At 35.0% G+C, this 288,358-nt stretch overlaps 19 protein-coding genes, 2 long non-coding RNA genes, 1 other non-coding gene and 1 pseudogene across 55 annotated transcripts; 8 read left to right on the top strand and 15 right to left on the bottom strand.

Annotated features, from left to right (window-relative positions):
• Window positions 1-6,247: 6,247 nt before the first annotated feature.
• LOC105175986 (2-aminoethanethiol dioxygenase, putative (DUF1637)) lies at window positions 6,248-12,843 on the top strand. Its single transcript, XM_011098638.3, has 5 exons — window positions 6,248-6,471; window positions 7,390-7,541; window positions 9,483-9,645; window positions 12,134-12,334; window positions 12,449-12,843. Exons 1-5 carry the CDS (start codon window positions 6,321-6,323, stop codon window positions 12,571-12,573), a joined length of 792 nt encoding a protein of 263 aa, XP_011096940.1. The 5' UTR covers window positions 6,248-6,320; the 3' UTR covers window positions 12,574-12,843.
• A 4,396-nt stretch (window positions 12,844-17,239) lies between these two features.
• Window positions 17,240-19,154, top strand: LOC105175987 (uncharacterized). The gene is made up of 3 exons (XR_016063774.1): window positions 17,240-17,971; window positions 18,275-18,609; window positions 19,017-19,154. It is a non-coding gene; the product is annotated as an uncharacterized LOC105175987 (transcript).
• Window positions 19,155-25,106: 5,952 nt separating this feature from the next.
• On the bottom strand, window positions 25,107-29,089 carry CDF1 (cell growth defect factor-like protein (DUF3353)). The gene is made up of 5 exons (XM_011098640.3): window positions 28,854-29,089; window positions 28,642-28,727; window positions 27,746-28,128; window positions 25,529-25,605; window positions 25,107-25,432 (listed from the first exon to the last, which is right to left on the bottom strand). Exons 1-5 carry the CDS (start codon window positions 28,910-28,912, stop codon window positions 25,282-25,284), a joined length of 756 nt encoding a protein of 251 aa, XP_011096942.1. The 5' UTR covers window positions 28,913-29,089; the 3' UTR covers window positions 25,107-25,281.
• On the bottom strand, window positions 28,940-41,715 carry AAE17 (acyl-activating enzyme 17). Of its 4 annotated transcripts, none has more exons than XM_088876955.1 (15): window positions 41,258-41,713; window positions 40,183-40,312; window positions 39,837-40,087; window positions 38,077-38,281; window positions 37,665-37,705; window positions 36,263-36,388; window positions 34,418-34,491; window positions 33,251-33,471; window positions 32,276-32,370; window positions 31,592-31,808; window positions 30,881-31,006; window positions 30,682-30,780; window positions 30,284-30,496; window positions 30,124-30,211; window positions 28,940-29,094 (listed from the first exon to the last, which is right to left on the bottom strand). In XM_088876955.1, exons 1-15 carry the CDS (start codon window positions 41,518-41,520, stop codon window positions 28,940-28,942), a joined length of 2,304 nt encoding a protein of 767 aa, XP_088733081.1. In that variant the 5' UTR covers window positions 41,521-41,713. The 4 variants fall into 4 exon arrangements, with proteins under 4 accessions (XP_088733081.1, XP_011096944.2, XP_020554236.2 ...); XM_011098642.3 differs by having other exon boundaries at window positions 30,881-31,000; window positions 41,258-41,709; XM_020698577.2 differs by lacking the exon at window positions 41,258-41,713 and adding an exon at window positions 41,032-41,189.
• Window positions 41,716-43,054: 1,339 nt separating this feature from the next.
• Window positions 43,055-48,652, bottom strand: LOC148784522 (secreted RxLR effector protein 161-like). Its single transcript, XM_088876862.1, has 3 exons — window positions 48,620-48,652; window positions 47,889-47,957; window positions 43,055-43,447 (listed from the first exon to the last, which is right to left on the bottom strand). Exons 1-3 carry the CDS (start codon window positions 48,650-48,652, stop codon window positions 43,055-43,057), a joined length of 495 nt encoding a protein of 164 aa, XP_088732988.1.
• A 1,981-nt stretch (window positions 48,653-50,633) lies between these two features.
• LOC105175990 (thaumatin-like protein 1) lies at window positions 50,634-52,522 on the top strand. The gene is made up of 3 exons (XM_011098643.3): window positions 50,634-51,001; window positions 51,323-51,980; window positions 52,087-52,522. Exons 1-3 carry the CDS (start codon window positions 50,944-50,946, stop codon window positions 52,328-52,330), a joined length of 960 nt encoding a protein of 319 aa, XP_011096945.1. The 5' UTR covers window positions 50,634-50,943; the 3' UTR covers window positions 52,331-52,522.
• A 16,223-nt stretch (window positions 52,523-68,745) lies between these two features.
• On the bottom strand, window positions 68,746-74,851 carry LOC105175991 (S-adenosyl-L-methionine-dependent methyltransferases superfamily protein). 2 transcript variants are annotated; one of them, XM_011098646.3, is made up of 7 exons: window positions 74,664-74,851; window positions 74,418-74,580; window positions 73,578-73,657; window positions 70,974-71,034; window positions 70,772-70,887; window positions 70,082-70,214; window positions 68,746-69,253 (listed from the first exon to the last, which is right to left on the bottom strand). In XM_011098646.3, the coding sequence occupies exons 1-7, from the start codon at window positions 74,758-74,760 to the stop codon at window positions 68,974-68,976; spliced, it is 930 nt and encodes a 309-aa protein (XP_011096948.1). In that variant the 5' UTR covers window positions 74,761-74,851; the 3' UTR covers window positions 68,746-68,973. The 2 variants fall into 2 exon arrangements, with proteins under 2 accessions (XP_011096948.1, XP_011096946.1); XM_011098644.3 differs by having other exon boundaries at window positions 74,418-74,595; window positions 74,664-74,850.
• A 929-nt stretch (window positions 74,852-75,780) lies between these two features.
• On the bottom strand, window positions 75,781-80,611 carry NDHO (NAD(P)H:plastoquinone dehydrogenase complex subunit O). Of its 2 annotated transcripts, XM_011098647.3 has the most exons (6): window positions 80,316-80,610; window positions 80,131-80,186; window positions 79,375-79,440; window positions 79,018-79,059; window positions 76,652-76,711; window positions 75,781-76,005 (listed from the first exon to the last, which is right to left on the bottom strand). In XM_011098647.3, the coding sequence occupies exons 1-6, from the start codon at window positions 80,539-80,541 to the stop codon at window positions 75,976-75,978; spliced, it is 480 nt and encodes a 159-aa protein (XP_011096949.1). In that variant the 5' UTR covers window positions 80,542-80,610; the 3' UTR covers window positions 75,781-75,975. The 2 variants fall into 2 exon arrangements, with proteins under 2 accessions (XP_011096949.1, XP_088733251.1); XM_088877125.1 differs by lacking the exon at window positions 76,652-76,711 and having other exon boundaries at window positions 80,316-80,611.
• A 5,650-nt stretch (window positions 80,612-86,261) lies between these two features.
• On the top strand, window positions 86,262-91,602 carry LOC105175993 (gamma-secretase subunit). The gene is made up of 2 exons (XM_011098648.3): window positions 86,262-86,654; window positions 91,278-91,602. The coding sequence occupies exons 1-2, from the start codon at window positions 86,360-86,362 to the stop codon at window positions 91,436-91,438; spliced, it is 456 nt and encodes a 151-aa protein (XP_011096950.1). The 5' UTR covers window positions 86,262-86,359; the 3' UTR covers window positions 91,439-91,602.
• Window positions 91,603-95,380: 3,778 nt separating this feature from the next.
• MLH3 (MUTL protein homolog 3) lies at window positions 95,381-113,213 on the bottom strand. 12 transcript variants are annotated; one of them, XM_011098650.3, is made up of 26 exons: window positions 112,906-113,213; window positions 112,166-112,301; window positions 111,472-111,523; window positions 111,101-111,148; window positions 108,823-108,977; window positions 108,672-108,729; window positions 103,482-103,539; window positions 103,280-103,372; window positions 102,954-103,119; window positions 102,860-102,875; window positions 102,535-102,758; window positions 101,999-102,068; window positions 101,849-101,911; window positions 99,370-100,749; window positions 99,155-99,281; window positions 98,992-99,080; window positions 98,680-98,750; window positions 98,369-98,566; window positions 97,484-97,528; window positions 97,367-97,420; window positions 97,154-97,260; window positions 96,901-96,949; window positions 96,665-96,724; window positions 96,478-96,550; window positions 96,207-96,292; window positions 95,381-96,098 (listed from the first exon to the last, which is right to left on the bottom strand). In XM_011098650.3, exons 2-26 carry the CDS (start codon window positions 112,289-112,291, stop codon window positions 95,940-95,942), a joined length of 3,627 nt encoding a protein of 1,208 aa, XP_011096952.2. In that variant the 5' UTR covers window positions 112,292-112,301; window positions 112,906-113,213; the 3' UTR covers window positions 95,381-95,939. The 12 variants fall into 12 exon arrangements, 8 of the variants coding, with proteins under 8 accessions (XP_011096952.2, XP_011096951.2, XP_088733185.1 ...); XM_011098649.3 differs by having other exon boundaries at window positions 112,871-113,213; XM_088877059.1 differs by having other exon boundaries at window positions 112,755-113,213.
• On the top strand, window positions 95,777-104,934 carry LOC148784523 (uncharacterized). Of its 2 annotated transcripts, none has more exons than XR_016063634.1 (3): window positions 95,777-95,901; window positions 104,619-104,703; window positions 104,794-104,934. It is a non-coding gene; the product is annotated as an uncharacterized LOC148784523 (long non-coding RNA). The 2 variants fall into 2 exon arrangements; XR_016063635.1 differs by lacking the exon at window positions 95,777-95,901 and adding an exon at window positions 96,051-96,169.
• A 2,472-nt stretch (window positions 113,214-115,685) lies between the features above and the next one.
• LOC105175995 (uncharacterized) lies at window positions 115,686-121,093 on the bottom strand. The gene is made up of 4 exons (XM_011098655.3): window positions 120,905-121,093; window positions 119,459-120,250; window positions 116,170-116,217; window positions 115,686-116,091 (listed from the first exon to the last, which is right to left on the bottom strand). Exons 1-4 carry the CDS (start codon window positions 121,082-121,084, stop codon window positions 115,855-115,857), a joined length of 1,257 nt encoding a protein of 418 aa, XP_011096957.1. The 5' UTR covers window positions 121,085-121,093; the 3' UTR covers window positions 115,686-115,854.
• A 5,422-nt stretch (window positions 121,094-126,515) lies between these two features.
• Window positions 126,516-137,251, top strand: LOC105175996 (Calcium-binding EF hand family protein). 3 transcript variants are annotated; one of them, XM_011098658.3, is made up of 13 exons: window positions 126,516-127,075; window positions 128,683-129,748; window positions 130,731-130,949; window positions 131,030-131,241; window positions 132,831-132,905; window positions 133,094-133,165; window positions 133,246-133,344; window positions 133,459-133,524; window positions 133,600-133,714; window positions 135,410-135,478; window positions 135,619-135,961; window positions 136,127-136,244; window positions 136,343-137,251. In XM_011098658.3, exons 1-13 carry the CDS (start codon window positions 126,935-126,937, stop codon window positions 137,015-137,017), a joined length of 3,270 nt encoding a protein of 1,089 aa, XP_011096960.1. In that variant the 5' UTR covers window positions 126,516-126,934; the 3' UTR covers window positions 137,018-137,251. The 3 variants fall into 3 exon arrangements, with proteins under 3 accessions (XP_011096960.1, XP_011096961.1, XP_011096959.1); XM_011098659.3 differs by having other exon boundaries at window positions 130,731-130,913; XM_011098657.3 differs by having other exon boundaries at window positions 126,517-127,075; window positions 130,731-130,955.
• A 2,099-nt stretch (window positions 137,252-139,350) lies between these two features.
• LOC105175998 (uncharacterized) lies at window positions 139,351-140,899 on the bottom strand (annotated as a pseudogene). The gene is made up of 2 exons (XR_016063516.1): window positions 140,593-140,899; window positions 139,351-140,502 (listed from the first exon to the last, which is right to left on the bottom strand). The product of XR_016063516.1 is annotated as an uncharacterized LOC105175998 (transcript).
• A 28-nt stretch (window positions 140,900-140,927) lies between these two features.
• LOC105175997 (sister chromatid cohesion 1 protein 3-like) lies at window positions 140,928-148,889 on the bottom strand. Of its 4 annotated transcripts, none has more exons than XM_088876916.1 (14): window positions 148,823-148,889; window positions 145,265-145,492; window positions 143,887-144,145; window positions 143,764-143,810; window positions 143,599-143,648; window positions 143,450-143,517; window positions 143,025-143,368; window positions 142,837-142,948; window positions 142,609-142,751; window positions 142,094-142,524; window positions 141,793-141,832; window positions 141,585-141,666; window positions 141,157-141,301; window positions 140,928-141,061 (listed from the first exon to the last, which is right to left on the bottom strand). In XM_088876916.1, exons 2-14 carry the CDS (start codon window positions 145,386-145,388, stop codon window positions 140,957-140,959), a joined length of 1,950 nt encoding a protein of 649 aa, XP_088733042.1. In that variant the 5' UTR covers window positions 145,389-145,492; window positions 148,823-148,889; the 3' UTR covers window positions 140,928-140,956. The 4 variants fall into 4 exon arrangements, with proteins under 4 accessions (XP_088733042.1, XP_011096962.2, XP_088733041.1 ...); XM_011098660.3 differs by lacking the exon at window positions 148,823-148,889 and adding an exon at window positions 147,338-147,494 and having other exon boundaries at window positions 145,265-145,424; XM_088876915.1 differs by lacking the exon at window positions 148,823-148,889 and adding an exon at window positions 147,338-147,494.
• A 14,023-nt stretch (window positions 148,890-162,912) lies between these two features.
• MRPL11 (mitochondrial ribosomal protein L11) lies at window positions 162,913-163,597 on the bottom strand. Its single transcript, XM_011098662.3, has one exon. The coding sequence runs from the start codon at window positions 163,545-163,547 to the stop codon at window positions 163,080-163,082; it is 468 nt and encodes a 155-aa protein (XP_011096964.1). The 5' UTR covers window positions 163,548-163,597; the 3' UTR covers window positions 162,913-163,079.
• A 1,239-nt stretch (window positions 163,598-164,836) lies between these two features.
• On the bottom strand, window positions 164,837-173,593 carry LOC105176002 (serine/threonine-protein kinase/endoribonuclease IRE1a-like). 2 transcript variants are annotated; one of them, XM_011098664.3, is made up of 8 exons: window positions 173,171-173,593; window positions 172,428-172,647; window positions 168,468-169,509; window positions 168,044-168,404; window positions 167,727-167,899; window positions 166,325-166,571; window positions 165,562-165,865; window positions 164,837-165,222 (listed from the first exon to the last, which is right to left on the bottom strand). In XM_011098664.3, exons 1-8 carry the CDS (start codon window positions 173,329-173,331, stop codon window positions 165,076-165,078), a joined length of 2,655 nt encoding a protein of 884 aa, XP_011096966.1. In that variant the 5' UTR covers window positions 173,332-173,593; the 3' UTR covers window positions 164,837-165,075. The 2 variants fall into 2 exon arrangements, with proteins under 2 accessions (XP_011096966.1, XP_011096965.1); XM_011098663.3 differs by having other exon boundaries at window positions 168,044-169,509.
• Window positions 173,594-180,675: 7,082 nt separating this feature from the next.
• Window positions 180,676-182,801, bottom strand: LOC110013070 (uncharacterized). Its single transcript, XR_002288236.2, has 2 exons — window positions 182,545-182,801; window positions 180,676-181,335 (listed from the first exon to the last, which is right to left on the bottom strand). It is a non-coding gene; the product is annotated as an uncharacterized LOC110013070 (long non-coding RNA).
• A 1,190-nt stretch (window positions 182,802-183,991) lies between these two features.
• EMB2763 (ribonuclease II family protein) lies at window positions 183,992-202,954 on the top strand. 5 transcript variants are annotated; one of them, XR_016063625.1, is made up of 26 exons: window positions 183,992-184,310; window positions 184,494-184,631; window positions 184,739-184,896; window positions 185,605-185,660; window positions 188,015-188,137; window positions 188,364-188,494; window positions 188,593-188,833; window positions 190,643-190,793; window positions 192,194-192,434; window positions 192,773-192,929; window positions 193,075-193,143; window positions 194,228-194,353; window positions 194,469-194,521; window positions 195,305-195,411; window positions 197,793-197,847; window positions 197,922-198,021; window positions 198,316-198,427; window positions 198,766-198,886; window positions 199,443-199,502; window positions 199,596-199,701; window positions 199,791-199,886; window positions 200,189-200,270; window positions 200,354-200,419; window positions 200,751-200,951; window positions 201,366-201,482; window positions 201,519-201,851. XR_016063625.1 is itself a non-coding variant. In XM_088877024.1 (25 exons), exons 1-24 carry the CDS (start codon window positions 184,257-184,259, stop codon window positions 200,947-200,949), a joined length of 2,802 nt encoding a protein of 933 aa, XP_088733150.1. In that variant the 5' UTR covers window positions 183,992-184,256; the 3' UTR covers window positions 200,950-200,951; window positions 202,219-202,954. The 5 variants fall into 5 exon arrangements, 4 of the variants coding, with proteins under 4 accessions (XP_088733150.1, XP_088733151.1, XP_088733149.1 ...); XM_088877024.1 differs by lacking the exons at window positions 201,366-201,482; window positions 201,519-201,851 and adding an exon at window positions 202,219-202,954; XM_088877025.1 differs by having other exon boundaries at window positions 201,313-201,851.
• A 4,133-nt stretch (window positions 202,955-207,087) lies between these two features.
• Window positions 207,088-213,997, bottom strand: LOC105176005 (protein PIN-LIKES 7). 2 transcript variants are annotated; one of them, XM_011098668.3, is made up of 11 exons: window positions 213,799-213,997; window positions 210,948-211,236; window positions 210,686-210,765; window positions 210,092-210,216; window positions 209,444-209,565; window positions 209,039-209,245; window positions 208,622-208,723; window positions 208,151-208,251; window positions 207,943-207,995; window positions 207,661-207,846; window positions 207,088-207,484 (listed from the first exon to the last, which is right to left on the bottom strand). In XM_011098668.3, exons 2-11 carry the CDS (start codon window positions 211,080-211,082, stop codon window positions 207,435-207,437), a joined length of 1,161 nt encoding a protein of 386 aa, XP_011096970.1. In that variant the 5' UTR covers window positions 211,083-211,236; window positions 213,799-213,997; the 3' UTR covers window positions 207,088-207,434. The 2 variants fall into 2 exon arrangements, with proteins under 2 accessions (XP_011096970.1, XP_011096969.1); XM_011098667.3 differs by having other exon boundaries at window positions 207,088-207,559; window positions 213,799-213,993.
• Window positions 213,998-230,288: 16,291 nt separating this feature from the next.
• Window positions 230,289-236,373, bottom strand: TRM26 (RB1-inducible coiled-coil protein). Of its 2 annotated transcripts, none has more exons than XM_011098669.3 (6): window positions 236,073-236,373; window positions 235,071-235,261; window positions 234,517-234,596; window positions 232,134-233,846; window positions 231,860-232,028; window positions 230,289-231,347 (listed from the first exon to the last, which is right to left on the bottom strand). In XM_011098669.3, the coding sequence occupies exons 2-6, from the start codon at window positions 235,150-235,152 to the stop codon at window positions 230,722-230,724; spliced, it is 2,670 nt and encodes an 889-aa protein (XP_011096971.1). In that variant the 5' UTR covers window positions 235,153-235,261; window positions 236,073-236,373; the 3' UTR covers window positions 230,289-230,721. The 2 variants fall into 2 exon arrangements, with proteins under 2 accessions (XP_011096971.1, XP_011096972.1); XM_011098670.3 differs by lacking the exon at window positions 236,073-236,373 and adding an exon at window positions 235,422-235,851.
• A 26,341-nt stretch (window positions 236,374-262,714) lies between these two features.
• Window positions 262,715-268,188, bottom strand: LOC105176007 (uncharacterized). 4 transcript variants are annotated; one of them, XM_011098674.3, is made up of 6 exons: window positions 268,057-268,188; window positions 267,858-267,945; window positions 267,521-267,611; window positions 263,987-264,071; window positions 263,621-263,777; window positions 262,715-263,066 (listed from the first exon to the last, which is right to left on the bottom strand). In XM_011098674.3, the coding sequence occupies exons 1-6, from the start codon at window positions 268,093-268,095 to the stop codon at window positions 262,951-262,953; spliced, it is 576 nt and encodes a 191-aa protein (XP_011096976.1). In that variant the 5' UTR covers window positions 268,096-268,188; the 3' UTR covers window positions 262,715-262,950. The 4 variants fall into 4 exon arrangements, with proteins under 4 accessions (XP_011096976.1, XP_011096975.1, XP_088733222.1 ...); XM_011098673.3 differs by having other exon boundaries at window positions 268,071-268,182; XM_088877096.1 differs by having other exon boundaries at window positions 267,817-267,945; window positions 268,071-268,176.
• A 13,424-nt stretch (window positions 268,189-281,612) lies between these two features.
• On the top strand, window positions 281,613-283,235 carry LOC105176009 (HMG1/2-like protein). The gene is made up of 8 exons (XM_011098676.3): window positions 281,613-281,764; window positions 281,843-281,896; window positions 281,997-282,113; window positions 282,215-282,272; window positions 282,380-282,424; window positions 282,508-282,588; window positions 282,735-282,824; window positions 282,925-283,235. Exons 2-8 carry the CDS (start codon window positions 281,850-281,852, stop codon window positions 282,946-282,948), a joined length of 462 nt encoding a protein of 153 aa, XP_011096978.1. The 5' UTR covers window positions 281,613-281,764; window positions 281,843-281,849; the 3' UTR covers window positions 282,949-283,235.
• Window positions 283,236-288,358: the final 5,123 nt, after the last annotated feature.

Below are 288,358 nucleotides of genomic sequence, written 5' to 3' on the forward strand. Positions count from 1 at the left end.
TCTTCACCAGAGTTTTGCATTGACTCTTCATCAAATCCAAGAGTTGTTGCTGCAGTTGTCTATTCTCCTTTTTAGAAAGATAGCATTTGCCCAAAGCCTCATTCAGTTGTGCCACCTCAGCCCCTAGGTGTTCCATTCGCTCATCTAACCTCTTTCTCTGTCCGTCTACCAGAAGAGGAGGAGGTGTAGCTTGAGGACCAATCAACATCTCCCCCGCACAATTGCTACTTAAGAAATGCGAAAAATGTTTCACATAAAAACAAAACAACCAAATAAAAAACAAAGAAGCAGTAAATCAAATACCTTAGAGCATAGCAGCATAGTAAGCCAGTTAGATTCTTCCTGAAGATAGGAGATTGTGTCCGTTTATCCCCTAGGGTTAACAACCCTCCCGCAATAGAAATTCAAAAAGTATTACAGACTCCCCTTCTCCCTCCTACATGAGGGACTAGTGTGCATAGAGGTCCTAGTCAGGGGAAAAGCACTGATGCATGGGGTAGGAGCCACCTACATCTCACGAAGGAGGAGATGGAGAGGAATTGTCGCTGGAAGTTGGCTGGAAGAGTTTCGCTTAGGCCGATTAGAAGACCTTTGGGGGGTGGATGCCTGGAGTTTCTCTCGGGAATCACTGGACACCGGCGTTCCCTAGGAGCTCTCGTAAAAGGGAGTTGCTTGTCGTCCTCCAAGGCTTCCCTGGAATCCCTCTTTGAGTAGTTCATTGAACATTATACATTTTGCACAAATAAAAACTACACAAAATCAGATAATTAGACTATGGAAATAAAAGCATAAAATAAAGAATATTAGGAATGACAGTACTCAGGGACTCCTCCAAAGGGGCCCATCTTGGGGATTAAGCCAAAATGGGAGAGAAGTTTCTCATCCACCAACTCTTAATAGTTGTGAGGGTCAGTGTTTAGATCTTCGAGAAACTTAGAAAGCTTTGCACTCCTTTTCTTAACCAAAAAAGATGTGTGGGAGGAAGATCGTAAATCCATTTATGGGGAAACACTCAACAAGTAGGTGGACGACATAAAAGAAAGTCCCCCACTAATGCTTGGGGGTATGGGGAGCAGGGAGGAAAGGAGCCCTATGGCGGGGGGATAATTGAAAGATATCGGGCTTAAACTTTTTTAACTGAAAACAAGCGAAAAACTTTTTTCTAAAGGGGAATGTTGGAAATTAAAAATAATGGCAAAATTTGACAGATGACGAAAAGAGTTAGATGCCAACTAGTTCAAAGAACCTAGAAAATACAATTAACCTCTGCAATAAAAGGAAGGAATGGGGTGACAAAGACCTGTCTTGAACTAGGCATTAGAAAAACACAAGCAGTTAGGGAGAAGGGCATCAGGCTAGCTTTTTGGATGGGGAAGAAGTATGGTAAAACTCTTGAAAATTCCATAATTCTCTGCTAAATAACAAGCATCAACGTCCCTAAAGAAGGAGGGAACCCTATCCATTAAAATAGAACTAATTGCCCTCTCTCCCTCTCCACCAACGATCATAGGGTCTTCTTTCTCTTCCTCCCTCGGTGAGGAGAGCTACTCCTTATTTTCATCGAAGGTACATCAACTAGGCGGTGCTGCTCTTTAGCCACTTTCCTCAGACTCTTCAACCCCTCCAAAAGAAGACAAGATGGGGGTCATCTGTCGAGAAGTGGCTTCAATGGGATCATCGCTGACTGATCACTCTCCTACAAACCTTACTGACTAATCAGAAGATGCCTTTAATGGACAATGAAAAAGCAAGAAAAACCCAAGTAGAGAGAAGGAACAAAAGTACAAACAAGGAGATCATTTAAAAAACCCATGAGAATAATATACGAGAAAGGGAAAGTCTAAAAGCTTAAGAGTTTTTCCTTTTCTTCAAAGATCGTGGGGAGTATGACAGGTATGACTAGAAAACCACATTGTGAAGGAGAAAAAATTAGGATAGGAAACCACATTGTGAAGGAGGAAGAATTAGGATAGGAAACCACATTAGGAAGGAGAAAGAATTAGGATAAGAGGTTACCCACATCTTTGCCAAATGACAGCCCCCATTGGGGTGTTTCTACAGAAATTGTTACCATTAGGGGCAGTTACGTTTAACCGCCCATTATGCGTGAAGGGCCACACACATGTTCCTGAATACCAAGGCGGGCTAGGGACTAGCCATCAAATCATTCTAACAAGGGACGCATGGTTCCAAAAAGGTTGTCCCACCTTTTTTCTTGGAGAAAAGGCGATCGTGTAATAATAGTCTCTGGGAGAAAGAGCTATAGATGCCTCGGACTAAATGCTCTTTCTAGAAACTCATTACTCTAAGGAGTATTGATCTAGTTCCCTCTTCCTCGAGGAGGGGGGAGGCTGAATGATGCCAAAAAATGCATTTGGCTCAAGCAAAAGCCCAATTTACATGGAGGATAAGCAAAAGGTCCCTAAGTACATGAAGCCTAAGAGGGAATGTTGGACTCGAGAAAAAGCATCAACAATAACATTTTCTTGCCCCTTTTTAAGGCAAATGGTATAGTCATAACCTATCAACTTAGAAATCCATCTCTATTGGCTTGGAGTTGACACTTTCTGCTCCATTAATTATTTAAGACTTTGATGATCCGTTTTTATACAAAAATGTCTTCCAATGAGGTAGGGCCTCCATTTCATGATTGTAGTCACCACAACGAGCATCTACTTGTCATTGACCAATATGCTGAGCTGTCTCTCACTCAATGATTTACTCATATAGCCATAGGTCGCCTCTGTTGCAACAAGAAAGCTCCTATTCCTGACCTCATTGCATATATATCTCAATTGTGAACTCCTCAGAAAAGTCTGGTAGAATGAGGATGGGGTCTTGACTTATTGTTGTTTCTAGCTATGCAAGACAGTAGAAACTACTTCACACCAAAAGAATTTATCCTTCCATAAGAGGTCAGCTAGAAATCATGCCATCTGCCCATATCCCTTGCTGAACCTTCGATAGTATCCTATAAGGCCCAAGAAGCACCTCAACTCTTTTATCATCCGCAGTTGTGGCCAATCTAGCATGGCTTGCATTTTCAACGGATTAGTTGAAACTCCATCTTCAGTGATGATATCACCCAAGTATTCACTTGATGTTTTCCAAATTGACACTTGCTCTTTTTGACGAGAAGTTGATTCCTTCACAACAACTCAAATGTGTGTCTCAGTTGCACTAAGTGATCATTCCAACTACTACTGTAGACCAGAATGTCATGGGAGAACACTAGTATAAACTTCATCAAGTAAAATTGGAAAACCTTATTCATTGGTGCTTGAAAATTTGAAGGTGCATTAGTGAGACCGAAGGGCATAACCAAGAATTCTTAATGTCCATGATGAGTTCTAAATACTGTTTTGACTATATCCTCCCCCTTCATACGAATTTGATGATACCCGGACCTCAAGTCGAGCTTTGAGAAGTACTTAGCACGTTGAAGTTATCCAAAAGTTCCTCTATAACTGGAATAGGAAACTTGTCCTTGATAGTGTGTTTATTTAGTTCTCGATAATACAATGCACATCCACTATGATCCATTCTTTTTCTTTACCAGAACCACTAGAGACGAGTGTGAGCTGTTGCTTTCTGTTATAATTCCCAATTCAAGCATTTCCTGGACAAGTTTCAATCTCATTTTTCTGTGTCGCTGGGTATCTGTAAGGTCTGATATTGATTGCAGTTGCATCATCTCGTAAGTCAATTCCATGATCATATCGTCTCCTAGGTAGCAACATTTTAAGTTTTAAAAAATTTCGTCATACTCAATTTATAACGCATTGAGCATCTCTTGCTTTTCTTTTGGCTGCCGTTCTAGCGAGAACAACAAGGATTCAACCGCTTCTTCCTTATGTAATAACCCCACGCTCAAGATAGATGTTTGCCTTGACAAATGTAGATTTTTTCATAGACCTTTGGCATCTATTAATTTAGTTGATGATAGTTGCTTACCTCTTAATGATATCTTTCTTCTACTCATATTAAACTCCACCTTGAGTTCGCTAAAATTCTAGTATTTCCGAGTCTCACCAGCCATTTTACCCCCAAAACTACGTCACAACCACCTAATGGTAACTTCATCATTTCTGTCGTAAAGTCTACTCCCTACAATCTCCAACTAAAGCTTTTACATGTGTACGTACTATACACTTTGCTTTTGTTAGCAGCAGCCACTGGAAAGGGATTAGTGGCTTCCAACTTGCAAACAAGCCTCTTCGCACCCTGAAGATCTATAAAATTGCAAGTACTTACCGTGTCAATTAAAATGTTGATAGCTTTTCCCTTGCAACAACCAGTTACTCTCATTGTATTGAAATTGTGTACCGCGGTCATAGCATTAACTGAGATATGAAAGTTTGAGCAATCATCTTCCTCTAGGCTTTTCCTATGGTGAACACTCCTCTTCTTCTACTTCCTCACGTATCACATTTTCTGTCTTGTCTACTATCTCCATTATATATTTTTGTTTCCTCTTGTTACATTGATGGCCAGGAGTATACCTCTCATCAAACCAATAACATAGACCCTTAGCCTTTTTGTCATCCATCTCTTGGGGGCTCATCCTCCGCGATTGCAGTATAAATTTATGAGTTTGGTTACCAATCTTCTGAACAGGTGTTTGTGCGGGGGGATTGGATGTATATGAGTTGGAAAGCTCAGGTATGGCTGATTTCAAAGGTGGAGTATATGTAGGGGCTCTGGTAAAGTGAGAAGGTGTTTTAAAGTTGTTAAGGCTTGAGAAATTTTTGCTACTACTCAACCTTAGTGCTTGCTCCTGCAACCTCGCTGAACTTATTGTTTCCTACATCGTTTTTGGTTCAAACATTTGGACCTGAAGTGCAATCTCATCCTTTGACACCCCCCCTCAAGGAAACAACTGATTGCGTACATTCCTACTAGCTCCAGACAGTTCATCAGTTCATCAAATCTATACATGTATTCCTGTATCATCCTTGTCTGCTTCAATTTGATTAACTCAGACATTGGATCCTCGTAGAGAAAAGTTCCAAATCGATCGTTCAAAGCACGCACATACTCCTCCGAATGTGGTGCTTCTCTGGTTAATCGCAATTTCATGTAAACTTGGTGCCATTGGAGAGCCTTACCTTCCAAATGCACAGCCGCCAGTTTCACCTTAGCATCAAATGGTGTATCATCGACCTCAAAAAATTGTTCGCACCTGTACATCCACCCTCGCAAGTTTTCTCCACTGAATCTCGGGAACTCGATTTGCGAACACTTAGTAGGTATATGATAACCACTTGCTCCAACAATTTGACCTCGATTAACTTGTGATTCACCCTAGCTTCCCCTGACTGACCACGGCTGTGGTTGTTATGATGATTGGTAGTCATAACAGCAATGATTGCTACAATCATCCCTATCAATTTAGCAATCGACTTCTCTGAACGTTCTGCACTCAACCGCACCTATTCCTTCATACCTTCGACATCCTTCCGCAGTTCTACTACTAACGTACCTTCCGCCATCGCCAAACTAACCAAGTTGAGTCCCTTTGAGGATTAACCTGGCTTTCATACCAAGATGGTACCAGCTGAAACAATTAGATGGAAACACCCTAAGGAAATAGAGGACTAAGGATTATGATCCAGTCGAAATCCACGCGGCCTCCTTGGTCGGGCAAGCTGTCCTTCAAGTGGTTCGAGATTGCTACCTCTCTTAAACTAGTGATTGGGCCCTGAGAAAAGAAGTAGATTATTAAGCATGTTGGGGTAGCCTCTAGCTAAGAACCTCCAGTGCTTAAGTTAGTGTTTGGTTCTGAAGTCGTAAAAGTAGGTTGTTTAGCGAACTGGATAGTTGAGGCAACCAGAAAGTAAAAAGTGATGAAGTCAACGTATCATTAATACACTGACTATGGAGTATTTATAGAGAGAAGCTGGGGGTCCGTTCTGCGTCTTCCATGTGTCTCGAGACCCGACTCGACCCAATCAAAAGTGCGCGGTTCCTACTAGTAAACTTGTGATTTTGTGCCCTTTGGAGCAAAATTGTCTTTTCCTAATAAATTAGGGTTTTACCCACGTCAGATTAGAATTAATCTTGGTGTAATTTCTTGCAACATATTCACCACTCTACAGCAGAAACAGAAAATAGAGGAAAGGGAAAAAAGTACAACATCATAATGCCCGCATTACACAAGCGTATTTATTCCCCGTCAAGCGTGTTTCCCCCTTCCAACCGCCCAACGCGATTTTATTGTTTGTAGCTGTTCTACTACTAGAGGCGGACATGACTTATAAAAGTGCCCATCTCCTTTTACTGTCTGGGCTGGTTGCATATTATCTTTGCTTCGTGCCCAGATGTGTGTGCATCGGAGGCTCTTCACAATGACCAAGAAGAAGAACAGCTCCTCCATTCAAGCTATCTACGACCTCTGCAAGGAAACTTTTACGCCCGCCGCAACTTCCCCACCTCCTCCTCACGCCATTCATAAGCTCTCCTCTTTATTGGGTACTTAAGTTTTATCCTCGTTTGAGCTTTCAAAATTCGATGATATCATTCGTTCTTGAGCTTATTTGAGTGTTTTCTCCCGAATCTTTACGTGGGCTTTTTCCTTGTACAATTGCATGGATTGTGGGTTTGATTTGAAATCAGATTTGTAAAATTGAGGAATTAATTTGCTTCTTGTAGCATCGACAGCAACTATTTTTCACCCAGTTCGGATGCGCTCTTCCATTCATATGCCTCCTCAGTTGTTCTTATATGCGTATTAATTTTTGAGACAGGAAATAAATATCAGAAGAAAAGGATGGGGAAGAAGATAACTTTTGATTCGAAATTGGGATGACATTCTATTTGTATAATCGATCTCTTAGATTTCACAATACATAACACAGCTGCAGAAAATAGCTAACAGTGATACAAGAAAATGAAATCAATAGGCATAATCCCAAATATTTGCAGCAGAAGGAATGGTGGTACTTTCAACAATTCTCTCCTTCATTCAAGTGTTTGAATATTTCTAGTGTTTATTGGTCCTTCTCATGGCTGGAGGGTTATTGTGCTTCAAGAATTTGTGGAACAATATTTCTTGCTCCTTCATTTAATGGCATAAGTAACATTGATGGTTTTCAATTGTTTCCAGTTATAATTCTCTTTATTATTTGCATAATCATTTTGACATATTCTTACAAGGTCGATCGTTTTGCATGGAATTAGCTCATTGATCTGAATTCTGGTATTTATTGAGATTTTGAGGTACTATTTACTCGCCTTGCTTGGGCTCTTTTGGTGTTTTTGGTGATCAATGTTTTTCTATTCAGATCATTCGTAGGCATCTGATTGACTTTCTAAATTAGATCCTGCAACCATTGCTTGGGTGTGGGGAAAAGTGTATCTATTAGAATGTAAAGCATGAATATTTTGCAGACTCAATTGGCCCTTCTGATGTTGGTCTAAGTGATGGTAGCAAAGAGGATGACAGAGGGCATGGTCCTCTTGGTATTTTTTCATTTAATAGAGTGGATGGGTGGGCTCAACCAATAACTTATGTGGATATACATGAGGGAGAAAGTTTCACGGTATGCTTCTTTTGGCTATTCTTCTCTTTAGAACTTAGTATTAAAATGTTTCTCGGAACATTTTCCATTTATTTGTCTTAGGATTATCCAACGTTATCCTCATCTTCAAATTTTAACATTTGGAGATGGTTGGGGCTTTCATTACCAAAATCCCTAATTTGAGCTATAGCTAGCAGTTTGCCCCTTGTAAAGTGATATTATCTGACCTCTACATCATGTGGACATTATAGATAATCACGAACTGAGTCCTCTCTCCAGAGTTTCATTATAATAATATTAGCTTCTAGATTATGCTTGAGAGACGAATGGAAGTGTCTTCTACCAAGTTGGTTGTGCACTAGTTCCCTGCAAAGTTCATGTGTTCTACCTGAAAGTTAGGAGAATGGTTGGGTTCTTTTCCTTTCTCTTGGTCATTAATGTACGTTAGTGTATAGTTCACCAAAAACCATGGAAGACTAGATGGTTTTAATTGATGTGGAAATATTAATTTGTGGCTCTTGCATTAGCTGTCAATTAGTATGGAAGTAATGTTTCCACTGGGATCTAATAAAATATTTATCAACACAATAGCTAATCTCTAATGATTTGGATAACTAAAACTTAGTGGGTGTTAATGAGCTAAGGAATCAGTAGATATTTCAAAGTTCTAGAGATAATAATGTATTAATTCTATGAAAAGCTTATGGAACTAGATGAATCATGTATAAGTATCTTTACATACCATTTGATCATACCATGAATTACCCTATCCATCATGCAGAATTCCGTTTTAGTTCATTAAAACAATTTAAACCAATCAAGAGGTGGCCAAGTTCTTCAGTTGTATCATGCATAAATTCATGAATGTATGAAAAATAGAAGTTGTAGATCAATTAGAGACAGAAACTCAATCCACTGTCACAGTTAGGCTTTCGATAGCTTTAGGAATAAAGAAAATAAGTTTCTCTAAAGCAACAAAACTATAAAAGAAAACAGAAAGAAAACTCATTGTAGGGACAGTTAAATCTGATGAAAGCACTCAAGTATTGTCAGAATTCTCTCCTCCTTCAGGTTGTCTTCTTCTTGTCTCTTTCCGGGCATGGTTTTCTTTTTCTCCTCTCCAAATACGTCCCTTCTCAGCCTTTTCCAGCCTTTTATGTACTTCCAATTAGGTTTTCCCTTTCTCTAGAATAGGAAATAAAATCAATGGATAATGAAAATCTATCTCCTCTAGCCAATGGTCATCCTAACTCCTCTAATTCAATCTCCTAATTAATATGGAAGAGAAGTAAAGAAAAACTTTAGGGCCCAGATCAAATTAACCAAGTCAAAATTAATTAGAAGTATAACACAGGTTTTGCTCTTCATATAATCCGTGGGCACACCTTATTGCGAGACAACTTCTGTGGGGGATGGCAGGAGTGCTCATTTTGTAGGCCATCAGGTAGCGTATTGCAATTTTCGTCCACTTGTGCTTTCAAAAATCGCCAAAATATGATTTTTTCCCTCAATTCCCCTTCCCGTCCCCCAAATTCCCTTCTCTTCAAATCTCCTCTTATTTCACAAAAACATAAAAAATCACATTACAAGCCCTTGATAATAAGCATTAATCCACAAAAAATTGGACAAAATGATTGGATATAAATCCATATTCTTCATGCTATCATGCATGACCTGCACCTTCCTCTCCCCAAGGCCCCCCGTCATTTATTTGCTACGAAACACAGTTCCATCATGAGCATTACAGGGAGCTTCTTTGCATGCATTTCTTTCCCCTGCCAAACTTGACTTGCTATATCTATTTCTGTGATCTTCAAAGTACTTCAATTTTGCATTGTATTTGCCTGTCATATTGAAGGAATTATATCCATCAAGGAACATTTAAAGTATAAAGGTAACATGTTGAGTATGTCAATCAACATTGTTTCAGGCTGTTTGAATACTTTTATGGATTCATTGCAGATGTGCATGTTTTGCTTCCCTACATCCTCTGTTATTCCACTTCATGATCATCCTGGCATGACTGTTTTGAGCAAAGTCTTATATGGTTCCTTGCATGTCAAAGCTTACGATTGGGTAGAGCCAGCTCGCATCCAAAAAATTGATGGAACTGATCATTCTGAAGGTCTGCTTTTATATTCAATTGTATCCTTTTTCTACTTCCTGCTACATTTCCTATCTTCTTGTGAATATCCTCAATCAAGCAAACGATGGGTGCTTCTCTAAAGTGGAGCACCTATTCAGTGTGAAATTGGTCATTCATCTCAACATTTGTTTTGGAAAATGTGAGGGTTTTGGTTTGCATCCTATTTATCGTATTACTTCCGAATGCTGATTTAACTTCTAAATTTATTTATTATCGTGATGTAGGATTGTCAGTTTATCTTCTTGTGGCACCACTTCCTTCAATATGCAAGGGGCATTTTTGGTGTAATAATTTAGGATCGAGATTTGAGATCAATAAGAAAGGGTAGTAACTATTTGCTCTGTATATAAGTACCTGAGGAAGTACTCATCAAAAAACAAAAAAAAAGGAGTAGCTGAGGAAGGATATGAAAAGGTATTAAGTACTAAGGAAGCAAGGAGATGGAACTAAACAGTTCTAAGAACACTCCACAAAACCTGTAAGATTTTGGGTGGTTCAATTCGTAGACTGGCAAGACTGGGTGCTATTAAGGAAATAATGATATCAGAGCTGCAACAAAAAATTGAAAAAAAAAAAGAAGAGAGAAGAACAAATCAATGTTTGTTCTGGTTTAAGCTGCTGAAAGTTAAAAAAAAAGAAAAAAGAAAAAAAAGAAATAGAAGGAGACACTGAATGCCTGATTCCTACAATCTCACAACATGCTAAACTTTCTGATGGCGTGATAAGAAAAAGTGAAATATCTCTATGAAAATTTTGGTAGCAAATCCTTCATATAATTAGGAATCTTATATCCCATGGATTCCCTGGACTTCCTAAAAATAGTTGGAAGATTCTGATTTGGAAACTAAATTAGTGCACCAAAGCAGTGCTACTTACTCGAAAAGACATAAAAGTGACAGATTATTGACTGTGATCTAAAGATTTGTAACAGGTAAACATATCCCAGCCTTGCCTATAATTGATTTTAATTAGTACATGCAAATGTGCTTCACTGATAGTAGGGTGATAATTATATTGTCTTTAGCTGAAGAATTTGCAGTAGTTGAAATTAATTGAACTTAAAGCAATAGACAAACATACTCATAATCTACCCAATGAAAAAAGAAAAAAAGACTTGCCGTAGTATCAGTCATCAAGTTATAAAGTAAGGTATTGTGATTGATGCATGTGTTTAGAACTAATTATTCTCATTGAAGTGTGTTTTTTGAGTGGCATGGAACCTCTCAAATGAAGATTAGGGGACAAAACATCCTGGAAAGACTAGTTATGGAGTTAGAGATGGCGTTTGTTATCTTTGCTGCACAGACACGGTTCCCATTGTGTGCTTAAATTCAAGATTATAGCATGTTGGTTTACAGAAGTTAAATATGCTCTAACAAGCACTGTGGGGGCATGCTCATAAGGGGCTTAAAGCCTATATTGTATATTGAGATATCATAATTTAGGAGAGGAGTAATGGAACTTTAATTCAGTAATGAGCATGCATAACATTTTGTGATAGCAGAAAAGCTGTATTATTGACCTGATTTCGTGCTGTCTAACTGATACATGGTGTTGGAGGCTGCAATACTTTTACTACAAGCTTTCTACCTCTTTTCATCTTGAAAGAAGACCTTATTTTTCAGACACATCTATAGTGTCTGTGGAATTTCCAAATGCACATTAGTTTCAGGATTAATTATGAGGACCTACTTCAGGATATAGTGTAATCACTGACACCTTTCCTCTTTTGAATCACAAATAATTATCCCTCTAAGGCTCCTTCATTTAACCAACTCTGGCACTCCATTAGGGTTATTGGCCAAAAATACTGATGTAAGCAAAATATTACTCACACCACCCAAATTCTCTTGACCTAACTAGTTAAAGACTAAATATCTTTTGTAATATGTCAAACTTAGAGGTCTTGTTGCAAAATATTTTAAAAATTTAAAATTTGAAGTGGCCAAGTTACTTATGTCTCATGATTCACCAGTTAACTCAGATATTATTGAATATATAATTAAGAGAAGAGTAAGGAATTATTAGTTGATATCGTGATTTTGAAATTTGATTAGGTACCTAATCAATCAAATAACTAACGTAAAAGAAAATAAATTGTTACACCAATTTTCCCCTTCTACACCATTTCTGCTATTGCATTTACGTGCCACCACCAATGATAAACAATCTACTATCATGCCTCCACATGTACACACCAAACCTTGAAGTGAAAGAACATGAATAAGATACCTCATGAGATACCATGTCCTGGCTGCTACTGAAATTAGAGCCAACATTATCAGCAACTCCCCCCCCCCCCGCCCGGATGTCTGTGAGTGGGTGTGGGAACCATAAAGATGTGAGATGTGGCGTCTTCTGACTACCTGCGTATAGCTGTATCTTCATCATGTTGTGATTTGATTTCTCAATTTTGACAAATAGTCACAGGAATCTTGATTCAGCTCTCCTTGTCTCCCTTTCTCAGTGAGATTGGCTAAATTGGCTGTGGATAAAGTTTTGACTGCACCATGTAATACATCTGTTCTATATCCAAGGAGTGGAGGGAACCTGCATTGCTTTACTGCTATCACTCCTTGTGCAGTTCTTGACATCCTTGCTCCACCTTATAATGAACCTGCTGGCAGGAGATGTTCTTATTACCGTGATTATCCTTGTTCCACCCTCTGTAAGTGGCTTAAACCCAAACTCTTTTCCAACTGCTTTAAGTTCTGGATTTGTGCTGGTACCTGCATTAGCATGGAAGTTATAGGAGCCATGACTGGCTTGTCAAATTTTGCAGCAACAGAAGAAGATGAAAATGGTATCACAAAAGAAGAGGACTATGCATGGCTTGCAGAGGTTGGCACACCCGATGACCTCTATATGCGCCCTGGAACATATTCTGGTCCAGCAATTGAGAAATGATGATCGCCCATAACATTTGAAAGATATCCATAGATTTGGATGACTTTGCAAAGAATATCACAATGATGCATCAACTTTGACTGTGTGCCGAAAATCTCTATCTTTGAGCAACTAATTTATGGTTCTTGTGTATTTGAGTTGTACAAAAGTCCATAGGTCTTTTACATGACATGACAATCAGAATGTTAATGTAGTTCTTGGTATTGTAATCTGATTACGTTAATCTGTAAATTTCTAGACATCGATTAAATTTTGTTAAATCTGCTGATATCCCTTCGGTTTATAGTTCCCCTTGATATTGGCTATGTCCTTGTGGATTTTAGTCCAAGCGCCGTTGGATTGAATATCCAAGCATTGTGCGGTAGGTTGGCATGGAACCCATGTTACCAAGAGTTGGGAGAAGATTCGGACATTTCAGAATTTCCCAAAACCACAGAGATAGGCTCCAGAAGCTGCAACTTATTGGTATTTTATGGTGTAAATTTTTTAAAATAACTATATTTATATCTATATCCATCTATTTTATTTTATTCCTACAGTATTGAAGTTTTTTTTTTTTAGGTCAAAGCGGTCAAAGCTGCAGCCTGCTGAGCCACCGCGTTTAGACAGTGCGGTGGCTCAGCTTTTATTTTGGCCACACTTTAACAAGTGTGGCCCGTGATATTGTAGCTCACACTATTTAAATGTGAACTGCAATGGAAGTGCTCACAACATAACTTAAACATTTTTCCTCTCTGCATTCTCATTCTGTTCTTCTTCTCCTCGGCCAATTTTTCTTGTTCTTGTTCTTCCACAATATTTACACCTTTCTCTTTAAAAATATTTGAAGTGAGTATGGCTAATTTTGACCCTATTGATACAAGTGTTTTGTATGTCAGTTAAATCATCGGTCAGAAGATGTGTCCAAAAATTCGGATACAACTTTATCCGTACGACGCGGTGACATAGCTTTTTTTCGTGTCCTTCAACTAGTCCCACGTCACACTCGTGTTTTGCAAGTACTCCAGAATATAGGGTTTCTTGGTGTTTTACAGTGTGGGCATATTGAAATTGACACCCACTTAATTACTGCATTAGTAGAGAGATGGCGCTCCGAAATGCATACTTTTCATTTATCGGTTGGCGAAGCAACTGTAACACTACAGGATATCGCCATCATCTGGGCACTCCCGGTGGAAGGTAATCTTATTATCGGGGTAGATACAAGGTATTATACTCAGCGGTGGCAAAATTATTGTTATCAAGGTTGGGTTTTATGTCGAATGAAGATGCTTTCAAACGGTCAAAAATAAAACTAATAGTGTTATATGAATATTTACTAGAAAATACATGTGATGAAGATAGCCCGTTTGAGGCTGTATTACAGGAGGCACGTATATGTGCCATGTGCATTCTCGGTGGGGTGTTGTGCCCTGATGCTACGGGGACCACCGTGTCATTGTTGTATCTACGGCATATGAAAAATATCCACGAGTAATATACCTCAAATTGGGGTTTGGCAGTGTTGGCTTATCTATATCGGGAGTTGTGTATAGCATCACAACGAGGGAAAACTATCATCGTCATTATTCTGGTCAATCTGGTCTTCTACTTCGACCTCATCTGGTTTTGAGTCAGCTTGTTCAGTGTTCAACAAACTATCAGCTTCAAACTCGGCATCTTCATCATTGTATTCAGATGAACCCGCATAATCCGATGAACCTGAATATGCAACTGGACCTGCATATGATGATGGCCTGCATACAACGATGGACCTGCATATGATGGGTCTGCATACGATGATGGACCTGCATAATCTTCATTGATACAAAACTGCCCCATTTTTTGAGTTACTACAGGTAAGCTCGGCAAATCTTGGGTTATCATAAACATATATTTTTCCCAATCACCAACAGCTGAGTCATCTGGTACAGCATTTGCAGAACTTTCTCCATTTTGACAAAAATATCAATTGACACATATTCATTCACCGAATTTAAAAAAATTGCATATCACGATCCTTCTTAATTGCCTACAACATCTCATTCCTTTGGCCAAAATTAAATGTTATGTATTTAAAGAATATATACAATTTAAAATTATTCCTATCCATACCAATTTCTTCATACAAAATTAACTCTAACTAAGCAAATGTAGTACTACGAGAAATTTGCATGAATCCGAGTGGAGGATGATCATAACTTACAAAACCATTCAAATTGATTTGTTGACCTCCAAAATATATAACAATATCAACGGTGTTTTACTCCGCCATATCTTCAAAATAAAATAAAATACACATCAATATAATTTTTTTTCATAATATAATAAGATATTTAAAAGGAACAAATAACACAAAAAAATTTAATAAATAACTTACTATACGCCTTTTCAATTGTAAATCTTCAAATAAAAAGTGAAGAAATTTGAGAAGAATTGCGAGGTATGGTGGTGTATGAATTTTTCGAAGGCTGATTTTGAGAGTGTAAGGGATAAGAAATTGAATGTTGAATTTTTTGAAGCTGCTTCTAAGTTCGATTTTTCAGTGTGTATGAATGTGAGAATAGAGTTTGATTTATATAGCTAAAAAAATCGCAATAAGCAATTATGGTATCACAGACAATAATGCAGAAAAGTTGATTGTCACCGCGCTAAGATAGCGCGGTGTCAGAGACTGAAAAATTGACTGTCACCATGCTTCTTCAATGTGGTGTGACAGTGCAACGGTAATATGAGCCACCCGCGGTCAATCACCGCGGTGGCTCATTCTCTATTTTTTTTTTTTTAAATATAATTGCCACCGCGGTGGCTTATTAATTTTTTTTTTAATTGTAAATTATGGCACTGTGCTCACACTTACTTTTCTGAACCTTTTCAAATCACCTTACATTTTTTATTTTTTATTTTTTTATATTTTTTAAATAATTATCCCCAAAATTAAGGGTTTTTTTGGGCTTTTGCTGATTGGCATTTTTTTTTAAAATCAACTACCACCTAAGTATTTAACTGGAAATAAGAAAAAACTCTTTCACATAAGCAATGACGAAGAAAAAAAAATAAAACACCTTTTTATTTGAGTTTTACTAATTGATTTTTTTTTATTTCTCCTTTGCCAGATAAGCGATTACATGAAAAAAGATATGTCAAATTTCATAAAAATAAAATTTGTATTTATATTATATACTAGTTGTCATGGTACGGTGTTTCTAAATGTGTATAAATAATTTTACTCACTTTAAAATATATCATGAAATTAAAAATATATACATAAAATATAAATACTTAAAATTATAAAAAATAAATTATAATATTATAGATAATTTTGAATCATAAAAATTAAAATTATTATTTTATATAATATAAATTTAATTAGAAAAACTTACATCCTAAACCCACCCACCCCCACACCCCGTCACCATGCCCACCCCCAATCCCTGCCTCCACGCCGCCGTCACCATGCCCACCCCCAATCCCTGCCTCCACGCCGCCGTCCCGAAAGGGGGCCTGGACAACGGCAATTGCCCAGATCTATAATTTGGGCGACCCTCGTCGCCCAATTGTTTGCTGGGCGACGCTGCGTCGCCTCCCCTCTCTTGGGGTCAGCGACGTCGTCGCCCCTCTTTGCTGGGGCGACGATACCTATATTTAGGGTCCTTGTTTTGCCAGCTCCATAATATACGAGGCAGTAAATTTAATCAAGCCTCTCTAAATGCTATAAAATAATTAAAAGGGATGACAATTGGAGCGGCTCGAGGGTGGAATTGGTGGCGGTAAGTACGCAAGTTTCATTTTTCGTTAAAAAATAATTTAATTAATCGTTTGCTATGTTTTTATCAAAATCTTAGGTGTAAAAGAAGAATTTTCGAATGGAGGTGTAAGTGTAATTTCAAAACTTCGTTAAAAAAAGTATAATTTCACATTTATAAAAAGGATCTAAATGTAATTAACCATTACAAATTATCTTCTTTCTAAACCTTCATATGATAGATAAAATCTAATTAATTTAAGTCTTTCCCATGCTCAACTTAAGCATAGTGCAACGTGTCTAATTCCAATATAGTCATCAAAATTCCGGGTCTACACCTATTCAACTTCCACTCATTCACAAACTTATAAAGCAAATTATATTTTTGATACCACACTTTAGGTCATTTTGCAACCGTAGTACCATGGCCTAAAGTGTAGTGTCAACATGCAATTTTTGCTCCAAATTTATATAAGCTCAAGGGGTTAATTCGTCAAAACCCCACTTCATCCATGTGTTTGTGCCGGTGCGTGATTTTTTTATAGTCTAAAAAAGTCATGATACTTTGAATTTCAATATCGTCTACGCATAACAAAATTTCAACAAAACGAATGGTGGCAATGACTCAATTACATACTACAAAATAAGCTACTACAGTAGACCAATAAACACCAATTTCTCACCGTTATACAAGGGAAAAATGCATCTTGTCGCTCAGACATATAAGAAATAAGAGAAAAAAATCTTGTAAAAAATAAAATAGCAAATTACTCCCTATCTAAAGTATTGATAGGGGTAATTTGCTTTATTTTTTGAAATACAGAGAGCAATTTTTTTAACATTTTCTTTATCGAAGGGTATTTGCTCACTTCACATATCATATAAGTAAATTGCATTTAACCTTGTAGAAGAAACTTTCCCCACTCTCTTTGCCATCTTTTTCTGGCTATTCAGCTCTCTCTTTCCCAACCCTCCTCCATTCTTCCTGCTTATTCTTTTACATCAATCTTTTCACAAGAAAACAACGAATCAAGAACCCAAAAAAAGGAAAAAAATAAAAGTAAAAAAGAGTCCCCTATCAGATCCTAGAGTTTTGCCCTTTTCTCTCTAGTGATCTGATCAAACCAATCTTCATCCCATTGATTTAACAGAAAAAAAAAAAAAAAAAAAGAATCAAAGAAAATGGTTCGTATAAGCAATTGGATCATCACATTGCTCAATATTTTGAGCCTTGTGGCTGGAATTGCTGCGGTTCTTATGTCGGCATGGTTGTTCATAAAAATCGAAACCCCATGCGAGAGGAACTTGAGAATGCCGTTTCTGATGATGGGCGGCGCGCTGCTGGGTGTTTCCATTATGGGGCTTCTGGGCTCCTGCTGCCGTCTCAACTTCTTCATGTGGCTCTATCTCATCACCTTGTTTTTGATCATGTTGTGGTTGATCGTCTTCACCATTTTTGCGATCATCGTGACAAATAAAAGCGTCGGGCGGGAGCTATCTGGGAAAGGGTTGGGGGAGCGGAAGCTGGGGGATTACTCGCACTGGCTGCAGAATTATGTGGTTAATGAAGAAAACTGGGATAAGATTAGGGTCTGTTTTGGTCAGACCAAATTATGTTCGTTTGAGGCTGGAAAGGATCAGAATCAGTACAGTAAATATATGTCTTCCATGCAGGTAATTGACCCTTTTCTATTCTTTTTTCTATTATGGTCCTTTTGATTTTATTGGGGAATTACGCAAGCAACCCTTTGTGATATTGTAAACGAGAATTAAAACAAAAAGAGATAAATTGCTATTTTTTTTTTTACAAAAAATAATTTGCTTATTTGCAATATCCACAATACGTTCCTTATATTCTCCCCTTATTTTATTATACATATATGGTCACAAAAGATCAGTAGAAACCACTTGAATGCTATCAAAATCAAGAGTAACCAAAAGGAAATCACATGTGCATGCATATATGTATGTATGCAGTCAGGGTGCTGCAAGCCACCAAATGTGTGCGGGCTAGTGTTCGAGAACGCAACGACTTGGAACATGCCGAAAAAGGGTCCGGCAGATCCCAACCCAGACTGCAGAACATGGAGCAATGTGCAGACAGAGCTGTGCTACAACTGCCAGTCCTGCAAGATCGAAGCTCTTGAGGAAATAAAGAAAGAATGGAAGATATTGTCCCTAGCAAACACTTGCATTCTTATCGTCGTTGGCATCATTTACTCCATCAGTTGTTGTGCCCTCAGAAACAACCAGAGCAAAGGATACCAAAAATACAAAGGCCACTATGCTTGACCTACCACCTTCACATGCATGTAATTGCTGTTAATTGCATTTATTATTATATATAGGGAAAAAATATTTTTTTGATCCGCTAAGTATGCCTAATTTTAATTTTAATCCAATAACTATGTACATTTTTGTTTAGGTTCAGTAACTTACGAAATTGCTTACTTTTAGTCCTTTGGCAGATTTTCGGACAATTTTACTCCTATGTAACTTTTGAAAGGCAGTTTTAGTCCAAATGCACTCATAGGGGAAAATTGTACGAAAATCTGCCAGAGGACTAAAAGTAAGTATTTTCGTAGGTTACTGGACCTAAATAAAGATGAACATAATTATCGGATTAAAATTAAAATTAGACATACTTAGCGGACTAAAATAATACTTTTCCCATTATATATATATATATTACATTTAACTTGTGATCATTAAATTGCAGGTTTGTTTGTTTTAGGTGTTTCTGTATCTGCATCACAAGAAAGAGGAGCGGAGAAAAAGATAGATTGATGATATATGTGGTAACTATCTTTTGGTGTTAACTTGGATAGATTGATGAGAAGGTATAGATAAATAGTAGCTAGTTTTTTGCTTTTTTTTTTTTTTTCTTGATTTTGAAATTTTGTAAATTTTTTTTTTTTTTTATGTTATTTTGTAATAACTAGTAGAAACCACGTGCCTTGCACGTAATGCTTATTATCTCTATAAAATAATTATATTATTTAAAAATTTAATTAAGTAAACTATTAGGTATTTCATGAATCAAGAAATATTATTTTGAAATTTAAAAAGTGCTTAATAAATGAAATTTTGAACTTTAAAAAGTTGTTGTAAAAACTTTCTATTCAATGAAATTCAAAAGCTAAATAAAGAATATGGCAAAATATGTGGCTATGTGATTCATGAAATTTTTGGGTTTTCCCAATAACATTATGAATTATCTCTTATTTTTTTGACATTTGAATTTCAATGCCATCTTTCTTATTCATCGTTTAATATTTTTATAATTTTCTCAAAATACTGCATCATGTTTTGTATCAATTTGATACGAAAAAGTATTATTTTAGTCCGCTAAGTATGCTTAATTTTAACTTTAGTCGGATAACTATGTCCATTTTTGTTTAGGTCCAGCAACTTATAAAATTGCTTACTTTTAGTCCTCTGGCTGATTTTCGGATAATTTTACCCCTATGAGTGTCATATGGACTAAAACTGCCTTTCAAAAGTTGCGTAGGAGTAAAATTGTCCGAAAATTAGCCAGAGGGCTAAAAGTAAACAATTTCGTAAGTTGCTGGACCTAAACAACAATGAACATAATTATCGAACTAAAATTAAAATTAGGCATACTTAGCGGACTAAAATAATACTCTTCCCCAATTTGATATATTGACTTTATCAACATTACCTAAAATTTTAAAACGACCAAGATTAAGTAAGGTAATTGATGTTTAATTTTGATTCCCGTCTTTAATAGGAAATGTATCCTTATAGTTGCATTGGTCACAACATTCAATTCATTATCATTAGTTTTATCTTTTTTTTAGTAGCATATGAATTTGGTTTTCTTACTAATAAGCATAACACAAATAAAACTAAAATTAACATCAAATCTAAAACAAATTTAAAAATGGTAGACTCTTGATTTATAGAGTACATATATAAAGTTGAAGGAAATTAATATTTTATAAGCTAGACAAGTGAAATGCTTCTAATCATCTTAAGATAATTTTTTTAAAATAAATTTAAATTCTAATAACATGGCAATTAGAATTAATAAAATATAACCTAACAATATAACCTCATTCCCCTTTGTCATCTTATTTTATTTTGTCGTACTCCCTTTAGTTTATAGTATGTAGATATATATATATGTGTGTGTCTATGCATATTAAAAGAAAAATTATATTTGTTTCCCCCTCATTTTTACAAATCTATAATTTGACCCCAAAAATTCTTTACTATACAAATATTCGAATGGCTACAACAATTTTTTTCATCTTGTTAATTGTCTCATTAAATATATAATATAAAAAAAATATAAAAATGACTCCAATTATATTTTGGATATAGCGTGTTATTTGACAAGAAATTAGTAATTAGAGGGTGCAAACTACAATTTAATTGTGCACAATATAAAATAAATTTAATTGAAGGGTACAAAATGACAATTGGCCTTTTTATAAACTTGTTAATTAAAAGTTCAGATTTCTTCTCTCTACTACACGGGATTTTTCCCCCTCTCTCTCGTCTCGTAGAAGTTGATCTTCACTTCCAGCCACAGTTGCAAGCGACCACCACCGGCGACCCGCTTCCCATACTCCGGCGACCTCTCGCTGCCCAACCCCATCATTTTCCGATAACCCAAGCGCCCGCACTCCTGTCTGCAACACAAACCCTTTTTTCAGCCATCTTCTCACTTCCTCTGTCCATCACCGTCGCTGGCCACCAGCGTTGAGATCGGACTCCCGTCCATCCCTCAGCCTTCTCCATCAGTCCTTGGTTTGGAAAATGTGCAATTTTGGTTGATCAGTCCTACGTTGACCCCATGCTCAACCCAGTTCTCCTCGTGCCTGGCATCGCCGGTTCTATTTGATAACAAGACCGGTATTAAGGAGCGGGTCTGGGTGCGGATTCTTGCCGCCGATCACGACTTTCGGGACAAGCTCTGGTCTCGCTTCTATCCTGCCACTGGTGAATATTCCGTAATTTCTCCAGTTTCTTGAATTTATAATTGAGTCTATTTAGCTTTATTTTCATTTCCTGGGTAATACTTTTTAATTCTTGAATTTTTTGTCGTCTATCCTTCATTTGCCCCTGTGTTTCTCTGGAATAATTCTAAATTTTTGAATTCTTGATATGGTTCTCATAGCAAAAGCAAAGAAACAAAAAGAACAATAGAAAGTGACAATCAGACTTAAAAGGATTGTCCTCATGTTGTTCATGAGAACAAGCCCATGTTTGGTTCTTATACTCCAATGAGGAAAACGTAAAATATAACCAAAGTTTAGCACTCCAGCATAGCAAAATATCTGAAATTTTAATTGGATATGTCATATACATTGATATTATTCTTCGTATCAAGATTTGTCAAAAGGTTAAGACACGGGGTATTACACATACTCACTAGGCGTGATCAGTTGTCTTTGGTTTAAGCTGTTTTATGCAATCTTATATATCGCGAAATTGTTGATTGTGCAAAAAGTTGCTAAATTCAAGACAGAATGACAAGGTCTCAACATTGTATAGACTTGGTTATATGGCATTTGTCAAAAAGTAAGCATGTCTTCCGTGGATGCCATGCTTCTTGGACCTATTAACTAATACATATTAAGTAGATACTGATTTGTTGTAGGAAGCCCATATTTTATTGAGTATTTTATCAATTTGGAAAATATTTTTTGCAGACATAAGAAGATAGTGTAGTCTTTAATTTCTGGAGAAAATATGCTGAAAGCATAATTAAGATATAATATATCTTAACAATAATTCTCATGACCTCAATCTCAAAAGTATGATATTAGCCACCATCTCTTCAATTATTATTTTCTATTCACTAACCCCTTGCATGTCATGCAATATCTCACGTATGTGTGGTAAATCTACAAATGTGTTAGAGACGTGCGTCCTATAATTATGGAGAAACCATTCTGTCTAAGGCAGTTTTATGCCATTCTCAAAACTATTTTGTTTTTATTTTTTATTTGATATGCACAGACACACACGCACATATATGTATATATCTACATACTATAAACTAAAGGGAGTACGATAAAATAAAATAAGATGACAAAGGGGAGTGAGGTGATGGAATAAAAACAAGGAATAATCATCTCCTTATATCCTTATCAATATATATTCAAAATTATATTAATATATATATCCTTATAGTATTTTGTTTAACGTATAACTCATGAATTCAACATGTTTTGATTAATAGATTATTATTAAAGAAAAATAAAAAGTGCGATAGACAGAAAGTTACAATTTTAAAACTACCGTACCAATTTTTTAATTTAAAGGTGCAAAGTGGAAATAAACTCAATTAAAAGGGTACAAAATGCCAATTGCTCCTAAAAATAATAATAAATGAATGACAAATTGCATAATATTCACTTTGTTATAATGAAATTATGTGAAATCTCCATGTGCAATATTAAATACAACATAAAAACCTCTCCCTGTTAGAAACTAATCGCGAGTAGCACACACGCGTCTAAAATGCAGATGCTCTTTTTTCTTTTTTATAGTTTTTACTATTATTTATGTATTCAAGAGTCTGTTTTACCATGTTTTGACATATAAGAAAAGAATTGAAATTACCATTATATATATTTAAATAAATTTTAATAGATTCGTTTTATTATTATTCTTAGATTTTAAATAAATCAAATCATTTTTACTAAATTTTTTAAAAAATTAATACTTTTTACCTATCTTAATTTTTTTTTATTCTTCTTCCCTCCTTCTTTACCTCCCACCACTACCGCCAGGTATCACACGAAAATGAGTCGATGTCGTCTAAACTGGGCATCAAAAAGAAAGGAGGAAGAAAACTTACCCAAAAGCAAAGGAAGTGTCCGAATGGAAAGAGGAAAAAATTACCTTAAATATACCAACAGCTAGCAGTCCCATCTGCATAGGACTTAGTGTCTCTCTTTTCTAGCTATCAAGGCTCCACCAATCATGGAATTTGTGTCTTATGAGCAGGGCATGGACTCTCTTCTCTCCATCTTCTGTAATCATCATTGATTACTTTTCTGAGATATATTAAAATAAGTCCGCATGCATAAGACTCCTTTAGGCGAAAGGACTCTCCTTACAAAAATAGCCTAGCAAGGCAATACCTCTAATAAGCCAGTAGATATCACCCTACATGTTGAACACATGCAACAAAAATCTTTTTTCTAAGACTATTTTTTTTTTTTACTCCACCAGTCCAACACTATTACTGATGAGAGTAGATAAAAAGAGAAAGTTAGTAACTCATTAGAAATCGAGAAAAAATCTCATTTCTTCAATAACTCATTAGGAGGTGGGCTCCCACTAAGCAGCCTAGCCAGATAGGATCCACTGACCCATGAGCAGGGAGATAAAAGCCCATAAAACTATTTTGTTATCTTTACTAATCCTGCAGACTAAAAAAAATAAGCCCATTTCAGAAAGACAAGTCAACATACAACAAGGCGGACATGTCATATAAAATTGTTGACACATTAAAAAACGTCATGCTAAAAGATCTTCAACAAACTCCTAGTAATTTGGTTGCAATCGAACTATTAACCAGTAACAAATTCTCAGATTTTCAAACAAACTGGGCAAGACTTCATCAGAAAGTCATATCTCAGTTAATATGAATATCACAAATGGATTCTTCGGTCAGATAGCTACCACGAGTAGCTTTCAAATGGCAAATGACTCTCCAACTACCTTGTAAACCTTGCTCCATGTACACTTATGAATAGGCCTTTGGTGCAATCATTTTGGTAATATCTACTCTCATACTAAATTTTTTATTCTTCTCGATTTCTAATGTATTTCAAACTTATCTTTTGTTACTGAAGAAATCAGTCCAACACTATTACAGTCCAACACTAAAAAATCTTTTTATCTACTCTCACTTCTATTCAAATTTCTCTTTCATTTCTTCAGTAACTCATTACTGATTTAAGCATAGGAGTACTAACTTTTGTTTTGAATATAAGTCCCTTAATAATTTAAAATTTTCATGAAAATTCTTCGAACCTGTGGTGTGGCTGGAACTCAATACGCATCAAAGATAAATTTTTTTTAGAGTTTCCAAAGTATGAAAAAACTATTAGAATATTCAACTTAAAAAAAATAAAACAAAAATTATATACAATAATGCATTATGATAGTGCGTGCTTCAAAACAACATTAAATGCATAAATGTATAAATTATTTTTGAAAGATTAGATTTTAAACTCTTTAGGCAAAAATTTCAAGAAAAAGCAAATTATAATTTTGGCAGGAAACTATAAATCATTTGTTTAGCAAATTATGTTGTGTTATACCAAGATAATTGAGTTATGACCTAAAACAATAAGCAACACACAAAAATATAAGTAATCAACAATTTCCCAAAATTTCAAGGAAGAAAACAAGAAAAGGATAAATAAGAGGTGAAATAGTCGGACTTGATAGAAAAGCATCGAAAAAAGGACAAAGAAAAAAGGGAATAAAGAGAGAAGTGGTAGTAGCATCCGGAAAGAAACACAAAAAAAATGACATTATAGAAAGAAATGGAAGACAAAAGGAACAGAAATGTTACTACACCAGAGCGAAACCGAAGAATATTAGGTTTCTTCTCTTTCATTTTTCTTTTAAATAAATAGCCCAATCCAATGTAAAAGCCAAGGCTTCAGTCTGGCGCCCCGGCATGCTATTAGTAACTATGTGAAATTGAAAGTTGAATTTCAAAAACTTGCTCTGTTTTCTGAACATGTGATCAAGCATTCAAATGCGAAACAAAGCGAAGCGAAGGTGCAACAAGAGCTTGGTCGGAGAACAAGTGTAAAGAAAAGACTATCTAAGATTACATGTATAATGACCAATAGTGTTTTGTTAGAGATGGAGTGTACATAGATAAAAACAATGGTATCCCGATTCAAGCAAAAATGGAATTTCTAAACCATCTTTTGCAATTTCTAAATTGCACAAGGATGATACAATTTCAGCTATTTTGGGTTTCACTTGAGGAAAGTACAGGCTAAAAACAAGAAAATGTATGCAACCAAGGATGTAAGAAGTTCAAGAGTCCAAGTAGGCTGCAATAAAGTTGATGGAATGAGTGGAACCAAGAAAGAACCACAAATCCAACCGACCACGAGAGCTCCAAATCTGCAATGGTATGAGAAATTTTCACATGTAAATTATCAAACTCTAATACAGACCCAGAAAAATGGCATACGAGACTCTTAACTTAACCAAACTCACCCAATAATGGCAGCTCTAGGCAAGCTTTTGTTCTTGTCATTGAGGAAGTATATGCAAGCTGCAAGAGATAATGCCACCTGCAGACCGAAGAAAAATGTAAGAATATATGCCAGCAAGCAAATTCTGTCATTGAATATTAACTCATACAGGTGCATGACATGCAAAAGCATGTTAAGTCCATCCACATACACTTACCTTGACATTAATGCCAACAAAAGTAGAAGTCATGCAAAAGCATGTTAAGTCCATCCACATACACTTATCTTCACATTAATGCCAACAAAAGTAGAAGTTGATTTAATGTCACTCTACTTTTCATTCCACTTGCTCTTTTATTTATTTTCTTCGATTGAAATCAATTTAAATTGAATAATCATGGCAGACTATTTGCTGATTTGGGTTGTTCCACAATCCAAAGCATAGATTTTTGGTGCTCAATGGAACAAATACTGTTTTCCTTTTTATTCTCAAAGAGCGGTTTTGTAATTCTTGTCTATGCCAAAATTTTCAGTTAAACAAATCCATAAGCAGCACCCAAGCATTTCATATTTTCTAGCCTAATGTCTTCTGCACAAGTAGTGTATTTTTGCTTGCTTTAAAATGAAACCAACAAATCTCTAGCTTACTGGATATATATATATATATGTTTACGTACATACATATGTCCGTTTCGGCAAATGTTTCAGCTTAGCTGCACTTGGCTGACTTTCAAATAGAAAACAAGTTTTACACATTAATGACGTCAAGTTTATCTTTGAACGCAGCAATTGCTTCATGCATGAGATCATGTGGATTACCAGTAAGATAGCATCACAAAGGGAAGTTTTATCATGTATGTCACAAGCTTCTCTGATATCACACAAGAATATATTCATGTTAGTATCTGTTCGGAATTTGGTCGGGCTGACCCATGATCCAATCGGCATTCATATTTGAATAGATTCTAATTCTACATTGTGTGGGATTATATTCCTTATTGGATTGGACTCTTGCTTTCTTCAGAAGATTTAATAAATAAGAGATCTCTCTCCAGGTGACTGCAAATACATATTTCGCCTAATTTCTATTTATAATTTTACAAAGATCAAGTCCACGTATTTAAGGTGTGTAGACGTTTAGATGCTCTGGTAGTACTCTACCAACACAAGAAAGACATGTTCGTGTTCATGTTCATGACCCAGCCAAGTGAGACTTGTAGGCAAGTCTAATCCAATTATACATGCATTGACAAAATTCCATTGTGTATGGTGCACACCTTAATTTTGTGAATAAAATGATTGATACAGTATCTCAACAAGAACATTTTATCAGGCATCTCATAAAATACAATAGAGAAGAGAACAAATCTATTTCAATGCAATCCAATAGCGAATATATATCGATCCATGAAATGCCTCATGAAGAACAACAGACCCAGTACAGCAGTATTCTCTATGATGAATTATTAAGAAAGCTATATCTTCTTTTTTCAATAGTCAGAACCTTATCTTTGTATAATCATTCAATTCTACTAAAAGTTCACAACTTCACAACTATGATACATCTGGTTCTAAGTATAAATTCCATTTGACTATCGCCATATGACCTGTATCAGGTTTCCGATAATCCAAAGTGTAGGACATACCAACATACTAAGGTAGGACAATTGTTCACAGTACCAATATCATATGAAGTTATGAACTGCCCTAGGTCTCCAATAACATGCGGTACGTATTTCTTGGCAATTCTAACATGCCATAAACAATATGATTTAGCTATTTCATTCTCCTAAAGTCCAGAAAGCCTAAAATTTCACTATAATCACATCAACTACTAATATTTCTTCCTGAGCAGTGGATTAATATCTTCCATGTTACTACTCTATGCATAAATATCGAGATAGTCTCAATCCACAAACAGAAAAAACTTTTGTACCATTCATAAAATTAATTACCAGCAACTTCATTCTACAAACAACATTAAAATCATATGGAGAAAATGGAGCCAAAAATGGTCTCAAAGGATCCAGAACCCCTCTTTTCCCCTTATTCATCCATTTTTTTCCATTTTATGGGCCCCAAAAAGCTCCCAAACTGGAAGCCTCTGAAAAAGCCCGAAAAACCAAATAGCTGGATAGAATATTATATTCAGCTATGGGGAATTATACTGTGCTCCCCAGGACACAGTCAGAGGTGAGCCAAAACTTCATCTTTGCAAATGTAATGGCCATGTAAATACCTGGAAAGCAGGTCCAGCTTCAGCAGAGTTCATCACGCTCCAGCAAGCCATGAAACCAAATAGGAATAACCGTCTGAGAATGATCACAGTAGGAGGAACCTCCACAAAACTGAGCAAGTTCTTAACCCATGGTGGGGATTCCTCAACCTTTTTCTGGAGCCTGGTTTTCAGGTTAATCTTTGTTTTCTTCCTATTTCTGAAGCTGGTCATGAGTAATTTCTCGAAAGCAGCTTCTATTGATTCAGCACTTCTCTCGTGGCCAGCATATTGGGTTAACAAAAAGTTCCGAGCACTCCAAACTTCTTCCTCAGAAGCATCAGTAGTTATACCCAGGCGCTTATAAGGATCCCAGACATTCAATCTAGGGAATTTTGTGAGGCTACCTACAGTCACTCAAAAATGAAGATTACGCTTCAAACTTTTTCTTTTATCCAATCATAAAAGAGAAAACAGTATTATACCTAAGAATTTGTGAAAGTAAACAATAACAAGAGCCAGCAGCATATGTTACCTACACCTCAGACCCCAAGGTTTGCACATGGATACTGTTAATTGAAATGTATAATAGCATTTAAAATTCTTCATACCTCATGTTAAAACTACATAAACACGATAAAGTAAATACACATGTTCACAAACCACATACACCAGAAGCAAAAGAAAGAATTTATACATAGATAATGGACAGCTTTAAAATAATTAGCATCCTTATAAAACTGAAGAAAATAAAACGTTTCAAGAATATAATTAGAATATATTGACTTTAAGATTCAAGACATATGTCGCTCCCTTTGACAGTGGGGAGCCCTCTTCTTCTTCTTTTTCTTTTCCCTAGCGGGAAGCCCTCTTTGAGGGAAGGTCCTTCCGCTGCAAATATTTTTCTTCTGAAAACTCACCTTCATATGGGGCATCCGCCGCACACCTGGCGCTCCTAAAACCCAAGCAGCAAGGCGTAATTTTTCTCAAATTGCCTCGAATTGAGCTGTACCAAGAGCACCATATACAAACAAAGAAAGGTGTCAGACAACAAGAAAAGCCCCTAATTAATCCCCACACCATTACAAAATCACTGCAAAATACACGATGATAAAAGTAAACACAAACTCACAGTCGCTGGCCAAGGAAAGACGAAGACAGGGTAGGGTTTGAGAGAAGAGCTGCCGCCATGAGACCAGAAAATGTATCCTACTCTATTTATCCGAAGCATAAACTTCTTTTCCGTTTTCGGAATTCGGAGCTCCGCTGATTACAGAGACGCCATGGATTCGAGGAGCAAAGAAGCAGCTTGCAGCCCCAAATACGTTTACGGTTGGGGTCGCGTGGAGAGAGAGAAGACGAAGAGTTGTTTCCTGTGGGTTTATTATCTGTTGCTTAGTTCATCTTTCTGGATATAATTATAATTACAAAAAGACCATATATTTTCCGTTGGATAACATCTACACCCCCTCATTTTCAAGTAATTGTGTTTGCCTCCCCCTGGGATCACAATATTTGATGCACGTGTGCTTGCTTTTTATTTTTTCATAAACAAAAGTTTGGGTACATCCCAATGCGACATAAATGAGATAATTACACTCTTCGTTTTTAAAATTTGATGTTATACTTAAATTTTTTATAGTTTGGAGAATTAAATTTAGCATTCTTGAAATTTACTTTCGTCTAATAAATAAATTCCTTCGTTAGTCAAAGTTGACTGAATTTACTAATATTAACAAAAAAGTAAAACAAAAATTGATATTTACCCGTAATTGACTTATTATTGACTTTTTGCAAGTCAAAATATTTTTTTTCCATACTAACCTATCTTTATAACAATGAAGATATATCTCTCCACAATGGGAATGCACTAATTTTATCCCATGTCCTTTGTTTAATGTGGGTTCTACCAACATTCAGCATCTTGCAAATTTGACACACCATTTACCCAACACATGACATACTATTCTCAATATACCTAAACCCATATTTAAGACCTTCCAACACTAATCATATTCAAATACAAAATAAATTACTAGGAATATTCTTTTACTTAACCAAATTAAAGGGCAAGTTCCTAATCCAAGTACGAAACTATACATACAAATACCACCATGTTTCTGAAAAACAAGTAATCTTTCAATTGGCATCTATAGATATGGCATTTTTCAGTTGTCTGGTGAACTCTCACAGTTCCGAAACCCATTCAAATTCCCACAAGTTGGTGAAATTTTTCTTCTCATCATTTGAAATTCAATTGAAAAAACACCAACTTCATATTTTCAGTTCAGATTATTTCCTATAATATTATGCCTGAGAAGAAAAGGTCGATCCATATCCCCAAACGAGGCCCTGGAAACTAAATTCGTTAACCTTGTTTCACAGTTTGGAGTTTTGATCACCTTGAGAGAACTGCTGTCTTAAGACCCTTCTCATAACCTTGTTTGTCGCTGTTCTTGGAAGAGAAGGTAGGGGAACGATTTCGGACACCTGCAAGGTTTGGCATTTATGAGAAGATACCAACACCAGTTTTAACTGCAGAATTCTAGAAATATGCCGTACCTTAAATAGAGGATTTAGTTTTTTCTGCAGGGCTGAATTGAAAGATGCAGACAGATTAATCAAGTCCGTTATTGGTTTGTCAGGATTCTTGAAGACAACGGCAATTACCAACCGCTCAGGTCCACCACCAGCAGGTGGCACTCCAACTGCCGCCGTCTCCAAAACACCAGCGTCGACTGAATTACAGATGCGCTCAATCTCAACTGAGCTCACCTGAATGGAGAAGGAAAAAGGCTAAATCAGTGGTTTACATATCGATCTAGAGAAAAATCAGCCAAATGGGGAAGTGCATAGATGCTCACTTTTACCTAAAAGGACTCAAAACATGGATCTTATACACAGTTATACAATTCCCACAATCTCTCATTAATTAAACAAGATCGTGAAGCTTTGCACACCTTTATACCCCCAAGATTCATAGTATCATCAGCACGGCCATGTGCTCGGTAGTATCCTCTTGACGTGCGCTCAAAGACATCACCATGCCTTCTGAGAAACTGTTAGGAAGTTATGAGATAAGATACTGTTAGGAAAAAGAGACAGGAGCCCATTCATGAAATTAGTGACAAATGGAAGCAAGAGGATCAAGTAGTTGACCTTCCCATTCCAAACTGGCATTCCCTTGAAGTAGATATCATGGTGATCAGCATTCAGTAGAGTGCTTGAAGCTCCAAACATTTGTGGACCAAGTGCTAGTTCACCAATTCCAGGTCCACTCTGTGGCTCCATATGAAAACAACAAAAATTATAAGTTGGATTAACATTTACAATGGAGATAAAACCACAAGCTTTATGATTCACGGAATTAGCAATGGGCAAGCACATAGAAGACCATCATGTGATTTCTTCTCTCTGCGGATGGTTCCCAAATTTACCGCTTCTATCTGATTAAGTTAACTTCAGAATTTTCTCCAGTCCAAAATGTTTTCTTTTCCTTGTCTTTGCACTTCATACATTCTATTCTTACCTCCTATTTACCCAAGACTGCATGCTATGACTAATAGTGCCAATTTCCAATCAATTCGAGATTGCAATAATTGCTATAGTTGAAGTGCAACATAATATCACCTCGACAAAGGAAGCATGTGAATTTATTCTCCAATTTCATGCAACTAAAGAAATAGCTAGGCCCTTCAGATATTTTGACCAGATATAAGAAGGCTCATCCTCCAGAACTCTAAGTATGACAAGTCTGGATATGCTTCTCGTGACTCTTAGGTTTTTCGCAAGTATGAAATCATGGCATACACAACTGACATAACACATCTCTTTTCTTTGCTTCAGGATCAAAGATCTAACAGTGCTTACTATTGGAAATCCATCAGCGCCAAGAATAAACAGACTGCAGCCCATCGCCGGAGTGCTGAAAGCTGCTAGTGATTGATGCTGCAACAATGAACCAGTAACGAATCCACCACCAATTTCAGTGCCACCACAATACTCAATCACAGGCTTGTATCGAGCTCTCCCCATCAACCAGAGGTATTCATCCACATTTGAAGCTTCACCGGTGGATGCAAAGCAACTACAGGAAATCAATAACATATTAGGCTGGGTTTAGGCATCTATGACAGCACTAATGGCACTTAAAATAAGCTAACACTTCTGACAAAAGGAGTTTCACGGAGAGCTTAATCAACATTTAAAATGCTATAACTCCAGTTAATCAGAACCCTTCTTCATGCTTCCTTAGTAAGGGAATATTATCGTAGCCAGACCTCATTCACTGCTTTCAGATGGTGGAAATATTATTTTACAATAGTGACTAGCAACTTAATGTCTTCAGACCTTAACATCAAGTGTGCAGATTTCAGTTTTTGTTGTCCATTCTAGGAAGGATGAATGCTCATCCAATAACATGCAAATGCATCATTATATGACAACAACAAATCTATTACAAACTATGAGCTGCAACTTATAAAAACTTTCAAGACAAACTAACGTTAACAGCATCCAAAATATGGATTTATGGTTCAAATAATTCCAACCTACCGGATGGCTGACCAATCATAAGTAGCTGTTGTATTAGCGCTTTTCCAAGCCCTCACAATACTAGGGATAACACCCAGCATTGTTACTCTAGCGTCCTAAAAAGTAGCATTTGGATTTCAATCAGTGAAATAACAAAGGTAAAGCCAACGTCATTGTAGGGACTTATTGATTCAATATCGACGCGCCTGGAAACAATTACAAATCCACTGCCATAAATTAAGAAATCACTCCACGAAGACTTTTTCCCTCTTTGTCTTTATATTCGCTTTACCATTCATAATAAGCTTATCAATTTCTTCTGTTGTTTCACATTTTCAAATGTAGGGATCCAGGAGTTTGAGCTTACAAGTAGGTAAAAGAGAAAATAAGAACCTCCACTTTTTCATTGCTAAGCAATTATGTAATGGGATGATTTGACGGGTGAGTAATGCTGAAAAACCATTCTAGAGAATCGAAAATTTCAAAAGCAAAAATAGAGATCTGAAGTACCCTTAAACATGGCTAGCTTTGAAATAAGGTTCATGTTCAACTGTCTGTAAGTCATATCTTGTGAACAGCATGAATCTGCAACAGAACCTTAGTTTTTGCATGCATCAATTATGTATCAACAGGTTTGAGGTTGACTGTGATCCACAATTCCTCGACTAACTTCAGACAGATATTCACCTCTACTTTTTGAGGTTTGGGGTACACACCCATGATTATATATATCATATAATTCAACAATTAGAAAGGAGCTTTCTTGTTCACAGATCTTAACGACATAGACCAAGTGAGCTGGAACGCTTTGCAGTAAAAGGAAAAGCCTTCTTTAAATAGAAACATTCAAATGTCAACTTTTAGAACATTCACTGGCACCATTTCGTCCACATATGACAATAACAAAAGATAACTTTCATCACTTATATCTTCATATACATCGCAAATTAGGTCAAAACAATGCCAGGTACAAGGAATAAAAGGTTCCAATATCACCTGCACAAACTTGGCAAAGCCAGAACCAAGGGGGGATCCATTATATAGAGCTATTGAAGCCCCATTTAATAATGAAGCATAGACAAGCCAAGGACCCATCATCCACCCAAGATTAGTCGGCCAAGCGACAACATCTCCTTTGCGAATGTCCATGTGGCACCAAGCATCTGCAGCAGCTTTAAAAGGTGTTGCAAGATTCCACGGGATTGCCTTAGGCTCCCCTGAGGCACAAACACCACCCCTTATTAATGTAGTTGGTCTCTTTTACATTTAATCATTTTCAACATTATTACACCAAAGGAGGTCGAGGTTGTCAACTATCATTCAGTGCTGATTCTATTATAAGATATTCTTATATTACAGTATTCACTTAAGGGTTAAGTACATCCACATTCCTTGACACTCGGCCTAATTACCAAAACCACTCCTCATTGGTTGCTGCATCTAGCAAACATCACAAAACTTTAAGAGAGGCAAATGTACTTTCAACACGTTGACATGTAGCTTCGGAAATGAGGCCAGGCCTCAAGGCTCATCGTTGTTTTCTTCCATATTACTTTTCTAAGCATCTCTCTTCTCCATAATTTAATCCTAAAAGACTAGAAGACAAAAATAATTTTGTTGATATCTGCAGTGTTCATCCAAACCCCCAAGGGAAAGGTTGCAATTGTAAAGCATTTTTGGAGGATGTCCAAATGTAATTCCAATGTTTCGAGGTGTAAAATGTAATTATGCTATTTTAGAGTGGGTGCATGCAATAAACCCTAGTAAAGAATGCTACTAGGAGAAGGTGCAAATGCAATGGAGAGAGCGAATGAAGAAACTTTGTCCTATTGTAGGAAACAAGAAAGAGATCCACCATCTATATGCACAACTTTCCTCTTCTTTTTCTTTTTTTTTTTTTTTTTGACTTGCAGAGGAGTTGTAGAATGACCATTATAAGGAGGAACAAACTTCCACGAAGTTAACCTTCCATCAGATTGCAGAAAGCCACTGAAGAGAATATTTTTTCAGCCTTCATGCATCATTGTTCAGAATTTTTCAAAATGGTGATCCTTTGATGGTAGAAAACATTGCACATGCTGGAAAGGGGACAAGATATTTCTTCTGAAGTCCTTGACTACTCAATTTTACCACATAAGTAAGATAATATTGATCCTGAAATACCTGTAGTCCCTGACGAGAAAAGAATATTTGTGAATGCTTCAGTTGTTTGTTCAACAGCAACAAACTCAACTTCTCTGCAAGTGGACATCATACTAGGATGAGAGCGTAAAAACTGCAGATTGCATCAAAAGATTCTGATTCATTTACTGAAACAGAGAATAGGCTAAACTGACACCTCCACTGAAGAAATAAAAAGGCACGGCTAGATTTAAGGGGCAAGTCAAACACAAATCATTTACCTTCACAAATAAGAAGCAGTGTGATGAATGTGCATAATTTAAAATGTCATATTCCATGTCTAAATGCAACAGTTAATGGAAAGTACTGAAATCTATGCTGGAACATCTCTAACTGTCAAGATTTTATCAGAATTTAGATACAAAAGATTGTGACACTAACCAAATCAGAAGTACAAATAATAGGGTGAAGTATAGTTTGGCTTAATTACAATTATCACCTTATTGTTTGAACAATTACCAATACAACCCTAATATTTGACATACTGTGTAGCCATTTGAAGCCGATATGGAAATTTTATAACTATCCTTACCGTCTTTAAGAAAAAAAGATAAGAATAAATTTGGAAAGTGAAATGATGGAATAACCATTTCACCATAACATTATAAAGGGTGTTAATGTTAATTTTAAAGATTTGTATTTTATTTCTTTTGATCTTATAAAAAGAAGAGACAAAATTACTTTAAAAATTGAAATGATGGGTTATTAATATTTTAATCTTATAAAAGACGTTAATCTAAATATCAAATAAAATATTTTTTCTTTTAATATTTTAAAATTAAAAAAAATTACTTTTATTTTTCTCTTTTGTTTTACTTTCCTCTCTTCTTAATCTATCTTACGTTTAACTACCACCAACCGAGCACCAACATCCCAACATCTCAACCTTCTTGTCCGAACATGGCCACCAGCCCCACTTGCTCTTCTCGCCATCTAGCCCAATCCTTAGTCATACATACATGTATATATACTTCTATATAAAAATATATACATTTATATATTTTATTATATATATAATATACTTTTTAGCAAAACCAATATTTGTATATTTACAAACTTGTATATAATTAATTTTAAAAAAGTATATGTGTAAATATATATTTAGATAACTTTTGCTATTTTCTTGTTTATTAAGGGTATCTTGCATTTATCAGCTAATGAAAGAACAGTTTAGTTAATGAATCATTAAGAAATTTGGAACAATTACAAAAGTAAAATAATTGTTTTTGCCAACTAAAGGAGCTTTTCTTACCAACTAAAAATAATTGGGAATTAATTTAATGTTTAGTGTTAATTTATAATAAAATTTAAAGTACTTGGATTATTACAAGGTTTTAGAATCATGATTGTAATTTTCTCTCATTATTTACAGCACACAGATCTTACGACCTTGAGAACTTTCACCATTTTAACCCCTTACGAATTCTAAAAGTTACAATTACTCCCATAGGTTACTGAAAGGAGCTTCTAACTCAATCCAAAGGGCATTTTTTCCATAAAAAATGGTTATATTAGGTCAAATTCATTTCCTACCTTTGTATTGGAAGTTCATATAATTTTTTTACTAAATCCTAAAGGAGGAGGGGTCAAATGTTGGATGGAGGTCACTACCAGAGATATTAGTAACTTCTCAAATAATGAGGTTATAATAGCACTTAGGTTACACTATTAGGGGTATGTGTGTAATTCCCTAAATAGTATTTGAACAATATTGGGTTTTATGCATTCTAAACAATATCTAGATTAGATTTATATCACGCCCCCTGTAGATTAAAGAGTTGAACATATTGTGACTCGATCAGCCACAACTTTTACTAGCATGCTTACTTGGAAGCATATGCTCTCTCAAGAAAACTCTGCCAGGAAATGTCAGTATCGCGCAATATCCGGCTGAAACTGGAGCCTCTGGTGGGAATTACAATTGCCATTGGTGATCGAGCATCAACAACTCTACTGCAGTATTTCGATAAAATACGTGTGAGAAACACAGATGAAAGAACGAAAAGATCAATAAAAAGTGTAGAGAAATCAGGAGGGGTCATGATTCTAAGCCGTATCTGCATAAGTTTCATATCAAGATCACATGCATTTAACTGGGTAATGTTACCAACCGTAACATCAGTAGTACAACATTACAAACTAAATTGAGGATTCAAAGTTTTTTGTCTGGTTTGACCAAGATGGAATGGTTGTTTTATATTGGAGTATGTTGTCAGGCCCTCAGAGTTAAGGGGTGGATTTCTTTGCATGAATAACATCTGAGTCTTAGCAGCAGACAACTGCAACTTTTGCCGCATTTAGAGGTTCAGATAGCTGGGAGGCACTTTTCTTATTTTTAGAGTTAATTACATTTTGCTATCCGAACTATAACCGTTTTTACACTTTGGCATCTAAGCTTTTTTTCGTGTCAACTTACCACATCAACTTTACGAAATTTTGCACTTTGCCATTTATAACTATTTTTCCATCAAGTTTTTTGTCAAAAAAACATCACATACAGTGCACATATGATATTTAAGAACTATGTAATGTGATATTTTCCACATATGCATAGCATGTGATATTTTTCCGGTAAAAAAATCAGCAAAACACCGATCATATACGGTAAAGTGCAAATTTCGCAAAGTTGAGACGGCAAATTGACACTAAAAAAGTTTAGCTGTCAATGTATAAAAACAAGCATAGTTCAGATGGCAGAATGTAATTTACCCTTATTTTTATTTTTTTGCTATACCTCCAATTAGATCTACATTTCCAGTGTCTAAGGCATCCCGCTTGGGCAGATATGTGGATATTGTTAAGAAATGAAAATCTTCATAAGAGAAAGTCTTTTCAGTTCCCCCCCATCCATTGCTTGAATGAAATTTTATTCATTTGAGAAGACTGAGTCATACATGCATTCTCAATTCAAAAGCCGGAGAAGGTTTTACTAATAAATCAATATTTCACTGAAATTCGGGGTTCTGTATCCATCAAAGTGTAAATTGAAGTTTGCTGAAGTTCGGGGTTCTTTATTCCATAAAAGTGCTGGTGTAACTTCTTACTGGGTTTGGGTCTGCCCTGGAATTCCTTCCAGAGCCTATTAGATAATTCTTTTGCTTTATATTCACTGATTGTGCTAAAGACCCAGATAATGAAACCCATTCTTTTTGCCACGAGCTTCTAAATCAGATTTGTAAGACTCATAACGCATGACAAACGACAAGCAGGGAGAGGGAGAGAGAATTACCTGTATAAAGGAAGTTTTCTATCACCGCGAATGATGAGATCCTGGAAATGATGGTTGGATTTCCAATGTATTATACAACAAAAGAGTGAGAGTAAGAATCAAGGATGCACCACACAGCCCAGCTGACTAAAGGAAACGCATCAAATAAATATTTTGCAACTAGAAAGCCACAACTAAATCCTAACAATTGAAAACATGATCACTACAATCCTTTTAATGTTCAAGTAAAATAATGTAGTTTTAATTAAGCCCAAATTTTTACATAATCCATCTCGTAAACATATTGCAGAATTTTTGAACCATGAAACGCATTCAGGATTATTTTGCTACCTTATTGAACAGAGGTAAGACTTTATGCGGGCATTAAAAATATGATAATCCTTAATGCATAGAGAAATAACGGAATTGTCACCTGAGTGAAAATTGCTTTCGCATTCGATATTTTGAGCCTTGCAGATATTTCATCTGGTGCAAAACTATCAGCAATGGACACAACTACATAACCAGCAAGTACAATGGCCAGGTAGATCACCACAGAGTTAATATCCATGGGCATATCTATGGCAATTGCAGAGCCTTTCTCCAATTTCAGGGTTTCTATTGCATGGGCAACAAGCCTACAAATAAGTCTTAAACAGAGTTTCACATCATCTAAACATTAAGGTCTCAAATTCTTAGGAAAATAATAGCACAATTTCGTCATATATGTAGGAGGGATCCAATTCCTAACAGAACTCCAGAGAGCAATTGAAACCAGATAAGACAAACAATATGCTGTCAAATTATGAAAGGAACCAGTGATTCTTTGTTGGAAACATAAAAAGGTTGATGGCTTTGGCAGAAGAAGTAGAAAGAGCTCTAAACATGCAACCAAAACTAGATGATAGAGAAAATTGTTTAAACTAATGCCAAAAGAGACCCATTCTAAGTGGATATCACTTCTAAGTATGATTGTGGATAGGAAATTCATACAGAATACCTCCAAAACAACTAAAGGTTGGATTCTTTTCCATTTAATATTTTTGCTAATGGACACCAAACTTACTTTTGGTTCACCAGTCAAAGCGGACACTTTGAGTCATAAAGTCACTTTCACTTTCTATTGCAAGGATGTCCAGTAAGACTTCATGAGTAAAACGCTATATCCATCATGTCATTTTCTAAAATTGTTTTCACTCCAAGGGATAGTTTGGGCCAGCTTTTGGAAATGATTTTCGCCTTCTGGCTTAAAAAAACACTTTCAAAATGTTGGGGAGACTGGTTCTGTTTCTTAAACTTAGGAAAAAAATACTTTTGAGCCAAAAACTAAGCAGCTTAAGGGTAATTCTGGTTGCTTTGGCTTTTCTATAAATCACTTTAATTCATTTTGTACTACTTTACCCTCGTTATAATACTTACAATCCAAAATTACCCTTCAATTTATTCTTCAGAGTTCAGATTAACAAATATAGAATTGATATTGTGCTCTTCAAATAGTTTGAATTATTCAGGACGATTAAAATTTAAAATATCACAATTTATAATATTGAATGTTTATATTTTATGCTCTACATTATTTGATATTATTCCTGTACTATAGAATAGGAACTAAGTTGTTGTGATTAATTAATGACAAAGTAATTTTTTTTAACAATCCTAAAAGTTTACTTATTGCATTGATGATTATAATTAATTGGAACATTATTTAATTAAATATTTATTTATTATTAGTACTTAATATTCTTATAATAAAAAAAATAACTATTTGTAAATAATTAATGAAATATACTAATTAAAATAAATTTGATTGTTTTTAGCAAAAACAATAATATTGGTAAATGGGAAGTGCAAATGTTAAGCAAAAATAGCATCTAGGTGCAAAACGGTCTTAATCAATGTAGCTCTTTCAGAAGTGCTTTTCTCCCAACTACTCATAATTTTTACATTTTATCTACTTCTCACTAGTTTTACAAACACTCCTAATTTTTCATTGAACTGCAACTTCCAATTTTTTCTATAGTAAGCACTTCTCTACAAGTAGAAGTTTTCTCAAACACTCCTAAGAGTTGTATACATTTCATGATAATAAGGAACAGGTATATTTGTAGCAAATATTACAAACTGTCACATCCACAAACAAACCTTCAGGAAGAAATAATTAAGAATATGGAACACTTCAAAAGAATAGCATACCAAACTGATTTGCGTAACTCCGTGAGGGTCATCCTATTTATTGGCAATTCATCATCTCCTTCATCACGCCATATCACAGCAATATCCTCGAGAGTCCTCTCAGCATTCAGACTCAGGCAATTGTTCGCTGGATTTGTCATTGCACATGGAAGCCAGTGACCCCCTGGGTGAGTAGAATCCTCATGCAAAATGCATACGGGAGGAACCGAAAAAGAGATATTCATTTTTCCGAATATAGTTTTCCAATAAACCTAACAAAGAAAAGGAAAACATAAAATGGAAAACAGCGAATCACTAACATTCTTCTAACAATTAAGGACCATGATGAGGAACAATTTATTCCAACCTCAGGGTTCGAGACGGAAAATTCCTGAAAATCAAGGAAGCTTGTAATAGGATCCACATATTTTGACTCTAAGAATTCTTTTCCATGATTCTCCAGTAGCTTGCCAACATTTGTCAAATTTGCGTCATCACTGCATAGAGCGTATTAAGAACATATATTAATAACTAGGTTGACTTTGTAACTCTTTGGAGTATATTCTTCTACTTTGCCTTCATTGTTTCTTGGGTTTAGTTACATCTGGTTGTGTCATTCAGTCCTCCAATAAAAACTAGAATTCAGTAAATCTTGATACAGTATCTTGTTTACAGAGTAAATTACTCTATATAGTATCCAGAGTATCCAGGATGCATACAATTATAAAGCACAAGCACCAAGCACCTCTTTAATATTGCTTAGCTTCTACCATTCAAATCCAAACTTCTTATTTCTCTTTTGGATGGTTGTCAGTCACCTCCTCCACATCTCATTATATCCATACATGGGAAAGCCATTTCTGCAGTCATTTCACAGAAATAGCCATCTTACCCGTCACACGCAAGAAATTTGGCTTTATGTTCTGGTCAGTAGACAAATAAAACCATAAGTACAATTATTCCAGGACTTCCTAGGAAAATAAGCCTCATGCATATTTAGTTTTCAAGCTCAAAAAGTCAATAACTCTAAGGATGTCATATTTGATTAAGATTCTTCCACTTATTATGCCTCGGTGCACACAACACAAACCTTTTCTCCGGTTCCAGTACTTGATTTACATTACCCCAATAGTTCACTTCTTTTTCTCTAACAATTGCACATTAACCATTACCTATACAGAAGTTCTTACTAACAAGTAGCTAGTCAGAAAATTACCAGTATCAGCGAACACCTCACTACCAAGACTTTACGTGTTTATTACTTGCAGATCCGAACAATCACCTTTCTTCCACTACTTAAATTGTCCAGCCAAAAACTTATTAAGCACCTTTGCAGAATCTCAGAGAAAAACGCACAAAAGGAAGCTATTATTAACTGGTGAACCTAAAATCGTAGTAGTCACAGTGAATTTAGACAACACCGAAAATGGAGAGGTACATACGGGTCGGGCGACCAAGCAGGAGGGTCGGGCCCGTAATATTTGTAGCAGCCATAGTACATCATTTGATGGAAAGAAAAAGGGAGCTCCGGAGTAAGAAGGTGCTTGGTGATGTTATGCCACGTTTGGGGGGTTCCAGAGCCGCAATTTTGTATTATTCCGGCGAGCTGGCGGCGGAGTTCGTCGGCGTTCTCATAGGCTATGCCCAAGGCCGCTATATCAGCGGTGGTGATACAGTCGAGGGACTTGTAATTCTCGCTTCCCATACCCAAAAGCTCCACTATGTTACAATTCTGCAGAAGCAAGAAAAATTTGGCTCTCTGTTCATCCAATGCTGGAGACAGGAGATTGATGATGGAACTGATGATTGGGTTACAGGTTCTTCTTTTAATTGACCCAGGCCAACAATAAAAATCAAGAAAGAAACGTATACGGTATACGTGTACGCTTCCTACGCTCACGGAATTTAGCAAAGAGTACTAGTATCGGCGTAGTATGTCACTCTTCATGTTCACTCTCAATTATATTTGGACGTATTCCCAATATTAATAATTAAATTTAATTTAATTAATTATTTCATAACAAGAAATAGTCTGTTGGATGGTCATCTAGTAACAGTCCATTACACTAGAGATTGGGTGAATATAAATGAACATTTAGACAACTGAACTCATACGGATAAAGTCCTTCCATCAACAGTCTTCCAACCTTAGTCTAGGGCATGGAATTGAGGTTCGGTTCCCATACTAGACTAGGTATCTATACTTAATAACTCGAGACCACCCGTTTACCCTACTGAATTGTCACGGGGAAACCTATCCCACTTATTTAATCACTATGGCCACAGAATTTTAGAAAAACGTGTCTCAAAGCGTATAGGAGATGCCATTGTGATGATATTAATATGGGACAAATTTTTTCTTAGAACGCACCATTCTCACTACATATTCTGATTGCACTAGATAAGGCTTAACGTCCATATCTTTCGATACAGACATTGTTGGCCAGATTTAAGCTACAACCATCATGTGCATGTGACTGCTATGGTTCCTCAAGTTCGAAGACTAATCTCGTACTATCGGAGTCGGGAATCCCAGTCACACCGAACAAGCCTTTGGAGGCTTCCATATGACAGTTCTTGTGAGTCAATTCAGTCAGTCGACTACCTTGCCAACCAACCCACTAAAACTGCATAGACGACCTATGTCTCCTACCGATGAAATACGGTTGTAGTACTTAGTCCAAATATCTTTAGGACACTCGATTCCCTATTGCGAAGTCTTCAATTTGAAATGTTGCAGACCAATCTATAACGGTTGGTTTCATGGCTGCCAATCACTGCGCAGCCAAACCCCTTGGATTTGTCCATTTGATCTATGGGTTTTGTAGTGTAGTCAAGTAAATATTAACACAAGTACACACAATAAAGAATTGGGTTGTAGTTTGAATATTACTTTTATTCAAAATATAAATATTATATTACATCAAAATTGTCAAAAATAGTCTACAAAAGCCCAATTTGATTGGCTTTTTTATCACCTATCCTAATAATCTCCCAATTGACCTAAAGTTAATCACTCATTTGGCTCAAATTCATCTTCCCAAGATGTTGTGCATGAGCGATCTGTGACATCGGCTTGGTCAACGGATCTGTTGTTGAGTTGACTTGGGCCATCGGAACGTCACCTCTTCCCACCATCTCTCTAAGCAGATGGTATCATGTAAGAATATGTTTAGATCAATGATGATATCTCGATTCCTTAGCTTGCTCTGTAGCCCTATTATTATCAGAGAAGATAATTACTGCTCAGCAATGTTAGGTACCGCACCCAACTTTTGGATGTAGTTTTTCATCCAAACCGCCTCCTTAGCTACTTCTGAAACCGCTATGTATTCAGCTTCCGTGGTGGAATCAGCTATGGTATCTTGCTTGAAACTCTTCCAAGTTACCACACCATCATTAAGCTTGAATACAAATCCTAATCGTGATTTGACATCATCATCGTTCGACTTGAAGCAAGTATCGCTATAGCCTTCCAGTATCAGCTTTCCACCGCCATAGACCAAGAACATATCTTTAGTCCTTCTCAGGTATTTAAGTATGGTCTTGATTGCAATCCAGTGTGCCTCCTCGGCATATATTTGATATTTGCTCGTTACACTCAAAGCATAAGCGACGTTAGGCCTATTGCACTGCACAACATACTGAATGTTGCCTACAACTTATGCATAGGGGATGCCCAACATCTTTTAAGCTCCTCAAGACTTTCTCAACATATGAGTTTTGGTTTAATCCTAACATCCTTTTAGATCTATCCTTGAAAATTTTATCCCAAGGATGTAGGAAGCCTTACCCAAATCCTTCATGAAAAATTGAGTGGATAACCATGCTTTAGTGTCCCCCAACCTGCAGCGCGCACTGCCTTCGCTGTTTTCGCTACAGGGTACGCGCTTGCGCTGCCCCTCTGCTAGCATGCACGCGCAAGCCCTACCCATGCGCGCTTCCTTCGCGCACGCCTTGCTTACTGCGCCTGGCGGTGCGCGCACTATCCGTTGACAGCAGCAGTGTTTGCTGCAATTTTTCTTCCCTTTTTTTTTGTGTTCAATGTGAAACAACAAAATAAAGCATAAACCCAGAAAAATTCCAAATTTTTATATATGCTTTAATCATCCATAATTTGCAAAAGGAATGAGCCATTTTTATCATATAACCATTAAATGGAAAACGATAAAGACATGCTTCAAAAAGCCGTAAAAACACGTTAATCACATAATCATCAGCCCCTATATCAAATCGGGCTCTGATACCACTTCAAGGATCGCGTGGTACGGCCTGGGAACGTGCTAGCGGAAGCGGTGAAAATAAAAATGCGTAATAACAAAAATTAAATGCAAAATTAAACCAATGCAAGGCGTGTACCTTTGGAGTTTTCGAGTGTTTGATGTATTAAAATAAAAACGAACACGGGGCTGATGGAAAATCACCAAAACCAAAAAACATAAAGGTGAAAAACGATACCTTCATTTTTCACGGTCCCTTGAAATGCTCTTCACTTGAGGCTCCAAAGTAGCAGCCCTCTAATTCAACCACACCACATGGGAGTCGGGATCTCTACGTCCTCTTTGCTAGAAGAGAAGGAGAGAAGAAATTGCAGCTTGTGCAAGAGAGAGAGAGGGCGACCGAGTGCAATGGAAGAGGAGGTCTTTTTTTTTTTTTGTGTAATAATGATTATAATTGTTTCCCAAATAATTATATTTTATATATATACCTTGTTTGATAGTTAAGAATATTTCTAAAATACATTCTATTATCTACAAGGCATATTTATCTTTATTCCAAATAAAAAGATTCCCAAAATGGCTAGAATTGTACTTTCCAAAATTACAATTTGCTAGCCATTTATTTTCTTTCATGAAATTTTTCACTGGGTCAAAATAATGGGCTTGGCCGATTTTTATCCTTAAAAATACAAGCCCAATAATTTTTTTTAAATTCAATTTAATAAAAATCCATTTAATTGAGCCCAATTTATATTTAATCTAATTAAATACATAAACCCAAATTATCCTTATTATTTAATAAAATTCAACTTATTAAACTATGAGGACAAGCCCAATATAAATTAATGCCATTAATTTATTTTTGGGCCTTTTTCCATCCAATGAATCCAATTAGTTATGGAATTAATTTCAAATTAATTCCTTGTTCCTTTGCGGTGATTTGTGTGTGACTCTTTAGGTTCACATTTCAGCTAAACTTGGGTTAGTATCTAACACATTATTAATTAAATAATTCTTGATTAATTCTTAATCAGAAAGCCCGTTACCATGGGTGGCCGTATAGCAACGGTCCATAACATTAGAGACTGGTGAATTACCATGTGAATATTTAGGCTCTCAGATCCATATGGGTACGGTCCTTCCGTTCTATTGTCTTCCGGCCTTAGTATAGGTCATGGAATTAGGTGTCGGTTCCCATCCTGTACTAGGCGTCTATGCTTAATAGTTGAGATCGCGTTACACCAAGTTTCTCGACATAGGAACCTCCTTTTCCTATTCGATCAACGATTGTGGCCACAGATTAATAGAGCGTGAACACATCTCTAAGTGCATAGGAGATACCTCTATCACATACTGACAGGGGACGGATCCTCTTCTTGAAACTCACTGTCCTTGCTACATACTCTGACTGCACTGGATAAGGCTTATGATGATCGTGTTTGTGACACAGTCACCTCTTGCACAGATTCAAGATACAATCATCGTATGCACATGACTGCCGTGATTCCTCAAGTATGAGGACTACTCCCATACTATCGAAGTCGGGGATTCGAGGCATACCGTCCAAGCCTCCAAGGCTTCCATATGATGATCCCCGCGAGTCAGTTCAATTGATTCAACACCTAGCCAATCAACCCACCAAGATTACATAGACGCTCCGCGTCTGTCACCAATAAAACACGATACTCATCAATTTGAATGGGACTCTTAGCGCAAGTCTCCATAGGACTCTTGATGCCCATTCTTGAGGTGCTCGACTTGGAACGTTTTGAACCTAACCTTTTAGCAGTTGGTTTCATTACCGCCATCCAATGTGTGGCCCAATTGCATGGTTGTCAATCGATCTGTGGGCTTTGTTATGATATTTAAGTAAAATATAGACATACAAAATGAGCACAATAAAGTGGATGCCAAAATAAGCGAATACTTATTTTATTCACTTAAAATAATACTATATAATATCGATTAAATTGTTCAAATAAAATAAATCCTAGGCTAATCTGATTGGCTTGTGAGCATTTATTCTAACATAAGCCACCTTGCGGCCAAGTTTGGTGCACCCTACGGCACCAACTCGGCTACACACACTTCCAAGGAGAGGTTTGGCTCCTAAAGCTACACAAGGTCCAACCGAAGTCTTGGACTTGTATTTAATTGAATAGGCTTGATTAAATAAAATTAAACCAAGACCATGTCAAAATGGACTTTAATTAAATCTAGTAATTGTAAGTCCAACATTAAAAAAAAAATCCTTAATCCAATTAAGAGATCCAAGCTTTTTCATCTCTCCATCAATTTATGAATCCAATTCATAAATTGAATCAAGCCTAATAAAATTAATCCAATTAATTTTAATGACTAATTTAAAATTTCAATTAATTCAATTAATTAAATTTCAAGTCATCCATCCAATGGATTAGTTTAAATAAATTATCCAATCATTTATTATCTCTAAGAATTAATTTAGTCCAATTAAATTAATATAATTTTTCTAGAATTAATTTCAAATTAATTCCATCCCATTATAGTGGTAGTGTGTGATTCTTTAGGTTCACCCTTAGCTAGACTTGGGTGTGTTCCCAACACCATTAATTAGATCCATTACCATGGGTGGTTGTCTAGCAATAGTCCATGGCACTAGAGACTAGGTGAATATAGATGAACATTTAGGCAACCAAATTCATACGAGTAAGATCCTTCCATCAACAATCTCCCGGCCTTAGTCTAGGCATGGAATTGAAGTTCGGTTCCCATCTTGAACTCTAGGCATCTATACTTAATAACTCGAGACCATCCGTTTACCCTACTGAATTGTCTTGGGAAAATCTATCCCACTTATTCAATCACTATGGCCACAGACTTTTAGGAAAATGTGTCTCAAAGAGTATAGATGATGCTACTATCACGATATTAATAGGCGACGGATTCTTTCTTGGAACGCAGCGTCCTCACTACACATTCTGACTGTACTAAATAAGCCTTATAACGTCCATATCTTTCGACACAGACATTATTCCTAGATCTAAGCTACATCATCATGTACATGTGACTGTCATGGTTTCTCAAGTTCGAGAACTAATCTCGTACTATTGGAGTCAGGATTCCCAGTCATAACGATTAAGCTTTTGGAGGCTTACATATGACGATCTCTGCCAATCGGTTCAGTTAGTCGACTACCTTACCAACCAACTCACTAAAATTATATAGACGACCTACATCTCCTACCGACGAAACACGCTACAGTACTTAATGCGAGTCTCTTTAGGACACTCGATACCCTATCTAGAGGTTCTCAACTTGGAACGTTTCAGGTGAATCCACAGGGATTGGTTTCATGGCCATTAAACAATGCGCAACCTAACCCCTTAGATTTATCCATTTGGTCTGTGGACTTTGTGGTGTAGTTAAGTAAATATTAACACAACAAGTAAACACAACAAGTAAACACAACAAAAGAATCAAGCAGTAATTTGAATATTACTTTCACTCAAAACATAGATATTATATTACATCAAAATTGTCAAAATTAGTTTACAAAAGCCTAATTTGATTGGCCTTCTGGTCATCTATTCTAACAAGAATTACCCTGACGCTTAAAGTGTTCATAAACAACAAACCAAATACATAATTGATTCGATATTAATTTGTTCAAAATCTATAGATTCCCAATATAGTCGATACTAATCCTTGTCACCAGCCTCATCTTGTAGGTTTTTGGAGTTCTCCAGCTCCACCTTAAGATGTGGTGCATCATCGTCGTCAGTTAACATGCAGTCCTTACACAGTGTACAAGTGCTTGTTAGGCCAGGACTATACAACTACAAGAAAGTAGGCATTATGGAGCATGTTTTACCTTCACATTTGTTGACCCGATGAACGTCGACTCTACCTCTCTTGCAAGCTTTTCTACAGCTGCATCATGCTGCAAAATAAAGGAAACAACATTACTTTGACCTAAACGAATTCCTATCATTTAATCCTTAGATAAAGAAAGAAAAATACCAATTGGTTGAGTAAAGGAAAGAAGAATAGAGCTAAAGAAGACGGCAAAATTTTGACTATGCCGAGTGGCATGTCAATGCAAAACAGGTTGCAAGAATTGCATCCAATAACAGCAGGTATTTCCAACTAGAGGGCTGTTTGGCTAAGCATATTGAGATATCTCAAAAGATGTTATAGAATTTATGAGATATTGATCTTATTTTAAAAACAAGCTTTCAAAATAAGATTATGGAGCTTATGAAAGCCACATAAAAATTATGGTAAATCAATGCTTTCTATGACTCTCAAAAACCAATTTGGAAACTTCAGTTTTTACCACTGTTCATTTGCATTTGCCATGGTCTTTAGCTATGACTAATATCTTGGTCTTACATGTAGAAACAACGGCTAATAATAGTCAATGTACAACTCTGGTTAATTAGTATTCCTCACGATTTTTCGCTTTTAACAATGGTAAGTAACTATGGCAAAAAGTCATATTTTTTCTAGTGATGTAAGAATATGTGGTAAGGCAATCAGCAACTCACATAATGATGTTGCTAAGAGAACTATTTGATAAATTACTAAGGTAATGAGAGATACCTTCTCTTTTGCCTCGTATTCAACAAAATCCATCTGGTGCGCAATCGCGTCGTGGTAAAAACCCAATTTTATCCTTTAGCAGAAAATCCTCGACCACATCAATACCTCTCAGAATCTATGGTAACATCAAAATCAGGGTACTTCCTATCATTTTATCATCTGTGCCATCAAAATTGTCTCTTTGCTCCGATTTCTTCTCAGCTCCCAACTTTCTCTTCATTTGTTAGTAATCAAATCACCTGTGCTTCAGTTCTCTCTTCCTTGGCATACACATTCTTCTTTTTCCTTCTTACTCATCCATTTCAACAGACCTTCATCTTTTAGTTTCAGATCAATAGAAACACAGCCGTCTTTAACATGCCAAGTTGATTTTGAGCAACTCTGACTTAAAAAATATCTGCTGTCTTTCCTTGAGGTTGTCGAAATGCAACCTTCTTATACATGTATCTAGTGAAGCATCATTTGAACCTGTACATCCATTCGGTGGTGGTAGTGCTGGAGTAATTTCAATGGTTTGAACGTTTGCCATATCTAAGCTACAACCATCATTTGATCATACCAAAATTAATTTAACTTGAAATAAATCAGTAATAAGTAAATCGGGAGGTAGATATGAATTGTTATTCAATTTTTTTTTAATATCATCAAAATTAGATAAAATTTGATTAATAGAGGAACTTATTTAATAAACAAAAATAAAATTTCATAAATATTAAATATAATTTTCAAACCATAAAAATTTTATATATAATTAGATCAAACTTTTAAAAAAAATGTAATTATCCTTGAAAAATATAAAAATAATTTGGCCTCGTGTAAGAGGGCATGGATTTTGTAGATGTTTCCGTTGCAAAAGTAAAGTATGGCAGCCGGGGTACTTGGTTATCATAATGCATGAGGTACAAATTGTCAAGATAAACCCAAATTCTGCCACGTGGTCTCATCATATGTAAGAAAATGGCCCCACCATCCCTACTCCAATCACATCTTATAACAACCGGTGGGTATGGTGTTTTAGCATCCAACCCATATTGCCCCATTTCCTAACATTCATACCAATCACATTTCACTTAAATTATGTATAGGGTAAATCCATTTTTTTTTATTTCCATTTTAATTCTTTATTTTTTAAATATATTGTGATAGTCCTTTATTTTCATTAAAGTCTGACCCTTCAATCTAATTAAATTTAAATTACATTATGCGAAATATTCCAGTGACTAGGAGTAAATTATTAAAAAAATAAGAAGTTAAATTCGTATATTTGGTTTTCATAAAATGGTGTTACGCTTACGTTTTGCATGGTAAATAAAATTTAATTTTTTTTTAAAATCATATAACCATGTATAATGAAAAAGGAGAAAAATGTAAGTTATCGCCATGTGATACGGATATGTGTAAAATACTTTTTATGAAAAATAAAATATTAAATTATTTTTTTGTATTTTTTAAAAATGAAGTAATTTATCACCTTGAAGGAGGTGGTGTAGTGCACACGTCCCTTCTATGATTATGTATGATTTTTATGAATGAAATATTATTTTTTATTATAAATATATTTAAGTATTATATATATAATATAATAATATTTAAATTACTATTATAAATATTTATTTAAAAATAAAACATATATAATATATAATATTTTTAAGAAAAAATAAACCCAACCCCTTTCGCCTCCCCCCTTATCTCTCCCAGTTATAAAAAGGGAAGTGTTTGAACGACACGAAATTTCATGTTCTATTTTAAAAAATACAGAAAAATAATTTAATATTTTCTTTTCTATAAAGAAGGTAATTTGTATTTCTAATATCAAATGAGAATAAATTTTATTAAACTGAAAAAAAAAAGTCATTACAATTGTCCACAAAATAAAATATACATAAGATGCCAAAAAAAATAATAATGTATTTTAAATGTCATTCTATTTATTATTATTTGTTTTATTTAAAAAAAAAAATATACACCTACTAATATATTAGAGGGACGAAATGGTGATTCACCCTCTCTTTTTTTCCTTGGAGAAAGCATTGGGTATCTCTTGAGTGTGCGTGTGTGCGCGCCTCTATATAGGAAGAGAGAGCAGATAATGAAGATTCCCTCCCCACTCACTCCTCTCCATTCGTTGCTCATATTCTTCCCCTATTGCTTCAGTGCCCAATATATACTGCTGCTCCTCCTCCCCGCTGCCGCCGCCGCCGCCGCCGAATTAACCAAAGAACTCCTCCGTTGCCTGATTGGTTTATCATTCTGTTCTGGTAATTATTCCCACAATTCACTCGTTCCCCAACTCCGAGGAATATTATACGGAGGAAAAATCTTTAATGGGTTCCTCCTCCGCCGTCGTCCTCATCATTCTGCTCCACATTTTCCAAAGCAAAGGTACAGCACCAAACATATACCTACTCAAGATTTTGAGTGAATTGAGTGTAATGTATCTAATTCGTTTGATATTATTGGATTGAAACGAAGCGACTGCTGCTAAAAGACGCGTATTACTTCTAAGGGTGATCTGGGTTTGTTGATTTTGGTGCTCTGAGTTCTTCTGAAGCTCCATTTTCGGTGTTGAGCGTGTTCTATTTCACAAATTTGGTTGAGTGTGATGTTAATTTCTTGTTCTTTTCGCTGGAATTTGGTGATCAGTTTTAGATTTTTTGATCTCAGTCGATTGAACCCTACTCTGATCGTGACCATGTGGTGCAGGAGTTGGGGGCGCCACATTTACATTTGTAAACAAGTGTTCTCAGACAATTTGGCCGGCAATTCTGGGCAGCCCAAGACTGGAGAGCACAGGATTCGAGCTCCCTAAAGGTGGCTCACGAGCCTTCCAGGCGCCGACCGGCTGGTCTGGGCGCTTCTGGGGCAGGACAGGCTGCACCTTCGATGGATCAGGCCACGGATCCTGCGCTACCGGAGACTGTGGCTCCGGCCAAATGGAGTGCAACGGTGCCGGCGCCACTGCAGCCACCCTGGCGGAGTTCACGCTCGGGACGGGCTCCATGGACTTCTACGACGTCAGCCTTGTCGATGGGTACAACTTGCCGCTCATGGTTGACGTCAGGGGTGGGTCGGGTCAGTGCGCGTCTACGGGCTGCGTGGAGGACCTGAACCAGAGGTGCCCGGCTGAGCTGAGAACCGAAGGCGGCGGCGCGTGTCGCAGCGCGTGCGACGCATTCAACACTCCGGAGTACTGTTGCAAGGGCGAGTACGGATCGCCGTCGACGTGCAAGCCGTCAATGTACTCGCAGCTGTTTAAGAACGCGTGTCCCAAGTCTTACAGCTACGCCTACGATGACGCCACCAGCACCTTCACCTGCACCGCCGCTGATTATGTCATCACCTTCTGCCCGTCCCTTCCTAGGTACAACTCTCTAATGCAGCAACAATGTACAAGTCGTACTGCACCAAAACTCCATTTCTGATATTCTTTCTTCTAGTTTTTCACTAAATCAAATTTCATTTTGCAGCCAAAAATCATCCAAACCAGATGATGCTACCGCAGCTGGCTCCGGATTCGGGTCTTCATCCGAACCCGCATCTGAATCCGAATCCGGGCCAGGGTCAGGGTCAGGGTCGGTCCAGGAGGCCATCTTGGCAGATGGGTCATGGTTGGCAGATTTGGCAACTGGAGACTCAAGTAGAACACATTCTTTCTTGGCAGTGGCACTGATGATTCCAATTGTACATCTCGCTGCAGTAGTAGTACCGTGACATTGACTGGCTTGACCCGGATTCACTTGAACAATGTATGGCTCCATTTGGAGAAACAACAGGAAAAAAGAGGTGAAATCAGACAGTCATGTATCACATAGAGATTACCAAACAAACATCTTATCCGGTGGATCTAAATGTAATTTATACAAAGGGAATTCTCAAATATTTCCAAATCAAGCTTCTCTACAACTCTGACTTTGATTCAATTATGATCACCATGCTTTGGGTTAAATTTGGGAGAAGTAGTCAATTAATTCTAGATTTTAAGTTAATAATATATTTTTTATTAAATTTTATTTATATGATATTGTTGATGAGAGAATAATTATTGTAATTCTTTTTGTTAACTAATGGTATTTGACGAGAATAAATGTAATCGAGTTATTCTGATTAATAATAATTGATCGTTAAAATAAAAGATAATCAATTCTTGGTTCAATTTATCTTTTTTTAAATTGAATTAATTCATTGAAATTTAGATAATTAATTAATTTGGGTGTATATGAAACTAATTTGATTAATTAAACTTGCAACTAATTAATTATTTGGATGATTAGCTTTGGTATTGCACTAAGTTGATTGATTGATTGATTTGATAGGTTTTGAATTTGTAAATTAATTAGATTAATTTGAGGGAGAGTTTAATTAATTAGAAGAATTAAATCCAAGCCTAAATTTACAAGTCTATGTGTGGATTTGTCTTACTTTATTATTATTAGTCATATTAATATATTTTGAATTGAGATATTGTTCAGTGTATCGAAATGATTCATTATGATTTATTGGATTAATTATATTTAGACCCTTTATAAAAATAAAAAATTGTACTTTTCCCAGAAAGTATTCGAAATTACACATACACCACCTCTAAAAATTCATTATTTACACCTGATCCTTTTTTGTTAGGGTTTGTATGTGAAATATTGCTTTAGCAAGTAAAAAAAAATTATATAAATTTTTAATTTTACTATTGTTTGACATGCTCATGCAATAATTTTGGACTTATAAAGAAATAATGATGCTAAACTTACTCTATTTATCCCTTTATAAATTCAAAAAATACACTTGAAAATGTAAATAAAGAGCAAAATTAAAATTTTATGTAATTTTTTTCATTAATGTCAGCATTTTTCGCTCAAAACCTTAAGAAAAATGAGTCAAATGTGAACAGAAATTTTTTGGAAGGGTGTAATTATAATTTCAAAAAAAAATTGGGAGGAGTGTACTTTCGTATTTAACCCTAATTCATTCATCGTTATTAGTAAAACAAAAAACAGAAGTAACAGGCGGTGAAAGGACTGCTGGTGGGTGGGATGGAGTGTTGCTGATGGCGGAGGAGAGTGGTGGCGATGCGGTGTGGGGGGTGGGGGAGAAGAATAGGAATTCAGAAGGAATGAATGGGAAAGTAGAGGTAAAAAGGAGAACACAATGCGGAAAGTTGGGGAAGAAAAGGGAAAAGAACAGGGAATTAGGGGGGGGGGGTGTAAAAAAGAAAAGGGAAAAAGAAAGATGGAACCAAAATAGGAATATAAAAAATACGAGAAAAAGGTGGTTATATTCTTTCCCAAGATAATTTTGAGGGGTTAAATGTAATTTACTCTTATAATATGTGAAATGAATAAATAAATTTTTATAAAATAATTAGTAAATTACTCTATGTATTTTGAAAAATGAAGTAAATTACGCCTCTATCAATGGTTTAAATAGGGGTAATTTGCTTTATTTTTCAGAATACAGGGATAATTTGTTATTTATTTTTCATAAAGAATTTTTTTGCTCGTTTTTCATATCACATTTTATTAATGTTAAATTATCTTAAAACTCTAATAACAATTTCAGATGTGCAAATTTAAAAATAAATAAAAAATAAAGATTATTATAATAAAGCTAATATAATTTAAAAAAAATTGAATTTATTTATAAAAAAATATTTTTAAAAAAATTAAATTCTGAAAAGCTCTCGCAAATACTCCCTCACCAGAAAGTACATTTTTTTACAAACATGCCTAAACCAAGAGGGAAAGAGGAAGTTTCTTACCTCCATGTGGGCTCTAAAAATTCCCTTGTTCAGCATATAGAGAGAGAGAGGCCCAAAAGTGCGACTTTAAGGTAAATGTTTTTTTTAGGAAAGCACTTTGAGAGGACATTAAGATTCGAGTGTTTGTCTGCCAATAACTTTGGCACTTTCTTAGCTTTTTGTCTTTCTTATCCCTTTTGGTGCCGATACTCATCACTAATACTCTCATCATAACGCATTTTCTTTCATTCAATAATGATTGCCTAAAAGATAATGTCACCTATTTAATGTTAATTATATTTTATCGTCTGAACTATTTTTAATGTAATATTTATTTTAGAAAAAAATATTATTTTAGTCTGCTAAATATGCTTAATTTTAATTTTAGTTTGATAATTATGTTTATTTTTATTTAGATCCAATAACTTACGAAATTGCTTACTTTTAGTCCTCTAACGGATTTCGAACAATTTTACCCCTATGCAACTTTTGAAAGACAGTTTTAGTCCATATGCACTCATAGGAGTAAAATTGTCCGAAAATCTGCCAGATGACTAAAAGTAAGCAATTTCGTAAGTTACTAGATCTAAACAAAAATGAACATAATTATCGGACTAAAATTAAAACTAGGCATACTTAGCGGATTAAAATAATATTTTTTCCTTTATTTTTTTTGTAAATATAACACTTACTCGTTGGTAAGTCGAATAAAATTGCTCCTTACAATTTGAATAACTATTTTATTGTCAATATACTTTAGTATTTTGACATGAAATCATTACTGAATTATTTTCTAACTTAAAAAGAATTAATAAATGAAGAATTCAAAATAAAAATGGGGTCATAAATTAATATATATAATATTCCAACAGCTGATATATATTTTTTAAAAGAAATTGAAAAAATATCTATATGCTTAATCGAAAGTTAAATACTTTTAAGAAAAAATTAATAAATAATTTTATCATATTTTTTTAAGAAAATATATTTAAAAAATGGATATGTTCTATTACTCATTTTTATTTAAAAAACTAAATAGTTATAACTTAATTTATTACCAAATTAATAAGATATTTTACATGTTTTTTTTTTTTTTTGTGTATTTGTTGTGCTCATTCATTACTTAATTTTTGAGTTTGTAAAATAGTTTGAATTATAAAATAAGTACAGAAAAAATTTAATAATAACTACAATAAATACACAACAAAAAATTCATGTAAAAGGTTTTTTTAGGGATATTATATTTATTGTGTATCTATTATATATATTTACTTATTACTTCAATTTTAATTTAAATTCTTCACTCATTAAACTTTTTAGTTAGAAAATAATTTGGTGATGATTTAATGTGCAAAATACTAAAATATATTGAAAATAATATAATTATCAAGCATGAGGGCCAATTTTGTCCAACCAGCGAGATAAGTATTACATTTGTTAGTTTATAATAATATTACGCCAAGAATAGTTCAGGAATGCAAGTGTATTTAACCCATGTATATAGGAAAAAGTATTATTTTAGTCCGCTAAGTATGCCTAATTTTAATTTTAGTCCGAAAATCTACTAGAGGATTAACAATTTCGTAAGTTACTGGACCTAAATAAAAATGAACATAGTTATCGGATTAAAATTAAAATTAAGCATATTTAGCGGACTAAAATAATACTTTTTCCCATGTATATATAATAGTTAAAGTCTGTTTTGGAGGATGTTTGCCTAAATTTATTCAGGATAAATTACAATAATATTTTTCTAAGAGTCGGTTTAATTATATAAATATATATTATATTTTGTAAGATTGTAAATACTATTTCTGAGGAGTGTCGATGTAATTTACTCTGTGGGTATTTACAAAATTTTGTTATTACGACTATAATTTTAAGGGTATATTTACAGTTCTACAAAAGACAAAGGATATTTGATAATTAGTTTTATTATGAAGGGACGAACCTATTTATTTGTCAGTGGATACGTGTTTTAAAATATATTTTAAGTCATTTGATGTATTTGGATAAAATAAGAGCATGCAACTTGTAATATGTTATACTAACGATAAATTAATAAAAATTTTAAAATAAAGTTGGAACTCTTTATTACTTTTATAAGAGCTTATAAATGATGTCTATTATTTTTTTTTTCATCTTATAAGCTTATTTTATTAAAAATAAAAAAATAAAAAATAAATGAAATTTGAAATCCATCGCAGCGTCACAGAATATAGTAAAAAAAAATCGAAACCTCTTGTCGAACGAATTCATTTAAATAAAATTGATGAATTTATTATTTTGATTTGAAATTCTTCGATCCAAATCTATCGTTCTAAACACAATGTAAAAGATCTTATAAATATTTTTAAAAAATTTATAAATTTATCAAAAAACCCTCTTAGTGTAAATTAATTAATTTAATTTATGACATAATGATGACAAAGTGAGAAAGGAATTGATTAAGATTAATGGGATATTTTTCTGTGATTAATGGTCTGAAGTGCGTAAGGTTTTGGAGATATTTTAATGACTGCACTACATTTTTTGAACGTCGCACTCTTGAAATTATGTCATGAAAAGAGGAGCTGTAATTTTCATGGAGATAGAAGAAAATGATCATTGGTTGAATTAATGCTCAAAATATTTTGACAAAAAAAGAGCACAACATGTGGAAAGTGATATTTCCCTTTGTCCAATGGAAATTTAGTGGCCCTGCAAACTCAATTGGATTCATATAAATTATTTTAATATTATATTTGGATCGATAAATTTATGAATAAAATATTTAGAGCCACGATGTCGAATGATATATATAGGGCTAATTATATTTAAATTTCTTTTAAAAATATTAATTATATATATTTTTTTAAAAAGTTTTGAAATTACACTTACACTTTTTTAAAAAATTCTTGATTTATGCTTGATCCTCTTTCGCTAGGATTTGAACAAAAAATACCGATTTAAGCAAAAAAAAAAGATACATAAATTTTTAATTTGTCCCTAATTTACTATTTTCATGTATATTTTTATACTTATAAAGGGATAAATATAATATATATAATGAGTGATGTCAAATGCAGTTATATTTTTTTTTTCGTAAGTACAAAATTACTGCATAAAAATATTAAATGAGAGATAAAATTAAAAATTTATACAATTTTTTTATAATGTCAGCATTTTTCGTCAAAATCCTAACAAAAGAAGGTCTGATGTAAAACAGTAAATTTTCAAAGAGGGTGTAGATATAATTTAAATTTTTTTTTGAAGAAAGTTTAATTTTTTATATATATTTTTATTAAAGAATTGAACTTTATTGAGGAATAGTATTCTCCAACAATAGTCAATTGTCAATGTTGGTTGCAAGTTAGTGGGCATGGTTTATTATGTTTCTTGTTCCTTGGTTGCTAAAATATGTAGGGGTCAGTACTAAGTGCACTAGCTATTAGATAAATATTGATTTTACGTGGATTTAAATAAAATAATTATCAAAATTATGAATAATCTGTGGTTATTTGGACGATCAAGAATCAAGTGGTGGATTATGACTATGAAAAGCAATTACTAACTAAAATAAATTAAATGAATGTATTTGAGAAGATTTAGTAGTGAGAAAGATACTGAGGCTATAAATCCACCTAATTGATCCAATGAATATAAAATTTAACAGATTAATCTAACAAAGCAAGTGTTTTCTATACTGAGATTCTTCCCAAATTAATTTGATATACTCTCTCGAGCTATACCAAACCTATTATTATCAAGGAAATAGTAGACCTCTCCAATCTAAAACTCGTGATAATAATGCATAAAGATATGTGAACAACCTATGCAACCAGATTAATCATGCCTATGTGTGTCAACATATTATTCAATTCACACTACAAATTTTTCTATCGACTATGCCGAGTTCCCTTCCAGTTCATCAACATAATTAATTCAATCTAAGAGATGATCAAACTTTCAAATTATAGGAATAAGAACAATAATTTACAAAACATATGAAAGCAAAGTTGTAGGTTAATCTGAAAAAAATACTTAAAATATTGTCCCATTAGGCTTTCCAAAAGCCTTAGCAAAAATTAAATTAGTTCATCCTATCTAGATAAAATACAAAAGAGAAAAATATAGAAGAATTCAAGGAGTTGAAAGTTGGGCGTGAACGGTCTGTCATTCTGGCGTCGGATCTCGCTCCTCCACTTGTCTTCTCGTCTTCTTCTTTGTCTTTTAAGAATTCTCCAGCCAAAAAGTTTTTCTCTTGCCTCTTTTTTTCTTTTAATGCTAGTTCCTCAATATGGTATGAGGGACAAGGAATCTGCCTTCAATTACCCTTCTTTTCTTTCTTTTTTAGTTCCATTCCTACCAAACTTCCAAAATATTATACAATGAAATAAAGTAGCGCGACAACAAGTTTCATATCAACACTCAACCTAGAAATCTTCAATTGCCGCTTACTGTTTGCTTGATAGCATGTGGGCACGGATAAAAGTAATATTAGTTTCTATCTTTGCGGATTTCTAATAACTCGTGGTCACAGGTTATTTTGTCCGCGCTGCTATTGAAATATTTCTTTTTTCACAATTTAGCCATTTTTTTACAACTTTCTTTCCTTTCATAAAAGCACCTAAAATATCATAAATACACCAAGAACAAACATCATATCACAATAATATAGAAATATTAATAGAAAAATACATCATATACTTTGCCCTAATCATTGCTGAACAATGAGGTCTGTACTTTTGTGGACTGATGTTATATTTATGATATTCATTGCAAATTATTTATATAAAAACAAAAGTGCGTGTGCCACGTTGTTTGTAGACCTTCTACCAAATTTGAGAAAATTACATTTTTACTGTCATAATTTAGAATACTTTTCAATATTAGTATTATATTTTCAAAATAGCTTGAAATGGTACCAAAATATAGACTCCGTTTGTTATCTTTATATTTCCACTAGAGCTTTTTAATAGTACCGCCACGTGTGCTACGCCTGGCTGTTAAGTCGTGCAACAAGAAGCACAAAAAATGAGAAAATTATTTTTTTGCTACCACAATTTAAGGTTACACCTTACAATATTGATACTATGATTTAATATAGTTTGCAATATTGATACTATATTCTCCAAATTCTGTTAAGAACTTTTGTGACCCTTTAGGTTTACGCTGCTGCCCCATCTCCCTCCCCAAGCGCCTCCATTGATCGCCTCCCCTCGTCCTCCCCATGCCCACCCCTCCCCAGCCCCTCACTCCCCTCCGCCACCAACCCCCTCCCCAGCCCCCTGCACCCTGCTGCTCCCTACCCCAACCCTCATCATCCTTGCGCCCATCTCTTCCCTAGCCCCCCTGCCCCTTCCCTTCCTCCCCAAATCGTCGTCGCCTGCTCCCCTCCTCCCCACTGGCACCACCTCGTGAGCTCGCTAATCTCTTTGAGTTATTACTTCGTTTGGTCTTTCTTGACATCGTACATGCTTCCTACTTGGTTGGCCACCAGCTGGGAGTCAGAGTAGGCAATCAGGTTCCTAGCTCCTGCATCCTGTGCCATCTTGACACCTGCTATGAGGGTTTCATGCTCGGCCTTGTTATTTGAGGCTTTGAGTTTGAAGCTTAAGGCATATCTTAGCTCGTCTCCTTTCGAGCTGGTGATGATAATTCCACTCCACTGCTAGCAAGGATGAAGGAGCCATCAACATGAAGAAATCATTTTTCTTCATCCTCCTCAGCAGGAGTAGCTTCATTCACAAATTCAACTAGTGTCTGGGCTTTAATGACTATCTTAGGCTAGTAGGAAATGCCATACTTGCTAAGATCAACATACCACTTGATCATCCTACCTAATGTTTTAACTTTACCCAGTGTTGCTCGTAGGGGAGTGTTAGTATACACAACAATGGAATGCGATAAAAAAGAAAGATGTAGCTTGCATGCTATTATTACTAAAGCAAAGGCTAGTATCTCTACCTCATGGTACTGTTGTTTGGCCCTATGTAATAACTTACTTACATAGTGGATGGATTTTGGCTCCCGTCTTCTTCTTTAATGAGTACGAAGCTCACTACGTGTTGCCTTACAGCTAGATATAGGTACAAAGACTTGCGTGGTGATGGCTTGGTGAACAAGGGTAGCTCAGCTATGTAAGCCATCATGTTTTGGAAAGTTTTTTGGCACGCCTCATCATAGGTAAAATTCATGGTCTTTTAGAGAGCTCTGAAAAATGGTAAACTGCGCTCTGTTCAGCAAGATATAAACCTACTAAGAACTGTTATGCGACTATCTAGTTTCTAAACTTCATTGAGGTTGTAGGAGGTTTCATCCTCTAAATAGCTTGGATCTTGTCTGGATTGACCTAGATCCGCTTTTCTTTAACCACTTATCATGGGAATCTACCACTTTGGGCTCCGAATGCACATTTAGTCGGATTCAATTTAGTGTGGTACTTAGCATGCTGAATGGCTCAGCTAGGTTAGTGATGTGCTAGTCCACTTGCCGACTCTTCACCAACATACGGTTCACCAGATATTGATGTAGACCTTTATGTTATGTCCTCGCTGCTTTTGAAACATACGGTTCACCAGATATTGGTAGGTAGCACCTGCATTTTTCAATGCAAAGGCACAACAATGTAACAATAGGTCCCCCCTAACGTGATGAAGCTAACTCGCTTCTAGTCATTGGGGTTAAGCAAAATTTTGATGCTATCCCTGCAAGGCATCTATTAGACTTCTATATGAGGTAAAAGGACTGGATTTAAAACAAGCAACATCATTGTATCCAAGCCCATGATCCAAAACAGGCACTCACTTAAAGTATCCACGTTCCCCTAACACAAACTATCAACAGAACCCTAGGGTGATCAGTGATACTTTAAAAGTGTAAAAATAGGTAATTTTGCCTCACTCGCCATAAATTTTTAGGCAAACTCTCTCTTCCTTTTGCCGTCGTGTAACAGGAAACAAAGAAATATGCAAGAAACATCAAGCGTAGCGGGACAAGGCCAGGGCGTCCAGCCCCATCACCAGCAATCCAACAAAATAGGCAGGTGGCAAGCCTTTAGCACAAACATATAAAGGTAAAAACATGATGCACTTGTCCTCCAGCCAAACTTGTAGGTGGAGGGCAAAACAAAAATATTCATAAAATTAAGGAAAATAAAATTATCTCACCCCCACACCAGAATGGGGAAATAGCAAAAAAATGAAGAAATTGTTTTAAGGGGAATAGTGGAATAATCATTTTTCTTGCCCCACAGAATGTGACCACTCCAGTAGCATGCCTTTCTGAGTGGGCAAGGGCATAGTCAGGAACTTGCTCTAAGGGGTTCTCTCCTTGGGACCTCTACCTCCATAGTCTCAGATGCATTGACCATAGAAGGGAGCCCCATACAAAAGGAACTGACTCTTCTTCAATTGCTTCATGTAGATGGTCTAGATCGTCGTCCGGATAGTATTTTTTATCTATTTCATGCAGCTATTGGAAAATATTATTAAGAATGGACAAAACATGAGCACCCTATTACCTGAATCAACCAGTGGGCTTGGCAGTTGGAGCAGGAGGATTCTTGATAAGAGTGGGGGCACCATCCAAGATTGCCTCAAAGTTAGAAAGGTTGCCTCTTTGCTTACTAGGGAATACCCATGCACTGCACACTATTACCAACAGGCATGGAAGTCATACCTTAGGAAGGGTCCGGCTATCGTTGCTACCTCCCTGATAAAATCCTCATACATTTTGTATTGGGGGAGGCGGCTTTACCAATACGATTCCAAATACTGCTGTCCCTCGTCAAAGTTGGGGAAGTCTAGGCAAGTCCACTCTGCCACCTTCAATATCGTTTGTGACTTAGTCTCATTAAGAGCTAAGAACTCATTCTGCAGCTTCTTGACTTCCTTCTCAACCGGCTAATATCTCCCCACGACCTTCTTCTTTACCTCCTTCACTTGGTCTTCTCAACCAATAAATGCTCCACTCTATCCTTCAATCTCCTCCTCTTTCTGTCCCCTGAGGGAGAAGAAAGTGCAATCTAAGGGCAAGATAGGAACTCCCCAGCACCATGGCCCAGTAAACAACATGAAATAGAAAAATTATAAACAGAAAAAGGTTTAGTTCGAAAATGCAAGGGGAAAAACATATGGCTCACCTTAGCAACATGAGAGGATAACATTTTGTCCAGATTCTCCTTAGGCAAGGAAGACAAGGAGTGTTAATCTCCAAAGTTGAGCACCCCTCGTAATAGTTCAAAAATAAAGTTAGGCACCAAGAGCTGGCATGTGTAAAGACCTCAATTGGGAGAAAGACGTTGGGGCTTAAAAGAGGAGCCACCTACACCATGAGGAGGTGGGGAAGAGGGGGAAGCGTGGCTCCAGAGTGCATTGGGTCTAGTTGGGGGACACCCAAAGAAACATGAATTGAGGAGCTCCCTCTTGCCCTCTTAGAAGATCCCCTTGAGGCAACAGAGGTAGGACGCACTCCCTTTGATTCGCTAGAGCCAAGAGTCCCTTTGGGGCCCGGGAGGAAGGACTAGCTGTAGAACAGCCACCTAGGTTCTCTGAGGCATGATCCCTGAGTAGTTTGTCAAACACGGTCCTCTTTGTGAAAAGAAACAAATAGGAGTTAACCAACAAAATACCAAAGATAAGTAAAATACAGAAAGCCAACAATGAATACCCAAAGGCTCACTTAGAAGGATGGACATTTAGTTCTTCCAACAGAAGAGAAAAGACAGTAGTCTTATCCCTTATATGAAAAGAAGCAGTAGAAGGAAGATCATGAATCCACCTCTAGAGAAGACCCACTTGGTGGGGAAAAGATATAGAAAAAGTTGTCTCTCTTGTGTTTAGGGGCGTTGGGGGTGGACAAAAAACACAACCCACGGCGGGACTGAACTGAAAGACACCAAGCTCATATCCTTTTAATTGAAAAATTCTTTTCTTTAATGTAGGGGAACTATTGAACCGAAACACCATGACAAAACTAACTAACAAATGAAAGGAGCTGGGACCAACTGGGTTGAGAGAAACTTGAAAGAGATAGGCGACCTTCTCATAAAAGCAAGAAACAGGGAAACAAAGGCCTGTCCAGAGTTGGAAAGTGAAAAAACACAAACAATTGGGGGGGCAGGGAGTCCGGTTAACTATCAGGGGAAGAGATATAAATCATATAGTCCGAAGAGATCCCATATTCCTCCACTAAGCGATGGACGTCGGCAAGCTTGAGTGAAGAGATGGCCTGATCCCCCATAGTAGGTCCAACCACCTTCTCTACCTTGTCGTTTGTCGCCCTAGGCTCCGCTTTTTCCTCCTCCCGTGGGGAGGAACCCTGCTCCTTATTCTCCCCAATATTTTCATCCTCCTCCTCTAAGGACTCATCCAATAGACGACATTAAGTAGCGGTAGCCCGCCTCAGCCTGTATTCTGAGCCTTGCCGATAGCAGGCAAGTCAGAGTTTGTTCTCCCAGAAGTGGCCTCAGAAAAATCATTAGAGGATCCCCATTCACCCACAAGCCGCGCAGACCCACCTAAAGAAGCCATAAATCTACACATAGTTCGGAAAGAAGATGAAGAAGATAAGTAAGAGAAGGAACTTATGAGAGTAAGGAGAAAAGTATGCCAAATGTAGGACCTCCAAAGCTAAACATCTCTCTCCTAGATGTTGGGAGCGGATGAACTGGAAAGGATAATACTAAAAAAAAGAGATGAAGAGTATAAAGAGTGGTCAACCACATTCTGACCAAATAACCACCCCTCATTAGGCAGTTACCCAAGACGTGGGTCATGTTGTGGGGTGCTTACCATCCCCCATTAGGGTTAGGAGGTGGCGGACACGAGCGCACTCCCTAAGGCAGGCTAGACCCCAATCATCAAATCTCATCCAACAAGGTAGATCCAAAATTCGAGGTGGATGTTCGCTAAGTCCTTTAAAAGTAAGGATGTTCTTCCCAAAATGATTTTTTTTGGGGGAGGGGGAGACTTCCCACCCCCTAAAGCTCTCTAATGTAAGGAGGATTGGGTGGGCCTCATTCTCCTTAGAGTGGGGGCACTGAATGATATGACCATAAATGAGCAGCCTAATTTGCAGTCTACATGTTAGCCCAACGCTCAGACCAAGAAGGCCAATGGAACAAGAAGCCATAGGAAGGTCCTTAGGAACCTTCCCGCAGCTAGGGCCCAGGAGAAAAAATATTGACCTGAGAGTTCGTGGGGCCCAACACCACCCTGTATAACAGAAGAGCACTTGTCCAAGTGGTCAATAACTACTCAATTAGGAGATGATAAAGATGTCCATGTGGCCAAATTCCCAAAAGAGCGGGACTCCTATTTCATCGAGATCCTTCAGCCAATGTGGACTCTCTTGCCTCTCAAACCATCACCAAAACTTTGAGGAGACCTATCCACTAGCAACTTCCTCCCTGACTCCCTATGAGGTGAGACTCCTCCTCGCTAGGGGATTGCGTTTATAAAAATAGGTTTGCCCCCCTTAAGAAAAGGGACATTCTTTCAAAGACACAAGCAATTTCTGGCATACACACATATTTCACGCATTCTTTTGAATAGCTTGTTGTCTTGTTTTTGCATCTTCTTTTTAACGACATTGTTTTAAACTTGCATACTGACTTGGGCCTACGGGTGCCAATATTTTTTTTTCAGGTTCCCACAAGGGAGCTCAAGTCCACGAGTTATTTCATTTGTGCGTTTTTTGAACGTATCAAAATTGAATAATTTAGAATAAATACACAATACTCATTTTGATGAGTATTTTTATCAATAATTTCTTATTTATTCTTACATGATGAATATAATTACTAATAATATTTTTAAATTTTTATATAATTATTTTAGTATAATATTAACTTGTATTTTCTAATATAAAATAAAGAGAAAGGGTAAAATAATAAAATTATAAAAATTAATTTTTTCTTCTGTATCTATTATATGTATTTTTCTAGTACCAAATAAAGAGAACTATTCGAGATTTATTCTCATTCCAATCATACCAAATAACTTAAAGGAAAATTATTATTCTTTCCCTCTCCTTTGTCTTTTTATTTCTCCTTCCCGTTTCACTTCCCCTCTCACTTGAACCAAATGGACTTTAAGTCCCAAAAAAATCTACAATTTTGAGAATTTCATCATTTTAAAACTGACATTAGAAAATTGACAAAATCTTTCATGTGACCATGGAGTCAATTAGCTACTGATTTCTCACTTTTGATCTCATTGAATAAAGAGGTCTCCATATATAGTCCATCATTTAAAAGTGGGACATCAACAATTAACTAACTGGCATATGATGGTCACACGACAAAACTTCGTCAAATTTCTAACGACAATTCAGAAAAAGACAAAATCCCTCAATTCATTTAAAATTTTGACACTTTAATCATCAACTCTATAAAATGAGGAACTTTAACTGACGACCCTCATCTTATCAGACTAAAAAGTATAATATTGCATAAAATAAAATAAAAAAGAGTTAAAGTAGCAGTTGCCCTCTGTTGCTCACTTGTAAACAGAGTGTGATTGGATCACTTAATTGGAAATGTTTGTGCAACCATATAGTGGGGGGAAGATTGGGTGTGTAGGAGAATCATATGAAGGGCAAATATATAGCATAAATTTGATCCAAAGAGAATCTGCTTTTGCCTTTAGGCAATAGGCAGCATCCATCCCTCCATCCATTATCATCTTACCAGAATCCCTCTTCTATTATATTGTTCCAAAAGAAGTCAGGAAAATGGGGAATCTTTTGCATTTCAAAATTTCCAAATCCACCTCCGAATATTTTTGCACTACTACTCTATCTATCTACTATTATGAGTTATACTATAAAATAGGGGTAGTTGTACCGAGGCTCTTTTTAAAAATATAAAATTACACTTTCTCTCGAATAAGTTTTAGAATTATACTTACATCCTCTTTAAAAATTATCATAATTTACACCTGACTTCTTTTTATTAATACTTGGACGAAAAACACTATGTTAGCAAAAAAAAAAAAATCATAAATTTTTAATTTTGCCCGTCATTTAGCATTCCCATATACTTTTTGTACTTATAAAGAGATATATGGAATGAGGTTAACATCATTGGATGTCTTTCCTTACAAAATTATTACATGAAAATATTGTATGAAGAATAAATTTGAAATTTTATATAAATTTTTGCTAACATCAATATTTTTCGTCCAAACCCTAAGGAAATGGGGACGAGTGGAGAATTCTTAGAGGGGGAGGGCTGTAAGTGTAATTTTAAATTTTTTTGGGAAGAAAGTGTAATTTTATATTTTTAAAGGGAGTTTAATTATAATTAACCCTTAAAATATGAATTTTTCGAAATAATTTGTTTATGTTTTATATTATCCACTATATACTTTTAATAAAGTGATAATAAATTTTTTAAGGAAATCTTTTAGTAAGGATTCACAAAAGTAATAGAGCAACACATGCATAATGTATAGGGTAAATTACATTGACACCCCATAAATTACGTTTAATTATAGAAACACTTCCTATCATTAGTAAACTTTTAAGTACATCTTTGAGAGATTTCGATTTCTTGTAATTTTTCAAAACTCAGTAGATATTTGTGTATTTAAGTTTAAACAGAGAAAGTATCTGATACAATTTACCCTAATATAAAACATCACTCAAGAGTCTAAATATTTAAATGAAAACAAGTTCTTATATGGAACAAGAGTTTAGTACATGAGATGAGTGTTTCATAATTAGGTTACCTTTGAAATTCTTCAATCTATTGCACGCAACACGTTGTATAGTTTAATTGACGAAAGTAAGACTGCATGACTTTAAAGGTTATGGGTGCGAACCATGCTTGGAGTGTTGTTCTTCTGCATAATACGTTTTGTCTACTGTAATAGTATGTGTTGTTTAGATTGTATTTACTTGATATTGTTGATCAGGGTGTGATTGTTGTAATTGTCTTGTAATATTATTTCAATTAATTATAAAATTCATCGTTTAAATAAAAAAATCATGTTACTTTATGCGAGTTTGTGAATTTATTACAATTTATTTTATTACTTTTAATTATATTAAAAGTATCGATTGAATCGAAATATCACTCAAAAACTAGGGAGATATTTCAATTACAATTGTGAACACACGCCTTGGAACGATTGGGACTTCAAAAATATCTGGAAAACTTATGATAATCAATTACCAAGAATTGTCATAGCATCACTTATAAAACGTGGCATACAATGATGTAAGTAAAACATTGGAACATCCTGTCAACTCTTTGTCATAATTTTTTGTTTGATGTTTTTTCCTACTGGGCTCTATTGTACACTTTCACACCATTATTTCTCAAAAATAGATTTCACATTTAAAGGGGATTTGGCTAAGCTTTAAGCTCGTTAAAATATTGTAAAAGAAGTTCCAAAAATTTGTTTGGCAAAGTTTTAATTAAATAACTTATAAAATTTCAAAATAAATCGTTTTAAATTTTATAAGCTCTTTAAGAAGTTACTTCATCCGACTTCTTTAAAAACATCTTGTGAGCTTTACAAAAGATGAATATGTCATAAGACGAGAATATCCATATCGACCCTCTCTCTATCTCTCACACACAACATACTCTTTTAAAATTTTATAAGAAGTTTATTACTGTTTAATTTTTCATGCATTGAGAAAAGAAAAGAGAATGCTTCATTGTAATAATAAATTATTATAATTATACAAAAATAATTGCTATTGATATTATATTTATTGAAATAAATATAAATTCCAGATATTATAGATTATAATACTAAAAATAATCATTGCATAACAAAGAAGATATCAATTATATATCTATGTTAATATTCGACTAGCATAAACATACATAAATATTATTTAAAAAATTTAGGTAATAATTCATTATTTTTTTTTATTTTTGCAAAAAATTATCTATTAAATTTTTATTTTGACTTAAATCAATGTATACTATTTTTTTTTAAAAAATATTTTAGAAATATTTACATACAAATTATGTCCAAAAATAGCTACTTATTTGATTATAATATTATCATGTCCATTTTGATATTTTACTGATTAAAACAAAAAAACTTATTATCCCAAACACTCGATGTGAAAACATGTTATAAGTTTTAACATCTTATTTTATTAAAACGCTTTAGGAAATCTTTTCAAATATATTCAACATCTTATAAAATGTATGAGCATATAAATATTTAGAAAAACTTAGCCAAACACCCTCTAGGAGTTCCTATCAACTCCTATTAGGAAATTGATGGCAAAAACCACATGAAAGTTCCATTCTGAAAAGATAATAGCCACATGACTTGAAGGTGGTTTTTTCCGTCAATTTCTGAATGAAAATTGACGGGTGGCTGAAAATGAAAATTTTTACATGTTATGGGACTATTTTCGAAAATTCTTTAAGCAATGGGACTTGAAAGTCAAAAATACAATTTCCCCCTACAAGTTAAATAATCTTGAGCATAATAAACAAATAACACGGAATTTCTGGAATTGAAGGAGAAGCTACTCCAAGTGAATGCTCTCCCACAGCTTTATATAGTAACTATAAGGAAAGAGGGGTCTCTGCCTAAAAATAAACCCCAGCGAAAGCTAAAAGCAAGTGCAGGAAAAAAAGGTGGAAAAGCAGACATCAAAAAGTTCACCTTGTAATGCTGACCAATAAAGGGTAACAATGATCTGAGTCGTAGTTAGGCCACGAGGGATCTCCATTAGCAAAAATTTTATGCCGTCTCCAAATCTCTGTATCATAGGTCTCAGTTATGGTGAAGTGCAATCCACTATTCTTAACTTCCACCAGAAACTTATCCAACGAATCGCCTCTTTTGGGGCTGAAAAGTATGGCTTCAGAGGGACCATCTTCTTTTAGCAAGCATCTGATCGTTCGAGCAAGGCCTTTGTGGAATTCCTTAAAAAAAGTGCTGCAAGATGACAAGGAAAAGTCAAATAGACGACTTTGATAAAGTGAGGTGAAATGCTTTCAGGCAAGTGCCTGCAGATGCAGCTATTCCATCCATTGTGTGAGTTATTATAGAAGATCCATGTTGATTGGCACATCATAATTTTGGACACTCAAAATTGTTTGGAGTGTCAAGCCTGCACCAACATTACATCAGAGCCTGCACCAACATTACATCAGAGCCCAGCATTTAAAAGTGTAGGGGTTCAGGGCCTGTCCTTGGAAAAAAAAATTATAGGAGTAAAATTGTACTTTTACGATGCTTCACAGGTTTCGTCATACAAATCGTTGGCAGTGACCTTTTATTGTTATTCACAGGAAACTATCCTAGAAGACACTGATCTTTATCTTGAATAATTGTGAACGTAGGAGAATTCTTCAGACCATGCAAAATCTTGTATCCTGTAATTATTTTCTTTTCATAGTATCAACACACATTTACAATTTGTCAACAACAATTCCCAACAAAAAGTAACATATGGGACGAATGCTGACAGTGGCTTTTTCTTGGCTTCAAACTGTAGCAAGTGAATGATCTAGATATATGTTCATCAGATGCATGAGCAAGAGGCTCACAAGAAGTCAAAACTTACTAGAATCTAGGCCTTATGTGCAATACCCATCCATTCAGTTGAAATAAACATTTTCTAGTTCTCGCATAATATTTTTATGCGTGCAGCCAGAAATCTACAAGCTTCCAAAATAAAGGGTATGCTTTATGGTAATGCACTGAGGGAAAGTAGATGCTCCAGAAGAAAATTAAACTTTTGTGCATAAAAGAACCAATTACCAGTCACTTGCAACAATGACGTCAAAGGTACCCGGGATGTCTGAGACTTCATACTGATCCCAATGCAGTATCATTGACTTCACTTTTGTACTGCCAAGTGAAGCAGAGTTGGCATCTATATTACACTGTATATCTGGTTGTTAAGAATTTCCAATCTATGTACAATGGATTTGATGAAAATGCTCGTGGTAAATTTAGTAAACTAATGAAGTCAAAATCAATAGAATAACTCCAGAGTCTCAGTCAAAACACTTAGAAATTTTCCCCTTGCAAGTTGCACCACCCATTTTTTTCGCTCTTTGTGGTGGCATGTTACACACTGTATGCCATACAAGTTCACACATACTCTACCTGAGAAGCTTGCTGAAACCAGAATAATATTCTTTGCATTTTGGATCAATAAATAGCACAGAGGTGTAGATACTTCTCGGGAACATGGCAATACTTGTTATAAACCATTAAGTATTCATAGTCCTTTATTTTCCTGTTTCCTATTTTCAATTTTCTCAAATTTATGTTCTAAGAGCCCAGCAAGTACTTCGCCATAATTATGGCAAGATGCAGCAAATTCTGTCATTCAAGCAAACAGAAAGATGCCTAATTAAAAGAATACTATACACCGTGCAGATAACTGATGCAAGATCCTTACTTCTAAGTTCTAACATCTGATAAATCAGGTCAAAAGGATACAATCAACCACTTGAGGATTTCCATCTGATATAACAACTTCTGATGCTTCTGTAGCCATAGCAATAACTAAACCAGCCAATCCATAACCTGATCCGAGTTCAATTACTCTTTTACTCCTAGAAACATTGAGAAGAAATGAGAAACAGATCCGCCAAAAATGACATTAGGCAATGAAGTTGAATCAAAAAGTTGTATAGTAAACCTGAAGCAACCAAGATGTGACATGGCATAATAAGCAAGTACATCCTCAGAAGGCCATTGACCTGTTCAAAAGGAAATACCCAGGAACTTTAGGTATAAAATATTTAGATGCTGTCAGAAGTATGTAATTTTGGTAGCATTTGGGCAGAATAGAGTGGTTTGAGTATAACGAATGTCATTTTCATGAACCAAGTTTTAGCAACTTCAGAAATTTAGTAGGAAAAAAGATTTCTGATAGTTCAACAAGAAGTTTCTTCTGAAAAACACATGGATGAGATGCAAAAACCAAATCTGAACTGTCGATGCAGATGATACATCCAATTTCTGCCATTTTTCAATGATACAAAAGTCGACTGCTTGGTACAAAGTCTTTCTGAGCAAATTGTTTACCAATACAGACTCCAAGAGGAGGTTGTACTGTTGTAGAGAAGTGCCAAAATAAGGAACAACACGACTTGAGCAAATGATGCCTTGAAGTATAGAAAACTGAAGTTACAAAGCTAGGAGAAACATGAGCTCCTAAGCAAGAATCTTATCATCACTAAATTATAAAGAAGATTTTTGTGTGCTAGGCTTCACAAAAAGAAGACTTTCTTCATGTAGGGGACGTGTTAGAGATATTAAATATTAAATGATCTCTTCTCTAAAAGTTAATCATGGTTATTCAACAATGTCATTTCAGTAAGTGGAGCAACATTTAGAAGAAGGCTTACAGTGGAGCAATGTCATTTTGAGAAAGATCATACTAGATAGTTAGGCTTAATGATAATAGTTGACGATAGATCAACTAACTGAGCTGTTCCAAGCTGACCCGTGGGACGTGGCAGAGTTTTTTAGTTGGTTAAGAGAGATTAGTAAGGCTAGTTAGGTTGTACCGGTACAAATGTATAAAAACGGGATTCACGCATGTGATAGCAATTTCTAGAAAGTAATAATACTTCTTTCTGTGGTCCTTCCTCTCCTTCTATTCGTCTTCTACTCTTCTTCCCTCTCAACTTCTTCTCATGCTTCTCCCTAATTCCTCTCACACTAAGTTAGCAACATATGTTTAGGTAGTGACATGTGTTTGGAGATTTCTGGTATCATAATAATGGCATTGGAGACATATTTTGGGTGGAAATACTGGAGCAACAAATAGCCGAAATGATGGAGGGACATCAGAACTAGGTTAGTGATCAGCTTGAGATTCAAAAGCAACTGGAGGATTCTAACCACAAGATGGAAGAATCAATGAAGAAAATGATTTTTTTTAAAAAGTCATCAGTAGCATCAAAGGTTAGGACAATGTGCCTCTAAATTCAACCCTTCCTCTACCACATTCTAAAAAGGGATAATTATAGCATGCTCCCTTGAGGTTTGTCAAGTGTAGGAATTTACATGTAATACCCTTATTATTTGTTATTATCTAACAATAGACCCAACCGTTGATGATAAACAACAGAGTTTATCATGTCAACATAGGTAATGGATATCCAATTTTACCCTTGAGTGAATTAATTCAACCGTTTGGGTTTGATAATTACATAAACTTCTATCAGAAACTGACCTAGTCCATTTGGGTATAACCAAAATCGCATCCCTTCTAAAGTACCTTGAGTTGTTTTGGCAACGGATGAGGAATGGCGTTCTTACTGGAGGACTCCTGAAAGGGAAATAAATGGACAGCTCCGGTGGGAGGAATTTGGGGTCTGTGGAGGAAAGGGGAGTGGTCAAAGTGGTCTTGCTTGGATTGGCCATTGGTATGAGAGAGTGAGATGAAAGGGCACAAGGAAAGATGAAGACGCGCAGCATTGATGTGAAACGGTTCAAGGCTATGAAAGAGGTGTTGGACTTAGGAGAAGGAAAACGCTATTTGCAGAAGGTTTTTTTAGTTAGGGTGTTAGGTTTGAAAGCGAGCAGGTTTCAGCTCCTAGCCTATCTTACTAAACAAGTCTGGCAAATGGGTCATTCCACTAGGAAGGGGGCTCCCAAATGCAATTTTATTTTTCCAAACAATGGAAAACAAAAATGGGCTAGGCAGAAACATAAGCAAAAGGAACGTTCTTAGTATTTGAGAGGTCTCCAAAAATGAACCAATTACAACGTTACTGAGGGGTGGATATGGATTGCAGTCATTATATGTTTCACCTACAAAACTGAAATTTGGTTGTAATATATCAATTTGCACTAGTGCTAACTAAGTTTGACCTTGAAAATTGTGCTCTTCAACTCGAGACTGTTGAAAAAGAAAAATTCACTGATGCAAGCATGTGAACACAGAGTAGTAGGGACCAAGGTTAGCGACTTAAAGAAAGTAGAAGATTCAGATGTTTTGAATTAAGTCCAGAGGCATATCTTCACATTTATTATGTTACAAAATGGTTAATATTCCCCCTATTGGATGTGTGAACATCATTATTTGTAGTTGAGATTATTTGTTATCTTTTTTAGCATCCTAATACTCCAATGAACGTAGTTGATACTCAACAAAAACAGATTTAAAAACTGTAATTACCACAAGCCATATAGATTGAAGAAATAATTTGTGTCGCTCAAATCAGAGGGATTGCCCCAGGGGCAAATTGTTCTATGAAACAGATGAAAGAATGAGATGCTTTCTACTTACAGACAAGTCCCGTGTTGTCAATGTCATATCTATTACAGACTTCAAAATCATTGAGATCGACACAATCTTCACATCTTTGACTGCACGAGCTCCACATGATAGCAGTTGTTACATTCCCAACAGAAACTTAACTATACTTTCTCTGATTATGAAATAACTACAGCCACAAGCTATGACCAATTACAAAGTTTTCCACAAGGACTAATCTTTGTTGAGATACAGAGAGACGGATAAAACAAGAAACAAAATGCTTAAGAAGTTAATGATTATTACAGCATAAAACGCAAAATGAGCACATTAATACCACACCAACAAAAAAATCACTAGTTTTTTTTTCACCAGCACAAACCAAATATATAGCAAGTTATTTCAGACAAAAGCCATTCTCAGTGAACTCAAATTTCAAATACTTCCAATATTAAAGCATGTGCATGGCTCTCTGTGTGCATCTGCACCTCTGTGTAACTATACTTCTCTTGTCCAAAAGAAAAAAATTATACAAAATGAAAATTGAAAGGCTTAATCCCCACCCGAACCGTCGCCCTTTACAACTCCACCCCACCAGAAAACAATTAAAAGAAAAAGAAAAGAGGATAAACAAGCCAACAAAATGAAAGAAAACAAACTCACAGCAAGTACAGAAAAAGTGGAGGATATAAGGCATGAACCTAACAGCCCAAATGTACTTTCATCATCTAAAAAAAAGAAAAGAAGAATGCGAAATAAAACTAATTAAGATCCCACCTCAAGCTCAACAAATTGAAAGCACGGGAAGGACAAATAAAATTAAGAGAAAAAGCAAAAAGAAGAATGAACATACACATTGAAGCAAGGACTTACCGTAGGAAAAGCTTAGGAGCATTAGGAAGAGGCAATGTGTAGCAAAACCAAGCGTCTCTTTTCGGAAAAGAATCTGAATCTTCCCCGACTTCATTCACCACGTGCCATGGTATCAAATTAAACCCAATTCTTGTTCTTCGTGATACTTTATTCAAACGTATTTCTTCAAACAGGTTCTCTGCAAATCTTTGCGAGTAAACAGAAAATCAAATCTTTAGGGAGTAAGTGTGGGTATCGCATGCTTACCAGGATCAGATGAAGGACGGCGGATAAGGGCACGGCGTAGGATTTGCCATCGCAAAGACGAAGGCTTCCGGTTTGGTTGCGAGTGATCGGTATCCATTGCTGGCGTTTCTTGGATGCTGCTACTGACAAGCGACGCCGTTTGTTGTATTGTGAACTTGAATTTAATTTTGCAGAATAGAGTAAAACCTTAATAACGTTGGATCACATAAATTTATTAATTTAAAAAGGCATTAATTAATTGATTAATTAACAATTTATTAATTCAAACATATGTTTTTTATTTGACCAAACTATGAATAAAATAATAATTTGTATCCTATTACGCGGAAGGAAGCACTCATAGCGGCAATGTCTTTTTGCAATCTTTTGTTACAGTATGAGAACGCAACACTAAATTGCGTGGGGGGTGTTGTTGACATAGAAACCCATCGATTATTGTATATTAATATTGTTGACATCGCTTAAGATTAAGTCAAATTACATAAACACTCTCTTTTTTTTTGCAAAATACAAGTTATAATTGTAATTAGAATTATACTCCTACAAATGTAAAATCTACACAAACGTGAAAAATATTACACTAACACACTAATAGGGGTGTAGATGTAATTTTACAAAAGATGGGGAGTGTTGTGTAAACTGGTCTAACCTCAAGGGGTTTCTATGTAATTTATCCAAAGTATTAATATATAACAATCGATGTGTTTAAATTATGTATTTTGGTTCATTTTAATACATATATCGACACAAATATAGTGCGAGTTGAGGAAAAAGAAAGAAGTTTGTAAGAATTACCTTACACCAAATTACAAGCTCGAATTTTATTTTATTTTTTGTGATAAAGTGTAATAGAGGCCAAAGGGAGTATTTTGATCATTTTTCACTGTAGTAATTGTTAAAAGTTGAAAAGATAATATCCATATTCGCATAACTGACGCGTGTAATGCACTCTTCTTTTATTATTATCGGGAAGAAAGTTTTTAGTAGGGTTTATAATAATACAGGAGTTCTTTTACTTATTTCATCGACATATGGAAGTTTTCAGCTAATTTCACATAGTATAGAGGAGTTTTAATGTAATTATCTAGAAAAAAGTAATAGAATTTGGAATATTCAGTATTGTAAATTGGGTAGGAACTCTATATGCTATTTTCAAAATATTACCATTGTTGATATGTTCATGGGTACTTAACATGCGGGCTATATAGTTTACCCGATATCCTTTTTTAATTGGATAAAAGTTCAAGTACACCACAACTCTGACATCTGTCTCCTGTAAAATACAAAGTTATAGGTCTTGAACCCCTCTCTGTTAGATTCTTTCGTAGTCGAGCTTATCTGACTGCAGGAAGACAACCAAAATTAATGAAGATTTAACAGAGTAAGAAAAACAAAGTTTGTAGATATGAAGAGTCAATTATAATTTCAAACTACTAATTTATTAGGGATAATTATACTTCCTTTTCCTAAGGTATGGTATAATTAAATCTAGATTTTCTGTGATTTGAAAAATTATATTTAGCACCCCTGAGGTTTGTTTTCGTCTAACAAATAAGTCTATTTATTAGTAAAAATTCACTGAATTTGCTGATATTAACAAAAAAGTTGAATAAAATTTGATATTTATCCTCGATTGACGTATTACTGACTCATTGCAGGTCAAATAATTTTTTTTCTAAATTACACTTATAACAGTGAAGATATACCTTCTCACATGCATTAACGCGTGAAAACATATGAGGATAATTTGGTTATAAAATGACTCATCTAATCTACAATAAATTAGTAATAAGTCAATTGGGAGTAAATATAGATTTTTTCTGACTTTTTTGTTAATATCAGCAAATTTGCTGAATTTTAACTAACAAAGGGACTTATTTGTTATACATAAAGAAATCTTAAGGGTGCTAATTTCTCAAGTCATAAAAGATTAGGTGTAATTACACCAAACCTAAGGAGAACGGAGTGTAATTATCCCAATTAATTACCTTGATAAGCATGTCTGTCGGAAGCCAAGCTGGTGCAGTTGGTATTCCAACCCATGCAATCTGCATCATAAACCAAAACTCACTGAAAAGTTTGGCTTGTCCCTATAAATACCAGGTTCCATTCCGGTTCAATAAGAACCTGAAATCTTATACCCTGACATCTCTTCTTCTCTGTTCTTTCGATTAAAAGTTCTTAGTGAACTAACTTTTATGGTTTGGTAACTGATCCCTGGATGGAGCTGTGCCTAAGTGGCTCTGGATTGATCTGTGCCTTTGTGGCTTTGGGTCGATATGTGCCTTTGTTAACTACCATTAAAGTTACTCTCCTTTTAGTTAATAAATGAGGACACAATAGATAAGATAAAGGTCGAAACATGAAACTCGATCACAAATTGCATGGGTAGAGAAACCGACAAGGTGAAACGGGGTTTAAATGCTTCTTTTTCAAAATGTTAAGACGCTTTTTAATATTTTTTTTACTTCACGAGATTTTGTACCTATTTCTATTTTATGACAGGCTGATTTGAATTTCACCCGAGTAACCCAAGAATTATGCTACAGAGTAAGCTTAATTACAATTTACATCCTTTAATTATGCATTTTTCACATTTTTATTCTTTATATTATTAGGATTGCAAAATAGTCCTGCATACTTATAATTTTCGTAAACTTAGGACACATTTGGCCAAAAAATTTAAACACCCGTTGTCGTTCTTCAACTAGCACGTGCAAGGCACACGAAACTTTCCAATTGCTTTTAAATTTTTCAGTGGAATGACTTCTATTAAATTCTCGAAATTGAAAATATGTAGGCTATTTTGTAATTCTAACAATTTTAAAAGAACTAAAAATACCAAAAAAATATAATTAAAAAGTCAAAAGTGCAATTATGCCCTCCAGAGTATGTCTGTCACAGATTTAGTTGAAATGTAAAACATATAATTAGGGGTTAATCAGTTTGTCCAAGTGACCGATAGATGAGATGTGAATTTCCTATTCTCTTAGTACCAAAGTTACTAAGAATTGCAGGTGTGAGAAAAAGCAATTATGAACCAAAGATGTCTTAGTCTAGTAGTTAAGGCTCAAAATGAGATTTTATGAACAAGTTCAAAATCATGAATTCAAGTACGTATGGGTATTTGTCCCACATAATATCACTTTATGTGAGCTATTGAGTTCTTGTACTTTGTTAATATTCTTAATCATAGTTATGTATTTATTGAATAGATGTAATTTGCTTCGTCATATTAATGTATTTGTTAAATCGATATATTACTAAAAAATAATAATGATTCATTTAGAATTAATATTAAAATATTATAATCGATATAATCGGCATAAGTCATTTAGAATACTATATTAAAATATTAAATATTAAATATTTTTCCTCTCTAACAGCATGAAGATAGAATAGTTATTTAATATGATATTAGATGCAAGTCAATAAGGGATTTTGAGTTCGAACCTTATTCCAACATATTGATATTTCGTCAGATTCTGTTAGTATCCTGGACAAAGGCCACATTGGAGCATGTGTCTTTTTCGTCAAAATACTGATTCAATCTTTCATAAAAGTGAGAGTTTCTGTAACTTAAAGGTTCATTAATGAGAATTTTATAACTAGTGTGAAGAAAATTGTACTGATCATAAAAGATAGCACGAAAAATACAATTTTCCCCGTATTTATATAGGAAAAATTATTTTTTCGTCCTTTAATTTTGCCCTCTATTAAATTTATTCCTATAAGTATTCCCATTAACTAAGTAGTCCTATAAATTTGCAAAATAATAAAAATAAGTCCGATTTAGGGTTTTATTGTGAATCTTCTTCCCGAGTTTTCATTAGTCAAAAAAGTTTTTACTATTGCCCTCTTTTCACAACAGCAGAAAAGGAATCCTTCTATGGAAGACATATTCAACCGATTTTGAAGAACGGTGGGGGAGAAGACGGATTTTGTTAGTTAGCAAAGGAGTTTTGGTGGGAGAGAAAAAGAGATTTTTTTTCCTCCAAAACATGTTCTACATACTTTTGAGTCATGTTCAAAGCCACATAATATTAAAATCCCCAGAAAATTATACAACTCAACTACCATGCCATATTTTTCGAGCAAAATACAAATTCTCGACCACCAGAGGACTATTTGCCATCATTTTGCAAATTTACAGGGCTAATTAATTAACCAGTATACTTATACGACTAAATCTAATAAAGGGTAAAATTAAAAAAAGGAAAAAAATAACTTTTACTATTTATATATGTCAGTGGATACTTTGAAGTTTGAACTATGATCAATATATGGTTAAAGAGAAAGATAAAGGCATGAAAATAGAAGGAAAACAGAAACAAAATGCAAAAATAAAACTTACAAGTGCATATTCGCCGGTCTCAAATATGCGCAAGTCCAACACCTGATGTAAGATGATGTCTCAGTTGGGAGATCCCAAGTCTTAAAATCAAATGTTAAAAACTAAACTTAACTTGTAAGTGTAAATTGCAATGGACTTTTTGAAGTTTGTAATGATCATAAATATTTTTTTATTGTTTTGAAAATTATAAATATTTTTTATAATAAGTTGTCATAAGAAGATTTTTATTAGGATTTTTTTGTAATTTTAGAAGGGTATTTGTAATTTTTCAAACAATGAAAAGTATTTGTGATTATGATAAATTTCATGAGAGCTCATTTTCTATCTGAGCTGAAGATGTATTTCTCAGTACAATACCTCGCCCCGGTCTTCGTATATATAGTCCAGGCCTTTGTAGTATGGTGGATGTCCAACAGATAAATACTGAAAACATACACAAATTGAGTTCTGGAGATCAGTAAATCCAATATTCATAGATGTTGGTTATTTTCCTTTAGGTTATATTTTTATAAATGAATTTTAAATTATGAATTTTGAATCCAGCACTTTTTGAGGTCAGATATAATTACGTAAACTCCTCATGCCCATTATAAAATTACCCTTAAGAGGTGTTAATATGATGTACTTCATGGGGTGTTTGTAAAAGAATTGCACCATTGAACAGAGTGTTTATTTGCAATTACAACTATTATTTATAATTGGGTAAATTACAAAAGGCTCTCCTGAAATTTTGTCTTAATTACAAATACCTCCTCATTGTTTGATAAACTACAAAAGTAATACTTTCTGGAATTACAAATATCCCAACAAATACTCCTTCCAATGAGCTATCATTAGGAATATTTATTAATATATTTGTAATTTAATAAGATATTTATAATTTTTCAAACAATAAAAGTATTTATAATTATAACAAATTTTAGAAAAATTCGTTGTAATTTACCTTTTATAATTTTACAAAAAAAAATGAGGTATTTGTATCACCAGACGCAACTTCACAAGACATCAACCTAATTTACCCTAATTAAACCTTAAAACAAAGCACAAAATAGAAAAGTTAAAGATAATAATCTGACTCTGTACTTCAAACTTTTGCAAGGACAACCAACTCACATTCACACTGTTGAGGTACTTTTCCTTGTCAACTCTCACAATCTGGCCTTTCTTCACTGACCAAAGCAGAAGAATTTAAACACATTGTGAATGCATGCAGATGATCATATGTACATGTTTGACGAAGAGAGTGTGTATCAATATACGTATATATAATTAATATATATATATATATATATACTGACTGGAGTAGACAGGTTTCTTGGGCCTGGGAGCTGCTGTAGGTGTGGGTTGAGCACCGGATGGAGGCTTCTGGGCGTTGGCGGCCTCTGCAGGCTTCTCATTCGCTGGTTGTTCTGAGGATTTTACAGCTCTGATAAGAGGTGATGGAATTGGGATCCTCTTTGGGTTGTGTAAGAATGTTGAAGTGGTGGAGAAGGCGCCCTGAGACAGAGCTGCTGAGAATGCCATGGGAAATTGGGCCGCGGAGTTCTTCACTGTCTGCTGTTTATGACTTCTATGTGGATAAGGTTTTCTATCTGTATATGTGTTCTTAGTTTTTATGAGTTAGTTTGCTTGTCCAAGTTTGAACTGGCGAGTTCACTACAGTAAAAGTTAAAATGTTTATTGATTTTTATATTACAAAATTTGTTTGTGGTGTATATTATAAAATTTATTATCTATCTCTTTAAAAATACTTACTTTAATTTAAAATTATTATTATATTTAATTAGAAAAAAATGCAGGGCGCCCATGTGATATGAGTAATGTGGATGATACCCCTTGTGATATAAAAAATGCAAAATTACCTCCTTGTGAAATTTTTATTGTAGCAATTAGACCCCTGCGTGTCGAAGGTGTACCACACTCGCGAATGTTGTAGTTGAGGGACCATATTTATGCTGTACTTTGACAATTATGCACCTCCTTCATCAAATAAAACTGTAGTAGCTCATCTGCTATTACAATTCCTCCTTTTTCAACTTGTTTCTCATGGTTTTATCTCCAAAAAGAGAGAAAATGCCAAGCTCCTCATTTCAAAAAAGCAAATCAAGACAAAACACACAATCACTAGATTTTAGTTTCTCAACTAAACTTTTATATGGGTGCAATTTGAAGGCCGAAATTAGAGTAGTGGAGTCACAAACAAAGCCCTTGAATTTTTTTAAATTATATTATTGTTGCAGATATCAAGTTTATAAATTTTTTCGTTGGTTGGAGTCTGAAAGAGCTACATGGGCACCTAGTGGGATTCCTCTAAAATTTCATGCTCAAGTACACAATGGTAAAAAAATTTTCCGTGGCTTTCATGAACAGTATGATTGAAACAATGTGAGAAAGTAGAGTTAAACTTGCAGACCGGTGGATCTATTGGTATAAATGTCAAAGAAGAAACATTTGCTAGAAATATACATTATGTTCGGCTTTGTTTTTGGGCCATCTCGGAGATGGCCCAAAATCGAAGCAATGTTTGGCATTCAATATTTTGTCAATTTTTATCTCGTTTCTAGGTATTTTGTAACAGTGAGTGGGGGACAAAACTAAAATTTCTCTCGCTTCATTTACAAATAAACTATATACATTTTTATACATATATATATATAAATATATATAAAAAAGATATGATTTGATAATAAACAGTATTTTTTGTCTCCTAATTACCCAACATCAAATATACCAAACTTATTTTATATTATCTCCAAAAATAAATCCAAACATACACACTATCTCTAACTTATTTTTATTTATTTTTGTTTTTTTCTCTCTATCTCCACAAAATACCCAAAAACAAGTTAAAAACAAAACCAAACATTATGATAAATTTCTGGATTGGTGTTAGCAGTGTTCTTTTTGTGTTAGAGTTAGTTTTGTTGTTAAAATGAAGATAATGTAAACTAAACTTGTAAAACTCTATTGTTTAAGTATTGACCTTTATTGTAGTATATATGTTGTGTCATATATTGATTTGTAATATTTTAACTTTTTTAGAATTTTTGTGACTGGAAAATAAAAGTGAATGTTCAAAGGTTGTTTCCACATAATCTTTGAGTATACAGAAATTGAACACAAACACTTAACACGAAAAAAGAATTGACAATTGAACACTAACACTGAAATTAAGTTGAAATTGAATTCCAGAAACATAAACAAAATTGTATTCCAGAAACATTAAGCTAAAATTGGATTCTTGAAGCTGAAATAGAAAGTGGAAATGTGCCGAAAAACTGAACACAAACACTAAACAAAATTGACAAAAATATAAAATTGGATTCCATTAGAACAGATTGCAACCTGATACAAAGTGCCATATTACAAATTTTGAGTGAAATCCATATCTACAAAAAAAATAGGCCATTGAGTGTTATATTACAGACAAGTTTTGTCATATTACTAGTAAAATCCACATTTACAAAAAGAACAGGCTAGTCTAAACTACTCATGTTGTCTTCTCTTTTGTCTTTCTTTCATTTTGTCCAAGACTTATGAAATAGTTGACCTCTTGTTGTATCTCCTAATTGTAGGTACTGAAGAAGTTGTTGTAGTAAAATTTCCAAATAAGGATGCATTTTTGGGGCCTTGATAACCTACTTATTGTTGAATTAAATTTGGAATACATTTTTAGTAAATTACTTATTTATTTTTTCTTTCAGTTGGTTTAAATTTAATTTAAAAAATAAGAACACACTTGGGTTACGGAGCTTAGTGCAGGTGGTTGTATTACATTTTTGCTTTGTCTTGTTCCTGTTGTTGCAGCCTGCAAATTCTGATCACAATTCAGTTGAAAAAAAAGGTTCAGTGATAAAAAAAAGAGCACAATTCTATTTTACTGGCTTGATATTGAAATTACCTTTGTACTTGGTTGCTCCTGGCTTAAGGGGGGGGGAGGTTGAGATCTATGTGGAATTTCTTCAGAAGCAGCATCATTTGCCTGCAAAAAAGTATAATTTTGTTACAAAAAAGTATAATTTTGTTACATAACAAATAAAAAAATTGGATGTATTTCATTCTTGCAATTGTCCTTGTTGTGGCTGTTTGAAGGCGTTTACTGTAGGTATGTGTCAACCTTTTTTTTATTGATATCTTTGACTGCAGCTCATTATGGCCCTTTCTCCTGAGTTTCTTGGGTCTGTCCCTTTTCTTTTAAATCTTTGGAGGTTTAAAGGGCTGAAATCTGATTTTTATGTAATCTTGTGCTCTAGGAATATCATGTATCATGTCATTATACACTTTTAAGAACACTGAATTCTTATAAAAATCATCGACATAATCATCTAGTCTAACTTTTTTTGAAACAATTGCTACACAAGCATGACAACATGGGTATCTTGTTAACTGAAACATGTCACAACTACATATTTTCTTCTCTAAGCCAACCACAAACTTGTTTAAGAAGTGTTCAATTTCATACTCTACCCCACCACCTAATGAAATAATTTCTTGCAGCCATTTGTTGCTACTTGCTTGTTTATCTTTTTTAAGGTGTTAGGGCAAATTGATCCTCCATACTTTTTCATTCTCTCTCTTTTCATTTGCAACCTAGACATCAATCTTGTTCTAATAAACTCAAATATACTTATAATCGGTTTGTCTATTGCCTCAAGTATGTAATTATTAAAGCTTTCACATAAGTTATTCACCAAAATATTATATTTGCTATGAATTGAAAAATGGGATCTTGCTCAATCTTGTGGATTTATCTTTCTAAGCCATTCAGAATCTGTTCCACTTCAATGTTGATTTTTGGATCAAGTTCTTCAATTTTTTCATAAAATCCACAAATTCCCTTTTGTTAGCAGTTGAGGCTGCTTTTCAGAAGTACTCTTTCAATTCAACATATTTGAATTTCACTTTGAAATTTTCGTACATGTGTCTCAAATAAAATCTCTGCTCAGCTTCTGCCACTAAATCTTTTAAGGCCTCAACAAGGCTTTTCTGTCTTGCAGAAATAAAAGCTCCCCCACAAACCAACCTCAAGTGTCCCTGTTTTCTATTTGTGTTACAACCATTGCAATTGGGAACATATTATCATTCTTATCCCTTCCCACTGCTACAAGCAACTGACCCCCATAAACAATTTTTAAAAAACAGCCATCAAGTCCTATGATTGGCCTACACCTTTTTTTTTTTTTAATGCATGGAGACTGAAATTCATTCTGTCAAAAGCTAGTGTAATACACATTTTTTTTCTTATTTTTATCAACTTTTTATTGTATATTTGTTATCAACTATTGAATCTTATCTTATAGATAAGCGGGCCAGATTTTATTTTACATATACAATATACACAAAAAGTAAAAGTATATTTCATATATATATAATTTATATAAATATATATATTTATAATATATATATGCATATACATATAATATATCTATATATAAACTTCTCTCTCCTCCCCTACACAGTCGACCGCCTCCCTTCCTCGTCGTTGCCGTCGTCTAGCTGCCCTCTCCCCCTAATGTCGCCTCCCCTCTCTTCCAGCGTCGACTGCGATTTCCCCTTTTCCAGTCACTATTGCTCCCCCCTCCCCCAACTAGTGGTCCCGCGCTTTCCTTCCCTTTCCCCTCCCCCGTGTGGTTGTGCTTCTCTTCCCCACTCCCCGCTGCTGCAAATCCCCCCCCCCCCCGCGCCCCACTGCGCCCTTGTTGTCGCCACCTCATGCGTCTTCAATCGCGAACCAACAATCTAGAATTTTTTACATATTTTTAATTTTTTTTACTAATTACATATGTATGTATATGTTATATATACTTTACAATTTAATTATTACAAAATTTTATTTTTATAGTTTATAATTTTTTTATATCTTGCATAAATATGGGTCATTGATCGAATTCAAATAGATCTGAACCATTTATTTATACATCATTATAGATCGTTGATCTAAATCAAGAAAGAAGCAAGTCATTGATTTGATTATCAAATCTCAACCGTTGAGAAATATATATAAAATAAGATCTAATGGTTCAAGTTTAAGGCATAAAGTCATTTTATAAGAAAAAATTAAGCAAAAATACGGATGCAGCACGTGTTGCACACTATATGACTTAAGGGAGTATTTTGCTCTTCTTTTATATTTTGAGGGGGATAAATAGCTAATTTATTTTTTATATGGGGAAAAAGGGAATTCGCTCGAGAGCACCTTCTACTGCATCCAGTACTAGATAGGAGCAACGACCCCAAGAGTTTGGAAGATATCTTGAGAAAAGGTTTTAGCACCGGTGTATCCTATATGTACTCCAGTTTATTTAAAAAGAAGCCTATAAGCTATTAGATGCAAGCGAAGGACGAAAGGCAGCACAAATTTGAGGCTGAAGCTAGAAGCCGAATAGGACGACATCGTCACCAGCAACCCCTAAGCAGCAAGCACAATTAAGGGATATAGCTATTAACAACTTTTCGTTAAAAAATAAAATCATCGTAAAAATGAAATCTCTTTATCCGAATGGGAATTTTCATTTCACCAGAAAGAGATTCGAACTCCGGGCAGCTACCGCAACGAGTGATTTCCTAATTGGAAAGCACGAGTGGGCTATAAGCAAGGGGGGCTGCTTCTTTCCCGACCCTAGCCTGTTTCTGCTTCTTTACGGACTAGGGCGAATCGCAAGCAAAGCGGCAGTGCGCTCCCCATTCCAAAGGACGGAGAGGCTAGAAGCAGTCACACAGCTCATTAGGGGGGAAACCCACTTGTTAGAGAAGCCACGCTCCACTAGAACACTGTGAAGGAAGTCACACCGGACACGGTCTTTCAGCTCTTTGATTGGGAATGAATTGTAACAAGAGCCTGTAGCTACTAAGAAGCTAACGCCCTCTTTCTGAATGAGATAGTCTTGGCTTAGCTTCCCCACTTGGTTCGCTTCTATGCTTGGGTTCGCTTCCTTACTTGGCTAGCTTTCCTCACTTTCCGTATCACGTCTAATCCCCCCTTTAAGTGAAAACAATCACTTTAGAAGACTACTAAACCCTTCTATCACAGGATCTTTGCTATTTTTAGTTAATACAAGAAGGTAAATTGTAATTCACCCCTAATTTTTATAATTACGTTGACCATTGAAAATATATAAGAATTTTTTAAAAATAGAAGAATAATATATAAAAATAATAATCACACTTCTAATAAATATATATATATAATTATTTAAAAAACAGCAATACTTTACATAAAATAAATCATAAGGGGTAAATATAATGATCCTTTGTTCCTAAGACCACCAAAGCAGCCGTCAAAATAGATGAGCTTGCTAGGATTGAGCAACTAGTTTTGCAGTTTTCACGAATATTGCTCCTAATGGACAACCAATCAGGAACCGACCGCTATTCTAATCCTGCCGCCGCCAGCATTCTTCCAACCTCATCAACCAGCCCTGGGACTTCGTCTTCAAGGAGAAGATTGGGGCCGGCCGAATGGCCCACGATCGATGGCCCGCTCGGCCTCTCCCACGATGACTCGCTGGAGCATGCCCGCAGATTTTTCAAATTGGGATTTTTGTGCCTGCCTTTCCTCTGGGCCGTAAATTGCTTCTATTTCTGGCCTGTCCTTCGCCATCCGAATGCTCATGATTCACACCCCGACCTCCGCCGCTGTAAGGTTCTCTCCCTCTCTTTATACATCATTGTGATTTTTAGATTATGTTTTTTTCCCCAGTTTTTCATAAATTTACTCGTTCTTTGGTGTATATACTGTTCGAGCTGAATTTCTTCTAACATTTTGTTGGGAAAAAGTTGTTTTTGACAAATGGTGTCCACCTAATTAAAGTCAACAATTTAATTCTTGGTCAGTATATGCACGTTATACACACATTTCCGTGTATCTGTTGGACTTTTGCACGAAGTTATAGCTGCGATTGCCTGTATTTGTATGTTGTTATTAGCAATCTTTGGGATCAGAAGGGTCATGGATTCATATAACATCATCCTTTTAGTAAATTTGCCACAAAAGCAAATTATTCTAATTTTGATTGCACATCTGGATTTAGTACTCACTGCAAAATTCGAAATCAAGATCGTATCCATGGTTGCAATAATAATAAATTGTCATGGTTGGAATCTATACTTGTCATCCTACGGTTCTTAGCATTACACTTTACCTATCAGTACTACTGAATGGAGTACAGCTCTAATGTAAAGCAACAAAGAATTAGTGGAAAACAAGAGAATTCACACAAGTGGTTTATCAGTCCTGAGACAAGTTTTTTCTTTAATTTACTTAAAGCATTCATCACTCTCAATTACTTGTGTGGCTTTTTATGCCTGTTCAGGCTCGTATGTTCATAAGAGGCTTCAACAACTACCCTATCACTATTTAGAGCTCAATAATTTTTATAAGGAAAACTAATTATCGATGCGGATGGATGCACCTAACCTGAGTATTAGCAGGCAAATTGAGATCTTCTGATGAATATGGATGAAATAAATTGAATAACAGATTGAAATCTAATATAACGGCTCCCAAAGAGCTGCCTATTGTTACGGACTACTGTATTCAACTTAAGATTTTGGTTCCATTGAAACCTGTGGTTTGATTTATTCTTTGTAGAATAAGAGTAGACTTGAATGGGATCCCTTTTTTTATTTTATTTTATTATGACTTTTTGTGTAAGGCGCCATAATTTTCATCCCATGCTGTGATTTTTACTATTGCTAGAAGTATTGCTTCAAAACATCTTTTGATAATTATATAGTTTTTAACAGCAATGTTGTGCGCCTTTTTGAACCATGGCGCAGGTTTGCAGAAATGAGATATATATATATATATATTTATTTATACAATTAGTATTTTTACCAAAATCAACAAGTTTAAGATTTAGGTATTCAATGTTTTAGCAGAAGTTCCAGAAAAAGCAAATTGTAACAAGAATTTTAGCAAGAAAAATCACAAATTTATCCTTTTAGCAAATTTATTTTATTATAGCTAGAAAATTAAGTTATGACATTAAATAGTAACTGTAAATTAAACCATAATAAAGTAATCAACAAGCTACCAAAGTTTCAAGTAAAAAAAAGACAAAGAAAAGGATAAATAATAAGTAGAATAGTATCCTTTGACATAAGAAAAAGAAGAAAGGACAAAGAAGAAGAGAATAGAGAAAGAGAAGGCAATATCAGCATGGTAGAAGGAGGGAGAGGGAAGAAGAAATAAAGAAGAAACTGCTAGAAATTAGGGGTCTTCTCAAAATTTCGTATATGCCCCGAGATTCTAACAGTGGTGGAAATAAATTTTTTTAATTTAATCAGAAAACAAAATGATCTAAGTGCGGATCTTGTTGCTACTACGATGTGGATCTCATGCTAATAAGAGAGTCAATTGAATTGGTTTAGGAAAACAGCCTTTGGTGCACTCCTTTTATAGAAGATGTTATGAATGTCCTAAAGGACTTCCCTTCCAAAAGCAACACAAATAAGCCGCCCCTTCTTGTTATTTTTCTTGTTGTTAAGGTCATTTTTCTTCTTGTTATGGGCATTCAACCTGTTATTTTTTTTACATTGGGAGCTCCACGACAAACTTATCTTGCACATCAATACTTGACACCTACCTTATTGCACAACTATATGAACCCGGATAACCTCTGCATCATGTTATATATTTGGATTTTATAAAAGAACTGAGTTCAGGAAGTAGCCAGCTGTATGCAAGGCTTCATGGAGTTGGATTTTCCACTTGTTGTCAATGATCTATGCGAGAGTTTTAGATAAGTGAAGAGAGAAACAGAAGACGAACATTTACATGGTTTGGTCATATGACCGATGTCCACGAGACAAATGCCCCTAAATCATATTATTCTCCTCTTAGTTTAATGATATGACCTCCACCTATTTATATACGTCAATTACATATGTGGATAACACAAAATGGAGGAAATATCTCCAAAATCAAATCATATAGATATGACAAAAGTCACTTAGATTTTTACAATTATTTGGAGAATCAATTCATGATTCTCAGCACTCCCCCTTAAGTTGGACATGGAGATCTTGATTGGAATGTTCAACTTGAAAAATAGAAGTCAAAACTTTTCTTCAGGTTCTGAATGTCTTTCAGTGTGACAAGGGAGGTCACCGAAGGTCAAGGCGTCGTCATGCCATGCACGCACATCCACAGTAGTGTAAATAGAAACATCAAGTGAGACAACTAGTTTTAGGTGCAAAACACCAGTAGAAGGCACTTAGTCCATCAAAAGCAAGGTCGACTAGAAAAGGAACCGCAGACAATTTTTAGAACACCATTAGCAGTGGAAGGGACTCAGCCCATCACAAGTAGAAAGATCGGTTAGAGAATGAGACCGACTACAGTTTAGGTGTAGAACATCCGCAGTAATGGCTTGGTGGAGACAGTGTATAGCTCAAGCTTAGAAGCAGCAAGGCGAGGTTAATATGCCTCTGAGAATGGAAGCTTGGAAGAAGGTCATGAAGACCAGTGTTGGCTCAGCCATGTGTGTTGTGCTGAAGAGAGGCATGTCGGCAAGCGGATGCAATGGCAAGGTGATAGTGCTAGTAGGGTTTCAGAGGAGCAGCGTGGCAGCACACATGTAGGGCAGTGGCCGGCTAGGGTTATAACCTCCTTCCCAGTTAAATTAAATATTAAAACTGACAAGGTTACTGAATCACATGTTCCTTTTTGGTGATGCATTGCATTAACTTATAAGCAACTCAAATATTGCCTAATGCATCCATGGGTTCTAGCAGTTGCTCCCAACCTTGTGGCATTAATGAGCAATGACGCTTAGCTGATACTCTTCATGGTTATTCAAAATTGAATTTGTGTCTTCCCACTCCTCCAAATAATTGACCTGACATGATGATAGTTAGGAGGCTTATACCGTGACTATATCAGCCAAGGGCTTCAAGTGTTGGCCTGAAGCTGTCACAGTTATGGCATCGACAGAATGCTGACATCATATATCCACCAGCAACGCTTTTGACCTGCTACTGTTTCATTTCTCCTTGCCCTCTTAAAATATTTCTCCATTTCTCTTCTTTATTTGTTTTATAATTCTAACAGCATCTTGCGTGAAATACAAATTGATAGAACCAACTGTTTCAGCTTCTCGGGCAATTTCAGCACGAAAGATGTGCCCTCAATGGGAGAGCAGTATAGATGACGTTTGCATGTCTTGTATTTTGTTAATTAGGTTCTAGTACTCTTGTTCTTCAACAACTACTTTGGCCACAAAACTTCTGATGTCTTTGCTTACATATTAAGGATATTCAGGACAGATTTTTGCATCATGAAAGCATCCACGAAGATGGTCTTTATGACTTGTAATCTTCCCTTGAAAATCTTCTCTGAAAATTGCATTCGACATTATTGTCAAAATTGCAGATTTACAAAAGAACTAATATGTATTCTGCATGCATACAAGAGCTTGCATCCCAAAAGTACATGACAGCATTGTTGAATTAATGAAGTACTAACTGAACAGGAAAGTTAAAAGCATAACGAAAATGTTTCATGATAATCAAACTATTAAGTGCTGACTATGTTTTAAGATTTTATATATAAGAATGACAACCACGAACCCAATTACAGAACCACATTAAGTTGTAGCTTTCACATGGGATCCATGGGTTGCATGAGAGCTTACTTTCTAGTGCCTTCCTGATTGGTATTGGACTAATTCTGTCATTTTACATCTTTTACAATTTCATAACTGTTGCAGCGTTGCCCAAACTTTAGTTGAATATTTGGTTGCCATTGGTATTTGCTATGGAGAAGTATGTGTTAATGAAATAAATTGATATTTGTTTGGTTTCTGAAGTCATTGAAAGAACTCCATGTTTATCTTCAATGATGATGCCAAGAATAGTTTCACACAAATGGATTGAAGAATTTGGACTTCATGTTTGTTTTCAGAGAGCATTCATTTTAGGCACTACTGACTTTTTCTTACAGAAATATCTTATCGAAGCAAAAACAAGGAATCCCATGTTTATCTTATCACTGAGTACCTGCCTCGAGGTGGGCCTGTGTAAGATTGTTCTCCCAATGGGTGGGCAAGAGCCATCCTGGATGGGCCTACCTTTTTTACATATGGTCACAGCAGTGCAAACTTAACTTTCATATGACTTCTAGCTTTGAGCCTTTGACTTTTCCTTTAATTGCTTTATTAAGTCTCATTACCCCTGTTAGTTATTGCTATGTAACTTTTGCCAATCCTGGCTGGCAATTCATGTATTCTAAATTTTATATCAATGGCTGGTTTCTCCAGATCTTGTTGGGTCTGCAATTGGTTTCCTCCTGTTCGCAGCTATTCTGTCTTCATGGGCTCTTACCTTTGCCATTGGAGGGGAGCATCTATTTGGCGATGTTTGGAAGGAGTTGGTAATGTACAATGTAGCAGAGAAATATGGCTTGACAGGATGGATCTAGATCTATCCTGTACTTTTATCTGTTCGTTATCTACATGAAAAGAGTATGTATTTCGTTTTATGGAAAGGACCTGGATGTTAAGTAAGTGCATTTTAATTTTTTTTTTTTTTTTTTTTTGATTTTTCATTGGAATTCTGGTGTTATGAAGTGCTTTTTCTTTGATACACGGGTACTTTGATGACCACGTCGGATAAAAGGATGTCAAAGCTTGGCTTTCTTCCTTGATTATGTTGGAAGACAGTAATGAAGCTCTACGATGACAAATACAATTATAGAAGGGAAAATAGTATTTTGGTGCATCCTTGGAAAGGATACTTAACAGGGCAAACGGTTGTGGAAAACAAATTGCCATGAAATTAATATTCTTATAGTTATTGAGAAATTTAATGTCCTCTATTGATCGATAAAGGAAATCATTTCCTATTCGACCAATCGCTATGGCCATAGACTTAGAGAGTCTAATCCATCTCAAAGCGCATAGGAGATATATCTATCATATAATGATAGGGGATGGATTCTATCTTGAAATCCACCATCCTCAATACATAATTCGACTACACTGGAAAAGACTTATAATGACCACATCGAAGAAACAGTCATCTCTCGCCAGATCCAAGATATAGCTATCATATGCATGCGACTGTCATGAGTCCTCAAGTTCAAGAACTAATATTGTACTATCGGAGCCGGGAATTCAAATCATACTGACCAAGCCTCCAAGGCTTCCATATGACGATTCCTGCGAGTCAGTTCAATCAACTAACAACCTTGTCAACTAATGCACTAAAATTACATAGACATCCCATGTTGGTCATCGATGAAACACGACGCTCATCCAATGAATGCAAAATTTAGTGCAAGTCTCTATAAGATTCTCAATGCCTAGTCTCGAGATCCTCGACTTGGAAAGTTTCAGACCAACCCTCAGAAATTGGTTTCATAGTTGCCATCTAATGCGCAACCCAACTACATGGGTTATTCAATTGGTCTGTGGGCATTTATTGTAACGTTAAACTACCGTTCAACGTAAATAGTAAACACAACAAACACACAATGCCACAAATGAATGCTTACTACATTCATCAAGATAATATCACATTCATAATGATTGTTAAATGATTTTCAAAACCGCTAATTCAATTGGCTTTCTGGTCATCATCTCTAACAATCTTCCATTTGACCTAAAGCAATTGCCCATACCACTTAGACCTATTTGAGTGAGCAATCTGCGAAACCTGCTCGGTCTCACGGGTCTACCATTTTTTCTGCTGAAATGACGCGGTCCAACTGCACGTCACCTCTTCCTACCATCGTTCCAAACTGATTGCGGCGTCTAAGAATATTTCTTGGATTTGTGATGAGATTTCGATCCTTTTGCTTGTGTCATTGCCTAGTTGTCCAAGTAACTACTGGCTTGGCCATGCTAGGCTCCACATTCAACTATTAAAGTCACTATACTTTTGACTTCCATGGCGAAAACCATTGTGGCTTCCCGCTTGAAACTATTCCAAGCCACCATATCACCATTAAGTTTGAATATACATTCAAATTGGGACTAATAACTATTCACATATAACTGAAAGCTAGTATCGCCATAGCTTTCCAGAATGAACTCTCCATTGACTTGCATCAAGAACGTTTCTTAAATCCTTATTCAGGTACTAAAGAGTTATCTTGACTGCTATGCAGCGCCTTCTCGATACACTCTCGATATCCATTGTTATGATCAAAGTACAAACTACATTCTGTTTGGCGACGGCTGGAAGATTTCCTACAATTGCTCCCACTCGACTCGTCGATGTAATGATATGCTTTTGCGAAAGGGCATTGCTGCAATGTTTATGTTTTCACATGAAAACATCCTTATTCAAATCACATCAACTATATTTATATATGACATACCCACATCTACATACCCGGATCAGTGTCTTCCAGTCCACACGTTGGCCGAGCATTCGATTCGTGGCCTCATTCCATGTGAATGACTCGTCTTCCAAAACTATACTGAAGGAGTCGAATCATAGACGAAAGACAGTCAACTTACTTCTAAAGAAGTCCAACAGCTAGTGACAGTTTGCATTTCTATTAATGATGGCAGCAGCATACTCAAGTGGGATCTCGTTCGGCCAACATGGGGTCAGTTGCTTCTAGCCAATCAATGCTTGGTAGTATAGCATGTTGATGAATGTATTATCCACCTTCTTCGTCCAGATGGTGGTATAAAAGTACTTGCTTTGACGGATTGGGTTCTTCCTACTAGACATTGTACCGAGTTGTTCGACGTTGGTGAAGAGGAATGTCTTTGAGGAAAAAGTGTGGTTGATTTCCCAAGTCGGAGATCTATTTTTTGTAGAGATTATTCGTTCATCTGGCCTTCAATGATGACCTGTGCCATTTGATTGGACATTCCAAGACATCCCCCTCAAATAGATAAGTTTTTTATATTTTAAAAAATAAAATTTTATAATATTTGAATAAAATAAGATATTAAAATTTATAAGATATTTTCACAGTAAAAGGTTAGGATACTTATCGTAATAATTTTTTTTTATTGATAAAAGACAAAAAAGAACATGATACCATTAAGATCAAAATGTATCAATCACGTGATTTTAGGTAATAATTTTTTGATAAGTTGTTGTTAATAAATAAAAGTATTACAAATCGAAAATAAAAATAAAAAGTGAAAAAAAGCATAGGGAGAAATAATTTAATACTTATAATTTCGTTTATAAGTTGTAAAATTCGTAGGTAACTACTTAACTTTTAATTTAAATAGTCTATGTTTAAAAAGCCCTTAAAGTCTAATTTCATATGTATTAATTTTGTTAGAAAATTAAGAATAAACAAAATGTTGCCGCAGACTGAGAACACATTAAATTTCAATAGAAATTTTGAGAATTGTTAAAAGAAAGTCCAAAAAATATTATTATATAACATATTATAGAATAGGCAATTCTATTAGAATTCTATTATCATTTATTTTTTATACATGCTTAATATCTAATTAAAGAGTCGTGTTAAATTACTATCTAATAAATACAACTCAAAAAATTGTCGAGACAAAATGGATATGCAGGGATTGTGTACCATAAAGTCGAGGTAAGTGTTAAATGTTTTATCTTTAAGACAATTATCACCCCGTTTTGGTGCTAATGGAAACGGCAATTTGTCTTACAAAATACAACGATTTATAATTTCAAAGTAGTAGCACTACAAACTTTGAGAACAACAGACCAAAAAATATCCTCCATCTTTTGGAGGAAAGAAAGGTGACTTTTCTTCTCCAAACTTGCACAAAATATGGCCAACTTATCTTCCACATCATAATTTTAGTCATATAGGATTATAAATCAACAAAAACGCATCTAGGTGTCATCCATGTCACTTTTCCGGCGCAAATTATAAATCCAATCGACCGGAGGACTAAAACTAATCAATTTTCTAAGTTACTGGAATTAATAAAAAATGAGCATACTTATAGGACTAAAACTAAAATTGGACATACTTAACTGACTAAAAAAATATTTTTCCCTATATTTAATAAATAAACTTATTCTTTAATTTATCATTTACCATTTTCCAACAAAAATTATATCTAAATTACTTTACTTTCTATATCAATATATTTGTAATGAAGAAATTACAACATTATCAATATTATAGTAACAATAATATTATAAAAAAATTCTATAAATAAAACATTGTTCCATTAATCACAGCCCTACAAGTATTTATATAATAAGATATTACTATCATTTTTTTAAATACTTATATACTAATGATACGATAGTAGAAATATAAATAAAACTATGTGTTTAATATCTTTAGAAACTAATAAATACTATATTCACATCTAAAAGTATATTTCTATTCCTAGTAGGATAAAACAGGTCGATTGCCTATTTTAACCTGTAAATTGAAGATAGCACAATCACAACATAAAACGCATGATAACATATGGATTTATATCCATCCATTGAGATGTAGCCCTGGAAAATATCTGCATAACAATCCTCAGAAATAATACAATTAGATATTACCCCAACTCTGATCTACAAATACAAACTATAAAGCATGATTATGATACTTGAAAAAGATATGTGATCTTCACAATTCTGTAGCTTACAAGCAAAGAGCTAGAACATGCTTCTATATGCATTACCCCATCAGACATGAACAATTTTTCCACTCACCAGCTTTTCCAAAAAGACTCTGCAGAAATTTTTGGACGAGTTATTGGCGTTTAAGGCCACAAGCAACTACTTCATATACTAAACGGAGGCCCTTCACATCATTCTTACTTCGTCTTGCAAATGGAACTGTAAAACAAAGTTCTGATCTTTAAGATGATGTTTTTGAAGATGTGGATTGCCCACAATCATCATATGCCTCCAGCAAGAAACAACATAAGGTGTACCATATTTCACACAATCTTTCGAGCATCTGCCAGTCTGACTCAGGTAATTTCAACTTTCAGTTGAGAAAATTGAATTCCAAATTAACATAAGGCAGACCTTAGACGTTGCGCACTACGATTTAAACTGAGTTCATGTTGGCATAACCCATGCCATGACTCATGTGATCCAAGTTTGGCAATCTTGTTATGCAAGAGATCCAGGCTGACAAGAGGAACAGTAGTCGGCCGCCCATGAGCACACTGCAAGACATGAAGAGATAGGTGAATTGGGATTATGCATGCATGCACGCACATCAATTGTACTTTACAAGGTAGAATCTCTAATTTCTTCATTATCACTGGGCCCACCTGGAAACAAAGTGAAGTCCGTTTCAGCTCCTCGACTATGAGGGAACATTCTGATGGCAGCAATGTGTCCCCAAACATAATTGCCCCTGCATTATGATATTAATTAATAAAGCTAGAAACTTGAAACCCCAATCCCATCACTAGTCCATTTTCTCACTTTCATTATTTTCTCTCACAAATCTTCTTTGCCTCATTTAGCGCTCAGGCTACTCCTCAAATTACATTAAGAAAACATAAGAGTCTAGATAGCACTTTTGATTTTGGACCGTACCCCTGCATGCTTTGTTATTCAGAACACGATGAACAGATGGAGGAATGGTTGATGACCCATCTGTATCAGCAAGCTACAAGATACAGCACACTGGGGGTAAAAAAAGAGGTCCCGGAGATATTAAGACAAGTGCAGTTCGGGTCAAGGAATCATAAAGGCAACTGAAAAATCGAGCAAATAAATTTACCTGTTGAAGGAATTCTAGGAGATCAATATCAGTTAAATTAACACCCAAAATGCACGGCACCTGAAATTAAGAGGTTAAGAGGCTATACAAGATGATGAGGCGAAAACCCAACAGATAAGCAAGATTGGACCTAGTAAATCAGGCTATGAATAAGATGAGAAAGATTCTGGGAAGGAAATATGCGATGGATGTTGGCATCAAGTAAACTGTAAGTACTAAAGAAGATAGAGCTTTACCGCAAGAAGCTTAACAATAGCTGGCTGCCTGTTTAAAAAGTCCAAATGTCTGCATGCAAACACACAATCATAATAAGGTCAGCATAGTTTATCCCTGGATGCTAGAAAACAATGCAACAGTAGAAACCAATGTAGTAACAATGCTTGGAACTGCTTAGGCATCTGTTTAATGGTACAAGGTCTATAACGTGTTTCACTTAAAAGTTATGCAGGTAAAGTATATGAAACTTTGATTAAATAGAAATATGATTACTTCACAAAGGAACTTCCATCATGTGAATGAATGTTGCAGATCCAACCCCAAGTCTGAATTTCTTCAGCATAATTGTGCAGTAACTGATGACCAATTTCAGGCAAGACCTGTATACAGTTTTGGAACATCAAAATAAATCCCACAAGAACTTGGGAAAGACAGGTTTGAGCTATAGAAACCATGGTGATGTCGCATGAGAAGGAGATTACAAACCAACTCTTGCTCAGCATCCAGATATGTGACTGTCTTCATTTCGCCAGATAACACCTGATAGTTTCACTGTATCAATAAACACACTGACAAAGCATTTTTATCAAATAATTATTTCACCTTGTGGCGTAACTCTTCGAGTCTGATCCTTTCATCAGCAGCATGCTGTAAACAACCACAGATACATTTGTTAATTCGTCTATGTCTATGACTTTTCAGCCATTTGGATTCTGCTGCAAGCATGTATTTACATGAAAACATCCAAATGCGCTTGTGCTCAATTTAATTCCTAATTGGATACCTTTACTTAAAACAATGCTGGGCGCTTTTTTTAAAGGGTTGTCTTGAACAATACTCCACAAAAGTTGGAAAGATTATAAGAAAAGAAAAAGAAGGAATGAGATGATTAAATTATGTCATTTGGAGTCTACACGGAGCTGAAATAAAAGCTTAGAATAAGAAAGTTGATGGAGTCTCAACATTAAATCATAAAAAGGTGAAACTCTTATTTATGATCTGAACTGTGAGAGACATTTATAGACTTCTTCATACTTGATTACAGCAGGAAAACAACTAGGAAGCACTACGATCAAAAAAATCACGACCAAACATATCCAATTCAAGACCAATTGTCCTGACTGGAAAAGGACACCAACACATTAAATCAGACTGAAATAAAATACTAAAAAGTTACAATTCTGGAAATACTATGTTAATAAAAATTACCAAAGCTCCTCTGAGAGTGAAGTTAATATTGGCAGAATTGCCTTCAAATATTTTATGATCTCTTCCCTTGTTACCTCTTTTATCAAAAATTTTCTAGCTTATGACTCAAGTCATTGCCAGGCATCAGGATACTTTGTACGAGAAGAAAAAGACTAAATCGCAGATATATATTTATGAAACTAAACATACATTGTAAATTCAATGATAAACCAAAACAATCCATTCAAAAAGAGATGAGGAGAAAAATGTTTCTGCAGTGATTTCAGGTAATGCAACAACCTGATCAATTATAGCAAGTGTTTTTCCTGCCACAACTGCAATGAATTTCTTATCAACCTGACTGAGAACTTTGGCATCCTCAAGGGATGTCCTATCAATGGATTTAGGAACTAAAGGATCACCAGCAAGGTGCAAAATGTCAGAGGAGATATCAAGGACAGTATCCTGACTTTTGCTAAAATCTGGCACAGTTCCACCCTGTATAGTATGAGAAAGTACATTTTACTGAAAGCGGAATCAAAGAACATGTTGCATAACAAAAGCAGTCGCAAGGAATAAATCATAATTTGACATTTGGTAAGGTACTTAACTGCAGCTGTTAAACAACATTTCTGCCACTTCCACCTAGAGTCGAAGTCCTGAATTTCTTTCAAGTCCAGACCTGAAGAAACAGAATCTATGACTGCCAAGGCCTGTATACATGACAACTTAGACTCTGATATTTTTTCTGGATTTGTTGCAGTAATAATTTCTCACACAAAAGTGAAGGTAATTGAGCTAGGTAAAGGTATCAGTAAATTGTGGAGCAAAATGCTAATCATAAATGTTCCAAGAAGAGGCAAAAACTTTCTCAGAGGAGACAACAAAAAGGAAGCTGTTCTTGGCATAAAGAATAAACTAACCCTCGACCCCCATGTCCATAAATTCCTCTGCTTTTAATGATCTGCACTGCTGAACTGGGACGACTTCAGGAGTCATTTCCAAATCTAGTCTGCAAGAAAGAGAAAATTAGATAGAGTTAACATCTGATCCAGAACATTTCTCATAATGTCAAAGAATCCAAACCTTTTAGCAAAGAAGCAATCAATGGCTGATCTTTCCATTGGAGACTGGTGGAGTTTACCAGATAATTTCTGACTTTTCAAGTTCCTAGCTTCTGCATGAAGTTGTGCATGCTTGGAGTTGCTAGGCTCTGCACAATATAGACTATTAATTCTCCCTTCTATATTTTTAAAATTCTATATTTGAACCAATGAACAAAGTTGGCAATGAGAGCAAACCCATAGAGGCACATGTGTTCTGGAAATTGCTTCTGGCCGACAATATGGTGGGAGAATCAGTCAAGTCCAAATATCTCTTCTTTCCTTTGTAAACTGGTGGAGCTGAATGGCTTCTTGTGGAGCTTTTCTTTCTGCTAAACATTGTCTCCTGATTCTTGCTATCAGGTTGTCCATATTCATGCTCCCATTGAAGAGCACCATATAATGATGGCACTGAGTAATTTTCCAGACTTTCTTCATAAGATCCTAAAGGTGACCAATCTGTTTCACTAACTCTTTTGACAGGCTTTGGTGAGAACATCTTGTCAAACTCTCCCAAATGAAATTCACCAAATTCCCTCTTCTCATCAGGGGAAAAGACCATAAAAGAGCAGTTTTGCTGCTGCCAACTATCTTTTGCGTTCAAATTACTGAATTTGAGTGCATCTCTCTCACCAGAATACCCATGTTTACAAAATTCAGAGAAACCTTTGACTGATGTTCTGCAAAGAGTATCATCATCATCATCATGAAACTTGATCCCAAATTTTTCTTCTCCTGTTAAAGGTCCAGACCACAAAGACTGCCGACTGGAACATTTCCAAACTCGTCTAGAAGAGTCAGGTAGAAGATCTCTAATTACCAAAGATGTCTCTGCTGAGTCTCTTACAGGAAACTTTGAGATTTCATGCATATCATATTTGCTCGCTGGAGAAGGTTGAAAAGGTGATGCTCCATTGCAATGTATATCTCTTCCACAAATGGGCAGATCAATTCGATCTACCCTGCCATCATCACAATCAACCCACTTGTTTTCAGTCCTGAGGTCATCACATTCAAATTCAAATCTTTCACCTCTTGCAGGTGATTTTTTTTCATCCAGAAAGCTTCTATCAAAGGAGCAATTCCTCATAAATGATTTGACAGCATCCTTGACAGTATATATATCATCGTTAAATTTAAGACAATCAGCATCAACCCCACTCGCTACTAATATGTTATCATCAAATGCCGGTAAGATGGTCCTCGAAGCTGAGGATGATATGCCATCCTCTTTTCTACCATATGCATATGCCACATGCAGTGGAGACAAAACATTGCAAGGAGATAGGTAGCTCCCAATCTGTTTCTTCGCACTTGCTTCATAACCAGCAAGAGATCTATCAAATTGTCTACTTAGGTAGTCAGTTTCAGATTGTAAACCTGCCTCGATCTGATGCTTTTTAGGCTCAAAAACTGTTCTGAAAGGTTTTCCAAGTGAAGATACACATTCTTCCAGGACAGGCATGTTATCATAATTTTTGCATAGCTTCTTCCGCTGTCGGCAGCAAAGATCTAGAGAAGGTCCACTGTTCTGTTTCCTGGACCTCCTTTCTCCACTATCAGAAGTATTTGGCATATCTTTTTCCGGTATATGTAGAGTATCAGCAACCGAATTGGAGCAGTAAAAGAAATAAGAATATTAGAATATTACCTTCTTCTCATTCTCACGACTTAAGAGAATCTAGCACAGAATATAAACCAGTTTCGAGGGGGAAGGGGAAAAGGGAGAAGTGAAAAGGAGATTAATAACTGTACAGCAAGTTCCATATTCACCATTCTAGAAGAGCTTCAGAAAGTAAATCAACTGTCAAACAATCAGCACCAATAAGGTATTCTCTGAAACCACATAACACCAGGAAACAACCATTGCGAAGATAAAGATCAATGCTCCCATTGATCTCATTTATAATAGTGCTTTGCCACACTAATTACAGTCCCTGAAAAATCTCAACAAAGTATATGTACCTCTACAAGATGATGTCTTAGTGATGGACGAGATCAAAAACGCTATTTTCTACTTGAATTGTGTAGGAGCATCTTGAAACTAAAGGATTTAATTTCTACCAGAGTAGGAATATGTACATGGAGTGAGACACACTTGGAACGAGGCATATATATTGGGAGGTCACAACGATCCTATAAGAAAATACTCCGCACTTAAGAAAGATGACCAGCAAGGTGGCTCATATAGATACATTTTCAACTAAAGGATTAGGTAGGTTTGCTTAAGAAATGCCTTTGAGATTTTTTACAACTGCAGTGACCAGTTTCCTTCAAGATTAAAAGTGAAATTTTGAATACACCTCTGCAAGACATTCAACCTTATATCCACCCATAAGAATCTGTAAATAAATTAAGTGTGTTTTAAGACAAAAATGTCAAAGTAGACTTAAAGGAAGACAACAACGTTAGAGTAGGGGCAGAATAGTGTATGTGTAGCAAAAGAAAAGGCTATTCTTCGATGGACCAGACTGATAAGATGGTTAGAGCACAACCCTGTCAATGAAGATTGCAAGATGATCCAGCATCACAAGACATTTAGATGGTTTCAGGATATAATCAGGAGTGATTAACTAAGATTAAAGTATGACGACATATTCTAGAAAGAACGGAGTCTTTGTTGTTTAATTTTGAGAAAAATCCAGATGGCACTAAAAATGAAGATGAAAAGGTGAACCTGTATTGGTTGATTGCAAATAGGTACCGGACAAGACTTTGTTGGAGAATTGAGAAGGAATCTCTGCCATGGCAAATAAATCTCTCCTTGAAGACACAAACATAACTTATGAAAAGCTTATTGTATGTTTCATCAGACAAGGTCCATTACCATGATAGATATTTTCGGCCCAAAGACGCATAATGCCAATCTCAATGAAAGCAAGTACAGGACCCCAATCCTGATACAGAAAAGTGGATATCAAAGTGACAAATACAGGGATCATCTGCAAATACTTGATCAAATTTCATCAACAAAGAGTTCAGATATCTTTCATGGACAGAAAAATTGCTAAAAGGGAAGCAATGAAGGTAACATGTCAAGCATTCCCAACAGTTCAACAAAAAGCATATCCGCAGATGGAGTAAAGTCCCAGAACAAGGTTGAAGTAGCCTCCCCATGAAATCAAAACAGATGACTTGAACTCCATACTAATCCTGACCAGTGAACTAGCCAGCATTTTCTCAAGCAGATAAACAAAGAGCATATCCATACAGAACATCACATACAATCTGACAACTATATGCACTCCCATGACATATTGGCAGCAAAAAACTGAAAGGCATGGGCACTGATTTCAGCCAGATGCATTGAAAAATTTCAAACCTAACATAAACTAAAGAATTCGTGTCAGTACCATGTACTACCTTAAATTCCACTGAGGTCCTTGACCGCTCAGAAGCCACTATATCATAATAAGATCTCGGGCAGTGTAAATTGAGAATGAATGTTGGAGACAGATCATACTTATTTCGCTTCTTGTTTTGGTATATATTGGTGGGCTGCCAGCAACTTGATAAATCAAATTTAGCAGCCAAATTATTCACTAGTTTATGTATTGGTCCTTTGCAGATAAATCTTGAGTTGATGTCTGCATCTATGATTAAGAAAAACAAACAAAATATATGATATCTTCCGTATATCAGTTTCAACCATATAAAAACTCTTCAGGATCCTCAGAGGCATGGATACAAGCATACTGGATTGCCTGCATGCAAGCAACCATCCATCAAAAAGGAGAAGCTTCTATATATTGCATGGCCAAGAAACAAATGAAAAACCATACCTTCAGAGAGAAAATTTCACGAGGATCAGAAATATACCCAGAAAGCTTCAATTCACCATCAGACAAGTTCACTTTGTAGAAACTAACTGAGTCCTCAATCCCGAAATTACTAGAAAGTATTGGCAGCGGAGAAGATGAAGGCACGGTATGAAGCAGCTCATCTGCACTGCAGTTGAAGGAGCATAATGTGAGAATAACCTAAGAGAGGTATATGTCAAAGGTGGAGAAGAAAGGTCCAATGGCTGCTCATGTGTGCATCACTTTGAGGAACCAAGTATGAAAATACCTTTAAATAGTTATAGGTAGAAGGTGAAGAAGGATGATACCTCTCCACATCCATAACTTTGAAGCAAACATTAACATGAACAAGGGCAATTCTCAGCACACTCATTTTGATTGAATCCAATGCTTTCTTGGGGCTACAATTTCATATATATGCATCAGAACAACCACGAGTTATGCAAAAGGCAAATGAACCAACTCTAAATTGTTAAAACAGAAAAGCAGATTGTCATTCGCCAAATGAACCTGGACTCCATGTGCTTCCTTCGAACTGGTTGATTGTAAAATATATCACGGACAGTGACTGCAAATAACAAAAGCCAAGAAAATATAGAGTAAATGAAATTAACTCCATGTGGCTAATAAAGAACAGGTGATAATTACAACCAGGCTCAACCAAAATGTGTCCAACCCGTATTAGTAAATATGAGAATTGGCCACTATCTAAGAAACAAAAACATGTACGCAAATGGCATCAGATGCAATCCTTGACTTTCCTATGAGATGCAAGAGCATTAACATTTTACAAGATATTTGAACTCATTCAGCTTTCTTGTAGATGGTCCGTTGCTGTGTTTTTCTCCTGATAGATGTGGCAAGAATTTTGTGAGGTGCTAAATAGGTCGATTCTAGGTTACTAGTTCACCCAAAGGAATTGCATCGTCATTAAGAAACATCATTCTTCAGAGTTTTTCTCATCTAAAATCCCCTCTCGGTACACTTGCTCTGCTAATTAGCTGCATATTGACCAAGTTTTGCTACTTAATTAAATTGTTCTTTCAGCTTTATACATCAAGAGCCTTTTTCATTTCTTTATCTGTTCCCAAAGGCACCATAACTATGATGGAAGGAATAGTGAAGCTATACAATCTCGATTGAAAGAGAATTCTGGTATAGCAATGAATTAATGGAGTTAGATCTTATAATTTACTTAGCCAAAGCAGTAAGGTTATATTCATTGTCCTCAAAAAGAATAAAATGCAGCTTCATAAGACAGTACAGCATGTTGAAATCTTCATCTCAGTGCTATTTCTAGTGGCAAGAGACAAATTGCATGACAAAACATTCATCGCAATTGCCTAAACATGTCTGCTCGATCAAACCTATAAAGTTAATAGGTTTTAATCCAGTAAGCTGTTTGGTTAGATTTAAAAAATTGAATAAAAAAGCCCCTGCAGGACTTGATTATTTGGATAATCAATTACAGTTATGTAGGTAAAGAAAAAGCAAACATCAAAATGCCTTTTGATAAATGAAAAATGTGTGCTTGTAGAATTTGACTAATCTCACGTCTTAAAGAATTGATTTCTTAAATCAACATGAGGAAAATAATTCAATCTGGCCCTTACTCCTTAGTTCATCAGGCTTTTGATCTTTTGACAGGATTACCTGTCTGTGGAGTCGGGAGTGGATAAATGCCTTCTTTGGACCTCAAAGTGAACTAAGTTTTATTGTGCATTGATATAAGGTGTTTCAAATGAATTTAACATCAATTTCACTTTTGACTGATAATAGCCATAGGAGGTGGTCATACTCATCTTACTTATTTGATTCACAGAAATCTCAAAAGCACATCTCCGCAACTTTATCCTAGTCCCACCAGTTCTGGGGCGTGTAACTCGCATCATGAAATTATACATAGTCACACCTTTCCACTTCCGTCGCAGAAAAGGAAGGTGTATAATACAAGATTTAAAGGTATCGGAATCAAGTTAGGAATAATTATACGGTTTTGATTGATCCTATTTCCTAATTTATGCTCTTTCATATATATAAATAGTTGTATACACTTATACTTTCCCATCTTATTTTACATGGTATCGGAGCAAATCTGCATGGCCTGTAACCTGTAGCATTCGATCCTTGGGTGCCCAATTGTGCAACCCTTCTAGTTTCTGATAAAGAGTGCAGAAACACTGCCCAAGAGAGCCCCAATTGGAGACGGAATTGGATAGCAACATCAGATGTCCATCAAACGTCACCGCCAGTCCAGAGAGGAATGCAGCATTCAGATTGGCAGTTCCCCAAAATCCGGCCGCCATCACAACCTAGTGCATGATTGTGATGCTCACAATTACAATTCGCCTGTTCTCCGCATGCAGGCACATCAAAGCACGTGGAGCAGCGCCTAACCTCCAGTAACCTCCTTTGGCGGCACCTTATGGAGACCGACCTCTACCTACGCTCAATTTTTGGGCAGCTTAAATTTCAGATTGTCATTTATTATTTCTTGGTCCTGACTTGCATTCTTTCTGTTCTCTAAGGCCTTTTTTTCCTTTTCTATGTTGGTAAACCTGCATGAGAGGGGTTGTGTTTTCTCAACAGACGAAAAACAAAAGACTATAGTTATGAAGTAGTTCCAGTAATGTCTAGACATAAACTAACTGGTCTCAATTATTTGGATTGGTGTAATAATGTTTGAATTTACTTAAAACAGCATTTTTAAAGATAATCTCACTGATGATACCCAAACTGGTAAGTCTTGCCAAGAATGGCTCACGGATGATACTAGGTTGTTTCTACATATCAAAATTTGATTGTTCTGAGAATGTTTGTTTGAATAATCATTGTGTGTATGTCAAGGACCTCATGCAATATTCAATTATGTATTCTGGAAGGGAAACATTTCCCAAACTATGAAGTATGCAAGAGGTTTTGTCTTGCTGAACAACATGATAAGTCTCTTCAGGATTATTTTATGAATTTCAAGAAAAAATCTGAGGAATTGGATATGTTATTACCTCCTAGTACTGATTTTAAAATCCAACGGTTTCAACGGGAACAGACTGTAGTCCTGAGTTTTTAGCAGGGCCTACTTCCTAGTTTGATATTGTTAAATTCTAAATTCTTCCTAATGTTGAAATCTTTTCCTTGCATGAAGCTTTTATCGAAGTACTTCGTATATACACCAGCTTTTTGGAAATTTTATCACCCCAGTAGTCAAGTGCACTTCTCAGTCGTAACACTCAAAGAAACAGCAATAGAGAAAGGGCCACAATAAGCCGGGACAATCGGAACCTAGATAGGGGATGTTGTCTATTATTATTATCCTGGACCTAATCATACCAAACAAACTTAACTGAAGTTGCAGAATAAATTACAGAAGTCTATATGGAGCAACCACCCCAAGTTTATTGCTCATTGGTAGTTTGGGAAAGTCTGCCATCTTCAGAAGTTCTTATATGGGGTCAAACAAAGTCCTCAAACATGGTTTGGAGATTCTGTCTGACCATAGAAAACTTTTGTTCAAGCAAGAGCAAATCTCACCACTCTGATTTCTATAAACAATCTGTATTTGGAAATTGTCCTCGTTGTGTATGTAGATGACATTATCACTACAAGCAATCCTACCATGGTCCATGGGAATTTCATCTCTGAATACCTTCCTATCCTTCATGGTTAGTTTCACATTAAAGATCTAGGAGTACTAAAGTACATTTTAGGAGTCGAGGTGGTGAGAAGCAAAAAGGGCATTGTTCTATCTAGAGAAAATACGTACCTGATTTGTTGGCTAAAACTAGAAAATTGGGAGCTAAAAATGCAGCGTTCCAATGTCTCCTGATCTGCAGCTCAGGAAAGATGGGAAACTTGTTGAAGAACTTGAGAAGTATAGGAGGATATCTAATAACTCGCTCTAACATTGGCTATTTAGTTAGTGTTCTGAGCCAATACATCTCCTCTCCAACAATTCATCACTTGACTGAGCCGGAATAAATCTTCTGTTAAATAAAGGGAGCTCCTGCATGAGGAATACTCTACAAGGATCACAGACCTACAAATACTGAATGCTTCTCAAATGCGGATTGTGCAGGCTATAACAGTCTCAAAAGGTAGTAGATTTCATTGTGTTTTTGTTGGATGAAACTTGTGCTTAGTTTGTTTTTATTTTCAACTCATATCCGAAACAATAAAAGAACATCACGAGTGTTTGCTTAAATTTTTATAAAACAAACAATTAGGGAGTTTACTTTATACTTATTCATCACCCGTAAATACAAAATACAAAACTAAACATAGTAAAAACCCCCAAAAATGCATACGCTTATATATCTTCATGGTTCTCTCTTTATAAATCAAAGAAATACTTTAAAAATAAACCAAACAAATTGGTCTCCTACAGGAGTAAGAAGCAGAATGACCTTTGACAATCTAGTGCTATTGCAGAGAGCAATGTAACAATACGAAAGCAAAATAAAGTGGATATATCAGATTGGCCTTAAAGTTTCAACATCAGTAAGCCATACTGCGGTAACCAAGCTGCTCTTCACAGTGACTAATCCAGTGTTTCATGAACGAACTGAACATATCAAAATTGTTCGTCAGTTTGTTAAAGAAGAGGTGCAGGAAAATGTGATCTCTACGGATATGTGAAAGCAGGAGATCAACTCAGAAATCTTTCTACAAAGGCTCTAATTGGGACCGCGGTTGATTATTTCTGTAACAAGCTAGGCCTAATTAATATCAACATGCAACTTGCGTGGGAGTGTTGTAGAAATGAAGGCTAATATAGGAGATTTGTAAATGTATAATAAGTTGATTTTAGGAATATATGGGGATTTGATTGATTCTTTTTCCTAGGTCTTAGGCTCTCTATGTGGGCATAAAAGAGGTATTACACTGAATACAGCATACACAAAAAAAATTTCCATCTTGTTAGACACCCCTCACTTAATAATATCAAGAAAGTGGGTAAAGTGGAAGCTGGAGTGGTATAGAGAACAAGTGGGAGGCTGGGTATTGGATTGCTATCACCCACTAACACTTTTCAAATTTATCTAGAGATATGGTTGCACACAAGTGATCTGGCTACGCCTATACGTACCAAAATTGCATTCTTAAGTGCAAATGTGCCTTTTCTTTAAAGAATTAGAATAGATACATCCAAAGTATAATTTAAAAGAAAAATCATGAAAAAAAAAGTCAGGTAATATAGTTCATGATTTGGCATTGGCGAGCACAGGAATTCTGTCATGAAATAAAAGACCCACTTTTACAAACAACTATAAGAAGTGGGATGCTTTATTGAAACACCCATATCATCTAGTCCAAGTACTTTGTGCAGCTACCAAACTAACATGAATTGAAATTAAGAACATATCTAGCACTACAGGTATCCAACTTTTTTATTCTGACTCATCATTAGGTACTTTGAGGGAAGCATAATGGTCCGTACTTGGAAGAAACAAAATAACAAATAAAAATGTGCTGCAGAAGCGAACAATCTTTTTTCTTTTTTCTTTGTTTACTTTGGGGTGAGTGTTCCTTTCTTTATCTGATTGTTATTATATTTTTCAGCTTGATACAAGTCGTCTAATTAAGTTAAAAACTACTAGTAGATATTGTAACAGAATAAGGAAAAAGAATTGTGGGGTAAGTTATTAGAATTAATACAAATGTTACTCAGCAGCTAACACTGATGAACCATAAGAAGATCACCTGTAGTGCCTGTGTCTTGTCTATCATCACTGATCCCAAGGAACAAACACTTAGAGCTCTGCAAAAGAATAAGAGTCGATTAACCAAAAAGAATAGTTTCCTGAAAGTAGATGTATACTATATAACTGAGACTGATTGATGATCCCTGCACCTTCATTATCTTTCTATATCCATTTGGCTTTCCCCGTGCTTTTGTCACAATCTCCAACAAAGAAACATCTGAAATAGAGCACAGAGCTTCTCCATGAAAGTCAAAGCTCTCTGTACCAGCATCCATCACAGCCAAGTGATCAACTTTTGAGGTTGCTATTTTGAGCAAAACATAACAAAATTGGACAAATATAGAAGTGAGAGGGCAAATAAGAAATCGTAATAGATTACGTAAATGTTCTAAAACACAGATAGCAATCAATGTCCTTGAAAAGAATAAACTGTAGGAGTTGGTTAAGAGACTAGTGAATAAGGAAGTTGGTCTGAAATGGATTAGAAAGAAAGTTTCCAGTCTGGTTCAATCTCATGCTTCCTTGTGTTGGTGAATCTATAAATTCCATACTTCCTCAGAGAAAAAATTAGCATTGCCTCATTATCCTTGTTTTGGCTTAGCATTGATAAAGTCGTCTCTTGTGAAATGGATTTATAAAGAAAGAAAGGTTCACAGTCTAATATTATCCTGTTTTGTGTTGGTGAATGTACAAGGGCATGATCGGCATGTAGGAATAGAATGGGAATGAATATGGTATTTCCAAATCTAGTACATTTCAAAAGATATGAGATTTGTCATTTCCTCTGCTACGCATGGTAATAACCATTCCAAGTTGGTTGTTTGGATCAATATATTTCGTTTTGCAAATACTATCAATGTACTTGTTGAACAAATTATTTCTCAAGTAAAGAAATGAATCTTTTCTCATATATTCTTTTTTAATAACATATGGGATGTTTTATAAATTGCTTATAATCTTCTACAATTGTTTTTAAATTACTAATATTATAGAGTTGATTCATCCTACTCAATTTAAATAGAATATGAATAAGTAATTATTGTCAAAAAATTTGCTAAAGGGTAAATTTGTCATGATAGTAATTTCATTCAATTACCATCCATTCTTTTCTAATTACCCATCATGTGAACGAATCAACTAACAAATGACAATTCCATTGCCTTCTTTCCTTGCACATATCAATCATAGGATATGCTATGCAAATATAATCTTTTATCATCATTATTCAGTTCCTAAATTGATTGGTACCCACTTAATTCTATTTCTACATACCAATCATGCCAAAATGCTATATGCTTCTCTAAGACAAGATTGGCATTGCCTCATTGATTGTCCTTATTCTATCTTATATCACAAACCATGCAACTGTTATGCCGTCTGCCGGAAATCAAAATAGAGCTACTATAGACGAGGGAAAAAGAGTGTTGAGATGTATCAAAGTCAACATCAAAGGTACAACCAAATTTGGCATCAAATGTAGGAGACTCCAAATTGAAATTAGTGAGAAATTATGACAGTAATAGAAGTCGCTTGGTGATACAAAGGCTACTTGCAATGATACACTTTCACTTGGTTCAAGTGTGTTTTCCTGAACCTAAAACGAGCTACAGCCAATGTTCAATCCTTTATAGATGTTAAATATGTTTTAGCTAGAATGGTAATTTTTCAAGCCCTTTGGTTGAAAAGAGTTCTTGAAGATGCTGAGATGAAGCAAATTGTTGGATTATTTTCTGACCATAAACCAACAATTGCTGCAGGAATATATATGGTTTTCAAAATCAAACATAGTACATTGCTGTAAACTATCATTTCAGAAAAGCAATTGAAGATAATAAGTGGAGCTTGTGTTTTGTGATCAAAATTCAAATCTCTAACATCCTAACCAAGGCTCTTCCAGTAGAAACTACTAAAACTGAGAGAAGTTCTTGGATAAATGCCCCATGATATTAGCGGTGACAATGTAGAAAGTAATATCCTGAAAAGCACCACTTGTAGTGATGTAAATCAACGAATAGAAAAGCTAGGCATAGAATATTTGAGCTATGAATTAATTTGGCATGCTAGTAAAGTTGCTATTCTTTCTAGTAAAGCATGCTAGTAGATATGCCATACATTCGCTATCATTTTGCAAAAGGTTTGCAGGCTTCACCTGTAAGAAGCCTTGTATTATGGTTGAAATGTAAGGTGAAGGGGTGAAGAAAATCAGATATATATGGCTGCACTTTCCACCATGTTTTGTGCTTGCTTTTGCATTAATAAATTGCTCTAACTTGAAGAAAAAGTCTAGCCTTCATTCCTCCAAGAACGAACAACATAAATATAAAACAATTAGTATCTTTTGCAGCATCATTTTTATTCACAAGAACATAGTCATACATAAAGTTACAGTCATATAGATGAAGGCATCAAACAAGAGGAGAATGTTACCGTGTCTTTCTCCTAACAGAACCAATCCATCCCGTGTGATACCAGATCCTACAAAAACATAAATTTATGCACAAGCACAATGTTAATCATAAGGGAAAAAGGAAATGTGGATGAATTTATAATTTTATTGCAGAAATGTTTTACCTAGCTCAGTAACTTTTGGGGGGACGACAAGGGAAATAAAATTGTAATCATCCGAGAGAGTATGATGCAACCAACGTTTTGAAAATTCACAAAGAATACAACTTATTAAGCACTCTCTTCCCTTCTGTTTTACTTGTCTGAATATAGAAGTGACAAAATCTCCCCTCATTTCCCTTCCCAGCCACAGCCGTCAACAGAATAGAGCCAAAAGTAGATACAGAACTTACCATTATCCACTACTTTAACATAGCTGCTACCGACCCCGACTGCAATGGAAACCTAGTGAAGCAATTGGAGTAAGATTGGAGAGTAAATTATCTTTATCAGGATGGATGATAAAATGACTATATGAACCTGAAAACAGAAAATTCACAGTTGCAATGATATACATTCCAACACCAGGAGACATAGTCCCACACTATAGTCCTCAGAGTCAAATAACCACCATGGCAGAAAGTCAGAGCAAGAGAGAGAAAGAGAGAGGGGGTGGGAGGCAACACAATGCAGGACAAACATATTTGTTCTCCCTCTTATTCCTAAAGAAATTAATTATGATCATCAAACAACCCTCTTTCATCCCATCAACATCCTACTGTACAGTAACATCCGACTGTACAGTAACATCCGACAATCCACTTGTATAGTCAAGCAACACCATCAACAAAGTCCTTTCCTCCAGTATAACCATTTTTAATGTGACCAAAGACATAGAATGACGGAAACAGAATTTAAGGAATAAAACCACTTCTATAGAAACTCTCTCACTAACTAATCACATTTCTTGTCAATACAATCAGTTGATAACTTGCACTTTTCAACACAAAAGAAAAGCAGCAACAGTTACATTTTTCAAACCTACTGTTCCTAAATATTTAGCAACAACGTCATACTTCTAATGCAGGAACTTTACAATTAACTTACCTTTGTAGCACCTGCATCAAGGCTGTTAAAAACCAGCTCTTCAACAATCCTTGTCAAATCAGCAATCACAACCCCCGAACGCACAGAGCTATGGATAGCCTCAGGCAACCGTTTAATATTCCTCATCTGAATATACCTAAAGCAAGTTCTTTGAAACTTGAGAATAATGAGACAAAGAAAGCACAATCTACCACATGAACAGTCATAAATGAAATATACCATAATACTGCAAATGCATCATGCTCTATGTTTCTCCACACAATTACAGTAACATATGAACTTCCCAACCAATCAATGAATTGTTCCCGTACCCAATTTGGAAGTTCTAAAGAAATAGCCATCATATCTAAGTTGCGAATTCATCATATCCAAAATGATTAAAAAGGAGGACAAGGACTCAACCGTGTCATTTGAAACTGCAGGACTATCAAATGGGGGGCTTATTCAATTCCACCCAAGCGGGTTATCCCAACGCCACTTAGCAGGTGATACGGTATATGTCAGTTTTTCTTTATTTATTTATTCTTCAAATTTTTTGAACCTCCAGACTCTAAACCAAGGTTAGATGTAAATCTAAAAAAGCTCATACCCGTGGAGCCAAAATGGTCTGAGTAGCTTTTCGTGTCCTGATATTCAAATTTTGAATTTGACTCTACGTCTTATAAATAGCCATGTCAATTTGCATAATTTCATTCATTTACATACAATTAGCTCGAGGGAACAAACAGAAAAGCAATTACGCCGCATCGACCGCCTACTCAGCGATTCGCTACACTTCATCCGCCACCATCAAGCTCCAACGCCTCCGACAAAAGCCAGTCCCCCACTCACGGCCAGCTGACTGTAGTACCCATTGCGTGCCGTCGGGCCCCACGAGACTCCACGATGGACAAGCTCCAAATTCTGCAGTAATCAGCAAACCGCGACCTAGAGTTCAATGGCTGCTTTCACATCCACCGGCCGGCGAAGACTACTTACGCGCTGGGGTTTATGGTTTTGAATTGGAAGTAAATTTGTTTTGAAATTGTATTTTGCTAGTAATTTACTTTTTTTTAAGATCATACTTTACTTGTAAATTGTGTCCGGATGCGTAATTCTTTAAATTATTTTAAAAATAAAATATTATTATTTAATAAACCATATACAAAATAATTATATTAAATTTATAAAAAAAATGGTAGTAAGAAATGATAATGAAAAGATGTTAGTGGGAAAAAATGCATGAAATCTATATTAATTATAAAAATAAAGGTTGTTTTGTGTTTGAAAATGAAGTTATCTATGTATTTTTATCAAGAATGTCATCTGATTTATATACCAATCGTCGAAATTTGACCTAACTTGTTTCGAAAAATTGAGTATGGAGCTCGCATGCACTTTTAAATTAGAGCTGAAATATTATTTGCTATTTGAAGTTGACATGAAAAATGCTTGAGATTTAAAAAATAAATAAATAAGTACAAGGTGGCATGCAGGTCATCTACTGATATGGATTTAGAGGGAAAATCACTACTCGTTTTTTGTTTATATGTAGAGCCCCAAAACCCAAAATAAAGAACCCTAGATCTACCAAAATATTGATCGTTCGCTTTAACAAAATTTCTTCAATTTATAGAGGTTACAAATAGAAATTTAGCATATTTTGGTAGTTCTTTTTTGTTTTAGAGTGCATATTATGGTAGTTCTCATATCAAAATTTTAAACTACAAAAAATATCTCCACATCACCCTCTCTCGCTATCTCTGATGATAGTGATACTAGTCAGACCACCTACAATCTTAATGAACTGCAAATTCACAGGCCAAGTTGGGTTGCCATCTTTTCTCCACTAATTGTTTTTCCAATGGAGCATTTAACAAGAATACATTCTTATTAATGCCTATAAAACAAGATGTCTTGAAACGAAAGAATTTCACCAAATATTCTTCTCTGTTCATGATTCAGATCAATGCAAAACTCTCTCTCTCAGTCGTCAAATACTCCATTCCTCAGCATTAACAAAAAATGCAAAACCAGTGTTCTTTTATGTTGTCCAGTTACAAAAAAGAGTCTTCCATAGAAATAATAGCTAAGTATCAGTTGTGATAGCAGAAAAAGTTATAAAATTACACTGCACCGTGTGAGGGACATATACACATATATCAAGTGAGGGACCACCATGTGAAAGCAACAATAAAGCGTCAATTTTTTAACGAAACCACAACATAAAAAGCCAAAATCCAACACATGGTCAAAGATTCTTTTCAGCAAAATAGAGACAAAGGTACATATCGAACCACAGTCAGAATAAATAAATAGAGAAAAAGGTACATCTTGCACTATCTACTATTTAAGGCGGAAAAACAACAACTTCAGTTCAAATGTTCTACATACCGTAATCGGAAGGTGGGTTTCCATTTTCTTTAGGGTCGCATAGAGCCATTTCAGTTACCCACGCTCACCAAAACCTTGCCTTCAACAATGGCCGACACTTCGCAGAATTTCAAAGCAGGGAATAGGTGCTGCTGCGCAGCAGCACAAAGAAGCACGGAGAAGCGTAGCATTGCGAAGAAGTAGGTGAACGAAGCAGCAGGTGAACGGAAGGCAGCAACGAAGGGGAAGAAATTAGGGTTTTTCACTATGGTCAATTTTGGGCGTTTTTACTTCTCAATCACCGCGGTTTGAAGGTAAGTTTCTCACGTGCAAATCACGTGAGTAACGACCTAACGAAAGACGTTAAAAATTAACGGAATGCCCCAATTGGTACTGAAATTGAAAAAAAAATCCATATATGGGACTAAATATACGAATTGGCCTGAGTATGGGACTAAAATTGGAAACAGGTTCACTTATGGGACTAAAAATATAATTTACCCTATTTTTTGCTAAAACAATTGTGCTTTGTGTTTGCATTATTATGATTAGGTTGGATGCCATGCTTTTTTTGTCAACAGTCAAGGATATATTAGTCACTTTGATGACATGTTCAAGTGTTTTTGATGGTAGAGAAATGATGCGATTACTTTTGTCATTCGTAACTTGGCAAAACAATTGAAGAAGTATTTTGACATTTATGAATTGTGATCATTTGTTTCTTGTTATTCTCCTTTTTGATCTATTTTATGGTTGTCTAAACAACAGCAAATGAAGATGTAGCGAAAAATGGTGAAAACATAATGTTGCTTTGGCAGGCTTAAGAACGATGGAATCCATTCTTTTACCTCCATTTCTCAGTCAATTTCTCCCATTCATAGTAGTTAAAGTAAAAAAAATAGTCACCCGTTAATATTAACATCTGTTAGTGTTTGTGTGTGTGGGTGATGGGGGGGGGGGGTTCTCTCTTCAATGTTTTTGGACTTTTTTTTTACAACTTTTAACGAAAAAGGGGTTAATTCGAAAATCCCAAAATATGTGGTCAAGTATGAAAGACCATAAATTATGAGACTAATTTTGCAAGGATAATACAAAATCTTTATGATTTGGATTTTGATATCAATTACTTCACAAGGTATCATCTTTCCATCCTAGTCATCTACTAAACTACATCGATCTTTGCTAAGTAAAATCAAATGCCATAAAGAGTTCTAAACTCTCCAAAAAATAAACAAGAAGCAAAATTCAAAGTGGAAAAATGCATTTGCTTTCCTACAATACTTCACAGACTAATTTGAAGGCAGATTCTAGTATTCTTCTTTGCCCTCATTGTATTTCTAACTACTGATATTAAGCCAAGGGTGTTGTAGGCACTGTTGAGCAGTTGGTCGCTTCTCTGGGTCAAAATCAAGTAAGGGACAAAGAAAACCAACAAATTCATGAGCATCAGTCACGGAAAACGTATATTTTTCAACAAGTAGTTTCTCCAAAGACAAGTTCTTCAATCTCCGAATCCTCTTTAGATCACCATATTTGTTGAAATAATCCTTGGATCGAGCCCCACATGCGGTCATCTTAAGAATTTGGAGTTAGCAATTCCATGACATGCATTTTAGATTAATAAGAAAGAGAAAAGGCAAATGCATTTTTACCTTGCGAGGGATCTTTCCAAGGAGCTCCATCATCAAAGCAAGGTGATCCTACACCATAAAACATGTAAGTTAATGAGAAACCAATTGCTACCACTTCTTTAAAATTTTCAAAAAATTTAAATAATAACTTATTGTGGTTTTTAGGGTGAAATACAATAACTTCCGTTAAGATTTGGCATAATTAGTAATACATTCTTGTTTTCTGATAAATTGCCAATACCCATGATTTTAACGATCGTATAACAGCTGGACCAATCTGTTAATTTTTATTAGGTTTTCATCAATTTTTCTGTAGTGGAAATGCCTTTGTGAATTATGTATTATAATTTTACCTATTCTTTAAATTTTTTGAAATTCTTTTATGAGCTAAGTGAACAATTTTTTTTATGTAGTTTTTTGAATTTTTCTATTTACCTCATGCAACTTTTTATAATTTTCCATTTTTTTTTTAAATAAGTACAGTAAGAGAAAAGTTGACAATTTTGGGCCTCCATCCAAGGATTATATGATTTCATCAAACATTAAAAGATATTGATAATTTTTCAATAATGAGAGCTTATATGTAAGGTTTAAATGCAATTTACCCATGTGTTAATGGAAATGAGCAATTTATCTCCCTGTGAAAAATAAAATAATAATTTACCCTCTTGTATTATCAGAAATAGAGGAATTTACCCCCTTAACGCGTTTTGTGAATCACAAGGGAATTTTTTTATTTAGAATTTAAAATAACATATATGTTCTTATTTAGTAATTGTTGGATCTTGATCAATTTGTGGTCTGAATTTAACTAATAAATCAATGGTGTAGATTTTATCTAAATTTAAATCAATGGTTTAAACTTTAAAGTAATAAAATTAAAATTATACATTTAACATAATTAAATTTGAATTTATATGTTTATAATAAATATTATTAATATATATACATGTAATTATATATAGTTATATATATATATAGAGAGAGAGAGAGAGAGACCAGTGGAGGAGGTCGCATCACATCTGGGCGCGAGTAAGGGGCGCGTTGATCTGGGCAGAGAAAGGGTGTGGCGACGGGGAAGGAGGAGGGGAAGGGGGGAGGTTGATCTAGACACTGGAGGGGGGGGGGGGGAGGGGGAGGGGCAGCAGCAACAGAGGTGCAAGGGGGCGGCGATTCGAAGATAAAGGGGAGGAGGGGGGCCGATGGGCCTGGTAATGGTGTGGTGGCACGGGCGACGTTGGCTAGGGTGGAGGGCCGAGACGGGCGTGGAGGTTGTGGCGGTCGAATGAGGGGAGGGGGGGTGGCCGGTGAGAGGGGGTGGGGCTTTGGTTTGTCTTTTTGTTTTTAAATGAAAAACTATATATTATTAAAAATATTATATATTTTATATAAAAATTAGTATTTTTATTATTTAATAAATATTTATTTATTATTTATATATTATAATTATAAATATATATATAATATATTATATGAAAATAATATTTATTTTTAAAAAAATCAGTCGTATTTTGCACATTATTCATCTCAAATGGAGCTAGCTTGCATTTTTTTCTTATTTGTAATTATGCTAAATTTCAAAAAAACTCATTTCAATTTACCTTTTTGTCAAAAAAGTATTCATTTTGCTACTTGAGATTGAGAAAGATAAAAGTCCATAAACGTGACATAAGTGAAGGCAAATTACTGATTAGTTGCCACTAAAACAAAGATTGATAGAGATGCCTGCAAACTAAACTATCTATATTATCTTGACTGATAGCAAGTTGATCATATATTTACAAGTTTCCAATTTGAAATATTTTACTACAATGTTAAGTGTAGGCCAGCATTAGAACTAAAAATATTTGAATTTTTTATTGTACCAACTTTTGAATACTTAAATTAATTATCTGTTAGTTCATGTTTTATTTTGAAAGAACTTTGGTTAGAATAGTAATTTCAATATTTTTTAATATCTTATAATTACAATTTTTTTTGTTCTCTCAAACTCACTTCTTCGTATTTTTCTCTCACCTTCTCTATAATTTTTTCCCTCACAAACTTCATTACTTTTAATAAACCTACAATTACGAATCATTTTTCTTTCTGACCTTTTCCATGTTTTCTCCATATTATTAACGAACTCACATTTATTTTTTTTTTTCTTGCAGACTTCTTTCTTTCTTCCCACTTCACAATATGTATCTTTTCATATTTTTTTTTTCGTTACATCTCAATATATGATTGTTTTTTATATGCTTGCAGGGACTATGTGCGACAATTAGAAAAGAGATAAAATAACCCCTGTAAAGGTGTTCAGCAAATTGTTTATGACACTTTGAATCCAAAAGTCACTTAACTAATGATCGATCATCGAGAAAAAGAGGCTTAAATATACTTTTGGTCTGTAATTTTGGTATTTTTGCATTTTTATTCTTTATATTTCTAGGAATGCAAAATAGTGTTGTAATTTTTGAGATTTCGCGATTTTGATCCTTTTTGTGCCGAATTTTGTAAAAGTTGTCGGAATAAATCATGATCACCTCACGATTTTGGCATTTTTATCTTTTATTTTTCTAAAGGTTGAAAAAGAGTCCTGTAACTTTTTGACATTTCACAATTTTGGTCCTTCCAGTACCGAATTTTGTAAAGATTGTTGGAATCAATCATGTGCCATGTGATATATATACTTTTTAAATTTTTCGTCCATATTGACAAAAGTGAATCAACTAGATAGAGAGGCCCAATTTAAATGAAACACGGGAGGTGCACATGATTTATTCCGGCATCTTTTGCAAAATTCGGCACCGGAAGGACCAATGCGAAATGCCAAAAAATTACGGGAATTCTTTTGTAATCCTAGAAAGATAAAGGATAAAATACCAAAATAACATGACCAAAAATATATTTAAGCCAGAAAAAGATATTACACCTTTAGTAAGTACATTCAAATAATATGATCAAGATGTGGAAGAGATAAAGTTTCTCAAGCACAATCTTATGCATAATGGACAACTAATAAGCGCATAATGCAATTTATTTCTATGTTATATTCAAAATGAACAAATTATCTCCTATGATAAAAAAAAATAGCAATTTATCTCTTGTGCTCTTTAAAATAAAGCAATTTATCATATTTAAGGAGGTAAATTGCTTCATTTTAAAAAGCACAGCGTGATAAATTTGCTGCATTTTAAAAAACACAGAGAGATAAATTACAATTTACTTTTCGTAGAAAAATAATTTGTTGATTTGTAATATCAGATGAGGTTGCTTGCATGCATTTTTCCCCAAACTAACAACATTAAAGGTAGAGTTAACGAATTACCTCATCTTCACTGTAGCCTTCTCCAGCGGTGGGAGTAAACATCATCTCACCAGTTGCAAGCTCAAATGCAATACACGCAAAGGACCACATATCAACAGGGAAAGAATAGCCTGATTCAACTATAACTTCTGGAGCTCTATACTGTCTAGTTTGAATTTCTTGAGCTAGTGGCTTACTTTCCCAGCATGCATTCCCAAAATCAACAACCTTACATCTCAAATCAATCCCATCCAAACATCTCCCCCCCTTCCCTACTCCTTCGACGAAACCTCGCCTTTCTGATATTCTTGCCACTGCTTTTCTCGCCTTTTGTTTCAGCTTTTTCTCACTACTATTTACTGCTAATACGTAATTCGAATTCGTCCCCTCGCTCGCCGTCGGCCGTCGAAGAACCGGAGCCGTTCCCGACCTGACTGGATCTTTTGAAGGAACAATGGTAGAATATAGAAGAATGTTTTCTAGTTTGAGGTCAGTGTGTATGAGTTTGAGCTCCCTGTGCAGATAATCTAGAGCAATCAAAATGCATTTGCATATCTCCCTAACTTGGGTCATTGCAAGACCCTTGTATCGATTGTACTTGATAAGACGTAGCAAGTTTTCACCAAGGAATTCCAGGACCATGCATGAGTGTTGCCCGTTCGGACCAGCATGTTTAAAGTGGTCTATTAGGTGTCCCACGAACTTAGTGTTTGAGGGATCACCTTTGGTAATAGCAGAAAGGATTTGTATCTCATGAAGGGCAGCTTCAGCAAATTGTGGTGCGCTTTTTTGGATCTTCAAGGCCACATATTTCTACCGAACCAAACATGCAGAATTAAGAAATTATTCCATTCAATAGGGAAACGTGGAAGCAACCCTATGGTATTACAAACGAGCAAATCAACATCCTATGAGGAAAAAGAATAGCAGTTTATCTCTTAATATTTTTTTTAAAATGTAGTAATTTATCCTCCTATATTTTCTAAAATGAAGCAATTTACCTTCTTAAACAGGAAGATAATAATTGCTTCATTTTAGAGAATACAGGGGGAGTAAATTGCTATTATTTTTTCGTACGAGGGTAATTTGCTCATTTATTATCCACATGGAGTTAAATTGCATTAAACCTAAATAAAAATAGAAAAAAATACAAGCAACCCCCTTCTGATGTCGTAAATGAGCAAATTACCGCCTTATGAAAAAACAAATAGCGAGTTACCTCCCTATATTTTTTAAAATACAATAATTTAAATTGCTTCATTTTAAAAAGTACTGGAGGATAAATTGTTAGATTTTTTTTATAGAAGGGTAATGTGTTCATTTTTAATATCACAAGCTGTTCACCCAATAAAAATAGGATTCATACTTAGTAATACAAAAAAGACTAGTACGATAACAAAGAGACACGTCCACGTTCGAACAAATGACAATATTAAAAAAGGTTGTCATCAAGAAAGTAATACGTACGGAGGATTGAGTATCATAGGCGAGCCAAACGGTGGAGAACTCACCCCAACCGAGTTTCTTTTGGGCGATGTATCGACCACCAGCGAATGAATCAGCAATTTTGACAGCATGGTATCCTCCTTTTCTGTACGAATCCAATCCTTCATCCTCTTCTTCTGATCCTGATGAGGAGGAAGACATGTCCAAAATCAATAAGAATGATATGGAGTACGTAGTGCGTAAATGAGGTTTTCTCACTTCTGTCTTCATCATTTTTAATTAATCAAGGTCCAAATTTGGTGATACGTGGCCTTCAACACAAGAATCTCTCCACATTTTGCTCTTGGTTTTATTTTAAATAGTAGCCAATAATTATATTTAATTTGTTTGTTTTGAAGTTTTTTAAATATAAATTATACGTTTGATCCGGTTCGAGTATGCGATCTCGACCAACGATCTTGATCTGACCACGTAGCCTCTGCAGATCTGTGATGGATCCTGAGGAATCAAACAAGGTGTAAAGTTAGACATGTGCAAAGCTTATGATAGGATAGAATTGTCCTTCCTTCGATGCACTGTTTTGATATTAGGCTTCGAGTACCTGGTGTGAAATACATATCCAACCATTGCGAGCTATTTCACGTAAACAGTTTAGCACCCTTAGCACATCCCCCTTCCCTCGGCAACGTGCAGCCATGCCTTCATCATCTTCCATGATCAACTACTTAAAAATACAAAAGCAATTATTATAAATCAATCTGCAATACTTGTCTAATACTAGATGCACTGTAACTGACTAACAAAAAATCAATAAAATTGGAAAAAAGTACACAATTATTATTTTCATAAAAGCACATAGTTCAATACACACATAAATAGATGTTAAATAGATATTACAAGGAAAAGTTTTACCACAATATAACACATTGAAAAAAGTATCAATGCACCAACATGTAGCAATGCAATATTTAAATATTCTATTTTTAGGATTCCATACATTCAACACTCTCCACGCCAAACAGTGTACATTCGCATAGCAATTTCATCCCTCCAAGTATTCCAAATCAGGTTAGAGTCAACTGTTCCTAAGTACTCCCTATTCCCGCCACCTTCACCAACTAACTCATCATTCACCACTAGTTCAATTAGGTCAATGTCCATTTCCATTCATATATAATTATGCAACAGACAACATGTCATTATAATGTGATTCTGCACTTTTATTGAGTAGAAAGCTGGACTACGCAACACTGCCCATCTAGCTTTGAGTAAACGAAAGTCCTTCTCAATCACGTTACGCGCTACTACATGCTTCATATTCAAATATTATTCGTGATTCTGTGGAGCATTCCGACCTAAATCCCATTCCTTTAAGTGGTACCGGACTCCCCGATATGGTGATAAGAAACCTTCCTCGTTACTGTACCCACTGTCAACCAAATAATAGTTTCCTACAAAAATAGCAGTAAGATTAGTAGACATATTAAAAAGATACCAAATAGTGGTATTGAGGACATGAAGAGAAGACAATGAATGATCCTTTGTTTATTACCTTTTAGTATTTGAAGACCTGTCGGCCTGCTAATTGCATCTCGAAGCACTCTACTGTCTTTGGAGCTACCCTCCCATACGGACAAGACATATATGAAATGCATGTCCCTATTGCACACGCCAAGAACATTAACTGCAACTGAGCTTTTATGGATTCAATGATGCGCTCTATCTTTAGCAAGGACGCGGACGTCAATGTAAATGTCGTCCAATGCACTCAAACATACCTTCAAAACATGAAAATGTATAACTACGATTACTAAGAACTCGCGTAAAAATAACTTTCATATATAAATGGTTACACATATGTAATTACTAACCTCAAAACATTTTCATATGGGATAATTTTTGTCGGCAGAAATCGGTATAGGTTTGGGAAGCAATAGTGGGTAGAGTCCCGAATGGCGTTTAGTACAACATGAAAATGTTTGCTTACTATTCGAGCATATAGAATGAAGTCGTACTTAATGGTACATTTCTTCTTATAATGTGCTAGGACAGTTAAAAAACATTGCCACTTGTTCACTAACCGAATCATATTTAGTGTCTTTTACCCGTCCTTAGTTTTGATAAGACACAATCTTTCATATGCATTTCTACTCATTCGGAGATTACCAATGCAAGTTGTGTCACTCAATTCAATTGAACGCCTCATTACATGAACTTAGGCCGGAACTCGACTTTGTAAGCTATAAGTAAGAGTTTGTCCGACTTTATTAAATTCTAAATGAGACCTTCAGTATCGGTACATCCGATAGAACAACCATAACATCTTAAATGATTCGAACAAAATTCTCAGATTGCACAAAGAGTTTCTAACTTCTCTTGATACTCCATCTTAACATTAAAATTATAATCTTAGAACTATTTTATTTACTTTTTACAAAAATAGCCATATGAGCACTAATTTGGGGTAGATATTTGATTTCATTTTCGAATTTAAGTGTAACCTAGAGTATTCAACAAAAAAGAAATAAAATAACATGTTATGAGTGATATGTGGAGAATTTGTATCATGTAAATTGTCACAGATTACATGTGTAAATATTAATACAAATGAAAACAAAAAACTCATTCTATAAATAAATGAAAAAGAAGTAGCAACATTAGAAAATACAACACCAAAAACCAGAAATTAGAATGAATAAAAATAAAAAGTCTATTGAAAAAAGAATAAGCATTTTAACTAACAAGCAAAACACAAATTTTGCTACAAATGCAGCAGGTTTATCGTGCTAAAAGAGGGCCAAAAGCTTTGTGGAACAAAATTACTAATTTGCTCGTTAAGAACAGTTATACCACATCAAGCAAAAAATTTTCACCATAAATTCTTCACAAATAAATTATGAAAAAAAAAATAAATTACCTTGAACTTGTTGGAGTTGATGTTTCAGCTTAGGAACCCAGATTTGAGCAAAAAAAAAAACTAAACATAAAAATATGGGAAAATAGGTGTCTAAAGAACACCAAAGATTAGATCTTTTATTTCTATAAATATGGGTAATGATTTTATAAAAAAGAAATAAAAGGCGGATACTTATCATCGGTGGAAGAAGGAAGACATGGTGATGTGAGTTAAACAGCAATGTACTTGCAAATAGACTTTTTCACCACATACATTGATGAGGGTTATTTTGGGTACAAGAAAAAAATGGCTCACTTGTATTAAAATTATCACACCCCTTGAGGTGTGACAAATTATATAGGTCAAACAGTAATTAGTACTGGATTTTCATTTTATACAGAGCCCCCTTCTATAAAGTAAACATCTTATTAACCTATACTAATTTTCTAATACAGGCTAATACATCAAAGTAAACAACACCTTAATTAAATATGATTCCAATGAATTCCTTTGTCTTATATATCATACCAAATATTTTCTAAGGACTTTGATTGATTCTCTATTTAAATACTTTGTGCTATCCAAATATTTGTAATACAATAAGATTTCTCACATTCAAATTCCTTGCAATTTTATTTCTTTCCCGCCAGACAATGATTTCTTAAGAGATTAAGTGGAAGTTTCCCATCCAAGGTCTTTTTTTTTTTTTTTTTAAGCATTCCCATCAATCGTCTTAGAAATACATTCATGCCAATCATGAGAATTTTTTCCACCATTATGCAATAGTAGCTCAAGAACGGAAAGTTAAAGGTTCTATTCCAGGAAAACCTTCAAATACTTGGAAGGATTTGTTGGTGCAAGCTAAGAAGTATATTCAAGCTCAAGAAGTAGATAGATTATCACAAGAAAACTCTTAGCGTCTCTAACATGATTGTCTACAAGTTGATCTTAAAGAATATTTTGACTAAAAGTGACCATGCAATTTAAGGTTGCATTATCCGACGTTGTTTGTGGAAATGAGACCACATGCCCTCTTCAAGTCCCCTCAACTGAGGGGCTTGTGCCTGAATCGGATAGAGATGAGGGACTTAAGCAGTATACAATTCTCAAGGCTTCTTCTTCCTAATAAAGTTCATTTTTAGGGTAAAAAATGTGAGCTATATGATAAAGTTGACAATACCGCGCACAAAAGTGTCCTATTGCAATGATCAAGTAAATGCCACATCATTTGACATATTTGTCACGCCTTACCTTGAGTATTGGATGTGCAAACTAGCTGTAATGCAAGAGATATTAATATGATAACCTAGAAAGATAAAAGAGAATAATCGAGAAGGGAGAAAAACTACCCTTTTCTCCTTGGTAGCATTCTAGACACGAGTACTTAGGGAGATGATTGGAGTAACAATTGAGCAACGACACAACATTAGTCGACTACATCTAGTGACAATTAGTGGGCTCACATAAAATTACTAGTTCTTACCCTTTGTAGTGGCTTCTCCAGATGTAGCTCTTCCATAACCAATATTTTTGTTAAAGTATTACGATCAAATAATAAAATCCTACACCTGAGAGAATATACTCACTCAGGAGACCCACAATATCACTTGAACAAGTTTAACATGAAAGTTGATCTCCTTGGTTTAAGTTATGCTACTCACAACAGTTATTCAACTTTACATTATGAGGAAAAACTATGACTTGGTTCAACAAATTCTCTAACAACACTGTTATTAACTTTAAGTTCTATTCAGTGTTTGTCGGTATGGTTTTTGGTTAACAAAAATCATCCAAAGATGCTTCATACTTATTCACGGCCATATAGTATGAACCTGAAACTCTGGGAGGTTATGCGCAGAGGTTCTCTGCAAAATCTTAAATGTACCTCATATAAATCATGAACTCCTTTATTATATTATATAGTAGAACTGCAGGAGAGGAATGTTCAAAGATACAATTGCTGGGAAGTCTTTCAAGTATTTGAAGGATTTGTTTCAAGCTAAGAAGTATAATCGAGTTGAGCTATGATCATTTCATAAAAGCTTTTTCGAGCCTCTAATATATATGTGTGTGTGTACTATAGGTTGGCCGTGAGGAAAATTCCAATTAAATGTTACGTCATTTGGTAACATTTATTGGAATGCGATCATGCACCCTTCCATAGCTCTCATTGCCGGGAGATAGAGTGGCCTTGTGGTGTTGAATGTATCACTAGTCTACCATGTTATATCTGGTTATTACAAGAAAAATTTTGACAAATTGTATAGGTCTTAGCTTTTTACCTTGTAAGGCGTTTTTTAAGACAAAATTGTGAATTCTCGACTAAATCAAGCCATATTTCATGTGAAGATGTCCATGTTTAAGTGAATGCCATGTTGGCAACTAACAAACAAATCCCGTACCATTTATTGAAAAAATAAGAAATTACATTTCTTCCGAATTTGTGGGATGTCCGAAATTTATTTCAAATGAATTATTTTTTACAAATCTCACAAATTTAACTGAAATTGATGATCCCATGCTATTAAACTTCAATTATTACTCTTCTTGTAAATAATAATGATATACTGACTTCATAATTTTGTAATTCTAATTTTATGTCTAATAAAAAAGTTAAAATACATATTTTTTTGTTTGGAACACAAATAAGATCTAATAATATTTTTGGAGAAAACCTTAATTTGATCTTCATTATAACGACAAACAAAAACAAGGGGGAATTTACTGTCAACTTGGTGAGAGAGACAATCATTTATCGCCAACCCCCGTCCCCCACCCCACCCCCAACCCCAACCCCTCTTCTCGATTCTCCCAGTACTCCTCCCACGCTGTTAGATTCTTAGACGGCTCTACCACCACCACTCCAAGTCGGCCCATCAAGCACCACCCGCCACCCAGGGTTTGTCGGTGACGACGTTGCTGTTGGCCGGATTGAAGATAATTTGATCCCCAAAAGTCTGATTTACTGTGCTCAACTCTGCACCCAACACCAAAAGAAACAACTCTTCCTGACCTCACCGCAAAACCCATCTCTAGATCCCGCCAAATCGTCGCCTCGCCTTCCATGTAGAATGCTTCTTGATTATTTTCGATCTGTTCATTGATTCATTGATCGGATTCGCCGTCCTTGTGATTCTCCTTTCAATTTGTGGGAAATGGCGGGGCAGAGTCCGAATATGGAACAATTTGAGGCGTATTTTCAGCGAGCGGATGTGGATCGGGATGGTCGGATTAGTGGGAATGAGGCCGTTGCCTTCCTCCAAGCTTCAAATTTACCCAGACAAGTCCTCGCGCAGGTCCCTTAACTATATTACTTATTTTATCTTATTTTCTTGGGTCGTTTTTGCATTTAGAAAACTAATTTTCCATTTACCGGTCCTTGTTGATAAGATGAGTTGCTTTAAGCACTGTACTATCCTTTTTGATTGGTTGGCATCCGAGATTATATGATGTGTTCATCAGGAGAAGATTTAGTGTAGTTTCACATGTATATGAGTTTGATTTTCCTTTTGGAAAGTGTAAAGTTTGTGGAGCGGCTAATCAGTCTATTTGGTGCTCGGTAAGCAGCTAGAAGGTCAGACATGTTTGTGTATTACTTGATTTAAATGGGTAAGTAAACTAGTCATGGACATGTGAAAGTTAGAAAATGCAAGGTAGTGAACTAAGAAACTACTGAAAAGGTTGATAGGAATTAGGTTTTTCTCTGCCATGTGGACAAACTGTCTTGATCTATTGATATTGAGGACCTAGATTAATGTTATGAGTCATGAAACTGAAGTTTGTCAAAGCTGCAGAAGGTGGATCTGTGAGGATCTGATGGTTGAACTTTAATGGTTTGTTTTCTCTGTGTTGCATGGGTTCAATCATCCTAGGAAGTGAGACGTATAGTAGCAATGGTGGGTACTTTGTAAAGTTGAATGAAAGCAGGTTGTGGAAAATCATGATTCTTGGTTTCTCATGAAAATTGGCCCCGCCTTTCGTTGCTTCTAATTCCATCCATCTTTTTTTCCTAGTTATCTTGCTAGATTTGACAGTGGAGTTTTGCTGATAAATGACATCTTGGGAATTCTGAAACGTGGTTGTGGTGATAACAAAATATAACTGGATTACACACATCTTTTATGCATGTTTGAAAGAGATATGACTGAGTTTAATGCACAAACTGCTAATGGAGAGGATCAATCTTACAGCCAAGAGAATGAGGCTGCTATAGATAGAGAGGCAGAAAACATACCCACCCCATCACTTATTTGAAAAGATGCCGACTTCCAGATCGCTTGAATTAACCGATATTTGTGATACTTTTTACATTTGCTAGTGAGTTGAGATGGATGAAATAGAATTTCCCTCCACAATCTAGAGGTGTAAGTCGAGGTTTCAAAAAGATATTTTTAAATAAGTGGTAGAGTACAGAAACTGTAATGCTTTCCTAATATAATACAGGTCACTAGAGAATCTAGCTGATGCTAGGGAGGAGTTCCGGCCCCTCTGCCACTGTCCTCCCCTTTCATCATAGACATTAGACTAATTTGTCATGTCACTCGCCTAAATGTAATTTACTGATTTAGGCTGAGGATAATCCAACTGATGAAAAGGGTTCTACACTTGATATTTCATAATAGTAATACAATCCATTTTGTGATTATCCTGCTTCAGCTTAACTGTGGTTGTTTATTAATTGATTGACAGTGGATGTCACTTGGTAGCTCCCATCTGTGTCACAGCAGGGGCATAATTGTCCTTTTCGAATAATAAAGTGATTTGTTGATTTCACAAGAAGAATAGTCATTAGAAATAGCGAAATAAAACTACCTGAAATACCTGTAGCTCTTTAGGAATTGCTTTTCTGAATACGCTTTGACTTTTTACACTAAAAGAATATGCTTTTATGGCTCTCCTGCAGATATGGATGTATGCTGATCAAAATCGAACTGGTTTCCTTGGTCGTTCAGAATTTTACAATGCTCTTAAACTTGTTACAGTGGCACAAAGTAAGCGGGATTTGACTCCAGAACTCGTGAAGGCTGCCTTATATGGACCAGCCTCTGCTAAAATCCCTGCTCCTCAGATAAATCTTGCAGCCTTACCAGCTCCTCAGCCAAATGTGAGGGCAGGTGCATCTGTGCAAGTCAGTGGCCTTCCAAGCTCCACTCAGAGTACTGGTGCTGTTGGCCTGCATGGTTCTTTAACTCAGCATAGCCAAGTCACAAGGCCACCTCGGCCTCTGCCTCCTAGTTCTGGATTCCAGTCTCAGCTAGGTGTTTCAACCCAAGGAATGCCTGGGATGGGTGCTATATCAGCGTCTAATCGCCCTAATTCCTTTGACTCGCTTGGTGGTAGTACTCATGGCCAATCTGGAATTTCTTCTCAAGTTTCAAGCAGGAGCTTAACTCCGACTGCAACTCAGAGTGGCTTTGGTTCTGTGACTTCCCCTATTACTAAAGCACCAGAAATTACTGGGTCATTACAATTTGCTTCATCCAAGCTGAATGATACTGCGTCCTTGAGCTCCCAAGTTAGCAAGGAAGACTCGAAATCACCTTCAGCTACAGGAAATGGCTTTACTTCAGATTCAGTGTTTGGAGATGTTTTCTCAGCAACACCACCTCAACCGCAGCAAAATTCTACAGCGCTTACGAATCCTGCCGGCAGCATACCTGCCTCGTCAGCTGGGAATTTGACTAATTCAAGAGAGCAGCCTACGGTTAAGCCAAGTGCTGTTTCTCAACCTCCAGCCGCTCAAGCTCAGCAATACCATGCCCATGCTAAACCAAATCAACATGTTTCGGCTCAAAAATCCTCTGCATTCCCTGTTGCAGCTGGACAATCTCAGTCTCCATGGCCAAGAATGACTCAGTCTGATGTTCAGAAGTATAGCAAGGTATTTGTGCAAGTTGACAGTGACCGAGATGGGAAAATTACTGGAGAACAAGCACGGAACTTATTCTTGAGTTGGAGGCTTCCACGAGGTATGCTGTACTCCATGTAGGATATAGAGCTATCCTCTTTCTGATCTTGTCCTTTTAACTGCTATCAATCTTTTGCTTTTTCGGAAACTATTATCGCATGTTAACTTAGCTGAGAGTGGATTAGCCATTTGTCCTAACTCCTAATGGCAAAAATGGTGCTTGGTTGTTAGCCATATCTGCTTGTTCCCTGCTTAGTTCTGTTACTGGTTAGTAGGATAAAAGTGATTTTTAGGTGTTGTAACATCATACTGTCGACGTCTGCCCTCTGAGATGATTCAGGGCAATATGAAAAATGAGATAATTGGAAGAATCTGAGTGTCTGTCTGCTGTTGTCTGCTAACTTTTTAACGGGAAGTGATATTTCAATTTTAGTTTATGAATTTATCAATAAGTTTGCTTCTTAAAGCTTCCTAAGCTAAAGCATGATGATGAAAATAGAAGAGCTTTAGTTATTTTTCTATATATTATGTAGTTTCTTTAGCTGGTTAACAGCTTTGGAGGAACTGTAGGAACTCCTATTATGTTTGAACAACATAGACCGCTGAAATTGCAGATTGATTACCAGCAACATAATCAGTATGGACTTGCTGCCTGTTAGATGAAATGCTTCCAAGGCTTGTGTAAAAATATCATGATTATAATTTACGGAAGCTTAGAGAGAAATTGACTGGGTGTTATAATCATTTTGACATGTATAAGGGAAAAAAGCTAGATATGAAAAGATGGCAAATGTTGTAGTTTATATTGAATTTTGTTGATTCACTTCGTGACCTAATCTTTTTCAAGATGAAGCTCTACTCCTTGTGTCAATGTAAGAATATTTGTCTCGAACCAAATTGGATGGTACTACTAGCTTCAATGAACCTAAATCACATTTCTGGCTTATATGATTTTCCTATCATGTTTTAAGAAACTTGCTTTGCTATTAAGTGGATGCCTGTGTTTCTTATCGCGCTTGTTGTTTTTGCATTTGTTTTATCAGAGGTCTTGAAGCAGGTTTGGGACTTATCTGATCAAGATAATGACAGTATGCTATCTTTGAGGGAATTCTGCATTGCTCTCTATTTGATGGAGCGATATAGGGAAGGGCGCCCTCTTCCTATGTCACTTCCCAACTCTGTTATGTTTGAGGAAACGTTGTTCCCTGTCTCAAGTCAACCTGCTGGTGCATATAACAATACATCTTGGAGGCCTACTCCTGGTTTAGGTTTATTATCTCAATTTACTATGTTCATGTTGGAGCCCAATAGACATCCACTATAACTGTCCATCTTTTGCTAGGCCAACCCCAAGGAACTAAGGGTGCACGACCGGTCACTTCTGCTGGTGGAGGAAGGCCACCTCGTCCAGTTCCTATTCCCCAGCCTGATGAGCCCGTCCAACAAAAGGCCAAGGTTCCGGTGCTGGAGAAGCATCTTGTAGATCAGCTTAGTACAGAGGAGCAAGATTCACTGAACAAAAAGTTCGAAGAGGCAAAGGATGCAGAGAAAAAGGTGAATCTTACTTTATGCAGATCTCAGTTGCAACTTCTTGTCCTTGTGTTGTTTTTTCTCCTTTAGGTATTCACGCTTTTTATGGCTTCTGAAATTCTTGTGCTCAAATGGTGGCATTAGGATTGGACACATGCATAGCTAGCATTGTAGATATGGTAGAGTAAGCTTGCGTGATTGCATAAAGTATGTCTGGAGCTTGATAATCTTTTGAGTTTCTTTTACTATTTGTTGCATAGTTATTTGAAACTTTAGAAAGTCAAACTTCAATAGGATGATGCAGTTACAATACTAAAAGAATTGGAATGGATCAATTCCTAAACAGTGATAAATAGCCTGATTTGATGCTTTCAGAAATGCTCTAGATATTTACATCAAAATAACTAATAAATTATGCTTGTTTTATGGATTGATTTTCCTTATTCTTTACCTTTTATCAGTGATTTTGGAGTTGAGGGTATTGATTCAGTTCTCATGCCATGAGGCCATCATGAAACCATTCCTAAGTTTTAAGATGCCTGATATATGTCTGCTATAGCTATCTCTCACGTAGGAAATTGTATTCTTTATAGCCAGCATTTGTTAACCCCCACACCCATACACACACTTCACAGTGACATTCCGTGCAACTACCAGTTGAGTCTAAGATTGTACTGCTAAAAATTTCATTGGAGCCATATCTCAGATGCCATATCTAATTCAGATATGGGATTCTTTTAAGGATCAAACTGGGTGATTCACGACATAGTTAAACATCCAGGGCAAGATGCTAGAGTTTTATTGTGGTGTTTATTTTATCTCATTTCTTAGTTAATCCTTAAAAGCATATCGGGAGTATTCTTAGGTTATCCTGATTAGCCAAACATGTGAGGAAAAATTTGACATCTGAAGTGAACTTCTATCCTAGTACCAAGACTTCTTTATGAATAGTGCCTTATTCGCTTTTATGGGTGTGCTTTTCAATCAATTGATTATTGTGGGATCTCTGACTAAACAATGATTGGCAATGTTAGTTCAGTAGGCTCTTAACTAGAGAAGGAACATCATAAGGGTGAGAATTTGGCCACTTGATAAGTTGTATATTTTTGGAAAGCAATTAAGTCGTACCAATTCCCAAATGCTAAACACACTATACTTTGATGTCAAACATAGGTTTTGCCTCTCTTTGCACTGGTAACCCTATGTATGTGTAGGACTGTGTTCTGATGCTGTTAGTTTGATTTATTGACTGCAACTATGAAATGGACTCTTATTATGGTCTTCTTTGTAGATGCCATTATCAAAGTTACAAACGTTGGTAACTGCTACCCCCAAAGTGCATTGCTGGTTTTCGTACTTAGTTCAGATGTTATGGTGATTGAATTTTTCTCTCTTGGCTTGCTTTCGCAAGAATTAAGTGTTAAGTCCACAGTAAGAATGTTGTGCTGTGCTTTAGTAGGAGAGTTTTTATTGCAAAGGAGCATTTATGCTTCACTTTTGGTTTAGTTTGAAGCAATTTTCAGTTAAACCAAAGCGCAGGCAAATTGAGAGCATCCTCTCCCCTGACCGAGGAACCTTTATTAGTTTTTATATGCTTGTGTTTTTGTATGCAGGTGGCAGATCTGGAAAAGGATATTTCAGAAGCTAAACAGAAAATTCAGTTCTACCATGCCAAGATGCAAGAACTTGTGAGTTTATTGGTGGCATACATAGACAGTTTCCTTGAGATAGAGACAGGCATACACATGTGACTCGTGCATTTATCATAAATTATCAGCCCGGCTTTCTCTCTCAGATTTTCGGTTCTTGTCATAAGTAAACATTTCAAATGATAATGTATCATATGCCATCTCTTAATGCTACCATTTTATCCCAGATTCTGTACAAAAGCCGATGTGATAACCGGTTGAACGAGATATCTGAGAAAGTTGTGGCCGACAAAAGAGAGGTATATTCTCGAAGATAATGGTTGTACACATATCTAGTTAATTGGTTTTTGTTGACTCACTTGACTGAGTTGTTCTTTAGGCTGAATCCTTGGCGAAGAAGTATGAAGAGAAGTACAAGCAGGTTGGAGATGTAGCATCCAAATTAACAATTGAAGAGGCTACATTTCGCGATATTCAGGTATTCTCCTTTCTGCTGTCAGGTGGAAGTATAACGAAGTATTTGTGTAGATAGTTGCAAGCTCTGCTTGCTTTCAGGATATTAGATGATGCAAGTTTGATCAATCCACTCTAGGATAAAAAGATGGAGCTATATCGTGCAATTGTCAAATTGGAACAAGAAAAGGCTGATGTAGTTCAGGTATGTGTACCTCCAACTGATCTTATGAAGACCTGATGAAGTTATTTGGAGTAAAAGAAAATTGGTGTCTACCAGGATCGAGTTAATCAAATCCAGTCAGATATTGAGGAACTTGTGAAATCATTGAATGAACGGTGCAAAACTTATGGATTGCGTGGGAAACCAACTACACTTGTTGAGCTTCCATTTGGTACGTTTCATATGGCATGTCTTTAAGCAAAACTTTTTGTTTTGTAGCTTTGAACTATTAACGACAGTTTTGTTCAGTTCTTCTTATCTTTTATATTTATATATTTGCTTAAATGTATTTTTTATTTTATTTTTATGCTTTTTATATATTTTTAACATCTTATACTCTTACATGTAAATATAGTATGGTATGCTTTATATATTGCATAGATCTTTGTATGTTTGTATATATATTTAATTCATTTTGCATTTATTATACATTTTACATGTATATATGTGTGTGTGTATACTTATAATGTTCAACTTAAAGCATTTGATTTAAATCGCATGAAATATGACCTTTAGGCCCCATTTACTTCGAGGATCGTATTAAAAGAATGATAGGATCATTCTTTACTAAATGAATGATAAAAAAAACCGACTAAGGTGTTTACTTATATGTATTATCAAAACATGATAAATTCTATCAAGTGTTTACTTTGATGTATCCACATGCTTTTGGTGGAAAAATTACCTTTGAGCCCTTGTTTACAAAATTTAATAGACAATAAAATATTATTATTATTATTGTATTGTTATTATTATTGTTTATTATTATTCTATTATCATTATCATTATTGTTATTAGTATTATTTTATTATTACTATTATTATTATTGTTGTTGTTGTTATCATATCATCATCATCATCATCATTATTATAATTATTATTATTATTACTACCACTCAAATTTTGAGGATACAATGGTCATTCTCATTTGGTGCAACCTTGGGATTAATTTTATACCACCTCCCAAGGTGGTATTAGTTATTTAGGTGTAATAGTAATTAGTACAGGGTTTTGGTTTTATACCGGGCTTCCATATAATAAACGCTGTATTAGCCTATACTAATTTCCTCATACAGGCTTATACATTAGAGTAAACATGACCTTAATTTATAAAAACGTGCATATGATAAATATTATAGAACAATTCTTGTATTATTTGTCAATTACAAATACTCCCATCTATGTATGAGAGGAACTTGCAGGTAAGCCCAAAGGGCATTTTGTTCATAAAAATAGTCAAATTCAAGTAACCCACAAATGGAAGGGCAATTTTGGAAGTTCACATGAAATTCTTGCTGGATCCATAATGGAAGGGTGTAAAATGCAAGAAGGAGCAAATTTCAGAGAGTGTAAATGTATTTTTTTGATCTAGTGAGGGTTTTTTATAATTATGACAAACCTCAAAGTATTGATTGTTTCACCCAAACAAAATTTTGTGCTTTTAGTTTAGTTGATTGGTGAAGTTTCTTTATACGTGGCTTTTAAATTGGCCAGCAAAGCTGTTACTTTTGTTGAGAATAATTAGCAATTAGATTGTCCACTATCACCTGACAGCACAGTGCTGTCATTGGTAAGCCACCAGCATATATTCATTAGTATTTCCATCTACATTCACTGTTATTGCGCAATGCTTGCATTTGTTCACATTTCACACACTGTTCATGCATTTTGTGATAATAATGTAGTTGGAATCTTAATTCCCACTAATCAAAGCCACATGAGAGTATATGCACCAGGGAGGGGGTAGCTAATCAAAGTAAACAAGAAACAAGTTTCATGTACCAATAATGGAAATGATAGAGATTATGACTCCCTTGGGGAATAATTTTATTGATTTTCATATACTGCTTTTGAAAACTCTTGTCTAGGCTGGCAACTTGGCATTGAAGCAGCAGCAGCTGATTGGGATGAAGTCTGGGATAAGTTTGAAGATGAAGGTGCTCTTGTGAAACTAGAAAACTGTTGATTTTAATTCCTTTTGGATACTTATGGTAGCACTTCACTGGGCAGTCTCTGTTAATTGTTCATTTTCGAATTTTATCCACTTATTTGCCGTTTGAACTGTACACAATTTCAGGATTCTCCTATGTCAAAGAACTTACTCTTGATGTGGAAAATGTTGTTGCCCCGCCCAAACCGAAGACTGCCTTAATAAGAGAAAGGGTTACTTCATTAGATAACAGCAGCACCGTAAAATCACATTCTAAGACGGATGAGAAGTCAGAGCTGCCTGGTTCAGGGGAGACTGTACCTGATAATGACAGACCAGATACCCACAACTTAGAGCAAACGGATAGAAGTCCACCTGACAGTCCAGCAGGAAATAACACAGTTACGAGGCCATCCAAGGAACTCCAAGATCATGTGATATCCAAGGACATCAATTTAAATGGCTCGCCGCATGCTTTTGACACCCAAAGGTAATGTTATTATTTTGTAACTCCTCATTTCAGAGGATCTTTTCTAGTTTTTTGCATTTCAAGTCTAGTGCTCAGTTGTTAACCATCACCAGTCTATAACTCATGTGAAGATTTTCCCATTCTGCTCTTCTGCAAAAGTTTCTGAAGTGACCTTTACAAGTGCAGTGAATATGGAGCTGAATCTGTATCTGGGGACAAAGTTTTTGATGAACCAGGTTGGGGTACTTTTGATACCCATTATGATTCAGATGCTGCATGGGATTTCAACTCTGCTCATCTGAAGGTATATAAAAATGCTTGGCTTTTGATAGTTCTCCCCTTGATAGTTTTCTTGGTTGTAATGCTGCTTCATTAACTTATTCTCTTCACATTGTAAATCAGGATTCTGAGCGCGAGAGGCATAGTGAAGCTTCTTTGTTTAGTTCCGATGACTGGGGTCTAAACCCAATCAAAACTGGGTCCAAAGGCACGGAGACGACCCTTCCAAAGCAGGGCCCATTTTTTGATTCAGTTCCAAGCACCCCACTCTACAATTCTGCAACTCCCAATGCAGATAGCCTGTTCATGAGGAATAGTCCATTTGCATTTGCAGATTCAGTTCCAAGCACACCAATGTACAATTCTAGCAATTCTCCTCGGTTTGGTGAAGGTTCTGAAGAGCCGTATTCATTTGACAGCTTCTCGAGATTTGATTCCTTCAACATGCGCGACAGCGGTCCTTTCAGTTCGCGTGAGTCCTTCACAAGATTTGATTCCATGCGAAGCTCAAGGGACTCTGAATTTGATCAAGGATACCTTGCACCACGGGAGTCCCTTTCAAGGTTTGACTCCTTCCGCAGCACGGCTGACTCAGATTATAACTTTGGGCTCTTTCCTCCACGCGAGACATTGACTAGATTTGACTCCATGCGTAGCACCAGGGACTCTGTTGACTTTGGTCATGGTTTCCCCTCATTTGATGATGCGTCAGATCCATTTGGGTCTAGTGAGCCGTTTAAGACATCGCATGAAGCTCAAACTCCGCGGAAAGATTCTGATAGCTGGAAAGCTTTCTAATTCTGCCGTTCCTTCTTTTTGTGTGCCCATTTGAAGCTTTGTTGTGTGGGGTTCACCTATGAATATGGACCCGTATCTGTCTTGTAGACGTTGTAGGTGAGGCAATTTGGTTATTCCATTTGACAGAGAAAAAATTAGTTGGATCAGTTTTTGCTGTAATTATTTCTGTTACCTCTCTCTCTTGATTACCATTACGACTTTTTTTCTTGATTATAGCAATATTCATTTTCAATACTGTGGTAGGATTGTAAAAAGTTTGTGGCAGTGTATGACAAGACTCTACGTGTTGGAATGTTGAGATGTTTGGTTCCGAAGTGCTGTTTCCTTGGACGCTATTGGAAGGAATGGATGACAAATTTCTTTGTTGCTGGACATAGAAGTATGTACTATGAGTTACTAATTGAAAATCATAGAAGTTTGAAAGCCCAGCTGTTGGATTTTTCTGGATATAAAGGACGGGACTGGTGGAATTCTTGTTAGTATTAAACCTCCTACTCGAGTAAATTATTTTCCAAATTAATTAAAGCTAAAGATGTGATAGGTTTGTCTCTTGAGTGGAGGTCTGTCTCTCGTATGAGTGGTTGTTAAGCTCTAGAGCATGGTTTTCAAAATCGGACTGGACCAACCAATTCGATCAGAAACTGGCCATGTGTTCGGCTGGTTCATACCTCCAAAATTAGCATGGTCAAAATTCTTTTGGCTATTAAGCCTTTTTTCGTATTTATAGTCAAAAGAATTTAAGTTTGGCTTTTATAGTCTAAAGTGTTTAAATTAAGATGTGAGTAAAACAATCTCCAAATTCTAACTCCACTCTTATTTTAGATGAACCATTCTATGAAACTGCTTCAACTTAATACCTACCATCTTTACCACACAATCAAGATTCTATCACCAATAGTTCCGAATGGAAAACTGAAACAGAACCTTTATTTTCTCTTAATTATAGTGTCTTTACAGATAATATGCCTTTATCTTCTGATAAAATTGAACACCCAACAACTATTAATTTCATAATACATCAAACATCTTCTAGACTACCCAAAGAAAGACGTCCTTCTTTTCACCTTAAAGATTTATATTTGTTCCACTATATTCCATCACATCCCCATATTCATGTCTTGAGCCTAAAACTTTAAAAACAGCACTTAAATTAGCAATCTGGCTAGAAGGCATGCAAGAAGAAATTGATGCACTTAAACATAAAACAACTTGGTCTCTTGTTCATCGCTCACTGAATGCTAATGTTGTAAGTAGAAAAATGGGTTTATAAGACCAAGTATAAAGAAAATAAGAGTGTGAATAGGTTTAAAGCGCGACTAGTTGCTAAAGAATACACACAAATTCCAGGCCTTGATTTTAGAGGGACCTTTAGTCTCATTGTCAAGGCCACAACTATCCTTGTCATAGTCTCCTTGGCTTAGTCTCAGTCTTTTTTATCTTGATCATTGGTAATGTCTTTCTCTTGCTTCTCTTAATGAAACTTATCATGTACTTTCGTTTCAACTTATTAAGAGTTTCTTCTTCAATCACTTGAAAATTGAATCTCAAATTGTTCTTGTTTTTTCTTATAAAGCAATCCTCTTTTTCTCTTCTGACTTTGTTTAGTAGAGACCTCATTTTCGTCACCAATTTCAATTGATGTATTGTCATTCTGTCTCAAAAGTTTCATTTTTCCCTTTCTTTCTAAGTTTTTGGTAGATGTAGTTAACAATGAGAAAATAAATAAAAGTTGCTTGAATTATGCAAAATACACTAGGTCGTAGCTTATCATGTGTACATATCATTAAAATGTTCCAAGTTCAATTAATGAATTATAACATGTATTTGTGGTCATTAATATACTTTAATTTACTAAACAACACTAATTTTGTTATCAAAATCTATGTCTTTATGTATTAAGTAATTGTTTTGTTTAATTCTAAGAAAATTAGTTCATATGATTCGAATAAATTTATGTTAACTACATAATATTTCAAAATAAACAAGAGTAATAAGTCGGTCATCATTCTTATATATATCAATAACTATAAATGACTTAATAATTACAATATATTAATAAACTATAATATGTCATACAAGAATTTTAAATGACTTTTTGAACCATTGGTACCTTTTATAATAATATAGAAAACGTTTATTTATAGTCGAATTCCCATTGTTTCTTCCTTTTCTTTAGTATATGTAGTGATGGTTTAGAAGTAACTTTTACATGTAGTGAGAGGCACTTCATCTGGGTTAAAAGACCTGGAAAAAATCTTGGGACACGAGCATAAAGGAATACCTGCATGACTTAACCATGAGAACCAATAACATGATCAAAGCCAGACAAAAAATACAGGCGAGAAAAAGCATGACTTAGCCCAATGTGGTCAATAGGACCAAGTTATTTACACTAAACCCCTACCTTCCACTTATTAACTACATCCTATAGACCTATCATGTATTTCCTACAACTAATGTGAGATGACTCAATAAAATGCCCAAACAAATCAAAACAGAATATTCTCAAACGAATCATTACGAGAATGATCAAATAGGAGGTACTGGAAAAAGGAATTTCTTAATACAAGTGAACTATATGGATCAAACATCTCGTTAGAAAAACATCATTAAACTAATTAACACATTAAAAACATAGAGAAGAATTGTTTTTTCGTTTCAAATGAACTTACCAAACTCCCATTTCTATGATGGATGGTGCCGCTATAAATGATCCAGCTTGCAGCAATGCCCTCTGCTCAAATCAAAAGGCATCGGCCTTCCTATTTCTACTTCCCCACTGGCGCCGAGGGGCTCCCCTCTTTCTCCCATCCTTCTTTGCTTTAGCTTTCTCTTTCAAGTCTCTCTCACCGCGTCTTTTGTACATCTTGAAGGTCATCTGTCTCGCTGCCGCCATTTTCCTTACCTTCTCTGTAATCTCTAAGCAATTTGTCTATTGTACAGCTTCCGTAGACCTTGCATGAGCTTAGCGAATGTATCTGGCTGAGGCATTACCCCAGCATCCATCATATCCAAACAGTAAGAGCAAGCATCCTTCACATGCCCATTTGAGAAGAGAGCACGAATCCAGATTGTCCATGCATACACATTAAGCTCACAACCTTTAGCTATTATGCAACTCCAGACATCTTTAGCCAATTGAAGCTTATCTGCCCTTAACAGAGAATTCAACAAGTCCTTCAGAATTCCATACTGTGGAGCAGCTAGAAGGCCTCTTCCTACCATTTCATTGAAGTAATCACAAGCTTCTACCAAACAATCATTCTCAACAAGCCCATTAACCATGATGACAAAGGTTTCAACACCTGGGCTGATGCCATTTGCTTCTAACTCATTCATGAGTCTCATACCATCTTCAGTCTCACCCAATTTGCATGCCAGACGAATTACTGTGTTGTATATGCTTGAGTCGGGCAACACGCTAATCTTCCTCATCTCCTTCATAAGATCCAGGCACTCCTCCAGCTCTTCCTTCTTCTCATGAGCTAACATGAAGTACAAATAAGTTGTCTGGTTAGGAGTATGCCCTTTCTGTATCATAACATCTAAAAGCTCATAACCTTTCTCAATCTTACCCGATTTACAAAACCCACTGATCAAAGTGGTGTATGTAACAATATCAGCTTCACACCCATTGCCCTCCATATCCATAAATACTCTAATCGCCTCTTCCATCTTTTCTCGAGCACAAAGTGCCTGAATCATAATGGTATATGAAGTTGCATTTGGCTCGCAACCAGTCCTTCTCATCTCTTGCAAAAGATGGAAAGCATCCACCATTTTACCTGCCACTGAATATCCATTAAGCAAATTGTTATAAACCACAATATCAGGCTCAAAACCTGCTTCCCTCATTTTCACCAACACAACTTTTGCCTCCATCAACTTTCCTTCTTTACACCAACCATACCTATTTACATGAATAACTATCACATGTTTTCAACCGGAGAATTGTCCCTTGGAGAGCTTAGGAGTAACCTTCAGACTGATATCATCATATGGATTCTCTTGATGTACATCTACAAGCCCATAATTCTTCAGAACCTGCAGAACAAAGAACTTTGCAGTTGATAATCTTTTCACACTTATCGATTTAGAAAGCATGTGCATAAGGGAGCCACATGAAATTTAGCACTTACCAGGGTCTCATAAAACATCCGAGCGCATATTTTTTTGGGTTTGCCTTCAAGAATCTTGTTCAAGCTGAGATCTTCCGACGATTCTTGTGAGTTCCCTGAGGTAGGGGTTATAGAGGACTGCTTTTTCAAGTACTGAGCCACAGCCCTGCAAACAAATCAAATGAAGTTGGAGAGGTCGGTGACTCGGTTGAAGTCATCTTTGGGCATACGGGGAGTTTGATGCTACCCATGTGGGCACAACCTAACTCGAGTGTAGCCCATTGGATTCGAGAAAAAAAAAAAGTGTAGCCCATTGGATAACACATGATAACATCAGCAGTTTACTTTATGAAATCATTATATCCAAGTCTAACATTTCACAACCCAAGTGGTTACTTCCCACATGACTGGCATGAAATAGTTCGGAGACATAGGAGCAAAAGATTTACCTTGTTCTTGAAGATAATGCTTGCAATTCCGGGGTCCCCTGGTTATATGAGAAGATGTCAAATTCTGGTGTTCCTTGAGATCCTATTAAAACACAGAAAAGAGATCATGCATCGTGTCTTAGACTCATCCCAAGTAAAACACAAGTGTTGATGATAAACTTGGTTAAAACAATAAAACGAAATGTAACATCATGAATTTGCAAATTACCAGCAGGAAAATTGTCATCTTGTTCTAGAAACCCAAGCTCCTGTCAGAGAAAGAGAGACGCAACATGTTATATATAAAAGTCAGGAAGTGCAAGTCATTTACCAATAGTCACTCCCCTCTCAATTCAACTTTAAAAGTTAGCTGTTCTCGGAGATGTGACTTAAATACACAAGTTCTGAAGCATTTTATTGTCAATAAAAAGCTTTGACCATAAAGAAGAAATAGAAATAAAAACATATGATAGGAAGAAAATAAAGATTCAAACTATCAAATATGTTGTAAGAAAGCCTACTGAACATACTTCTGCAGAAGACGCCAGCTCAGGAATGTCAGAAAGGGCTGTGCGCTCAGGCAACCCCTTCCCAAAGAATGTATCTGGGGTTCTCATTTCTGAGTCTAGATCCCGAGGAGATGTTCCCATGTCTGAAGTAGGTAATACACTATCCCCATCATTTGTTTCAAGACATTCTGATTGCAAACCAAAACTGGAGTTTTCAGGAGTGAAATAGCTCCTCCCATGTGGAGAAGGCACGGCCATGGAGAAAGAAGACATAAATCTATCTGGTGAAGCTCCCTCATTATTGCGAAGAACTTCAATCTCTCTGTCACGATCATGACTAGGTGAAAGGGCCTGATCAGCACTCATCTCTTGGGGTGTTTTTTCTGTAGTAACCATATGATGAACAGAGATGTTGCCTTCCTCGTATAAACTCAACAGTGCAAGACAACATCCTGCAGAATAATAGAACCTGATTCAGATGAAAAGCAATTGCAAACTGAAGTAGAAGTAATAGATAAACGACAAATACTACCAACCAGTTACATAGGTCTGACAAGGGAGACCATTCTTTTTTAATTGCAACCTCATGTTTTGTTTGAAGATCGCAAGAGAAGATAAAGGACAGTTCCTCCTATTCCGGCGGGTGTCGTCGGTGTCATCTAGTGCTTTTTTCACATGTCTAAATCATCATAACAAAAATATTATGAGGGGAAAGAGATATAAATTTTGAAATAACATAGCATGAATCATATGAAAGGCTATACTTGTTGCTCAATACAGGAGACTTGTCAAAATACTGCTTTCTCTTCCTTTTTCTAACAACTCGTTGTGTAACAGGTGGGGTTGGTTGGATTTCCATTTCAGGTGACTGGTGGACTGCAAAACAAGAAAAATACAAGTGATTGATGTGTGCAATTTTATACAAGTCTCGTAACCAAAGACTTACACTTACCAAAAAGCATTGGAGAATCCAAGTGCCTTAGAGAATGTTGTTCTTCATGATTCTCGGGTGAAGAGAAGCGGTCATCAGGCAACAATACTTCTTCTGTAACTGGAGTGCAGTTCGCCTTATCTTTATTGATTTGCTCTTCCAGGAATTTGTCGGGTTCAACACGATCAGGCAATATTGGTGAATTGTTGAAATCAAAACCATGTCTAGCATCACGCATGATTTCAATACTAGGTAAATCTTGCGGACTGCTATTTCCGATAATTCCATCATCTGCTGCTAACTGATTAGGAGGCGAAGGATACTCAGAACCAGCAGTTGCATCCACTTCAACAGGAAGAGGAATACTGCAAGATTAAACAAATCAAATTCATAAATCAAGAGGGATGATGTATAGTTAAGTTTTGGTAGGCCAGGAACAGCCTTACTCTTCCTCCATTGGCACTTGCCCAGATCTTGAATTATCTTCTATGAACGACGAAGCCCTAAAATCATACTGCAGTGGAGAAAAAATCAATAATAGCATAACCTTTAAATGCATCAATTCTCTCACAAAAGGATGAAAAACAGAGCGCACCTCGTGAACTCGGATGACAACATATTGATCTTTTCCAGTTGGAATTTGCTCTGTGGAATAGAATGCCGAAGGCCCATAGTAAATGTTAATGGGGATCAAGGGAAAAGATTAGGAAATAGGAAGCAGCACGATCAAAACTTAAATTTTCTTATGCAATATCAATACCTGACAAAGTAATCTCATCCTTGCTCTTGAGATAAGAATCCTCACACCTGAAAATAAAAACCCTTAAATTTATCTGCCCATAGCTAGTAAAGAAAGAATTAAAGATCTTCAGCAAAAACATACAAGTCCTTATCATAATCATCCAATTCCAAGGAATCAAGCTCAAACTTTTCTGGTAAAGTGATGGCATGAAATGGCGCATGTTTTGCATCATCAGGAAGATTGACATTCACAGAAGTAAAGACACGGTTTATTGTATTCCGTACACCATTGCAGTCTTCGTAGAGATAGTCAACTTGTTTTGAGTATATCCGCACAACTCCAAGCAGAAGGTGTCCCGACATTCTCAGCGCAATAGGCACTTCAGGGTACATAATTCGTTCTGTAAATCAAGTTCCACAATAATAAAGTTTCAAGAAAGCATCCAAAAAGACTATAACATAATGTTCAAAAGATGCTCATGGAAATTAAGAACAAGACCAAATGATAGCACCATCTCACCAAGAAGTAGTAATTGCAACTAGATAACAGTATGATGCTGTTAAAAAACTTCTTTGCATCACGCATCAATTATAATTAAGAAAATATGAAAAGGAAGCATCACATGTTCGAATCTTATAATGAACATACAACACTACAGGAACAAAGAAGCAGATTCAAAGATGTGCAGGTAACAAATGCATCTTGTTTAATCAATAAAAGAACAGAGAAAAATACATCAATGCTAATAAAATCTAGTGAAAAACACCAACCCCCAGGATAAAAAAACAGTAATAATAGTAACAAATAGATAATTCAAAATTGGAAAACATATGAACCACACAGAAATCATACAACACAAAACGGATCCTGATACAGAAGGATGCCTCAAGACATGCTCAATTTCAATAAAAAAAGTTGCCTACTGTGCATCAATATAGATAAATGATCAGAAAACACGCAATGTTGATTGATAACTGATATCATTACCAATTTACCAATGCAAAAATGTAGTCTTTTAAGTCATGCCAAAAAGGAGTGAAAGTAATCAGACAAAAAACATCAATGCTACTATCTTCACATATTCAAATTAGGAAGAAAAAAGAGAAAGTCGAAGCAAACTAATAGTTTGCTAAGTATCAAATACAAAATCACTCATCAGATTATAAAAACCTAATCTTTGTATCCCATAAAAAAACTAATGGTCTCATAAAATGACACGAAAACAAATGAAAAGTTCAGGCAATTTTTACAAATGAATTAAACAACACAAACCCGTTACACGCCGAAGGATGAAACATAAACTCACAAATCAAGAACCAGCTTCTCATCATCGCCGATAAATTCTAACCAAACCCAACAAATAAAGATTCTTTCTTGACGCAAAATTACTAAGAAAAACACATAATCACCACCGGCTTTTCTTGATTTTACTCATTTCTCGACAACAAACGAAATAAAACCAAATCAAAACACAGACAACGTGAAACGTGGTAAGGTTAAGTGTTTATCGAGTACGAACCGACGGTGGAGTTCACATTGGTTGAAACGTAATGAGACTTCTTGAGCTTGTGCTGCAAATGTGCTGCACACCAAACAGTCCCCAAAGGACCTTTCCTTGCCAAGAACGTATGCGAATAGAACATTTCCTCTTCGTAGTCCTTCTACACTCTTCGATTTGGCTGTAACAAGCAGTAATAACAAGCAGTAATAATACGATTCGACATTGGAAATCAACTCTTTCTCCCCCCTATATACAACATTCAAACCAAGATTAATAATTATTCAAAATTACCAGTAGAACCCAAACCCAGAAATCTCTGAGTAACATTGACACACAAAAAACCTCAAAGGGCACACAAAAACTCAAACCAAGAAAAATTTCAGAATCTCATATTGTAAGAGAAAAGCAGATACACATTTTATACCCATAGTTAAGAGCCCGATAAGAAGTAGAGAATTTTGGGATTATCATCAGTGATAAACAATCAAATATAACACAAAGCTTCACAGAATACTATTAAAACACAGTAACACCATCCCCCCAACCCACCCAACACATTAACACAACACATACCACGGTCGACTCTATCAAAGCAATTGCAGCAAATCATCTTTGGCAGGTGCTGATTTGTGAACTTTCGTGTCCCTTTATTTGAAGGATAGAGTAATTTGATGATTTTGGTGACATTTGCAGCTCGTTGTTGTTCGTGCTGACTTGAACGGCCACTTGAAAGCTCTTAAAGATTATTTCCTTTTAGCAAAAGGTGATTTTTTCCAGGTAGGATAAATGATGATGATTTAGGTTTGTTGCAAATTTGCAGCTTGATGGTTTTGCTTTCTTACTTATCTTAAAGTTCTGAAGTCCCTCAGTTGGAATTCATTTTAATACTGTTTCTGATACGCAATGTCTACAGAATCCTTTGTTTAATACTGTTTTCAGATAAGCGATGTGTATGAAAACTATATAGTGTGTAAAGAAATTAACTATGCGTGACATTTGTCTAGGTCTCCATTCTCCTTGTACATCTTCACTTCAACTGAGCCTTTTGTGAATGGAAAGTTGAAATAACTATAAAAATTTGAGCATGCATTAGATGTTCAGCAGCAACAGTTTTATTGAGGAAATCAAATGAAACTTGTTTTAGTTTACAAAACCCTTTTGAAGAGCTTTTCTTTTTCTCCTTTACGCCCCTTCTACTCACCCCGAGTGTTCTCAGCAGCCAAACATAGTACTAAACCCTCTCTCAAGCATTAACTCTCGCACTAATCCCAGTGCCGAACAAAACCCAATTTCCAATCTTTCCAAGAAAAAACCAAAAACCCAGAAAACGTTCACCAATTTTGAGACAATGTACCACAAAAATCACCGTAAATACCCACAAAATCAAGATCCCATTTAGCAAGAACCACAATAGGTTCGTACAAGAAACGCAACACTACTGTAAACACTTTTCAAATTCCCCTTCATTTACAGTGTGAAAACACACGCAAAGAGAAAGACAAGGAGGCCCAACTTTCCCCGTAGAATGAAACGAATTAAATAACTTTCTTTGCTTTTATTTTCAAGAATCCAGTCCTTTTCTGTCTGTTTCTGCTGTTTATTTCTAAAAATTCTCAAAAACTCATCCCCAATTTCAAATTTTTTTCCCGATACAAACTTTTGAAAAGAAATTAATCCAAATTATTAACATTGTAATAATAATCAAGATTAAATCTTTTTCCCTTCTTAATCTTTCTAATAGGGCTGGCAACGACTCTGTGATTTCGACGAGCTCGAGCATTTGTTTCAGAAAATTTGTTCCACAAAATTTGAATAAAATTGCAGCAGAATGGAGGTGGGAAGGAGAGAAGAAAGAGATGAGAGGAAATTCAGAAATTTTACCAATTGATTAATGGACTTCCTTACAACATTACAACTCTTTTACAAACAATTCTCAAATGAAACAAAAGTGTAATGAACTAAGGCTGGAAAGGAATCCAACAACAAGAATTAAACAAATCATAGTTCCCTAAAAACACACCCAAACCCAAGAAAAAGAATTAAACAAGATGAAGAAGAACAAGTAAAATGCAACAGGGAAAGAAGGATTACCTTCAAACCGTACTCGTTGCCGACCTGCCGTCCTTGGTGCCGTGAGTTTGGGGTTAGGGGTCTAAGAGATGGATTTGGGGAAAAATTGAGGAGAAAGGATGCTGAAGAAACAGAAAGAGAGAAAGAGGAAGAAGAACGAGTACAAGAGCGGGAAATGGTGGGGGTGGGTTTTGATTTTTGACTTTTTGTGTTACTATTATTATTATTATTATTATTACTATTATTATTATTATTATTATTATTATTATTATTATTACTATTATTATTATTATTATTATTTTAAATATGAGATCGAATCATAAAACTTTTACATAGATATAGTTGAAATTAATATATGTTCACAATTTATAAAATTTATATATTTATAAATATTAGTATAACATTGTTGTAACTATCATCTTACATTGTTGAACAACATGGGTTAATCGGGCCATCAAAATTTAGATCAGATCGTTAGATATAATAGAACTTAGTAAAAGTAATCATTCAAGACGGTGTATCGTTGAATCAGGTCATGTGATTTTAAATCATACTGTTAGATATGATCTAATGGACACAGTCTTGTACATATTTATTTCGTATGAATCAGGTGCAGATTTTAAAATATCGTAATTATTGATTAAACTTTTTAATCTTATTATATATATAATAAAATAATAATTAGAATTGCTCAACCATCATCATCATCATCATCATCATTATTGTTGTTGTTGTTATTATTATTATTATTATTTTTAAATTAATTCATAAAAATTACTAAATTTTGACATAAATTTATAAATAATAAAAAATCATAAGTGAATTACTTGTCAATTTAAAAAATATTAACGTAATATAAATATATATTAAAATATAACATAAAGTTCTATATATCATATTGAACAATTTTTTTAATTATAAAAAATATTATAATTTACTAAGTTATTGATTAAATTTATTTTTGTATAAAGATTAAATATATAAATAAAAGTACCGTAATTTATTATTATCCAAAATAAAATGTATGATATTGATTAATAATTATAATATATCGTCAACTTAGATTATAAAAGTGATCAAATACTAAAAATAAAATTAAATATTTAAAAATTTTAAAAATAAAAATATATATAAAAAATAAAAAAAATATTCACCAGCTCGCGAGCTATATATATATATATATAAATATTCACCAGCTCGCGAGCTGGTGAACAACTAAAACTAAGCTCAAGCTCGAGCTGGATAGGAGCTCGAGCTCAAGTCGAGTTCAAAATCGAGCCGGCTCGACTCATTTGTCATCCCTATATAACACAAAGCTTTACAGAGTACTATTAACACATAGTAACACCATCCCCCCAACCCACCCACCACCCAACACACACAAACACGCCGAAACCACCATAGAAGATCTGAACTTCCAACAGAAACAGAAAATTACGCAAACATACCAAAATCTGGAGTGAAAAGCAAAAAGGAAAACTTGATTTCAGAGTAAGATTTACGAACCCCAGGTTCTCTTTTTCTCCTTTACGCCCCTTTTACTCACCTCGAGTGTTCTCAGCAGCCAAACACAACCCTCTCTCGAGCATTAACTCTCGTACTAAACCCAATTTCAAATCTTTCTAAGAAAAAACTAAAAATCCAGAAAACATTCACCAATTTTGAGACAATGTACCACAAAAATCACCGTAAATACCCACAAGATCAAGATCCCGTTTAGCAAGAACCACAATAGGGTTGTACAAGAAATGCAACACTACTGTAAACACTTTTCAACTGGATTTCTCTTTGTTAATCTAACTTATCTAGAGTTAGTTGTCTTCTATTTGGTAAACTACTCTGAATACCCTTCCATCCAATGCAGTAACATATGCAACATAAAGGTATAGGAGCGAAGACATAGCCGCACACAAGCATCATAGGAGAGAACACCATACCAATAAGCTAGCCCACTGTATCCAATTCAAATCATCAAAAATATTTTACAGAATTAATAGTTACGGCACTTTGAAATAGATCCAGAAGAGGAACCTATTCAAAATTGATTTTACTTAAACCACAATTATATTCGGAACTATTCAACTAATACAGGAGCAGGAATACTAGCTAGATTACCTTGCATGCATGAATTGTAGGATATCGAGCAGGTACAGAATTAGAAGATACAACATCAGTCCTGTAAATACCATTAGCCAGCTTTAATTCGAGAGAGTAATGTAGAAGCTGCAAAACTATATGTTGGGGGTGAAAGAGGAATGGTTTATGAATATCCAAATGTGTACCTCACGGGAGCTTCAGGATTATTAACTTCTGTTGCCCCTCATTTGTTGCTCTTATACACCATAGGTTCAACCTCGGTTGCAGAACCACCGGACGTTGCTAAGGAAGGGCTACCATCAGCTCTAGAAGTTGGAAGCTTTTGAGAAACTTGACTGCTGTGCTGGAAAGAGCCCAAGGGTGGTGCACTGGGAATATCATCATCCAACTTATTCTGCAGTGGGGCATTGCGACAATCCTGGAACCACCAGTAACATGAGAAAATCTTGTATAAACAATTAACCACTCGAGGATGGTTTAGCAATAGCTAAGATGATAATTTGATTTACATGAAACTAGATGTAGAAACTCCAAACCTGTTTCACTGTCTCAGTACTTGACTGCACATTGATGGCAGAGAAATTAGGCCCCAGTTTAATTTTTTTCTGAAGTACATTGACATTGTTGCTCCTGGGTGGTGTAGAACTCACTTCCGAGCTTGAGACAGAGTCCGATGATTCATCATTGATAGAACCACTGTGTGCAGCAGCATATCCACCACCTCGCCCTCCCTGTCTGTCCAAATAGTTTCCAAAACCACTAGCATTACCATTGGAGTTATTTAATTTTTTATTATTAAAAAAAATTATATTATTATAATTTTATTTAATGATATAATATTATTATGCCTAGTCGTGTTTTAAAATCACAACTAGATAAAAAAAAATTGCGAAAATAGCAATTTCTCCCCAAGTCGTGATTAGACAATCCGACTTGGCTATTTTTCTTTTTTTTTCGTTTAATTAATTTTGTATAATTTAATTATATATAATTAATTTTTAACAACATATTAAAGTCCAAAAAATTATAATGCTTAATTTGCATTAATTTAAAAAATTACAATTAACGGTACAAATGTAATAGTGTATTTATTTTGTACAATTATAAAAAATTACAATGAACTATACGATTACAAATGTCAAAAATGTCGACCCGTTCCACAATTCCGTCTGTGGCGTTGACGCTGAGGTCTTCTTATTTCCTCGCCCACACTTTGCACTGGCTCATTTTGCGCCTCATTTTCATCACCACCGAACTGACTTGATGTTGTTGCTGAACTTGACTCCACATTTTCACGATATGCACTAAACGATAGAAATAGAATTGATGAAATATTATATCCTTGTGCATATGGTTGATTAATACCAAGACCAAGGTCAAGAGAATAATCTTGTGTTTGGTTTGTATATGGAGTCGATTGAAACCAATCACCTTGGGACGGTTGAGGCATGTAATAATCTTGAGGCGGTTGAGGCACGTAATAATCTTGAGGTGGATATACTGTAGAAGGACTAGCTATATCCACCCCAATATCATGACGTTCAACTGAACCAGTTGACATTCGGCTAGAACTTCTTCTTTGCCTGTGGGATGTTGTGGGAGCATCATTTGATGGAGAAGCAATTTGTTGTGGCTGTTGGGTTACAGCTTCCTTGATAATATGTAACCCATGTTCAAATCAATCCACCAATTGACTATATCCTTCAATATTTGATGGTCTAGATCGACATAAAATTTCAAGGGCATTCACCTCATTGTCTGAAAAGTGTAGAAAAATTATGAGCCTTATGTTGTTAAAAAAAAATCTAAAATAAAATATGTAATATTATATAACAACGTACCACAACTTGCAACATAGGTGCTTCTCCAGGTTGGTACCCGCTTTCCACATGTCTATCAGTAGATGACGACACGAAATTTCTTGTTATGTTGTAGTACCATTCCCAATAACCTCGTTTTGTGCCCTTCTAATTGAAAATGGGTGGCCTATGTTGCGTCTTTACTGTTAGGACGGGTAAAATGCAACCCGTCGTACGGAATAAAACATGTCATCTAGACTGCGAAATACCATACCGGATATGATATGCCATACCAAAAGGCATGCTACGGTTTCAAGATGGCACGTGAGATGGTTTATGGCACATGGGAGAGCCCAGTTCAAAAGCTACACAAATACTTGGGAGCTCTCCAAAAATATAATCCAGGAACGATTGTTGAATGGCAACACAAAGCCCACGACACATCAACCGGTGCATATGTGAAAGGATATGTATTTTGGGCGTTCAAGCCGTGTATTGAAGGGTTCCAACACTATCGCAAACTTATCAGTGTAGATGGAACCGATCTATATACAAAGTACAAGCACAAGATGTTGATTGCTGCTGCCATTGATGGAAATCAATAGGTACTCCCTCTTGCTTTTGCAATTATAGATGAAAAATCACATTTATCTTGGAAGTGGTTGCTTAGATAATTGAGCAGACACATTATACGAGGGCGACGGGGTATCTGCCTTATTTCTGACCGCCATGCTGGTATCACCAGAGTTGTACGTGAATGTCCGGATTTTGTGCCACCTAACGGCGTGCACCGATATTGCTTGCGGCATGTGTGTTCCAATTTCAATAGTAAATACAAAAATATTGTGTTGAAGGATCTTTGTTGGAAAGCTGGCTCTGAATATCAGATCAGAAAATTCAATCGCATTATAGAGGAGATAAAGAGCCACAAACTAGAGGCATTTCAGTGGTTAGATAGAATCGACAAGGAAAAATGGACAGCCTATCATGACGGTGGATGGCGATGCGGAATTCTGACGAGAAATATGTCAGAATGCATAAATGGAGTATTGAAAGGCGCTCGCCGCCTACCGTTGATAGCAATTGCTGAGATGACGTTTCAGCTAAGTGTCCATTATTTCCATGAGAGGTTAGCGAGAAGTTCTGTAATGTTGGCCAACAACCAACTATAAACGGATTTTACACATAAGATGTTGGCATCGAAACTCTGTTGAGCATACCATCACCAAATACCATCAATTCCAACAGTCCGCCTCGATTGTTACAAGACGTCACAGTGGATATGGAGTCAACACCCATATTGTCAAATTTGCGAATCGAGAATGTTCTTGCGGCAAGTGGACTCAATTTGGTAGTCCTTGCAGTCACGCTCAAAAGGTATGTGGTGCATACGTGATTAATGTTGCATCAATGTTGAAGGATTAGTACGATATAATGGCTTATAAGAATACATATTATAAGTCATTTGAACCTATGCATTCTGAAGATTATTGGGATGTACAGGAATTTGAGTTGGTCCACGATCCTACTATTCGCATCTCTTCGTGCCCTGGTCAAAATCAAACAACACGTATTCACAACGAGATGGATTGGGCGCAAACGCGTGCACGACAACAAGCCCAATAAAAAATTTCTTCAACACAATCAGATGTACCGGTACCGGGTTGCCAGGAATAACTGTATACTTCTTGTATTTTTTACAATTGTACAAAAATATTAGCTATTATATTTGTACACTTAATTGTAATTTTTAAAATTAATACAATATTAATTTTATAATTTTTTGAATTTTAATATGTTGATAAAAATTAATTATATATAATTAAATTATACAAAATTATTTAAACGAATAAAAAAGGAAAAATGCCAAGTCGTGATCTTGGATCACGACTTGGTGTCATGATTTTAAATTAAAACTGTAAAAATTAAGATGCACCATTCTATGAAACTGCTTCGACTTAAGAACCACCTATTGGATTTGATTTTTTCAAATGGAGAAACTCACAGAATTGAAGAGGTATTATAGCTCTTATTGACTTTGTAACCAGGTCAGAAAAAAGAAAAATTTATAACATCCCCCTGGTTTTTTGTTGTTGGCTGTTACATAGATATGGAGATAGTGTGGAATGAACACGCTTATCAATAATTGGTATTGTCAAAGATCATTGTATTTAAAGTGTCTATCAACAACTCAAGTAGCATGACAACATATTTTATGAGCTGAGGGATTTATCAGGTTTTGTTTTGAATTTCATGTAATAACATGTGCTAGTGGATGTCTAGCCGTATGTCTTTCGGGAGTAAGTTCTAGGTTATGGTACGTTCGATAGAAATAAGAAGGGTGTTCTGCATGAGCTCTTATTGACTTTGTGGGAACAAAGGACAATGTGGCTGATCCTTTGACAAAAGGACTGAATCTGTCACAAGTTCATAAGTCCAGATTGGGGATGAGACTGAAAATCCATGAGTGATATGTCTACGACGGCAACCCAACCTTTTGAGTGGAGATCCCACAAAGAAGGTTCAATGTGGTATCAACAAGTCGTAAGGGTATGTCAGAGTACCAAATAGACTGATACTTTGTATCTGGAGTCTATCCCCTTAAATTCTGGAAGGTGCTGCTACTGCAAGTATAGTAAGAGTTCATCTCTGAATAGGGTCAAGTCTTATAAGACGAGATGCTAGCAGTGCATCCCTGGAGATGCCCAACTAAGTGAATGTCGTTGTTTGGCCGCAACTAAGGAATCGAGTTATTCCTGAAAGCATTCATGAATAGGATCAGGACACATGGCCTAAGTGTCAACCCTAAAGATCAACACAAAGCTGGTGGCTTGTTGTTACTGACAGACGTCACACTCACAGGGTTAAATTCAAGGCTTAGTTCCATTTAAGCTGGTGATAACTGACGTCAGATAACTTAGAGAGTGGTTCAAACCGGAAGGTACCATTGTTGAAAGCAAGTCATAGAAACGTGAGTTCAAATCTATGAGTTTGTCGGGGATTGTTGAATTTGATTTTTTCAAATGGAGAAACTCACAGAATTGAAGAGGTATTATGGCCTTGTTATTTCTCCTCATCATGGCCATTATCTCATTGCAATTACCATCCGTTTCTTGACCAAAATTGGTTGTTTCTCTTGGTCAATTCAAGGACTTTTATGGCTGCATTTATTCCCCTCTTTATGGTTGGGTTCTTGGAATGCCTATATAAAGGCATGCAATTCTTCATTTGGAACACACCATAACACAACATTCTCACTTCTCCCTAAACACTCTCTCGATTGCCTCTTTCAATTGGCATTCGTATTTCTTTGAAATTTTTATATTTGAGTCTCTTGTTTCGATAAGTTTCTTAGTGTTTGATTGAGGTGTTCTTCGGTATAATACTAAAACCAAAAGAACTGTAACCGTCTTATCCTGAGAGAAATTACGTTGAACCCGTGCGCTGCTGATACGGGGCATATATTTTCTTCAAGGCAAGCAGCAATTCTGCGATTCGGTTAAATTAATGACTTTAATTGGACTGAGAATTGTTATGAAACAATTCTAATTGTAAATTTTCAATTTAAATTTCTTGTCGTAAATAGTGTTTCTAATTGCTTTATGTTACTTGTTCCAACGTGGTTTTATTGCTTTTGATTTTTAAATTCAATTGTACTATTTCAAAACATCATTTCCATTACTTGAAACCAAATATTTTTTTCCAACAATCTAGAAGAAAATATACATATTTTGAGAAATCGGATTTTGTTGTTGGTACTGTTTTGGAAAACGCTATTTTCAAACTCTTTATTTGAAACATTACTTTTAGTTTCCTAAAATACTAAAGATAGCCGAGCCGATTTCTATTGCAATTTTCTTCACACAAAAGGTCGACTTGACCGGTTTATCGGACAAGTTTTTGGGCCAATTTTTCAAACACTGGCAAAAACGAATGAAAATTTGGTTGACGATGAAAGGACTCTTGTCAGTAATTCAGGTGATCAGGCCTGAACCTACTGATACCGATCCCAAAACTGCTGAGATAGTGAAGTGGACTGAAAGGGATCAAATAGGCAGAGGAGCAATTTTGTCAACCTTTTCAAATATGCTCTTCGATGTCTATTGTTCTGATTCTTACATTGCTAAGTCTCTGTGGGATGAATTGGACCGGAAATATAATACTGAAGAGCAAGACCTCGAAAAGTATTCTGTTTCCAAGTTCATGAGGTATCAAATGGTTGAGGACCGGTCTGTAGCTGAACAGACTCATGAGATTATCAACCTTGAGCATGCTTGGGCTGATGCTGAGATGAAGCTTCCCGAGAAGTTTCTGGTCATGTCCATAGTGGACAAATTTCCCAAATCATGGGAAAATTTTGGCATGACACTCAACTATCAGAAAGGGAGATTGTATATGGATGATCTTATGATTGCTATCAGCACTGAGGAAGAACGTAGAAATCAAACGCACAAGATGCATGTTGAACATCAACCAAGGGCCAATCATATAATGGAGAAACAGAAAGTGAATAAGATTAACTCGAATTCGAAAGCCATCAATAAAAGCAAGGCCTCCAAAAATAAAAAACCAAAAGCAAACAAACCATGTTGGAACTGTGGGTAGGTTAGACATTGGGCCAAGCTTTCTCCTAATAAAAAGGCCAAGACTGAGCAGGCAGTTGTCAACATAGTTGTGGGAGGTTTTAGCGGTGCTAGCACCTCAGGAGCAACTGATGGGTATGTATCTGTACAACCCGAACTCTTGACTATTTACGAACTGTATGATTGGTTGATTGACACTGGAGCAAATGTGCACATTTGTGCTGATAAATCTCTCTTTGTGTCTTATCAGGCCATCAGTGGAAGGACGGTAAACATTGGAAACTCCAATACAGCTGAAGTACTTGGGTAGGAAGCGTGGACTTGAAGTTTCCTTCAGGGCGCATTCTATCGCTAAAAAAAGTTCATGTACCCACTGTCAAAAGAAATATCATTAGTGGTTCTGTAATAGTTAGGGATGGATATGAATTGGTTTTAAATTTAATAAAGCTGTAATTCAAAATTTTGGTATTTTTGTCGGTAAAGGCTATTAAGACAATGGCTTGTTCAAAGTTCGAGTTGATAATAATAAAATTGATGTTTCTGATTCTATTTTATTGAATGTTGAATCTTCTACTCTGTGGCATAGTAGGTTAGGCCATTTAAATTTCAATTCGATCAAATGAATGATGAATTTGAATTTAATTCCTAGTCAAAATATTGAACGAAGTCACAAATGCCAAGTTTGTGTAGAAGCTAAACAAGTTAGGAAGCCATATCAATCAATTGAAAGGGATTCGAAAATACTTGATTTAGTTCACATTGATATTTGTAAGTTCAATGAAGTTTGACCAGGAATTGTAAACGATATTTTTTCACCTTTATAGATGATTGCAGTAGATACTGTTATGTGTTTCTCATGAAATAATAAGGATGAAGCCTTAGACAAATTTATTTTGTTTAAAAATGAAGCAGAAACCCAAACTGGTAAGAAACTTAAAAGACTAAGATCTGATAGAGGAGAGTATGAGTCGAGTAAGTTCAATGAATATTGTCAAACTTTTGCCATTATTCATGAAGAGACTCCTCCGTATTCCCCTTCGTCTAATAGAATGGCTGAATGAAAGAATAGAACATTCAAAGATATGATTAACAGTCTCCTACTAACCTCCGGGTTACCAAACTATTTGTGAGGAGAGGCTTTGAATACGGCTTGCCATATTCTGAATAGAATCCCTCTGAAACACAATACGAGTACTCCTTTCGAGTTGTGGAAAAAGGTAGGAAACCAAGCCTCAAATACTTTCGAGTGTGGGGGTGCCTAGCAAAAGTACTAGTCCCAGAACACAAATGAAAGAAATTGGATCCTAAGACTGTCGATGTTGTGTTCTTGGGCTATGTGGAGACAAGTTATGCCTTAAGATTTTTGGTTATTAAATCAGAAATTTCAGGCATTGAGGTCAACACAATAGTCGAATTTCGTGATGTTGTATTCCTAGAAGATGTATTTCCTTTAAAAAAACAGGAATACCTTCAAATGTTTGGCTTGATGATTCACTTGCCTCCACATCTATTCCTGAACATGTGAAAAAGATGTCAAATGTGGGGGTTAGTTCTAGTAGTTCTAATCAAACTCATGAGGAATCAGATGAACCTAGACGAAGTAAGAGAGCTAGGATTATCAAGGATTTTGGAAGTGACTTTGTCACTTACAACATCGAGGATGATCCGATCACTTTCAAAGATGCTATGGCTTCTTCAGAAGCCAAGCAGTGGAAAGAAGCTGTCAAAAGTGAGATGGACTCCATTGTTTCCAATGGAACGTGGGTGCTAGTCGATCTCCCTCCGGGGTGTACTACTATTGAGTGTAAGTGGATCTTTAAAAGGAAACTGAAACCTGATGGGACCATAGATAAGTTTAAAGCCAGATTGGTGGCTAAAGGGTTTAACAAAAAGAGGGAATAGACTATTTTGATACCTATTCCCCGGTAGCGATTGACTACAATCCGGGTGCTTATAGCACTTGCTTCAGTGTATAATCTCCCGATTCATCAGATGGATGTGAAAACAGCCTTCTTGTATGTGAACTCGAGGAAGAAATTTACATGGATCAGCCTAAGGGGTTTGTAGCTCATGGTAACGAGCATAAAGTTTGCAAACTTGTTAAGTCTCTATATGGACTTAAATAAGCACCCAAACAGTGGCATGAAAAGTTTGATAAAACTATTCTTGCGTTCGGCTTCACTGAAAATGAGAATGATAAATGTATATACTGCAAGGTTAAAGGAGATAAAATGATAATTCTATGCCTGTATGTGGATGATATTCTATTAATAGGATCATGTCTAGATATTATTAGCGAAACCAAGTCATTTTTGAAAAATAATTTTGAAATGAAGGATATGGGTGAGGCTGATGTGATTTTTGGCATCAAGTTGACTCGGTCAACTAATGGGATAGCCATTTCTCAATCTCATTATGTTGAGAAGATAATTGAGAAATTTGGTTATCAAAACAATAGAATTGTTAAATCCTTCTGTAGCTTTATTGAAAAATGAAAGTAGTGTTCTGGTTGCATAGCTAAGGTATTCCCAAATTATTGGGAGCTTACAGTATTTGGCAAATGGCACGAGACCAGATATATCTTTTTTTGTCTCTAAACTGGCTAGATACACTAGTTGTCCTGACAAAACCCATTGGGGTGCTTTCGAGTTGTTTGTTTGGCCGCAACTAAGGAATTGAGTTATTCCTGAAAGCATTCATGAATAGGATCAGGACACATGGCCTAAGTGTCAACCCTAAAGATCAACACAAAGCTGGTGGCTTGTTGTTACTGACAGACATTGTCACACTCACAGGCTTAAATTCAAGGCTTAGTTCCATTTAACCTGGAGATAACTGACGTCAGATAACTTAGAGAGTGGTTCAAACAGGAAGATACTATTGTTGAAAGCAAGTCATGGAAACGTGAGTTCAAATCTATGAGTTTGTCGAGGATTGTTGAATTTGATTTTTTCAAATGGAGAAACTCACATAATTGAAGAGGTATTATGGCCTTGTTATTTCTCCTCATCATGGCCATTATCTCATTGCAAATTACCATCCGTTTCTTGACCAAAAATGGTTGTTTCTCTTGGTCAATTCAAGGACTTTATGGCTGCATTTATTCCCCTCTTTATGGTTGGTTTCTTGGCATGCCTATATAAAGGCATGCAATTCTTCATTTGGAAAACACCACAACACAACATTCTCACTTCTCCCTAAACACTCTCTCGATTGCCCTCTTTCACTTGGCATTTGTATTTCTTTGAAATTTTGATATTTGAGTCTCTTGTTTCAATAAGCTTCTGAGTGTTTGATCGAGGTGTTCTTCGTATAGTGCTAAAACCAAAAAAACTGTAACCGTCTTATCCTGGGAGAAATTATGTTGAACCCAGTGCGCTGCTGATATGGAGCGTATATTTTCTTCAAGGCAAACAGCAATTCTGCGATTCGGTTAAATTAACAACTTTAATTGGACTGAGAATTGTTACGATACAATTCTCATTGTAAGTTTTCGATTTAAATTTCTTGTCATAAATAGCGTTTCTAATTGCTTTATGTTATTTGTTCCAACGAAGTTTTATTGCTTTTGATTCCTTAATCCGATTGTACTATTTCAAAACGTCGTTTCTATTACTTGAAACCAAATATTTTTTTCCAACACCACCACCTTTACCACAGAATCAAGATTCTATCACCAATACTTCTGAATGGGAAAATGAAACAGAACCTTTATTTTCTCTTAATTATAATGTTTTTACAGATAATATGCCTTTATTTTTTGATAAAATTGAACACGCAACAACTATTAATCTCATGATACATCAAACATCTTCTCGATACCCAGAGAAAGACGTCCTTCTTCTCACTTTAAAGATTTATATTTGTTCCACTATTCCATCACATCCCAATATTCATGTATTGAGCCTAAAACTTCAAAAACAGCACTTAAATTTGCAAATTGAATAGAAGGCATGCAAGAAGAAATTTATGCACTTAAACATAAGAAAACTAGTCTCTTGTTCATCGCCCACTGAGTGCTAATGTTGTAAGTACAAAAATGGGATTATAAGACCAAGTATAAAGAAAATAAGAGTGTGAATAGATTTAAATCACGACTAGTTGCTAAAGAATACACACAAATTCCAAGCCTTGATTTTAGAGGGACCTTTAGTCTCATTGTCAAGGCCACAACTATCCTTGTCATAGTCTCCTTGGCTTAGTCTCAGTCTTTTTTATCTTGATCATTGGTAATGTCTTTCTCTTGCTTCTCTTAATGAAACTTATCATGTACTTTCGTTTCAACTTATTAAGAGTTTCTTCTTCAATCACTTGAAAATTGAATCTCAAATTGTTCTTGTTTTTTCTTATAAAGCAATCCTCTTTTTCTCTTCTGACTTTGTTTAGTAGAGACCTCATTTTCGTCACCAATTTCAATTGATGTATTGTCATTCTGTCTCAAAAGTTTCATTTTTCCCTTTCTTTCTAAGTTTTTGGTAGATGTAGTTAACAATGAGAAAATAAATAAAAGTTGCTTGAATTATGCAAAATACACTAGGTCGTAGCTTATCATGTGTACATATCATTAAAATGTTCCAAGTTCAATTAATGAATTATAACATGTATTTGTGGTCATTAATATACTTTAATTTACTAAACAACACTAATTTTGTTATCAAAATCTATGTCTTTATGTATTAAGTAATTGTTTTGTTTAATTCTAAGAAAATTAGTTCATATGATTCGAATAAATTTATGTTAACTACATAATATTTCAAAATAAACAAGAGTAATAAGTCGGTCATCATTCTTATATATATCAATAACTATAAATGACTTAATAATTACAATATATTAATAAACTATAATATGTCATACAAGAATTTTAAATGACTTTTTGAACCATCCGTACCTTTTATAATAATATAGAAAACGTTTATTTATAGTCGAATTCCCGTTGTTTCTTCCTTTTCTTTAGTATATGTAGTGATGGTTTAGAAGTAACTTTTACATGTAGTGAGAGAGGCACTTCATCTGGGTTAAAAGACCTGGAAAAAATCCTGGGACACAAGCATAAAGGAATACCTGCATTTGTCAACTGATCTTTGCTTGATATTAAATCAAGAAATGCTCACCTAGATTAGCAGCAGTAGTTGAAACCTCTGATGTGCAGCCCAACATAGATATGAGATGGCAACTTCAAGATTCTGCTCTAGGTTTAGCGAGATCTAGGACCCCAAGAACAGGAAGAACCAAAAAGTGGCAAGACACTTAAGGCATGCTATTAAATGATGCCAACAGAATGGCATGAACATCCACAAGAGTACAACAAACGAGCCAAAACAAAGAGTGTGCAGATTCATGAATTCCCTCGCATCAGAGAAAATTCTTAGCAAGAATTTCTTAATTCATTAATAATCCATTGTAGTAATAGATATAATTGGATTGTAACTGGAACCTTAAGCAATGAGACCTCATCTCTCAATAAGCTTCACCAGACAAACCAAAGAAGGGCATAAGATATATTTTAGCATTGGTTTACATTCAATGAAACGTCTAAGGAAACAATCTGTTTTCCAGCTGCTAGTCCTGCGTTAATAAAAGAAAAATATGTCCTATCATTCGAGGCCTTTGGTTACAATACATTGTATATTGGTAGAGATGCTAACCTGTGGTTGATTAATGAGGATATGCAACAATTTAACCATCAATCAGGAGATCAGAGGAAGTCCATCACATATTGAAGACAATAAACAAATAAATAAATGCATACAGTTACCTTGACCACACGAGAAAAGACCCTAAAACCAAAGCTTTTGGGTCATGCTGCAGAAAGATCAAACTAGGAAAACTTTATCCAGTATGTCATATCTAACATGGTTCTGGGTCCTCTTAGCTCCAGAACTCGTGATTGCCTTGGTTCACATGAGAAATGAATAATATCTCTCATAGAAGTCAACCAAAGAAAGGATACATGGGCTCCATCCTCCAATTTGCCTATGGGATGCTGCTATCAAGGGAACTACATATCAAAAACAAAGTAACTTGAGAGATGCTACTCCAACAGCAACTCGTCATTTTAAGAGATTTTCCAGCATACCAAGTACTATTACTATCTAAGCCAAAACTCTCAAGTATAATCACAATCTCTCCACTTCTACACTGATTGAGACATCTCCCAATCTCCAAAACCATCTTTTGTCTTTAGAGAGAGAATGGCAACCAGATATTTTCCTTATTTATAAGGAGGACGCAATGCAGACAAATCACAACCTCAGCATTGGGTCTAGAAAGTGGTTTATATGCATAATTACGGTACATAAGGGACAGGAGTAGAGTTATGCAGTGCAGCACATAAAAAAAAAATAGGAAATGTGTTCAAAATCTAAAGACTGGAAGGAGGGAAAAGGAACCAATCCTTAGGCATTTAGATGTCAGCTTTAGGGTTCTCTTTGCTACGAAACCAATTGTGAACTCAAAAGTAATGCACATCAATTGCTTCTTGTGTTCAACCATTGACATTTTCAGCGTGTGGCAACCAGGTGGCATAATTCCAGGTAATTCTTGGGAGCGAGAGACCACGAAATCGCCAATAGAAACAGGGCATGACATCTCTGCACCAAGATCACGGTCCTCACTGTGGATGTGAAATCCATATTACAAAACATGAATACCAGTTTCCCACCATATATTGCTTCATTTGTAGCTGCAGCAATCTGGAAGGTGGTATTATTGCCTCTAGAAATTGGATATGGGTCTATCTTGAGTCCACTGACCTTCACAGCATAGTTAGCCTTCTTACCGAAGTAGTGAACATCAGTGGACTTCGCAGAGATCAAAGGTACAAGAAAATAAATTTTCAAAAGAAGAAACCCACAACTATTTGTAAGGAGATCAGAATCAATGGAGCTCCTTAACTAAAATCTAAAGCCAAACTCACATGCCAGCCACTTATTGTACATTACATCAATGCCTGCCGGAGTAGAGTATACCAGAGCTATAACAAGTTTGGCACTCAAGAAAATTTTTGCAACACAAATTTCTTAGTCAACTATCATTCTTGTCTAAAGCTTTCACGCAAGAAGCACAACCGAACTAATCCGACGGAGAAATGCAGAACATACAATAGAAGCACTCATTTGAAAGAAAAGCACGTTCTTTTGCACACGCCAGCAAAAAACGCTACCTCCGTCTAAAATTGGAAAATGAAATACTGCAGTTCAAGTGTTAACAGATTGCCCATCAATCGCAGTTCTAAGAACACATATCACTACAATAACTTCGAACAAGTACAGAGGTTTCAAACTAATCGAGCTCCTTCTGAACCTTAATTCCCATGGAATTCGCGGTCCCAATAATGGACTTCGAGATGGACTCAAGCGGCATATACTGACAGTACGGATCACTCTGCTTGATCTTGGCGATCTCGTAAACGTGCTTAAGGGTAATGGTCGAGGCGGTCACGTGACCTGGGCGGCTACTGCCGCTCTCGATTCCGGCCGCCTTCTTGAGGTACCACGTGACGGACGGAGATTTCACCGTGAACTCAAAGGTGTTGTCCGTGAACGCCGTTATTGTGACGGCCATCGGGGTTTCGGGCTTGTATTTCTGGGTCCGCGCATTGAAGTCTTTGCAGAACGCCATTAGATTTAGCCTGTATTGACCCAGGGCAGGACCCACCGGTGGCGCGGGCTTCGCTCCGCCTGCCGGAACCGTGAGGCGTATCGTCGCCGCCACCGGGCGTCGAGTGAGAATCTCCTTGAGCGTCGCCATGTAGGCCTTGGGAGAGAGGGAGAAAAAATGGGTAAAGGATTGTGGGCATGGAGACTTATGATGGCCCACAGCATAATGGACTCCATTGTTGGGCCTAACGCTCAGTTTCTCAAGAACAAATGGAGTAGTTGCTTTCCTCTTCCTCTTCCTCTTCCCTTTTTTATTAATCTATACTAATATAATATAAAAAATAAATTCTTTTTCACTCACAAATAACAGTGATACCGTAATATTAATTTTTTTTATCTTTTTAATAATACTTTAGTTAGTTTTCTTTTCTTATTTATTTTTTTAAAAATATGTGTTAATTTATATATTTTATTCTTATTTATAATAAATTTTAAATCGTCAAATATTTATTTAGTATATACATGTAAAAATGATATACCATAATAACTAATTTAAATGAGGTATTTGTGTGGTATATTGATTCTAGGGTCTTGCAAGTATTCAATACATAATTTTTGTACATGTAGTAAGTATCTATCAACTGCAGTGTAATATACAAGGAAAATTAAATAACGTCTTATCCTGAGATTTGATATAATTATAAATATTATTTTATTATTTGAAAAAAATATCAATACCCCCTGATTATAACGATTGTCTAACAAGTAACCCAATTCGTTAGTCTCTGTTAAGTTCCATCCATTTTAGTGATAAACTGACCAAAATACCCGCGTAAACTAAAAACTTTAATATTATTTTATTTTTAAAAATTTTCTGATTTTTTATGGACTAAATAGATATATTTTTATAAATTTTTAAATTTTCTATCCACCCCAACCAATTATTTTACAAAAAAAACTTATAGCAAAGGTAAATTAAAAATTTCATACCTCCACTAAAAACTACAGAATTTTATCATACAACAGAAAATATTTATAATTTTTTAAATAATAAAAAAATATTCATAATTATATTAAATTTCAGAATAATTTACTCTAAATTACAATGTGGATGCAGTCAAGTTGGCATAGATGTATTACATTCACTGCATACATGCAATCAATAGTTAAACTCATAGGGAAAGTGAGTAGATTTAAGAGTAGTGGGAAACACAAACACTGCGAAATTTCTTAATAGCTTAGATCATATGTGGTGTGATGTGTCAATGTTATAAGAAGATATGCCAATTCAACCAACTGCTGCTTGAGTAGTGAGAATGGGGCTCCACACATTTCTTTCCTTTGCTGATGAGAAGGAAGAGGCTATCAGCGCACACTCCAATCACACCACAACTGTAGACAAACCTCATATTGCCTTAAACCAAAAAGCACCATGCTCCATTTTAGCCATACTAACTATTTCAAATTATTAATATTATAGCTTATATCTTGGTGTATACATGACATGTTGTGGGTTGAAGGTTAGAGTCCACCCTATTCTCTCCGTAAAGCAGTTGTCTCAGAAGAGGATCTGACAGCAACCACAAATCATTGGAAACTCAAGCCAGTTTTTGCTAAATTATGTACAAGACCTGTGCTATATCTACACCAGACACTCAAAAGCCCCAGAGTAGCAAAAGCTATTGTGCACTGCCAGTGAAGTACTTAGAAAAGCATTCTTCTGTGCTGCAGTATTTGAGCATCACTTTGTACACCTCAATCAATAGCTTCGGGAACCGACTCCTGAAATACCTATCAAATCCTTCGGGTACCGGTCCAATCATCTCCTGACATTAACACATCATGTAAAACTTTAGCCACCAGTGACAAGGTATGGTGAGAGATGCAAACAGTGGACATTTGTAATTTTGCTTCACATGAACAGCACATTGCCCATATACCATGTGTCTCCTGACACTAGAACAAGTATAAATTCGCTAACTAAATTACAGCATAGAAAAAAAAGGTTGAGGTGGTTATGAAAATTCTGAAACCACCAGGTCTCAAATGCAAGAACCACCAGCTTTCTCATACCGAGCTGTTGGATTTGCATTATTCCATACAGCAAGATGGGATTTTCACCAAAGTGGCAATCAATTTCAAAAAGGGCAAAAACATTTCAGTACCTGAATTTCTGCAGGAAGCTCCCTGTAATGATTCAACTTGTTACGCATGACTCTTAGTAAGTCACGAACACTGTCAAACCTATAACGTCTATAACGACCAATATTATTAAGAAATAAAGGTTCCATCTTCTCATTCCACTTTGCACCCAAAGCCACAGGGGCAGTGCTTTCTAATGATTTCAAGAGATCCGAATTAGCCTCCCTATCTTCCAATTCCACCCTATCACTTGTATCACGGAGGAAGGAAAGCCGCATCTCCGCATTCCAAAACAAAGGATGGTAAAGCACCTCCAGCGCCCTTGGCCTAAAATCAGAGGCAAGAGATTAAAATGACATTTAGAAAGCTGAGATTCAATTAGTTCCCAGATCAAAGTTATCAAATTACTAATAGCTCAAGAAAAGGCTCTACTTCCCTAATCTCCCTGTAGGAAGCTGGGGAACAGGAGCCAAAGTAAGGAAACACAAATCTATTGGACGTTTTGCCGTTCTGTAATAACTTACAAAAGAATAATTCATATCCTAAATTGGAAACACATGTATATAATTTCTTCTGCAGCAGTAAGAACCTATAAACCCTTAAGAAGGAGAAAACCTTTCTAACATATAAAATTGCTGCAGCGACACCATTTACAGTCTGGTGAAAACTTCTCCTGAATACTTCTTTGCGTAGAAAAGAATTGCAGTGATTTGACAAACAAGTATTTCAAGATGTTAAAACAGCTGCAATTGCCAAGAGTTAGTCAAGATTGTAATACTAGTATACCTCATTTCAGCATTAGGATCTAATAATCGCAAGATCAGATCCACTGCTTCCGGAATATGTTCTACCAGGAAAAGGTCAACTTTACTTTTTACGATGTTGATGTCACGTTCCAGGCGATTCCCAAAGGGATGTCTACCACCAGTAATGCAGAAAAACAAAACACAACCAAGACTAAACAAATCAACTCCCCGCGTTTGACGCCCATGGAGAAGCTGTTCAGGTGCTTGCCATCCGGAACTTCCACTGCCTGAAACAGATCAATCAGTTATATGAACCAAGAAACAATTTCTCATAGATAAGTAATAATTTAACTAAATAATTAATCTATAAATTATAAATAATCTTGCGATTTTTATTTCTTTATTCCTGTTTCTGCTTGATGCTCAATATATTTCCTTTTTATTTGGTCTCATAGACTTTTTTGTTTCCTTTCTCTCTGAATTCCGAATTACTCTTCTCTTTTATTTTAAATTTGGTTTTCTGTGTCTGCTTTTTCTTCTTCTCTCTAACCAATAAAGTGCAGACATGGAATGAGATCATGGATAAAAGAAAATCAAAAGTTTCTTTAAATCTTTCTAGTGGTTATATTGTAATTTACTTTTGTAAATTAATACAAGTTAATAATAAGTAAAACTTCATGTGAAAATCTTGAAAGTCAAAATTAAAAGAAAGTAAGACATTCGCTCTATGATGCATTCTTAAATATCTAGAACAAGAGTAAGCAACCATGAACAAAATGTTTTGCACACTATTTCATTTGGTTATATTAAATTCTATTATACTTGTAACCGAAATTATAATTCTCTAGTAATGTAACTCCATATAAGTAACATATAAAGAATTGTAATAGAATAAAAGAGATTGAAGTTAAATGTATTTCAAGGCAAAAAATGATTTTGACTTTGGTCCATCAAAGTTACATTATGCTCTCGTTGGAACAAATATTTTGGTTTTTATTTTTTTAACTTTTTTGGGCTTTAATCTTATTGAGTATGCCTACTATATATATTTATGTGTGTATATATCTATGTGTGTGTGTGTGTGTGAAAAAGAAGCATGAGAAGAAAATTAAATGAAAAAAATATTAATAGGAATTTCAACAGAAACAGGACGAGTAACTCATGGCAAATTTGTGGGAACACTTCCCTAAACAGGTTGATCAGGTTAAATCCATGAGATAATCAATTATCTGGAAATTAATTTCATATCAACTACCTAACTGCAATCAAGAATTACAATTAAATAGGCATGTAGTAGATATAACAAAAACTCCAAAAAAAAAATTACACTAATTGATTTGTACTTGGACTAAGGCCACTAATTTACTGCACTGGAGCACATTAAACTATGAAACACAGAGACAATCAACTGGCAGGTTCACCAAGAAAGATTTATTTGTTACCTGTAGCATGATTACTCAAGGAAGACATATCTCCAACAAGGCGCTTGCTAATGCCCATGTCAGAAAGCTTTGCACAAAGAGATCTTTCTCTGATTATCAAAACATTTTGAGGCTTCAGATCCCGGTGAACAATTCCTAATTCATGTAGATGAGCAATTCCAGATATTACATCCCTGCGCTCCACATGGACATAGCAAGAAGAAAAAGAAAAGAAAAAAAGCAATATAACAATCAGCTTTGTATCAAAGTATTTTCCGTTGCTCAAATTTAATTTGTTTTTCTCAATCTAAAAATATTTGGTAGGAAAATTAGATGACCTCATCAATTTCAACAACAAATGCGAAGGATAGCCATCTGAGTTCCACAACTCAAATTCCTGCATAGAGCCTTTCATAGAGTCCAAAGAGATGGTAAACTCTGCCGGAATCTCTGCATCCAAGTTCTTGCCAAGAGTTGGGTTGCTGGAGGACTTTAAGTGCATAAGAATAAGATCATTTAAGCTGCAAGCACAACGTTCCAATGCAAGATAAACAAAATCTTGGTCTTGCTCTACTCCGTACCATCTTACTATATTTGGATGGCAGTCAGACACAATAAGATTTTGGATCTCTTTAAAGGCAATATCATTATGGGCTCTAACAAGGCGCTTCACGGCAACAGGACGACCTTCATAAATCCCTTCAAGAACAATGGTACCATTACTACCTTTGCCAATTTCTTTGTTGGAAACAACTAACTTACCAATTCTGCGCCCATCTGTAACCAGAGTTGGTTGGTTGAGGTTCAGCAAAAAGTTATTATCACCCCCATTGTGAATGTGTTGAGCCTCATCTTCTTGTTTATCTTGTTCCACATTGTAACTTCCTACCTTCCCAGTTTTGCGAGATTTCTTCCTTTTTGATTGTGTATTTGGAGAACTCATGCCAGTGGACTTCATAGCCAAGTTGACTTTTATTGTAGAGACTACACTATAATGGTAGACAACAAAGACTACAAGACAAATAAAAAGAAGAATGAGTTTTGATGTGCCAAACTCCCACTGAGGAGTTATAGAACCATCATCAGAAAGCACTTTCACTTCATGCACATTAGTTACCCCACAATTTTCACCAAATGTATGCAAAGGAAGAACAGCCTTAAGGTCCTTGCTATCATGTGCACCTCCAAAATCACTACTGCGAGACAAAGGAAGAAGTTCCAGAACTTTTTCAACATTTGGCTGTGAAGGAAGGACATCAGCCGTGGATGCAGGAAGCATCATATCTGGGTGAAGAACCTCTGGTGGCCTGTGAAGCATGGATAAGGTTTCCAACATATTGTGATTACGGAAGCGATACACAAGCGCTCTTGACTGACATGGAAGTGGCATATTATGAGGAAGAGGTTCAGAAGACTCCAAATCAGAAAGCATAAACCCAAGTGAATCTTGACAAAGAAAAGCAGCCCCAATTTCAGCAACAGTCACATTCCATAGGACTTCATTTGAATTTGGCATAAATGACGTCAATCTATAATCTGTCCTTGTGATGTAAAGTGGTAGCTCATCTGTCTTCGGACTGGACCCAGATTGGTACTGCTCTTTGACAGTGATATTATAAGGAACATCATTAACACTGCTCTGCGTTGTGGATGGAGGATCTGACATCCTATATGTATGAATGACCCTTCCAGTCTTGGCATCAACTAAAAAAGCAGTTGTCTTTTTAGAACCAAGTACAATTCCTCCATCCTCTGCTATTTGAGGTGTTGAACTGATATACTCTTCAAGACTCTTCATAAGTTTCTAAGAGACATGCAATTGATATACAATAAAATAAGAGGGATGCAATCAATATACAAAAAATAAGACTATAAGAGGCAATCGGCGTACATCAATAAATGGAAGACAATAAATAAATGAAAATATTAGTACAAAACCCTTTAGAAGAAAATGTTCTATAACATACAACATACATAAACTGTAAGAATTTCATACATCAATTTTATTTGACTTCCCAATTTTGAGTTTGCTAATAGGTAGTTATCAATTTAGTCTCTAGAAAAACTTTCGTTAATGGAATTTCTTAGGTAGCAGGAAAATTGTAAAACCACACATTTTTCACGTGTGAACTATGATTCTTTGCTTAAAATTTTGATTTTGCTAATAGGTATATAGCAATTTCAACAAATTTCCTTACGGTACAATTTCTTAGATAAAGTGAATTACAGGTTTCATGTAAGGAATATATCATTGTTATCACTCCGTTTAGACCTAAACTTATAATAGTGACTTGGATTATAACTGAAAAATAGGTGTCTAGAGAGATTCTTTTTCTTTCTCTTCAAGGACTGTGCTGGTGGGATGACACACATTTCCCCTAAGATTTTATATGAAGGGAATAAATGAATAAAATAAACATGTTCTATTAAAGTCTGTCATTTTTATTCATTTTCATTATCATCAATTAATCATAATATGGATGTCTGGAACCAATAAAACCATCGATTCCATTAGAAACAAACTAACTTGAGTTACAATGGAGGAGACCTTATAAGGCACTTTGGCCATCTAGTAAAAACCAAAAGGAGAATCATGGTCATCCTTTGTTTTTTTCAATTGTCCATGCATGAAGGCACTCACAGAGAGACTCTGAGTTATAAAAGAGAAATATTTGAAAATTCCACATTCATAAATGACATATACGTGGTTTGAAGGGTCTGAGGGAGCAATGAAACTAAGATATTGTGGAAATATGTTGTTTTTGCTATCCTCCGTCTATCTGGGTAGAAAGGAATGGACATAACCTTGGAAACTAAGAATCAACTAATAGTTGCATTTGACAAAAAGTTACACCACATTGCCTCTCTTTCCTAAAGCATTAGTTCTGTTTAGGAGTCTTCCTTAGGGAGACCATAGAGATTAACAAGAAATAGTTACTAACTTATTCATGTGTTTTTTAGGACTTTGTCCTCTTCCTTGTAATCTCTCTATCTTTCTTTATGAAATTTATTTTATATCAAAAAGATAGTAAATCAACCTGACTCAAACTAGAACACCACTGCTAAGGAGAAGATAATAATGTAAAAGATATTAAATCAACCTAACCAAATCGGATAGCAAATAATCTAAACCTTCTTCATTTAGATGAGAAGAGAACCATTTTCAGGAAATCTTCTTGCACCTCAGCTACTGATTGTAATAAAATTCCTATTAGAAAATTCAGATAAAACCATGTTACTCATTCCAAAAGGTATTAGAGAAGAAACACCCCTCGTGAAAATACACACATCAGTTAAGTAAAATTCTCTATCATTGCGAGTTCAGCAGCCAGCAGAAGATAAGACTGGCTGCCATCATTTTAATTTCGGAAACATGCAGGGACAAGAAAAAAGTATTTCCGTCCATTCAAATGGGCAGATAGAAATGTTAAACAGAGATCTAACTCTTTTAAACAACTAAAACTATATCTCACTTCCTAACAGTAAAACAAAGATGTCGACAGTCGACCCCTTTTTTCTTTTTTTGCCAGAATATTGATCTTCACTCTGTTGAGATTTTCTGGCTTGTATCTTTGTAATACTTTATTTAGCAGCAAGTTTTAGCAAAACACTACACCTGTATCTGGTTAATTTCAGATGTGTTTTGTTAACCTTTACCCTTGATACAGATAGTTCTAGGGTAGGGTTGGCTTTAGATGCTCTACTGTATATTTCAATTGAAGTTCATAAAACGGTATCAAACTAAGTTTTTGCTTGATCCCCACAGAAATAATAATTAAAAACATAGATGCACACTTGATCCTTAATGTTGGATGCTCTATTTTAAGGTGGTAGAGATAAACCAAAAAAGTGGTCACCTACATACTCCCGAAATATTGGCTCTAAAGGTTGTGGCAAACAACATAACCAGATTTTTCCAGAAATTGTAGCAAAGAAACAGGACAAATTCGAGCCTCGTCTTTACTAGGTGTTTTCCGTAGTTGGTTCCCTCATAACACCGAAACTTCATTGTGATTGTGTGATGCAACCTATCCTCAGCCCTTATGCCTAGAGGATTCAAGGAGTCATCTCCAAACTTCTCTTTTATTCTATATCTACTTCTTTAGGTTTCAGCCGGTCACAAGAGTGCCCAACCCTTTCTGACGAACTAAAAAGTCAAATGCTCGTGACTTTTCCTTCACAAAAGTGAGTTCATTAATTCACAAATACTGTAAAACCTAATTTTCAATTAGTGAAAATTAGTGTAGCATTTGAAAACCTGTTTCTAAGTTCAACATCTGCATTCCTTTCCTTTAAATTATACCAGATCATTACTCCAGTACACAAGGATTCAAACATCAAAAGCATGCTTGTACACCTTTTCTTAATTAAAACTAAGTTGGTGCAGCATCAATTGTTTCAATATGAGAAGTACTCTTAGCATGGCCACTAAAGCTAGTGAGCAAAGAACTCACAGACTGTCCAATTTCATTATACAGAAAACAGCTACAGAGAAAATGGACAAGAGACAGCCACATTTAGTTTGACTGTTGACAACTGCATATTTCAGGCACAAATGCTCTTTACGTGCAGAAATTTAATTTAATATAACATCTATAATGAAATGAGAGAAAACCAATAACAAGCAATGTTGTCACCACACTCTAGAAACATTCCAACATCCATTACATATCTTTAATAACTCTGAGGCAATACAGTTTGAGGATGTGATAGTTGACATACCAGCTTGCCAAGGCTGTTGTGTGCATACAGTTCCCAATCATCCCCACAATCAATGAAGTAATTGCTTTCCACCCCAGATGCATTTTCCTTATCACTAACAGGAGCCTGGTATGATGAGTAAATTTGTGGTCCTGATGAAAATGACCAGAGTGGTCTCATAGAACCAACTTCCAGTAGATAAATAGTACCATCCAAAGCAGCCACTAAAGCCGTATCACCCCTGATTCCCAAAACAATTACAGGAAAAAGCCATATCAAAAAGAAAAGTAAACAGCAGACAAGTGACTTAGCCAAATACAACTACAAATAATCCAATTTATCAGAGTATTCAGATACACCAGCAACACCAATTCAATTTCCAGTTTTTACAATTCCGCAATTCTGTTGGAATCATACAACAGTTTCTCTACCAGTCTAAAAGCAGAAAAATGATTAAAATAATAACACTTCAGTTAACGACACAAAAAATACTTTAAACAACAAGAAGTAATTTTTGTTTTTGCGTTGGCAAAATATGCAGTTAGAAGAATCAAAACAAAACAGTCCCATGATTTTGCTAACAGAAAAAGCTACAAAACTTGCAGAAGCCCATTTCTCTGTTAATGTAACCGGTACACTTCCGTTCTCATAATTAATTTCCTAAGCCTTGAACTACAGCAACAATAACAAGAAGTTAATTGGTACTTTCGCAGCACACGTAAACGCAACCCTGAAAACCACTAAACAGGCAAAAGAGAACTTACTTTGAAGTAGCTGACAACAACGACCGACGCGCCGCAACCTGAAAACTGTCGCCGTAGCGTTTGACACCATTATTCAAGTTCAGAAAGTCACCGGCGGAGCCCGAAAATGCCCCAAACAAAAACAAAATGCAGAGAAATAACAACAATGTGCAGTGCTTCATCGATGACCAGATCAAAGCGCTTCCCCTTTCTCCTCAATTGGAGAAAATTACATAAAATAAAATCAGAAACTGCGACGCTAAATTAGATAAATATTAGCAGAATTAGATGGATGAATTGGGGGGAGGAAACGAAGATTCGAAGCTTGATGCGAAGAAAGCCGACCACGTTTTCTTCTTCTTCCTCTTCTTCCTCCTCCGCAGGCGCATTTGCTTTTCTTGTCAGCCAGTCTTGCTACTGCTAGTCAAACTTTTGTTCTTTCTGTAGGCGTGTTACATTTTCTTGTCTTTTTCTTAATTGAATTGAAAAAATGTATTTAGTCCAAAATTTGCAAGTCTTTAGTTGTTTGATCTTAGTTTTAATTGTAAATTATAATTTGTAATCTAAATTACAATTTTTTTTATACTTTAGTATCTAAACTTTTTTTCGTATAAACTTACCATTTTAACTTTACGAAATTTTTCAGTTTGCTATTTGTAACTATTCTTTTATCAAGTTTTTTTGTCAAAAAAATCACATACAGTGCACATTTGATATTTAAAAATTATGTAATATGTTATTTTTTACACATACACAAATGTGATATTTTTTCGATAAAAATTATTAACAAACAAATGATCATATATAGTAAAATGCAAATTTTACAAAATTGATATAGCAAGTTGACACAAAAAAAAATTAGATACCAAAATATGAAAATGAGTATAGTTGGAATTATAAAATATAATTTACCCTACTTTTAATATCAGTTCACAATACACTCCATGTGTGTAAAAATATTTAAAAAATATGATTAAACTCATTTTGGCCCCTTCTATCATTAATTTTTGAAAATTAACTTGAGAATGGATTTGCATGCCTTACTTAAAGAGTTGCTCCAAATTATTGGGAATTTAGATAAATTATAGTAACTTGGGCACACTATATGTGTGTAATTTTTATAAATATTATTTTAAAATAAAATATTTATTATTTAATAAAGTATATATAAAATAATAAATTAATACTAAATTTGTAAGAAAAATAGTGACAAAAAAAAAAGAGATGAAAGAAAATTAAAAAAAAAAGAAAATAACTATGAAAATTTTTAGATGAAAATTTTAAATAAAATAAATTCAATGTAAAAATACATACAAAAAAAAAAGGACACCCAAAAGGTGTTCTCCTTATATATATAATATAGATTATATGCACGCTGAGATAACGTGTCATAACGACTAGATATCTATAACAACTAGTTTTGTGGCATATTATTCCTACGTGCATATAATAGTTATTCTTTCACGTTTTAAAGTATATTATAAATAAGATAAAATATATAGATCAGCATATTACATTAGTAAAAAGAAAGAAAAAAAGAAAAAAAATAATTTACCAATTAATGTAAATTGTAAAAAGTTTCAAAGTTAGTTATTTTATCACAAACGGTATTTTTTACTTTACAAAAAAATTGGTGATACGGTGTCATTAACCGTCATTTATTTATTTATTTAAATTAAACCACTCAGGAGTGGAGCGAGCTTTTTGGAGTCCCCGACCCTTCTTTATTACGATCAGAAAGCGAGCAAATTTACAACGGGGAGTACTGACTCCTTATTATTTCTAAAAAGCTGTAAAAAAAAAGGAGTACACCCTTACAGATTTCATCAAAAACATAAACAAGGAGTACTACTCCCTTATAAAAAATCACAAAAGCATAAACAAGAAGTACTACTCCATTATAAAAGTGAAACGAGCTAAGATGGGAGTCAAAATTGGAGACGATAATTTAGTGTGTCAAAAAGTTTCTGCCACTATATTCGGATCATCTGTTCTAACTAGCCCTGCAAATCAAGCTATACAAGCAATCCAACAGTTGCCACCAAAGTAGTGCACCATTACCGAAAAAAGATGAGCATCAAAGCAATAAGTGTGTATGCACAAAATTGGGGCACAACCCAAGCATGCTCACAAGACAAAAAACAGGTAAGATTGCTCTAGAGAATACAACCAAGAAATATGAGCATAATCTACCCGCCATGAAGCCTGCAGTATCAGGCATGAAATACAGACAAAAATTTGCAGCAACCATCAACACGGAATTAGCTACAAAAAATGGAAATTTGCAACCGTAGCAGACAACAATGCAGTATCACAAGCAGTAGAATAAGCTATAACAGATAGAAATTCACAGCCGTAAGCAGATAACAATGCAGTAAAAGGAACTAAGGCAATTGATATCAAGAGAAGTACTCAGGGGGGATCAACTATAATTTTGAAACGAACGTGAGGGAGACCGCAAGAATCAAGGTTGATAATACCTTTTGCTTTACCTGTGAGATGTTCCTTGGAGAGGACACTAAGTTGTTGACATGTACATGCCTGATTAGCCAGAAAATCCACCATTTGATTACCTTCTCTAAAAATGTGAGAGATTTTATATTCTATTTGCCTCAGGAGATTCCCGATCCTTTGAAGGACAATCTGATGATTCCATGCCCCTTGTTGTGGTGTGGAGATGAGCTTGATAATCACCATTGCATCAGTTTCAATTCAAATATTGTGAAATCCCTTTTCGATACATAGTTTTAGTCCTCTATGTATAGCTCGAAGTTCATCAATGTGGAGGGTTTTTTTTATACATATTAGCATAGATGAAAATACGCACTAAATTTTTTTTTTTAAGGGCAAAAATATTTGATGTTAATTTCCTCCTCATCTGTAAGGAATCATTACATAGGGGTGTGGCAACCGATAGATCCAATTATTTTTTTTATTTGATCTCTCTCTCTATTTATATAATCAATATATCAATTCCAATAAAATTACTCCAGCAAATATTCAAGTTTAAAAGCGAATTCTCAAGTACCAATGAAATTGTTCATAATAAAACAACTCAAACAATTCATAGCAATTATAGATTAGTGACAACTTCTTTGTCTTCCTCCTCGTCTAGTATTGTGAGACAACTCTTCAATTCGTTAACTGTTGAATAAGAACCTACAATAAACAAATAAAATAATATAATATTTTGTTAATATTTATTATACCAAGATAATATATATATATATATATTTAAAATTTTACTTACTTTCACCTCATTCCACAACCAACGACGAAAACATATCAATCCCTGCAAAGTATTTGGATGGAGTTTAATATGATTAGGGTTGACCAAATGCAAATTGTAATGCAACTGTGGATTGGAACAACTAATATATCTCGTGCCATCCCTCGTAAATAAGGATATTTGACCCCATTCAATTTTCACCAACTTAAGACATCAAAATCTGGAGTTCTTGGCAAGATACTTTTATCCAAATACATTTCCAACTCCAATATCATAGTAATAGTAGAAATTGAGCTCAAAGCCACATATTAATCATACATATTTAAATCATCGAATCCATCACTCACACAAGAAACATCAGACGACATTGTATTTCCTAGACCACCACTGATAGAACTACTTTCTTTCAACCTGGTAGATCTACATTGATAATCAAGCAACAAATCATAATAGTTTTTTCGAATTTCATCTCCTTGTGATTTGTCGCCATAATTAATGAAAAGTAAAATTCTACTAACTTCATTTTATAACGAGGATTCGAAACTGCAGCAACCTCCATAATAATATGACAAGTATCCGAATACTTTTCATATTTCTCCAACATCTTCTTGCCCATACTTTTTCTTAGTTTTTTTCAAAATTAAAAACTCTAAGATTCTAATTTCTACAACACTCTTTTAAATTGACTCCAAGTTCACCCACTCAGTCTTTTTCAAAATAGTATGTGGGTTGTTGTAGTTTGTCTTACTTTACCATTTTTTCACCCACTTATTCATTTAGCTTCAGCATCATAGACGAGTAAGTGGATAGTTTCCTGTTCATACTTTTTGTCCAAAATAAAGAACTCCAAATTTTAATTATACCTTGAATAACCTCTAGGAACTTTAAAAATTGAACAAGCTGCCGATATTTGCTACATCCAAGAAACCAAGTTGAAATTGAAGAAAATTGACATTTAAAAATTGTACTATAACCTTTACCTTAAACTATGAGCTTCAACAACTTTAGGTCTTTAACTCTTTGAGCAGTTGAGCGTGTTTGAGTTAGTAGACTCTTTGGGGTCTTTATCTTTTAGCAATTTTGAGCGCGACGAGGATATGCAAGTCGCTTGACCTTGTTCGAGAGATAAGAGAGTGAAGAGAGGTAAAGTAGTAGTCGTTGGGTGTTGAGAGAGAAGAGGTCGAAGAGTGTTTGAGAATTGAGATAGAAAAGAGTTTAAATTTAGGGCATTCAAATCTTGGGAAGGGAAGAAGAAAAAACTAATATCTAAAGTAAAAAAATAAGAAAATATATATTATACCAACACGGGTCTCCGGGTGGGTGCTATGGACCCAGAACCCCCCCCCCCCCACGCCCCTTTAATTTTTTGGATCCAAATTCCCCTTTAAGTGGTTTTTACTGGGTACGGGTCAGTTGCCACCCCTGATTATATGACTTGTCAAATTTAAAGTGGATTTTATGGGGTATTGATGGTTTTCAAAGTATACCGAGGGTGTTTCCAAAAGTTTTATTAATTTGACTCTTGTAGTTTTTTAGAGGATTAAATATGCTCTCCTCATAGTTACAACATAAAAAATAAAATTATGCCTTTTTTAACTATGGATATTTGTAAATTCAGAATCAAAAAGAACATCGTAGACAAGATTTTTTATACAAAATTGCGTCTTGTCAAATTGATTTCATAATATAAAAATAAAATATCATCATAAAATTGTAATATTAATTGTAGTCATATATAGTTAATTTAAATACATTATTGTAGCATTTATATAACTCGTTCCCTTAACATAAACAAATATACAGATTGCTGTCTACAACAAATACTTTTTCAACCACAATAACTACATTTGATCTATATCCAAACTAAGGAGTCAGGCCTCCATCTGCTCAACTCGTCAAGACCAATTCTTACTAGCCCAAGCACACTTGACTAGCCCAGTCCTACTACCCTGCTGATCGAGCAATGCCCAAAAACAGGGCCTGTATTAGCACGCCTAGTACTGAAGAGCAAGGTTGCCCCATCAGCCATATTCCACACATCATAGTAACTTTGTTAGGGCAATTTCCAGCGTGCCAAATAGTTTATAGGATTTAAATTAGGCAACACATTGTAATTCCCTTGTAAAAGGCAATCTTTTTGTATCACATTTATAATATATAAAGGCGTTTCTCTGTCTAATTTCTTTATGTACAAAGAATAAAGTCCCTAGAGAATATATGACTATGGGTCATGATTATGCATTTGATGATAATCATAAAATATCCGTCCAAGGTCTTAATCTTAAAGTTTCAAGCCAAATATCAATGCGATAGGGATATCATTGATTCATTGGAGGCTTGCTCAATGACACACCGTCTTATGAAAAGGTCATCTCATTGTATGGATGTTGGTGGTGGGACACTAATGTGTGTGTGAGGGTGCTTGATTGGAATGAGTAAACTGAAATTGCTCCATAAAAAATTCTTTGTTGGAGTGATAATGTTGAACTTAGAATTTTTGACACAACAATGCAAGACTAGCCATCACGACTTGAGTCACCATAATAATCTTGAATTACATCTTTTGTACTTTGATCTATTTCTTGGTCATCTAGGTGATCACAAACGAGATAATCTAGGTACAACCCTAGATAATATGTAGGTCAATGAGTAGCACAACAATGAATCATCAACCTGAACTTATGAGGCAAGAGATCTCCTATGCTCTTCTAATGTTTCTGGCTAATAAAATTATTTGCCAAGCTACCAAGATAACTAGACATAGCTTTTCTTGGTTGACCTTTTATAATCAAGAAATAGAAAAAAAAAAAACAAAACAAAAAAGGATGCATAGCTATTGTGTCAACAAGGTTTCGATTCACTATTTATATCTTTGACTCAATCGTTAGATAATTGATAACAGGGCCTTACTTGCACGGTACTTGCTATGTAAAGGTTTGCTACCTTCACTTGCTAAATGTCAACCATAATTAAATCGGTTCTTGAAATTAAGGATTTAGTTTCAAGACAATTTGTCTCTTCATCCCCACCGCTAGAACCAGCGGCCCATGATAATCCAGTATCATAAGAAGAATTGGACCCATAAGGAGGAGACGAGTTTGTGTTGTCGCTTGATTCATTCATCAGTTTATTTCTGCTTAAAAGTATGTATTGTAGTTAAATATCAACAATTGTTGAGGTATTGATGAATCTTATGAAATTGTACTCGTATACATTTGGTATTACACAGAATGCCACAATGTAGTGAACTTTCACAATGAAATCATTTGATGGGCAGCTACCATGTAAATGCAAATATGTAGTAACTGAAAGGCACCTACCACTCTGGCCACAAAGTACACAATTCTTGAAAAATGCAATCCTTGATCGAATCTTCTATAGAAGTACAATTTACAATTGTACACATTATTTTAATCAATTCATAAAAATGCTTTATGGAAAAAGTGGCCTGATAAATACTTGGGGCTTTGTGCCTCGACATCCATTACTTGCCGAGAAAGAGGATTTGTGACAAAGTGTAATAAATATTTTTAGGTGAAATAAATATGACAATTTTTTAGGGTCCCACAAATAGTTTTATTGTTATTAAATAAAAATTTAATATTTTATTTAGGTTGTTAACACATAATTCCCAACAATCCTATTATGTAATTTTACTGAAAGTAAGGAGACCAACTTTTTTTTAAAACAAAATAAGTATTATTAGAATGTGTTATTAATTAAATTAAATAATTTAAGTTTTTTTATAAATATCACATTTGCCATTATTATTGTGTATAATAAATTGATAAATTTAATACTTTTACTCAAAGTAAGGACAACAACCTTTTTTTCTAAATAAGTATTATTAGAATGGGTTAATAATTAAAATAAACAATTCAAATTTAATAATAACATTAATATTTGCCATTATTATTGTGTACAATAAAAACTGATAATTAAAATATTTTTGTTAAAGTCGTTTACACAAAAACTCCAACAATCATATTTTGCAATTTTACTTGAAGTAAGGACAACACACTTTTTTTCTTAAAAAAAGATAAGTATAATTAGAATGTGCTATTAATTAAAATAAATAATAAATAAAAATTGCATATTATTATTGTGTACAGTAAAGTGATACAAGTAACCTTGCAAATGGATCGTATTCATTATAGTACATTATTGTTATGTACAGTTTTCTATAAAAAATAAATCGTATTATAAATTTAAAATTATAACTAAATTAAGTTAAATGGCTAACAGTTGAACCAAGTATACAAATAAATATAAAATATATAACAGAACACAGAGTTAGTCATTAGATAGTATAACCAAACTTAACCAATAAAGAGTGAATAAAAGTACAACAGTCGACTACGATATGTTACAAAAACATTTTCTAACGTTAATACATTTTTAATAAAACATTCTAAGCCATGGGTTTAGAAATCAAGTGACAGTAGGAAAGAGGTTACTTGCCGAGTCTCTCAACCCAAGCACGTTTATCCGCATCAGTCATGAGAAGGAACATTTGACACCTAACCTTTAACATAAAGTGATCTTGTGCTGCAAAGAACGATTCCCGCGGTAGTCCCTCCATTTTAGAAAGTGCAAACATGCAATCTTTGATATCATCGTTGGAAATTTTTGCCAGCTTTCGAGTTTTTGCCTCGTTGCAAGCCGTTATGGCATCAATGCAAGAATCAATTTTATTTGAACAACCACTCTGCCCACCTTTTTCGCTACACTCCTCTTGATGCTCTTGAATATTGATTCACAGCCCCGACTGAGAATGAGTTAAAAAGCCCATTGTAGGATGTTTGACATCAAGTTCATCATCGTCATTGGTCTCCAAAGGAGGCATGGCGGAGGAACGGGCAATATTGCATGTGGATACAGAAGCGGAGAATATCTTAGTACATAAATCAAAATAAGAAAGACCCTTCTTTCTCAACCCAAACTATCTGGGATTAACCTGCATGATCATTGATAGTTCATTGACATATGAGAAGAAATGAAAGGAATATATGTTTAAAAAAAAAAATCAGAAATGTACAATTATTGCTACTCATTCAGCCCAACGATCCTCACTAGCAGTGACAGTGCACGTAATTGGATCCCAACAAAAGCCAGTATGTTTGTATACCAAATCATAAAACTTATGCCAAAGCATCCAAAGTCTATTAGCCTTGTCCTTAAGTTGCGCAAAGGTGTATTGTGTTCTATTACGTTCATACAACTCAACACCTGTTTCACGCTAGATTTGCTCACTAAATGTAGATGAGATAAGTTTTTCTTTTTTGTAATGGTCATACATTAATTCAATGAAACAGAGAGACCTACAGAAGATCCCACCATGCATTGTCAATTCTTGACCTTAGCTTCGAAAACCTAGCACATGGCTCCTTCCCTTTTTGACTCATATATCATATTAGAATAACAATGTGTATTACTCAATACCTAAAGTAAGCAAATTAATTAGTAGTATCTTCTCCATTATTTGCCATTGCCATTGAATAATGATTAAGGTAACTAGAAGCACGAAATAGAACAGAGGTTCTGTTCGGCACGAGGCACATTGTATATTACCACGAAAGATTGAAATTGCAGATTTAAGAATTATACAATCAGTAACAGTTTTAAGGGAAAATAAAGTTGGAATAGTAGAAAAAAATTTATTTCATAAGTATGCAATCGAAATATTAAAGCGACTTTTTAACTACTACCATCAAGACATATTATTTTAAAAATACAGTAATTGCATAGTATTTCATCCAATTGAAAAACAAATTATATATGATAAACCCATAAAAAATATAACTAATGGTTTCCGCACAATATCTGCATACAAAAGTTGCTTGTTATTTTCCAATTCCACTTTCAATCGGCCACAAAATAATATAGAAATAAAGTAGACCACTGTCAATAAGAAAAATTCTGTAGTGCGTTTCCTTGGCATACCAAAATAATGGAAAAACAAACAACAAGAAATTGTAGATTATCACAATTTCAAACATAACAAAATAATGAAAAAACAAGCAACAAGAAAAAATGTATATTAGGAACTTGTTATATGCTAGTAACCAGAAAGATGAATTATTTTTCGAATAACAATTGGAAGACGAAACATTATGTAGTGCGAATCTGCAGACTGAAGTGTATGTAATGCTAAAACAAAACCCACCATAAATCTCGAGCTTCGACCGTTTTTGAGGTGAGAGCTCACTTTATCTGGAGTTGCGACTTTTCGCTTCAAGCGGAGAATGTCGTCTTTCGAGCCACATAACTCAATGCTAATGAAAAATGTATTGTACGTCGAACGTTCAGACGGACCAGAGGAAGAGGACGGCGGAGGAGAACTTGTTTTGGTAAAGTCTTCCGTGGTAAGACATTTTGTGAGAGAAACTAACACTACCTATACACAATTAATTTGAAGGCTATGACAAAGGGTTAGGTCTAAGATAAGACATAAGGAAATGATATACCTAATTAATTTGGAGTACCACTTGCAGGTGGGCCTATAATTTAAAAAATATTAGGCCAAAATAGGAATGCCCGTTTCAGTGGGAATAGACTGATCAAACAAAACCTCAACTATTCAAATAGTGAAAAATAAAAATAAGCTTAAATATTTCTTGATTAACCTATTTTCTATTTTATTTCTTATAGAGCCCTTTAACTTATGAGGAAATGCATACTCAAGAATCTCAAGATCCATCAGCATCTCAGGAACTTGCGACAAGGGTTATTCAAATCAACAATTTATTTTCTTAAGTTTAATTTAGATCGAATTTGGACTTTTTTGTAGCAAAAAGTACCATCTCAAGAAGCTACACAACAAAACTAAGAACAAGAAGAACAACCTAGAAAAATAGTAAGACATTATAATATTTCGCTTTTAATGTTTAAGTGGATGTAATATTTCCATACGATCAGAAGGGTAATGCAACTGTTTCTGTTTTTTATTTGTAATAAGTTAGTAATAAGTCAATCGAGTATAAATATCAACTTTCATTAAGGCCTTTTGATAATATCAACAAATTTAATGAATTTTATCTCACAGAGTGACTTATTTGTTAGACGGAAGCAAACTTTACGAGTATTAGGTGTAATTTTTCAAATTGCAGGAGGTTTAAGTATAATTACACTAAACTTCATGAAAGGGGAGTGTAATTATCCATTCTTTTAAAGACAAATCACCAACGCTATTAATATTGATGCAAAAATAATATTATTTTAAAGATAAAGAGTTAACTTATCAAATACACAACTATCGCATTACTACGACCAACAAAAAAATAAAAAACAGAATCCTTCGAAATTCTAGATAAATATAAAAATATTTTAATACTTTGCGCTCTAGGGTGGTATCCTTTAACCAAAGTTCATACCTATTAGTTTAACTCAATGTAAAAAACTCCCGATTTAGTCTTCTCTTACTTTATTCAATTCTCTTTATTTCTGTCTTAATCAAAATATTTTAATACTTTAAAACTTAGTATTACTGGAATTGAGTTTTCAAATAAATAACACTTGGGTAGAATTTTGATATAAAGAAATATCAATTACCACGTACTGATGCAAAATAAACAACCAAAGGTTTGCTTATAAGTAAAAAAAACAAGAAAAAGTATATATAATGCTAGCACAAAAAGAAAAAGCCAGAACAGTACCACCCCGCGCTCCGCCCCCGCCGCCCCAGTACCCTCAACTCCAGCCAACAAAGCCCCCACGCGACACACTGGTGGCGCTGCGCCTCACAAGCCCAGTTGTAGCCCTCCAGCCGCCGCTGCGCCCAAAAGCCCCGAAGTAAAAGCGCTACGCCTCTACCCCTCGCCTTCACGGTCCCCTGGCACCCCCGGCTTTCCGTATTGGCTCGGATAAAAAAGGCTAAGGATGCTGCAGAGCAAGTCATTTGTGAAGAAAACGAAGCAAGGGAAAGTAGTCAAGGTCCTTCATATGACCTAGCTTCAAAGAGTATCTGTTGTCTGTTGTTCTCTTTGTGTTTGTGCATCTTTTGTTTTGTTTTGCTTTCCTTTTTCTCTTTTTTCTTGATAGTGCAGTTTGTTAAGACAATGCCATTATATTAGGGTTGTTCGGGAACTAGGGTTTAACCTGGAATTCGGTGTGCAGGTTGTGAGAGAACATTATTTGAGAGATGATATATATTGTGGTGCCCCTTTTTGCAAAGTTTGTGATGTCGCAGCGGCCCGCCTCGGCTCGTCTGCTTCGACTATCATCATTGTTGACACCAATGTTGTTCTTCATCAGGTGAAATTTTGTTGTCTTTGTAAAAGTTTTTCAAATTTTTGTGCCACATATTGGAAAAGCATTTGAGTTTTGCTTATGTATTGCTTTGTTCTTCTGACACCTGTTAGATTGATTTGCTGGAAAATCCGGCCATAGATGATGTGGTGGTGCTGTCGGTAGTGTTGGAGGAGGTGAAGAACAAAAATCTTTCTGTATATAATAGACTTAGAGCGCTCTGCAGCAACTCCCAGAGGAGGTTTTTCGTCTTTTCAAATGAATACCATAAGTATGATCCTTTTTTAATTTTGTTATGCTTGTTCAGTTGATTGTACACTTAATGGTACTTGTGATGTTGTCATCACCTTCCGGTTTCTCTTTGCTTTGTACTATTTTTTCAGTTTATTCTGAGCTCATTTCTGAGTGCAAGTAGGTTTAGGAAGTAAAAACACATTGGTAGAAGTGATCTCATTCTCTGTTCTGCTAAGTAAATTGTGGCTGGTAGAACTAGTGCACTTTGTACCATTCGTAAGCCTTTCTGAGTGAAAATAGGTTTAGGAATTAATATTGATTAATAAACACATTGGTAGAAGTAATCTCATTCTGTGTTCTGCTAAATAAATTGTGGTTGGTAGAGATAGTGCACTTTGTACCATGCATAAGCCCCGAGGTGTGTGACCCTAAAAATGCAGCTTGAGGTCATGAAAGTGTATCAATTGCTGCGGATTACCAAAATAAATGACCTTTGTCAACAAGATCTTACAGAGATTCCCCGGTTAGTATGGGGGTTGATCACAACCAAGCCAAGATTGTAACTGATTCCCCTCGTTTATACTTGACAGATATCATGGAATCTGGATATTCTGCTCAAAGTTACTTCTTAATAATTTACTATGCTTTAATTTGATGTCCTTGTGCTTTTGAAGTGTTCTTTCTGCATTAACAATTGGATCATATGGAAGACTATATGCTTATTCTTCTTTTTCCTTTACTGTAGGGAAACTTATGTGAAGATTGAGGTTGGTGAAACACCGAATGATAGGAACGACAGAGGTATGTTGTTTGCATATACTTCATGGCCCTGTTAATCCCACGTAAAACTGGAAGAAACAAAAGTTGATGAAAATAGAATTTCTATGTTTTTGCTGCATGCACTCTAGAAAATCTAGGGAATGTTCCCAATAACAAAGCAGGAAGGTTTTTCATTGACAATATCTTTTCACCACTCCAGTCTTTCTCATATAGTTCTCCATTTCTTCAACCAGACTATAGTGCTGCAACCATATAGTTTTTTCTTGTCCTATTAATGAATTCTTAGTTTCTTCTCAGTATCGTTATTATGAATGCTCTATGTGCTGGTTCATGGATGATTGTGCAGGCAAAGGGGTGATTAATTTAACATCATCATCAGGAGTCTGCATGCCTTTGAATTTTGGTTTTTCTATTAATCTCTCTGATACCTAAGTTCATCAGTGGCTACCTACCGTTCCAGATTGCATCAGAAGTGCTGGTTTACCAAACTTATTGAGAACAAATGGAAATTTTTAACTGACGCTTTCCATTAAAGTTCCGCTTTTAAATTTCCCTTATTTTCTACCTATGTGGAGCCTAATTTAACCTATTGCTATATTTTTGGCTAGGTATTGATTTTAGAGTACTGAATTCAGAATGTGGATTTTGTTGGTTTGACGAAGTATAGCTCATTTTAATGCTGTTAAACATTATGTTGAAAGTGGTCAGCAGTTGGTGGTCAGACATGTTAAAAAAACTGATCCTTTTCGCCTTCCATTGTCTGGATGCTTTGGTATATGGCAAACACTTCTCATTTTAAATCAGCTAAAGATTAATATAAAAATATGTATGCTAATTTTGGTGATTTTCTCAATAATATTTGGGGAAAGTATTCTACGACAGCTGAAAGAAAATTAAATAAGATGAAAGTAATAAGTTGCAAAGCTAGTAGATGCTCAAGTCTGGAGGAAGTCTGGCTCGTTTAAGAAATTTTGATAGCTGTCTTACACTGGAAAACAAAACGAACTTAAACAAGTTAGCGGGATGTTAACAGAAAAAATGGAACACGAAACCTGTGGGATGAGGCTAAATCTAAATGTGATGTAAACAAACAGGGATAGTAAGTTCCTTGGTAATGCATAATAAGAAAATGAAAGTGCAACTTCAATTGGAGCCAGTGCAGCAGTGCCAGACCCTCCACCTAGGCACAGGTGGTGTTTACTGAGAAAGGGGAAAAAACAACTTCAATTGGAGTCAGCAAGGTTGGACCTTTACATGTTCCTGCATCATCTTATTTCAAGATGATGCTTATGTGGCGACACTAAGAACTTCTAGTGATTTCTTTCTCATGGCAGTTACGTAAAATATTATAATGGTGAAAGTATGAAACTCAATGTCTAGGTAAGAAATTTCTCCTTAGTTTCGGGAATGTTAAATATCTTGCAGAAGTTTGAAGATTCCCTATCTGTATATGCAACCATGCCTTCTTTTTTACCTAACTTTTCAGTATGTCTGTTGGATTAGTGCCATAAAATGTTTATAGCTCCATTTACATGGATATAATCCTAACTTATCTGGATGATTATGGTACTAGCACATTTTGCTGCATCTTTTAAACCTAATTATCAAACCCCAGAAATATAAAATAAATGAGGGCAAGTGCTGCACCGTCATTACAGACCATCAATTTTCTCATAAGCATGATGGATATATAAATTCGTTGGCATTTTATTTTCTAAAATATTTGCCCAAGGGTTCCTCTTTTGTGCTATTTGAATTAGTATCTAATCATTTTGATGTGAAATTATATCATCTTTAACCAAAAATTGTCTCCTTGATTGAGCCAGCATCTTGATTCTAGTTGTACCTTAGCGTACTATGGACGTGAGTAAGATCTAAAATTGGAATTGATCATCTTTTCTTAATATGCTCTTAACTCATTATTGTAGTATTTCTGAATTTAAAAAAATATGTTAGCTGAAAACATTTCGGTTAGTATGATATACCTGTATACTAGTATCTATTTTAGTTGTTTCTGGGACTAAACAACATTTTATTGGTGGAAAGAGGAGATGGTGCATAGATCTGGAGTATACTTTTCACTGGAGACTGATTCTCGAATCCCTTTCCTCTGAAGAAGGCACTTCAATTGAAACTTAAGAGAGAAGGCAATCTTACTTAATTTTTAACACACCCAGACTTGCTTCTGCACCTTTTTGTTCTTGATCAACTCAAACCAGCTGGTGGTACAAAAAGGAAACTAATATTATTCGAACTAAATGCAGATAGCTATATATACTAAAAGAATATTATTTCTCACAAATCAATATTGTGTTTTGCTTCATTATATGTGATTGTGGATTTTACCTCTTTTGACACTGAACATAATGGTTCAGCGATTCGGGTGGCTGCCCAATGGTATCAGAATCATCTCGGCAGTGCAGTAAAAGTCTTGCTTATTACAAATGATAGAGAAAACAAAAAGAAGGCCATTCAGGATGGGATTCCTGCTGAGACAGGTAACCTTAGAAATGTTTGTTGTTCCTTGATCATCGTTATTAGGCTCCAGGATAATCTGGTAATAAGTTCGAATAGAGAAAATCAAGATGCTTGTTGGAGTTGGATGCCAGGCACCTGGCTATCTCAACTGCTACTTCTGTTGGGATTTTTTGCTAAATCATCATAAAGTTTTTGTAGCATATTCATCTAGATGTACCTACTAATAGAGTTTCATATCCACTACAGTCGAGTCATATGTCAAGTCACTTGGTCAACCAGCATTGCTTGACCTGATTGTTCAGCCTCCATCTGAAGATGTTACAATGGAGGATGCTGAAGATCTGAGGCCCTCAAAGAGGAAAACAATCTATCCTGAGGTATTCAGGCTAATATCATGCTCCATTGATGGATATTTGGCGGTTGGTTTCTGCTCTCTGCCTTCTGTTAATCATTTTTGTTATCTGTTTCTCATCAGCATAAGCCCATGTCCGAAATTACATCTGGTTTGCATCGCGGAATTTACCACCAAGGGAAACTTCGGGTCAATCGATATAATCCATTTGAAGCATATGTTGGGAGTGAAAGTATTGGAGATGAAATTGTTGTCTACGGGCGTGCAAACATGAATAGGGCATTTGATGGTGATATAGTGGCCGTAGAACTTTTGCCTCAAGATCTCTGGCAAGAAGAGAAATCCCTTGCTATAGCAAATGATGGTTTGTGGTCTTTAAAATTTCTATGCTTATATTATGTATTGCTTAGGAGTATGTATAATTGCTGCAAAATGAAGAGATGTTTAGGTTTCTTTTGATCTGAATGCTTGTCTCGAAGTATTTGATGATTGAAGAGGTTCTAAAATAGGTCTGGAGCTCTTGAAAATCCACAGATGACATGATGACCGTTCATCAACGCTACCCAAAGTTGTAACTTGAGTTGTAATGGCCTTTGACTTAACTTTCTTTCTTGAATAGAAAACAGGCTAGAATTAAGTAATTTGGTTCTACAGGCAATTAGTTTCAAATAAATACTAGGCAAAAGAAGCATCTTACGAAAATCAGCAGAAGAAAGACAAAAGTTTACATTCAAGGATGGGTTATGCAACACAATTGCAAGAAGCCACAATAATTTGTGGAGGACTCATTTAATTGTCCTCTTGTGGAATTTTGAACATTGCGTGCCCACACATAGGCTCAAAGATGCCTCTTGACTAGGGATTTACTGTAGTGAAAGGCATATTATGTAACACAAAAGGACCTAACACAAAAGGGATTTACTGTAGTGAAAGGCATATTACTGTAGTCCAGCATCTTCTAACACAAAAGGACCTAAAATAAGACTCATTTGAATGACATAAAAATGTATGAGTTTGTATTCTTGACTAAAGTACTACTAGGCAAAATAAATTTATTTAAAACATGAAATAACATATGAAAACAAACTAGATGCTACTCAAGTAAGTCCAATGAAGGTTTCCTTCCACCTGATCATGCCAAATGAAAGGTTGAGCTTTTAAGGAGCCTTTGCATTGCCTTTTTTAAAACCTTAGCATCAATATGTCTTGTATGGTGCTTCTAGTCTACCATAGTTATGTGCCTGATTGGACATTTGTGATTGCCTTCTTAAAAATCTGCATGTTATGTAAAATTTCAATTCTTATTGGAATTTTTCTTTGAGCATCATCATGTAAATCGAGTAAGCTTAGGAAAATGTAACCACTTAAATTCCAAGAAGTACTTTACACCAAAAGAGCGAGGATCAGTTGTTTCTTTCTAAGGGGAAACAGAACTTGATAATAGCTTCTTAGATTATGTTTGGAGAAAACAAGCTCCAGCCATCATATTAAGCATATCTCCAAGATGAGGTATTGGAAACGTATGGTTGATGGTCATTTTAATTGCATGAATATGACACATCTTTGGTCCTTGTTGTAAGGTAAGGACCATTTATGGACTTTGATTCTGTTGAACATGTGCTTTAGATAAGGGCACTTCATCTTGTATGAATGCAGAAGTTGGATGTGAAGAGACCACCTTTTGCGATTTTCTTTTGGAATGGCTTGTTTGCATGATGCAAAACTTGTTTCCAAGTTGCATGTGAAGACAAATACTTAAGGCTAGAAACTACTGTAGTTATATGGTACTCACGTATTAGCACTAGCATTTGGTCATTTTGGTGCAAACGACCAACGGCCTATTAATTTTGATGGATGCTTTATTGTACTACCATAACAATTCGAACCCTACTCTTTTACAGCACATATATGTTTGGGCATGTTCGAACATTTATTTTATACAGACAAAAAGACAATCTGTTTATTAATATGCATACTATCCAGGTTAGGGATGCTCCTAGCCACAGTCGCTCCCCCGCACCCCCCCCCCCCCTCCCAACCTATGTTAGCCAGTGCCTGTTTTCGCTTCTATCGTTTGCATCACAATTCATTTTGTTGTTAGCTCATGCTCATTGGAGTCCATTTTTGGCATTATGGATATTTGATTTTAATTCTTCAACATATTGTATACCAGAGGAGGAGGAGGAAGATGATGTTCATTTAGCTCCTAGTAGTGCTGATGATGCTCCTAGAGTTACAAATCTATTGGATGCTGGGGACAAGGATGCTACACCAACTCGTCCATCTGGTCGTGTTATTGGCATTATAAAGAGGAACTGGCACTCGTAAGTAAAATGGTTAACTCTTACTTTTCTCCACGAGTTTCTCCAGTTTAATGCTTCTCATGAATAAACCATTGGATAGATCTTTTCTGCATTGATCCTAGAATAGAAATTTCTTGTTTATTGCTAAGATGTTAAAGCAGTTGCTGAGACTACTACAAAGGACTCCATACTTGTCTGACCTATTAAACACATGCCAGACATGCTCTGGCATTCTGGGGCTTGTTGCAGGATTGTTTAACATGTTGTGGGACATATTTCAGGATAAAATATAATTTAAAGGGAGGAAGTTGGGTGCATTCATAATTGTCCTTTAGATTTAGGATCAAAGGAAGATAGTTCAAAAGTGGGAGCTGAGAAAAGAACAGTGAAGAGAAAGAATACCCAGTGCTTACTTTCACTTTAATCATTGAAAGTGCTATTTTAGATCCACAGGTATTTCATTTATCACTAATATAGTTTTGCAAACTAGTATTTGCCTCCAAACCGGCTGCGTATGCTTATTTTTAAAGTGTACAGTGCCCTGTCTGGTTGTGGGACTTTCTTTCTGTTCTTTCCCTGAGGATTTGTTAGAGGAACTTAGCTCCCCATAAAGTTTAACTTAAATCTGATCTGCTAACAATGATGACAACCCAGTGGAGGGAACATTCATATGAGTAAGAGAACTATGAATTTGTATGGAACAAAATTTTGATTTAAAATGCGTTCTTGTCATGTTTATTTGCAAGCGGCTATTCTCTATTATGTTAATTTATGATAAGAAAGAAATTTAAGAACTTAATTCGTGAAAAGTAGGAAAGCAAGTGTGCTAGAAAATAAATCTAGAGATGTAATGAATTATATGTAAGAATAGGGTTTATGAAAATAATTGACACGATTCAGCAACTCAGATTTAAGTTGTTGTCAATGAGAACGGAGGAAAAAACTATTGAGCATTTATATGATATTTATCTGGTTGTCAAATTGGCAGATCAATTAGACCAGATAAACATACTCTATGGTCTTTTCAGAACTGTTTGACTGTAGAAAAAGAACAGTAATCTTCTATTCATGTCCATCACGATAACCACATCTGACCAGTGTGTTTCTCCTCTGGTTCTCTCAGTCATGAGATGCTATCAAGTTTCTTTACTCTCCCTTTAACAATGGAAGACACCAAACTTGGTCGGAAAAACATTGCTAGGGGCAGTTGCTAGGGAACCTTGACGGTTCATGCGAACTTAAGAAAAAACCTTTAGTCGACACATTTTAAGACTGAGCCCAAAATTAAACTTCCCTTTTTAAAGAGGAAATATCAAACTGAAGACTAACATTATAGTAGAAAATACGCTATTACTTATTCCCCAACATATCTTCATCAAATCTTTGTGTAGTTGAATCTCCAAGCTTCATCTGTACTGCAGTTATTGTGGATCTTTGGATCCAATGCCTATGCCTGCGGGTGAGGGTGGTATTGCACATGCTCTATTTGTTTCCAAAGATCGGAGAATTCCTAAGATTCGGATACAAACTCGTCAGCTTGGAAACCTACTGGACAAGAGGATTATTGTTGCTGTTGATTCATGGGATCGCTTATCACGATATCCTTCTGGGCATTATGTAAGAACAATAGGCGAAATAGGTGACAGAGATACTGAGAGTGAGGTATGTTAATGAGTTTTGTTTTTCACCACTTCTGTCATTTGCACGTATCATGAACAGAGTGATCGACAGTTATGCCCTTGTACCTAACTATGCTTCATGTAGATTGTAACCACAGGGGATTTTCTCAACTGTTATGATGCAATAGGTCCCCAATTAGAGAAGGCACCTATTATAGAATGAAATATTAACCAAAAAAGGGAGTTCCAAATAATACAAACCTTTTCCATTCTGCCCTAACTCTGCCAAAACAGAATAGAACACTCAATTCTGGATGGAAATAGTGCTCTTCATAATTCATCAGCATCAATGGTGTTAAACTGCATACATGTCTGCTGCAGGTGGTGCTGATAGAGAATGATATTGATGCAAGGCCATTTTCCTCTCAAGTTTTGGCATGTTTGCCACCTTTACCCTGGTCTGTATCTGCTGAGGATATATCAAATCCCATTAGGCAGGATTTGCGTCATCTACGTGTCTTCAGTGTGGATCCTCCAGGTACATGGTTTATGTGCAGAACAGTTTGCTTCTGTTTCTTTATCAATGTTTTTGTGCCTGATTTTTTGTTCACCTTTGGTGCTCAAGAAAGTACAGTCACCTAAGCGAGGATGGCCCTTTTATGTGGTTTAATTTCTTGGTGCAGGATGCAAGGACATTGATGATGCATTACATTGTACACTTCTTCCAAGTGGAAATTTTGAAGTGGGAGTTCGTATCCTTTTGTCACCTAATTTCAAGTTTCTCGTGAACACAACAAAGAATTTGTGGTGTCTTGGTTGCCTAATCTTCCATTTTAGATGTTCTGCCACGAAGGAATTTTTGCGCAGCTTTTTACTTCCCTATTACTTCTGAACGGGTAATCCCAGACTTGGATTGTATCTTGCACAACTAGGATCTGTTTTAAGATTCTGAATACATTTGTAGTTTCTTTTGGTTCTCTTATATCTGCTTCTCCTGGGGGACTAGAAGGGTATATAACATGGATATATGTGATGTTCCATGTTTATTGAATCTAAGCTTATCTTATGCGACCTAATAGAAGAAGTGTTCCTATATTCAACTGAATTCACTATTAGTTAAATCAGATTGGATCGTTCCTTTATTGTACCGCCCATTAAATTTTGTTGAAGACCCAAAATTTACAGTTCATTATGGGTAATCTATCCAAAGGCTAAGATAAATTAGTAAGTTTGTAGTTCTCATAGCTTTGTAAGCAATTAAAAATTCATCAAGTTTATTGTAAATGATTATGTTCTAGTTCATGTACAATCTCATGATTTTTTTGAGGGATGATTTCTTCTTTCTTTGATTTTCCTATTCTTTAAAATTACAAAATAGAATCTGAAGTCAAATCTGAAGTACATAATTCCTTTTCCTGCTATCTTCTGCACAATCTTTGTCTGCTAAGCGGAGCTTTAGTTAGTAGTTTTATATTGCTCGCCTCTTATATCTTCTTGGTCAACTCTGTCTTTTTCAGGATAAACTGATAAAGGCATAATGAGCTTCAGATTTTGCTGTTTACTGATGAGAACGGAAACTTATAACTTAAAGTTTAACAGTCTGAATTGTTGATATTCCAGTAATACTGGGGAATACATTTCATTTGGTTTGAAGACAGGGTCCATCCTATATTTTGGGGTGATTTATTGGATCACAAGTACATGAAAGCTTGTAGTCTGTAAGGTTTATATGACTGGAGCTAATGATTAAAAGATAATTTAGTTGGTTTTCTTCTCATCATAGAATAGGAATTATGATGATATTTCATTTCAATATTGATCTTTAATTTGTACTAGATATTGCTGATGTCACAAATTTTGTTCACCCTGGGACCCCCTTGGATGATGAGGCTGCACAAAGGGGTACCTCTGTCTACCTTGTCGAGCGGCGTATTGACATGCTTCCGAAACCTCTAACAGAAGGTGTCCCACTGTTTATTTAATAAGTTATTTCTAGTTTCTTCTGAATCTTGTATTATGCAAATATTTGGCCCAGAGAATCGACATATTCTAACGCAGTCTTACCTATTCTTTTCAGATATTTGTTCACTGCGTTCAGATGTAGAGAGACTATCCTTCTCTGTGATATGGGTACATGCATACCTCTTAGAATTGGATTTCGAATGGCTAATATGCTGTTATCTTCCCCTAATCTTCTAAGAAGTTGAATGAATTTCATGAACATGTGTATATGCTTCTTAAGGAGTTTTCTGTAACAAAAAGGGTTAAATTGTTTTGACCTTTGAAGGAGGGTGTCAACTCCCAGTTGTTGCATAATTTGCATCTGTATCAAAAGGATGACTTGCTTGCCATCATTAAGCTTAGTTTATATGTTCAACTAGTTTTGTGCTAGTTGGTTTTTCTTTAGGTTCTCCTATAAGCTTGTTTTCTTTTCTGGACAAGCTGTCGACCAGAGTGAGTTGGCTGTTAGCATGTAAATCCCAAAGGAATGGAACTCATAAATGTTCCATACAGTTTGTTGCAATTTCACTGCATTACTGGAGTCTATCTGTTGGATCCACTCTATTTTACAGAGTGTCTTAAAATTCAGTATTAAACCAAGTTTAATGTGGACACAATATGTTAAATACATTGCTATTTGCTTTTAGGAAAGCTGATATTAGTATGCTTTTAAGGGTTGTTTCAGACTTGTTAATTTGATGAAGCACCTCGCTTTGTCTGGCTTTATATACCAGAATGTATCTATTCATTTGTTGGCAAGTTAGTTCTACTCTTTTCGGTTTTCCCCATCTCCCCTCTCATATTTCTCCAACAACTACCCCGCTTTTTGCATGTAATTGTATCTGTCTTTTTGTGTAAGGTAAACCCATGGGCCTATATTGATTCCCCTTTGTGCATTTTCTTATGATTAAGGAAATGACTCCCGAAGCAGAGATTATTTCTACGAGGTACACGAAGGCCATTATCAAATCTTGTGCAGCATTATCATATGTTGAAGCTCAGGCAAGGATGGATGATAGGTAGTTACATATAGCCTGTTTTTATTATTAATAGATTTTTTGTCTGGTGAACTTCTGATCTCATATGAGTGATTTAGTTTGTATTTGAAAATACACCTATTCATTCTTTGTTTTTTCAATTTATAAACCATAGTTGTAATGTGCGCCTTAGCGCGCCATTGCCTTTTTAGGCTGGCGCTTGGAAAAAGCCGGGCGAAACACAGTTTTTTCAAACACTGGGCCTCGCCCAGCTAAATAAAGGTTGGGTGGGTTTTCAGCCTTTAATTTAGTTATTTTTCTTTTAAAAGAAAAGTTGTAAAAATTTACACAAAAAAATAGGCTGAAGAGTGAAGACGCTATGGTTTTGCTATTTTACACCTTTCCTAGCACAGAGGAGACAAGATACTCTACTACCTGTCAGTGTAGTCAATGGCATGTGCGCCTCTCGCGCCATTCGCGGCCTATGGCGCGCGCCTTCACAATGGCAAGGCCATGGCGCGCTCCTTTGTGAAAAAGGGCCTGGGCAGCCTGGCGGCTGGCTGGGCCCATCAAATAAAAATAAAAAAGCCCTAATAGTTAAGGGAATTACAGCAGAAATAAATAATCTGCTCTGCATGCATGAGTAACATGTTCATTCCTGCCTCTTCTTGCTTTGGTTCTTCCTCTGCGGCCCTCTTCTTCTTCGGCTTATCTTTCTTCTTTTTTGATAAACTATTTAGGATTTATTTGAATCTTTAGGACTTATGTTATCCTTCAATTGGTTCAACATTGGTCGTTTTAATTATATGAAATTTTGTTATGTTCAATTTGTTGTTTTATATGTTTTATTTAACTCCTTATACATTAATCTAGTCAAAATAATACTAATTATATAAATATATAGACTATTTCTTATATTTGAGCCATCCTTCGAAAAGGCGCGCGCCCCGCCGTGCCCCATGCGCCATGGCTCCAGGAGCCCTTGGTGCCATTGTGCGCCATGCGCCACTGATTACTATGCTACATGTGATGGATATTTGATGTTTGTTTTCATTTTTATAATGACTATGTAGGATTTGTTTAATGGTTTTGCATATTTTGAACTCTTTGTTTTCTCTAAGACATGTTGTTTTGTGTGTGATGATTAAAATAATTTCTAGTGTTTATATTTAATCGTTTGTGCATTTTTTATGTGAAATATATTGATGTATGAATATATAATTTATTTGTGTACATATGCGCCATGCTTTAAAAAGGCGCCCCATGCGCCATGGCTCTAGGTGACCCTTGCACCATGGCGCTCTGTGCGCTATTAACAACTATGCTATAAACTTTAAACTTTTTGTTGCCATGCTTCTTTATTTCTTAATAGGGTTAATTACAATTAGACCCCTTTGAAAATACGAAATTACACTTTCCCCCAAACAAGCTTCAAAATTACACTTCCACACTCTTTGAAATTTTTTTGTTTACACCTAATTCCCTTTCATTAGGATTTGGATGGAAAATGCTGATGTCAACAAAAAAGAATTACATAAATTTTCAGTTTTGTCCTCATTTAACAATCCTATGTATATTTTTGTACTTACAAGGGGATAAATGGGAGTATTAATGAGGGCAAAATTGAAAATTTATGTATTTTTTTTTTTGGCAATGTCAGCATTTTTCGTTGAAACCGTAAAGAAAGGGGGTTAGGTATAAACGGTGAATTTTGGGGGGTTAGGGGGGGGTGTAAGTGTGTAATTTTGGAACTTTTTTGGAAGGAGGTATAATTTTACATTTTCAGAGGGGGTCTAAGTGTAATTAACCCTATCTTAATATTAAAATCAGCCTTTTACAACTATTCAGCAGTTTTTCTTGCAACTTGCTGTATTTATTCACTGATCCACCCTGTTCCTTTGTCGAATATGCCTCTGGTTTACTCATCTGAAATTTGATGAACATTGTATATGATTCCTAAACCAAATTAAATGGATTAACATAAAATATGAAATTGCATAATTTGCAAGATTAAATTAGATTGATGAATTAAATGCATTTGTCGTTTACTTATTTTTAGTGCTGTAGGATGTCGTTTGAAAATGTCAGTGCACTATTTTGATGATTTCTCATTTCTTTCCCTCCTGCTTTATTGCAATTGGAATTTCCTATATTTGTTTCTAAAGTTGGTTATTGATTTCCTGAAAAAGATTGTGCCATGACTTGTGGCTGCAAGCTATGACTTCAGTTGGAAGTCCAGCGGCTGCACATCTCAAGCTGTGTTTCTTTGCTTATTTTCTTTCTAATCTTTCTCTTTCTTTCTTGGGTTCGTGATGCACACCAAGCGGGAGCATATTTTTTTGTCCTCACATCCACCAAGCCATTATGTTCACCATATCTCCTCTCTCTCTCTCTCTCTTTCTCTGAATCCATTCATTTTACAGTCGCTTGATGGATCCATTAACTACAGACTTGCGGAATATGAATGCTTTAGCAAAGGTAACTTCTAAGAGTTTTACTAAATATCTTACATTTTTAGTAATGCACAATGTAATTACCCTTGCAATTTGTAGATAATGAGGCAAAAACGCATTGACAGAGGAGCCTTAACTCTTGCTTCTGCAGAAGTGAAATTTCAGATTGATACTGAAACTCATGACCCTCTTGATATCGGTATGTAGCTCTCTTTCACCTCCTTCTGGAAGAAATTTGTCAAAGCTAAGATTCTTTCCCAGCTTTGAGAAGCAGCTAAAGTTGGGTTGTATCTCCAAGCTAGATGTTTTTTTTTTCTGAAAAGCCAACTGGTGAATGAGAAAACTGCTTCAGCTCCTGTTGATGCAGTCTTTCTAGATGTCCTGCCTTTCTGCTTCTTGTCTCGTTTTGCATTTATTGGAGATCACTGGCACCCCATTTGATCAAATTGTCTCTTCTATCTTTCAGTATGATTATTAATTTGCTTATGTGCAGGTATGTATCAAATTCGGGAAGCAAATCAGATGATTGAGGAGTTTATGCTTGCTGCTAATATTTCAGTAGCTAAAAAAATTCTGGAGCATTTCCCGCTCACCTCATTATTAAGGTACTCTACTAGCTTGTCTTTTACAAACTGTATTTTTTTCCTACTTCTGTTGGAAATACTAGTTATTTTTTTCACGTACAAAAGAGGATTCTACTTTGCAAGCAAAATCTCTGTGCTTAAGTTAATCTATTGACTCTGCCCTTCCATCGATGCTCTTTACTTTTCCTGATATGATCCAGCATGCTATATGAAAAGCTAGTGAGTTAGCTCTGGGAAAATTCTAATTTTTAAGCTGCCTTAGTCTATATAGATACTGCTTAGTGCATAATCGTTATCTTTCTATAGTTAAATCCTTCTGTTTTCATAATTTATTTAATGATGATGTCTTTCATATGCAGACGGCATCCAAGCCCAACAAAAGAGATGCTTGAACCTTTAATTCAAACAGCTGCTGCTGTTGGTCTTTGTTTGGATGTGATATCTTCAAAAGCGCTGGCTGATTCACTTGATAAGGCGGTGGTGAGTTTGCAACTCTTGAACTTCGCCACATTACAGCTGTACACTTATTTATAGATTTTACTGGTTATCTAGGCAAGAAAATGAAAATCCAAAGTATTTGAGGTTTTGACGTATAAACATTTTTTTGATATTCTGGCTTTGTTTTCTCTTCCTACAAATTTCTGGCCACCTCATCTGTCATTTCTAAAACTACATGCATTCTGTATGCCAAATTCTTGTCATAGTCATAGATATATGGAACTATTATGTCGTACTCTGCCTCAGTAATAACCATGCTTTTGGACAGGTTCCAGCATATGACTATAAACAATATTTTCTCTTGAGCCCTCTGTGGCTTGGCCACTCTAAGAACTTCATGTCTAGGAAAAATTTTTGGAAGATGAATTCCATGTTTAAAGCTTATTTCATGAAGTATAAATTTATTCAGGTTAAAAATTAATTGTCTACTTACTGTTCGGAAGCTGCTAGTAGTTCTGGTGATAAATACATGCATTGATGTACTAATGAATCTATCTCTTACTTTGCTCCCCGCACTTCCCCCAAAAAAAATATTCAGGGCGATGATCCATACTTTAATAAGCTGATTCGTATTCTGGCCACAAGATGCATGACACAGGTACGTAAATCAGTGTAATCATATATGCATTCTTTTCGTGGTTAAGGTGTTTATTAATTTCTAATTGTTGTGAATATCTGTTGCAATTTTCAGGCAGTATATTTTTGCAGTGGAGATCTGAGTCCTCCAGAGTTTTTTCATTATGGTCTTGCTGCTCCTGTGTATACACATTTCACTTCTCCCATAAGAAGATATGCTGGTATATTCAAAATTTCAAATATTGGTTATTTTTCGTCATTTCTATTTCATTACTAACCTCATCATCTTGAAACTTAATATTTCTTGTAGATGTCATTGTTCACCGTTTGCTTGCTGCATCCTTGGGGATATGCAAACTCCCAGATGTTTTCCAAGATAGATCCAGGCTAACTGGTGTTGCTGACAGTAAGGATTTTCTCACCAACATTCAGATATTTTGTGTTATGAGTTGTGCACTGTGGATTGTAGTAGTTCATTTGTTTTTGTTTCGGTAGATGGATTTGGGGTCATACAATGGTGAATCCTTATGCTACTGAAATGCTTTATCCTGGAATCTTTCCGTGAGCTGTGTTCGTCATTATTGGCTCTATGTTTGCATGTCCTTGTAATTGTATTTGGTTATTGTAATACATCCTTCTGATCGTTATGGAATCCGGCACCATATAGATATTATTGGTAGTTCTATCTCATGTATATTTTCCCTGCAGATCTGAATTATCGCCACAAGAATGCCCAAATGGCTAGCAGGGCCTCGGTTGAGCTCCATACACTCATTTATTTCAGGAAAAGGTGACAAGTGAACCAATTTTTATTCCCTCTCACTCTTCTCACTTCTCTCTCTCTCTAATGTTTGTATGATCACACTTATGCAGGCCCACTGATACTGAAGCAAGAATACTGAAAATAAGATCAAATGGCTTCATCGTTTTTGTGCCCAAGTAAGATTACTATAACTGTGAATAATGTGGTCCTATGTTTAACCGATGCCGTTGCGATGGCATACTCCTTTAGATAATGTCACGTGTTTATGTTCTATAAGCAGAAATTGATTGCAAGGTCATTTGTTTACAATGAAAACAATTTCCAGAGGCTAGTATTGAAAACAAAATTTACTGCTTGTTTTTTGGATGAAATGGGATATAACTGCTAAATTTGCATCATATTTGCATATAATATTGAGACAGTCGTCTCTAGTAGAAAGTTCCTTGGCATGCTTATATCTTGTCCTTGGTGGTTTGTAACATTTACTTTCTGCACATCACTATTCAGATATGGAATCGAAGGACCTGTATACTTGATGCCAAGAGGGCAGAAGGGAGGGGGAGAATGGATCATTGATGAGCAGCAGCAAAAGATTAAGAAGGTCGACGGTAAGGTGTCTTATGGTGTTCTCCAGACGGTGAGGATTCACATGGAAGTTAAAGAACCACAGCCAAACAGGCCAAAGCTTGAGCTCACCCTTATCTAAAGGTGCCCTGTCTGCAAATTCATCAGTAGTGTTTCGTGGTGTGTGCTAGTTATAGTTGTTCTGCTTTCATGATCTATCCACCATTTGTTTATTTGGTATTGGTAGGAATATAATGAATCTGATTTACCAAAAAGCGTAGGTTTACATGGTAATATATTTTTACTTCTCCAGAGTTGCTAATTTCTCTCAATGAATTTGTACATGCTATAATTCTCATAGAAGCACCAGATTAGAAAGAATTGCCCAAACTGAATATCTAAGTACTATAAAACAATGCTTCTTTCCAAACTTTGTGTTACTTCTATTCATTTCTCCTCATCTCTTTTGCTCTCACTTGCATGGATCATGTGATTTCACGGTTAGGATCATACAATGCGGTCCTGTGTCTAATTAGGACAAGATCTATATGAAAACAGTTGACCATCCTTAAGAGCAAGGGCTGCAACCAAGGAAGTCCAAAGAAATCGGACTGAACATTCTTCTTGTGCCGCATCAAGGAGTTGTGTCATGGTACCTACATTTTTGTTTTGGACCAGATTTTTTTCATCAGAAAGGTTTGCGGATGGGAACAGATTTTCATCAGAAAGGTTTGCGGATGGGGGACAAACACCAACCTTCATATAAGGATTTGATAATATCAATTTCCAAATATAAGGACTTAATGAGAAAAATAAATAAAATAGTACCAGTATTCGTTCATAGCAGGTGGAAGAGTGAACTGAAGCATGAGGACAAAGTGGTACAGAGGACCAGAGGGAAGAAAGCCCAAATGTGAAGCTAGTTTTACAACACCAATCCCAGCTGCAGGAAGTATTATGTATCCCATACACATTACTGTTGTTGATTTCAATCTTGCCTTACTTGGCCCTGCGTCTATTTATAATCATCATTATTCTGTCAAATACGTCTCAAGTATTATCCACTCGTTTTCTTTTTGTTTTTATATTCATGTACCTTGTGTTGGGTCGCCTCTAGGATCAGAGTGATGCAAGGGATGGCCCCATCCACGCAGATTGTAAACCATCTACAGAGAAAATTGGCATTCCACTTTAATATTGACCTACCTGAGTAGTTTAGTAGAATCTTTAATCACTCTAAATGAGCTCACCAGTAATAAGGTTCTGAAGATATAACTGCTCTAAATATGAGTCAAACAATCTAAAAGTACATATAATGTCAGTTTGTTGTAGAGTTGCTTCTTATTTCTAGAAGAAAAGGCATGCAGTGAGTGTTTTTATTAGCTTTGATAAACAAGTAAACTGACTGCAGGAAGAACTGGAGGTGCCTTTAGCTCCTCCACTATCTGAGAAAATTCACAGTACCTGATTCCACACAGCTGCACTATGCTTTCCACTTACGATCTCTTCGGAAAGTTGACATTTGACAACTTCTTGGAGCATGTATGGATGCTGGTTTGTAACTAGTCCTCGCCCTCCGTGTATTTGTATCTATTATGGAAGTTATGTGGCTGGCAAGAGCTTCAAGACAGCTTTACTGCAATTGAGATAGAAACATATGAGAGTCCAACTGCTGCCATCTCCAAAGAGATTCCCATCTTCTTTGCAGGTTGCTGGTATTAATGTTTCCCAAGTTTCCTACCCTCCAATGTGAATTCATTAACAAGTTGCACACACACACGTGTGTGTGGGTTCTATCTAGTTACATATATACCAGTTGCACATATGGCGATGATCTCAGGGATGTGGTGATGGTCTGAGTATCTTGACTGCTATCTGTTCGAGTCCCAATCCAATGAGAAAAGTTATCCCAATGTTAACAGGCATGAACGACCTAAATTTAAGGAATTGTCGAGAAGAGCGATTGATTAGGTTGAATGCAGGAGATGAGTATCTCTCTTTCTGCATGCCTGCACTAATTGTAAATTGACGGAGTGCATAATGGTCTGACCTGATCGGATTTGACCCGAATCAAAGTTAAGTTGAGGTGTGGCTAAGTCGTTATAAATTATTTACTTTATATTTTAATTATGAGACTTTAATTTCAACTATCAGATCAAGATATCCTTTACAGATAGTAGAAGAATGAGAAATAACAAAATTCTTATTTTTATTTATGAAACCTTCTAAACTATTCTTGAAATAGCATTCGCACTCTTAAACTAAATAGTGTAATACGAAAACTTTTAAATCATACCATTCATGTCTTGAAGGCTAACTGTCTTTACCAGTGAGTGTGAAGAGCACAAAACTATCTGCAGTGCCACATTTATAAATCAATAATTGATGACTCGTCAGAGAACATTGAAGAGTTATCGCTTCAACAATTACAATCTCATAGTATGAAAATTTACTAATTATATCTAAAACAAAGTCTGGCAAATGATTCCATCCCTTTCCTATGTGGAAAATGAAGTGGATAAGTTAATTTTTGTTTATTCGGATATTTTTCACAATAAATATATAGAATTAATGATTTTTGAGTATATTAAAAGGCAAACGTTAAGGTGATCTAAATGATATTCAATTTTATTTCTGTTTCTTCTAATTGTGAGACTGTTGCGTTTTTCATTCTTTTCTATTCAACAAATATATTAAGTTTTTAAATGCATATTTAGTCTTATAAAAAAGTAGTATTTTCGATCTTACAACACATTTTTGTTATATATTTTAATGCAAAATGTTTGTCCTCGTTAGAATCTTTATACTTTTTTGTTTCATATGTTATAGGATATCACTTTTAGTCTCGTAACGTTCAAAAAATGGTATTTTTTGGTCCCATGCATTAAATAGTCACGTGACCTTTTTCATTAAACATCTAACGAAAAGGGATGGGGACCAAAACTCTACTTATTTCAAGTTACGAGACCAAAACTGAGAATTTATTAATCAATGAGATCAAAAGTAAAAAAATTCTAAACTTGGCTTCTACACTTTCTGCTGCCCATCTTCACACACACCCACACACATACAAAATGAGATAAAAAATAGAAAAACCCTAAATTGTGTTAATACGTATCATGTTCACTGTTCGAATATTATTAAATATATAAGTATTTATCTTATTTTATATTATATTTAAATATCATTAAAAAGGATATATATATATATATATATTTATTGATGTACCAAATGATATTTGAGAAAATAATATAATTATTCCACCTAATAAAAAGAAAAACAAAACAAATTATGTATTTAATCTGAAGTCCGAATTAAGGGTACATAAAATATGTTTAAAGTCCTTTTCTCGTCTCAGGTTGTGAGCTAATCCAGTGAACCTGCACCCACAAAAGTCTGTAATAACAACACTGTCAAGACAAAAAAAAAAAAAAAAACATTGAGAAGGAATAAACTGGTTAATTACAATTCTTTGATATTTAAGTCAGTGAATTCGATACGAGAAAATAGCTTTAATATTTTAAATGCGATAAAAAGAATACACCTAACATTTGGAGATTATGCATTTATAATAATTAGTTGTTGCCGCACGCGGTTTCCGCCAACATATGCAAAATAACAATGGTGTGAGATGAAAAAAAAGATTGTGAAAAAAAAAAAAAATTGAGTTTTCGTTATACTATAAATGACCACGGCTTACAAATTGTGGTAAATCAATATTATTAACCAAGATTAAATAAAACAAAAGCAAAAAATTTTAATTTTTTTAAACAATATTCGCTATGGTTTTTAATTAGCTGTAGCCAAAACATTTGGCCATGGCTAATGTTTTGGTTACTCTTGTAAAAATAATGATTAATGATCGTTTTGAAGTCGTGGTTGATTTGAATTTGTCATGATTTTCTTCTTTTACCTATAGTAATTAACCATAGCAAAAAAACATATTTTTTATAGTAAAACATGATGTGGGGATGAGAAAGAAAGAAGTCAATAAGAAAAAGCAAAATCGTAGAGTAACAAATTAATTGTCAGTTTATTAAAACTATGTAAGTTTGTGAGAAAAGAAACTTGAGGAGTAAGGCGAGGGAAACGTGGAGCAGTGAGTTGAGAGAAAAAATAATAATTAAAAAAATATTAAAATTATTATTTTGACCGAATTGTTTTGAAGGAAAAAGATGAACTAAAGAGCAAATTGAGATACTCAAAGTTTGATATAATATTTTCTTTTATAATAACTAGGAAGTATCACGTGCACGGCACGTGTCGAAATATATTTTTAAGAGTGAATATATCACTTATTGAAAAATTATACATATATCTCTAGAAACGTCAATATTATTAAAAAATATCTTACTCTTTTTACTGTCACGAATAATTTCTCAAAATATTTATATAAATAACACGTAGATTAGGGGCGTAAATATAATTATCCGTTATTATGTGGAAAAAGTGGAGATTATGAGTGCATGCATAATCTGAATGAAAAGGACTTGTGATTCGGGTGTTTGGTTTTGTTGACAAACTGAAAAGAAATTATGAGTTTTCAAAGTATCAATTAATAATTCAAAATTCAAAACTAAAATTAGAAAATTAGATCTTATTTAAATGGTAAGATTAAACCCTTTAAATGTACCATTTTGATGTGCATTAATAAAAAATATATTAAATTTTAAGGGTAAATAAGTAATTTGATACGTATGAGGGATACATTAAATATATACAACCCACCACACCATATAATTTCCAACACTACTATAAATACCAAAATATTAATTTTTTATGTGAGGTACTATTCATTGATTGAGAATTCATTTTCTTGAAAACAACACTTCTTTCGAAAATTGCAATTCACCTGGTGCGCAATTGTCCCGAGTTAAAATTCTCGATAGTATCCCGTAGTAGAAAAATCTCAACCACATCACATTTGTTCCATATTCAATGTATTTGAATTATAAATTAATTGATGTCTATTTCAGGTGATCAGAAAGTCAATTAATTGATTGCTTATAAACTAGTTCTAAACCATCTTATTCGATATAATATTAATATCATGATCTGGTTCTATTCTATGATCATATTTGTTTTATTATACTTAAACATTATTAGTGTATTTCATGAACAAAGCCCACAGACCAGATAAATCAATAAAGTCAGTGGATGGATTTCATATATATAATGAATGTAAGACGTCTATGCATTTTAGCGGCTTCTAACAAGTGGGTTGTCAAATCAATTGAATTGCCTCGTAGGAGTTATTATATATAGGGTAAATTACAATAACCTCTCTTGGGGTTCGCCACAATTACGAATATCTCCTTGTTGTTTGAAAATTTATCAATACTCTCCTTGATTTTAACGGTCGTCTGACAATTAACCGAGTTTATTAGGTTTCCATCTATTTTTTGTGGTGAACTGACCAAAATGCCTTGTGGATTAAAAATTATAATTTTTTTTTAAGATTTTCTGATTCTTTTATGGATTAAGTGATTATTTTTTTTTATGATTTTTAAATTTTTTTCATTCACTCCGTTTGATTTTTTTATAAGTTTTAATCTTTCTAAAAACATATAGTAAAGACAAAATTGACAATTTCATACTTCTATCCAAAAGTTACATAATTTTTTTAAATATTATGGGGGTATTTGTAATTTTTTAAACAACAAGGGTTATTTGTAATTATGACAAATCTCAAGAGAAGTCGTTGTAATTTATCCTTATATATATGAAAACCCATCTGGTATGATCGGTACTACTAGAATTCCTTAGCTTCGATAATACGGAAATTAGTCATCTGACTTGAGGAGTCATAGTTGAAAGTTGCGGTATCGATGATAATATTGGTGGTTATTATTTAATATCGCTCACGGTGTATTGGAATGTTATCGAGCGATACGAAACAAAATATTATACACTGCTCAACCAATTCCCAAAAAATAAGAAATTATATATAATCATTCAGTGGCTTCTGCAACAGGCTAAGCCATCAATTATTGTCGAGATTGGCACTGGAACTATTCCAATTTCAGCTATAAGTTGCACAATTAAATTGCTCAATTCCAGCTACAAGAAGTCAGAAGTTGCTCAATTAATTATGTGAAACCGTATGAACATTCTCTATTTTTTCACATAATTGTTTCAACCATCAGATCATAGTCACCTGATAGAATTCGGTATTATCGACGATATAATCGGATTTAGGAGATAATATCATTATATCGACGATACAAAATAAATTCGGATAAAAGATAGAATCGAACAATTATATCCGATCGACACTGACTGATCCGTATACGTACCAGCCGATATCTGATACCTTGATCCATGGTTGGATGTTGATATATAACTGTTGTGAACAGAGAATTACATCCTGAAAACATGAATATAATGCATCTGATTTACCCAAAATCATTGAACTTACATGGTAATACATTTTATCCATAGAAGATGCACCTGACTAGAAAGAATTGCCCAAGCAGAATACCTAAGTACTAGAAACCAATGCTCGTTTTCGAACTTTATACGTTGCTTCTATGTGTTTCACTGCATCTCTTCCGAGAGCTCTCGGTTGCACGGACTGTGTGTTTTCATTTAAAAATCGGCATCATACCATGCCGTCCGCCGTGCCAATTAGGTCAAGATCCACATGAAGACCGTCGACCAGCCGGTAAGAGCGAGGGCTGCAACCAAGTAAGTCCAAAGAAACAGGACTGAGCATTCTTCTTGTGCCACATCAAAGAGTTGTGTCATGGTACCTATGTTTTCGTTTCCCGTCCGTTTACCATCCGTTATATCGATTGTGCTGCAAATATAACTAAAAAACGGAGCGAAGTATGCAAACGTTGGGATAACGTACCGATATTCATAGCAGGTGGAACAGTGAACTGAAGCATGAGCACGAAGTGGTAGAGAGGATCAGAGGGGAGAAAGCCTAAATGTGAAGCTAGTTTCACCACGCCAATCCCGACTGCAGGAAGTATTGCGTATCTCACACAAATCACTGCGACTACTGTCGTTGATTTCAACCTCGCCTTGCTTAGCCCTGCATCCGTTTACGGTCATCGTTGTTCAATACGGTTATCGTTTTTATGTGCATGTGGGCATGTAGTTTGTGTAGGTTTTCGACAGAAACGGTTACCTTGTGTTAGGTTGCCTCCAAGTATGAGAGTGATGCAAGGAATAGTTCCATCCCTACGTGATAAAACTTGCATTAGTTACACACAGCTCACTCACAGGGCAAGTGGTATACACTTAAATATGAAAAAAACGAGTCACTAGTTGTAAGTAAATACATACACTTTGTCGTTAGATCATACAACCATTAAGAATATAGAGTTTTCACGTACCCAAGTAATTTAACAGAATCGTCGATCACTCTAAGCGGAGCATTTTCACCGATGATAAGGTTCCGAAGCCATGTTACTCCTCCAAATATGAGTCCAATAATCTGGAAGTACATATAGCAGTCAGTTTGCTGTAGAATTGCTTCTTATCTATAGCAGGAAATCAAGAGGGTGTTTGGGGGTGAGCAAAAAATTCTTGTTCGAACCAAATTCAGCCAAACCAAACAAATCACTGAGTAAGTATACGAAACTTGCTCTGTAATTGGTCACTTTCCCTTAACTATACACCAATCACAAGACAAGTGTATTGCATTTGCCATATGACTAGTTCAGATTTGATCGAGCCGAATCCGAACGAGAATCTTCGTGGGGCAAGCTTATAAAATGTTATATACATCTTATAAAACGTTGGAGAGCTTATTCTCCTACAAACCCCTTGAGTATGGATGGTTAATTAGTTATAAGTAAACTCACTGCAGCAAGGACTGGAGGTGCTTTTAGCTCTTCCACTATCTGATGGAAAATTCCCAGTATTTGACTCCACACTGTTGCACTCTGCTTCCACTGATCATTCCTCTGCACAGAAATTGAGATTTCAAAACTCCAGAGGTTACTATAGAGAAAGGGGTGCGTAAATAAAATAAATAAAAAAAAAAAAAACAAAAGGGTGCAAAGAGAGATTCAACTTGTAGTGGCAAAAATGTAATTATTCAAGTTACCAATATTCTTACAAGTTTCATCCTATTTTATTCAAACACTTCAAATACGTGCTTATTTTAAACTAAGATATGTTATCTTATCAGCTCAAAAAATGTGTGATAACATATATATGAGCTTATAAGATGTTTTAACTAAGTTTAGCCGAACGCCCTCTTCAGTTACGAAACTTACAGGCACTTTCCTAGAATGATCTTCGCCGGCATTGGAGGACACAGGGACATGCTCTTCTCCACTGAGAAGAAGAGTTCTCTCATTCGCCTCCAAATCCTTGTTCGCCTCCTTCGACGGCTCCTCGGCGTCTTCCAACATCGCTCTGTATTTTGATGCGGCGCGCCGTATCAAGTGGTAAGTATAGGTCCATATGTAGAAGGATCCAAGCTGTTGATCAAAGCAATGTTTTCCTTTGTTTTAGATCAGATTCTGTTTCATCTTCTGTTTTATTTAATATATAAATTCCACGGGTATAAAATTTTTCTGCTAAATAAAATGAATGACATAATCTATATAAGACGTGGTATATATATATATTAAATAAAATAAAAGATGCAACAAAAATCGAAATAAAAAATTACTTACAGCCATTGAGAAAGAAACATATGAGAGGCCAACTCTGGTGCAAACAGCCTCTTCTCCAAAGGGATTCCCATCCTCCTTGCAGATGGCTGGGATTATTATCAGCAGAATGTTTCCCAAGTTTCCTGCATGCCCACCACAATTATTCAAATTAAAAAAAATAAAAAATTAATATACCAGTAAATTGGAGACACCAATAGAGTGCTCTTCAATTATATATAGTATAGATAAACACATGCATTGTGCGGGTGGGAAGGTTTTGTCTAGTTAAATATATAGGTTTTATTTTAATTTTAATCCTGTAATTGTATGTATTTTGCATTTTGGTCCCTTAAGAGTTGAAATTTTCAATTTGGTCCATTAATTTTGTAAAATTCATGATTCAGGGACTTATTTTGTCAAAACTTTAGAAATTGGCTGGACGACCACACGTGCAAGTCAAGCGCGTCCTCAAATTTAAATCAGCACACAACTTGCACATATAAATTTCCGACAAATTTAAATCTTTAAGCAAAATGTATTCTCAAATCACGAAAGTTATTAAACTAATAGGTCAACTTGCATGTTTTATTTTTATGAAGGGAACGCCAAACACTCATAATAATTACAAGACTAAAATTATAATACAACCTAACCTAAATATAGGTGTACCTGTTGCACATATAGCAATGATGAGGTCTTGGAGATGTGGCTGTGGTCTCAGTATCTTGACCGCTACCCATCCGAGTCCCCCTCCGATGAGAAAAGTTATGCCGACGTTAACAGGCATAAACCACCTAATTCAGAAGTTGTCGTCAAGAAGAGCGATTGGTTCAGTGTTTTTTTTTTTTTTTTTTCTTTTCCTCTTTCATTTTTTTTTGTCTTATATATATGTATATATATTATCTTATATATTTTAAGTAATTTTTAAATCTATAAAAGATAAATAATACAATTTTAAAAAATATTTTATTTTAAAATAAAATAAACCAAGGCGCAGTATACAAGTACCCTCCTTTCATGGAACCTCTGGATAAATTTTCAGTTTTTTTTTTTTTTTTACCGAAAACGATAAATTATTAATTTTTTTAGTATATTAATTACAACTATTGATATTAAGTATCTATATCTAACAATTATTGATAATTACGACAATAACTATATCTAACCCAACACCTACTATTAAAATTCATGCGTTTGGTGGTCGGACAAATTCAGCTTTTTAGAGAACCATGAATTAAAACTAAGAAAACCTTAAAACCATACCATGCGATGATGTCTTGAAAGCGCACGGTCTTTGCTAGACTTGCAAATATGAGTGATGGAGTGAAGACCACAAAAACTATCTGCAAACGCCACATTTTTGGATCAACCATTAGTGACGTAGAGGATCAATCGACGTCATCATCATCACCAACAAACAATCGATCAAAACGAAAAACGACAAGACAAGAACATATATCAAAACATGCATACACGTAAACATGCATATATATGTAAGCTGTACTCAGAACAAGAATCAACGTACTTTGTTCAAAGACCTTCTGGCATCAGGTGGCAGAAGCTTCAGATAATCAGTTGCCATGAAAGCTCCCAATACGCTAATTATAAGCACCTGCAGTATTGGCATCGACGATATCTCCAACAACGACCAGAACCCCATTTTCCCTTGTTACTCTCTCTCTCTCTCTATATATATATGTATGTATGTGTGTGTGTGTGTGAATCTTTGTAAGTATATATAGTGCGGTTGTGTGTCTCCTGCCTGTTTGTTTCACAGTGTGAATTTTTTGTAAGTATGGTTGAGCTGTATACAACTGCAAAAGTCAAGAAAGAAAAACGAAGAGAAAGTTAATAATGAGAATTAATTATTGAGGCTGTGGGGACAGAACTGTTTCATTATTGTTTGCTTCTATTTTTAAGGTGTTTTTCTCTATTTTGGATACATAATGAGAGAAAGGTAGAGATAGGTATGTGTGATTTTAATATATGGCTTAATGCAATTAATCTCACGTGATATTATAAATAAAAAAGCTACAATTATAGTAGGTACCACTTTTAGTCTCATAAAACTCAGCTACGTTTTTTAGTTTCAGAAAGTCACGTGCATTCTGATTTTGGGACTAAAAATGCGTTATTTAGGACTAAAAAAGCCCAAAATTAATCACTATTTTGGGGACTAAAAAGACTCAATTTTGAATTTTACGAGAATAAAAGCATCATCTGTCATAATTGTGATATCAACACAAATTCTATCCTTATTTTATGGAACTAAAAAAACTATTTTGCCCAAGTTAATTATTAAGGCTGTAAACTGATCTTTCATCTTTCTTAACATGTGCCAGTCACAATTTGGAGAAACACGTCTTATTGATTGAATTATGATAATGAGGAAATTAGTGGCTGATCAGAAAAGGGGCAAGGTGACATAAGTTGCCCCTTCAGGAATTGACGATCAGCCAATAAAATGTGTTTTTCTAATTTTCAATCCACAGATGATTGACACATGTTAATTTCCGACCAACTTTTTTAAAAATTCTGGGCAATTTTGTTTTGAAATTATAAAATTAAGAAAAAAAAAACAAAAGATCATCAACTCTTAACAAATTACAGGAATAAAGTGCCAAGTGACTATAATTATAGGATTAAAAATATAATTAAACTTTTAATAAATAGTATAGATTTAGACAAACATTCAGAATGCTTTTGACTATATATCCTTATATCGAAAAAACTAAAAGCAAAAAGAGAATTTTTTGGCCACCAATTAACTTTTTACTAATGAAAATTAATATGGTAATTAAACCATTTTAGTATTTCCGAAATTATATATATCATCAAAATTAATTTATTCCAATACTTTGGATTATTTTGAATAAGTGCATCATCGGGCTGGCAAATGAGCAAATTGCTCTCCTATAAAAAACATAGCAATTTACCTCCCTATAAAATAAAGCAATATACCCCCTGTCTAGGGAGGTAAATTACTTAATTTAAAAAACACAAGGTGATAATTGCTAATTTTTTTTATAGAGGGGTAATTTGTACATTTACAATATTTCAAGGGGCTCAATTTTAATTAATTAGCAGCAGCCTATTTTGATTGTGATTTCTCATTTTGAAATGAAATAATATTCTGATACTTGAAAAAGCAGTTCTGGTAACAAAGCAGATATGGGAGCATACAACCAACGGATCGGATTCAATGTATCACCTTACCTATATATATATATATTATGTATATATACATGCGTGCTATATTCGAGTTGCGGCAATCCAAAGCTACTCATGTAACCGATGGGGACATGGTCTTTTAATTCTGTAATTACAGGTTTGGCAATTTTGGTATGTAATTTTGAAAAAATTTCATATTAAAAAATAAAAATGATTGAAATTAGCTCAAAGTTGGTTATGGTTAATCTGACATCCCGTATTGTTTTACCCCGTGCCAAAATATTTACCATAATTTTTAACTGTAGCAAATATTTTAGTCTCGCTTGCAAAAACAACGGCTAATAGCAGTTGCGCAGCCGTTCTTAATTAGTATCTATCATGATGTTTTATATCGGACTAGAATTGCCACATGACGTACCATATTAACTGCCATGTTCTCCGAAGAGAATCAATAGTCAATTATAGAAAACATGTCGGCAAATTCTAGTTCGGGTTCAATTTGATTGAATTTAAGTTAATTATATGGGAAGTGTAATACATATGTAGGTTTACAGGTCAATAAAATAACCAACATATGATAAGTATGATACACTTATTTTGTAATTAATTTAATTCAATCAGACTTAATTCGTACAAAAACTTTTGTTACGTGGTAAGCGTCACGTCATCTATTTAAAAGAGGGATAAGGGTATGTGTGCGCGCGCGCGGCGGAGAGGATATGATCATTGTGATTACACCTAGACGGTCATGTGGGTGTGTATGTGCTGACCAACCATGCATTCAGCAAAAATACAAATACCCTTTTCTTATTACCAAGCTAGACGCAGAGGGGATTGGATTTTCCGTTGCACATTCTATTTTTGAAAAATTATTTTATATACGCAGCATGTGTATATTAAATAAAGCAGTACTACAAAAAAATAATTCGATTAATTAGCAACCAAAAAAGTTAGTATTCAGTTAATTAGCAAGTAAATTTTTTCGTTGCTAAGCTGCATTATTTAATACAAGGAATTTACTTGCTGATGAATTCAGCAATGAAGATTTATTGGTTGACGAATTTAGCAACGAATTGTTTAAGATAAATATTAAATAATGTAGATTAAGAACGAAAATATTAAATAGGATCGGCAGAGAGATTGAGAGAGAGAAGCAATTTAAGAGAAAAGGATAACAGATGCATGAGAGAGAGAGAGAGAAGAACCTGAGATGAATGAAAATAGCCGCAGTATTGAGAGGAATTGAGAGATGATGCAGCTGGTGAAGTTGGCTATAGCTACTACTCTGCGCCCAATATATATCAACGTCTCTCTCTCTCTCTCTTAATGAGGTTATATGAAGTGCATCATGTGTAGGGAAGTAGGAAGGATATATACATATATATATATATATCTGTTGTAAGAGCTGAGTCAGCTACCCCTTCAGACTCCATCATATATATATATATATATATAGAGAGAGAGAGAGAGAGAGAGAGCAATTGGGATTTGGATCCTCCTACTCTTAACACATGACATCTTTCTTCTCCTAAGTACCCTAATTATTACAACATTAATTAGTTACTTCTTCTCTCCTAACAAAGACTTGTACTACTACTCTACATCCATACGTTACTCTTGCATTCACAATAATTTTGGATATAATACAGGGGTATTTTAGTCAATTAAAAATAAAAAATATCAAAATATATAAAAAAATTCAAGCTCAAATGCACTTCAGGCCCGTGCACTTCTAACGAAAAGGGTTTTCCTTTTACTAAATTTATTAAAACAAGAGGAGGTTTTTACTCTATTTCTAAAATATAAGGAGGTTCTTAATTTATTTAGAAAAATATATGGAGTTAAAATGGAATTTAGCTCTTTTTTTTTTTTTTTTTGAAATTGATGTCGACACAAGATCAACTACGATGTATTACATCGCATGTAAGTTCTTGAGCAAAATCGTAAATCTGATCCCGTATTTTTTTTATTTTTTTTAATAATATTTCGATTCAAACTAATATATCAGTACGATTAAAACCAATAAATAAATTACATTGATTCAATACATAACTAAAAAAATAAACAAATTCCAATAACTTACATAAAATGAGACAAACACCTGCACATTCAGTGGAACTCGAACTCAAACCTCAAACTTGTTTACGGGACATCAATCTTTTCGGTAAAGGTAAATTTCATTAAATAAAAAATAATATAATAGTACAATACATCTTATTTAATCTAAACGGTTTCCTCGACAGGTCAAGGAATCCGCCATAAGCGATAAAGCGCACAAGTGCTAATCAGTAGGTAATTCTACACTAAGGATCTTCTATTGCACATCTCGAACCATCATCGAGGTGACATCAATCTTAGCAGATCCCATATTTGATAGCAGGTGACGATTTTAGTTGTACTAGAATTCAATTTGCAATTAAGTCTTATAATTTAAGAAAATTGGCACGTTAAGCACAAAATCAACCAAAAATTGCAAATCTAGCCAATTTCGGCATGTGCACTCCCATATTCCGGCCAGATTGCAATATTTGACTGTTTTTTCGTTTTTTCCCCCTAAAATTATAGGGATTAATTGTCAAATTCATTTTCAACAGAACTAAAATTGCAATTTTCTTTGAATTCTTGGCCTAATGATCGATGTTCACGTCTCAAAAATAAATAAAAAGTCATGAATCTCAATCTTATTTTATATGAATTGTTCGTCCTAGGACAAATTACATGGAATATTTTTATTCGAATCAGGTTTGAATTAAACTAATTATAAAGTAAATATAATATATTTGTCATGTAACTGATTATTTTTTTTTTAATTTTACACCAATCACACAAAAAATATATTATATTTATCATATAATTAATTTAAATTTGAATAATTTCGATTTGAATTAGAATACAGAACGTGTTTGTCTGAAGTGCTCCGAAGGAAGTTTTAACTAGGCCGCCTCTGACCTTCCCCTAAACAGGACAAATATTGATGAAGCCTCTGAACGGGGTGGGGTGGGTCCTCACTGAGGGTTTCCATGTGCCCAGTTTGTTGTCACACTGCAGACCAGATGACCAGTCCGTTGCGGAAGCTCCAAGGTTTTATTTTTATTAATTAGTCGTTGTTGCATGCAGTTCTACGAACATATAAAAAGAATCTATTAAACTTAAAAAAATTGTGAAAAATAAAAATGTAGTTTGAGATGAAAAGAAAAAATGTGATGAGAAATAAATGTGAGGGAAGGTGAGAGACTAGAAAATAAATTATAGCTTATGAATTTATTAAAAATATGAAAGTTTGTGAATGAAAAAAAATATGAACAAGGTGAGAGGAAACATGAAGCAGTGGGTTGAGAAATAAAAGAATTATAAAATAATTAAAAAAAATATTTAAATTATTATTGTGATAATTTTTTTTTTGAAAAAATAGAATTGATTAAAAGGTAAATTGGGGTGATAAAAAATTGGTACGATCAAAGGTTTTTTTTTTTTTAATAATAGTATAGATATATGTATGTTACGTGTATAATATTTTTAAATCAAATAAATTATATAAATTACACTCCTCTTTCCTAAGTGATGGGTACAACCCAAGAATGGGTTAAGAGGCCCAATACTCTACCTCTTGGCCCCAATTCTCGCGAGGGAGGAAGCCCGCCTCGGTGAACCCAATGATCGGGGCCCAAGTGATGATTGTCAACCCTTTTCCCACTTATACGTCACACTCTGACCCATGTGGTGTGCATTCAGACCTTCCATGTATACCCCCTTCTTTGACCACCCTGTAATATGCTTGGCGAGAAGGCGTTCCTCAAGAGCCTGGACTCTTGCACCCAGCAGACTCCCTGTGGATTGGGAGTCCCCCTCCACTCCGGACTCTCCCCGTTACCTGAAGTACAATCCCAACAACGTGATCCCTAAAAAATTGGACTTGACCAAGCCTTATCTCAACTGATTTTATCCAGGCACCACAAGAATAGGAAGTCCTAGTGGTTCCTTCATGAAGGAGGACACTCCACCGTAAGTAGAGGACTTATTCCCGAGCGAGGGGGATACCCTCAACCGGCGTAAATCTTGCTATTATTTTGCTGCACTTGTATTGCATTGTCGAACTCGATTTTACTTCTCTTTTTCCATCATCACGTTTTATTTCCTTAACGTGCTTTCATTATTTCGGGTTATTATTCGAAATCTAATACTAATTTGGGCGTCGGAGTGCTAACGTTTTATTTTACAGGTCTCTTTCTATCGAATTCTCCTCTAAATAATGCATGCCCATAGTCCAAGCCTGATCCCATTGGACTCGTGCTAAAACAACACGCATCATTTAGGTTTGATGTAATTACACGTAAACCCAATGTGATTTAAAAAATTATATCTAACACCCTTGAGGTTTGATTTCATTTAACCAATAACTCCCCACATTAGTCAATATTCACCGAATTTGCTGATATTAACAAAAAAATGAATGAAAATTGATATTTACCCTTAATTAACTTAAAACTTAATTATTGCAGGTCAAATATTTCTTTTCAAACTAAACTATCCTTGTAATGGTGAAGATATACCTCATCGCATGCATTAATATGTGATGACGTATAAGGCTAATTTGTTCATAAGAAGATTTATTTGACTTGCTATAAGTCAGTTTTAAGTCAATCCGGGGTAAGTATAAATTTTATTTTTTGATTCTTTTTTGTTAATATCAACAAATTTGGTGAATTTTAACTAATGAAGAGACTTATTTGTTAGATAAAAGCAAATTTTCAGGAATACTAAATATAATTTTTCAAATTATAAAAATTTTATATGTAATTAAACTAAGTCCCAAAAAAGGTGAATGTAATTATTCCTTAATAAAGTGAGGATTCTGAATACAAAGTCCATCCAACTTAAATTGTACATTAATATGGTTGAAATTTGCAAACTCCTTCCCTTTATGTTGGAGAACAATTTCCATCTTTGTGTTTCTTTTTTTCTTTTTTTATTTAGAGATTGTTTTTAGAGTTTATAAGATGTAAAGCAGTCATATTCTAAAAATTAGGATAATTACATTATTAGTAGTAGAAATTAAGTTTAATTATATAAATACTCCTATTCTATGTTAAATTATAAGTAAATTGTTTAATAGCAAAGTTTAAATATACACCTTTTCGAAGGTACATCTATAATTTTACAAACGACATGGAATTATAAGATGTATAATTTGTCGTAATATTATGTAAAAATAAGTTAATCAGTTAGATAAAATAAGATGTCGAAACTTATAAAATATCAATAATAACAATTTCATAATTAATCTTAAGGAGTTTGTTAAAATATTAAAAATAATTTTAAGAAAACTCCTTGCTTTTATTGAAATACCTTATAAGTTTCTGATATCTTATTTCTGGATTTATAAGCTGATTTTTTTTTTCTAAAAAAAATAACAACAACGTTATAAATCTTACAAAATTACATTTGGATTGATGAATTTAAGATTATGGATATCCGACCCCAAATACCAATACCAAATCCTTTGGATTTGTTCGAACAATTTTAAATTTAAAGGGTTTCAAACTTTTCAACTCTAAATTTAAATTATGTTTTACTGAATATTAATGTATATCTTTTCTTTTCTTTTTTTCCACAATAGAGGCAATAACAAGATGATGGATCTCAAATTCTTTTAAAATAAAGTCATTTAAAAAATTTTCTCCAAATTCTTCCCTCAAATCCAAATCATTCGCTCCACATTTAGTTTTTAAAAATTGGGTAAATTACGTATTTAATATAATCTTGAATGTAGTTAAATATATAAAAAAATTAAAAATAAAAAAAATATATAAAAGAACTAAAGAAATAGATACAAGCTCGAGTGTCTGCTCCCGAGCTTTCAAATACAAATATTTAGGCTCAAACTCGACTCAAACTCTTGTAGCGACTCGATTCATTTTGCAAAACTCGACTGAAACTCGTGTAATTATAACTACAAAAATAAGAAACATACTTATTATTTTATAAAAACCAATTAAATATTTATATAATTAAACTTGAACGGAGAAATATCAACGTAATTTACCCTTAAAATTTCAGAGGCTCATCCAAACACTCCCTTAACACATTATTTCCGGAATGAATTGTTAGGCTCGCAGTCGCACGTGATAACCAGTCATCTCTCCTCTTCTATATATACACCTAATTTCTGATATCTGTATATTACTACACCCACTTTCCAAACACTAATAATCAAATGACAATAATTATCTCGTCTTAATTTATTCATCGGCCAAACCACAAATAAAATAATAATCATATAATACATACATAGGTATATATATATATATGCATAATATACCATCCTATATCATTAAAAAAATTACTATTATTTGTAATTTAATGCAATGAATTAGAAGTTGTGGGACATAAATAATTATTATTGATTATAATTAATGCAAAATTTAGTATATCCACAACAACAAAATTATTTATTACGGCTAAAAGTCATGAAAAATATTTTAATCACCATCGCAAGAATCACGGCGAACAATCGGTGCGTGGCCATGGTCAAGAACTATTTATAATGATTTACTTATTTTTAACCATGTTAATTATCCATGGTTAAATATTAAACGAACCCTTATGTTACATGTAGAAAAATTTATATCTTTCGTCCGATAATTTAAATTTTGTTTACTTTTAATCCCATTTCTTACAGAATTCTCGAGAACAATCCAATCACCTTAAAAAATTCTCATTTTCAATTATCCAACAAACTTCCGATTAGTAACTTGACGGAAAAAATAATATGTAAATCATGTTATTGTTTTTCTTCATTTTAAAAAGATAACGGCTATATAAATCCGCACTTGTTTTTTTTTCTTATTAACTTTTTAACGAGAGTCGACATAAAAACAAAAAAAAAGTGAGATTTTTTATTTCAAATTATAAGACTTTTTTGAAAAATGGCGTAATTAATAAATTAAAAATGAAGTAAACCTAATTGATGAGACGCTTGCCAAATCGAACTTTGCATCTTTGTCTACGATGTGATTTTTGACTATATTATCTGTACAGTTAGCATCCAAATAGGAAGAACTAAAGGCTGCAACTTGTCTACTACCAATATTATTATCAGTGTCCAAATTGAATTAGATATGATTAAATTAAAAAAGTATATTATCCCGATTCTCCTGAAATTTGATATTATTATAAATATCTCATTTTTATTTGAAAAATTATCAATACTCCTTGATTTTAATGGTCATTTTAACAATTAGCCTAATCAGTTTTCATCCATTTTTGTTGTGAACTGATCAAAATGCCCTTGTGGACTAAAAGTTATAATTTTATTTATTTTTTATTTTTTATGGGCTAACATTTGATTTTATTTGTAAATTTTTATTTAATTTTAAAAAAATACAACAAAAGCAAAGTTCGTAATTTCATACCCCATTCCAAAGATTACACAATTTTATCAAATATTAAGGGGTATTTATTATTTTTCAAATAACAAAATAGTATTTATAATTATGACATATTTCAGAAAAGACAGTTGTAATTTACCGTATTTAAAAATTTAAACCGTTAGATAACAAAATTATTCTATATCAAATATTTTGACACGTTTTTATCATATACAAATTCTGCATGTCTCGAATTCTGGATTTTTTATGCAGCCTAATTTTAGTATTATGTTAAATAATTATCTTATTATTACGCAAAGAAATTATTTAATATTTAATATTAATTTTATTCAATAGCTTCCTTTTATTTTGTTAAAAATGATGTGTGAAATCTTCAAGTTATGTGTAGGTATGCATGTGGACCTTGCTTTGGAAAAAGTCCAAGTCAACGACCAGATGTAATTAAAATATTCAATTATTGGTGTTTGAAAAATATTCTAATAATAAATATCATAATTTGAAGACTTTTAAAGTGGTTAAATTAAATAAAATTAAGTGATTGGGGTCGAGAATAAATATAATAGAATTAAGGGTTAACTATATTTATACTCTCTTTAAAAATATGAAATACACTTTTTCTTAAAGAAATTTTAAAATTACATTTGTACTTTTTCAAGAATTATTCGCGCACACATGATCTATTTATGTTAGAATTTGAGTAGAGAAAGCTGACGTCAGCCAAGAAAATTACATAAGTTAGGATTTGTAGCACTCGATAAAGTACTTGATCAACACATTTCACAAAGTCCATATGAAAATCTTCTAAAGGCTATATTATAACGACTATATCTGGTCTTTGAATATGTTATTATACAAATTTGAAAAAAGAATATAGAAAAATAATTTAGGACGAAAGTTATTATTAACTACAAAAAAATAATAATTTTATAGTAAGGTTTTTGTAACGGCCAAGTTAATATTTCGAAACTGTTTTTTAACATTGTAACGGCAGTCCTGGCTTTTTGAGCATTTCAAAATCCTTGTAACGGCTTGCTTGAAAGCCATTACAGTTTGTAATGGGTTTATTAACGGCCATGCGAGACCGTTACAATAATAGTTCAATTGCAAAAAAAATATTTGTACCTATTTTTGAAATGGCAAAATTAAATTTGATATAATTATTATTGGAACGACCTTTGTAACACATATAGATATGGTTGTGCTTGAATATAGGAGTAGTGTTTGGAATACTTTTTGTAACAGTCATGCGTTATATTGTAATGGTTGTTGTATCGAGTTTCATATTTTTTCTCTCAGCAGTTTTGTAACGACCTTTGTAACCCCTTATGCGTATGTTGGTTTTAGTTTTGCAACTGCCTTGGTTACTACTTTTTACATTGCTTTGGAGACGGAATTTTGAGCGGCCTTGTTCAAATATGGTAAGTATATTTTACACGATTTTTGTAATGGCTTCGTGATTATATGACAGTTATATTTATCCAAAAGCCTGTTACAAATGCAAAGACAAAAAAATGTTTTCTATAATGTTTAATTATATTTAATCTATTTTAATATTATTTTTATAAAACTAAATTATTGAATTTTTTTTTATATCTAGGTAGTTTTAGTTTCTTAAATGTGCAATATTATCTAAATACATAATATAACAAGAAAATAAAAATAATTTAATTACACAAATAAAAGTATTGTTTTTTACATTGTAGTTCTACAAATAAAAAAATTCTAATCTAAACCAGCATCTCCATAGGCCGCGTGTTCGTCGTCGTCGTCGGATACCAGGGGATCAACTGGAGGCTGGTATGCTGGAGGATTGGGCTAGGTGGACCCATCGGCCACATCCACTCCTCAAGCCTCGCTACCGGATCATCAAGGATGGGGCATGGAGGTTGTGGTAGTGAGGGTGATGGAGCAGTGGACCCACTGGGTTGTGATGGTCCAGCAACCGCGTGGTGCTCGACCCTCTTCTAGCTGCCCGCTGCTGACAGTCACACCTGTTGCTCGTTTGGGGCCACTGAGCCTTACGAGGACAATGGAGGGTCTTGATCACCGTTTTTCTGGTTTGACGTTCCTCTATTATTAGATTTTAAAAGAAATAATTTTAAATTCAAAAATTAAATTATTTTTTACACTTATCGTGACCTCCGTTGCCCTCGGGCCGCTCCATTGGTCGTCCTACTTCTTTTTGTAGCACTTGTCGAACACCTCTATTTGTTTGACGGGATGTCCGAGTTGTGCCTCCTGTTCAAAAATCATTTAAAGAAAAGATTAAAAATTTAAAAAATAAAAATAAAATTAATCTATAGTTTAAAATACTTACCATCTTACGGTTGTGGGCCCCAATGGAGGACAACCCCCTATGGTACACAGTAGCAACTGTATTTGAGTTGGCTGACTAATTGACTTTATTCTTAGCCGACTGAACCTAGAATTCTGGGCTCGCCTAGTACTCCAGAAGTTGGCGCTAGATCTCCTCGGCCAGCTACAACGGTCGGGCCAATTGATTCCAAGCATCGGTGAACTGCTTCTGCAGAAATTTACTAGCCTGCAACTTGAGGACCTTGAACATCGACTCTTCATCGCAGTCCCACCAGTAAGACAGCTGCAAATTTCACATATTAAAAAAATATAAATATTAGATGAAAAATGTGAGTATTATTTAAAATTAAATATTATTCTTACCTTTACATTGTTAAACCAGAATAACTGGTGCTCTTGTGGGATCTGTGATATGTTCCCCGGGGGATGCGGATAATGTCCTCTGACCATAGCATGGATTGCTGTATGAAAATCTCGATCGGTCTAGAAAAATAATTGAATATTAAAAATAATACAAAATTAATGACAATTTTATAAAATAAATTAATAAATTATTGAGTACGTATGTACCTCGCATCCCGGTTGCTGATATATTGCATCTGGACCACGGCCTGACTGGGGCCTATGAACTGCTAGGGCCCACCGTAGGTGACCTACTATGGCGGGTTATGTGGATATCGACTCTGGTGGTGGGGGTGCATCCACACCAAAAACAGAAGGAGGACTTGGAGGGCTATGATCTCATTTAAGAGGAGGTGGAATACCGATAGTCATGGATCTACAATTTAAAAATATTAATATTAAAAACTATTAATTGTCCAAAATTATCTAAATTTCGCAGTAAATTTTAATAAACTTGATGAAATGAGATTAAATTCCATGATTATCTGAAACTCCGTTATTTTCCTAAAATTGGCGTTAAAATTCTTTATTAAATTTGAATTAAAGTCTGAAATATTCCAAAAATTGCATTGAAGTCCATTATTTAGCTAAAAATTGCATTAAAGTCCATTATTGTCCTAAAATATCAATTAAAGTCTATTATATTCCTAAACTCTATTATGTTCCTAAAATTGGCATTAAAGTCTTTTATTTCAAAGAAATTTGAATTAAAATCCAAAATACTTTTAAAATTGCATTGAAATCCATTATTTAGCTAAAAATTGCAGTAAAGTCCATTATTTTCATAAACTCCATTGTTTTTCCAAAATTGGAATTAAAGTGTTTTATTTTAATAAAATTTGAATTAAAGTCCATTATTTCGCTAATAATTGCATGAAAATCCATTATTTTTTCAAATTATAAACAATTACAGAAAAATACCGAATCACTTTTCAGAAAATTACAAATAATTATCCAAAATTACACAAAATTAAATTTGTATTACAGAAAATTACCTAAAAAATTGCAACATTACCTAATATTACAGAAAACACCTAAACTTACAGAAAAATTACAAAAAATTAGGAAAATTATAGAAAAATTATCCTAAATTATAGAAAATTAAAATAAATATCCAAAAATTATTTTAAAAAAATCAAAAAAATTATTTCCATAAAAAATCACGGAAAAATCATAAAAAAATTGTAAATTACAGAAATTATCCATATAAACAATAAAATCATCACACATATAAACAATAACTTATTAACAACAAATATACCCAATAATGTGCATGCATTATGAAAAAACTATTTCAAAGCCGTAAAATTGTAGGAAAAAAAAAGGAAACTTTTTCCTAAGTACCCCTTATACATAATTTTTTTGGAACGATCATAGCCATTACAAAAGCCGGTGAAAAAGGTATTACAAAACGTGATGAGCCGTGTTTAAATGAATTAAATAATATAGCCGTGTATAACGTCGTTATAAAGAGAGTTACAACATATGATATTTGTACTTAACATAAATGACATCATATTGTTTGACTGGTCATAAAGCCGTTACAAAGAGTATTCCAAATATTGAAACGACATCGTTTTGCCACTCAAGTTCATAAAGCAGTCACAAATGATATTCTAAATAATCAATTATTTTTTATTAAAATATACATAAAAATCCTTACTGAATAATTTAATTTTGTAGAAAGTATCCATTATTTGGAATTATATAATTAAAATACGTAAAAAATATTTTGTGGTCGAGATTGATATATGTTCAATAAATTTGTATATTCATAAATATTAGTATTACATTGATACAACTATCACTTACATTGTTGAATATGGATCAATCGGCCTGATAAAATTAAAATCAAACCATTAAATATGATTATACTTACAGTATAATATATTTGTAAAAGTTTTAGCCTTATTGGATATATGGATATCAAGATATCATATCTGGAATATAAGAGTAATTATTCAAGATGGTGTATCGTTGAATCAGGGCATGTGATTTTAAATCATACCATTTGATATGATTTAATGGACACAATCATATATATATAAATTCGGTATGAATCAGGTTCCCGAATTTAAAAATATCGTAATTGCAAACTTATTTTTGAAATAGAAGAACCGTTGTAACGATTCTACAATTTTGGGACAGCACCGGCTTTTGGCACAATTTTTATAATGACCAATTAAATAAAACGATCTCCCCATCCTTTTTTAATTTTGCCGCCATTACTATAACATGGACCGACTTTTGTAACGGCCATTACAAAAGTTCATTTTCCTCTAATTTTTTAGATGGTAGCCGAAAGTTTTTCGCCATAATTTGGTACGGCTATTGTAACTGTTTGGTTAATATTTGGCCTTTACAAATAAATTATTTCTTTAAAAAAATAAATATTTATTTATAAATATTTGGCTTTTAGATTGATGTAGTAGGCCCGAACAAATGTAATATTTTTATGGGACATGTATTTTGTGGACCATTTTTGAGGCTATGAAATTTTTGGGGATATATTTCGCTAATTATTACCATATGCCATAAGATTATTTCTAAATGAAGCACCAAAATTCAACTCATTTTCATATTAATTATGGCATGTTTTATTGTTGTTAGACAAAATGCAATTTTATTCTTAAATTGGTAATTATTATTATGATCTTTAATTTCTGTGGGAGATGATTACTATCAAAGACGCGAAATTTTCAGTTCCACTGAATTAAAGAAAATAACGATATTTACTTGGATTCAGAATAAAATTATAGAACGATACCTAATACCCTTGCGCAAATACAGTAATGGAGATCGAACCAGCTTTTTCTGAGTTTTATGGTAGTAGCAAATTAGATGGCCAAAACTATGCAATGTGGCATAGAAAAATTCAGTATTTTCTATATCACAAAAAGATTCTTGATTATCTCACCACTAGCATGGTTGAGCTAATAGAGCCTGCATATGGACAAACTGCCAAATATCATTGTGAATTAGAAGCATACAAAAAGTGGCTGGAAAAAGATATGAGTGCGCGCTTTACTATGTTAAGCTGCATGCACGATAATCTGATACGTGCATGCTACGAGACAAAGGACTCTAACCCTTAGGTTCAATCAATATGTGTTTGACCCAAAACACTCGATGATCCAACATCTTGATGTGATGAAGGATATAATTCGAAAACTCCAAAATACCGGTTGTGAGCTCAGTAATGAACAACAAATTCTGATTGTCCTTAGGCTGCTACTTGAGCAGACTTGGGGACATGTGAAGCTAGTACTAACGCACAATGAGCAAATAAAGACGCTCGATAATGTCGCCAGTCATATGAAACTTGAGGCTAACCATAGAGAATCTAAACGCGCTCAACATGTTGTCTTTTTCACACATGCCGGTTAGCGTAAGTCTCACAAAGGCAAGCGTTGGAACAAACCGACTAGTGCAGGACCAAGTCTTAGCCAAAGCCAAAAGCAAAACTTGGCTCTACAAAGTGACAAGGCAATGAAGTATCGTCGAGGAAAGAGGAGTGAAAAGAAAAATATGCAGAAGGTCAAATGCTAAAACTGTCAAAAGATGGGCCACTTTGCTCATGAATGCACTGAGCTAAAGAAGGTAAGATCTAATCCCAGCTCTTCAAATTCTTTTGTGTGCTCACACGTTTTTGTGGCTAATTCTCACCTAACAGGTGCAACAAAACATGTGACAATGGATTGAGCCGAATTTGTGAATTACTATTGAGTGCCAACATGCAGCTATTACATCGCTATGGGGAATGGCGCACAAGAGGAACTCCTTAGGATTGGTTCATACCAACTCAAGCTGGACACTGGCGTGAGCTACTCCTTAGTGATGTGAAATATGCATCGAACATTCAATGTAATTTACTTTCAGATACTGCATTGATGGGACATGGTTTTTCTTTTCTATTTGAACAAATAGGTTTGTCTATTTATTTTGGAAAAGACCTCTATAGCTTAGGAGTATTAATAATGTTTTTTCATGCTACGTTAGCAAATGAATTGTTTCTTATGTTTCTTCTTCTGTTAATATCTATGATATATATGTTTTTATGGCATGCAAAATTAGGACTTATAGGACAAGAAAGGATGACAGGGTTAACTCGAGAAAGCCTATTGGGGTCTCTCGCTAAAGTTAACCTTCCTACATGTGAACCATGTACGGCTAGAAAAGCTTGTCGTAAGCCTTTTGGAAAGGATAAAAAGACTACTCACTAGAGTTAGTCCACTCTGACATATGTGGGTCGATGAATGTGAGAGCACGTCATGGTGGATTTTATTTTCTCACTTCCATTGACGACTATTGGCGATCAAAAGTGCTTGATTGTTTTAAGTGATTATTGGCAGAGGTTGATAATCAAAGAGAAGTGAACCTTAAAGTTCTTAGGGCTGATAGAGGGCGAGAATATCTTTCTAAGCAATTCAAGCAAATTTTTTATACCCCACAACAAAATAGAGTTGTAAAGAGGAGGATTCGAACACTTCTATAAATGGCTAGATTGATGATGGCACAAGCAAATCTCCCAATATCCTTTTGGGAGATGCAATTTTGACTATTGCCTACATCTTAAACCATGTCCAAATTTGTTCCTTGATTCCTTATGAACTATGGCATGGCAAAAAACCCAATTTAGAAGGCTTATTCCCATGGGGGTCGTCAAGGTTTGTATATAGTACCTCTCATAAATATGGGAAATTGGGTCCTAGAGCCAGCAAACTTATCTTTTTAAGATATTGTGAGCACTCTAAGGGCTATGTGATGTAAGGTGAACACCTTGATAAAGGGATGATTGAAATTGAATCACGCGATGTAGATTTCCTCTAGGAGGATTTCCCAAGCATAAGTGAAGTCAAAGGGAATCTTGAACTATATGAGTTATGAGATCCTCGGGGAGACACATTTATCATTGTTGAGGGTTAGACACCATATTCTTACCCAGTGATCGATGGAGATAATGAAAGTGACCCTAGATTGAGTGGGAATTGTTCACTGGAGGAATATAACTCAAAATCCACAAATACAAAGAAGCAAACATGGAGGAGCCGGCCTCGATACAAGATCGAAGGCGAATCCTTTATGTGTGCTTCTGTGGATATTGATGAACCAGCTACTTATGAAGAAGCTGTGACTTCACCAAATACAAATGAGTGGGTAACTGCAATGAAAATGGAGATGAACTCTATGGCTAAGAACAATGTTTGGGAGCTGGCAAATCTTCCAGCTGGGCGTAAGATCATTAGGAACAAGTGGGTTCTAAGGTAAAATGTAAAGCAGATGGAAGTATCGACAAATTTAAAACTCGATTAGTGGCAAAAGATTATCCTAGAAAGAGGGTATAGATTATGAAGAGACATTCTCCCAGTGGTGAGGTTCGCTTAATTCTAGCCATTGTCACCCACCTAAATTTGTAATTGTTTCAGATGGATGTAAAGACTGCATTTCTCAATGGAGAACTGGATGAAGAAATCTATATGGATCAACCTGAAGGTTTCCAGGAGATGGGGCAAAAGCGCAAAGTGTGTTGCTTGAAACGTTCCATTTATGGCTTAAAACAATCATCCAGGCAGTGGTACTATCGATTTCATCGAGCGATCACCTCGACAGGCTTTATGATGGTTGAGGAGGACCATTGTGTGTATGCCAAGAGAAGTGAGAAGAATTTTTTTATTCTTTCATTCTACGTGGACGACATCCTATTGGCAGGAAATAACATGGAGATGATAGTCGCCACTCAAAAGTGGTTGTCCTCAACGTTAGAGATGAAAGACATGCGAGAAGCTAAGTACATACTTGGTGTAAAGATACACCATGATTGCTCTAAGAAACTTTTAAACTTGTGTCAAAAGGATCATAGAGCGATTTCATATGCACAATGCTAATCCTATTGACATGCCTATGGACAAAAGGTGTGTTCTTAGCAAAGAGTTGTGACCTAAGACAAAAGAAGAAAAGAAACGCATGGCTAAGATTCTGTATGCTAACACTATAGGAAGTCTGATGTAAGCTATAATGTGTATTGACCAGACCTTTGCATTGCAGTTGGAATGGTGAGTAGGTATCAAAGTAATCCTAGACCCGACCGTTGGGTAGTGGTTAAGAGAATAATTAGATATCTTAAAGGAACAAGTGATCTAGCTTTGTGCTAACATGGGGGAAATTTAAGGCTGGTTGGTTATAGTGATGCTGATGGATCAACGGACATAGATGAATGCAAATCCACATTAGGATATGCTTATTAGGAGGCGCTGCTATGACTTGGTGCAACAAGAAGCAGCCTTGCATATCTCTTTGTTTAATGTGGAGGCAGAATATGTTGCTTGTACATCAGTAATCTAAGAAGCTATATGGTTAAGGAGAATCCTTAAGAGTCTGCGCATTTTGACGCATATTGATGATGTTGTTGTGATCTATTGTGATAACACAACCAAGATAGCATATGAAAAGGACCCCAAGTACCATGGGAGGACAAAGCATATAGATAGCAGATATCACATAGTTCGTGATATTATTGCGCAAAGAGAAGTGGTTCTCAGGCATATTCCTATTAATGATATGATTGTTGATCTCTTTACTAAGCCTTTGCATAGAGACGCATTCCATAGGCATGTGAGTAGTATGAGACTGCATAGGATTTAAACATTGAGCCTATAAGAACAGTTTTTTATCAATAAAGAATATGTGATTCTTAATTTTGTTAGTGTACTGTGTCTATTTCAAATGTATGAAATGTCATTAAGCCCTAATTGGCCCTTTCACACAGGCAATCATCCTGGCATTGTGACAGCGAGCAGGATTGAGACTTAAAAGATCATTTGGCATAAATGAGTCATTCGATTGATCACCTTCACACTTGAGAAATGGAGAAGGATAATAGATAACGAATAGTCACCTTAGCTAGAGGAGTTAAGATGAAATCATATATTTCGATCAACTGTGAAGTATATCCAAATTTCATAAGAGGCCTATTTGAAGCTGAACGTGCGAGCTATTAGAAGGCATTAAGAGAGTGACATCTGGGAGTAAGCAAGTCGGGTGCTTGGATAGCGACTATGCTCAGGTTCATATGATGTTAAGAGCAATGGCATGCCCAAGTTGAGTGGGAGCTCCATCATAACATGTGTTCATACTACATATGCTTTAAGACGATCTTTCATGAGAAGTGACTGAATGGATCCCTGCTTCGTTACTGTGTGAGCCCATAAAACAATAGACGTGCTTGTGGATCCAAGGGATTGCTTGGAAGGCAAGCCGTAGAGATCCGAGGTTCCTCGATTCATTCCGTTGCAGGTTTCAAAACAAAACTATTGAGGTAATTACCGGAACTCTTTAATGTGCAGCGTGTATCAATTATGTGATACTTATATGCCATAATTTCCAACATAGATAGTTACGTGTTTTAAATTTATGTTAGGAATTACTTATAGAAAAGATATTTGTGTTTGGATCAAGTAATCATTTGCTGTGCTTGATTCAAGTTATTAATTATTCTTTCAATATATATCCCTTAGATTGATTTAAGAACTCTGCCCATGAATGCATCAAATAGATACTTAGTACTAGATTTGTTCAGTTACAACAGGAGATTTATCATTGAATCTTTAGGCAATCTATAAAACTTTCCGAGAACAATTACAGATTAAACAAGAAAAAATAATATTTTGCCCTTATCCCACCTCAACCTTCTCCAGTTCTTGACCAATAATAAGATTATGATACAAAATTACAAAACCAATTATGACAAACAGCTAAATGAGTTCATACACAGTAACTTCCCTATCAACTTTCTATACAGCCTCTAATAAACACACAACTCAACCCAACAATCCTCTTTAAATCGCTACCGCACTGATTGAATACATTTTTCCTTGTTATTGGCATGACTTACTTGTCAAGATACTTTATCAGCAAGTTCTGTTTTGTTGATCCTACTCAAGTTCTACCATTATTTCCACCATGTATATCAAGCAAATCCGTCAGACGAGAATGATTCACAACTCTTGGAATCTTTCCTCAATGTTACGAGTAGATATCCTTGACCATTTCCTCAATCATATCTCCAATGATCTGGCATTCTATATCCCGAACCAGAGCATTTATGTCATCATCCATCAACCTGGACCACGGGTTGGACTTCAAATCTCGGGCCAACATATTATCAAGAGCATAATAAGATCTATCTACCGGAGGATGTATGTATACTTGAATGATATTCCATGCTTGCGCTAGTAAGTTCCTTCCATGGGGAGGCTTTTGCACGCGACCAATAGCCTTTTCCGCATACCTAGACATGTTTGCTGGTTCTCTCAGTATAGATGGCAGTACTTCATTTAACAAATCAAGTATCATTTTGTGGTTTACTTTTTCTCCATGATCTTTTCTACAACTTTCTTCATCATTTATGTTTTTCTGGTAAGTTTCTTCCACTTCTTCAAAGACCTGAGTACTGATAGGCTTGCCAAGTGGGTCCCATTTCGAAAGAGATCGACTGTACGAACCATCATACAAACCAGCAGCAATGAGCAAATCTCTAATGTAGGCTTCAGCTTCGTCATCTATTTCTGCTTCCACTTCAGCGGGCTGCTGTACGTTTATAGTTTCCTCTTGAACACCTCCTTCAAGTTGATTCAATTTCCTCCTTAGCTCTGCATTATCAAAAGAATTAAGAATAAGTACATAAATTAAGCAGCTTAACCTGCATGACACAGTATCAAAGGAGGGGAATTCTGTAAATTACTTGAATTGCTTGCTTCTGGATTGTTAATATGATAACAATGAATTCAACTATGGGATTAAAGTAAGGCTAATTCTGATCTTTAAAAGATTATGGGTTTCAAGAGAAAATTCATAAATTCAATTCAGTCTAAGAGATTTTCTGTGCAACCACACTGAACCAGCATTTTAGGAAAGCCTAAATGGAAATAGAAATCCTTTTTACAAACTTAAAGGAGTAATTAGCTGTACTGCTATTTTACACATTGGTACTCATGATAAATATAGAACAAATATAAACTAATTATAATTTGTGAAGCTAGATGGTCAGGAATATGAGAAAGAAAGCTGTGAATAAGTAGTCCGGACAATTTTGCAAGTTGCAACGCTCAGAACTCTTAATATATAAGTGAGGAAAAGAAGAATAATGAGATTCACTACTAACCATTCAAGTTTGAATTTATTTCTCTGAAAACATGGGACATTTCGCTATCCTCCGGTTGATGTGCACCTGACGATGATATGGGGCTCAAGTAATCGGCTGCCCTCCAGAATTCTTCATGAACACTACTGCATACAGATGCAGGGCTTGGTGGCACTTCAGTTGAATTCTCCTACAAAAGTTTAAAAATAAATAAATTAGAATTTCAATGTTACTTGATTAGCAATTAATTCTATTCGAGAAGTGGAAAATAATTTTCAGTCAGTAAAGTCCTCACATGTGTTTCAGAGAAACTCGTCGCCACTGTTGGTCCACTAGTGATATCTTTCAAGAGGTTCTTTTGATTTTGTTCCGATCCCTCCACCAACTTAACTCTCCTACGAAACAGTCTCCCTCTAAGTGTCAAGCTGTACCTAAAGCTCGAAACCTTTTCCTTTATGTTAAATTTGTCCTTTTTCTGTTTTTCAATATTTAATGAGACCTTCTCAATTACTTCATGCTTCCTCCTGATCTGGGCTCCAGTTAATATATGGCGATCCTCCAGAAGGAGTTTCCCGAAGGACGTTCCTGATACGGGAGCAGACAAAGATCTAACTAGATTCCTAGGAGACAAATCCTTGGGATGCATTTCACCCACATTAAGCTCCCCTCTGAAAGACCTGCTTTGCTTTTCTAATTCATCTGTAAGACACTGAGGATAACTAGTTCTACCATCTTTCCATGTACCCCTTGATTGTCCAGCTCCACCCTTCTCAAAATCCGACATGGATAACCTGGAACTATTACGGACAACCTTTGGCACTTCTTGATGTATTTCTCCTCTGAGAACATTCCTCAATCTCTCTGCCAAGAATCTCCTTGTATCTTTGTGAATGAACTCAGGAGAACCTGCTGCATTTAACTGAACTTCACTTCTATTTGATCTTGTAGACACTGAACGGGGTAAATTCATCCCAAGGTCCCTTGAGACACTATCTCTGACCTCTTGTGCTATCCGCCTAGCTATTTCTCTTGGTTCTGACGGCTTTTCCCAATAAGGTGTCTCAATTCCTCCTCCTCTAACAGTTGTACTCCTTTTTGCACTTTTACCTTGCAACTCAGACTTCAGCCTTTCCTTCACCTCTTCAAGAAAATCTTCTATACTACCCCTCTCTTCTGAAATGCTGGGAGTACTGTTCCACAAGTCCTCATTGATGTCGATCCTGTCAGGGCCAGGTCTTAAAATCACAATCTTGGAAGGAGCAGAAACATTATCAAGTTTCTGGTCAGAATTCATGAGTTGAGAGGTTCTAAAGTCTGTTCTTGGGATTCTATTCAAATATCCCTCAGCTGAATAACATAAGTTTTTCTTTTTGCAGCTGCCAGAAGTAAGCATTTGGTGTTGATCTACTATTTCTGCAAAATCATTAGGTTCCCTCAGCCTCTCGCTATTTGTGATTCTCTTAGAGTCTGCGTAAAGAAACATCTTTTCTCTGTTGAGGTCCTCTTGTGCAATCAACTGGGCTGTGGCACTGCTAAATTTTATAACATTAGAACATTCGTTAAATCTTGCTGCTTGCCATGCTTCAAACTCTTTCTTAAACTTTTGCAGTTCCTCTTCTTGAGGATGTTCTCGAGGCTTAGGCCTGTTCAACTTCATATAGCTGTTGTCATGATCAGCATATCTGTCAGTGTAATGGCCAAAGCAGCCAGCTTCCAGCTGCTGAGAGCAATTTGATGTAGAGATACCATGACCATCTGAGCCCTTCCTTGATCGTTTGATATCCATCAACTTGCCCGTTTTACTTTCATTCTTCATATAAACCAGTTGTGGTGCTGATTTTGACTCGAAAGGTAACGTATCAACTCCCATTAGTCGGGCCACTACACTTGGTGCATTTTTTTTGGAATTTGGTCTTTCAGATATCTCTTCACTAATTAACTTCTTTATTGGAGCCCCGGAGGAATAGTAGTCCTTAGCAGCTAACTCCTTTGTCATGTCATGAGCATACTGAATATATAAAGCAGTTGAATAGAATCAGAGGAAACCAGAAGAAAAATGAAAAACAAAACAAAAAAGAGCAGCTTCAGAATCTCAGATGTCTTTTTAGGATCAAAACAACTTGTGGCTGCTAAGCTTTGTTAGCAGCTTGGGCTTGAATAGCAGACCAGGCAACAGATTGTTTTGTTTTAATGAAGGAGTTAGTTATAACATGAAAGGGTGAGAAGGAGCATATTCTCTCAGAAAGCCCCTTATCACTAAGATAAGATTGGGTCTAAGCAATTATACAGTCACAAGGAAAAGACTGTAGGCTAAGAAGAATAAGTTTGGATCTCAAACATCAAAAGAGTGGTTTGGTTCCTACTGCAGGGCAAACTCCAAGCATTTAATTCTAAATTGTCACCCATGCAACTACTTGTTACAAAGAACCAGAGTCTCGATAAAAGAACCCATCCAAGAAGAGCATGAATCTTGGGGAGTGAGGTGCACAAACCAATAATACAGTGAAAAATTCCTAAACTCAACCAAAGCACCAAAAAGGTTAGTTACAAGACGTCCGGACTGTTAAAGACCCAGAATAGCACTAAGAGGCAGAGTTACAAAAGTTCTACACTCCACAAGGACAACACATGAAAAAGCTCAGATAGTTATAACATGAAAGCAACGGAATATTTGGTACCAGTATATTATCTCTCGCAGCATATAAGCCATAGGCTGTTTCCATTGGCAGTTCCAAACTGTTTCTAGGAGCCTCCAGTCCTGAAAAGAAGTGGGAAAGAGCATTACTTCTAGTTACTGATTGAATTTGGTCAGATCATATTTAGTTTTCTACTTTTTCAGGGAACATGGTGCAACAAAATTAGATGATATGATGATAAGCTCCAAATTATCAATGCCCTTAATTTTGGTGAAACTGTAACCCCATTGATCCAAATTAATTCCAATTTCAAGTTCATAATTATTTGGACAAGAACCAATAGATGACAGATGTGGAAACAGGGAAGAGAACTTCATTGCTGCATAATATTGATCTCAAATTCTCAATCACATGCTATGTACATAACTATTGTTACAGAAACATAAATAACTATAATCAATTCAGAAACTTCAAAATCACATCTAACTCAATCAATCTCATGTCCATTAGGAAGACTCTCGAATGATTAGCTTTAGAAGTGTGGAAATAAGTTGACAAAGCATATCTTAGTAGTTCTGCAACTTGGTCATACTTACCACCAACATGTCTCTTATGTGTACCAACTTTCCTCGCCATGATGTCCTCTCCAATGTCAAGGAGGTCCAACAAGCTTCCCATGCAACAGAACTGTCCCCGAAATAAAGCTGCAATTTCATCAATAAGTCATCTCCGTTCTATCGAGCCTCCACATCACTTATTAATGATCAAAATTGCAAGAAGCCGCATCCTGCAGAATTAGGGATAGTGTTATATGAGCTCAACATATGGATCCCTTTACAACTATGAAATACATAATTGGTTAAATACAAGGACCCATCTCCTCAGACAATAATTGCATGATCTAATTTCCTGCACAGAGAAAAGGAACTTGGTTCTTGAAGTAATACCAGGGAATTTAGAGGCCAACTGATTGCAATCATTTCAACTCTGAAATTGACCAAGAATGAAGAAACTATATTTCCCTTAACTGTACATGTAAAGAGATTTCTATGGCAAAATCCAATAGTTCTGTAAAACCAAAGCAGAAATTAATCACCCAAGAAAAGAGATCACTTGATGACTACTGCTATTTGTATCATCACATTACAGATCATTTGATGTTAGAGTTGTAAACTTTTCCAAACTTTACTAACTAGCATGATTAAAGAACCACACAGTCAATAAAGTCATACTACTTCCTTATCAGCAACTAGCCAAAATGATTGATAAATGAGTTCATCTCAGATGCAGTAGAAATCTCAACATCACCACATTACTAACAATTATCTGATGATGCAATTCCAATTTTCTCAACCGTCAACCACTAAGATGATTAAAGAACCACAAAAACAATAAAGTCAGACTATTTCCATATCAGTAACAAGCCAAATGATTGACGCAATATTCCAAATTCAGACACCAACAGAACTGGGCCATCCTCGAACACGTTCTAAATCCATCAAAAACTTGTCAGTTAAAATTCTGATCCACACCAAAAAACAGAGATGCAAAGAACCCACATTGCAGAATCACGAATTATCCCATAATAATGCACTCACCCTTAAGAGCTCCAGCCCAGTACTTCACGAGTTGGCTATGAAAGTCAAACCTCAACCACCAGGGCAGAAGATTGTAGAAATTGAGAAGAAGAAATTGGATGGAGGGGAAACAAGAGAACCGCACGCAACCGGATTGGAATATGGAGTAGAAAGAAGATGAAGATGAAAAGGTAGTTAGGGAGAGAGAGAGAGAGAGGTGGCAATAATGAGAGAAGAAAAGTAGAAATGGTTATAGCATGACAGTCCATTGCTGGAAATCACACCACCAGCGAACCAAAAGCCTCTCTCTCTCTCTCTCTCTCTCTCTCTCTCTCTCTCTCCTATTTCCTCTTCTTTTTCTTTTTTTTTTTTTTCCTGTTTTTGGAAAAGAACGTTTTGTTATTGGGCAAGAATCAAGTGAGGCATGGCCCATGGCAATAGCCATGGTCTTTAAGATACAAAAGAATTAGGGAAAATCATATTTTTAGTCCCTAGGACAAGGGGTTCAAAATTTAATCCTTATTTCATAAAATTTTTAACATGATCTCAAAATAGAAAATAGCTCGACACATTTAGTTTTTAATGATCTTAAATGGAGAAAAGTCGATATATTTAGTCCTTTATTACGGGTTTTACAGGATTAAATATATTGAGTTTTCTCAATTTTAAAATCATTTTGAAAATTCCATAAAATATAGGACTATAAGTATTGAAAAAATGTCGCCCAAAAAATTATTTTAAAACTGCATCCCAATTACATAGTGTAACTCATTGTGTCATGTGTTTGACCAAATTCAATCCCGACTAGAATTTTCTAATCAACTTATTAGTCAATCTTCGTTGTTCAATATAGAAATATTAATAGAGTTGTCCTCGTTCAATACAAATATATTTTTTTTTGGTAAATGTAAGTTTCATTAATAAAAAGTTACATGCGTACAGTACAACAGTAAGATATCGGTTTCTCTCATGACAGGCCATGGGATACGTCATAGTCTCTATAATGCAGAAGTACTAACAGAGTGTGATAAATTAGCACTAATGATTCTTTGTCTAACGTCGTCCACTATGATGGCAGCAATGGTGCTTGGTGGTCGATCAACATGCTCAAAGCGGCACAAGTTTCGCTCTCTCCAGATATGATAGACACATGCAACGAGTAGTGTGCGGTAGGATAAATTGATTATATGTTTCCCTCTCCACTTCCTAGTAGCCCACTCCACGTCTAAGGCGCAGTCTCATGTGAATCGAACATCCTATCTCAGAGCTATGAGGCATCGTCTGGCATAACAACATCGAAAAAATAAGTGTATGTGATTCTATTAGGCCTTCATCACAAAGAACACAGGTGCCAAGATAAAACAACCACGGTTTATATGTTGTGAATAGTTTTCCTAATATAACTAGTCACAGTATAAATGTATGTCTAGGGATCTTTAGGAAGTCCGAGATAGTACCTTGAGTCCCGACGGGTGTAATATACGATATAGCGATGCAACAGTGAGACGTCCATTCAAATCTCGCCAATGAACACGATCATCATCTCCATGGATTATGGGCAAATTCTGTACAATCTACAAACATGTCCGTGATATCCATAATGACCCTATTAAGTTTCTCCGAGAGTCCAAAACTAGTAAGTTGTGGGCCACGCGGGAACCTTTGAATAAGTGGTCTGAGGGGGTGCCACGGGTCCTGCCACAAATAAAAGGTAGCTCCATCACCCACTTGGTAATCCACCAATAGTCGAATAACGGTACGTAGGCGAAGGAGTTTTCTCCAACCCCACGAACCTCTATGCTTAGGAATTGTCCAAATGGACCTGTCACGCAAGCGCCCATGGTATACCACTCCACCCATATGGATGTTCTATCACAATAAATCACATCGCATAATTTCTTACTCATTAAGGCACGGTTAAGAATAGCGATGTCTCTTAAGCCCTGCCCTCCCTCTGCAGCTCGCTTACATACATCCCTCCATGCTACCTTTGCATAGCCCCCACTAGTAGCACCTTTCCACAAGAAGGAGCGCAATCTCTTCTCAATCTCCCTTATAAAACCTTTAGGTAGAATGAACGCGGAAGCCCAATAGTTACTCAAAGCCATGAGAATGGATTTAATAATCTGAATCTGTCCCGCAAATGATAATGTCGTACCCTCCCAACCATGGATGCGACTATCAATTTTTGCCAATAGAGGTTGGCAATCTGCTATAGATAGTCTGGAAGAGATATAGTACTGGAGTAGTACATATCTTAGTTGTTATTCAGTAATAACGACTGTGGTAATTAGGACTCAATCCGAATCTGCCTCGATGGAACCTGAACTAATTATATTACAAGTACAATGCATTTCCCGTATTATTGGTGAACAATTTAAGAAAAAGGGAATAATCGCACAACAAGTAGGACACACTTGTTTTGGATTGATTTGGTTTGACAAAATATGATTCAAGCAAAAATTTTTCCTAATTTTAATTATCAAAAATACCCATCAACCGTAAATAATATAACTATCTCATAAATCAATTTGTTCTTTATGTTATTTTCTACCCATGTTCATTTAAAATTAATATATTTTATCAATTTTGATCAATTATTCTTTTTATTTTTCTTTATTTAGCTGAACAAATATAAGCTATGGATATTCAAGTATGTTTCGATCGCCAATTTTTATTAAAATTATAAATTTGCTCCGGAAATGTAAACAAGTATATTGAGTGAAAAAGAAAAATATTTTTTTTCAGAGCATTGTGATCCGGATCCGAATTTATGCAACCTCCTTGGTCGGGTGAACTGATCCTCCAAATGGTTCGAGGTCGCTACCTCCCAAATTGATGTATGGGCCCTGAGAAAAGAGTAGCAGATCGTTAGGCTTGCTGGGGTGGCCCCCAACTAAGACCCTCCAATGCTTAAGTCAGTATTTAGTATCAAGGTCGTGTAAGCAGATCGCTATTGAGCTAGCGAGTCTGAGCGATCTAAAGTAAAGAGCAGTAGAAACGTCGTACCATAAATGCTGTGAACATGGAGTATTTATAGCGTAAAATTAGGAATTCTGTTGGTCTAATAGATATCTTCCACATGTACCGGATCGCTGGACCCGACCCAATCAGGATGACCCGCGTCTTCCAGGTAAAGTTGCAATTTTCCTCTCAGGAGCAAAATAGTCTTTTTCAAACAAAATTAAAATTATACTCATCATTACATTGTAAAAATTCTCTGTTCAATCCTACGATTAAACAGTTTAAACTTAGAGTTCGAATACAAACGTAATTTTTTTATATTGTTTGCCCCCTTTTTCAATAATTATCTTGCAAAATTAAATTTCATTAGAATCACATTTTCGTAAAAATTACAATTTGTAACTTTCATTTCCATCGAAATAAAGATTACCAAATTACTTTTGCCCATTAAATTTTTTTTTATTTTTATTATATTCTTAAATAAGATTAATTTTAAAATTTAGCTGCAATTTAATTCGTATAATTATTTCTAAAACTGTGAATCTAATAGCCTTGATAATTTTTTTATTAAAAAAAATATTTATCTTGAAGTTAATTTTTTTGTAATCTTTTCTTTTAATTAAGAGCGATAAATTATTATTAATTATAATAAATTAATTACAATTATAGTCATTCTTGTCGATCTCAATATCTAACAAAGACTATTACAGTAGACAATAACTCCTACTATGCAGTAAACAACATTTCACGTATATGGTGGGGTCGAACCCATAACCTCTAAGATTATGGTGCCTTAATTTCACCAACTGATTTAGGCCTCGTTGGCTTCTCGTAATCAATTACTACAACCCGCGTACAGTTCCAAAAATTATATATCTTGAAGTTAATTTTCTCATAATTTATTTTTTTTAAATAAGAGCAATGAACTATTATTAATTGAAACAAATTAATTACAATTACAATATTTTTTATCGATATCAATCTAACAAAGACTATTATAGTAAACAACAACTCGTACTATGCATTAAACAACATTCCACGCATATAATAGGATTCGAACCATAACCTTTAAAATTATAGGATCTTAATTTCACCAAGTGAGTTACGCCTTGTTTGCTTCTGGTAATCAATTACTGCAACCCACGTATAGTTGCAAAAATTATTTATGTTGAAGTTAATTTTCTTTCAACAAACTGATCCAAAGAAAATATGGTCCAAGAAGAGAGAGAAAGAGCGAGCAATGATGGACATGTACTTCTTCCAATTGGCTGGGCAAAGGGCGGCGCAGGATGTTGGGGAGCAGAGGATTACGGACCAAAAGTCCGGCTGATGTCGTGGGCGTTAGACAGCGGGGACGCAGTCTTTTCACCCGTAAAAAGTGACGGTGTTGCCCTCAGCCCGAAAACCAAAAAATAAGGACATGTTTTGAGATTTTATTACGGAATGATTCGACGGCCCTCTCCTAATATTTTGATTTAATTATTTATAAATTTTTTTAATTTAAAAATTTACATTCCATATATTTAATATTTTTTTTTAATAAATAGCTCTATTCATTAGTTAAAATTTATCGAATTTGTTGATATTAGCTAAAAAATTTAATAAAAATTTATATTTATCTTTGATTGACTTATTAGTAACCTATTGCATGCCAAATATTTTTTATGGTCAAACTACCCTTATGCATCTTCACACGCTAATGCTTGTGAGGAGGTCTATCTTCATCCATATAATAACAATTTCATTAGGAAAAGATTTGTTTGACCTACAATAAGTGAGTAATAAGTCAATGGATGATACGGATATTTATTCAATTTTTTTACTAATATCAATAAATTTGATAAATTTTAACTAACAGGGATCTATTGGTCAGTCGGAAAATTAGATGTAATTTTTTAAAATCACAAAAAAATTACGTGTAACTATACTAAATCTTACGGAGGAGGCAGTGCAATTATCCTTTTTATTATACATCTGATAATTGTACACACTCGATGCATATGTATAAAATTTTAAGTTATGGACATAAAAAGAATATCAAGTGTGCTTCAATTGACAATTTAAAGAAAAGATAGAAAATGTAGAATTTAGATGTGGGTAATTATTATTTTACATAAAATTACACTTATAGACCTATGGGAATATAGGAGTTAAAGAAGAATTAGGATATTTTTGTAAATTTATGTCATACACATTAAGTCAGTCTCTAGGTCATTTACACTTAATAAATAGTATATTGATAAATAAAATAAGGGTATATTATAATGAGCTTTGGTATGGTTTTGACATAATTATAAATATCTTGTCGTTTTTTTAAAAATTATCGTTATTTCTTGATTTTTGATGAAATTGTGTAATTTTTGAGCTGATGCATGGAAATATCCGATTTGCCCTTACTATTTTTTTCTTTTTATTTTTTTAAAAAATAGAAAAATTATTTAAAGAAAAGCTGACAATGTGAAATGTCCTTCTTGCCCTCCTAATCCATAATAATTGATTTAGAAAACTTTAAATAGTAAGTGAACAATTATTTTATAATCCACGAGCATTTTGGTCAGTTTATCACAAAAAATAAATGAAAATACAATGAAGACTAAAAAATGGGATTAATTGTTGGAGGGACATTAAAATCAGGCTGTATTGAAATTTTTTTAAATAATTAGAAGTATTTATAATTTATTAATAAAAAAATTAAAATTTCGAATTATGGAAAAGTCATTGTGACGTGGGTCAAACCCAAACAGCTCACAAACAGTTGCTCTTACGCACGATTGCCCTCCATTTGCCCCCTAACCCTCACAACCGCTTTCCAAAGCAATTATTATCTGGGGATAATAACTATATATTATTATCACATAATTATATATATTAATAATTATTTTAGTATTCCATCTATCTATAATCGATTCATATTGTTTACTAATTTGTGAGGGGATTAAAGTTACTACTTTTGATTGATAAATGGTAGGGTAAATTAAGTTTTGGTATCCAACTATTCTCGTATTTATATTTTAGTATCTAAATAATTTTTTGTGTCAATTTATCATCTCGACTGTACGAAATTTGCACTTTGCTATATATGAGGATTTTTATGTTGATTTTTTTGCCGGAAAAACATTACATGATGTGCATATATGGAAAAAATATCACATCACATAGCCCTTGAATATCACATGTGCACTGTATGGGGTTTTTCTTATAAAAAATTTAGTTGAAAAATAATTATAAATGACAAAGTGCAAAATTTCATAAAATTGAGATGATAAAATTAACACAAAAAAAAAATTAGATGCCAAGTGTAAAAACCATCATAGTTCGGATGAAAAAATAGAAATAACCCTAAATTGTATATTGACTAAATTACCAGTAAGCGTACTTTTTATTATGTTAAAGTGATGAACTATTATTAATTGAAATAAGTCACTTTATAATCATACTTATCGAATATTACTATCTGACAAAGATAATTACGACAATCATACCCTAATCAATAATATCAGATAAATTAAATCTAAACAATAACTACGTTACAGTAGACAATATTTATAATACAGTAGAATAACATTCCACACATTTAGCGGGGTTCGGACCTCTAAAGTCATACATGAAGCCTCAACTTCGCTAGTTAAACTAGACCCTCATTGGCCAGTAAGCATACTTATTCCTACACAAAATGATGATGTCCTTAAATATTTCAGTCAATGTTATTCTATTTCTGCACATTTAAAATTAATAAAATTTGTTTTATAAATTATTTGTTTCCGTAAGATCTTTATTTTAGTTTTATGCTCTTTTATATAATTAAACATAAATAATCAAATTTTGAATTATCAACAAGCAACGAGTGCGCTCCAATAAGTATATATATGAGGGGTTAAGGTAACTACTTTTTTGAAGTGTATTTAATTATTCTTTTTTACTAAACTAACCTCATTTAAAATAGGGGTGTGCATAAATTCAGTTTACCAGCCTAACCAAAATCAAAATCAGAATTTTGATTCGTATTTCGTACATACTTCTTTAAAAAAAATTGATATTTCGTTTGATTTTGATTTTATGTTCTGATTAACAGTATAGAATTGAATATAAAATTTCTCTAATATACTATATAATATATGAGAATTCTCCCTGCATGGGAGTTTTTCATTCTCTATATTTTGAGAGTCATTTGTTCATTTGTTTTCTCTTTTCTTCGTTTTTTTGGCGACTAGTCGGCACCGGTGAGGCTGGTGCTTGTCTTTCCCAGCGATTGTGGTGGATTTGGAGTTTATCTTGGGGACGTGGTGAGGCTGAGCTTCTATTACTAGTGCATTAGTAGGGAAGTTCGTGTAGCGCTCTTTGATGTTCTCGTTTTAAGTGTACCTCTGTCTTCTCTTGCATTTTTTCTTCATACCTTTGTCGTTCTTTTTTGTGTCTTCTGTGTCTTTGTCTTCTCTCCTTGCTAGGTTGTTTTTGCGGGTTCGTGCAGCTAGAAAAGGGGTTGTTAATTCATCTCCATACTGATGGTCACCTTTGGGGCTATTTTGTTTGTCTATTGGAGTATGAAAGCCTTCTATATACGGTTGGGGCGGAAGATGGTTTTGTCTGAAAGGGAAGGGTCCGGAGTAATGGTCCCTGATGGTTTATGGATGGCCGACTTCGAGTAGCATCTCTTGTTCCTGGTCGGGAGATTGTTATCACAACCGAAATTTGAGGCCTTGGTAACTTCAGTTTGGAGCATGCTGAGCCCGATTAAAGGGCTGGAGACGCGGAATCTTAGTGAGGGGCGTTTTCTGATTCAGTTTAATCACATTATACTTCTCCAAGCCATGGTCTCAGCCACAGACATTATCACAGTCAGGAAGGGTTGGAATATGTTGGTGTTACCTCGAGGGAAAAATGGGGCAAAGAGGTGTTGGCGGGTGACAGTGGGTCTAATCCACGGTAGGAAGGAATCTAAAGGCTTAATGAAGTGCAATTTGGGAGTCCTCTTCCCAAGCAAAAAATAGGCCTGAATTTCAGCCAGCCAGTACCTCTCCTACGTTGGACATTTTGGCATCGGATGTTCCCGCGATGGGTTATGTGGAGGTATTTTGGTGAGGAGCAGGTTGATATGGCTGACAGAATGTTGGTGCAGGCTCTTTTTGCACATATTCAGACTATGGTGGGAGAAGCTGATAGAATATAGAGTGCTGCTGATATGATTATTGAAGAGGGATTAGTTCCTGTTCGGGTACAATTTACTGCTTGCGCCGACGTCGTGAAAGAGGACGACTGTCTTTACACAAAGGTTTGTCTCACAAATGTGGCAGGCCAATCTTGGTGCTCGAATTATGTGGGTCAATGAGAGGGAAGCTAAGCGTCGTCATCTCCTTGACGCTGACTCTAATGATATACTGCCGGAGGTTGGTAAGCAGCCCAACCAGACGCAATGATCTCCTAGTTTGGAACTGTTAGGGCTGGGTTCCCCTTGAACAGTTTGGATCCTTGGCGAGCTCATCCGACTCCATAACCTGATCTTAGTCTTCCTCTTCGAGACTAAGTGCAAGAAGCGTAAGTGTGATAATCTTAAGGAGAGTTTAACATGTTTGGCATCAATGTGGATTCCTATGGGAAAGCAGGTGGACTGATGTTGTTATGGCATAAAGACGTCAATGTCACCATTCGTTCTTATTCTATCTCACATATTGATACTCGTGGTTGTAGATATTAATGGAACGAATGGCTGGTGTTTCATTGGAGTGTACGGTCACTTGAAGGCTACTAAGAGAACTGTGACCTGGGAGCATTTGCAATCTCTTAGAAGACAGTCCCTTCATCCATGGTTGTGTGCAGGGGATTTCAACAAAATATTAGCTCAACAGGAGAAGATGGGAGCCCCGCGACCTCATAGACAAAATTGAGGAGTTTCGAGCATGTTTTTCTAATTGTTAGTTTTCTGATTTGGGGTTCCAAGGGAATAAGTTTACATGGAGTAACTATCGTGAGGAGCCTTCCACTGTTTGTGTTTGACTAGACCTAGCATGTGAGTCACATAAATGAGTTTCTATGTTTCCTCGGGCGACAGTATCCACTCAGTAGGCTCGGGGGTTGCACCATACCCCTCCCTCATCTCGTTGACAGTCAGTCCCATCATTTTGAGGGCAAAAAAAGAAATTTGTTCCATTTTGAGGCTATGTGGACTTGTACAGCTAGCTTTGGTCGGATTTGGGACAATTCATACACGGCTTCAGCAGGGGAGAGACTTGCCTACAATCTAAGGAACGCACGGCAAGAGTTGATTCTTTGGGGAAAAACAAACTTTGGTAGTGTTAAAAAGCAAATCAAAGACATTAAGGAGTCAGTAACGAGTTTTGGAGTACTTCAGCGAAGGGAGTGCAACATATTATCATTGATTAGTTTTAGGAGCTCTTTACTTCGATTAAACCTTCTTAGGAAAACATCGAGGCAGCCTTATGGGGGATCATGACCCGTGTTAATACTGAGATGAATGAATAGCTTCTTCATCCTTACACAGTGGACGAGGTAAAAACAAACCTCCTTATAAGTCTCCTGGATCAGATGGTATGTCCCTTATGTTTTTTCAAAAATACTGGCATATTGTTAGGTCTGATGTTAATTCTTTCGTGCTTACCTTCTTAAATTATCTAGTTTTTTATCCTAAGTTCAATTGTACGTACATTGTGCTTATCCCGAAGTGTGGTAATCCAGAGACTATGAGCCAATTCCGTCTTATCAATCTTTGCAATATCACTTATAAGATTGCTTCTAAAGCGATAGCTAATAGGCTAAAGCCGTCCCTCTCGTCTATTATTTCTAAAACCCAATCTGCATTCTTTCCTAGTAGACTTATCATGGATAATGTCTTAGTAGACTACGAGATCAATCACTATCTGGCACACAAGTACTGGGGCTCAGTGGCCATGTAACCGTTAACCTAGACCTTAACAATGCTTATGATCGAGCATAATGGATTTTCCTTGAGAGGGTTCTTGCTAAATTTGGCTTTCATTCTTCATTTATATCTCTTATTTGTAACTGTGTGTCCTCTATTTCTTATTCGTTTTTGCTCTCAGGATAGAAATTTGGTTATCTTCACTCCCAGCGGGGTCTCTGTCAAGGTGGATTCTCTTTCCCCGTATCTATTTTTGTTTTGTGCAGAGGTGTTGACTATTCTCATTAGTAGTGCCGAAGCAGCAAGTAAATTACGATGGGTAGCTGTTAGCTGGGGAGGGCCATTGATCTCTCATCTCCTCTTTGTGGATGACACACTCATTTTTTGCCAAGCTTCACCGGAGGCTATGTATAGCACACGTCGTGTATTGGGCATCTTGGAATCAGCCTCGCGTCTCAAGGTCAATTTGGAGAAGTCCTTGATTGTATTTAGTAAAAATACTCCAACCATCGGACGTGAAGCTCTTACGGGTATACTTGGGGTCTTTGTGGAGGTCAAGCACAATAGGTACTTGGGCATGCCTACAGTGATTAGCCGGTCAAAGAGGGAGGTTTTCTTGAACCTTAAAGATAGGGTGTGGGCATGCCTACAAAGTTGAAAATGCAAAAACCTCTCACAGGCGGGCGAGTTGGTTTTGATCAAATCTGTCATCCAAAGCATGTCCACCTTCGTGATGAGTTGTTTCTGTTGGGAATTTGGAGGAAGATTTTGAGAAGGGAAAAATTATGAATATATTGAAGAGATTTTTGCACTATAAATTTTTCATTTATTTTTCCATACCACAACTTCAAGATTACAAGCCTTTATATAGGAGAGCAAGTATTAAATCAATTACATATTCCAATGGATAAATATTTGACTAACAATTTCCTATGCATAAAATTTTTTGACTTGAAAACTTTGAGGAGTCAAATGCATGCATAATACTTCGAGAATTGCAAATTACACTTTCCAACACCCCTATTAATTTGTAATTCCGACTCGATCACGGAACTGCTCAATCTTTTTTCAAACTTATGGCTTTAGTGAAACCATCAGATTACTGCTCATTTGTGTTGATGAGCTCCAAGTAAATTTTCAGATTACTTACACAGTTCCTTATGAAATGGTAACGAAGTTCAATGTGCTTCTACCTTGCATGAAAAATAGGATTCCTTGTCATCGCAATAGTAGACATATTGTCACACAAAATTTTTGTGGGAGCTTCCTGTTGTTGCTCTACATCACGTAAAATCCTTCTTAACCAATTTGATTCACAAGCTGCGTCAGTCACAACAATATATCCTACTTCTACTGATGAGAGTACTATTGATTTTTGTTTTTTTTATGCCCACGAAATTATTTTCATTCCTAAGCAAAACACATAGCCCGACATACTTTTTCGATCATCTACAGATCCAGCTCAATTACTATCTATATAACCAACAAGCTTATTTTCTTTCTCTTTGGCATATTTAATGCTAAGTTTCCACGTACCTCGAAGGTAGCGCAAAATTCTTTTAGCAGTTGCAAAATACAATTTGCTTGGTTCATTCATGAATCTTGATATTAGGCTAACTGGATATATAATATCGGACCTTGCGTTTGTCAAGTAGATCAGAGAACCTACAAGACTTCGATAAATTTTCGGATCAACTTTAGATGTGTCGTCATTTGACTGCAACTTCTCATTGACTCAAGTGAAGTCGAGATGGACTTGTAGTTATGCATTTGAAATTTTTTTAACACACCTTCAAGATATTTTTCTTGAGATATAAAAGTTTTTCCTTTTGACTGACGAACTTGAATTCAAAGAAAATATTTCATCAATCCTAAGTCAGTCAAAGAAAGGTATAAATTTATGGAGGCTTAGTTTTATCTTGGAAAGTATGTTGGGCCTGATCATGAGCATAGAAAAAATATAGTTGTACTATATGTTTTTTTTAAGGGATAAATGGTCATTAATTAGGCCTAAAGACCGAAATTGTTAATATTTTAAAAGTTGAATGACTAAAATAGAACTTCAATATATTTAGGGACTGAAAACAAATTAGTGGCAATATATGAGGACCAAAACTGTAATTATTGCAAATATAAATACTTGTTTGGACCATGTTCAAAGAGAGTTCACAATTTAAATTTTTATTATTTTTATTTAATTATATAAATAAAAAATAAAATGAACAATCACCAATGAAATTGATATTTTAATCTAATAACATAAACATGGTGTTCGGATTATTCATATTTTTTGCCAAAATTTAATGTTTTTGGCTGCACAATAATTGTCGATGAAATCTAATTTCTATGGTGAAGTTGAGGTTTTCTAAATACGAGTCATAAATTAAAACATATTAATTAGAATGTCTTAATTGATTTTAATAATAGTTATTGATTAGATAGAATTTATGACAAAAATTACTAATTAATATATGAATTGCTATAATTATTAATAATTTAAATTGACAATATAATGAACTATATATAATCAATTTCCTAAACAATAAAAAAATAGAACAAAAATTAATTTATAGGACTCACATGTGGCCCCAGAAGAATAAAAGCAAATTAATGATAAACATCAAATCTAAAAATATTACCAAATAATACGAAGTATATCCATATCAATAATATTATATGTATTATAATTGAAATCATGAACATGTATATTTTGGACCCACATAAAGTTTCCCTTATACTGAAATCCTGGATAATTGCGACTTTGGTCCTCAATAAAGTTATTGATGTAGTTTTGATCCTTAAACAATTTGAATTGTAGTTTTAGTCCTCAAATTACTTTTTTCTTTTTTGCATTTTAATCCTTCTGTCAATAAAATTATTAAAACTAATTGAAGTTTTATTTGGAAGGGACATAGAGTCATTTTTCTTCTATTTTGTGCTATTTTTTAATTTTTTGTCCAATGCACCTATTTTTTCTATTTCTTTTTAGGTTTCAAGAGAAAAAAAACTACAAACTAAATTTAAGCAATAAATTTTCTATATAATTATAAATATAACTTTTCTTTTATTAATTTTGTCTTTTTTTTATTTTTTTCTAATTTGTGGATAAAATAAATATGTAAAAGTCAATATTATAAGAGCATAACAAATATGATAAAGACAATATTTAGTTGCTTATATTTAGTTTTTTCATTTTTTTTCTCCCTTGAAACTTGAAAAAAAATGGGAAAAATTGGTGTATTGGACCAATGCTTGAAAAGTATCACAAAATGGGAGAAAAATGGCTATTTTCCCCCCTTCAAATAAAAATTATGTTAATTTTAACAATTTTATTAACAGAAGGACTAAAGACGCTAAAAATTGATATTTACCATCGATTGACTTATTGCTTATTATTGCAAGTCTAACAATTCTGTTTTTTACTAAACTACCCTTATAACGGTGAAAATAAACATATCAATAATAAGTCACCCGATGGTAAATGTAAATTTTTATCCATTATATTTTAGTTAATATTAACAAATTTAATAATTTTTTACTGCCGGAAAGACTTATTTATTAGACGAAACTAAACTTTAAGGGTATTAGATAGAATTTTTTAAATCATAAAAAATATATATATATATATATATATAATTACATTAAAACTCGAGAAATGAAAGTATAGGCATCCCTTTATGTCGATAGACCATATATAGGTATTTATATATATATATATATATATATAAAAGTATCACAAAAGAATAACACATAGAGTTAAAAGGTAGGCGTGGGGCTTTACATGAAAGAGTCTTTAGCCGAACTGCCCACATGCATTAGTCAAAACAAACAGACGTGGGGTGATCATTAGAAGAAACTCCCAACTTCTTTATTATTAATTAAGAATAATTACATTTACACCCCACGACCTATAATCTGTTTATACAAATTATTCATATTTTTTAGATAATTATACATACACTCACTAAAATATTAATATCACTTACACAAATCACCCCTTATTTTTTCGAAAAATGACACATTTGTTACACAAACTAACTGTATTTTTTTTGCTGTTAGGGGTAATTTCTGTAATTATGTAAATAATAGGAATAATTTATGTAAATAAATTACAGATCAAGAGTGTAAATGTAATTATCTGTGTTAATTATTACAGGTAGAAAAAGTAGGAATCATCACAATTACGGATTCTCTAAATTAACTTTTCTTAAAGGTATTAAAATATTTAACCTTTGGAAAGTACGAGATGGACGCAGGATAGCTTCCTTATTATTATTTCTTTTTCTTTTTTTTTTGTATCATGTTCATTATATTCAAATATTAAAAAGAAATAATTAAATATATAAATAATCTAAAATCGAATACTAAAATAGGATAAAATAAATAAATAAATAACTATTATAAAAGTAGACAACCCTCATAATATTTTAGGAAGAAATCTTATTTTTCATTCCACAACTTAGACTCTATTTACTTTCGGTGCCAATTATTACAGGAATCTCACTTTAAGATTCCAATAATTATAGAAATCTCACTTTTAGTCCTGTTGTCAAATAATTGAAGGAAATGACCATTTGAGACTCACGTGGTCGTTAAGTGGGCGTTTTGCAAAGAAAAGAGGTATATATCTCTCACGAAACAATCTCATTTTTTGTCCAGTAACTTAGCCCTTATTCATTTTTAGTCCAAATGATCACAGGATTCCCAATTTAAGGACAATAGCTTATAATTTTTCTCACTTTTTGTTCCGCCGTTAAATATTTAGCAAAAACGTCCACGTGATACTCAAACGGCCATTAAGTTGGGTGTGTTGGAGGGAATTTTCCTCTCTTGCCAAAATTTGTAGTTATAATCCCTCCAAAAGCGAAGCATGCGCCTCTCACATGCCAAAACTTTCCGCTCGCCAAAATTTGCAGTTATAATCCCTCCAAAAATGAAGCATGCACCTCTCATATGCCAATACTCCCTCCAACACGCCCCAATTTAATGGGCGCATGAATATCACCTAGTTGTTTTCATCAAATATTTGACAACGGCTGGTATATAAGAAAAAACATAAGTTATTATCCTTAAATTGGGAACTCTGATATTAGTGGGATCAAGAGTAAATAAGGCCTAAGTTATGAGACCAGAAAATGTAACTTTTTGTGAGAGTCACATGCCACTTTTTCCTCCAAAATGCACATTTGACGACCACATGAGTTTCACGTGAATATTTCTGCCAATTATTTAACGACACGACTAATAATAAAGCAAAATATAAGTATTATGCTTAGAGTGAAATTTACATAATTAGTTGAATCAAAAATAACCATACCTAAATTATAAGACCAAAAATGAGATTTTTCCTATTTCAGCTGAATGATGCAAACAATTCAAGTAATGAACGTAGAATGGTTCAATGTATTAAAACAAAATTGCATTGACCGACTTAAGTTTCGACCTAACCATTTATCTTTTTGACATAGTAATATAATCACAACATTTATAACCATAATTTTAAAAGTCATGGATTCGAACCTCACTATGTGTATGAGATGTTATCTGCTACATAGTAGAAGTTATTGTCTACTGTAATTGTAAGTATTGTAGAGCAAGACATGATTATTGTAATAATTTTTGTTAGATATTGATATCGACAAGAAGAATAGTATAATTATAATTAATTTATTTTAATTGATAATAATTTATCGCTCTTATTTTAAGATATATATATATATGTTTATAACGACGTGATATTCTGCATTAAACATCGAATATTAAAACTATAATGCCATTACTACGTGCAAAAGATAGAAAATGCATGTCTTTTGTTTTTTTGTTCAAATGAGGTATTGAAAATTACATGACATTAAAATATAATCATGCAATAAAACATGAATCAGATGAATTTTTGGTTCCTAACTTAGGTCAATTGATGTTTTGTCTTTTAACTTTTTATAATAGCATTTTAACTCTACATCTTTTTAATTTTTGCAATTTGAGTCCCTTTTTTGTTGGAGTTTACCTCCACCGACGAGAAAAGTGAACTCCAATAAAAGAAAGAACTGAAGTACCAAAAATTAAAAAGATGTAAAACCAAAATATTAACATAGAAAGTTAAAAAATAAAATACTGGGGAAAATGAAGGATTAGTAGCCCCAATTTTAAAAGGCTGAAATACACTTTGCCCTCTTGAACTATTCATCATGTAATATTTACCCCCTAAACTAACAAATATAACATTTTCCCCTTGGTTGGACAAAAATGCGCCTCATGCCTTGAGCAATTATTGATTATTTTCAATATATTTTAGTATTTTGCACATTAAATCATCATCAAGTATTTTATTGTTTGATTTTGATTAGGGATGTCAATAGGGAGGGTTTGGGACAGGTTTGGCTAAACTTTGGACTCGGACCCGATAAACCCAATTAATATTTTTAAATATTAAAAAAATTAAAAATAATACTACCATAATTTTATAAATACGAGACAATGATACCATTTGAAAGGTTTTTGTATTTTTGTATACTTATATGTGCATATTTTAGGCATCAAAATATTAAAAATTTTAGAATATGTCTATGCCATTATTTTAATTTATAAAAGTGTTAAGTTTATGCATCATATGTAATTGTAAATAAAATTACATGGTCATTTATTTAATTGATCCATGGTCATTTCTTTGAAATCGTATATAGATATGTGATTAAAATATGACTAATTTAAAGTTAATCTAATTAATTTATTTATATGCTATAAAATTTAATTATTAATAAAACAAAATTGACATGAATACCATTTAATTGTCATTTGTGATATTACAAGATTTAAGCCAAATTTAAATATATTTAATTCCATGTTTGCATGTCATAATAATTCGATTTGATAACATGGTAACTTAATGTTCCTTATTGTTAGTAATGTTTTTATATCACTTTTACTTTATATTCATGTGTAATACATTTTATTCTACTTATATGTATATGTTAAATGCTATGATAAAAGTGCATATTAACTTGTTGTAGCTTAACGACCAATCTCACCAAACTGGATTCAATGCTCTTGATATTTATGGGATAAACTATCATGGGGAAGAGTAAAAGAAAATAGAAATTCTTTCGAAAAGACTGTGCTAAAACGATAATTTTGTTTTGTCATCATATCCACAAGAGCCTGAAGTCTCAATATTAACAGTCAAAAGTCCTTTTCAACTCTGGAAGAGTTTAACGGATCAATTTGACCATCAAAAGACTATGATATTACCACGTGCAAGATATTCATTTGGTGCAATTGCGAGTGCAAGAATTCAAAACAATTGTTGAATACAATTTTGAGATGTTCCAAATCAAAACTAAGGTTATGTGAAGAAGAAGTAAAGGGTGAACAAATGTTAGAAAAATATTTGCTATTTTTCATTCATCTAACCTTGTACTTTAGCAGCAGTAGAGGGAACATAGGTTCAAAAGTTGATTTCATGCCTTCTTGTTGCAAAAAAGAAAAAATAGCTTTTGTTGAATAACCATAAAACCCGACCCACTAGTTTCAAATCACTTCCTGAATATTCAACAACATTTCCTGAAGCAAATGCCACTTCTTCAAAAAAGGGGTGTGGTTGATACCATGACTCACCATGCGGCCACTCGTATAGACGTGGTCGTGGTCATGGATATCAGAATACATGGATTAATCTCAACATTCTGAAGAACAATGGGAACAAGGCAAAGAATCAATAAGAAAAAACTATAAATTGAGATTTTGTCATAGATATGGATTGTCTGGACATTGGTCCCATACTTATCGTACGACACAGCATCTAGTCAAATCATACCCACGTAGATGGAAAGAGTAAAGAAGTTGAACTAATTTTGTTGAGGCTAGAATCCCAAACAATACCACGTAGATGCATCAGATTTTCTTTTTCAGTCCATTAAAAGTGATTATAAAGATCTCTCTGAGCTTCCTTAAAAGTCAGTGACATTCTTGATGATTTTAATATGCTGGTGATTAGATAATCTCATATGTCATTAGTATGTTTCCATTATTAAGTAACATTTACTTTAATTTATTGGGTATTCTTTTCAATATTGTAATGTCTTTTATGCTTTACGAATGAAGTTTTTCCTTTACTTATTATATGTCTATTTTATTTATATAAAATGGGTCAAGCCATTCCAAATCTCAATAACAAGGAATATTACCTTGTTAATAGTGCCACTATGCATACAATTCTAAGAAACAAGAATTTTTTTCTCAAACTTGTTAATGACAAAAACCTGTGTGAATACTATTTCAGGCAACAATAATCAAGACTCTGGAAGAGCAATTATTTAGTTATCTGAATGAACAAGATTACATATATATGATGCGCTATATTCTAATAAATCACAAAGGAACTTATTGAGTTTTAAGGATATTCGACAAAATAGTTTTCATATTGAAACCACGAATAAAGATGGTATCGAATACTTGTACCTTACAACACACAAAACTGGCCACAAGCAAATTTTTAAAAAAAAAAATGCGAATATATACACCCGATGTATATGGCACATTGATAAGCTCTATTAAAACACGTAGTATTACTAACCCGAAGTTAGTCGATCAAAGCAACTTTACTTTGTGGCATGATAAATTTGCCCATCAAGATAAAATAATAATGCATAGGTACATTGAGAAATCACATAGACACCTACTGAAGGATCTAAAGTTCCTTGTTAAAGGTATTTATATGTTCGGTTTATTCTCTTGGGACATTAATTACAGAGCCGTCTATAACAAAAGTGAATATAGAATCTCCCATATTTTTTAACGAATTCAAGGCAACATATGCAAGCCAATAACACCATCATATGGATTATTTAAATACTTTATGGTGTTGATTGATACATAAATACGTTGGTCACATGTAAGCTTGTTGTTCAACATGGAATGTTGCATTTACAAGACTTTTCGCTCAATTTATTGAATTAAAAGCTCATTTTCCTAATTATCACATTGAAAGGATCAAGTTAAATAATCTACTAGCAAAATATAACTCAACACCAACAAAGAGGCACTTGCATGGTGCAAACATATCTACGTTATGTACGTGGAACAAGTGGCATTGGACTATATTTTGAATGACATGATGATGCCCAAGCAACCAATTTAGTTGGCCATTCAGATGCGGGGGTTTTTATCTCATCCACATAAAGCTATATCTATATCTAGATATTTATTCTTGTATGATGGAATAGTTATGCTATTCCATGGCGTTCAACCAAACAGAGTTTGGTAGCCACCTCATCAAATCATGCAGAGTTAATTGTACTTTACGAGGCAGAGCGTGAATGTGTATAGACCACTAGTACATTATGTTTGGTGAATCATGTGGACTAGAATCAATTGAGAAAAGTCCTACTGTAATATATGAAGATAATGCGGCGTGTATCGCCAAATCAAGGATGGTTATATTGAAGGTGACAGAACCAAGCACATATCACCAAAATTTTTCTCCACTCACGAGCTTCAAGTGGAAGGCAAAGTTGATGTTAAGTAGATTCCATCAAATCAGAACTTAGTAGATTTATTTACGAAGCCATTACCAACAAAAGTGTCCAAGCAACTCATACATAATATTGGTATGCGACACTTGAAAGATATCTGCCTAAATTAAAAGAGAGGTTATACAATTATAATCTTTTCCTTAGGTTTGGTTTTTAACGAGTCATGATGTATATGATAAGAGATGTGCATTCAAGGGGGAGTATTGTAAATACATGTAATTATCATGTATCAATGCATACACCTTTTGGTATTCCCCATAATACTTATAACCTTTTGTATCTTCATGATATTTTGTAATTGTAATCTTTAATAGTATGGTTTGTAAAAATAATTTTTGTGTGATGTGTGCAAAAAAACCACGGGTCCAATAAGTATGTACTGTCGTTCGAAGCTTGAGCTAAACCGTATACAGGCTTTGAGGAGAGAACCCGCAAAAAACACATTAGCACTTCAACGCCCAAGTTAGTATTGGATTTGAGATAGAATAAAATAAAAGAGTAAACAAATTTGATTGAAAATAAAAAATTATGAAAAATACAAGAACACATGATAATATACTCGTAGGGTGCTTAAAGAGTGCTTTGAGAGTGAGAGAACCGTCCTCCGTAAGGAGGACTAAACCTATATTTATAGAGAAGAGCACTCGTCTGCAAGGGGTTTGATCTACTCCATGAAACTCGTCGGAGTTGGTTGGGCTGGTTGGATCAGGGATAAATCTTCCTTATCTATAGGTGGATGCGCTTTAGTAGGAGTCTCCTTTGTCCAAGGAGTTCTAGCTGCGAAGGAGTTCCTCCTTGCTCACGTAAGGTTCCTTGAGCTGATATGGTCCGAGGTAGTTGCTGACGCCTAGGTCAACTTGGTGCCATATTGGAGGGTGGGTTGCCACGTGTAAAGGCCTTTCGGGTTGAACGTCTTGTTGGGCTTTAACCATGGTTTGGGTCGTGGGGTGTCCTAGGCCTCCTCCCTTCTTTCCAAGCTTCTTGGGCTACCTGAGCTTGTTTAGTTAAGTTGTGGGTTGGGCTATCCCAAGCATCCACATCATGGTGGTTTATAAATACCATTGTTGAATAAGCTTCTGAAACAATAAAGAAAAAAATTTGGAGAAAATACATACCATGTTTTTCTTATACATTATTAGGAGGGATAGAATAATAAAATTTAAATTTTTTAAATTTATAACATACAAGTATTTAATATATTTGAATTCGGATAGAATAATACCCAAAACATTTCCAAACCTACTGTTATATAGACAAGATTGTATTTCGGATTTTATCAACATCGTATAGGTTCAGATGATGATTGAAAACTCGAATGGGGTAGTTGGACATAACCATATGCCTGCCATCATCACTTCTGCCTCCTCCAATTATAAAAGAATGGTCCCTACTATTAACGCAATATTTTGCTTTTTCAATTTACCCTTCTTTTTAACATACTCCAAGAATTAATAAAATAATTAAAATTTTATTTAAATTTGATGGGGTAAGTTTTATTAAAATTAAGTCTAATTACATAAAACAACCCCTAATTATTAAAAATTACAAATATACTCTCGAGAGGATATAAATGTAATTAACTCAAGGATATATTTGTAAAAAATTTGCCTTACTTGTCATAATAAGGCTAAACTCCATTTTATTAAGTATACATAAACTTATAACGTTCTAAAAATTTAATTTAATATATCTTCATATATTAAAAAGAAGGATATATGAAATTCAAAATTGAAGAATATTTTATTGTTTTGGGGCAAAATATGTATTTTCATAATTAAGGGGGGTAGAAAGTAAAATTAGCATAAGCTAAAGTGTCATAGTTCTCCACACTTTTTCTCACAAGAGGTGTCGGTACTCCAACTGCATCATAGCCAGCAACTAGGAGACACGTAGGTTTCACAAAGGACCCAACCATGCCAAATTCTAACATACTGATTTAGTCAGGCCTATATTAATTATAAAATAATTATAATATATTTATTACATAATTTATATATAATTTAAAAAAAATAAATTATATAGCAAATGTACGTACCACACTTGCTCGGATTTGTGTAAAAAAATTCCACAAATCACAGAGCAAACAATGTGTTTCGACTTTGTTATCATAAAAAGGTCGTGAATTATCGGATTAATTATAATGACATCATGAATTAATATTTTATTTTACCGTATTTTCATATTCATAATTTAATATATTATAATTTATTTGCATAAGTATAATACATATATTTTTTAAAATAATTCACAATTTACTTAAATATCTGTACTCTTTACAGAGGGTAAATAGCAATTTATTCCCCTGTGATACTGAAAATCCGCATATTACCCCCTTTGAAAAAAATATAGCAATTTACCTCCCTATACTTTTTAAAATGAAACAATTTACCTCCTTATATAGAGAGGTAAATCACTATTTTTTTTTATAATAGAATAATTTACTCATTTACAATATCATAAAAAAGTTACTCGCATTTTTCTCGTATTTTTATATTTTGGTGCAGACACATCTCAATATCTTCTACAAGTTGTGAGTTAGAGAGAGAGAGGAGGGATTGATGTGCATGTGCATGTGCATGGGAACCTCAAAAGCTTTGAGTTTGGAAAGGGTCTTAATGAGTGTATCCATCAATATGTTTGGACCACTATAATTAAACATGGGACCAATCAATGGGAAGTGTGTGTCTGTGTGTGTTTATATGTGTAGGGAAATATTTCAATTTTTGAACACACTTTAGACCATTTCAATATTGTGAGTGTGTTGTCTTAGTCTTTCCTCTAAAAATTACCCCCTCCTCCCTACTTATGAGCTATTTAAACATATAAATCAATGCAGTTATTAGTGAGGATGAAAATTAGATTAAATTACTCGAAGCTCGATTGAAATGGTCGATATAAGTTCATTTGAATTTAATTTGTTAAATTTAACAAATTTTACGTGATTTTTTTCTTTTTTTTGGTCGATAAGCTTTCAAATTCGAGGTTGATTCGATTAATGCAAAAATAATAAAATACTAGCTCAATGTGGGGACATTCAATGTATGTGTTTAAGAATATTAAAAATATGTTTGCTGCGAGAACCAAAAATTGCTCGTTAGGTAAATTTTGGACTTGAATTCTTTAGGTAAAAGTTCTTGCAAATCTGGAAGATGGGACCTGAAAAAAAAAAATACTCTAACGCTTAAATTAATAAACAGTTATAAGAAGACAAAATTAAACAACACAAGATAATAATGAAAGTTTAAAATGATAAGAAAATGATTTCAAGAAAGTGTTTTCCTTTGAATGATAATGAAAACTTAAAATCCCGTCTTTTTTTTCTAAAATTTTGCAACTCAAACCTTTTTTCAATGGTGGGGCCAATTGAAAATATAATTTGTCCCAAACAATTAATTATTTGTTATCATGTGTTGCTGCTACTGTCATATTATGAGTTGATAAATATATGTGCATGATGATTAAATGATATATATGTCTGTAATAATATTTAATAATTACAATAATCAACATATTAATTATCGTAGGTAATAATATTTGTTATATAATTAATTAACAATTATTATTAAAACAAAGGGTGAATAGCAATTTACCCCCATATGATATTGAAAATGAACACATTACCCCCTTATGAAAAAAAATATAGCAATTTACCTCCCTATACTTTTTAAAATGAAGCAGTTTACCTCCTTATATAGGGAGGTAAATTGCTTCATTTTAAATCATGGGAGGGTAAATTATTGTATTTTAAAAAAAAATAGAGAAGTAAATCACTATTTTTTTTCAGTAAAGTAAATTTCATTAAGTAAAAAAAATATAATAGTATAATACATCTTGCTTAATCTAAGCGGTTTCCTCGACAAGCCAAGGGATCCGCCATAAGCAATAAAGCGCACAAGTGCTAATAGCAGTAGGTAATTCTACACTAAGAATCCTCTGCTGCACATCTCGAACCATCAGCGTATCCACAGTGCGTGTATCTCTATGTACTCCATCAAATAGTCTAATGTTGCGCTCACGCCAGATATGGTACATACACTAGGCCAAAAGAGCGCGGTAGGCCATAGAAACATAGTGTTTGCCTCTCCATCTGCGAGCAGCCCATAAGACGTCAGTAGCCCAAGCTCGGTTGGACCAATCAAATCGAAGTGTGCGTCGAATCACCGTCAAACAGCCACGCGAATAAGTGCAACCAAAAAAAATATGATCATGGTCTCATCAGCACCATCAAAACAAAGTACGCAGGAACTATTAATATGAGCCAACCAAGGTTTATCCATAATAGAGAGTACTCTATTAAGGATCGCCAGCCATAATACAAAAGTATGTCCAGGAATTTTCATAAGAGGATAATTTGTATATTTACGATATCACAAAAAAATTGCTTATATGTTTTCGTAAAACAAACTAGAAAAATAAGGATGGATGAAAATATTATAGTTCCTGTGTATGGCCATAGTAATTTATTCCATTAAATAAAGATGGACGCGTATACACACATCTGTATGTGATAAAACAAAATAGGGAGGCTATCCAATGAAGCGTCCTGCATATGCATACTTGAACAGTCTTTATGAATTTTATTTTGTCACGTAAAAATATATATTTTATTTTTATTTAAATTTTTCTCGAAAAAATAAAATATCTATTTTATATATAATTAAAAGTTAAATATATATATATGTACATAATATATATAGAGAGGGAGAGGGGAAGAGTGAGGAAGGGAGGTGGCGGCGACAGAGGAAGGAACGGGAGGGGGAGTGGTGCGGGGAGGTAGGCGACAACGGGATACTCGAGAGACAGGGGGATGGGAGCAATGGTGAAGACAAATGCAGAGGAAGAAAATAGGGGGGAAGCAACGATAGGGGAGGGAAAAGAGGCACAGAGAGAGAAGGAGAGGGGAGGCGCCGACGATGGCAACGAGGAAAGGGAGAGGAGAGGAGGTAGCGACAAAAAGGGGAGGAGGTGGGGACGAACGCAAAGGCAGCAACGGTAGTGGAGGGGGTAGACTAGCGGTAAAGGGGGTTGGGTGCGCAGGGGGGCCAATAGGGATGAAGTTTTCTAATTACTTTATATATATATATATATATATATATATATATATTATTTTAAATATTAATATATTACTTAATTATATGAATTATAGGATAAATTATATTAATATTCCCGGAGATTAAGTCAAAATGCACAAACACCCTCTACTTTCTATAAAATTACAATGACGCCTCATGAGGTTATAGTTGTAATTACAACTACACCCCCTATTCCAAGGTGCACTGACATGGACCAACCTGAAAAAACCTAACCCATAACCAACCCACTACTGCTCATAACCGCTCCTAGAGCGGTCTCGGGCCTTTGAATGGCCCCCAATTGGATTCATTTATAAACCCATGCCCAGTCCATGAATCGGCCAGGATCAGGCCCGAATGTACTATTTTATTTTTATTTTTTTATAAAATTGAAGTTTTCTTTTGAACAATGACTTAAATTTATAGTTGTATTATGAAATAAAATAAATAATAAATTAAACCACACCAAAAAATAACAGTAAAAAAAATAATAGTTAAGACTATATAATGGAGTTAAGTAATAATTTGAGGAACAAGCTTAATAATAAATTTAGATGATAATAAATTCAAAAAGAACTTAAAATAAACTTAGAGAAAAACACAAAGAGTATTAACAAATTAAAGTACTGAAAATTAAAAAATTGAACAATAAAGATAATGATTTTTTTAGAGTTTCAAAATTATATAAAAAAAATTAGAAGAATAAAATAAAACTTATATGTTATGCATTATTTTTATTAGAAAAGATAGGCCAGTAAACCCCACGCAAGCCCGACTCAGGACCAGGTGGTCCTGGCCACTTGCTGAGCTGGGTTGGTCCCAAGTTTCAATACCTAGAATTAGCCTAGGACCGGCCCGGTTCCAAACAAGCTTAGGCCAACCTAACCTATTTTTTTATGAATTCATTCCTATCCTAGTCTGAAGTAGCCCACTGCGCATCTTGAGAAAATATTACACTAACACCCGTTACAGGGTTGTAGCTGTAATTTTCTCGAAAGAAAAAACATTACATTAACATTTTTACGAGGTAGCTGTAATTTTACCAAATATATAGAGTGTTTGTGTAATTTGGAATCTCAAAGAGTTTCAATGTGATCTACCCTTAATCACATGTATAAAAAACAATACATAATTATATATAAAATTAATATTCTATTCTTAAAATTAACCAAAAAACATAGTAAAGGATGAGTGCATTACACCCACCCTTCTAAGAGAGTAATTTGCTCTATTTTGCAAAATACAAAAACATAATTTAATGAATATATATATATATATATATGCAAAGAGATATTTTGCATATATGGTATATCACATAAGGTGGCTTGCATTTTTCCTTTTTAAAAACCACGACAAGATCCTCTAAAGGAAGAGCCCATAAGCTTCTTTTCTAAAAGCTTAAGGGGTCTTGTCGCCTTCTTCTTCTTGCTATTCAGGATAATTTTGTACGTATTTGTGTTTTCTCGTGAACGTAAAATGCAATTAACCTTTTCAAATTGCTTACCTACTAAAAATCAGGCACCGGGTGGACGGATCCACTTCCCTTAAGCTGCGTCATCTTTCATGGGCTCTAAATATGCAAAGCAAAAAATTTACATCCCAAACATCTTCCGAGAGAACAAAAGAATTTCCCATATTCCATTCTGTGTAGAAATATCATATTGGAAGTGAAGGACCATAAAAGAGTGAGACTATGGCCATTAAACACGGGCTGCTCCTAATTGGGGATGCATGCTGCCTCACAATTGATTATGTACAACAGGGTAAAATTCAGAGAATCATCTGCGAGCTAGAAGTTCAGACTCCAGTTTGGTCCGAGCTCATTAAAAGATGATATAAGTTTGAAATCACCGGAGGCAGAGTCTGGTCTCCCAACGGCCTAGCCCCTGCATGTTAGCTAAATGTAGGTAAACGTACCAAGCATACCAGAATAATCACTAATCTTCGGGTCGTCCTCCTGCATAAGCTCAGAAAGCAGCTGACCTGATTGCACATGGAGAATTTCCAGCCAAAATATTTGTTCGATGAAACAACAATGTGGCAGAATCCAGACTTATATGGGTGAATCACAGTCAAACATTAACAACTCACCATTTCACGGCGCTTTAAAATGTACAACAGTTTGATAAAGAATTGAATCAGCTGTACTTAAGAATATATAAGTGAAAACAAGATTAAATAAACCAAACCAAGCAGGAAACTCTTGCTTTAGGTCTTGAACAGTGAAAAGTCAACTTTTACCTCTTTGATAACTTCTGAAATATTTTGCAAACTTCAACATAGCACTGCATGAGCTTGTACAAGTACGAAAGGACGTTACTCCTAGATCTAACATACTAAAAGACGAGCACATGACATCCTAAAAGGAAGGATGGGGCCGTTATAAGCCCCACATAGTTCTATGACTTTAAGGGTGGCTCATTTCACGAAATAGACAACAACATAAGATCTCTGTAGATCTATTGATTTTGCAACAAGTTTATCAAGTTGGAGTATATTTGCTCCTTCATGGCATCTCTGTTGCTCGTGTTCAACATACACATAGTAGCTCCTGGATGATTTTTCAACCTTGCAACTGCAAGACAATAAATCAAATAAATAACATGCCGTTCCTGGATTAGAGGACAAATACCTACAGTTGTTTCAGTCTCTGGTACTTAATAAAATTATTAAAATTTGAGTGTGAATATGTACAAAACATTTGCTTGAAATGTTCTGGTCGGGTCAAGTTATAACTTCCTGATAACACGTGCAATCAGAAAAGCCACAAATCTAGTAAAAATTGCACATCCATGTCTAAGATCGGATATTTTGATATCAAACAATTTTTTTCTCTTCAATTTTATGGATGTAACTGTAAAGGTCCTACATAAGCATTTAGTTATGAGAAATTGACATTACGGACATCATCCAAATTGGATCAGCTCAGGAACTATCGCACAGGACAAACATTTGATCATGTCTGAGTAAGGAATACCCCAGATGGAAAAACCTGCAACTTGGTTATGCTTTTTGCTTGACATGCTACAGAAAGGAAATGATCTTTGCAATCCAATGCAATTCATGTTTTCATCTGTTTTCAGTCCATAAGATACAAGAATTCTAGCATTTGAGTTTGGAATCATGTACCTCCAGGAATATCTCTGCCGGATTTCGGAATAGGGACGGATGCCAAGAGAGGGATATTTGATTCTAGAACTCTTAACACAGCAGGGAAGAATGATGAACTAAAGAGCTCCATTTTACCAACTTCATCGATAATGAACAGATCAGTGTCCACCTTAACCTGTTCAGAGGTACATTCAGTTCGAACTGTAAAGTTCTTCCGTTTAATCAGGAACTGTTTGACTAACTTTATCCTAGAAAGAATCAGATATTTATGACAAATCAGCCAGGGTCCAGGAAGTTAACTTAAGATTCTGACTTCTGATATTTGTAAAATACTCAATACAGCAGAAACTGTAAATTGTACAAGAAAATGTAGACTTCACTCACCTGTAACTCAGGCAAAGCTAATGATTCAAATGATGAGACATCTACTTTGTACCTTCCGACATTAGGCCATCTTTGAGATTCCCGGCTGCAATGGACAAAGATAATTTACTAGCAGAAGCTAAAACATCAACGACACCAGGTAAAGTTTTACTCAGCCAGTTAGTTTCATGAGTAAAACGATTGATAACATGAATTTATGTGGTTTATTTCCTGTTAGTTTCCCTAATTCTCGAAGACATAATGCTTGTTATTGATAGTTTTTAGGGATCTTAAGTGTTTCTATGAATGAAATGAAGGAAGAAAACGAGCTTTTTGATGAAAAAAGAGGCCGGAGGAATTGCAGGAAATTAACAGAACCACTGCCAAGTTACCGTGCCCAAAGGTTATCAAAGAAGGGTCCAGAAGTGTGATCATTAACCCGTGCCCATTGGTTAATGGATGGGCACTGCTGGCGAACCAAGTTGAGAGACCCAATATTTGCTGGGGGAGAAAAAAAGGGAATATATGGGCCCATTATTATGTAATTCTATCCTTTAATTAGATCAGATATTTGAGAAGGAAAGGGATTTTGTAAAAAAAAGAAGAGTTTGACTTCAATTAGATTCGTTCCCTTTTCTTCCACTTGTGAGAAAGGAAGCCCTGGTAAGGGTGATATAAAAGGAGAGGAGAAAAACATAGGAAGGATCATCCTCTAGAGGAGACAACGCAGCACACAAAAGAAAATCAAGGGATACTAAATTCTTGGAGAAGAATCTCAAGCAATGCGACATCCGTTCAAGCTAGATTTCGACACCATGAGTTTCTCAGTTTTTCTTCCTTTACTTTTGATTTCCACCTTATGAACTAAATCCCTATTTGCTAAGACTTTTGGAAAGCCGAATTGAGACAATGAATTGAATATTTTTTTCTTATTAATTTACAGCTTTTAATTTCATATGTCTATGGACATTGTGCTTTTGCTATGATTTGAGAGATTGATCACCTTTTAAGTTATTTAAATTATATTGATGAACTGAACAGGGATTCTTGATGGTCAGGGTAATTCATTGTGTGAATTGAATAATATATAGAGATACATATGCATGATTCACCTGAGTCCATAGAATTTTCATAAATCTTTATGTATTACTGTCTCGACAATTAGAAAAGAGAGATCCACTAATTTCTAGATAACAATAGGTTTGCTATAACTTGAGAAAGTATATAAGATGAACTTGGGAAAAACCTCAACTTATGAAATAAATGCTTTGTTAGATTAATTTATTAATTTGAAATTCATTCAACCAATTAGATGGACCTATAACCTTAGCATCTCATCTATTATTGAATTTCTCCAACTCTATTTTTGTGCAATTTTCATTAATTTCTCGTAGTAGTAACAACTCATCCCTGAAAATTCAATCATCCAAATAATTAGGTATTATTTACAGTTTTGGTACTTTTTCCATTAAATTCTCGTGGGAACGACATTTTTCTACATTATAGCTAGTGCACCTGCTAGTAGCCTGTATATATACATATTTTGGCACGCAAATTTTCATTTTTACTTTACAATGGTGTTGCACTTTTAGTCATTTTTCTTTTAACAAAACACATTTAATCCTTCAAGTATAATGAGATTAAAACATTTAATCACATAAATATGTAGTGAACAAATTTAGTCCTATAGTTAAATATGGTGAAAAAACATTCAATCCTCTAATTTCTCTAATGCGACACAATTAGTGACACGAAAAATAGTGTGTGTGTTTATGCACTTTTTTTAAACCTAACAATGATGATAAGCCTTAATTATACTTCGCCATTCATCACTACAGAAAATGTATTGCTACATCCCAAAAATCCTCCCATTTCGTCAAACCCAAATTTTTTTCTTCCAACTCTTAAAGATGCCTAATTTCTTTGAAACAACCATAAATCTTGTCAAATAAACACATAAAAACCCTTTGCTTGCCCTTAGAAATACGTAAATCGACGCATTGGGGTTTCTTAAACCCGTTTTGGAAAACACACGCTATTTTTTCTAGAATCTTCAGTCACCGGCCAACTTAGGACTTAGTGTCACCTTAAAAAATTTAAAGGATTAAAAGAGTTTCCCATATTTAACTACAAGATCAAATTTGTTCACTACGTCATTACGGGACTCAATGTGTTAATTTCATTATATTTAAAAAATTAAATGTATTTTGTCAAAGGAAAAATGAAAGTGTAACACCCTTATAATAACAGGACTAAAAATGAAAGTTTGCCCTTAACCACCGATCTTCCAGCTAACTATTGTCTTCATGGGAAAGCCTCCATGATGGTTTTTCGTTATGCTTCTTTTCTCTAGTTTGTTACATTTGACTGCTTGGCCCTCGTCATGCCAGAACCTGTCCTTTTCACATGCCTTTAGACAAGAAGTAATTGCTACACGGGAAAAGGATTATACTCGACTGCATTACGGTTTTCCATGTTAAGATAAAGGCTTGGGATTAATAAAGCAACTTACAACTAGGACAACAATTTCTGATTTGAGCATACTCCTCTCAGTTATTTTATGCAAAAACCGAAACTGTTATGTACGAATTTATCAATCTCAATTCTCATGTATATATGACTTTTGTGTAAAGTAGGGTACCACTACCACATTTCATGGAGAGCTCCTCCTAAGTAACTGCAGCTTTTGGATGATTCTTGTTTTCAAAAATCTCTGTCACCCATGATGTCCTCTGCTCTCCTCACAGTTCTGATAAATTTAAAAACCTATCTAAATGATGTTGTACAACGGTATCCTCTTCCATTATCGCAATAAATTACTCAACTGGTCTAACTTGTATGTGTTTGATGGTTGTCAATAATTACTAGATTAAAAAGTTCCTTCTCCAAAGATTTTCAATTGTTCAGGCTATTTGGACCATCTGTATTCACCTTTTTATGCAAAGAGAAAGGAGCATAGATCTGCAATGTTTTCCTAAAACAAGGAGAACTGGTATCCCAATTTTTTTTGAGTTAAATTATTCTAGCGAAAAAAACTAAAGATACAGTATTTCAGTTCCACCGACACTGCTTATGCGAAGGCTGCTTGGATGCATGTTGTTGTTGTTTTAGCACAGCCATCACATTAAGAAGCAACACACGCCATCAAAAACCAGTTATGGATAGTGCAAAAGACAGCATAAGAGTTTATAGGAAACACTAGTACTGTGCATGAGCAGATTCAATCCTCTTAATCCCTGTTCCAGACTAAATACTTCTGGTCCAGCATAACCTTCATAGTTTTAAAGTCCAAACAACATAAAACTATAATCATTTCTTTACAGAGAAACAATTTTCTTGTTATTATTCAGAAATCTCGAAATATAAGAACATATAAAGAAACACAGAAAACCATTTTCATTGCATAAGCCAAAAGCAGTGTACTACCATATTCTTTAAAATGCATCATCGATATATGAGATTAGTGACTCAAAACGTAAGTTAATTGAAAGATACGAATGCCATATCAAAAACAAAGAAATAGCTTAAAATGGACAATACATACAGCATAAGTACCTAGAGATAGTGGTGGATGCGAGAGGACCTCTACGACCATCAAGAGTAACCACTTCAAACCCTACCCTTTCTGCCCCTTCTCTCAACTCACCTAGGTAAATTCAATTACATTAAATTCAATCTTTCACCGAAACAATGGCATATAATACTCCCTTTCCCTAGTTCAATAGCGTGATACTTTTCACCATCAGTTTCAAAGAGTATCACAAAGGAATCAGAATTATATAGCTTGAATTTTTCAAATAATGAATACAATTAGTCAAACAATTCAATTTGCAAAATAGGAGCAAACTTACATAACGCTAACGAGATAAAGAATGAGAATTTGGAGGCATACGAGTATAAAAACCCTGAATCTTTAAGCTGGGATTCGATTGTTTGAGGGCCTCCAGCACTCGGATTATCAGAGTAGTTTTTCCCACTCCCTGCATAAGATATCAAAACAAGAAATGCACAAAGTTTTCACGATTCGAATGAGCGCGTCACATGTAGAGAGAGAGAGAGAGAGATTTCACTGAGCTCATGTATACGCATACAAATGCAGAGTTACCGGAGGGCCAGTGACAAGAAAGCATTTTCCGGGAGCCGCCATTTCTTTGTCTGCTCACCTCTGCAAAGATGGGGTTTAGAAGCTCTTTTTGAGTTTTGAGTTCATATTAAAAATATAAATTATGAATTTTTATAAGATATTAAAGAATATTAAGTTTATAAAATTCAGTAAAATGTTTGAGTTTATTATAAGTTTTTTTTTAAAAAAATAATAAAAAAATTTCAACTTGTTTTAAAATTTTAATAAATATTTTCAATTTGGAATAGTTACACCCCTACTCCTGAGGTTTGGTGTAATTACGCGTAAATATCCTGTGCTTTGAAATATTACATCTATCACCTCTAAGATTTGCTTATGTCTTACAAATAAGTCACTTTATTAGTCAAAATTCACTAAATTTGCTGATATTAACAAAAAAAATTATAAAAAAAATCTACCTCTGACTGACTTATTGCATGTCAAATAATTTTTTTATGACGAAATTACTCTCATACATTTTCACGCTTTAATATATGTGATGAGATGTATTTTCACTATATAAGGGTAGTTTAGTACGAAAAAAAATTGTTTGACCTGCAATAAATTGGTAATAAGTCAATCGATGGTAAATATCTATTCTGGGTTTGTGAATATCAGCAAATTTAATAAAATTTGACGAACGAGGGGCTTATTTGTTAGATGAAAGCAAATATTAGAGGTGCTAGATATAATTTTCTAAATTATAAAAAAATTATATGTAATTACACCAAATTTTAAGAAATGAGAGTGTAATTATCCCTTTCAATTTTAATCATATAACTTATAAAAAAAATTATCATTTCAAACGTTTTATAAATTTGACAATTCTATTTGTACAAACACTTTAATGCTTAATTTTGAAATATAATTTAATATTTTATAAACTCTCTAAGAAACAAGTTACAAAATGTATAAACTTACAAGATATTTATTATAATTTTAAAGTTTTTCTATAATTGTTGATCGAAATGAATGTATTTATTGAAATGTATATGATTGATTATTGTGAAATATAAAAACAAAAATATAAAATTCTCATTAAGGCTAAAAATTTAGTTTCTTCAAATACCGTTATATAAATATTTGAAAATTATATCTGAATTTTTTTTTTATAAATCCATTTAATTGTGTGAGCACATTAAAAATATTTAATTGAAGATTATTGTTTCTTTTTTTTTTCATCTAGTTTTCCAATTTGGATCTCTAACATAGTGTTTGGATCTGTATTTTGAGTATTTTATTTTGTGTTTTGGAGATATAGAGAGAAAAATAAATATAAGTAAGTGTGTGTTAAAAATAGATGGTATGTTTGAATTTGTATTTTAAGGTAATTTAAAATATTTTAAAATAAGTGATGTAGATTTGATGTTGAGATTTGGGAGACAAAAATCACTGTTCATTGTGAAATCATATCTCTTTTATATATTTTTTATATTAAATATGTATATATATAATATATTATATGTTTAATATTGTATTTTTTGGAGATAAAAATTACTGTTTATTGTCTAATCATGTCTCTTTTATATTATATATATAAATATATATATATAATTATATAGAAAGTTGAAAAATAAAAAGAATATATTATTATATAAAAAGTTGAAAAAAAAAAACACACACACACACACAAATAAGATGTTAAAACATAAAAACAAACATTGAGTATGTTTTATCTTATCTTAAAAAATACAAAAATATGGTGGTACTCTTTTTTCTTTTGAATGGTTGATATCGGGTAGAATTCAAATTATCCGAAGTAATCATTCTCTTGCCTATTAATTTGTAATTATTTTCCTATAATTGATTGAACTAAAGTTATTTGTTATGAATCAATTTTTTCTTTTTTTACACTCACACACTCAACATATAAGCACATATTCAAGATTTGAATACGAAATTTTTTATAAAAAAGTCTTGTGCCCGAACTATTGAATTCTCTTCTGAAGTAACCTATTTGTTATGAACCAACTGCTAAGTGAGAAGTATGTATTTGATGAAGTGTTGCTATCTTAGCATGTGAGTTAATTGTTAAATGAGATGAAGGTACTTGGTTGAAGTGAATGTGATTTATTGTTGTTTATATTTACTTATATTTTTTTATATTATATTTTGTCTTTCAAATTATGGTCGTTTTTATATTTTATTATTATTTTTTCCTTTTCTCAATTTACCACACGGACTATGTGAATTTAACTTACCATCTTACTCATTTGTTGGTGGAACTTTTGGTCAAAAAAAGATCACATGCATGATATGTGTGAAATTTAAGGGCAAAATCATCTTATTTTGTTTTAGAAAGCCTATTTGTATAGGCAAAAAAATTTAAAATCGCATGTTTTGAAACTCAGTTAAAAATCCCTCTGTGTTATAAAAATAGGCCAAAGAAACTCTACTAAAATATATTTTACCCCCCTATGTTTTGTTGAAATAGTTAAAAGACTAACCCCTATGTTTTGAAAATAGGTTAAAATCCTCCCTGTGTCTTGTAAAATTCAGCAAAAAATACTCTTTTAGTTAGTAATTAGCAGAGGTGCATTAGACATGCTCCTTGTCCGTTTGGGGTGTTCTTTAGCTGCTTTTGACCTTATTTTTTAGCCTTTTTTTTACTAAAATATCTTCATGGTGTCTATATATTTCACTTGCGCATTTTTTTACTTGTTTTTAGTAATTTTTTTTGTATTTTCATTTATCTAAACAATAAAGTATTTTTTTAAATATATTTGCTTAAAAAGTGTGAAAGAAGTATATAAATTTTGAAATTTTATAATTTAACTTGAAATACTTAATTAAAATCACAGTACAAAATTTAGTAAATTCGTTTTTTAAATTTAAGATATCTTAATGAAATAAATGTTAATAATGATAAAAATTATATATTATTAATATTTTAAATTATTATTTAGTTAAACATATTTAAAAAAATTAAATGAATTATTTTAAATTTGATTAATTTAATTTTTTAGTCATTTTTTTAAATTTATAATTTAGAAACTAAAAAAATTAAAAGAAAAAGTTAAAAGAAAATGAGCAATAACAACGTCTGCCATCGCCCAAATTAAGGGCAATAACAGACGTTAAAGGTGGTTGCATACCTGAACTATGCATTTTTGGCCGACCGCTGATTCAAGGGTGGCGAGTGGGAATGGGGGCGAGGATCTGGCGGCGAGGGGTGGGGACGGCGGCTGGGGGAAGGGGGTAATTTTTTTGAGTAATAATTTATTTTTTATAATATATATTTAAAATTAGTAAATCTAAACCCTTTAGCCTTTTTAAAATTTAAGATCAATGATAAAAATTAATTGATTATATTTGGCGGATACTCTTAAATCTTAATTATGAACCCATTCATTCCTGGAAAACAATCTTCCAACTGATGCTTGATAAACTCATGATAGGAGCCATTCGAAAGATTGATGGACAAATTGGGTCTCCATAGAATTAATTCATAGACTTGGGTCTCCATAGAATTAATCCAATCAATTCTTAAAAACCCAAATAAAATTTATTTGATCTTATCAAATAAATCCTAGCCCACGACCCAATTAATTAATTCATCAAATAATTGAGCCTAACCCAGTTTATTTAATCTCATTAAATTACCAAAGTCAAAACTCTAATTAATTGATCCCATTAATTAATTCATCTGGTTCAATTAAAATTAATCTTATTAAATAAATTAAACCTAACTCAAATTTAATTAATCTCATTAATTAAATTTTGGGTTTTTCATCACATGAGTTCTCCCATTTAAATGATCGTATCATTTAATCTCTTGAATTAATTTAAACTCTTTAAATCAAGTCAGTCCTTCTAGAATTAATTAATAATTAATTCTACTACTTCCTTGAGTGGTGTTTTTAGTGACTATGTAGGTACACCCTTCAGCTAGACTTGGGCTTGTGTCAATAATAATTTAATTGGCAAATACTTCTGCGCTAGTTTAATTAAATCATATTTAATTAATCGCTTTTGATTAACACTTAATCCGAAAGCACCCGTTATCATGGGTGGTTATTTACCAACAGTCCATGGTATTACAAAATAAGTAAAAATGACTTAAACCTTAAGACTATCGAGTGTGATAGGGAACAATCCTTCCATCTTGGACTATACATCTATACTTAATATTTTGATTATGCTTCTCTACTTGATCAGCATAGAAAAATACTTTCCTATTTGATCACCCATTTTGGCCACAGACTCTCGGAGCACAACACACATTAGAATGCATAAGAGATTGCTATCATCTCATGATAGGCGACGGATCCTCTCTTGGAACTCACCAATCTTCATACATATTCTGACTGCACTGAAACAAGGCTTACAATAACCATATTAGAACATGGTCATCTTTTACCAAGTCCTAGATACAGTCATCCCATATATGAGACTGCATGAATCCTCAAGTCTGAGGACTAAACCCAATACTATTGGAGCCAAGGAGTTCAAGTCATACCGATCAAGCCTTACGAGCTTCTATAGGATGACTCCCCACGAGTCAGTTCAGTTAGCTTGACAACCTTTGTCAACCCCCCACTAAAATTGCATAGACGTCAAACTTTGTCACCTATTAAACACAACACCCATCATATAGACGCAATATTTAGTGCAAGTCTCAATAGAACTCTCGATGCCCATTCTCAGTACTCTTGACTTGGAACATTTCAAATCTAACCCTCGAAAGTTGATTTCATAATTGCCATCAAATGTGCAACCCAAGTTGATTAGTGATCTGTGGGCTTTGTTGCAGTGCGTGAACATTACATGAGTAAGAACAACAAAGTAAGGCCAAATGAATATTTATTCTTATTCATTTAATTTAATATTACAAAATAAAAAGAAATTTCTTAAATATATTGCAAAGTGGCCAATCTAATTAGCATTTTGGTCACCTATTCCAACATAAAGATATCTTGTAACCACTGCAAGAAGATATTCATGAAAAGTAAAGGTAATCCAACAAACTCAGCTGCACAAACACTTGCAATATTATGCCAACCATATTAGACAAAGCTATGAAGGAAAGAGAGAATTCGATGCAAACACAGCTTGATTTTATGCCCAACAATATTAATCCAGCATCGATCCAACTTTTCAAGATGGGAAGTTTAACATGGAAGCTATGAAAGAGTCACTAACTTACTACCTAATGATGCACAAAAGTCTTTCTTTAAAGTGGAAGAAGAGTGATTTGATTTATTTTGTAGAAGGGGAATGCTTGAGTAAGAGGAGTTTCAAGAACAACAATAAGGACATATTGTGTCAATGTCTCTGAGGCTAAGAAAAAGAAATTGAAGAACTTATTGCAAAAAAGTAAACAGAATTAGTCACACGACTGATTGTTGGAAATAAAAAAAAAAAAAAATCAAAAAATGGAGTATATGGTGGTAACTGGCCATTGGATTGATCAAAATTGGCAACTATAGAAACAATACTCAATTTTGTTCACATTCCACCTCCTTGTCGAGGTTTTGAGATTGCTAATGTTATTTGGCGTTGCTTGGAAGATTGGGATATTCAAAGTGAAAATCACACAGCATTTGTTGTCAATGCTTCTGCCAATGATTATTCCATTTACCATCTGAAGATTTATGCATAAAGAAAGAAAAAGTTGCTTTGCGAGGGAAAATTATTTTATGCCAAATGTTGTGCTCATATTGGAACCTTATAGCTCAAGATGGTATTTGTAAAACTCAAAACATCGTTAAAGTGATATGTGACAGCATAGAGTATGTTTGGAGATCAGATGCAAGATTTTTGATATTTTCTAAAATTGTGAAACAACTAAACTTCCCAGAAAGAAAGTTAGTTGACGATTGTTGAACGAGGTGGAACTTTACATATGAGATGTTGTCTACTACAATCAAGTTCAAGGATGTTTTAGATTTGCTGCTAAAGATCCACATTATGATGATTGTCAGTGTCTTGAATATTGAGAAAAAATTGAAAATGTATGTTCGATATTGGAAGTTTTTTGAGATGCCACACACATCATTTCTGGGAGTGACTACCCAACTTCATGTTGGAATTTTGTTGAAATGGTGGAAACCCACACATTTGTAACAACAGCAGCAAATGAATTCATTTTCAATTCTCTTCAATTTCATTTGCTATTTGAATTTGGTTTAATCTGCAATTTGAATGTGATTTATTAAGAATCAAAAATTGCAACCAAATTTCATTGCTGCTTCATTTCTTTTGAACGGTTTCTTGTGAACAATCACAAGCTCTTATCCTTTGTGATCTCTCTCCCTCTCTTTCTCGACTTCTATCATTCTTTTAAAGATTTGAGCGATAAAAGTTTTGGTTACGAGCTTTTGAGTGTTTGGTCGAGGTGTTTTTCGGTATAGTACTAAAATCGAAATAACTGTAACCGTATTATCCTGGGAGAAATTACGTTGAACCCTGTGCACTCTGATACAGAGCGTATATTTTCTTCAAGGCAAGCAGTAATTCTGCGATTCGATTAAATCAATTATTTCAATTGGACTGAGAATTGTTACGATACAATTCTCGTTGTAAGTTTTCGATTAAATTTTTTTTTATCTTAAATAGCGTTTCTAATTGCTTTATGCTATTTGTTCCAACGTGGCTTTAATTGCTTTTGATTTCTAAATCCGATTGAAATATTTCAAAATGTTGATTCTATTACTTGAAACCAAAAATTTTTTCCAACAATCTTGAAGAAAATATATAGGTTTTAAAAAATCGAATTTTGTTGTTGGAACTATTTTGGAAAACGCTTTTTCAAACTCATTTTTTTTAAACGTTACCTTTAGTTTCCTAAAACACTAAAGATGGCCGAGCCGATTTATGTTCCAATTCCGATCACACCCAAGGTTGACTTGACCGATTTACCGGATAAGTTTTTGGGCCAGTTTTTCAAACGCTGGCAACAACGAATGAAAATTTGGTTGACGATGAAAGGACTTTTGTTTGTGATTCAGGTGATCAGACCTGAACCTATTGATACCGATCGCAGAATTGCTGAGATAGCGCAGTGGACAGAAAGGGATCAAATAGGCAGAGGAGCGATTTTGTCAGCCTTGTCAAATACGCTCTTCGATGTCTATTGTTCCGATTCTTACATTGCGAAGTCTATGTGGGATGAGTTGGACCGAAAATATAATACTGAAGAGCAAGGGCTCGAAAAGTATTCTGTTTCTAAGTTCATAAGGTATCAAATGGTTGAGAACCGATCTGTAGCTGAACAGACTCATGAGATTATCAATCTTGAGCATGCTCTGGCTAATGCTGAGATGAAGCTTCCCGAGAAGTTTCTGGTTATGTCTATAGTGGACAAATTTTCCAAATCTTGGAAAAATTTTGACATGACACTCAAGCATCAAAAAGGGAGATTGTCTCTGGATGTTTTTATGATTGCTATCAGCATTGAGGAAGAACATAGAAATCAAACGCACAAGATGCCTGTTGAACATCAACCAAGGGCCAATCTTATAGTGGGGAAACAGAAAGTGAATAAGATTAACTCAAATTCGAAAGCCATCAATAAAAGCAAGGCCTCCAAAAATAAAAAACCAAAAGCAAACAAACCATGCTGGAACTGTGGGCAGGTTGGACACTGGGCCAAGCTTTGTCCTAATAAAAAAGCCAAGGCTGGATAGACAGCTGTCAACATGATTGTGGGAGATTAACTCAAATTCGAAAGCCATCAATAAAAGCAAGGCCTCCAAAAATAAAAAACCAAAAGCAAACAAACTATGCTGGAACTGTGGGCAGGTTGGACACTCGGCCAAGCTTTGTCCTAATAAAAAAACCAAGACTGGGCAGACAGCTGTCAATATGATTGTGGGAGATTAACTCAAATTCGAAATTCCATCAATAAAAGCAAGGCCTCCAAAAATAAAAAACCAAAAGCAAACAAACCATGCTGGAACTGTGGGCAGGTTGGACACTCGGCCAAGCTTTGTCCTAATAAAAAGGCCAAGACTGGGCAGGCAGCTGTCAACATGATTGTGGAAAGTTCTAGCGGTGCTAGCACCTTAGGAGCAACTGGCGGGTATGTATCTGTACAACCCGAACTCCTGACTATTTACGAACCGTATGATTAGTTGATTGACACAGGAGCAAATGTGACCGTTTGTGCTGATAAATCTCTCTTTGTGTCTTATCAGGCCATCAGTGGAAGGACAGTAAGCATGGGGAACTCCAGTACAGCTGAAGTACTATGAATAGGAAGCGTAGACTTGAAGTTTCTTTCAGGGCGCATTCTGTCGCTAAAAAGAATTTATTATGTACCCACTGTCAGAAGAAACATCATTAGTGGTTCTGTAATAGTTAGGGAGGGATATGAATTAATCTTTAAATTAATAAAGTTGTAATTCAATAATTTGGTATTTTTGTCGGTAAAGGCTATTTAGACGATAACTTGTTCAAAGTTTGAGTTGATAATAATAAAGTTGATGTTTCTGATTCTATTATATTGAATGTTGAATCTTCTGCTCTGTGGCACAGTAGGTTAGGTCATTTAAATCTAAATTTGATCAAACGAATGATGAATTTGAATTTAATTCCTTGTCAAAATATTGAACGAAATTACAAATGCCAAGTTTGTGTAGAAGCTAAACAAGTTAGAAAACCCTACCAGTCAATTGAGAGGGGGATTCGAAAATACTTGATTTAGTTCACACTGATATTTGTGAGTTCAATGGAGTTTTGACCATGGACCACAAACGATATTTTATCACCTTTATAGATGATTGCAGTAGATATTGTTATGTGTTTCTCATGAAAAATAAGGATGAAACCTTAGATAAATTTATTTTATTTAAAAATGAAGTAGAAACCCAAATTGGTAAAAAACTTAAAAGACTAAGAACTGATAGAGGATGAGAGTATGGTTCGAGTAAGTTCCATGAATATTGTCAAACTTTTGGCATTATTCATGAAGAGACTCCTCCGTATTCCCCTTCGTCTAATGGAATGGATAAACGAAAGAATAGACCATTCAAAGATATGATTAACAGTCTTCTACTAACCTCCGGGTTACCAAAGTATTTGTAGGGAGAGGCTTTACATACGGCTTGCTATATTCTGAATAGAGTCCCTTTGAAACACAATATGAGTGCTCCTTTCGAGTTGTGGAAAGGTAGGAAACCAAGCCTCAAATACTTTCGAGTATGGGGGTGCCTAGCAAAAGTGCTGATCTCGGAACACAAACGAAGAAATTGGGTCCTAAGACTGTCGATGTTGTGTTCTTGGGCTATGTGGAGACAAGTTATGCCTTAAGATTTTCGATTATTAAATAAAAAATTCTAGGCATTGAGGTCAACATAATAGTCGAATTTCGTGATGTTGTACTTCTAGAAGATGTATTTCCTTTAAAAACAGGAATAACTTCAAATGTTTCGTTTGATGATTCACTTACCTCCACATCTATTTCTGAACATGTGGAAAAGATGTCAAATGTGGGGGTTAGTCCTAGTAGTTCTAATCAGACTCATGAGGAGTCAGATGAACCTAGACGGAGTAAGAGAGTTAGGATTGTCAAGGATTTAAGAAGTGACTTTGTCACTTACAACATCGAGGATGATCCGATCACTTTTAAAGATGCTATAGCTTCTTCAAAAGCTAAGCAGTGGAAAGAAGCTGCCAAAAGTGAGATGGACTCCATTGGTTTCGAACGTGGGTGCTAGTCGATCTCCCTCCGGGGTGTACTACTATTGGGTGTAAGTGGATCTTTAAAAGGAAACTGAAACCTGATGGGACCATAGATAAGTTTAAAGCCAGATTGGTGGCCAAAGGGTTTAAACAAAAGGATGAAATAGACTATTTCAATACCTATTCTTTAATAGCTCGATTGACTACAATCTGGGTGCTTATAGCACTTGCTTCGGTGTATAATCTCCCAATTCATCAGATGGATGTGAAAACAACCTTCTTGTATGATGAACTCGAGGAAGAGATTTACATGAATCAGCCTGAGGGGTTTGTAGCTCATGATAACGAGCATAAAGTTTGTAAACTTGTTAAGTCTCTATATGGACTTAAACAAGCACTCAAACAGTCATTTTTATAAAACTATTCTTGCATTTGGCTTCACTGTAAATGAGAATGATAAGTGTATATACTGCAAGGTTAAAAGAGATAAAATGATAATTCTATGCATGTATGTGGATGATATTCTGTTAATAGGGTCATGTCTAGATATTATTACTGAAACCAAGTCATTTTTAAAAAAATAAGTTTGAAATGAAGGATATGGGTGAGGCTAATGTGATTCTTGGCATCAAGTTGACTCGTTCAACTGATGGAATAGCCATTTCTCAATCTCATTATGTTGAGAAGATAATTGAGAAATTTGGTTATCAAAACAGTAGAATTGCTAAGACACCATATGATCTTTCTGTAGCTTTATTAAAAAATGAAAGTGGTGTTCCAGTTGCACAGCTAAGGTATTCCCAAAATTATTGGGAGCTTACAGTATCTGGCAAATGACACGAGACCAGATATATCCTTTTCTGTCTCTAAGCTGGCTAGATACACTAGTTGTCCTAACAAAACTCATTGGGGTGCTTTGGATAGAGTACTAAGGTACCTAAAGGGCACGGTGTCACTGGCCATACATTATGGCAGATTCCCTATTGTTCTTAAGGGATATAGTGATGCTAGCTGGATAGCCAAAAACTCCGGGAGTAATGGGTGTTCAGGATATATTTTTACCTTAGGTGGGGGCACAGTCTCCTGGAAGTCTGCAAAACAAACTTTGATAACCTGGTCTACATTTGAAGTCAAGTTATGTGCATTAGATATGAATGGTACCGAGGCAGAATGGCTATTTGGGTTGTTATCACAACTTCCTATTGTAAGTCGGCCTCTTCCACCGATTGCTGTACATTGTGATAGCCAAACCACAGTAGCAAAGGTGAGGAGTCGTAACTGAAGTCTATAAGGGCATTAGTGTCAGACAGACTAATGGGCATTGACTTTATGGGAATAAAGGAAATGTTGTTCATCCTTTGATGAAAGGATTGAATGTGTCACAAGTTCATAAGTCCAGATTAGGGATGAGACTGAAAACCCATGAGTAATGTATCTACAACGGCAACCCAACCTTTTGAGTAGAGATCCCACAAAGAAGGTTCAATGTAGTATCAACAAGTCGTAAGGGTATGTCAGAGCACCAAATAGACTGATACTTTGTATCTGGAGTCTTTCCCTGAAATTTTAGAAGGTGCTGCTACTGCAAGTATAGTAAGAGTTTATCTCTGAATGGGGTTAAGTCTTATAAGACGAGATGCTAGCAGTGCATCCTCGGAGACGCCTGGCTAAGTGAATGTCGTTGTTTGGCTGCAACTAAGGAATTGGGTTATTCCTGAAAATATTCATGAACAAGATCAGAACACATGGCCTAAGTGTCAACCCTAAAGATCAACATAAAACTGGTGGCTTGTTGTTACTGACAGACGTTGTCACACTCATAGGCTTAAATTCAAGGCTTAGTTCCATTTGACCTGGTGACAACTGACGTTAGATAATTTAGACAGTGGTTCAAACCGGAAGGTACCATTGTTGAAAATAAACCACAGAAACTTGAGTTCAAATCTATGAGTTTGTGGGGGATTGTTGGAATTTTGTTGAAATAGTGGAAAGCCATAGATTTGTAACAGCAGCAGCAATTGAATTCATTTTCAATTCTCTTCAATTTCATTTGCTATTTGAATTTGGTTTAATCTGAATTTGAATGTGATTTATTAAGAATAAAAAACTACAACCAAATTTCATTGCTGCTTCATTTCTTTTGGACGGTTTCTTGGGGGGGGGGGAGAATTATTGCATTTATATCCTCATTTATTGCTGCATTTTGGGTATGTCTATATAAAGGCATGCCACTTCCCACTTGAAGCACACAACCACAATCACAAGTTTTCATCCTTTGTGATCTCTCTCCATCTCTTTCTCGGCTTCTATAATTCTTTTAAAGATTTGAGCGATAAAAGTTTTGATTACGAGCTTTTGAGTGGTTGGTCGAGGTGTTCTTCGGTATAGTGCAGTCCATGTAGTGTCATCCGCGCAACTAGATTCTGGGATCAATCCAGTTATATAGGTATTTTTCGATATCCTTGCTACAAATGTTTGGAAAAGTTCTATTGCTATTTCGCGCGCGGAAGGCTTCCTAGTAGGTTCGGGTTCATTCCACTGCTTCTTCCTAGGGATGAGGTCTCGCTAATCCCCCTTCATCCTGGTCATTATTCAAACTGTAGTAGGATTCTACAACTTTCATGAAAATTATTTATCCAAAATCGAAAGAACTGTAACCGTCTTATCTTGGGAGAAATTACGTTGAACCCGGTGCACTCTGATATGGGACGTATATTTTCTTCAAGGCAAGCAGTAATTCTGCGATTCGATTAAATTAATTATTTCAATTGGACTGAGGATTGTTACGATACAATTCTCGTTGTAAGTTTTCAATTTAAATTTTTTTATCTTAAATAACGTTTCTAATTGCTTTATGCTGTTTGTTACAACGTGGCTTTAATTGCTTTTGATTTCTAAATCAGATTGAAATTATTTCAAAACGTTGTTTCGATTACTTGAAACCAAAATTTTTTCCAACACTTCAAACTTGTTTCTGAATGCAGTCAGCTTAGTAAAAGTGTTATTAGATGAGAAGTCATTAGACAATGATAGTTTTATTCGAGATATGATTGAAAGAATGAAAATCAAATTTGACAAATATTAGGGTGAGACTAATTTATTAATGTCACTAGCAGCCATTCTTGATCCGAGGTACAAGATAATAGTGATTGAGTTTTGTTTCCCTAAGCACATCAATTTATGTACAGGATTGCTAGTAAAAAATATTCAATATAAACTGCACATCAATTAAAAACTAGATAAATTAATTGTTATAGAAATAAACAAAATAAATACACATTAATATTAACTAAATAAATAAATAAATTATAATGGAAACACAAAATACCATATGTACTAATTTGGTAATTGAATAATTGGAAGAATGTTATAGTCCAAAATCCAAAAGATTATAAAATTTATTTAATTTTAAAATTATATTTGACTAAATAAATTGAAATGGCTCCTCACCTAAAATACTTGGGAAGAAAAAGGAAAACCTAGATAGCAATAGCAGCAGATAATTACCAAAATGTCCTCACAGCTCAGGACGCGTATCTCAATCATATCAGGTTTACTCAGATTTGTTTAATAAAGGGCGGAGCGCACCCGCTCTCGTGCCCTTAAACGTAATAACACAAAGGCTAATTCCGTCATTACACCAGCAAACCACTAAACCCCCGCATCCCACCAGATCAGGACACGTGCCCCCACTGTTCCGCCAGCACTTCATCTGACGGCCCCCACCGCCTCCCCAACAAACACAGAGAAAACACAAAGCCAAGAGAAGGGGAAAGTGGACATCCTGGGAGCCAATGGGAGAGGTGGAAGGGGGGCGACGCGGATCCGTGACGTGGCGGGAGGAATTTGAAATCCCGCCCAAACCCGGACTTCAATTTGGTTTGTGAGTGAATTTTGTAAGGATTTTGAGGCTCTTTCCTTTGAGACCCTTATCCCTTCCTTTCACATATACCACCTCAACGCGCACACTTTCAATACACGACCAACGCAAAGCATATCTCTCTATATTTCTCTCTCTAGCAGCGACTCTATCTCTTTCGTACCATTATTAGGTGAGTTGGGACCTGGGCTGCCGCTGAATCGCCCGAGTCGGACCGATTCTTACCGGTTTATTGGTTGTTTCTCTGCAGGTGAGCGATGAAGGGAGGAAGATCCAAGGCTGAGTCCAAGAAAGCTGATACCAAGTGGGTTTTGCGTGTGTTTTTGTTTCAGATCTGTGGTTTGGGTTTCTCGGATTTGATTTTGGAATTGATATGTTGTTTCTTGTTTTGGGAAATTGAAAAGGCTCTCTGTGAAGAGAGGAGCAGCAGCGGGTGGGAAAAAGCCGGCGGCTAAGAAGGGGAAGCCGGCTAAGGATCCAAACAAGCCCAAGAGGCCTGCCAGTGCTTTTTTCGTTTTCATGTACTGTATAATTTTCCCTTTTTCTTCGTACCTTTTTTCTCTTCCTGTAGATATGATTTTTTGGCTGATTTAGTTTCTGGGTTTTGTTTGATGGTTAAAAGGGAGGAGTTCAGGAAGACGTACAAAGAGAAGCACCCTAACAACAAATCAGTCGCCGCCGTGAGTACCCCTTCCCCCCCTCCCATCAGATTCAGAGTTTATGTGAATTTCTATCAAGAGTTTTTACCGAATTTCGCTTATTTTTCTCTTGGTAAAAATCCTTACAGGTAGGTAAAGCCGGTGGTGATAAGTGGAAATCGTTGTCAGAGGCTGTAAGCATACTTTTCACTCGACTTGAATCGTTTCGTTTTTTTGGGTATATTCTGTTTTCTGATTATAGTAAAACTTGTTTCAGGAGAAAGCTCCATACGTAGCCAAGGCAGAGAAAAGGAAGGCCGAGTATGAAAAGAACCTTCAAGCTTACAACAAAAAGATGGTAATTCCTTCACCAAATCCTTCTGCTTCTTCTCTTGTTCCTCCCTTTCCTCAAGATTCAAGTAGTAAAAATCATAGGCCTGCTTAGTACTAATATCCTACTTCTGCTTAACTTAGAAAAATACTTCTAACAACATTTTACAACAGAGCGACGGCGCCGGAGCCGAGGAAGAGTCCGACAAATCGAGGTCCGAGGTGAACGATGATGAAGACGATGATGAAGATGGCAGCGGAGAGGTCTGTATATAACCCTCTCTTTTGAAAAAAAAATGGATTCGTTTTTACTGTTCTTCAACTATTTATTTAGCTTGATATAATTTCTTGATTTCATATGCAGGAAGATGAGGACGACGACGAGTGAAGAAAATGATGGGTTTTCAAGATTTAAATCTTTTGTCTAGAAATTATCGTACAACAATTCCATCTGGACTAGGCTACTCTTACCCTTTGATAAATAGCTGCCCTTTTTTCTTCAATTTTTTTCTGCCTTTTTTTGTAGGAAAAAGAAATTAAAAATAGCTGCTCAGATGGGATTGTTTGTTTATGTAGTACTATTACTTCTCTGCTGTTCTTAAGATATTTCCCTCCTCCCATCTTCCCTTAGGATCCATCCTCCTCTGCTTAATGATAATCATCATCTTGGGTACACGATGTGTTGTCTCGTTTTTCCTGATTTCACGCTTCTATTTATCAATATTCTTGGTTTGCATCCCGATCTTGGGGAGGTAAATGCGATTTCTGTGGTTCTGTTGGGTGATGATGATCTGTTTAATGCGAATTGTCTGGTGGACCGAATATGATTAGGTTTGCTGCTGTCTTCTTATAATACAAAATATCTCTCGCAAGGAAAAAAAATATCTCAAAGGGTTCTTGAGGTCAAACGGGGGACAAGTGTTGGAGTTCCAAGCGATGTCGTTTTGAACACTTGTAGGTTCCCCGGAGGGTGGGTGGGGGGTGGGAAGAGTTAACTTTTCACCGAATTCCACCTGTCACATAGTGGATGGGTTTCTTGCTTTTTAGCTGCTCTTGCTTTTCATAGGCTAATGCCCCTCTCCTTTCCCTACAATAATTTAGGTGGATGATTGTACACTCTAAAATTATTTATTTAATTCTCGTAGCATCTTTACTGTTTTTTTATTGAGATTTGATCTAATTATATAAAATTATAGTTAAAATTTATTGAATCTGTTGATATTAATAAAAAAATTTAATATAAATTAATATTTTTATTGATAAATTAGTTATTAATTATAGGATAGTGGCTTGAGAAAGTTTGAGAGATATTTTAGCAAATTTATTAAAAATGTTAGAATTATTAACAGATGAAATTTGAATGTTTAAAAATCAGTACTATACTTATAATAGTGTAGATAATTAATCAATAATTAAATAAAAATAGAAATATTAATTGTAAATCATTCAAAATTCAATTAATAAATGCAAGCAAAAAAAAAAAAAAAAATCACTTTGTTCTTTCATAGATGTTGATAAATAAAGATTGTACAAAATGATAATAACTATCATAATTAAGTTTGATAGTTAATGTGAAAGAGAAAAGTGAAGCGTCCTAAAATTATTTGCTAGCCTTCTAATACCAAAGAGCAAGATATATTTAACTACATCCCTCGGCTTCAGCTAAAACAATCTTTAGTGAGTCCGAGTCTCAAATTCCCTCTGCCCGTGCGGTACTCCAACTTGGTAGTTTTCACTGCCTATTCAGGGTTGAGCCTTGGGATTTGACGGCGGACTTAAAAAGTCACCTACAAACGCTTCTTACGCCCAATCATTTTGGATAACGCTTGCATCCTCTGTTTGTACCGTGGCTGCTGGCATAGAGTTAGCCGATGCTTATTCCCCAGATACCGTCATTGCTTCTTCTCCGGGAAAAGAAGTTCACGACCCGTGGGCCTTCTATCTCCACGCGGCATTGCTCCGTTAGGCTTTCGTCCATTGCGGAATAATTTTTAGAGGATTAAGTGCACTTCACCCCCATCATCCATTCATGGGATATTATTCAAACTTTTTAAATTAATAAGTATAACACTCACATGCTAAGCTAATGGAATACTTACATTTTTTTTTCCTCAAGTTTTGTGTGATTACATGTAAATTTCTTGGGACTTAAAAAATTATAATTAGTGCCTTTGGAATTTATTTTTGTATAATAAATAGATCTCTTGTTAGTTAAAATTCATCTAATTTGTAGATATCAATAAAATAATTGGCTATAAATTGATATTTATTCTTGATTTATTTATTACTGATCTATTGTATATCAAATAATTTCTTTGTGACTAAACTATTCTTATAATGGTAAAGATATACCTTATTACATGCGTTAATGTGTAAAGATATATAAGGATAATTTGGTTATAAAAAAATTTATTTGATTTATAATAAATCAGTAATAAGTCAATCAGAGAAAAATATGAATTTTTATCCAAATATTTTAGTTAAGGGATAATTACCCCTACTCCCCTAAGGTTTGTGTAATTACACGTAGACTCACTGTAGTTTGAAAAACTACATTTAGTATCCTCTAGATTTCTTTCCGTCTAACAAATAAATTCTTTTCATTAGTCAAAATTTATCAAATTTGCTTATATAAATAAAAAATAAGATAAAAATTTATATTTATCCTTGATTATTATTATTTTTTGAGCAAAAACGACGACTGAACCTAAAAAAAAAGAACGTTGTACTTAAAACAACCAAAGAACGAAAGCAAAACAAACAGGTTCAAGAACAAAAAACCAAGTTATTCTATGGTATCAACCCTGTGGATCCTATGAAGAGCTTGTCTTGTCGCCTCTTGTCCTTCAGCCCCCCAATGCTGATCGAGGAAGCTCGCTCATAGCCCAAGACACGTTCTAAGAGTTTATTAGCTGGGAGACTAGCATTCTCAAAAAGTAACTTATAGCAAGCCTACCACAAGAACTAACAAATGAGGAGAGTGCAACAAAATCCTACCTTATCCAAATTCCTGTATAGGCCCCTAAGCCAATTCTTGGGGCTTCTGTGATCGCACGACAAGGACTGGCAGGGGAGGACAGATAACACCCAAACCAAATAGGGATAATGGCAGCGCAATGGACAGTCACTGCCCGTCTACACTCCACATCGCGCCAAACGAGATGCTATGGGCAATTTGTTACGACAGACTTTCCAAGTAAATAATCGTACTTTTGGTAGAACTACTGGTTGCTAAACGAAATTCCAACTAGATGAACCCAATGAGAAAGAGCCAGGGGTAACCTGTGCGCTACTCTCTCAAACCACAAGGTGATAGGCACTACTAACTGAGTAGCCCATGTGCCTTTTGTAATGCCACTAGAGAACATCGAGGCGACCGACCTCCAACAGAATGCTTAGAATCATCTCCGCATCCTTGTGGCTGAAGACCATTCGGACAAGATTCTGATTCCAGACCTCACCTCCCTCCTCCGCCAATACATCCACAATTACGTCAAGGGACAACCTGTTAGGGCTAATGAAGACCCGAAAAGAAATAGGCTAGGAATCCAACAATTTTAACCAAATACGCACTTTTTTCCTATCGCCAAGCTGTCAATGAGAGCCTAAGATGATCACAAGATGCGCCTCCTACATACTCCTCCAAGTAAAATAGCACCCCTGACCGGATGCAACATAGATATCATCGGACGTGGGGAAATATTTATGCTTGATCAAATGACTAAGTAAGCTGTCTGGATTAGAAATGATCCGCCAAGTTGTTTTGCAGCATGGCAAGGTTAAAAACACTCCATTTTCGAAAGCCAAGGCTGCCCTCCTCCTTACGAACACACATATTGTCCCATGCAATCCAATGGATCTTCCATACTCCTTTATTGTCCCAGAAAAAATTGGCCATCATCCCCTCAATCTCTTGGCAGATAGAGTTGGGCACCAGGAAACAACTCATCACAAATGTCGGCATCTCAAAATGACCGATTTGAGCAAAATCGCCTTTTCTGCTTGTGATAGGTTCTTGCACTTCCAACTCTAGAACCTCGCCCATACCCTATCTTTGAGATTCATGACTACTTCCCTCTTAGACTGACCGATCGACAACAACAGGCATGCCCAAGTATTTTTCATGCTTAGCCTCCACATGAACCTTAATGATTCCAAGCGAGAGCCTCCAGCCCTTGAATAGGGGAATTCCTGCTAAAAATGACAAAGGACTTCTCGAGATTGACCTTGAGACTAGAATTCTCCTCCAACCTCCCCAGGATACATATGATACATTTCATGGCCTCAGAAGAGGCCTGGCAAAAGATGAGCGTAACATTCGCGCAGAGGATGTGAGAAATCCGAGGCCTACCATGTCTAGTGGCCACTCCTAGGAGCTTGCTTGCTGCTTCTACCGAACTAATGAGGCTGCTAAGCACTTCTGCACAAAACAAGAAGAGGTACAGGGATAGGGGATCCCCTTGATGGAGATGAAAATAACTAAATTCCTATCCAGAGAGCATGATCGAATAATAAAAAGTGGAAGCACAAGCATGACTAAGGGAATAAAAGACAAATGAAACCCTAATCTAGCAAGAACTCTCTCAAGGAAAATCCATTCCACGTAATTGTAAGCTTTACTATGGTTTAGCTTAACGACTGCGTGTCGCTCCGAACCCCAGTGCTTATACGCCAAATAGTGATTAATCTCGTAAGCAACTAAGACATAATCTGTGATTAGCCTACCAGGCAAAAGAGCAGATTGTGTTTCGGATATGATCGAAGAGAGAAACTGTGATGGTTCCTGATGATAATACCCTCTTCGACCACATATCAACTACTTCACTGGGACGAACTGATCCTCCAGCCGGGGCTTAATTGTGCAATAATGTTTCCTGCAATAGCCCCTGTAAGACTACCTTATCGTATCCCTGACCATCTGGCGCCATAACCCCAGTCTTAGAGACATGAGACTCAACTCTATCCAAGGGGGAATGAACCAGTAGACGTCTCCGCCTGGCTGCATGGGAGAATGGGTCACTGATTGGACCTCATCAGCAGCCTGATCCCCAACGTTCTGTTGGTCCAAGCCACCCCTTTCATTCATCACATTCTTTCCGTGCCCAGCCTTCGAGGCTCTAAACGAACTCAAACCATCTTGACTACGTGCCGGCGTAGGACTTCACCCCTAGATCGGGGAAGTAAACCCAGCATTTCCCTTTGACATACTCGAACCCTATTCATGAGGAGAGGCACGCAACCATGGGCCATACAACGTGTTCTTGCTTGGGTTGACAAAACCATTATGACCTAACGTTCCGCACAAATAACAAAAGCTCTGCAATTTCTCATAGGTGAAAGAGACCGCAAGCTCCTCACCTAGAGTAGTACAGATACACAGTGCTCAAAACTACGGGAGCATAACATTGAGGGCCACCCTAATCCGCGTAGAGGCACTCTAAGTTCTACCCAATTCCTTCATCTCCACATTGCGAAATCTCCCTATCTTATTCCTAACCAGTGACGCAATCTCAAAGGTCATCTTGCTTAGAGGGAGATCATGCACATGCTCAAAGCAATTGCACCAGTTAAGGTCCACGTTCATCGGATTCTCATCCGCCCCCACCCCGCTGAGAATCAAAATGTTCTTCTCGAAACTCCACGGGCACCCCTCAAGCACCCTGTTCGATCGATAATATGATTAAAGCGAATCAGAAAGCGCCCTTCATGGAGATTCTGCATCTCCAACCCCTTTACCAGGCTTAACATACTTCGAATCAAAGAAACCAAGGCTTTCAACCTTTGGTTGCTTAGACGCT

The sequence above is a fragment of the Sesamum indicum genome, linkage group LG13 (assembly GCF_026168435.1).
Source record: "Sesamum indicum cultivar Baizhima isolate 11 linkage group LG13, ASM2616843v1, whole genome shotgun sequence".
Taxonomy (NCBI): domain Eukaryota; kingdom Viridiplantae; phylum Streptophyta; class Magnoliopsida; order Lamiales; family Pedaliaceae; genus Sesamum; species Sesamum indicum.

Bases quoted from the DNA above. Each gene is read 5' to 3' on its own strand.
- LOC105175986 (XM_011098638.3), top strand. From the start codon at position 6,321: ATGTGTGTGCATCGGAGGCTCTTCACAATGACCAAGAAGAAGAACAGC. The intron at 6,472-7,389 runs GTACTTAAGTTT...AATATTTTGCAG, and splicing joins TAAGCTCTCCTCTTTATTGG to ACTCAATTGGCCCTTCTGAT. The intron at 9,646-12,133 runs GTCTGCTTTTAT...TCCCTTTCTCAG, and splicing joins TGGAACTGATCATTCTGAAG to TGAGATTGGCTAAATTGGCT.
- CDF1 (XM_011098640.3), bottom strand. From the start codon at position 28,912: ATGGCGGCAGCTCTTCTCTCAAACCCTACCCTGTCTTCGTCTTTCCTT. The intron at 28,728-28,853 runs GTGAGTTTGTGT...CTCTTGGTACAG, and splicing joins TCTTTCCTTGGCCAGCGACT to CTCAATTCGAGGCAATTTGA. The intron at 25,606-27,745 runs GTATTTACATGG...TTCGGTCTGCAG, and splicing joins AAGCTGGACCTGCTTTCCAG to GTGGCATTATCTCTTGCAGC.
- AAE17 (XM_088876955.1), bottom strand. From the start codon at position 41,520: ATGGGAAGCGAGAATTACAAGTCCCTCGACTGTATCACCACCGCTGAT. The intron at 30,212-30,283 runs GTACGGCATATT...CAAACCTTGCAG, and splicing joins AACTAAATCCTCTATTTAAG to GTGTCCGAAATCGTTCCCCT. The intron at 29,095-30,123 runs GTGATCAAAACT...ATAAACCCACAG, and splicing joins AAGACAGCAGTTCTCTCAAG to GAAACAACTCTTCGTCTTCT.
- LOC148784522 (XM_088876862.1), bottom strand. From the start codon at position 48,652: ATGGATTTTGTTGAATACGAGGCAAAAGAGAAG. The intron at 47,958-48,619 runs GTATCTCTCATT...TTTATTTTGCAG, and splicing joins AATACGAGGCAAAAGAGAAG to CATGATGCAGCTGTAGAAAA. The intron at 43,448-47,888 runs GTAAAACATGCT...TATGTTGTGCAG, and splicing joins TCGGGTCAACAAATGTGAAG to TGCAATAGGCCTAACGTCGC.
- LOC105175990 (XM_011098643.3), top strand. From the start codon at position 50,944: ATGGGTTCCTCCTCCGCCGTCGTCCTCATCATTCTGCTCCACATTTTC. The intron at 51,002-51,322 runs GTACAGCACCAA...CATGTGGTGCAG, and splicing joins CCACATTTTCCAAAGCAAAG to GAGTTGGGGGCGCCACATTT. The intron at 51,981-52,086 runs GTACAACTCTCT...TTCATTTTGCAG, and splicing joins TTCTGCCCGTCCCTTCCTAG to CCAAAAATCATCCAAACCAG.
- LOC105175991 (XM_011098644.3), bottom strand. From the start codon at position 74,760: ATGGATACCGATCACTCGCAACCAAACCGGAAGCCTTCGTCTTTGCGA. The intron at 73,658-74,417 runs GTAAGTCCTTGC...GAGCTCGTGCAG, and splicing joins GCTCCTAAGCTTTTCCTACG to TCAAAGATGTGAAGATTGTG. The intron at 70,215-70,771 runs GTATCCTTTTGA...CTTAACAACCAG, and splicing joins AAATCCTCAAGTGGTTGATT to ATATACAGTGTAATATAGAT.
- NDHO (XM_011098647.3), bottom strand. From the start codon at position 80,541: ATGGCATTCTCAGCAGCTCTGTCTCAGGGCGCCTTCTCCACCACTTCA. The intron at 80,187-80,315 runs GTCAGTATATAT...TGCTTTGGTCAG, and splicing joins CAAGAAACCTGTCTACTCCA to TGAAGAAAGGCCAGATTGTG. The intron at 79,441-80,130 runs GTGAGTTGGTTG...GTATGTTTTCAG, and splicing joins AGTACCTCAACAGTGTGAAT to TATTTATCTGTTGGACATCC.
- LOC105175993 (XM_011098648.3), top strand. From the start codon at position 86,360: ATGGACAACCAATCAGGAACCGACCGCTATTCTAATCCTGCCGCCGCC. The intron at 86,655-91,277 runs GTAAGGTTCTCT...TGGTTTCTCCAG, and splicing joins ACACCCCGACCTCCGCCGCT to ATCTTGTTGGGTCTGCAATT.
- MLH3 (XM_011098650.3), bottom strand. From the start codon at position 112,291: ATGAGGAATATTAAACGGTTGCCTGAGGCTATCCATAGCTCTGTGCGT. The intron at 98,751-98,991 runs GTTAGTTTATTC...CTGTTTCTTCAG, and splicing joins TATGGACATGGGGGTCGAGG to GTCTGGACTTGAAAGAAATT. The intron at 97,421-97,483 runs GTGAAATAATTA...TGAAACTATCAG, and splicing joins TCGAAGAGTTACGCCACAAG to GTGTTATCTGGCGAAATGAA.
- LOC105175995 (XM_011098655.3), bottom strand. From the start codon at position 121,084: ATGTCTTCCTCCTCATCAGGATCAGAAGAAGAGGATGAAGGATTGGAT. The intron at 120,251-120,904 runs GTACGTATTACT...TTGGTTCGGTAG, and splicing joins CCTATGATACTCAATCCTCC to AAATATGTGGCCTTGAAGAT. The intron at 116,218-119,458 runs GTAATTCGTTAA...TTTATGGTGTAG, and splicing joins AAGGCTACAGTGAAGATGAG to GATCACCTTGCTTTGATGAT.
- LOC105175996 (XM_011098657.3), top strand. From the start codon at position 126,935: ATGGCGGGGCAGAGTCCGAATATGGAACAATTTGAGGCGTATTTTCAG. The intron at 129,749-130,730 runs GTATGCTGTACT...TTGTTTTATCAG, and splicing joins GAGTTGGAGGCTTCCACGAG to AGGTCTTGAAGCAGGTTTGG. The intron at 130,956-131,029 runs GTTTATTATCTC...ATCTTTTGCTAG, and splicing joins GAGGCCTACTCCTGGTTTAG to GCCAACCCCAAGGAACTAAG.
- LOC105175997 (XM_088876916.1), bottom strand. From the start codon at position 145,388: ATGTTCTATTCGCATACGTTCTTGGCAAGGAAAGGTCCTTTGGGGACT. The intron at 143,369-143,449 runs GTAAGGCTGTTC...TTAATCTTGCAG, and splicing joins CAAGTGCCAATGGAGGAAGA to TATTCCTCTTCCTGTTGAAG. The intron at 141,667-141,792 runs GTAATTTGCAAA...GTGTTTTAATAG, and splicing joins AGATGACAATTTTCCTGCTG to GATCTCAAGGAACACCAGAA.
- MRPL11 (XM_011098662.3), bottom strand. From the start codon at position 163,547: ATGGCGACGCTCAAGGAGATTCTCACTCGACGCCCGGTGGCGGCGACG.
- LOC105176002 (XM_011098663.3), bottom strand. From the start codon at position 173,331: ATGAAGCACTGCACATTGTTGTTATTTCTCTGCATTTTGTTTTTGTTT. The intron at 167,900-168,043 runs GTCATCTAATTT...TGTGGAGCGCAG, and splicing joins TTGTTGTTGAAATTGATGAG to GGATGTAATATCTGGAATTG. The intron at 165,223-165,561 runs GTACTGAAATGT...TGTTAATGTCAG, and splicing joins AGCTTCCTGCAGAAATTCAG to GAGATGATTGGACCGGTACC.
- EMB2763 (XM_088877024.1), top strand. From the start codon at position 184,257: ATGCTGCAGAGCAAGTCATTTGTGAAGAAAACGAAGCAAGGGAAAGTA. The intron at 184,311-184,493 runs GTCCTTCATATG...TTCGGTGTGCAG, and splicing joins AGCAAGGGAAAGTAGTCAAG to GTTGTGAGAGAACATTATTT. The intron at 198,022-198,315 runs GTATGTAGCTCT...GCTTATGTGCAG, and splicing joins TCATGACCCTCTTGATATCG to GTATGTATCAAATTCGGGAA.
- LOC105176005 (XM_011098667.3), bottom strand. From the start codon at position 211,082: ATGGGGTTCTGGTCGTTGTTGGAGATATCGTCGATGCCAATACTGCAG. The intron at 208,724-209,038 runs GTAAGTTTCGTA...ATTTCTGTGCAG, and splicing joins ATCATTCTAGGAAAGTGCCT to AGGAATGATCAGTGGAAGCA. The intron at 207,996-208,150 runs GTACGTGAAAAC...TTTATCACGTAG, and splicing joins GATTCTGTTAAATTACTTGG to GGATGGAACTATTCCTTGCA.
- TRM26 (XM_011098669.3), bottom strand. From the start codon at position 235,152: ATGGGAAGCTTGTTGGACCTCCTTGACATTGGAGAGGACATCATGGCG. The intron at 234,597-235,070 runs GTAAGTATGACC...ACTTCTTTTCAG, and splicing joins ACATAAGAGACATGTTGGTG to GACTGGAGGCTCCTAGAAAC. The intron at 232,029-232,133 runs GTGAGGACTTTA...AAACTTTTGTAG, and splicing joins CGAGTTTCTCTGAAACACAT to GAGAATTCAACTGAAGTGCC.
- LOC105176007 (XM_088877096.1), bottom strand. From the start codon at position 268,095: ATGCTTTCTTGTCACTGGCCCTCCG. The intron at 267,946-268,070 runs GTAACTCTGCAT...TATCTTATGCAG, and splicing joins TTCTTGTCACTGGCCCTCCG to GGAGTGGGAAAAACTACTCT. The intron at 264,072-267,520 runs GTACTTATGCTG...TGTCCATTGCAG, and splicing joins GCATCCACCACTATCTCTAG to CCGGGAATCTCAAAGATGGC.
- LOC105176009 (XM_011098676.3), top strand. From the start codon at position 281,850: ATGAAGGGAGGAAGATCCAAGGCTGAGTCCAAGAAAGCTGATACCAA. The intron at 282,114-282,214 runs GTACTGTATAAT...GATGGTTAAAAG, and splicing joins AGTGCTTTTTTCGTTTTCAT to GGAGGAGTTCAGGAAGACGT. The intron at 282,825-282,924 runs GTCTGTATATAA...TTTCATATGCAG, and splicing joins ATGAAGATGGCAGCGGAGAG to GAAGATGAGGACGACGACGA.